This window comes from Lycium barbarum, chromosome 6 (assembly GCF_019175385.1).
Source record: "Lycium barbarum isolate Lr01 chromosome 6, ASM1917538v2, whole genome shotgun sequence".
Lineage (NCBI taxonomy): Eukaryota > Viridiplantae > Streptophyta > Magnoliopsida > Solanales > Solanaceae > Lycium > Lycium barbarum.
Window position 1 is genome coordinate 75,059,491 of NC_083342.1, and position 288,358 is coordinate 75,347,848.

The following is a 288,358-nucleotide window of genomic DNA, read 5'->3' on the forward strand; positions in this document are numbered from 1 at the left end:
AGAAAAGACGAGGTGAATGAAGGTGTAGATAAAAAAATGCGGTGTTCAAGGAGGGTGAGTCACTAATAACCAAAAAGTATTCTACCCATCCCGAAGTCTACATTACAAGCCAAAACAAGTCCTAACGTGATCGCAACTGAACAAACCAAGGATGAAAGCATAGAAAATAAGGGCAAGACAATGGTATTTGCGTGTGTAGATCTGAAATTCTTTGTGAGTGTGAGTGTTTTCTCTTCTCTTTAATCTGTTGTCCTTTGTTCATATTATATATGTACGTTTGGGACGTTCTTTAGTCTATATGAGGGCAACAGGATGAAAAATTGGTGCAAAATAAAGTGACCGCCGAAAGTGACGTTTGTGCACATCATGATATGTTCGATAATGTAATGTCAAAAATTGAAGCGTCATTGTAAGTCGTAGCATTCTTGAGTTGTGCATCTTATTTGGAGAGTGAAATTGAGGTGGTCCTTGATAGTAAAACATGCATGCCTATAGTTCAGAGTCAAAACCATTGTAGACATTATTACTCTGTGATATTTAAGTGTTAGTTGAGCCGTTGGGTTGTATGACTTGCTTGAGGATAAGAAAAGACTTTAAGTTTAGGGTATTGATGTACCATGAAATTATGGCACATTTAATGCTATTGACTATAAGCTTTACTTGTTTTTAAGCAGGTTTTGGTCATTTTTGATGTGTTTGTGTAATGTGCAGGAAATTGGAACTATAAGGCAGGAAAGAAGATGTTTTTCAAAAAATGAAGGAAAAGTTGAAGAAATGTACGGCCCGTACCTATTCCCCGTACTTTGTTGGAAAGCAACAAAAAGGTTCGAAGTGATGAAGGTGAAGTACGAGATGCAAAGTACGTGTCGTACATCAATGTACGTCTCGTACCTCGTTCACGTACATCAGCAGCAATTAACAGACAGAACTAAAGTTGGAAGCTCGAAGAGCAGAGCCCGTACATTCAATGTACGGGACGTACTTTGAAGTACGTCCCATACTCTTTTCGACGAATATTGAATTTCTACAGTCCTAAAAAAATTGGATTTGTGCCTTATAAATAGCCAATAGGGTTTTTGAAAACATTACCACTTCAATATCTATTTTCAGTTTTGGTTACTCTTGGTTTTGTGCAAGGCTTTTGGACAAGATTATTAATTTTTCCAATTCAATTCAATTGTAAGCCTAATGATTTCCATAAATTCTTCTTGTTCTTCTTTTTCTATGTGTAGCTAAAGTTCTTTACTAAGGTTGTGAACCCAAGGATGGGTGTTTTGTGAATTGGGGTTTGTGATTGATATATGCATAATGGATTGTTAGGGTTTATTTGGGAAAATAACTAGGGTTTGGTAAGAATAAATTACAAGAATTCAAGGCTTTAAACCTGGTTTAATTAATTCACTTAGGAATAAGAGGAATTTACTTGGCATAATTAACCATTCTTCATGCATACTTTCTTGTCTTTGGGAAAAGCATAGAAAGAAATAATCCTTTCTCATTGGGAAATAGTCTAGATTCACATAGAGGTTAGGTGAATTCATACAACGATCCATTAGAAGTATATCAAGATCAATACCCATGAGCATACACTATATCTGATGGGAACACAACTTTGGTTCTTTTTACCCATATATTTACAACTCTAAATTACTAGTCACTCTAAATTAGTCCACAAACCAAAACTCTTATAAAACCCTTTTTTTCTGGAATACACCAAGACCGCAACATTAGCATAATACTTATTTAGGAAACTTTTCACACCATATTCTCTGTGGGATTCGACCCCAACCTTGTTGGGTTACTATATCTGAAATCATCCGCTTTACGCTACTAAAAGGTGTAGTTTGAGCGTATATATGTCTATCAACTCTATTTCAAAAAGGGGTAAGATTCTAACCTTCCTATTGATATTTCACTATGATTCCCATCATTTAATAACATCTAATTCATGATTTGGGATGATGGAATTGGGTTTTGAGTCCTAATATTAGAGAGTGGAAATCTTCCATTTGGGAATCGAATTATGGGTGGATTTTGGCAATTTTCTTGGTTTAGGCTATATAAGTTATGGGTAAATCAATGTTACAATAAAATCATCAGGGTCTTGGGGTTGACCTTTGACTTGACTTTTTGATTAGATTATTTATATATAAATATAGGTGTCCAAGAACTTATATACTTATGTAGATTATGTATTTGATAGATTGAGAGCGTTTGGAGGCGCTCAGGAAAGAGAAGATGATGTTGTGAGTTCGTTTCCTTGACTTCAAGGTAAGTTAAGACTTTCCTAGACTACATTTGGGGGATGTGTTCGATAAAGTAATAATGATAGGGGCTAAGGGTGAAAGACGGAGTCTTATATCCGTGATGTGATGAGAACTGATATGGGTATGGGTGCCATGTTATGGGTAGTGTTAGGATTAGGCTACTCCTATGCACTCTAAGAATCTGGTTCTTAGAGCAGTTTGTGTAAGAAGGTAGTGCAGCGGAGTATAAATCAACATAAGAATTTTCACGTGGAAAACTCCTTGCTCTTAAAAAGCACAACCTTTATCTTATAGGATTTGCCTAAATCTATCTCTACTAAATCAGGAGCCTTGTAAGGTTACATATAACCTAAGGACCTGTTTCTTGAACATTTGTCCTATGACAACAATTTAACTAACGAACACATATTATACAATACCGGTAAAGGTAAATGGAACCACAATAGAACCTAACTACGACCAACTTAAATAAGTTAATGATAATTTCTTGATAAGCTCGGTTTCTTCATCGTCTAGAAGTTGGCTCTGTAAGATAAAGTGTTGAGTGCGCTCACTTTAGTCTCTCATTGGAATATTGTAATTTGTGGTTGTGGTTAAGCTCCAAAGCTTGATCGTGCTGTTTGTATAGAAGTGGTTGCCGCCTTTGAATAGTAGAATCCAACCAAGTTTTGGTTTCATTAATTGTACCTCAAAAACCAAACCTTGTTTGACTTGGATCTTCCTTCTTTCCTTGCATGCACGTCGGTAGAGTCTTCTACTTCAATGCTAGTTCCATGTTGATCAACTTATGGTACTTTATGGAAATATTACCATAACTTGAAATCCAACTCTTCATCGAATAGGAACCAATCAATATTTCGTCTTCTCTAACGTCGGCATGAAATAGCTTTTCAGTCTCCAGTTGCGTGATAGTAAGGATCAGTTCCTTTGAGTAGTTCCTTAGTGGATATGACTGCTTCACTAAATCCTTTAATAATCTTGTTCTTCATGAATCCTTCCTTATGTCTCCCTTGATTGTTGTTGGGTACACTATTTGTCAAATCATCAAAATTTTATTTTAAGCCATAATCTATCATTGAGCCAGCAGCTACACAAAAGTAGTTTATTGAAATATGCGATTGATGGATGAAGTCCATGATTATTAGAGCATGTTGGGCCTGTGTTGATAGATAACTCTCTTGATTTAACTATTTATATGCATACATCACCACTTTAAAGCTCGTACTATTTTAATAATCAAGGTGTGTGACGTATTTCTGAAGAGTACATGGTTATGAGTGCATTGTATATGATATTGAAGCTCTCTAATGATTGCTCATGCATATTCATTAGGTTGCGTTGCATGTTATTTGGCCCAATGCTACCTGGTTGGGTCGATTCCAAGTGGAGTGACGGTTATGTCATCCTTAAATGGTTGGTTGCGCGTTGTGGTCTGGTTGGATTTGTTTTTGGGTGGGCATATGAACCTCGCATGTCCCCTGTGGGTCACAGCTCCCGGAACCTCACCGTTGAAGTTACTGTGTATACCGATTATTCATATGGTGGCTATTGCATTGCATTGCATCTACTTGATTTTATTGTTTACCTGGCTGGCTTGTTGCTACCTGATTACTTGGATTATCTTTATGTTAATATTATTGTGATAAAGCAACCATGTTAATTCTAAAAGAAGACATTTTCATAACCTCATCACTTCTTCAACATTATTGGTCGATTAGATTTACTGAGTACACGTCCTTCCCATACTTATACTACACTTGATGCATTGTTTTTTGTGCAGATTTATACCCGAGCACTAGTGGATTTCATGTAGCCGTCTGAGTCCGAGGCTGTTGATTCAAGAGATCTAGTGGTGAGCTGCCTGGCTGATCCACATCTGCATTCTATTTCAAGCTTTATTTATATTTGTCTTCTTTTACATTCCGGACAATTGTACTCGGTCCTTTCAGACTTGTGTTTGTACTCTTAGTCGCTCTTGTACACATGACACTTGGTTTTGGATGGTAGTTGTTATTTTCGCATTTTTATTAATTTAAGAGTAAGTTTATGAAATGTCCTGCTCATCACTTTACTTTTCCGCTGAATTAGTGTTTAAGCAGTTGTTGGTTCGCCTACCAGGTGTGGCTAGGTGTCATATTACTCCCAAACACACATGCAAGAGTACGTGGTCGTACATGTAATATAGTGATATTAGAAATCAGATGTCGAACCCACAGAGACTTTTGATTAACTATTTACTAAATTAAACAATTCTAATAATATAAACAAGAAATGAAATCTGAAATATAATTACAATCTAACTAAAACAAAAAGAAAATAAATAATGAACTTCAACTGAGAAAGAACAAATTTTTATGTTATTGATGAGATGAAATCGGGCTGGGTTATCTAACAATCACGCTGTACTCATCAATCGATTCAACTTCTTAATTTATCTAGTTTACTAATTATCAAGGTTAATATTACGAATATGGCTCTATCAAGATCCTAATGGCCTATTCACGTTACGTTCATACTTATATGTCTATGGTCATGAACCTTAACACGAATGATTTAAAACTTCCTGAGTAACCAAGTAAGGCAAACTAGGTATATGTCTATCCTAGCTGCAAATTTGCTCCCCGATGCCCAGTGTTAAGACCTTCCTCTATTTAACCCTATTGTAATCTTAAACACCCTTTTGTCAAGTTTAATTTAAGATTGGTAGATAGTATTCAATAGTTGATCAGACAATCAATTGATTAAGCTCAAGATTAAACAAATAAACCAATACGATAAACTAATTAATTGAAGTCAATATTCGACTAACAACGATCATGAATGAACCATAAACCCAGAGAGAGAAGTTTAGGTCTACATAGAAATGGAGAAAAAGATCAAGAAAAATATAAACTAATAGCATGTAGAAGAAAAGGTGAAATTAAATAAACTCCGGCCTCCACGGTGGCTCCTAGCTCTTCGCAGGTCAAAAGTCGCAAACCAAACTAACCTTGTCCAAACAAAATAGGAAAAAAATATGGCTTCCAATGCATTTATTCCTGTGTCGCACTCATACCGCAGTTGTTTGGGTGGTGTAGAGCACGCGTCGCTCCATAAGTCATTCTACTTCTTACGCTTGCTTAGTTTGCTTCCAACTAAGTGTAATATTCAATGCCTTTAACTTCTTTGTTGCTCCTTTCTAATTCAAATTGTAATGATCAAATGTTTCTTCAATTCTTCCTTATGCACAATTTAAATCAATCATTACACAATAATATTTCCAATCATCACATAATCAAAAGCCATCTCCAAAATTTATTTTCCACCAAGCTAAAATTGAAATGCATTCCATTTTGCCTTGAACATTTGCTGCACGCTAATTCCTTTTACTTTAGCTTCTATTCTCTTACTTTCAATCATCTCTTTTTACTTTTTTTTTTCTATGTTTTGCTCCAAATCTCTCCATCTTCTCACCTCTTTAGTCCTACACATTAAAAATACAATATTAAGCACAAAATAATATAAAACCAATCTCAATAAATCAAGCCCTAAGTCCTTAAATTATATACTATTCATGGACAATTCTTCTTGTGAGGGCAGGTTTTTCATAATAGTAGATGAGTGAGCCTAAATTTAATGAGTTAGAGTCCGTCAATGAGGTTATGAGGTTAGGAGTTTGTTATCTGGTTGTATATCTTGTACGGTGAACGGGAAGTGTATATTTGATGGTTTGAGTTACTATATGGCCTGCATCAACCAAAATGGTGGCTCTCCTAGGATTGATTTTTTGAGATTGGTTTTATGCTTGTTCGATGATGAGTAAGAATATATGAATAAAGAACCATACGCTTGCCCATTTTGTACATCTCAAGTAACTGTGAGCATGCTCGAACAAAATTAAATAGGACTTTAACGGGTTGTAATGTTTATTAGGGGATAGGTAGGTCAACTATATTATAGTGACTTACACTTTCCTGAACACTTTGCACTTTTAGACTTCATCATCAACTATTATAATCTCCTTAGTTTCTTTTTCAGCCATCTCTTCAACAATTATTTCACAAGTATTCTCCTCATATCAATAACATTTCAGTCATTTTTTTTCAAGCATTTTTTTCTTTCTCATTTTTTTTTCATGTCACGTTTATTCTAAGAGGACCTTTTCATCACTTTGCAACTATCATTGGTCACCTTTTACACTTGACCATCCCTTTCTTCAGGTTTTCAATTAAATCATAGTCTAAGCTACATTGCTCTAGAAAGTAGGGTGCAAAAAATAGGGATTCAACAAAAATATCAAGACAAAAATATGGCTACCAAACGAAACCCTACAGGATCAAAGGGCTAACTAATGGTTACAATATCTGAACAAACTAAAATTCACAAGAGCAACACTTTCTGTTTCGCTTCAATAACATGCAGAGCAAGTTCTAGACTAAGATGTCAAACATGGAATATATGCAAGAAATCCTCACCTCACATGGCACAAGTCTTAATCAAGATGGATCTATTATACTCTAAGACAGACAGGGTCATCGCGAACTACAAAATAAGAGAGATCTACATATAGAGTCACTATATGATCCTAGGTGTAAAAAAATCTAGTATTTTGAATTAACACTCAAGCACTCACAGGAAAGTACTACTGAAGCTTATGCCTAAATATGCTAACATAAAAACAAGTCAAATGGTCTTTCTTCTCTCTCTTTTACTACTCTTAAGAAGAAAAGGAAAAAAATAATCCTAATTATTGTTAAAAAATCACCTGGTCCAAGCTACATCCCTCGAAAAAGAATCGATGCACAAGAAAAATGACTGAAATTATTTATACCTAATAAACTAGCACAAAAAAGTATCGAGAAAATCTCCTTACCCAAAACTTAAAATTGTGCATTGTTCTCAATGCACACCATGAATAATAAGAATGAAAAATAAACTCCCTAATAGGTCACAGAGCGAAGCATTAGCAGCTCATGTGGTATTCATACTTCTCCTAACAAGACATGGTTCTTCATGCAGGTACCTCACACTTAGGAGCCGTTTAGACATGGTTTGAAATCACGGTTTGAAACCATGATTTGAAGTCATGTTTGGACATGCAATTTGGATTTCTTAAGTTGTATTTTTTCTTATAGACATAAAAACCCCCCACAAGTTGTGAAAATATTCTCAATTTTTATACAATCTTACCAAATAAGCAAGTGGTTGTTCATAATAAAATTAATACGCTACTAAAAGGCCTTTCTAATACTGTGGCTTGCTTTCTAATACTGTTCCTATAATGACCCGTTTTGTCGTTACCGTGATTATTCCATTTTTACCCTCGTTGACCCATTCCTGAGTCTCGTTAGAACTATTTGAACCCGAGAAGATAGTTGCCATGGCTTCCTAGGCATCGTTCTGAGTCTTGGAACACCCTTTAGAAATGTGACTTTAAGCGAAAATTATTTGACCTAGAGTTGACTTGGTCGACGAAACCTCCATTGGAAAATCCAAGGCCACGGGTGAGTTTGTAGCCCATTTTTTATGTATGTCCGCGTATCTGGTTGGTGTGTTCGGGCTTCGGTTGATTGTCGGATTTCGGGATGAAATTGTGAAATTTGGGAAAAGTTTCTGGTGTCTGGTGTCCGCAGTAGCGGCACTAGGACCGTTGTAGCGGTCTGCTCAACCGCAGGGGCGGTACCGCTGGAGCGGTCGACGAGCATTTTTTATAAGTTTAAAACCCTAGACATTATTTCTATTCCGACTTGAGAGCTTTGTGGAGGCGAATTGGAGGGTTTTCAAGTGATTTCTTACCTAAGATAACATTCCTACCTTATCATGGTTTCATTAACCTCTTTTAATCATCTAGCATAATCTAAAATCCATAGAATCTAATGGGTCTTCAAATGGGTTCTTGAGTTAAGTTCTAAATCATTTTTGGTTCCTAGAATCTTCCTAAATAGTATGACTAATGTTGAATATGCTTGAAGATGTTAGGAGCAAACTAGCTAGATTCATATTTTTCAAAAAAAGCTTAAGATTAAAATAAGCGTTTTTATGGTTTTTCTCCCTAATGAGTTCTTGGCTTTAGAATCTTGTATTATTGGTTGGGTTAGCTTCATTAAGCATGGATTTGATGATTATAAACTATGTAAACATGTTTGTTCAATTTTTGTGATAAAATTGTGGGATTAAAATTAGGGTTTTTAGACCCTATTTGGGGGTTTTCACATTAATAATGATTTTGAGAATTAATTGAGTATTTCTATGATTATAGTAATGGGGTTTTGACCTTTTGGTATTGAATTTGGTATTTTGACCGTAAAATTCCCGTTTTGTCTTTGAGACTCGTTTTTCCTAAATTAAAACACCCGAATAGAAACTAGTCAATATGGATATCATTCTTCGTGGTTTCTAACATAGAATTTACATGTGAATAGACCTTGATTATTTGGAGATGCTTCAAAAGACAAGGCAAATGTGTGGGTTCGTGGCACCTGTTCGGCTACTAGTAGGTTACGGCTTCCCATTCGGTAGACTCCGGTTAGTTTCCATATTCATGTATTAGAAGGAACGGAGAATGCATGTGTAGAAAATTTGGAGATTTGGGATGGAATCCCAGGATGGTATTGTTGTGTGATTTGTATGTTAGGGCTTGTGGTCTGTAGATTCTTTAGGATGTTTGATTTGGTTTTCATGAGTATCGGTGGATTTTACATGACTTGGGTGTAGTGGGTGATACCTATTTTCTGTGTCTCACAATGAGAATTTCCGTAATATATGATTAAGTGTGTTATGCTATTAATAGTGAATCTAGTTGATAATGGAAGGATAAAATCTACCAACGGTTGCGATTGAGTCCTAGACTGAGTAGGAATGAATGCCTTGTGAGTATGAGGTGAATTTACTTGTACTAAGCTAATAGGCTAATAAAGGAAGAGCGGTAATATTGTATTGCGACTGATTTGACCTATTGTGTTGGTTGGATGCCACGAATGAGTAATTGGTTTTGAGAATTGTTGTTACAACTTGTTTGTGTTATGGTGGGACCTTAATTTGATATTGATACGTGGATAGAATTTCGTATGACTTGTGTAGATATTGATGATAGTGTTGGCATACCTTTGTTGGTATTAGTGGCTCTGATATTTAGTTGGCGTACCCATGTTGGTACTTGTGACTCTGATATAGGGTTCGCGCACCCATTGTTGGTGTTTGTGATTTGGATATATTATTGGCGTACCCATTGTTGGTACTTGTGATATTGAGCATGATTATTGATAATGATACATGCATTGCACGCACTCTCATTTTTCATGATACACTGTTGAGATACTGATGATATTTGATGAAACACTTTGATGAGCTGGGCTCGGATTTACTTGAGTGATGTGAGATGGACGCTATCCGATCTTAGTTCCGGAATCGTTGATTGAGTGAGTGCATAGACTCTGCGGGTCCCCCAGAGTGGTGCCGGTAAGAACTCCCCGTGAGCAAAGATTCGGGGTCCTGTTTGTCTGTTGGACAAAGATCCGGGACGGGTGGCACTTAGACTTCGCGAGTCACACTGGGTTGTGCTACCGAGATGTCGATATTTCCGTCCAGAGTACATGTGTACACAGCATTGGCATGACATTAAATTGCAATCATACATCATTGCATTGCTTTATGGCTTGTTGAAATGATTTGGGGTTTACTTGTGATGTTGGATTCGAATTGATATATTGAGACTTGGCACAATTGGGATTAGATGCTACTTAGGCGATGATGTATACTTGTCTTCGATCATCTGTGACTTTTACTGGTTGGCTGTCTTATGGATCGCTCATAGGATCAGTTGTATGTTTGGCCTCTAAAGGATGTAGACTAAAAACGAATAGTATTAATGATATATGATTGTCGTGATATTGTTGTGGATCTGGCTTTTGGTTATTAACGGAAGGTGAATGAGTTAAGGGTCTTGGTGTCATATTATGCTATAAATAGACGTAGGACTTGATTTAGTTGTTGATCATGTTTATTTGTGACTTTTTTTATTGATATGTATTTCTAACCATTGTCGGCCTGTGATACTTACTCAGTACTCATTGATTGTACCGATACTGCTCTTGCTACACCTTTTTCGGGTGTAGAGTCTTTCAGGTGATTGATTGCAACAAGTTCGGAGATTCGCGGTGCTTAATATGATTGCCTCCTCCCACTTCATTCTGGAACGAAGGTTGGGTCTTATAGTGTTGTTATAATTCGTATCATTTAGTCGCTCTTGTACTAGTCTAGAATAGGTCGTGGGAACTTGAAAAGAGTGTTTATTTATTTAATGGTTGTAAATATATTCAATATTGGAGTTTTTTAGGTAATTGATTTTTGTTGTTAATTGTACTTAGTTATTGGAATATTCAATTGTATTTACGTGATTAATGTGTTTCATTGAGGGTTCGCCTACCGAGGAGGGAAAGGTAAGTGCCTGCGCGACCCTATATTGGGTCGTGAAAGTGACTTTCTAATATTGTGCCTTTCTAATAGTTCATAACAAATTATCCTAATTACTGTGGCTTGCTTTTGCATTCTATCACGATCCAAAATCCCAAATGATCGTGAGGGCACCTATCCTAACCCATAAGCGAACCCCAAATGAAAATCAAGTCTCAAACTATTAAATTAACTGTAGAAGTTAAAGAAAAGCAACTGAACGTACTACATATGCCTTGATTACTTAAATATGAACACGTCTAAGTTCAACAACTTCCAATACCTGGAAGTCATAAATACAGGAGCTACTAATCTAGAATACAAGTATTAAATTACTACATAACACTGTCTGAAATGGAGAAAGACATAGAATAAAAATAGGAATGAAGTCTAGTGCTATGGGACCACCATCAGCTCACCCTTTCGAATCTATCTTAAGAATGACTTTGAAAGATTGATTACAAATTAAATTTATTTATTTTAGGCTACTTATTTGATTAATAAAAGATTGATTTTTATTGTAAAAATTATAATAATAATTATGTACTGATATTTTATTCTTTTATGCTACCGCACTGGGGCAAATTAACCAGCTAAGCATATTTGTAAGATATCTATGCCTACATGTTAACTGAATGGACAAATACATAAATAGCCTCCTGAACTTGTGCAACTATTCCATCTGGCCCCATAAACTATACCTATGAGCATTTGAATACTTAGGGGTCGTTTCGTAGTTGGTTTGGAGGTGAGTTATGCAGTATTAAATCCTCCATAAGTAATACCACGTTTGATAGTTGATTAGGAATTAAGTTATTTATGTATAATTAAGAGGGTGTTTGGTTTGAAATTTAGAACCCACATAACTAATATATGTATTAGTAATACCTGCATAAAATAATACATAGATTCCCTCATAACTAATCCATATATTACTAATACCTGCATAAAATAATATATAGATTCTCTCATAACTAATCCACATATTACTACAGTACAAAAAACTAGGTAATTCATGTAGGTTGAAAGTTGCAATTTGCGGAGGCTTTAGCCTTCACTATTTGATATAGGGAGATAAAATCCCCGCGAATTGCAACTTTTAACCTCCGCAAATTACCCTTTTTTTTGTAGTGCTAATACCTCCATAACCCTAACTAGCAACCAAACAACCCCTTAAACTTTATTTAAAATGTGTCATTAAGACACTTCTTGCTGACATGAAATAAGTGTGGACAACAATGCGTCAATTGAAGAAAAAAAAAACTGACACGGCACCACAACTTTAGCTCCGGAAACTTCACCATCTGCACCACCAACAACCTATAACTGCTCTGTCACTGCCTATATTCATCCAAATCAGTCAACACTCATCCATAAAACGAACACAGTCCACCATTCCTCTTCTCATGCCACTTTTCACCAAAAAAAAATACATGTCCGGGTTGGGATCCCCTCCAGTAGAGGATCCTCCAGTAATGCTCAATGCAGTGCTTAAATAAAGCCACGTGTCTAACTACAAAATTAAAGGTCAAGATTGTTATTCATTCTACATCACCTTTGGTTTTCCCCAATCAGCCCACGTCCCTAACAGCTCATAGATTCCATTTTAATCCTGTCTCTTTACTATCACCCACTACTTAACACTCTTGTTTTTAATGTGAATTTGTAAATATACTCAACTCCTTTCTATATTACAGTATATAATTCGAACCGTATTATTCCAAGGTTATAAACTTTGGGTTGAAATTTTCATAGCTCCGTCGGTTGCAACTAAAATGAGGATGTATATTCGGTTTGAATAGCTTTGTTGTACACCCGGTTTATGAGATAAAAAGCTTTGTGCTCTTCTTTCTAAGCTACTTATTTGACAACCCAAATTCTCCATATTTTGTAGTGTAATTTCAAAAAGTTCCATTTCCGCTTACATATTATAATATTTCTAATTTCTATAGAGAAAAAGAGTGTTGGGAGTAATAAATAGAATTTAAATTACAGTTTAGATTACAAAGACAATGATTAAGGGCTACATTTTTGTGAAAGAAAAACCATAGCCAAGTAGAGTGATGGTAGAAACATAGAATGGATAAAGGGTAACAATCTGGGCCATTAGTTTTGTAGGTGGACACATGGCTATATTTAAGCATAGTGAGCATTACTGGAGGATCCTCTACTGGAGGGGATCCCAACCCCTGTCAGCCACCACCTGACACAAAAACCATCAAGAAACCCCATAATAATAAGGGAAAAGGGCCAAATATGACCCCTATTTTATTTAAATAGCTAACTTTACCCTCTGTAACCAAATATACCCCGCCGTCTATAAATTTTACACATGTAATCCTAATTGGATTGGATGAAAAATCCCAAATCAAGCTAAAATATCCAAATCACTTAAAATAACCCATTCACTTAATTGACCTGCCCTGACCCAGCTATTATACACAACCCCAAGCTTAACTCCGGCCACTTCAAACTCAAATTCCGGCAAAGAATTGTTACCTCCGACCAAAACTGAAACTTGTGAAGAAAAGTCCGAGAAAGAAGAAGAAACTTCTAAATCCTTCATGACGTAACGAAATATTGGCTTACCAATCCCATACTATATAATCTTTGAGAAACTCTTTGGAGTTCCCTCATTTTCCTCCTCCCCCACTTCCCTATTTCCACTCTTTCTCTATGGTTGTTCCTAATTTTCCCGTTTCATCACAATTCAGTATGATAAATTCGAACAAAGATAAGTTTGATTCCGATCTCCATACCTCCCTTCATGCTGCCGCCACCAGTAAAATTAAATCCCTAACCCTTTGATGATCATACGCATATATATTCAATATCAATGCTTTTCGTTCTATTTAGTTCTCGTTTTTCTTTATTATTTGTTACACCCCGAAAAATTTCGCATTACCAAGATTGCAGACGACTTAGTATGGGCTCAAGGGAGATTAAAGATCTACAAGGATTAGGGATGAAGATTATGTTATATATGTATAAGAATAACATATAGATGACATTGGAGTCCATGGCCATATGGTGTAAGTTGGTTAATGCGTTACTTGATAAATAGCTCTCGTAACTGTAAGTTAAGGTGGGGCTCACATGTCGAGATTATATAAAGGTCATATGAGAATTTATATGAATAGTACATGGGAAGTTGAGCAAGTCTTAAGAAGGACACTTAAGCCAAATATGAGCATAAGCACTCCAAAAGGATGATTTAAGGATATGTTTTCGTGTGATCTAGCTTTACGAGGCCAGTACGCCATTATAAGTTTAGAATTTGGGAAAACACAAAAAATAAAAGTTGTATATAATTGAAATACCTTTCTAACCATAGTTTGCGGGCCTTCACAAGACATACGGATAAACATTTATAGACGTTTTAAGACAGGAAGGTCAGACTGGGCAGTGGGCTCGGCCCAACCCGACTCCAAGTCGGGTGAGGCCCACTTCCCTTTCTATTTAAGGGAGGTTTTCACCTTTATCTTCCTCATTTCATACCAAAAGGTCCAGAACATTTTAGAGAGAGAGTGAGGGGAGTTTAGAGAGATAAAGCAAAGGTTCAATCAAGTTCGAGGCCCCGAATCCCGAGGCTCGTGAAGGATAACGTGTAGTACGAATTGTCGTCATCCTTTTAAGCTAGTTATTGAGCTTGGGGGATGATATTTCGTGGTTGAGCTGCTTCTAAGGTATGTATAAGGTTCCTTTTATGTTATTAAAGTGTTTATTTACAGTTTTAATGGATTAGAACGGAGGAAATAATGTTAAAAGCTCGTTTGGCATTTTTGGGAAGTTTATCAAGGTGGGGCTGTTTCAGTAGAGTTAAATGGATAGAATTAGTTGGATATTGATATAAAATGATTGTTGAAATTGTTGTTAATGTTGTTGATAAGTTGTTGTTCTTGAATTGGGGAGAATAAAGTGTACGAAGATATTGTATACAAAGTGTATACTAGGCTATTTTGGTGTATATCGTTGGGAGTTGATGCTTTGAGTTTAAAGAGGCTTATATGAGATTGTTGTTGTTGTTGTTGGTTGCTGATTATGTTGTTAAATTGAATTGGAATTAGAGGGAAGCGAAGCCTACAGGGAAAATGCTGCCCGAATTTACGGAAGTTAATTACGAGCTTAGAGAAGTATATGAAAATTTTTCACGTTGTTTACGGTTTCCTTTACCTTTATTGTAGATTGGCTAGTGTTTGGAAGCATAAGTTAAGCTAATCACGTAAGCGCCAAGGTATGTAAGGAAAACCTTTCTTCCTTTGGCATGATTTTTGTTGTTATTCGTTCTATATGTACTCTATATGATTCCATTCTTAGACGAGTAAGGTCTAAATGTTTCTTGTGATGGCTTATTTATATTGTACTCCTATTCTGTTCCGAAGGGAACACCCATAAGGTGCCAAGTTAAGTTGTGTATATGTTTTTACTAATGATTTCGAGGAAATGAGTTTTATACTAAAGGAAACATAAAGTTTGATTTTCAAAACCACTCCTAAGGGGGTGCGAGATTTTACTACTTCATTTCATTTACGATTTACATTTACATTCCATAGTATCATCCCTTTGTATTGATATGATCATTTATTCTTTGGGTAGGGCAATAAGATGAAATTGAGTAGAATATAAGTAGTAAGAATTTCATAATATTCTTTGGGTAGGGCAATAAGATGAAATTGAGTAGAATATAAGTAGTAAGAATTTCATAACAATTTTACCCTTAAACCTGGAAATATGTCCTCCTAAGTCTAGTGAGATACAAATTTGATAACTTCTTATGAAAGACTATGGCTAATAAGTGGATTGTGATGAATTGATTAGTGACTTATGATATGAATTGAAATTGATATTTGTGGATTGAATTTGCGTTGATATGATGGTGATATTAAGCCGAAAGCAGTTGCCTGAAGGGGACATCATTATTATGCCGGAAGCGGCCGTCCGAAGGGACTATTATGATACTAGCCGGAGGCGGCTGTCCGAAGGGAGCATTCTGCTAACATGTCGGAAGTGTCATGTGTGTGGATTGCATTATTTACTTAAAGATTGTTTTAAGACTTCGTGTGTACATTTATGTTTCTTCCAGCGAAGGCTGCAGCTGTTGAGTTAGATTGTGATTTCTTCTCTCCTAAGTCAAATTATGATTATGATTTGTTACCACCTTACATACTCAGTACATTGTCCGTACTGACGTCCTTTTGCCTGGGGAGGCTGGGTTCATGTCCGCAGCACCAGATTGTTTGGCAGGTTAAGTGTACAGCTAGGATGCGTGGACGTCAGCTGAGATTGGCAAGTTCCACCTCATTCTGGAGCTGTGCTAAGTCATGTATAGATATGTATGATTATGGGTATGTCAAGGGCCCTGTCCTGACTCATAATGTTCAGTTTACTTCTTAGAGGCTTCTGCAGACAGTGTCCTTTGGTATGTTTATCGAGATATCGACAAAGTGATGTCAGTTGAGTCATTTGTGCATTTTAAAAGAGTATGTATTTTAGATGATTTCAGATGGTTTAAAGTACTTATTTGATTAAAGGTTTTCATAATGACTAAATAGATAATGATTTCTATTTGGAAAAGTTTTGTGTTCTTAAAAGTTTTTGAAATGACAGGTTTTGATAGAGCGGATGTTTGACGGTTCGCTCGACTCTGATGAGAGTCGGGTTCCCGTCATGCCCTACCATTGTTAGGGTGTGACATTATTATCTTGATTCATACCTAGCTTTGAGTGCTGAGGATCATGTTGGTTTGGTAAATGCACTCAAGGTTTGTTTCTCTCTGTGTTTCAGTTTTCTTCCTGTTCGTTAAATTTTCATTTAAATTCCTTTTTAAATTTGGTTTCTGATGGAATTATGACGAATATGCTTCAGAATTTGGCTTTTGAGAACTCGGACATACTTGAGACTTTGTCGCCACAAGTTAGGAAGCACGTTGATGCATTGAGAGAACTTCAGCTTTATTATTCACCGGCTCGGAGCTTCTTAGTCAAAATTTGTTACCGCGATGGGAGTTGGTTAGGGGAGTGTCACACTCTAGAAATGGTAGGGCATGACGGGCACCTGACTCTTATTAGAGTCGAGCGAACCCTTAGACATTCTCTCTATCAAAACCTGTCATTTCAAAAACTTTTAAGAACGTAAAATTTTTCCAAATAGAAATCATTATCTCTATAACGATTATGAAAACTTTCAATCAAATAAGTACTTTAAACCAATCTAAATCATCTAAAATACATACTCTTTTAAAATCCATAAATGACTCAACTGACATCACTTTGTCGACATCTTGACAAACGTACCACAGGACACTGTCTGCAGAAGTCTCTAAGAAGTAAACTGAACATTATGAGTCAGGACAGGGCCCTACATACCCATAATCATACATATCTATACATGACTCAGCACAGCTCCAGAATGAGGTGGAACTTGCCAATCCTAGCTGACGTCCGAGCATCTTAGCTATATACTTAACCTGCCAAACAATCTGGGGCTGCGGGCATGAACGCAGCGTCCCCGGGAAAAAGCATGTCAGTACGGACAATGTACTGAGTAAGTAAAGTGGTAACAAGTAATAATCATAATTTGACTTAGGAGAGAAGAAAACACAATCTAACTCAATACCTGCAGCCTTCGCTGGAAGAAATATAAATGTGCACACGAAGTCTCAAAACAATCTTTAAGTAAATAATGCAATCCAACACACATGCCGCTTCCGACATGTTAAAATAATGGTCCCTTCGGACAGCCACTTCCGGCTAGTATCACAATAGTCCCTTCGAATGGTCGCTTCTGGCAAAATAATGATAGCCCATTCGGGCAGCCGCTTCCTGCTGAATATCACCATCATATCAACAAAAACCCAATCCACAAATATCTATTTCAATTCAAAGCATAAGTCACTAATCAATTCATCACAATCCAGTTATTAGCCTTAGTCTTTCATAAGAAGTTATCAAATTTGTATCTCACTAGACTTAGGGGGACATACTTTCAGGTTTGTGGGTAGAATTATTATGAAATTCTTACTACTTATATTCTACTCAATTTCATCTTATTGCCCTATCCATAGAATAAGTGATCATATCAATACAAAGGGATGATACTATGGAATGTAAACTAAATGAAGTGAAGTAGTAAAATCTCGCACCCCCTTCAGAGTGGTTTTGGAAATCAAACTTTATGTTTCCTTTAGTATAAAACTCATTTCCTCAAAATCACTAGTAAAATCATATACACAACTCAACTTGGCACCTTATGGGTGTTCCCTTTGGAACAGAATAGGAGTACAATATCAATAAGCCATCACAAGAAACATTTAGACCTTACTCGTCTAAGAATAGAATCATATGGAGTACATATAGAATGAATAACAACAAGAATCATGCCAAAAGAAGAAAGGTTTGCCTTACATACCTTTGCCGCTTTCCAGCTAACCACAGTCCATCTTCGAGTCATGCTAATCTATCTATAATATCAATTTACCAACAATCAATCCAATATATATCCTTATAATCAATCCCTTAAACTTATCTCTATTTCTAATGGAATTTCAATAGCATTTCCTTTATAAACTGGACAACCCCAAAAATTAAATTCAGCTAAATTATCAACAATCAATATACATCATAACTCAGATATTTCCATCCATTTATCTCCACTAAAACAGCCCCACCTTCACAAACTTCCCAAAAAAGCCAAACGAGTTTTTAACATTATTTCCTCCGTTCTAATCCGTTAAAACTCTAAATAAACACTTTAATAACATAAAATGAACCTTATACATACATTAGCAGCAGCTCAACCAGCTTAAAACGACGACGACAACTCGTACTACACTTTATCTTTCACGAGCCTCGGGATTCGGGGCCTCGAACTTGATCGAACCCATGCTTTATCTCTCTAAACTCCCCTCACTCTCTCTCTACCGAGTTCTGGACCTTTGGTATGAAAATGAGGCAGATAAGGGTGAAAGTTTCCCTTAAATAGCAAGGGAAGTGGGCCTGACCCGACTTCGAGTCGGGTTGGGCCGAGCCCACTGCCCAGTTTGACCTTTTCGCCTTAAAATGTCCATAACTTTTTATCCCTATGTAACATGAAGGCCCACAAACTATAGTTGAAAAGATATTTTAATTATCTACAACTTTCATTTCTGGAGTTTTTCCAAATTCCCAAATAATGATGGGGTTATGGCATCCCGAAGTCAGATCACGCGAAAACATAACTTAAAAACATCTTTTTGTAGGGCTTACACTTGGATTTGGCTCAAGTGTCCTTCTTGAGTTGTGTTTAACTTCACGTATATTGTCCATATAACTTGTCATATGTCCTTTATAAAAACCCCATCATGTGGGCCCCACCTCAGCTTACGGTTACGAGGGCTATATATCTTTTAACGTATCATTCCAATCATATTGTACGAATTCCAAATATCGTACTCATGCTATCCTCATGCTAATACAGTAGAATTTCATCCTTTATACTTGTAATATTTGCTCCTCCTTGAGCTCACATTAAGCCGTTGTTATATCCCGTGTTTTCACACGTTTGGAAAAATTTGAAATATCTTGGATTTTTGAGAAATGAGGTCAAATTTGATTTTATTTGATATAGGAGTTGTGCATGAAAGCGTATGGTTGTGAAAGTGTGGGATGAGGCTAAGGGTAAAATTGGAGTTTCGGAAATTAGTTCCGGGAATTACAAAATAAAATTCGTAACAAATTGGGCTCAAATTTTTTTTAATGAATTGAGGCCCAAACCATGGACCATGGCCGGCCACCTTGGCCTTGGCCCAAGTCCATTTACATGGTCATGTGCTTGACCATGTGACTATTAATTATAAGAAGACCAAGTCTTCATAGTATATCCATTAGAGAGCAAGAAAACCAAAGCAAAACAAATAAGAGCAAGAAGATAGAAGGGTTTCGGGTTTGCTTGGGGAAAAATCACTCCCAAGAATATTGCTCCAAAAAATTTTCTTTTGTGGTTTTCCTACTAAATTGGGTATTCTCTATAACTTGGTGTAGTTGGGTTGGAGAGAGAAGCACTTATTTCATCAAAGTGATCACAAGTTCAAGTGAAGAAGACTATAGAAAAAGGTAAGAATTTATCCCTTATTATTGTGTTATGAAGTCATGTTTGTGTTGTAGTATGTAGAAATGTGTTGATTGTATGGAAAAATGAAAGTTTGCAAAGTGGGTTTGGGATATGGGGTTGTAGCCGTGAGGTATATGTGTGGTGTACATGTATGAGTGAATTTTATGTTATATTCTAGTTATGGTTATGATGAAACGCATATTAGAATTGGAAGTTGAATGAATTTAGTTGAAGTTGATAAAATGGGCATATAGCCGTATGGTATGTGGACTTGGAATGGAAATGAATTGAGTTGGTTAGTGTGTTATTGTGATGCTTTCAATGTAAATGAAGATGGGATAATATGAGTTTGTATTGAAATGGAATGTGGAAACTTATGTCGTTTTAGTATGATTTTCCGACATTAGGAAAATGAAGCTATTTGGTTGTTAGTTGTGTTGATCATTGATGAATTTGGAAGTTGGAAACATGTTATTAATATGTATGCCAAAGATTTGATGTTTTGAACAAGTTATGACTTTGGCGGAAAGTTGTATATTATGTATATCGTGTGTATAACTTAAGGAAAATGATATGAAATATTTCTAAATCTATATTGTGATGATCTTGAGTGATAATGAATGTGAAATCATTGATATTAGTTTGAAAGTTTGGGTTGGAATGAAGGTTATGTCAACTTGTTAGAAAGATGACTAGTTGAAGGATATTGTGTCTTTAATGGTTGTTGTTGATGTTGATGTTGTTGTTTGGGTTGTTGTTGATGGTTTCTAGCCGAGTTGAATTCTCGGGGGTGCTATATGTATAGGGGAAGTGCTGCCGAAATTTCGGTAGACAAATATGCATTAAGTTGAAATCATGGCATCCATAACTCACAATTGGTAAATGTGACCATTTGCAGATTCTTGACGAAACGGGAAGTGAGCTTGGATAGACTTAAAAAGCTCAAGAGGTATGTAAAGCAACCCCAATTCTTCCCTTGGCATGTCCTTAGTGTGTTAGGGTCGGATCCGGGCCTCGAAAGACTTCTCGGCCTTCAGAATCCGCAAGAGAAAATTTCAGTTTTTCCTTCAGTAGAATTGAATCATTTCAGTACGCTTTGCATGAAATAATGCAACTTTGCTCTAAACTACTTGGAAAGTCATAGAATGTTTGTAGAACCTTTTTAGGTGACCCCATAAGCTTAGAGGGCACAATTTGAGCCCGCCGCCTTGTTTGTCCCGAGGCGGGCCCACTATTCCCGGTTTTGCCCTTAATGTACTAAAACTTTCCTTTTAAGCGATTTTTGAAAGAACCGTTTGACTACCCTTTTTAATTACCTAACGAATATTGTTTTAAATATCCTATTAAGTCTTGTAAATTATTTTGACACCCGGAACGTCTTCAGGAAGGTTATACTTCTGAAATTTATTATGATATCCGAAATGCATCTATTATGATCCCGTCCAACTCCATTGGATTTGTTTGGCTTTGATACGCTTCACCGAGTCTTTGAAAACATTTATGATATTTTTAAATTGCATTAGTCTCTCACTACTCCATTCGTGGATGCCCCAATGTTTCCCAAACTGAGCCCGGGCCAGGATATGTTGTCAAGCGTGATCCTTTGCATTGTTTGCCGTGCCTCGATGTGAGGGGGCAGGTATACGCGTACATGGGTTTGTGGAGTATGTTGTGCCATGTACGTTTGTTCTGATATGATTTACTATGGCCATCTGATATGACATATTATGTTACGGGGTTATGCCCCTATTCTGATTCTTCTGTGTTGTGGCACTAGCGTCGGGAGGGTGGCCACGTTCTGTCTGCCGAGTCCCTTGGCAGGGGCCGGATTTGATATGACATATGTTTCTGTACACACTCCGCATGTTTTGAAAATATATATCTGATACTTTGTATTTTCTGTTTACTTTTAGTATGTTCTATACCAGTTATGATTTTGTTTCTGCAACTCAGGCTTTACATATTCAGTACATATTTTGTACTGACCCCCTTTCCTCGGGGGCTGCGTTTTCATGCCGCGCAGGTACTGACGACAGGTTTGCCGATCCGTCTGTCTAGGATATCTTTTCCGCCATTTGGAGCGCTCTTTTATTCAGAGCCATCTTTTGGTACAGTCTGTCACTTCTATATGTGTATATTCTCGTTCATGGGTACGGCGGGGCCCTGTCCCGCCATATGATTCCGTTGGTCCATTTAGAGGTCTGTAGACATGTTTGTGGGTTGAGATCTTTCTGTATAGCTGTGTGTATATGTTGTGTTTGGGCGATCCCATTCGCCGCGGCGGCCGGTCCGCATATATTTAAATGTTACTTTGTTGGCCCTGTGTGGCCTTTGTTGGTATTTTCTGCGTGCAGGGTATATGGGATAGTCCGTAAAACAAAGGAAACTCTGCCGAAATTTTTCTGGAGATTATCTAAATTGGAAATAAAGCCTTGTCGGCTTCTGCTATATACTAGAATGTGTTTGAGTGCCCAGATCGGGCACTAGTCACGGCCTACGGGGTTGGGTCATGACAGCCGTCTACAGCCTTAGTAATGCGAAATTTTCTGGGGTGTAACAGGGAGGGGTGGTGGGATCATCAAATGTGGTTATAATAGCTGGGTTTGGGCGGGTCAATTAAGTGAATGGGTTATTTTAAGTGATATGGATGTTTTAGCCTGATTTGGAGTTTTCTCTCCAATTAGGGGTGCATGTGTAAACTTTATAGACGGCAGGGGTATATTTGACTACAATCACTAATGGAGGGTAAACTTAGCTATTAAAATAAATTCGAGGGGTATAATTGGCCCTTTTCCCTAAAAATAAAGCATCTTTTCTTAATTATTAGGATGATCTTAGTAAATAATTAGGAGGGCCCAATAATATTGGTTAAAATTCAAGATAAATCTTGTCTTTTGATAAAATGAGCAATCTAGAGCATTGCATGAAGTAAGATTCTTTTCTTTGGGAACTGAGAAGGTGATGTCAGTGATAATTCAAAGAGGGAAGCTGGCAAATTTTGTATGGCGGCTGAGAAAGGTAATGGAGGACTGAGACAGTGAGAGTGCATCAATGGATCTGGTGGTGCTGGGTAGACGAGATGAAGAATTTTCTAAACTGAATTTTCCTTTTTGGGGGTCAAAAGATTATTTATATATTTATTTGGAATCAAAGCCATGTGGCATTGTTTAGTTGGCATCATTTTAATTTTCTCATTGTTTGATTGACAAGTATCTAAGTGACATAGTTTGAGTAGAGTAATGTTTAAATGGTCATAGGTTTATCTTAAGGGGTTAGATGGAATAGTCGGATAAATTCAGGGGTTGTCTATGTATTTGGCCTAACTGAATTATATTACACACCATTATATCAAGAAAAAATTACATTCTATGTTCATTGGGGCAATAATGCTACTAAAATTGATCCATTTTTTTAATTTTTACAAAAAATGGCCCAAACTTTTTTCTCTCTCACTCTCTCTCGCTCTCTCTCTCTCGCTCTCTCTCTCTCTGCCTTTTTGTATATGTTTGTATATGTTCTTATATGTTCGTATATGTTGATATAAACGTCTGTATATGTGTGTATATGTTTATATATGTTTGTATATTTTGACTTATTTTTCGTAATGTAAGTTTTGAGCTATTTTTTTATAATTAAAGTGGTCAACTTGTATATTTCTGAAATTTTTCCATATCAATATGACTTCAATATAAACTCTGAAAGGTTATAATCATACTATCTCATACAGAAGACAAATACTTACATGACTTGACTGATTGCAGGTACCTTATGACTAGCAAAACTGAACTTGAAGGAGACTCAATTTAAAAATATTTTCTTTTTTATGAGATCAACTAAAATTCAGACTTAGAAGGGACTCGTTTCAATTTTCACTAGAAAATAACATTTGTTTACAAAAGCTGAAAACCGAATCAAATTGCACGTTGTAGTTAATCTGACACTTTGTGCTCCAATTTAGCATTTTTAGCCGCTTTCGCACCACTTTCTTATTAACGATACACAAAAGATGCAAAAAATAATAATTGTCTGGCGCATTTTTTCTTCATTCCTGCCAACCAAATGGTATCTTTGTTTCTTTCCTTAAGCTTCATAATAACTGAACATAATTACATTTCAACCATCCCAAATCTCTCCTTTTCCTATTCCAATAATAGTAAATTGCTTGAATAACTTTTAATGGGTAATTGGGAAAAGTTCACACAATACAATTTTTTCATGCTTTTTGATGAACTGATTTATTTGTTTGCAAAGACAACATTCCAATATAACATATTCCATACAAAGAAACTCTAATTAGCTGAAGGCACACCATTGTAAGGATCACCAAATGCTACAACATTCCCGGGCCTTGAAAATACAATCTACAAGGTAAAGAACCGCTTGAGTTGTTTTACATCTCAAATTTGGTGAAACAATTTCAAAATTTGTTTTACTCCAGCTGCACCACTTGAGTTGTTTTACTCCAACTGCTTAAGTTTGTAAACAAAATAGTTCACATAATTCAACATATTACAGACAGTTTGAGTTTCACCGCAAACCGTCACAAAGGTCTTGGTCTTGGTCACTACCCAGTGTAATCCCACAATAGTGGGGTCTGGGGAGGGTAAGATGTACGCAGCCTTACCCCTACCTGGGTAGGGAGGCTGTTTCCGATTGACCCTCGGCAACCCTCCTCCTTTATCCGGGCTTGGGACCGGCAATGTGAGCGAGCTCACACAGGCGGAGTTGCAAACCGTCACAAAGGAAAAACAAAAAAAAAATCTTTTCGAAGAACCTGAAGCGGCATGTTAGAAAAAACATAAGTGAATAAATCTTTGAGCCATCTCTAAGAACTTAATTGAACTTTTACATGAGGCAGTTAAGTAATTCAACATTACTTTTTATGTTTTTATCTAACCTTTTTTTCCTTTACAACTACCTTGTTCTACTTCTCCTGTATTCCCACTTGATCCAGCAAACATATTGACATTATTCATTCTTTCCTACCTACAAGTATCACCGATCACCATCTACATACCACATCTCCTCCTTTCCACTATGACTATATTTCATCGATATTTATTTTTTGACTATTGGTAAGATTATGTCAACATTTATGTCCAAATTAACAAACTGAGGGAAATTAAATGACTTCAGAAGTCGTTTTTCCCTATAAAATATTTTCATAGATTTATCGCCATACCTGATAATCTCCTATTGTGCATGTTTTCAATCCAGCAACACAATAGTCAAAGTAGTACTCCCATGTTCTGATGAACTTATCTTCGAATCCCAAAGCACAAATTTGGCTAGTGACACAATTATCAATGGTCAAGCATCAGCATTTAGAACTGATCAAGCTACAAATCATTCATGAAGAAAATGGTTTTAACTCAACATAGAAGGTTGTGGACTTATTTTGGTTTTGTTACCTTTTTTTTCATGAGGTTTTTTCACCAACATCTCAGTGTCTAATAGTAATGATTTCCTCTATCTTCCAGGTGAACTACACTGCACACTGCATTTATATCATTTATCAAATGCTTTCAGAAATAAATGCTTTTGAAATATTGACAAGCACGCTGGCGCAGAATCACAAAATAAACTCTTTGTTACCATAGTCTGGATGCACCAGCCATGGCTAATGTTACTCGAGTTAGTGCAGGCAAGCATCCACCTGGGAATATGTACTCTCTCATGAAGTCCGTGCTATGCCTGTGACTGTCGTACCTCGAGTCTGGCATTGAAATGAACTAAATAAAGCCAACACTTGTGAAAAAAAGCATAAAGAAATAAGGGTGACATAACAGTGAAGGAAATTGATGTTGGAAAATGAACCTAGTATTGGAAGAAGAAAGCCTTTCTAAGATTTTTGCTATACATAAATTTTCTTCATTCATGTATTAGGAAATTAATTTGAGGATACATGTATTGTTTTGTTGATGGCTAGGAAGGAGGAAAAAGTTTATTATCAAATTAAGGTACATGTACTAGACTAGATTTGAGTGATGTGAGATTGCTAATTTTGTAACAATTAAAGGGAGAAAGTGAACTAAGTGGAATGTTTTCAGGGGTTACTTTAATTCATTACCTGCAGAACTAGAAGCCCATCTTCTACCAATGCAGACTCCCAACAAGTAATGAATTCCCCAATGAAATCATGACCAATATGTTCTAACACCTCACTGAAAATGATAATCAGTACAATTATAACTTTGGCTCAAGATGTATTACAACATGTCTAGATGCAGATGAATAAAATCTCACATTGATATAATCTGGTCATTTTTGTCCTTATTTGGCATTTGACGATAGTCACACAGGAGAAATGTAATTTGATCCTGTGAAAAAACTTCATTGAATTGAATATTAATAGATAACTTCTCTGTCCCAACTTGCGGCCTAGCTTGTTCAGGAGCTCTTACAGTTTAGAAACAGAAAATGGAAAAAGGTTTCGTTCATGAAGTAGAATTTCCTAGTTGCTTTATCATCTGCCTCAGTTTATAGCAACTATATTGTAGTGTAAGCTTCATGTTAGTCATCTAGAAAATTTTGAGCTTTCATCGACATAGTAAAGTACTATACCTGAAGGCCATCTTGCTCAACTCTCAACTGTGCATACTCCAGTTGCCGCTCAAAGAGAGTTATACCAGTATATTTGCATCCTGTTTGCTTGACAACTTCCATAGCCAAACTTCCCCAACCAATCCAATCTCTAAAATGTGATGTTCATTGCAAATTTTTGCCTAAATAGAATAGAAGCAGAATCAAATTATGCCTAAAAATTATGTAGAAACTGGTGACAATTTTTACTTAGTAGTGATCTATGACATCCCCTACATTCTTTGGGTGATATAATATGCAAGTCAATGAATTACTAGGTCATAATGACGAGAGATATTCCGACGAGCCTGAGTCAGGGTGTTTCGATTTGAAACATGTCGAATGAAATATTTTGCAGACGACAGTGCTACTGTAAAAAGTACAGATCCACCACCCTCTAGAGCTATGAAAAGTGATGAAGAACTTTAACATATGAACAGAAGTTTATGTTTCTTGATTGTCAGTAAACTATTTTACCTTTTCTTGCTATACCTTTTAACAGATGCTTTCAAATCTCTGTTGGCAATAAATATCTGCAAAAGATTTCGGGAACCTAAGTGCCCACCAAAAGAGATTTACAAAGGTAATGAGTCATTTCCTCACCGTGATTAGATTAAGAAGACCTTCATTCTTATCAGCAAACGAGAAATCCCCATGAATAAAAGCATCAGCAAGCCCTATGTTAGCTTGAGTTGCAACCTGTAAGAGATTATCTATGTCGCAGAATTTGTCTAGATTGGGAAACTTTTGGGTTAACTTTTTGATCAAATGAGGGGTAAAAGAAAATTTCAATTTACCTTCCAGTAAAACTGTGTACTATGAACTCTAAGAAAAACTTTTAGAGAGCATTCCTCTCTGTTCCTCAAAAGGTGAAATTTGTACCTCCTTCTTCCAAGAATCTATACATCAAAACATATAAAATTATCGTCCAGATCTCTTTAATTATCGGGAGGAAAACTCTAAAAACTCCAATAATAAAATTAAATCACAATTTACGCCGTGATTTGTTTTGCAGCATGATTTCCCACTTGTATATGAGCTTTAAGCCAAAGAGACATGTATCTGCCACTAGTTGGGTATTAAATTATACAAAGGGTAAACTATCATCACTCACATTATGCATCCTATTTGAATGAAATTTTGGAAAAATCTAATAACGACGAGGCATGCTCTAGTTTCAGGCCAGGTTGGTACCATATGCTTGGGGTTATCCAGAATACTACAATTCTATCTAAGCATGTCATTTGCAGCAACCAAACCCACCTGAGGAGAAGCAAAGGCAGACAGTCATCCACATGAGACCAACGAGACAACAAAAGCTGGAAAACACTCCAAATTGTTTTCAGAGTTAAAATTTGTTAAACTTTTAATAGTAGAAGTAGTACAACCTTTAATGCATTCTCATTGAAGCCATAACCTAAAAGTATTGAAACAAATATACATCAATAAGCAGTGAAACACAAAGCAGAATATTGTAACTTCCCGTAAAATCTGAGCTAGGTGTGAATGTGTAAAAACTAACCATAAAATCTGAGTTAGGTGTGAATGTGTAAAAACTAGTATTAAGATGATGTATTAGCTATATGAATCCATTCGGGATGAATTAGGGTGGAAAATAGTCGTTTTGAAGTCAAACCAAATAGTGAAGTCCATAAAGACTTTTAAACTCGTCTAAGTTTCGGTAGATCTGACTTCTGGGCCAGTTTTGTGAAAATTATTTATGAATTTTGGAACATTTCCTTTATAAAAGTTTTATATCTTTGAAGTACCTTTCCAACGATACAAAGTGGAGCTCGAGCAGATCTGTGAGCAAAACGTTATGCCCATTTTACTGAAGCCTGTCTGGGGCGCCGTTTGAGATGCGACCCAGGATGCGGCCGCAAACTCGAGATGCGATGTCCCATCTAAGTCGCATCTTGGACAAATTTTGGAATGTTTCTGGAGTGAATTTTCATCTGAAATACGGCCGGGATGCTTCCGCAAGTCCGAGATGCGACCGCAAACTCACCTTAGCATACTCAAGCGTGAGATTTTTTTGTATAAGAACGTGATTTTCTTAAAATTTTCAATCCCAATTCATTCTTGGCCAAATTGTTTAGAGAAAACAACCCTAAGGCTTCCCCAAAACATACAAGGTAAGATCTTGATCAATTCCTATCATTACTACATCAATCTAACATCAAATCAATACTCTTAAATACTAGTTCATCTTTCCAAACCCTAGATTCTTGAAAACTACAGGAAAGAAGAAGAGAAGGGGCGTGTGGGATTCCATCAAAAGGTAAGACTTTTGATTTTATGAGATTATTATTGATGTTTTAACTAGTATAGAGTAAACAAAGAGGTTAGAATCCACCAATGATTTCCATAAGATTCAAGAACAAAATATAAGGCTTATAAAAACCCTAGTTTTCGAAATCTCCAAGAAAACATAAGAAGCGATTAAAGTTCTAATCTTTCTCATCTAAAACCGTTGTAGTGTGATTATTGAACCTTGCGAAGTATGTTTGAGCAGGATTTGAGGTATATCTAGATTTTCAAAATCATCCTTGAAGTATTTCTATACTTCAAAAATCGTCTTTTCAAGTATGTCTACTTTTGAAGTACGTTTATATTGTGAAAGCATGATTTGTATTTGAGAATCCTTCCTTGATTGTTTGTATAAGTTAAAACCCTAGTTTGGTGGTAGCTCTTTGTTGAACTGGTTTTAGAACTAAAAGATGACAATTGATCAAGGTCATGCGCGTGTAGGGTCAAGCCCGCATTGAACCTTAAATGAATGAAACACTTCCAATTGTCACGACCCGACTAGGGGCCATGACGGGTAACCGGGCCTAGCCACCGAGCACCACTCATTCCCTTACTTATCGTACTCATATCATAAGAAAATCATTTTTCATTTGGAAACATGATTACTTTTCATATATATATATAGATATGCCCTTTGGCTATCAAAATAGTATATACATATGCAATAGTAACATTGTGAGACCATATAACCCACACCTGTGTATCTACGAGCCTCTACTAGAGTGTTAGACATAGGGACGGGATAGGACCCCGTCGTGCCCAAAATATACATATATACACAAAAGATTGATCAAAGGCACCTCCGGAACAATGGAGTGCTCTCAAGTCAGCTAACAACTCCTAGAGTCTGGATCAAGTTCACCTCCCTGTCTACCTGTGGGCATGAACACAGCGTCCAAAGAAAACGGACGTCAGTACGAACATTGCACTGAGTATGAGAGGCATAAGTATTAATAATACGTCGATGAGATAAAAGAAGAATCAAATAAGGAGCAACTGTATCTGACGGTCACTTATAAAAGAAATAATGCATGTTGGCTTGCTTCATAATCATCATCATATCATATATGCATAAATGTATAAGCCACCTGTCCATATAGGTACGGTGTGATAATCATTAGCCTGCGTCCAAGCCTTCCGCGTCCGGGGTACTATCTCATGCCGCCCACTAGTGGTGTCTGCCCATGCCATCTGGACATGGTGTATACGCTGCCCGCCTTAGCGGTGTCTGCCCGACCATGTAGGTGCGGTGTGATAGCATTATTTACATATCATAGACTTATCATATTCTCATCATACTATTACCATAATGCATGACTGGAAACTTAAGACAATTATACTCTATCGGGGTGACATAAGGTCGTGAACCCCCCGATTCCATTATGGAGCATTTATAAGCATTGTGCCTCACCTTGAAGGAAATAATATATAAGGTGAGTGTATACAATAAATGACATCATTAACTATATAGGGACACCATATCATGAACTCTAGAATCTTTAGACTTAAGCTCATCATCATCATTATTGGACTCATAATATATCTCTTATCTCATATGGCTATTCATGAGCATAGACTCTTAGCTTTCCGGGATGTAGAGAATTCATGGAAAAGAAGGAAGAATCATGCCATAGGATTCATGCCATAGAAAGAAAGGAATATCCTCACATACCTCTTTCGTTTAACTAATCTATCGCTTGCTTGTTCTCCTTCAATGCCCACGTTTCTACCTTCAAGAGAATTCACATTAACATTAGCTAATCGATTGCTTAAACGTTCTTACTAAAGCTAAAGAAAATTGGGCAGCATTTTCTTTATTTATACAACTTTCCCCATATTCTATATCAACTCCCAAACATTGATAACAACATTCACAATATCACAAGCAACAATCATCATCCATCAATAGTATCCACATTTCACCATTTCACTCCAATTTCTCCATAATTATGGTCATATTTCACTATTGCATTTTCTCACACATAATACTTATTCCATGTTATAAATGTCATTTACAGCGGACTTATAATCACAACATACCAATATTCATAATTCACCCCAAACTACTATTCAACAATGACACTATTCCACATTCATGACCCATTTTCTATATCTTTCTACAATTCAAGTGTCTTAGCCTTCCAATACCTTAAAAAACATGGAATGATCATAAAACTCACCTTATATGATGGGAGAATAAGCCTTGAGTGGAACTTCTCTTCTTGCACTAAAACCCTAGCTCACTTCCCTTGAATTTTCTTGGTGTAGATGAACTTTTATTAAGATTCATACACTTGATTTTGTGGGTTTGATGTAGTTGATCATAGATTTCTCTTGGTTGCTTGTGTATGAATAATACAGAGAGTTCTAGAGGTTTCTTGATGTGTGGAGAAGTAAGATGAAATGAAATAAAATGAAAGAGGGTCCTTATATTAACACTTAAAATCTATCCCGATCGGAACATACGGACCAACATACGGTCCGTGCATTTTATATGGGCCGTATGTCCGGCCGTATGTTTGGTCCAGTGAGGACCCTTATTCCGGTCAAGACATATGGCTGGACATACAGTCCGTATGTTTTATACGGCCAGTATGTCTAGCAGTATAATGCCCAGTTCTCCGAAACTTGTTCTCGTTGACTCGTTTGATCTCCAATCCTTATGGAACCTTCTTGACACTTGATAAACACCTCAATACCAATATACGGGAAATTATCACTCTTCTCCAAGACATCATTATGCCATCATTAACTGGTCGCTCATAATTCTTACCCGACACGCAACATATCCTTTGCTTCCCTTGACAACCTTCTTCCCTAGCGTCAGATGTCTTTGAATCTCTATTAGGATCATCAAATGCTATTTCTTTATTATCAAAACATCGTATACGTCATGCCCTTCGCTAGCCTATTCACTATACGTTAATGGGAAATTTTCCAAGGTGTAACATTCTTCCCCCCTTTTGGAACATTCGTCCTCGAATGTTAAACAATCGAGAATTCCACGAAAATTTCGCCAGAATTTCCCCTATAATATGGCACTACCATCCTGTTACAACAACCCATAATAATATGGCCTCACAGGGCCACAACACAATAGCACTATAAATTGGCCACACACGACCAATATGCATAAAACGAAAGTACACATACCTCATAATCCTGACGTTTCATCGTGGTTCTCTTCTGGGGGTCGAAATAGATGCGAGTATTTGGATTTCATTTTCTCCTCCGCCTCCCAAGTCATTTCTTCTCGGTTGTTGTTTCGCCACAAGACTTTGACTGAAGCTACTTCCTTATTTAGAAGCCTTCGTACTTGCCTATCTAATATGGCAATGGGAACTTCTTCGTATGCTAGCTTTTCTGTCACTTGCATATCATCTATTGGAACAATTTTTGTGGGATGTCCGACACACTTGCGGAGCATCGAGACATGAAAAACTGGATGGACTGATTCAAGTTCTGAAGGAAAGTCCAATTCATAAGCTACTTGACCCACCTTGCGGATAATCATTATAGGGTCCGATATATCGAGGACTCAACTTCCCTTTCTTGCCAAATCTCATCACCCCTTTTATTGGCGACACCTTCAGAAATACCCAGTCGTCAACTTGAAATTCTAAATCTCTCCGGCAGTTGTCCACATAAGATTTTTGGCGACTTTAGGCTGTCAACAACCGATCTCGGATCACCTTGACTTTTTTCACTACTTGTTGGATCAATTCAGGGCCTATTAGCTTCACTTCTCCTATTTCAAACCATCCAATTGGAGACCTACACTTCCTTCCATATTGAGCTTCATACGGAGCCATTTGGATACTGGAATGGTAGCTATTGTTATATGGGAACTCAATCAGAGGTAAATGATCATCCCAACTACCACCGAAATCTAGAACACATGCCCTTAGCATATCCTCCAAGGTCTAAATAGTACTTTCGGCTTGTCCATCAGTCTGCGGATGAAATGCCGTGCTAAGCTTCACTTGAGTACCTAGACCTTCTTGGAAGGATTTTCAGAACTTGGCTGTAAACTGTGCTCCTATATCTGTGATAATGGATATTGGAATACCATGGAGTCGCACAATTTCTTTGAGATACAACCTCGCATAATCTTCTACTGAGTACGTGGTTCTGACTGGAAGAAGATGAGTTGCTTTCGTCAATCTATCCACAATCACCCATATAGAATCATACTTTCCTCGAGAACGAGGTAACCCCACAATAAAATCCATGTTGATCACTTCCCACTTCCAAGTAGGGATTTCCATTGCTTGCAATAATCCTTCTGGCTTTTGATGTTCGATTTTCACTTGCTTGCAATTTGGACATTGAGCTACAAATTCTGCTATGTCTCTCTTCATGTCGTCCCACCAATATATCAACTTGAGATCATGATACATCTTTGTTGCACCAGGGTGAATAGAATACCGAGAGTAATGGAATTCTTCAAGAATTCGACGGCGCAATCCTGCAACATTCAGAACACATCGCCTGCCTCGGTATCTAAGAATTCCATCTATGGAGATTTCAAATGGAGACTTCTCTTTTTCATGAAATGTGTCTCTGTAATGGCACAAACGAGGATCTTCATACTGACGCTCTTTCACTTCCATATTCAGGGACGAAACTGTGGGATCATTAATATCGATTCTGGCACCACCTGAATCAATTAAACGTACTCCAAGATTAGCTAGTTGGTGGAGCTCATGAACTAATTCTTTCTTCTCCGGAGGAACTTCACATAGGCTGCCCATTGATCGGCGGCTAAGTGCATCAGCTACTACATTTGCTTTTTCGGGGTGGTATAAACTGCTCACATCATAATCCTTCAATAGTTCTAACCACCATCTCTGCCGCAGATTCAACTCCTTTTGTTTGAAAATATACTAAAGACTCTTGTGATCTGTATAAATATCGACATGCACACCATACAAGTAATGTCTCCACATTTTTAATGCATGAATGACTGCAGCCAATTCGAGATCATGAGTTGGATAGTTCTTTTCATGTTTCCACAGCTATCTCGAAGCATAAGCAATGACTCTACCGTGCTCCATTAACACACATCCTAACCCAATGCCGGAAGCATCGCAGTACACCACATAACCATCTGACCCTTCTAGAAGTGTTAAGACCGAAGCTAAGGTTAATCTGTCCTTCAACTCTTGGAAACTACGTTCACAAGCATCATTCCATTGAAATTTAACTGACTTATGGGTTAGCTTCGTCAATGGGGCTGAAATTGAGGAGAATCCCTCTACGAATCTTCTATAGTACCCTGCCAATCCTAGAAAACTACGGACTTCTGTAGGCGTCGTAGGCCTTGGCCAAGTCTTGACAGCTTCAATTTTCTGAGTGTCGACTCGAATACCATCGTCTGAAATAACATGGCCCAAAAATGTCACAGAATTCAGCCAAAACTCGCACTTTGAAAATTTTTCATACAATTCTCGGGTTCGAAGAATTCCAAGAACAATACGTAAGTGATCTGCATGTTCAGATTCTGTGCGAGAGTATACTAGAATATCGTCAATGAATACTATCACAAATAAAGCCAAGAGAGTCCTGAATACATTATTCATCAAATTCATGAACACTGCCGGAGCATTGGTCAACCCAAACAACATCACTTGGAACTCATAGTGGCCATATCTCGTTCTGAAAGCTATTTTAGGAATATCTTGTCACGACGCAACCCCATGGGCCTTGACTAGTGCCCGAACTGGACAATCGTATACGTACCTGCTAAATATAGTCAAATTGAAACTAAGGACGGTATGGAGACTTGTAAAAGAAATCGAAAGATTCATAACGCCATATATCATAATAACCTATCTCCTGAGGAGTCACAGCTAACCAAAATACGACATAATATGCAAGCCGACAAGGCTGCCACTACACGGGAATATCCAGAACAAATCATATCGACACAGCTGACCATAACCCATACACAACCCACATATGTCTACAGACCTCTAAGAGTATAAGAGTGAAATATGACGGGACAGGTCCCCGCCGTACCCCTGGATATATATACATAAGTCAATATCGAAAGATCTGTACCAAAATAGTCTGGGCTCCGGAACAATGGAGCGCTCCAAACAACTGAGCAGAAGTCCTAAGCTGGAGGATCACCAAACCGAGCATCTGTACCTGCGGGCATGAAACGCAGCCCCCCGAAGAAAGGGGGGTCAGTACGAGATATGTACTGAGTATATAAAGCATGAAATACAGTAAAGAGGATCATGACTGAAATAGAGATTACAAGAGACAAGTATGACAATCAAGAAATCACTGTACTTGTGCCTTATGAACTGAAACTCATGCATAGCTATATCATATACCATATCCGGCCCATTATGGACTCGGTGAATAAAGTCGTATACATGCATATCATGCCCGACTCATCAGGGGTCTCGGTGCCATCATCATCTCATCATATCATCATATCATCATATCATATGTATATATATATATATATATACCATACCCGGCCCTCTAGTGAGGGACTCGGTGAACAATGCAGTGAAACTGTGCACGAAAACATACCCGGCCCGGGACTCGGTGAAAGATATATTATGGCATGCACGAGCAGAGTAGTGAGCAACCATATGCAAACTAAGTCATATCTGAGACTCAATAGAATAATCAAAATGAACTATCATTTGAAAATCAAGACAATAGTCATATCAAGTACCCTTCGAATGTCACTATGGATCATATCAAAATAGGACGTCTGGAATCATAGACACGTATCAAGACATAATAAAATAAGTTCCGGGAATCAAGAACATTAGCCATCCTAGCGTCTCTAAGAATAGGAGTTTCCTTGGAGTCATATGCACGTCGTCTGTTTGTTTCATAAAGATCATGCCAAAAAGAAAGAAAGGATAACTTTACATACCTTAAGTCACCAATATAAACCCGAACTAGTCTTAATGCTGATGCTAATCCTATAACAAGGAAATACATGTACGACTTTAGATGGCTTTCGTATATCGTGTATATCAATTGATAATTTGATCCTAAAACGAAACAGGTAGCATTTCCCCAATTCCATATATCACAATAACAGCAAAAATGACAAAAATAGATCTCAACAACACAACATATATATCCATAAAGACCTCATAATACTTTATAATGATTGCCAAGCTTGAAGTAGGATCTGTACAACCCATGTCACCTTTTGTATGCTTCTTTCTTAACTTAATAACATTCTCAATAAGATAAGGAAGTCATTTACTACAAATCCTATCCTTATATCATATGATTATAACGAGAAAACAGCCCACAAACTCAACTCTTTCCAAGTGACGATTTTATTCTCAAGTTCAGGTTTATTTCATCAATTCCCACAATCTAGCCAAAATATCAAGCACAATACCAACAACAATATCAGTAAATACATATCCAAATAAAATCAAATCCATTCTCAAATCACCTCCAAAATAGCCCAATATACATTCCTATACCGATACTTGTATACACTTCTTTATTTTCGTATATACATAGTATAACAATAAACACAACAACAACAACTACAGCCAATCCCACGATATTCCAGCACACCAAATAATTTATAACAACCACCAAATAGTCCACATGACGACAATAACAGTTTATCCGATTTCCCGCAATTAATTTCATAGTTCCTGTCTCTCAATATAACTATGACCTGGACGAATTTAAATATATCTAGTAGAGGAGAATTCTTACCTTATTTGCCAAAAAATTCTCTCTTTCCTCTTTACTTCACTTTGAAGAAAGTCCGGGTCTAACAACACGACAAAGCGGTGAGCAAAACCCATAACACGATCGAATAGCGTTGCTGAGAGTGTACATATATATTCAATGAATACGTTTCTGAATATATACATATCCTTGTGAACGTTTTCCTCCATGTACAAATTAACCAAATTGGTCTCTTATGTTAATACGTTGTTGAACTTATTTCAAATGCATTTTATTGTAACAAATATGATAAAGGTGCCTTTCAACGTTCAGATATGTATCAAGTTTTATTGTATCAAAGTTCAGATATGATAGAGGTGCCTTTCAACGTGTCCTTTATCCCTTTTAGGTGACTTTGAGTCATCAATTAATTATGACAAGTTAATGTCATCTTTTGGACCAATTGATGCCACGTGACAGCCTACTTGATGTCACGTGGCAGCGTAATATTAATCAACTAATTTTAATTAACACAACAATTAATTCCATACTCTCCCACTTTATTCCACTTTTAACCAATTACCCACATAACTAATTTCTTGATCTCAATCCACTTAAACATGAACCACTTTTAACACACTTCATATACTTATTATCACAATTATGTGATATAGCACTAGTCCATAGTCCCTTTTGGTACACATAAAATATTATTCTCAATCACCGTCGTCACACTTGTTAAGTCCTAAATTATTTCTGGACCTTATCCTTGTATATACCGAGTTCTTGATTTTTATGCTTCAATATGACTAAATCTTCCGACCTCGAGTAAATTTTCTTAGGTTGGACGGTCAAATTTTCTAGTCCAAAAATACGGGGCATTATAGCTTATACCGTATTTTATTTATATAATTTCAAATCTCAACGAAACTTATTTTCTTTGATTGGTTTAACTTCTAATATTTACGACACATCTGTACCATTACTCTAACCACCTATAAGTTTGGGGGACAACCTCGTTTCCGTTACTAATTTAATTTAACTCACACGCTTTCCATCGCATGAAAATACGGGATGTAATATATCTTCTTCTCTAACTCTCACTTGATGATAACCCAACCTCAAGTCTATTTTAGAAAACCACTTGGCACCCTGTACTTGATCAAACAAATCATCAATCCTTGGGAGAGGATATTTGTTCTTTATCGTCACCTTGTTCGACTGCCTATAATCGATGCACATTCGTACGGAGCCATCTTTCTTTCTCACGAACAAGACTGGTGCTCCCCACGGTGATGAACTGGGTCTAATAAACCCCTTCTCAAGCAAATCTTTCAACTGTGCCTTTAGCTCTTTCGATTCTGCCAGAGCCATTCGATAAGGAGGAATGGAAATAGGCTTGGTGTTCGGCAACACATCGATAACGAAATCAATTTCCCTTTTTGGAGGAAGGCCTGGAAGTTTATCTAGAAATACATCCGGAAATTCATTCACTACTGGAACAGACTTGAAAGTTGGCGACTCTGTTTTGGTATCATGAACTCGTACTAGATGATAAATATAGCATTTAGCCATGATCTTTCTTGCCTTAAGGTAGGAAATAAACCTACCTTTCAGAGATGCTGTATTACCCTTCCATTCAAGCACGGGCTCTCCCGGAAATTGAAATCGAACCACTTTCATTCGGCAATCAACACTAGCATAACATGAGGCCAACCAATCCATTCCCATAATCATGTCAAAATCTAACATTTACAGCTCAATTAAATCAGCTTTGGTCTGGCCATTGCATATCACAAGTACACAATTTTTATACACCTGTCTAGCTATCACGGGATCACCAACCGGAGTAGATACCTCAAAAGTTTTAATTGGCTCAGGTTTCACCTCAATATAACCAGCAACATACAGAGTAATATAAGACAAGGTAGAACCCGGATCTATCAATGCATACACATCGTGGGAAAATACAGATAATGTACATGTAACCACATCTGAGGAGGACTCAAGATCCTGTCATCCGACTAAAGCATACACACGGAGCTGAGTGGCACCTAAAGTAGATGCTCCCCCTCTACCTCAACCTCAACCTGCTGAAATATGAGGAGTCTGCCTTATCGGGCGCACTGAAGAGGAACCAGCCGCTGATCCTGTGGGCTGAACCCCAACTCTACCACTCATCGACGGGCAATCTCGCATCATGTGCCCAAACCTGGCCAAAGGCATAGCAAGCATCTGAACCTTGGAGACACTGTCCGGAATGCAATCTACCACACTGGCTGCATCGCGGTACTGGGGGTCTCCTCTGGCTATAATCTCCCCTGAACTGAGAATCTGAGGACCTCGAACTTTGACCCTGTCCTAAATGAAAAGAGCGATCAAATCTCCTAACTGCAAATCGTGGGGGTGCACTAGTCACCGACTGGCCTGAGTGTCTAGAATGTGTCTGCCTTGATCCCCCTCTATAATTACTGCCTGCCCCCATAGATCTGTCCCTCTGGCTTTGCCTTCTATCGATATCACGATCACCCTTTTGTGGAGGTTGTTGTCCTTCTAAATTCTGGGCGTGGGCTTGTATTCGGGAAATATCCATCCCATCTTGTAAAGAAGCCATCAATCAATCCTTAAATAAATATGGCCCTAATCCACTCACAAACTTATGCACCCTATCTCCCTTATCGGCCACAATAGTCAGGGCATATCTAGTCAATGAATTAAATTGAAGGCTATATTCCCGGGCACTCATATTTCCTTGCTTTAGATTTAAGAACCTATCCGCTCTAGCTCGGTGGACCTCGGGTGGCAAATAGCAGTGGATAAAAGCATCTACAAATTCTTGGCACACGGGAGGAGGCACATTTTCCTTTCTTGATGCTAGCCAATTATTGTACCACAATACCGCCACATATCGGAGTCTATAAGATGCCAACTCCACAGATTCAGTTTTGGAGGCATGAATAATTCTCAAGGTCCTCAGCATCTCATCAATAAAACCTTGCGGGTCTTCATCCGACTTTGACCCGAAAAACTACGGAGGATTCAGACTCATAAAATCACGGGCTTTGGTACTAGATGCCCGATCACTTGAACTCACATTCTGCCGCTGTGCCTGAGCGGCAACTAACTGTGTCAATAGATGCATGACCTCGGTCACTTATTGAACCGAAGCGACCGGTGGAGGGACTGGAGCTGAAGCACCTCCTTGTTCTTCTACATTGGGCGGGGTGGAGGAAGTATTAGATGGGGTCTCATTATGTGATTCACCCTCTTCTACGTTCATTGGCGGCTCCCTTTCCACTCGCTTTTTCATCGTAGTGTTGCCCTTTTGGGCGGTTGTAGCTTTTCCCTTTGGTAGCATTTCTGAAATCATAGCACACTATTAGGGACGAGAAAATCTTATAATACAACTTTATCGCACGATCTCTTAAGATGAAAGATGGTAATTTTTCCTAAATGCCCTGTAGCCTCTTGTTTATTAGTGTGGCGCGCAACACACCACACACAAGACTCTACTAGACACGGCTCATAGACACTTCCTAGGACTGAACTGCTCTGATACCACTTTTTTCACGACCCGACTAGGGGTCGTGACGGGTACCCGGGGCTAACCACCGAGCACCACTCATTCCCTTACTTATCGTACTCATATCATAAGAAAATCATTTTTCATTTGGAAACATGATTACTTTTCATATATATATATATATATACACACACACACACACACACACATATAAGCCCTTCAGCTATCAAAATAGTATATACATATGCAATAGTAACATTGGGAGACCATATAACCCACACCTGCGTATATACGAGACACTACTAGAGTGCTAGACATAGGGATGGGACAGGACCCTATCGTACCCAAAATATACATATATACACAAAAGAATGATCAAAGGCACCTCCGAAACAGTGGAGTGCTCTCAGGTCAGCTAACAGCTCCTACGAGTCTAGAGATGATACATGCTTACCTCAACAAATCATGCAAGTAAGTGAAAATTGGCAATTGCTTGAAGTTTTCCTTAAGGAAATAGTAAGAACTTTGAAGTATCTATGAATGAAAAATCACCTTGTTTATATGTGATCACCATTTAATAGTAAGCAATTGAGGGAGACCAAAGAGTTGTAAAGAAAGAAACAGAAGCACCCTTAGGCACAAGGGTAATACAATGATATAGGTAAGCATCCAATTGGCTATAATCTGCACAAAAAGTACGCTAACTGAACAGTAGATAAGAGAAAAATAACCTGAAGAAGATGGTGGTCGTGGTAGTGTTATATCCCGTGTTTTTGCGTATTTGGAAAAATTGGAAATAATCTTGACTTGTGAAAAATAAGGTCATAATTAATTTTATGTAACACATGAGTTGTTTATGAAAGAATATTTTTGTGGAAGTGTGGAATAAGGCTAAGGGAAAAATTGGAATTTCGAAAATTAGTTTCGGGAATTACAAATAGGGCCATAATTAATTGGGCTAGAAAGAGCAAAAAAGAAAAGAAAATTAAGGCCCAATTGGAGGGGGTGGCCGGCCCCCTTTATGGGTCAAGGCCCATGAGTGGGATTTTAATTGAAAGACTTAAAAAAAAAAGAGATGACTAAGTCATCTTCAACTTGTAGAGAAAAAAATCAAGAAGCTAAAGACCACCCCATTTTCGGCTACAAGAAAGAAAAGAAAGAAAATTTTCTTGCCATCAACCTTTGATCCAAAAGTTATTGTTTTGTGATATTTTCACTAATTCTAGTACCCTTTACAACTTGGTGTAGCTAATTTGGAAGGTAGGGAGCTTGTTTCTTCAAATTAACAAGTGGGTTTAGTGAAAAAGCTTGGAAGAACAAAGGTAAGATCTTGCTCCTTTTACTTTGGAATATATATATATGTGTTGTAGCATGTAGGAATAAGTAGAAATTATGAAAAATATGAAAGTTTGCAAAGTGGGTATATATGGGTGCATTTGGCCGTGTGGTATGGAGATAAGAATGGCAATGAATTAATTTTGTTTAATATGTTAGTTGTGTTGTGATGATCTCTTGTGATGCAAATGAAGGTTTAATGAATTGAAATGGCATTGAAATTGCTTGTATGTAATTATGAGAAATTATGTGAATTTTATATGATTTTTGTGTAAGTGTGGAAGCAAGATTCTAAATGTAAATTATGGTTGTTAATGAGTTTGGAAGGAAAACAATGTGATTTGGAAAGTTTTGTTGCATTCGTAGAAGTTTTGGATAGAATATGGAAAGTGGCGGACTACTCGAATTCATGTATATCACTTGGAAAATTATTGGAAGGTGTTTGAATAACCTTGAATGAGAAAATGAATACGATAATATTGATGTTAGTTTGAAGTTGTGAAGTTCGAATGAAAGTTGTCGCTTTAAGTAGAAAGGAAGAATATTGACGTTCGATTTATTTTGTTATGATTTATGATGTTTGTGGTATTGTGGGCTGTTGTGGTTGATGTATATTGAGCCGAGCTAAGCCTCGGGGATGTTATATGTATAGGGGAAGTGCTGCCGAAATTTCGGTAGACAAATATGAGTTGAATTGAATTCGTAGCATCTATAACTTACAATTGGTAAATGTGACCATTTACAGATTTTCGACGAAACGGGGAGTGAGCTTGGATAGGCTTAAAAAGCTCAAAAGGTATGTAAAGCTACCCCGATCCTTCTTTTGGCATGCCTAAGTGTATTAGAATCGAATTCGGGCTTCGAAAGACTTTCTGCCCATCGGAATCCGCAATTGAAAATCTCGCTTTTTCCTTCAGTAAGACTGAGCCTTTTTGGTTTGTATTCTTGGTAATCATGCAAACTTTCCCCAAACTACTTGGAAAGCTATAGAACGTCCGTAGAACCTTTGTAGGTGACCCCATAAGCTTAAAATGTGTAACTTGAGCCCACCGCCTTGCTTGTTCCGAGGTGGGCCCATTATTCCCGGTTTTGCCCTTATTGTACTTAAGTCTTATTTTTCGAGCGGTTTTTGAAAGAAATGTTTGGACTACTATTCTAATTACCTAACAAACATTGTTTCGAATATTCCATTAAGTCTGATAACCTGTTTTGACACTCGGAACGATTTCAGAAAGGTCATACTTTTGTAATTCATTATGATACTCGAAACTCATTTATTATGATCCCGTTCGACTTCATTGGATCGGTTTGTCTTGATATGCCTCATCGAGTCTATGAAAACATTTATGGTATTTTAATTGCATTAGTCTCTCACTACTCCACTCGTGGATGCCCCAATGTTTCCCACACTGAGCCCGGGCCAGGATATGTTGTCAAGCGTGATCCTTTGCATTGTTCGCCGTGCCTCGATGTGAGGGGGCAGGTATACGCGTACATCGGTTTGTGGAGTATGCTGTGCCATGTACGCTTGTTCTGATATGATTTGCTATGGCCATCTGATATGACATATTATGTTACGGGGTTATGCCCCTATTCTGATTCTTCTGTGTTGTGGCACCAGCGTCGGGAGGGTGGCCACGTTCTGTTTGCCGAGTCCCTTAGCAGGGCCGGATTTTATATGACATATGTTTCTGTACACACTCCGCATGTTTTGAAAATATGTATTTGATACTTTGGATTTTCTACTCACTTTTCTGTACGTTCTGTACCAGTTATGATTTTGTCTCTGTAATTCAGGCTTTACATATTCAGTACATATTTCGTACTGACCCCCTTTCTTCGGGGGCTGCGTTTCATGCCCGCAGGTACAGACACCGGCGGTCCACCACTGTAGGCTCCACTTTTTGCTATTTGGGAGCACTCCCTTTTTATCCGGAGTCCATTTTGGTACACATATCTTTTGCTATGTATATAGTTCTGTATATCTGACTATTTGGGTACGGCGGGGCCCTGTCCTGCCATATGATTCTGTCAGTCTGTTTAGAGGTATGTGGATATGTCTGTGGGTTAGGGTCTTTCTATATGGATGTGTGTACATGTCGTTTGGGCAATCCCATACGCTGAGGCGGCCGGTCCGCATATGTTGTTTTGGCGATCCTATACGCCGAGGCGGCCGGTCCGTATATGTTTATACATTGCTTTGTTAGCCCTGTGTGGCCTTTGTTGGTATTTTCTGCGTGCAGGGTATATTGGATAGTCCGTAAAACAAAGGAAACTCTGCTGAAATTTTTTTCTGGAAATTATCTAAATTTGAAATAAAGCCTTGTCGGCTTCTACCATACACTAGAATGCGTTTGATAGAATTTTAGATAGCATTTGATAGATGTGCTTGGGTGCCCAGGTCGGGCACTAGTCACGGCCTACGGGGTTGGGTCGTGACAGGTAGAATGAAAGAATGTAATTAGTAGAAAATCCCAATACTCCTGCTAAGGGACAGGACCATATTGAAGCACATATTGGAATCTATGGAATTTATGTGTGAATTGAATGAAAAAAAGGCCAATACAACTATCAAAATCAATTTAAACCAAAAACAGCAGTGCCACCAGATAAGCCTTCTGAAATAGCTCCAAATAGACATGTGACTCAATAAATTGCCCTAATGTTTCATCGCGATCAATGTCAGGATTGTTCTCAAGTCCTTCAAGGTAACTGCAATGAAGTGAGAAACATATTTGCGATGAAATAAACTTTATTAAGGATAGCTCTTCCATTGACACAAAATAAAGAAAATGCACAAAGTAGAACAATTTAGTCCAATTCTATCAAACACATAATCTTCAAATGAACAAAGAAGATTGTGTGCTCTAAATTTATAATGAGATCAGTAAATTAACAAATTGTTCAAACATAACAAATACTGAAAAGAGCTCGCATAAATAAGTTATTAGTACCTTATGGCATCCTGCTTGAATCTGCTAATTTCTCTAATCATTTGCCAAAAATATGGATTCAAGACATTCTTCTCCTGTGCAAACAAACTAGAGAATCAATTTCGGGTTCTCCATTCGTAACCACAGCCTTGGTCTAAGCTCACTGAGAATGACATATCAGAGATCTCCGTATCAACTCCAAGGAACTCAAAAAATTCCATCATGTTTGGATAAGTTACCTATCAAATTAGCATTCACATATGAGATGGGATTAAAACAACTCTAGCTACAGCAACCAATTCTAATTGAATGCCCAAAAGAAGGATACAAAGAGCAGAAATGGTATGAATTAGATTGAACAAACCAATGATTTTACCCTTATAAACTCAAAATGATGGGATTTGCCTCAATAAATATTGTAGCAAGTGAAGTAAGACATGTCTATCTAGTAGCAAACTCAAATAGAGTTTAACGTTGATCATACACCTTTTTAGCTTTTTCTTTGATGAGAAACATAACTTTGATTTTATTACATAGGGCACGAATTGAGGTCGATCGGAGGTATTGTTGGCTCTAGCCCATAATTTGATGTCTCGCAATTTTGCATAAGTCAAGTTTCATCTAACCCTTCGACTTCGAGTGTAACTCTCATCTGCAATGTATGTTTATCTATTGCATAGGCAGTCAGACTAGTATCCTCTAGACTTTCAACTTCCCTTTTTTGCCACATAATAATATTTTCTTGTCTCTGTTCACTATGGTGGTTCTAGCGATTATTACATATTAGTAAACTAGAAGGGCTGAGACCAAAGTAGGATCGTTTACCTTCGAGTCACCCGGTCCAAGCTTATAACTAAAAAGCTGAGCTATGTGTCGATTCAACTAATATTATACGTCCCATCATTTCAATTTATTTGTTATACTTTCCTTTTTAGTCAATTTTAAAAAGAATGCATAACTCTTTAATTTCAACTTTCCACATGACATATTTAAGGTTAACTAGAATGAGATTCGAGAGTCTTCTTTACTTTCTCAAATTTTATATCCAGTCAAAACCAGAAAAACAAATATAAACAGAGGAAGCATAGTCGTAAGGTTCAACACATAGCTAGCCCCTTAAATTTGACAGGATATTCCATTGCGACTCTCGAACTAAGCCATGTTCCAATTGAACACCTCAACTCTTAATAAACTGTTCCAATTAGATACTTCCGATTAAGCCTACTTGTATACGATAATAATCGGAGTAAAGTGCCTCGAGGGGTTAGAGTAAAATATAAACGCCAATAGATGTGGCGTTGGATTGAGTTCGGTGGTTCGGATTGATTAATATCCGAGGAGTCGTTTGCCCATTAAATCGAAGAGACGCCAGAAGCCGAAGTAACACTGAAGGCCGAAGAGACTCCAGCCAACACATGCGAGGAATCTGTTACGAGCCAGATTTCTCGCTGCCCGTTACGCCGTCTGTTACCCGGACAGTTGTGGAAGCGTCGCCTTTAGTTAGGGTTTTATCAGGCTTTTAGGGTTTAAGGAAAGGCATGCTTGTAACTAAGAAGGGGCTAAACCCTTATATTTTAGTCTCCTATTTTTTCGTTACCCATATACATATTTACTCTGTAGCATCTCGTAAGAAAGCTCAAGCTCTCTAGTTTGGCTTGGGTTCATAGGGCTACACTCAGGGCCGGACCTATTTTCCAGTAGAGTTATATACAATACAAGCTATCACTTTCTCTGATTACTTTATTCAATTGGTTGCTGGTTCTTGTCTCATTACATTAACAACTAATCAAACTACATATCCTTTAAACCGCGTATACATTCAACTATTACCTTTTTAGGGATAAACAATTTGACGCCCACTGTTGGGCTAAGGATAATAGTGGTGATCTCTTTGCAACCCTACTTTCACTTGTTCTATTGAAATTTGTTATTACAGGTTAACCTCGAAATGTCGAACAATAGTCATTCAATTCACTTGAATAATAACAGTGAACTAGTTCACCAAGGCGAAACCAACAACAATGGGGTGCCGGTCAATGGGTTGCCCCAAGATCCAAATGGCGTTCCCCCCGTTGATCAAAATGCTGTCAATTCGAATGACGCTGTTGATCTGAATGTCAATAGCAATCAGAACGTGGATCCGTTCAACAGCAATAACTGCATGATTTCACAACAGGCAACTGTATGAAAAACACCGAGTGATACCGGAGAAGAAATTGACTTACGTTTAATATTTGAAATGTTACAGGAACAGCAGACGACTATTTCCCAACTCCAAAAGAAAGAGAGCGGAGTTAATGTGAAGGAGCCAAACCTAGCCAGTGGACCGGCCTGGGGGGAAAATTAGGTTGTTGACAATGGCAACGGATCAGGTTTCGGAGGGTCGACCTAGGTCATGAAGATTCTTGAGGCGTTGGCCAAAAGGATCGATACAAACGAGAAAATGGTGGAAACGTACAACTCTCGAGTGGACCAGATCACTGGGGCTCAGCCGGTTTATAAAGGGCTAGATTCCAAACAATACCATCAAAGGTGTTTTCCCCCGAGTGCGGCCCCAAAGTTAATCCCGAAGTGGTTCATGATGCTAGACATTCCTAAGTACGACTGAAGTAGCACGTGACTTCCTTCGCATGTGCCATAAAAGGTAATGATCTCGAGGAGGACGAAATAGAGTCGGTGATTTTGAAGAAATTCGGTGAAACATTTTCTAAAGGGGCAATAATGTGGTATGATATGCTTCCTGAAAATTCTATTAACTCATTTGAAATGCTTGCAGATACATTTATAAAGCCTCATGCTGGAGTTCGGAAGGTCCAAGCGAGGAAGGCGGACATATTCAGGATCGCCCAAAAGGACAACGAGTTACTCCGAGAGATCGTGTCGAGGTTCCAAAAGGAACGGATGTTGTTACCCCTGGTTCCAGAAGAATGGGCAGCCCAAGCCTTCACCAAGGGCCTTAACCCCAGAGCTTTGCTGCTTCATTCAAACTGAAGGAGAAACTATTAGAATACGAGGCAGTGACATGGGCTGATGTCCATAACAGGTATGAGTCCAAAATCCGAGTGGAGGATGATCAAATTGAACTGCCACAAGGGACGGCGAACCGAGGTAAAAATGCAGATAAGTCAAAAAGGGTGATAGATACAGAGCAAAAGTCATCAGAGTATAGGTACCAACCGTATGGACCTTCGGAGAGGTCGAGCTTCAGGTCGGACAGGGGAGAAATGGTCCTAGTCACCACTTGATCTGGAATAACAGGTGTAATGAGCACAGCTCGGGAAGCCAAAGGTTATAATTTTAGAAGTGACACCAATGGTTCATTTACTAGTAGAGAAAGCCCGAAGTTTTTCGAGTACAATTTCAATGTGGATACTGCTGGCATGGTTTCGACTATTGGCCATATTAAAGATGCAAGGTGACCGAGGCAGCTTCGGTCTGATCCTGCCCAAAAGGATCCGAATATGTTATACGAATACCATGGTACTCATGGCCATAAAACGGAGAACTGTCGGCAGCTGAGAGATGAAGTGTCCCGACTACTGAAAAATGGGCACTTGCGCGAGTTTCTAACCGACCAAGCTAAAGGGAATTACAGACATAGAGATACAAACAAACAAGTTGAGATACCGGAGAAACAACATGATCATCGGTGGGGCTGAAACTCCTCGGGGTCCGATGATGAAGAGGACAAAAGTATGAATCACTCGGGAAAAAAGAACTCGGGACTACGTACCGGAGGGATCCATTTCCTTCAGTGATGAAGACGCGGAAGGCATTATGCAACCCCACAACAATGCCTTGGTAATATCTATCCTTATTAACAAATCACAGGTTAAACGTATTTTGATTGATCCAGGTAGTTCAGCCAACATTATCCGTTGGAAAGTGGTGGAACTGCTGGGACTATTACACAAGATCGTGCCTGAGGGGAAAATTAGGTGGTTGACAATGGCAACGGATCGGGTTCAGGAGGGTCGACCGAGGTCATGAAGATTCTTAAGGCGTTGGCCAAAAGGATCGATACAAACGAGAAAATGGTGGAAACGTACAACTCTCGAGTGGACCAGATCACTGGGGCTCGGCCGGTTTTGAAAGGGCTAGATTCCAAATGATACCATCAAAGGTGTTATCCCCCGAGTGTGGCCCTAAAGTTAATCCCGAAGTGGGTCAAGATGCCGGACATTCATAAGTACGACAGAACGATGGATCCACAGTAGCACGTGACTTCCTTCGCATGTGCCATAAAAGGTAATGATCTCGAGAAGGACGAAATAGAGTCGGTGATGCTGAAGAAATTCGGTGAAACATTGTCCAAAGGGGAAATGATGTGGTATGATATGCTTCCTGAACATTCTATTAACTCGTTTGAAATGCTTGCAGATACATTTATAAAGCCTCATGCTGGAGTTCGGAAGGTCCAAGCAAGGAAGGCGGACATATTCAGGATTGCCTAAAAGGACAACGAGTTACTCCGAGAGTTCGTGTCGAGGTTCCAAAAGGAACAGATGTTGTTACCCCTGGTTCCAGAAGAATGGGCAGCCCAAGCCTTCACCAAGGGCCTTAACCCCAGAGCTTTGCTGCTTCATTCAAACTGAAGGAGAACCTATTAGAATACAAGGCAGTGACATGGGCCGATGTCCATAACAGGTATGAGTCCGAAATCCAAGTGGAGGATGATCAAATTGAACTGCCACCAGGGACGGCGAACCGAGGTAAAAATGCAGATAGGTCAAAAAGGGTGATAGATACAGAGCAAAAGTCATCCAAGGATAGGTACCAACCGTATGGACCTTCGGAGAGGTCGAGCATCAGGTTAGATAGGGGGAGAAATGGTCCTAGTCATCACTTGATCAGGAATGACAGGTGTAATGAGCACAACTCGGTAAGCCAAAGGTTACAATTTTAGAAGTGACACCAATGGTTCATTTACTAGCAGAGAAAGCCCGAAGTTTTTCGAGTACAATTTCAATGTGGATGCTGCTGGCATCGTTTCGGCTATTGGCCATATTAAAGACGCAAGGTGGGCGAGGCAGCTTGGGTCTGATCTTACCCAAAGGGATCCGAATGTGGTATACGAATACCATGGTACTTATGTTCATAAAACGGAGAATTGTCGGCACCTGAGAGATGAAGTGGCCCGACTACTGAAAAATGGGCACTTGTGCGAGTTTCTAACCAACCAAGCTAAAGAGAATTACAGACATAGAGATACAAACTAACAAGTTGTGCTACTGAGCAAGAACATGATCATCGGTGGGGCTGAAACTCTTCGGGGTCCGATGATGAAGAGAATAAAAGTTTCAATCACTCGGGAAAAAAGAACTCGGGACTACGTACCGGAGGGATCCATTTCCTTCAGTGATGAAGACGCAGAGGGCATCATGCAACCCCACAACAATGCCTTGGTAATCTCTATCCTTATTAACAAATCATAGGTTAAACGTATTTTGATTGATCCAGGTAGTTCAGCTGGGACTATTACACAAGATCGTGCCGGCAATCCGGGTCCTTAACGATTCAACATGGCATGCAAAACTACAACAGGAGAAATTACCTTACGAGTGAATACCGCCAGGACGGTTCAACAGACGAAGTTTTACGTCATTGAAGGAGAAATTAGGTACAATGCGTTGTTAGGTAAACCGTGGGTACATGACATGAGGGCGGTGCCCTTAACGTTACACTAAATGTTGAAATTTCCAACCGCGGAGAGGGTAAAGACAGTTGATGGGGAACAGCCAGCGGCAAGGGAAATGTTCGCGGTTGAAGAAGCAACTCCTGTACCAAAGGCACCATTGTCAAAGGATGTTGATAGGTCCGTCAAAAGCATGGACACTAAATAGCAACCACAAGACTCAGACACAATCGACACAAAGAGATAGAAAGGATCGGCGAGCTTCAAGGAAGAGGACTTTGGGGTTCCTAGATCGTTCGTGCTGCCGGATGAGTCGGATGCAACGAAATCAACCGTGGAATAATTAGAGCAACTTCGTTTTGTTCATACATTTACCAGACAGAAATGTGTACCTGGGCACGGGGTTAACCTCGGAGCTCAGGCATAAGTTGTTTGAATTTCTTCAAGCTAACGCCAACTGTTTTGGATGATCCCATTTAGACATGACAGGTGTCCCACTGGAGGTGACGGCTCACAAACTAAGTCTGGATCAAAACTTCCTCCCGGTGAAGTAGAAAAGAAGACCGATGGCTGAAGTTAAGCATAAGTTTGTCAAATAGGAGGTAACCAAGCTTTTTAAAATAGGTTCCATCCGGGAGGTCAAATACCCGAATTGGTTAGCTAACATATTAGTTGTGCCTAAGAAAGGCAATAAATTCAGAATGTGTGTAGATTACACAGATTTAAACAAAGCATGCCTAAAGGATTCGTTTCCTTTGCTTCACATTGATGGAATGATTAATGCAACGGCAGGGCATGAAATGGAATAGGAGAACCAAGAGAAAACTTCTTCAGATGGAATAGGAGGACCAAGAGAAAACATCTTTTGTAACCCGATATGGCATATATTTTTACAATGTAATGCCATTCAGACTAAAAAATACTGGAGCAACTTATCAACGCCTAGTTAACCGGATGTTCGAAGAACAGATAGGGAAAACAATGAAAGTTTATATTGATGACATGCTAGTTATGTCCCTGGAGACAGAATTCCATTTGAAGCATTTGCAGGAAGCTTTCGACATACTCCGCCAATATAACATGAAGCTGAAACCGGACAAATATGCCTTCGGGGTAGGCTCGAGCAAGTTCTTGGGATTCATGATGTCAAATCGAGGAATAGAAATCAACTTGGAAAAAATCAAAACCATTGAAGATATCGAAGTCGTCGATAATGTGAAGGCGGTGCAAAGGTTGACCAGGAGGATTACAACTTTGAGCAGGTTTATCTCTCGATCTTCGGATAAAAGTCGTCGCTTCTTTTCACTACTGAAAAAAGAAGAATGACTTTGTATGGACACCGGAGTGCCATCGAGCTTTAGAAGAACTGAAGCAATATTTGTCAAGCCCACCTTTGTGTCACACCCCAATTCCGCTAGGGTGTGATGGGCACCCGACCCTTACTTAGAGCCGAACGAACCCTCAGACTCTTACTGCACATAAAATCACATTAAACCTTTTAAGTCGCATAAGATAAAATACATAGTAAATTTTTTTTTCCCGAAAGTTCTTTCTCGTAGCTTCCAAGAAGAACAAATCTATAATCATACAAAATTTAGTACATAACACAGACCGGCATATCGACTGACGGAGCCGCTTACAGACTGACAAACAATACCCACGACACTGTCTGCAAAGTCTCTAACGTAGTCCAGAAAGCATAACATACAAACTCTGACTCGGCAGCACTCCGGGAACAATTGGAGCTTGCCATCTGCACTGGAACATCTTCTATACTGTCTTCAACTCACCTGGGAGTACCTGCGCGGCATGAACGCAGCCCCCGAAGAAGAGGGGGTCAGTACGGAAAATCTACCGAGTATGTAAAGCGGAAATATAACAAACATAATCATAGTCCGAACCAGAAGTACAGAGATATAGCAGACAGAGTCGAACCCGAATCCGAAACAGAAATACAGAGTGCATGGACAGAACCACAATATGTATCGTAAGTACGGGGTGTAGCCGACAGAGTCGTATTGTGAACTAGAGGTACAGAGTATAGCTGGCAAAATCATCATACGGATCAGGGCACAGAAAGTGGCTGACATAATTGTAATCAGAGTCAGAGGTACAGAAGTGTAACAGACTGAATCATAGTTTGAGTCAGACATACAGAAGTGAAACAGACAAGATCATTATCCGAATTAGATTTCCAGAAGTGTAACAGACAGAGTCATATTCCAAACCAGACATGCAGAAGTGTAACAGACGGAGTCATAGTTCGACTCAGATTTTCGGAAGTGTAACAGACAGAGTAATATTCCAAACCAGATATGCAGAAGTGTAACAGACGGAGTCATAGTTCGACTCAGATTTCCGGAAGTGTAACAGACGGAGTCATAACCCAGATCAGATATACAAAAGTGTAACAGACAGAATCATGCATGCAGAGTCATAAGCATATACAGATACAGATATGATATATATCAGATCCCGGCCCTCTGGTGAGGGACGCGGTAACAGATCCCGGCCCTCTTAGTACGGGACGCGGTGGACAGACAGATCAGATCATATGCCATCCTGGCCGCTATCCCCATACAAACACAACATCAAATCATATACAGATGTAAACAGAACCCGGCCCGCACACCGAGGGACGCGGTGAATAATGCAGTGGAATGTGCACGAATAACAGAACCTGGCCCGGGCGCAGTGAAGGAAACATTGAGGCATCCACGAACAGACTAATGAGAAACCATATGCATACAAATCGTTACACAGACTCAATGAACTGGAGTAGGCCAAACGGTAGGTCAAATCAAAGTAATCAGACAATATTCATAATATACGTATATGTCATTTGGGATGGCACGACAGATTTCATCAGAATAAGATGTCCAGACGTCAAAATATACTATAAGACTCATAAATATCGTCATAACACTTATCATATAGCAGACAGAACAATAACCAAAAGTTACCTGTGAGTTTCGGACAGAAATGAGTTAATTAGATTCATACAGAAAATATCAGGTTTTGTGGGCCCATCTTGGGCTGAACCGAGGTGACGTACGTAAATTATGGATCATAGGTCTTATGGAGTCATCCATGAGAGTTTTAGAGCATTCCGCTTTATTTGTGAAAGTTACATACATATAGGTCGCTTTGGCGACAATTTATAAAAAAAACTAGTTCAATCTTACTGAACGATTTGGAGCCAATTTCAATCTCTAATTTCTCGGAACATGGTCGTATCTAAGGCTCGCGTTCGAGCCTCTTATGTTTAGAACATGCCAAGGAATGAAGGGAGAGACTTTACATACCTTAGTTGCGCTCTACGCTCGTTCAGATTCAATTCCCGTTTCGCCCGAAATCTACAAATGGTCATTGTTGCCAATTGTCAATAGTAGACTTATAACATTCTTTAATTCACTATTTGTCTATAGAAATTTGGGCAGCACCTCCCCTGTACATATGCCCAGCCCAGAATTACAATTCAGCAACTAACACATCAACAACAATACCAAATATATTAACATCATTTCCAACACCAACATATGCCATAAAACAGCCCGCACATTATTTTCCAAATTTTCCCAACCAACCAATTCGCGATATAACTATTTAATAATTTTATTTCCGCAAAGAGGTCAAAATTAACACTAACAACATCAATAACAACATCCTCCACATTCTACAAGTTAGATACATTTGTTTTCATCTAAAATTTTCTTCAAACCCCATTCTACAATTCAACCATACCAACAAACGAATTTATCACGCTATTTTCTTCGTTCTAATCCGTTAAAACTCTAAATAAACTTGTTAACAATGAAAAAGAGCCTTATTCATACCTTAAGTGCACAGACACCACGTCCACCCTCTTATTTGTAGTTGATTTTTAGCTCAAACCGAAGGCAACGCGACGTAGAACACTTTTCTCTTCATGGGCTTCGGGATTCGGGGCTCCGATTTTGGTCAAAAACTGGTTTTTTTTTTCTAGGCTCTCCTCTCTCTTTTTCTCTAGAGTTTTCCAGGTCTTCTTGATCTGAAAATGAGGGAGAGAAACAGATTTTTTCTATTAAAAAGCGTGGGTAATGGGCCTGACCCGAATTGGAATCGGGTTCGGCCCATTTCACTGCCCAGCTTGACCTTTCTTCCTTAAACGTTCATATCTCCTTATCCCGATGTCACCTATAGGCCCACGACCTACCGTTGGAAAGCTATTTCAATTATCTACAACCTTTATTTCTGGGAGGTTTCACAAATTCCAAACTTATAATGCCGTTTTTGCCCCTCCAAGTCAGGTCATCCGAAAACGTTTTCTTAAAAATATTCGTTTGGAGGGCTTCCACTTTGATCTGGCCCCAGGGCCCTTCTCGAGTTGTGTTTAACTTTACATATACGATTCATATAACTTGTCACATGCCCCAAAAAAATCTTGACATGTGGGCCCCACCTCAGCTTACAAATAATCCGACGTTCGAAAATACAGGATATAACACTTTGCTTCACTCACCGAAGGCGGATGAACAACTGTTTCTGTACCTAGCAGTGTTTGAAGTCGCGGTAAGTGCCATTTTGATTCGAGAAGAAGAAGGTACGCAATTCCCAATTTACTACATTAGCCGAACTTTGGGGGGTGCAGAAACCCGATGTCTACACTTAGAAAAATTAGCCCTAGCTTTGATAAGCACATCTAGAAAACTGAAACCTTACTTTCAATGTCATCCTATATGCGTAGTGACCACATATCCTTTAAAAAATGTCATGCATAAGCCCGAATTGTCTGGCAGGTTAGCAAAATGTGTAGTGGAAATTAGTGGTTATGACGTCGAGTATAAACCCAAAACGGCCATAAAGTCTCAAATTTTGGCAGACTTCGTGGCAGATTTTACATCCGCAATGTTCCCCGAGGTGGAAAAGAACTATTGCTAACCTCGGGGGAAATGTTCAGGGTCTGGACCTTATACACGGACGGTGTATCAAACATGAAAGGGTCCAGACTAGGAATCGTACTTAAGGCCCCTCGCAGGCAATGTTATTCGACATTCAATACGGACTTTGAAATTGACTAACAATGAAGCCGAAAATGAGGCTATGACTGCAGGTTTAGAGATGGCCAAAAGCTTGGGAGCCGAAGTCATAGAAGCAAAGTGTGACTCGCTTCTGGTCGTGAATTAACTTAATGGCATCTTCGAGGTGAAAGATGAGAGGATGCAGAGGTATCTGGACAAAATCCAAGTGTTATTACATCGATTTAAGGAATGGACCCTGCAACATGTGCCAAGAGAACAAAATAATGAGGCAGATATGTTGGCCAATTTTGGTTCGTCCGTAGAAGCGGAAGAATTCAACTCCGGGACAGTCGTTCAATTGATGAACTCCGCAGTAGAAAATGGTCATGCCGAGGTAAATACAATGAGTCTGACTTGGGACTGGCGGAATAAGTTCGTAGACTATCTTTGAGATGGGAAATTGCCCATGGACCCTAAGGAGTCCAGAGCTCTTCGGACCAAAGCGGCAAGATTTTCCTGATCGATGGCCAGTTGTATCGTCGGTCTTTCTACGGCCCTTTGGCTAGAAGTTTGGGGCCGGGAGAAACAGATTATGTGATGCGAGAAGTCCATGAGGGAACTTGCAAAAATTATTCGGGGGCAGAATCGTTGGTCCGAAAATTGATCAGGGCTGGAAACTACTGGAATCAGATGGAAGATGACGCAAAATATTTTGCCCGGAAGTGCGACGAATGTCAAAGGCATGCGCCATTGATACACCAACCGGGAGAATTAATGCACCTGGTCCTATCTCCATGGCCATTCATGAAATGGGGAATAGATATCGTCGGGGCCTTGCCTTGGGCCCCTGGTAAGGCACAATTCATTTTATTTATGACTGACTATTTTTCTAAGTGGTTTGAAGAGCAGGCCTTCAAAAAAGTCAGAGAAAAGGATGTCATCGGCTTTATTTGGGATCACATTATCTATAGGATCGATACTTCCACCGAGATAACATGTGACAACGGTTGACAATTTATTGGCAATAAGGTCAATAACTTCCTCGAAGGTTTGAAGATCAAGAAAATCTTGTCAACCCCGTATCACCCGAGTACGAATGGACAAGCGGAGTCAACAAACAAAACCATTATTCAGAACCTAAGGAAGCGGTTGTAGGAATCAAAGAGCAACTAGAAGGAAATTTTACCGGAGATACTCTGGGCCTACAGAATGACCTCAAGGTCGAGCACTGGGGAAACACCTTTTTCCCTAGTTTATAGAGCAGAGGCTTTAATTCTTATGGAGGTCGGTAAGCCGGGCTTAAGATTTCAGTATGTGACGGACGAATCAAACGACGAAGCCATGGATATAAAGCTTGATTTGACGGATGAGCTTCGTGAAACTACGTTGGTCAGTTTGGAAGTACAGAAGCAACAGATGGGAAGATATTACAATAGAAGAACAAATATTCGATACTTCCACGTTGGGGACTTAGTTTTACGGAAAGTTACCCTTCACACAAAAAATCCCAACGATGGGAAGTTGGGTCTGAATTGGGAAGGGCCGTACCGAGTAATCGAAATAACTAGTAAAGGCTCGTACAGATTAGAATTTGAAGATGGCCAGCAGCTGCAAATGAATTGGAACGTGGCACACTTGAAAAGATACTATAGCTAAGGTCCGGACTGCTAACCCTTTGTGAATTTCTTCTAAGTTATTATAGTCAATTGGGTCTGAAAACACATGTTGCACTCTTTTCCTCTTAGCTCGGTTTTATCCCGAAGTGGGTTTTCCAACAAGGTTTTTAACGAGGCAACAACGTACAACGTGCTACTTACATATCAAAGGACAGCTAAGTGTTGCGGACTGGGGACTACCCAGCATCGACTATTCGTGTTTGACTCCTCATACTTCAGACACAAACATGAGAGGACTATCATACCCTCAACAAGTTCGAGTCAGCTCAACAAAGCTTCGTCAAAATCCAAAGTAGCTTAAGGGCTAAATAAATTGACATTTTCTGCTCTAGGATTTATTGTAAGGGCCAAACAATCGAATGAATCATGCCCGGCTAGTTTACTTGCTATGGCAAGGGCAGAAAAAATCAAATAAATCTCCACAGTTGTTTGTACGAGACAAATGTTTGAAATGAGGAACAATTTTGAAATCTTTTTCAGCTCTTGCGTGAATATTCATTTAAAATTCCCGAGCAATTAACCATTGAAGTCCACGGGCTACCCTCGACTAGGGACTGTCGTCACAAAATAGACAAAACAAAATAAAAGCACTAAAGTCATAGTGAACTAAGCCTAAATTGCAAAGACTTCGAATAATCTAAAAAGTTTAGAAGCAATTAAAACTTATATGCCCGAAGTGGTTCGGAGATGTCTGAATTCACAAACATCAAAGAAAGGCCCTTACGTAAAAGCCTTCAAAAGGTAATCACGGCACAAAAGACACAGTGTAAAACGAGCCTAAAACTTTTAAATTAAGTTGGTTCGAAATTTCATTAAGATGAGAACTGTTAAATATTTACTCAACTTCAAGCCTAGTTCGTACGCAGACAAGGTAGGATCATTAAAATTTATTCTGTTAAGTATTGAAAGCAGAAAAATGCTCGAGAACGAAAATACCGACGGAATAAAGTCGAACCAAAGTTTTCATTTTAAATAAATAGAAGGCCAAAGACCGACCTTGATGAACTTACAAAAATTTCAAAAGAAAATATAAAGGCTTTCTAAGCCTATCTAATCCTCCGAAAATGAATTCGAGCCATCAGAGCCAAAGCCTTCGGGGTCATCCTCTAAGCTATTCTCAAGGAGTACTTTCAGAGCTGTGCTCTCTACAACCCTCGCCTCCTCAATTTTGGAAGCAATGTCCTCAATGCCACCCCGAGCCTCTTCTAAAGTAGCCCTCTGAGATTTTCATTTCTCGTGCTAAACTTTTAACACGGATCGAGCCCTGGCCACTTCGACATCATCATGGCCATGGTTCCTTTCGGACAGGGCTTTCTGTAGTTGGACCGTCAGCTCAGCATTCCTTTGATTCAGGGTGTCGGGGGCTTGGGCAGAAGTTTCGAGCTCACCCCTGAGATTTTCTGTTACACCCCGAAAAATTTCACGCTTCCTAGACTGAAGACAACTTATTGTAAACCCGAACAAGAGTAACGTTATACAGGGATTACGGAGGAAGGTTATATCATAAGAGTGTAGTCATATGCATATATGATGTGTGGAGACCAAATGGGGTGAATCGGTTCATATGTCACTTGACGAAAAGCCCTCGTTACTGTAAGCTAAGCGGGGCCCACACGTCGGGAGTTTTATAAAGGACATTTGAAGGGATATATGAGTAGTGCATGGAAATTTGAGCAAGTCCTAAGAAAGACCCTTAAGCCAAATACGGGCATAAGCCCTCCAAAAGGATGATTTAAAGATACGTTTTCGGATGATCCTGACTTGGAGGGGCCAAAACGCTATTATAAGTTTGGAATTTGGAAAAAAACAAAGAATTAAAGTTGTAGATAAATGAAATAGCTTTCCAACCATAGGTCTTGCGCCCTCACACGATGTCGAGATCAAAGGTTATAACCATTTTAAGAGCAAGACCCTAAGCTGTCAAAAAGGGCTCCGCGGGCCCCACGTGAATAAGTCGGTGGAACCGACCTAACAGGGGTATAAATACCCCATCAACCTCATTTTTTCAGCACAATAACATTCTCAAAGGTCCTAGAAAATTCTCCACACCTCCCCCAAACCTTATAGTTCGATAAATCAAGAATTTAACACGATTACACCAAATCAGTCCGTGAAAGGTGATTGTTCTTGCTTCTACATAAGTGTGGCGTTGGAGAAAATTGATGTGGCTGAGTTCCTACAAGTATAAGGTATGTTATTCATCCCATCTCTTATGTTTAGTTTTTTTGAAGGTCTAGCAAGCCTTGAAAATGGAAATAGTCACGGAGGAAAGGTCATAAAGTGTTGTGTTGTAGTTGTTGTGTTTATGGGATATTTTGAACATGTTGTGGCCGTGTGGATGGGCTGATTTATGCATATAAAAATGGTATCTAACATTGTTGGTGTGTTAATGAGATTGTACTCCTTGATTGGGATGGAAGAAAGTGTATGTTGTTGTCGTATGTTGAAAAACATCGTGTGGGATATTTATGGAATATATTGGTATGGATAATAGCGTTGTTGATGTTGGTATTGTTGTTGTTGTTGATTGTTTGCTGAATTGTAATTCTGGGCTAGGTATATAAACAGGGGAGACGCTGCCAAAATTTCGGCAGATTATAAATGAATTTATTTGAAGGACTAAGACAAGCGTATAAAGATGAGTCTAATGACTGTGTAAATCCTCTTAAATGTAGACTTGCGAGCTTGGATAAATAAGCGTAGCTAATAGGAGGTGGAACAGGTATGTTAAGGCTCGTCCCTTTCTTTCAAAGGCATGATTCCGATGTTATGGCTTCATAAATGTTTCCATATCTTCCTTGTTCTCAAAAGTTAGATGTTTATGACTCCAAGGCATAATTGCTTTACTAACAATTCATAGTTGTTTTCCAAAATGCCGTATTTTTCCCAAACTAGAGGTTTATGATTTTTAAAGCCCTTATGACAACAAGGATGGACATGTTTGTACCATGATGGCAATGATGCCAAAAATGAGAATATCTTTCTACGGTAATTATTATGAGAACGATTCCATGTTTAAAGGTTCCAAATTTACGATTTCATTGACGATATATGAATGTTGAGCTATTTCTTCATTTCCCAATTTTATTCATGGATGGCGACTATTTTTAAAGATTCCAAAGTATATGAAGTGACACCTTATGAGATTTATGATCTTATTCTATGTTCTCTTAATGCTATTATTCGTTGCTAGTCTCATCTTATAATAATTGTTCCTTCAAGGTGAGACAAAGCCATGATGATTATTCCATAATATAATCGGAGGTTACCGACCTTACGTGACTCCGATAGAGTCATAACTTTCCTTGGGCTCTCCTGCATGCTGCTTACATGATATATGTATATGATACATGAACAAAATATTTATGCACATGATACATGAACATGATATATGTATATGTATATGGGGAATATGGGAAAAAGTTCCAGAGCGCTATAGACGCTGGGATATGCACATGATACATGTATCTGTATATGACATGATATCATCCCGGACGCGGGATGCCCGGACGCGGGATATATGTGGTTAAATGGATCGGAGCCGACGCCTCAGTCATATGATATGTTCTATTTTCGATATATATGAAACAGAAATATTTTTCAAAGAAAATATTACTATGGATGTATGTATATATGACTATATGTGGACCGGGCTGCACGTTCCGCAGCACTAAGCATGCATGGTAACCGCCAAAAGGCACTCATATGTACAGGTTGCTCTTCTATCTCACGATATGCTCTATATTTCTTTTGTGTTATTATTCATGCTATGTATCCCTCGTATGTTATTATTCATGCCTTACATACTCGGTACATTACTCGTACTGATGTCCCTTCTTGTGGATGCTGCGTTCATGCCTGCAGGTAGATGCGTCCGATCCCTAGGAGCTCCACCAGCGGTACATTGAGAGCTCTCCAGTTGTTCCGGAGCTTTAGTTTATCGGTACTACTTTTGTGTACATATTTGGGCACGGCAGAACCCGACCCTCCTTGTGAATATATGTATCGTGTCTAGAGGCTGGTAGACAGATGTGTACAGTCAGCTGTTTCACAATCTTGTTCATCCCTGTCGCTGTATAATATGTTAGTAAAGCTTATTGACACTTGTTTACGAGTATGCTATTGATGACGGTGTTGAGTAAAGCAATGACGGTATCGTCCATATGGCCCACTCAGTAGTAAGAGTAGAACGCGAGATAAGAGGTGCTCGGTATAGTAGTATCGGGTACCCGTCACGACTTCTAGTGGGGTCGTGACAAAAATGGTATCAGAGCAGTTCGTCCTAGGGGTTGTCTACGAGCCGTATCCAGTAGAGTCCTGTTTATGGGTGTGAAGCGCGCCATACTTATAAACAGGAGGTTGCAGGGCATTTAGGAAATATGACCTTCGATGTACTCTAGATCGTGCGATAGAGCCATGTTACCAGGTTTCCATGTTATTTTCTTAATCATGTGTTATGGTTTCAGCAATGCCTGTGAAGAGGAAAGCTACGGCGGCCCAGAAGGGCAAGACGGTGGCTGGAAGAAGAGTTGAACGGGAGCCACCGGCGGAGGTAGAAGAAGGCGAGTCTCATAGCAAAGCCCCTCCTCAGACTTTTCATGCTCCACCCGTGTCAGCAGAGCAGGAAGGAGTTTCAGCTCCAGCCCCAGTACCTCCAGTTCCACCGCCAGCAGCTTCGGGCCAGGAGATAACAGAAGCTATTCAGTTGCTGACCCAGTTAGTTGCCGCGCAAGCTCAGTGGCAAGGGGCGGGCCAAGGAGACAGGGTGGTGAGCGCAAGAGCCCGTGATTTTATTACCCTGAATCCTCCGGAGTTTTATGGATCGAAACCCGAGGAAGATCCGCAAGGTTTCATAGACGAGATGTTGAGGACACTGAGGATAATACATGCTTCGGATACAGAGTCAGTAGAGTTTGCTTCATATAGATTGCAAGATGTAGCTGTCCAGTGGTATAACACTTGGATATCTTCAAGGGGAGAAAATACACCTCCCCCAGTTTGGCAAGAGTTCACCGAAGCATTCGTGCGACATTACTTACCACCGAAGGTTCGACGGGCTTGAGCCGATATGTTTTTGAATCTCAAACAGGGAAATATGAGCGCTCGGGAATATAGTCTCCGTTTTAATTCTTTAGCCAGGTATGCCCCAACCATAGTGGCCGACATGGGAGATCGTGTGCATCGGTTCGTGAGTAGGTTGGGGCTACATTTAGTTAAGGATTTCTTGACGGCTTCACTCCAGGATGGAATGGATATCGCTTGTATCCAGGCCCACGCCCAAAACCTGGAGGAACAGCAGCAGCTGCAGAGAGGTGAACGTTATTCTGATAGGGGTCCCAGAAAAAGGGCCAAATCTTTTGAAACTAGAAGTGAGTATAGAGGGGGATAGGCACAGTAGCATTCTAGGTATTCAGGACAATCAACGGCCAGCGCACCTCCTCGATTCGCGAGTAGAATATTTGATCGTCCTACCTATTCAGGACCAGGTCAGAGTGCCAAAGCTTCAGGGTCCCAGTATAGAGCTAATTCTAGTAGGACGATGCTACCCCTACCACAGTGTACTCGGTGTGGCAGGCCACGCTCTGGAGAGTGTCCGCAGGTACAGGTGCTTGTTTTATCGGTGGTCGAGTTGGCCATTTGATGCGTGATTGCCCACCGAGGAATGAGGGGGATGAAGCTCAGCCCGCCGGGTCGGCAATTGGTTCATCATCGTCCATGCGCCCTCCTGGACAGACTTCCCAGGCTCCAGCAAGTCGTGGCCGAGGCAGAGGAGGGGCACCCAGTTCAGGCGGTCCTCCGAACCGTATATATGCATTGGCGGGACGGCAGGATCTTGAATCTTCCCTAGACGTAGCTACAGGTACACTATCGGTATTCTCCTATGATGTGTATGTGTTGATTGATCTAGGTTCTACTCTATCATATATCGCTCCTTGTATTGCTGAACGTATTGCGTTGAAACCCGAGCCAAATGAAACGATTTGGGATGTCTATGCCTGTTGGTGACCAAGGTGTTTTCACCACTATTAGGAATCTGGAAATCCAGGACGAAAGATAGTCGTACGCATAGGTGAGAGGTGAATATTGAGGAGCGAGAAAGGACAAAATAGTAATTATGTAATCAGAAGAGTAAGAGATCCTTTCTAATTCGGAGGGAGAGGCAGTATGAGAATGTTTTGGAATCTGTCAAGACTTCAGCTTACTCTAGATTATGCGGTGAAGGTCACGCGGTGAGGTAGATGTGATCATGCCAGCATTAACGCACCGGATTTCATTAGAGTTTTAAGGTTAAGCGTGCTGGGGTGAGAGAAATGTGAGGATGGGTGACCCCCTGGGAAGTGTACTAAAAGTCCTATAAATTTAGACATAAGACATGGATAAGAAACTAAAGTAGACCAAGGGAAATTAGAGTGTGCGGAGTAGTTGGAAACCTTAAGAGGTCGCGAAGAGCGAGGCAGACTAGACCGGTGAAGGGAAAGAAAGTGCATTACAGCTCTAGAATTAGGATGAGTTTAAGTAGTGCTTGGAAATACCTTGCAAACGAGGCGTTAGAAAATGTACATATGTATGCATATTATATCCCATTTATGGCGATATCAGCCGGTATATGTATCCCAGCAACCGGCGTTATGGTATCTTGAAGGCATTAATCGAACAGGGTAATAAAGTTCAAGTAACCAAAGAACGTTACCAGGTAAGTTGATTTACTTTCACTACCGGATAGGTTTGGAGAGTTCTAATGCGATGACATTTGGAAAGGAAAGAAAGTGAAAATACGGAATTTAAGGAGATCTAAGTGTTAAGAAAGTAAAAAGTAAGAAACATGAGTGAGTGAAGCCTCCGAGAGAGACGACGGGCAAAACACGAGACTATTTGGGTAAAAATTCAAAGGTAGGCATGTGAAAGGGATAAGGTGTGGTAGTATGGAACAAACGAGGAATATGTGGAGTTCGAGAACAGAATTCGATAAGCGGGGCTAAATGGATAGTGACCATGACAAGGAATGTGGAGTAAGAGAAAGAATAATTAAGCCTTGCAACGACGCTAAGAGATTTTCAGCTCTCGAAAGGTATATAAAGGGATAAGTGTGTGGTCAAATTAACACGGTTGCCTCGGACAAGCTCTCCAAAATGATGACCTAAGAATAGAACGGATTTGCGCATTTAAAGGAATATTTCACGAACTTCAGAGCCGATGCCACAAATAACAAGATAAGAAAGGTACTCGAGGAAGAAGAAACCCAAGGAAGGTTAAGAATGAAAGCAAGGGGGTATACCAATGGGTCGGTCGAAGGAAAAGGAGAGTATTTAGGAGGAAAAGTAACTGGAAATGTTTAACCATGGGAGTAAGAAGGATACTTTAACGAATTGGTGGTAGGAAACCGATTATTAATCGAAGAAAGAACAAGGATGATGAGTCGACACAATTGATTAGAAAATTAATGGTATGGAATAAAAATTCATGTGAAGATCGAGAGATTTAATCATGGTAGAAATGGAATGAAATGTAAAAAACACGTGTGGAAGACCACTCGGCCGTAGCATCATAAAGATAGATAAAGGTTCGATGAACGAGAATAGGGATAAAGGCTCGTTGAACGAGGATAGAGAGAGTGTAAACTGTAAGAATTCTGTGCTAAGAAAAAGTTGTAGCAGGATCTCAAAGATATTGCGAGCTATGGAATTAGTTAAACTCGGATGATAAGTCTGCCATAGGTGTAACTGGACTGCGAAGGATAATAAATGGCGAAGAAACATTGCGTGTATACGTATTTCGGATCATGGTAAAAACTTTCCTTGGAAAGAGACATAACCATTAGGTTCACTAGCGACACAGTTATGCTGGGTAAACGTTTGGAATGTAAGGGTAAAAGAGATGGCGACCAGGATGTAAGGATTAGAGAGCCTAACTAATGGACTCCAAAAATCGGTACAGTGTATGTCCAAGACCAACAGATATCAAAAAGAGTAGCCGAGATGGTACCGAAGAGGTAAACGCAAAGAGTGCGCCGTATATGAGCTAGGTAATTGCACTCTAGCAGGGAAACAAGGAGCAAGAAAAAGAAAGTACTTACAGGCCGATGAATAGTCATGGCACGATAAGCAAAACTGCAATAATGGAGGCAGAGCGAGGAGCTAGTTAATTTCTGACCATGTGCATGAAGACACAAAAAGTGGAAAAAAATTACTGAAGGCAATAACAGAGTTAAGGAAGAATGAGAAAAGACTAACCTAAGTTATAGTTTAAGCAAATGGTAATCGGACCCTAGAGGAAGAATAGAAGTCCTAAAGAATCAAAGATGATTTCGTGAGGACTAAGTGGGTTGACAATCCCGCAACGTTCCAGGACGAATGTTTCTAAGGGGGGAAGGATGTTACACCCCGAAATATTTCGCGCTACCTAGACTGAAGACAACTTAGTGTAAGCCCGAACAAGAGTAAAGTTATAAAGGTATTAAGGAGGAAGGTTATATCATAAGAGTGTAGTCATATGTATATATGATGTGTGGAGACCAAATGGGGTGAATCGGTTCATATGTCACTTGACGAAAAGCCCTCGTTACTGTAAGCTAAGCGGGGCCCACACGTCAGGAGTTTTATAAAGGAAATTTGAAGGGATATATGAGTAGTGCATGGAAAGTTGAGCAAGTCCTAAGAAGGACCCTTAAGCCAAATACGGGCATAAGCCCTCCAAAAGGATGATTTAAAGATACGTTTTCGGATGACCTGACTTGGAGGGGCCAAAATGCTATTATAAGTTTGCAATTTGAAAAAAAAAAAGAATGAAAGTTGTAGATAAATGAAAGAGCTTTCCAACCATAGATCGTGGGCCCTCACACGATGTCGGGATCAAAAGTTACGGCCATTTTAATAGCAAGACCCTACGCTGTCAAAAAGGGCTGCGCGGGCCCCACGTGAAGAAGTCGGTGGAACCGACCTAACAGGGGTATAAATACCCCATAAACCTCATTTTTTCAGCATAATAACATTCTCAAAGGTCCTAGAAAATTCTCCACACCTCCCCCAAACCGTATAGTCCGATAAATCAAGAATTTAACACGATTACACCAAATCAGTCCGTGAAAGGTGATTGTTCTTGCTTCTACTTAAGTGTGGCGTTGGAGAAAATTGATGTGGCTGAGTTCCTGCAAGTATAAGGTATGTTATTCATCCCATCTCTTATGTTGAGTTTATTTGAAGGTCTAGCAAGCCTTGAAAATGAAAATAGTCACGGAGGAAAGGTCATAAAGTGTTGTGTTGTAGTTGTTGTGTTTATGGGATATTTTGAACATGTTGTGGCCGTGTGGATGGGCTGATTTATGCGTATAAAAATGGTATCTAACATTGTTGGTGTGTTAATGAGATTGTACTCCTTGATTGGGATGGAAGAAAGTGTATGTTGTTGTCATATGTTTAAAAACATCGTATGGGATATTTATGGCATATATTGGTATGGATAATAGCGTTGTTGATGTTGGTATTGTTGTTGTTGTTGATTGGTTGCTAAATTGTAATTCCGGGCTAGGCATATAAACAGGGGAGATGCTGCCGAAATTTCGGCAGATTATAAATGAATTTATTTGAAGGACTAAGACAAGCGTATAACGATGAGTCTAATGACTATGTGAATCCTCTTATATGTAGACTTGCGAGCTTGGATAAATAAGCGTAGCTAATAGGAGGTGGAAAAGGTATGTTAAGGCTCGTCCCTTTCTTTCAAAGGCATGATTCCGATGTTATGGCTTCATAAATGTTTCCATATCTTCCTTGTTCTCAAAAGTTAAATGTTTATGACTCCAAGGCATAATTCCTTTCCTAACAATTCATAGTTGTTTTCCAAAATGCCGTATTTTTCCCAAACTAGAGGTTTATGATTTTGAAAGCCCTTATGACAACAAGGATGGACATGTTTGTATCATGATGGCAATGATGCAAAAAATGAGAATATCTTTCTACGGTAATTATTATGAGAACGATTCCATGTTTAAAGGTTCCAAGTTTACGATTTCAATGACAATATATGAATGTTGTGTTATTTCTTGATTTCCCAATTTTATTCATGGATGACGACTATTTTTAAAGATTCCAAAGTATATGAAGTGACGCCTTATGAGATTTATGATCTTATTCTATGTTCCCTTAATTCTATTATTCGTTGCTAGTCTCATCTTATAATAATTGTTCCTTCAAGGTGAGACAAAGCCATGATGATTATTCCATAATATAATCGGAGGTTACCGACCTTACGTCACTCCGATAGAGACATAACTTTCCTTGGGCTCTCCTACATGCAGCTTACATGATATATGTATATGATACATGAACAAAATATATATGCACATGATACATGAACATGATATATGTATATGTATATGGGGAATATGGGAAAAAAGGCCAGAGCGCTATATACGCTGGGATATGCACATGATACATGTATCTGTATATGACATGATATCATCCCGGACGCGGGATGCCCGGACGCGGGATATATGTGGTTAAATGGATCGGAGTCGACGCCTCAACAATATGATATGTTCTATTTTATATATATATATATGAAACAGAAATGTTTTTCAAATAAAGTATTACTATGGATGTATGTATATATGACTATATGTGGACCGGGCTGCACGTTCCGCAACACTAAGCATGCATGGTACCCGCCAAAAGGCACTCATATGTACAGGTTGCTCTTCTATCTCACGATATGCTCTATATTTCTTTTGTGTTATTATTCATGCTATCTATCCCTCGTATGTTATTATTCATGCCTTACATACTCGCTACATTACTCGTACTGACGTCACTTCTTGTGGATGCTGCGTTCATGCCCGCAGGTAGATGCGTCCGATCCCTAGGAGCTCCACCAGCGGTGCATTGAGAGCTCTCCAGTTGTTCCGGAGCTTCAGTTTATCGGTACTACTTTTGTGTACATATTTGGGCACGGCAGAACCTGGCCCTCCTTGTGAATATATGTATCTTGTCTAGAGGCTCGTAGACAGATGTGTACAGTCAGATGTTTCATAATCTTGTTCATCCCTGTCGCTGTATAATATGTTAGTAAAGCTTATTGACACTTGTTTACGAGTATGCTATTGATGACGGTGTTGGGTAAAGCAATGACGGTATCGTCCATATGGCCCACTCAGTAGTAAGAGTAGAACGCGAGATAAGAGGTGCTCGGTATAGTAGTATCGGGTACCCGTCACGACTTCTAGTGGGGTCGTGACATTTTCGATGGCTTTGGCCCGTTTGTCTCCCTTTTCTTGGGCAACCCTCATGACTTGTTTCTCGGAGGCCCTCTCAGCCTCAATCCGGGAAAACTTGACCCCGAGGGTGACAACCTCTACTTTGAGGGAGTCCACTTCTTGCCTTAGTTGGGCGGTGGTTGCCCCGCGTTCCTCGAACTGCTTGGCGGAGGCGGAGGCACCCTCAACGAGCCTCTTTAAGTCCGCTTCAAGGATCTTATTTTTCTCGATCATGCCATCGAGATCGTTCTTACCTTGGAGGCTTTCCTTTTTAGCTTTAAGAAACTCGGCTTTGAGGGCTGAAGGGTCACTGACCTGACGCAGCTAGTCTTCTTTATGGGGCAGGAGAAGTTTGAGCTTCTCAGTTTCTCGACCTTAGGTGGCCAATTGGCCCAGCAGATCGTTCATCTCCCGCATGGCTCGAACGAAACCCTCGTTCTCGAGCATGATATACTGCAAAGGAGGAGTGAAAAATCATCAAGAAATAAGAGTTAAACAAAACAAATGAACCTTTTTGGAAGGATGGAATGTTTACCCGGTTGGCAACATGCATGCTCTCGTTGAGGAGACACTTCCAGGAGACTCATCCCATTTTCTCCTTGTCAGCTTCCAACAAAAGGGGCCAGAGATACCTGTCCACGAGCCTGTTTCAGACACCCTCCGGGACTGAAAAGACTCTCTCGAAATTTGTGGTATAGTGAGGTGGCTAACCTAGAGGCATCCACCATCACTTCGAACGTGGTAGCACCCCCATCAAGTAACATGTGGTCAAAACCTTCCTGCCCAAAGGTAGGGGCATGAGGTAAAAAGGGAGTTGTTTCGTCCTGCCTGGCCCTCTTGGCTGTAGGCTCTACATCCGAAGGCATGTCATTCTCCACTACGACAGTCTTCACCTCGGGCAGGACGACCTTTAATAGGGTCGGTGATTGAACAGCATCGGCGAAGGGCAATGAGAGATTTTTAGCCGCACCCCCGGCAGAAGGATTGGTCGAACCAGCGACAACGTTTTCCTCCAAAACATCTACCGGAGTAGGTTCCGACTCGGCGGCAGTAGTTGTGGCGAAGCCGGTGCTGACTATAGCCACCATAATATCATCGTCTGGGTAGTCCCTTAAACCCCGAACTCTTGAAGTGCCACCAGCGCTCTTGGATCTTTTCCTTCTTTTGTGACCAACCGAAGATGACTTCAGGGGCCTGGAGGATTTGGCCCTCTTTTTCTTCTCTGCCTCGGCAATGAGACACACTAAGTTCGATGGATCAAACTCCGAACTTGGTGCTGGAGGAGCTTCGGTTGGTTCGGGCCTCGGGATTACGGAACCCTTCGGCAAACCTGAGAGAGGCCAGTTAGAAAAAAAAAGGACGAACAAAGGAGATAACAGCAAAAAAAGGAGAGAGAGAGAGAGAGATCCAGTTACTGTGATTTTTTGCTACCCACTTTTTATCGGGTAGCTCTTTCCACAAGCATAGTTGATACGAGCATTGGCATATAATGCCCTCCACCCAGTCGTGGAAATTTCTCATCCGGGATCCATGCAACCGTTGAAATAAAAGAAGATTATATGAACAGTTAAAAGCACACAGAGAGTAAATTTTTATGATGCTTACGTTTATCATTCCACCGTTCGAGGAATGGCATGGATCCCTCCGAAATTATCTCCACAGTTTTGACCCGGAAAAAACGTTCCACCCAGCCTCGATCTCTATTCTCATCGATGCAAGAGAGGATTGGGTGTTTCCCTCATTTTGAAAGCTTTGCAACCCCACCACAAAAGACACGCAGGCAGTACAACCAGATCAAATGATGCAAAGTGAATTTGACGTCGGCGTTGTTTTTCAAAAAGCGGAGGCAAGTTACGATCCTCCAAACATTCGGGCCAATTTGTGTGAGGCACAAATTATACGTGCGGCACATATATACGACCCAAACCGATGGGCCATGACTAGTGCCCGAACTGGACACCCGTATACGAACCTGCTCGATATGATTAGACCAAAACTGGAAACAATATGGCAATCTATAAAAGCACGCTGTAAACTCACCATATCATACATCAAAAAGAACTTGTCTCTTGAGAAGCCACAGCTAGGCAGACATAACAAAAAATGCAAGCCGATAAGGATGCCACTATGCACAGGAATATCCAAAACGAACTACATCTGCATAGCTGATCAAACCGTATATACGCAACACACATATGTCTACAGACCTCTAAGAGTATAACAAAGCCTATGTCAAAGGATCTGTACCAAAACGACTCGAGCTCCGGAACACTATAGCCCTCCAAGCAGCTGAGCTGAAGTCCTAAACCGGAGGATCACCAAACTCGTCTGTACCTGTGGGCATGAAACACAGCCCCCGAAGAAAGGGGGTCAGTACGAATAGTGTACTGAGTATGTAAGGCATGAAATCAACATGTACATACAATCTTAGAAAACATTTGAGACATGTCAATGAATGGGCAAAATAAATGCATCAGTACAGCTATATCAAAGAAACACATATATCCATAGAAATATCACAACAAAGGCCACAGCGTCACCCCCTGTCAACTATGCCATACATATACATACCACAACAAAGGCCACAACATCACCCCCTGTTAACTGTGCCATACATATACACATCACAACAAAGGCCACAGTGTCACCCCCTGTCAACTGTGCCATACATATACACATCACAACAAAGGCCACAGCGTCACCCCCTGTCAACTGTGCCATATACACACAACAAAGGTCACAACGTCACCCCCTGTCAACTGTGCCATATATACACACCAAAGGTCACAACGTCACCCCCTGTCAACTGTGCCTTATATGTATACAACAAAGGTCACAGCGTCACCCCCTGTCAACTGTGCCTTATATATACATGAAGAATGAAAATGAGTGTAGTGCATAATCAAAAGGAAATAATAGAACTCTGTAATGTCATAAAATAGCTATATACATATATTATACTCATGACATGCGTAGGAGTTCAACTAAAAACTATCTCTCTATCCCACCTTGAAGGAATAATTTATAAGGTGAGATCAACAACAATGAAATTAATCGAGAAAATCATGAAATAGCTTAACATTTTTGCTTCATCGCTGAAATCATAGTTGAGACCTTTAAGCGTAAAATCATCCTCAACGAAATCCTCATAAAAACATTCTCATTTTTAACATCATAAGAAGCTTTAAGAGTTATAAGCTTCTAGCTTTTGAAATCAAGGAGGCTGTGGAAACATTTATGGAATCATACCATAGGAATCATGCCTTTGAAAGAAGGGGACGAGCCTTAACATACCTTTCGGTCGCCTTAGTCATTCAACGTTTATCCTTCCAAGCTCGTAAATATTTATATAAACCATTCAAACTATTATTAGGCCCAATGTCATACGCTCATTTTAAGCCTTCAATTTAATTCCGTTTAAAATCTGCCGAAATTCGGGCAGCACCTCCCCTGTTTATATACCTGGCCTGAAATCACAATCCAACAACCAATAACAACAACAACAACAACAATACCAACATCAGTAATATCATTTCCAACACCAATATACATCAGAAAATAGCCCACACGTTGCTTTTTCAACTTCCATAGCTAACCAACTTACTACACGATTATTTAACAACTTTGTCTCCGACAATAAGCCTTAGATAATACCAAAAGAGAAAGATTTATACCTTTTTTCTTGTTAAGACAACAATATCCTCGATATCCACGCTAAAATCCACCGCAAAAGAATACTAGAGTCACAACCATGCATTACCTGGACCTAAATCACTACTCCGCTACTTGAAAATTGCTCTCCTTTGACTCCCTCACTCCCTCTCTTATAATTTCTGGAAATTTCTAGGCTGAAATCTGGTGAAAAGAAGGGGGTTATTACCCTTTTTATAGGGGTCAAATTCGGGTCGGGTCACTACAGCATTTTTCTGTAGCAGTACTATAGCACGCGTTTCTACTCTATCAGCTGAATTTTTAACGTTCATAAATCTTTACTCAGATGTTCTATTGACGAGTGGTTTGTTGCGTTGGAAACTAGACTCGACGAACTTCATTTTAAGCTTTTGAAACACCTTAAAACACTTCATATGCTAAGAGATATTCGTCCCCCAAGTTGGACCAAAATGTTTACACAAGACATTACCCATCCTTTCTCAAAAGTCGTACTACTCCATTTCTTCCACTCATTTCCGTATAAAACCTTACGGTATACCTTATATACGTCCTTCACCCATTAAATATACTTAATACTGCTTGCTCCTTATATTCCAAAGTGGTTTTACTTAGTCATAACTCAACGTATTTATGTTTCAAATTTGATAAGTGCTTCTTCGAAGATACGGGGAGTAACATCCTTCCCCCCCCCCCCCCCCCCCTAAAAAATTTCGTCCTCGAATGTTGTAGCTTGCAAGCTTACGACGCTTTTATTAGTTTCTTGAAATGGTTGTCCTCCTTTAGTTCCTGATCTCCATGCTCTTATACTATGGGCTCATTAGTTTTCTTTCATATCCTCCCAATTCTCTATCGAACTCATTCATTAGTTCCATATCCTCATGTTCTTATGTATGTACTCAGTGGTCAACTGATATCTAGTTACTGCCCTGGGACCTGTTCCCATTAAGATGGTCTTAACTCATGATTGCTATGGCTCCCTACCGGTCTATGAGCACTCTTAATTGTTGTACTATTTTGCATTGCTCCTTATTTCTCTACTAGTAGACAAATTCCCTTGTTCAGATACGACACTCATCGTTGCTTGCTTCTTGGTGCTATTTTAGATTATCCCTTGTTGTACTCGTCGACCTTATATACCTACTATATCATCTCCTTTTTAATTCCTTAGTCGAACTCTTTAATTCCTTACAATATCATCCTATTCATACCTGAACTTTTCCTACAATTTCCTCTCCTTAGTTTTAGCATAATTGCAATATAAACTCATAAACATGGAACTAAGATAAAATCTTACTTAATCATAACTTCCTTTTGATACGAGTATGCTTTCTTCTTAAGTCCTTGATTCTCTTGTACCAGTGATCATTTGAGACTTAAATTAGCCGATGTTCTTCTTTGACTCCCTATCGTTGTCCTTACACCATTTTTGTCGGCCATTGCATCAAGACGATTGTCTATATGGTTCTATATCATATACTCTCACATTTGATATGATCAGCGACTTGTGACTCCACGACTTGCGAGGTACTTTCTAATCTTAGGTAGCACTGCTGTTGTTACACTCCATAATAATCCGTGCTACTTGAAGTAAAACAAGAAAAAAATGAGTTATGAAGGTTCAAGGAAAGTTAGTCGAGTTAGTAAGAATATCGTTATATATATGGTTGCCTTAAGTATCCCGAGGTGACATGGTAACCTAAAGGATTTGAAATCATGTTATGAGTATGTATATGAGTGTGTATATGTATGTATAAGAGGTTACATGAGGTTGGAAGAGGATTAGAAGTTAAACGAAATGAATCAGAACAACTTCAGTAAACATTTCAGACCCGATTTTAGCCTATATTGTAGGAGGCATATCTCCTAGCATATGAGGAGTTTTAAGGTGTTTCAAAAGCCTAAAATTAATTTCATCGAGTCTAGTTTCCAACGCAACAAACCGCTCATCAAAATGATATCGGGATAAGCAGATATGGATGATTCAATATGGGCTGGCAGGGCAGCAAGTTTGGACCCGACCCAAACATTCATATTTCGGCCCGTGAGGCCCATTAAACTTAATATATAAGCCACCACTTTTCCCTATATCACTTCACACGACTTAAACAGATCCAAGAACCCTTATTTTCTCTCCCAAACCCCCTTTCTAATTGAGCCATCATATAAGCTAAATCCTAGACCCTTGACATGATATTAGTTAAAGAGAAGTTGTAGCCTAAGTTTTCCTTGTGTTGTAAGCAAGAAGCTGGAAAGAGGAACAAGATTCTTGAAGATTCTGATTGTTAAAGGTAATTTCAACCTCCTACTCATGTTATTAATTTGGATTAAAGGTTTAATATGGTGTATAGATGGAGGAAACGTTGATATACAAGCGATATATGGACTTAGATGTTTTCGTAAGTTAGGGACTGTTGTTGTTGAAGTTGAAGTGGGTTGTGTGCTATAAACTTAGGTGAAATGATGCTTAATATTCTTGTACATGTATTGGAAATGGATTGAATGTGTTGTAGTATGGATAAATGAATGAAAATCATGAAGTTGTTGTAGTTGTGTTGAAGCCGTGTGAGGGGGCTGTTTTAGAGGAATTTGTGGACTGTTTTGTGTCAGATTTTGATTGTTGTTGTTATGGAAATTGTGGTGTATTGTGTGCATGTTGAATATGTGAATTAAGGTGTTAAATAAATGAATTATGTTGAAGCATATAAGCAGTCCAAAACAGTGGACTGTTTTAGTGCTAGAGGTGAATTTGTATGTGTTGAGTGTTGATTCTTGTTGTGAACGTTTAGTGAAAGTGAAGTGCAATGATTCCGGTCGTAATTGGAATGAATTGTGGGCTGTTATAAGAATGTAAATGATGCTAAAACAGTTCCAAGAATCATGAAAGTAATGTCATTAAACATGTTGTTGTCGTTGTAAGGTTTTAGTGTCGACAATGTAGCTATTTGCGTACGAATTTGGTGATATATTTATCTTGTGAATGCTGGTCGTATTTTACTGAAATTATATGAAATGAAGACATGAAATAATGTGTAAGAATCATATGTGGTTTGCTTGGTATGTTCGTAAACGTTTGCAAGAATTCCGGGCACCTTTATGTTGTTGGTTAGGGACTGTTTTGGGCGTGTTGATTGGTTAGGGACTGTTTTGGGCGTGTTGTGGTTAGGAACTGTTTTGGACATGTTGTATTCTTTAAATTGGAAATACTAATGATAGTTAAGAATATATATTGTATTTACGTTGTTTGGGTTGTTGTAAAGTTGTTACACGAAAACGTTAAGGCTACGGATTATTAGGAGTAACTTGAGAATGTAGTAGCCGTATGTGAATCGTTATGGAATGTTGTGAATGTGGGCTATTTGGAATGTTATGTGGGCTGTCCGGATTGGTATTGAACATATGATTATTGATGTTGGGGTGGTTGTATGTAGTTGATTTGAATGCGAACGAAACGTCGTCTAAATGTTTGAAAGGGATTGTTGACGTTAAAGTACGTATTGAATTCCCTCGTAGACTAATTGTATCTCTTGATGTCTTGATATAGGATAAGTGTTTTTGGGCAGCAAGTACAAGTTATAATACGACTAAACGCTAAAGGTATGTAAAGCTTATTCCTTCTTTTCTTGGCATGTCCTAGACGTAAGTATGAAATGATATGAACCTTGGGGTAAATTCTATTCTCTAGTTCCATGCATGACTTATGATTCTATATTTCCTTAATGCTATTGTCACGAGCCTACTACATGATTGACTAATGAATGATGTATAGAAGTTCCTACTCTTAAAAGAATGGCATGAATAGAAGTATACTTGATTTTCAAAAGCTACATCATGAAAATTGATACATGTACATGAAAGCTGAAACGTTCCTTGCTATGGCTTATAATGAGAGTTGAAAAGAATTGAATATGATTATTATCCCAATACTTTAGAGCTGGTTAGTTGCTTATCTATTGAGTCTCAAAAGATGCATTTCATATATGTGGTTGCTTATTATTCTGCTCGTGCTTATCGCTATATCCTTCACTGAGTCCCGGGCCAGGACACGTTCTCGTGCGCACATCTACTATATTATTACCGAGTCCCTCATTAAAGGGCCGGGACACGTATATGTTTATGTTTATGATGCTATGACTATATTCACCGAGTCCCTCACTAGAGGGCCGGGACACGTTATATATATATGATGATATGACGATGTGATGATATGATGATATGGAGATGGTGGCCAGGAGGGCATATATATTCCTTATTATCGAGTCCCTTACGAAAGGGCCGGGACACGTCTATGTGCATGTTTATGATACTATGATTTTAATTACCGAGCCCCTCACTAGAGGGCCGGGACACGTATACATGTTATATACAGAATGATTATGCAGCTTTGATTACAAAACACTATATTGACATTGATATGAGAATGATACAGCTGAAATATGTTCAAAGGCAAGTCTTTATGAAATTCTGTTAGTTGCATTGAGTCCTATACATCTTATCTCAGTATGAGTCTATCACTATGTTTCATGCTTTACATGCTCAGTACATATTCCGTACTGACCCCCTTTCTTTGGGGGGGCTGCGTTCATGCCCGCAGGTACAGACGTTCATTTCGGAGATCCGCCAGCTTAGGACACTTATTCAGCTATTTTGACTGCTCCTTTGTTCCGGAGCCTAGCTTGTGGTATAACTCCCTTATGTTGAATTCATATGAGTTTATTTGGGTACGGCGGGGCCCTGTCCCGCCATATGATACGGTCATTACTCTTAGAGGTCTGTGGACATTTGTGTGGGTCTGTTTATGGTTGTTGACGCGTTTTATGATTATGACATATGTTTGGGGCGTACCCATTCGTAATGGCAGCCTTGTCGGTTTGCATATATATGTATGTTTGGTATGTTGCATATCGTGGCAGCCTTGTCGGCTTGCGTAGGAATATATATATATGTTGTTGTTTAAAAATTTTAATTATTCAGGAGACAGGTGCCTACGACATACAAAAAAAAATATTTTGACAGCTTTAAAACAACACCATACCTTTTTATACAAATAAGTTCATGACATACTAGTTATAAATGATTATAGTTAACAAGTGACATGAGTGTCCAATTCGGGCACTAGTCACGGCCTACGGGGTTGGGTCGTGACAGAAGTGGTATCAGAGCAGTTCGTCCTTGGAGTGTCTACAGACCGTGTCTAGTAGAATCTTGTTTATCGGTGTGTTGTGCACCACATCTATAAACTGGACGCTACAGGGCATTTAGGATGTTACCTTTCTTTCATATCACAAATCGTGCGATAGAGCCCAGTCATAGGAAATGAAATTCTTTATACTAACATTTGATTTCAGCTGAAGAACGGCATCGACAGAAGAAAGTGTTTGATGATATTGGAAGTTCCAAAGTACGCAGGTAAGCAAAGGTACGAAAGGTATATGTCGAGTAAGGTATGGAAGTGCGATTGAAATGTAAAGTTGAAAATTGAAAGAGAAAGTATAACAGGTGCAGTTTGAGTAGGGCATACGAGTTATGTTCATCATTTTTATATTGTTGTTGATATTGGGAGCTCTGTGTGGCTATGATACGATATGATATATACGTATAAATGTTGGCCCTGTGAGGCATTGTTGGTATTTCCTGCGTGTAGGCTTTGGGATAGTAAGAAGTACAAAGAAAACTCTGCCCAAATTTTCCGAGAAATAGAAAAAGAGAATGAGGTATAGGTTTGTAATATGTTTTGAAAGGTTGTGTCAATAGTAAGGATAGGATTTGACTAAGTTTCCAATATGGATGACCTCGAGAAATAAGTCGCCTACCGAATCGATGGTAATAGTAATTAGGAAGTCGATATCGATATGGTAAAAAGAAGAATTTGGAAAGGGTTTATGATACTAAGAGATGATTTAGAAAAGGCTGAATAATCTTGATAAAGTGTTATAGTAAGGTACCAACTGAATTGATAAGCAGGGATAAATTATGACGAGTTTATAGTAAAAGAAGTAGTAGTATGATTAAGATGAGAGTACAGAGAAAAACGAATTGTGACGGATGCGAATGTATTGGTAAGACAGGCTGTGAGGTGGTGAAGGATAAGATTGACTAGGAAGGGTAACAGGTTAAGTATGCTTATACAACACTAATTTAACATTCGAGGACGAATGTTCCTAAGGGGGTAAGTATGTTACACTCCATAATAATCCGTGCTACTTGAAGTAAAACAAGAAAAAAATGAGTTATGAAGGTTCAAGGAAAGTTAGTCGAGTTAGTAAGAATATCGTTATATATATGGTTGCCTTAAGTATCCCGAGGTGACATGGTAACCTAAAGGATTTGAAATCATGTTATGAGTATGTATATGAGTGTGTATATGTATGTATAAGAGGTTACATGAGGTTGGAAGAGGATTAGAAGTTAAACGAAATGAATCGGAACAACTTCAGTAAACATTTCGGACCCGATTTTAGCCTATATTGTAGGAGGCATATCTCCTAGCATATGAGGAGTTTTAAGGTGTTTCAAAAGCCTAAAATTAAGTTCATCGGGTCTAGTTTCCAACGCAACAAACCGATCATCAAAATGATATCGGGATAAGGAGATATGGACGATTCAATATGGCCTGCCAGGGCAGCAAGTTTGGACCCGACCCAAACACTCATATTTCGGCCCGTGAGGCCCATTAAACTTAATATATAAGCCACCACTTTTCCCTATATCACTTCACACGACTTAAACAGATCCAAGAACCCTTATTTTCTCTCCCAAACCCCCTTTCTAATTGAGCCATCATATAAGCTAAATCCTAGACCCTTGACATGATATTAGTTAAAGAGAAGTTGTAGCCTAAGTTTTCCTTGTGTTGTAAGCAAGAAGATGGAAAGAGGAACAAGATTCTTGAAGATTCTGATTGTTAAAGGTAATTTCAACCTCCTACTCATGTTATTAATTTGGATTAAAGGTTTAATATGGTGTATACATGGAGGAAACGTTGATATACAAGCGATATATGGACTTAGATGTTATCGTAAGTTAGGGACTGTTGTTGTTGAAGTTGAAGTGGGCTGTGTGCTATAAACTTAGGTGAAATGATGCTTAATATTCTTGTACATGTATTGGAAATGGATTGAATGTGTTGTAGTATGGATAAATGAATGAAAATCATGAAGTTGTTGTAGTTGTGTTGAAGCCGTGTGAGGGGGCTGTTTTAGAGGAATTTGTGGACTGTTTTGTGTCAGATTTTGATTGTTGTTGTTATGGACATTGTGGTGTATTGTGTGCATGTTGAATATGTGAATTAAGGTGTTAAATAAATGAATTATGTTGAAGCATATAAGCAGTCCAAAACAGTGGACTGTTTTAGTGCTAGAGGTGAATTTGTATGTGTTGAGTGTTGATTCTTGTTGTGAACGTTTAGTGAAAGTGAAGTGCAATGATTCAGGTCGAAATTGGAATGAATTGTGGGCTGTTATAAGAATGTAAATGATGCTAAAACAGTTCCAAGGATCATGAAAGTAATGTCATTAAACATGTTGTTGTCGTTGTAAGGTTTTAGTGTCGACAATGTAGCTATTTGCGTACGAATTTGGTGATATATTTATCTTGTGACTGCTGGTCGTATTTTACTGAAATTATATGAAATGAAGACATGAAATAATGTGTAAGAATCATATGTGGTTTGCTTGGTATGTTCGTAAACGTTTGCATGAATTCCGGGCACCTTTATGTTGTTGGTTAGGGACTGTTTTGGGCGTGTTGATTGGTTAGGGACTGTTTTGGGCGTGTTGTGGTTAGGAACTGTTTTGGACATGTTGTATTCTTTAAATTGGAAATACTAATGATAGTTAAGAATATATATTGTATTTACGTTGTTTGGGTTGTTGTAAAGTTGTTACACGAAAACGTTAAGGCTACGGATTATTAGGAGTAACTTGAGAATGTAGTAGCCGTATGTGAATCGTTATGGAATGTTGTGAATGTGGGCTATTTGGAATGTTATGTGGGCTGTCCGGATTGGTATTGAACATATGATTATTGATGTTGGGGTGGTTGTATGTAGTTGATTTGAATGCGAACGAAACGTCGTCTAAATGTTTGAAAGGGATTGTTGACGTTAAAGTACGTATTGAATTCCCTCGTAGACTAATTGTATCTCTTGATGTCTTGATATAGGATAAGTGTTTTTGGGCAGCAAGTACAAGTTATAATACGACTAAACGCTAAAGGTATGTAAAGCTTATTCCTTCTTTTCTTGGCATGTCCTAGACGTAAGTATGAAATGATATGAACCTTGGGGTAAATTCTATTCTCTAGTTCCATGCATGACTTATGATTCTATATTTCCTTAATGCTATTGTCACGAGCCTACTACATGATTGACTAATGAATGATGTATAGAAGTTCCTACTCTTAAAAGAATGGCATGAATAGAAGTATACTTGATTTTCAAAAGCTACATCATGAAAATTGATACATGTACATGAAAGCTGAAACGTTCCTTGCTATGGCTTATAATGAGAGTTGAAAAGAATTGAATATGATTATTATCCCAATACTTTAGAGCTGGTTAGTTGCTTATCTATTGAGTCTCAAAAGATGCATTTCATATATGTGGTTGCTTATTATTCTGCTCGTGCTTATCGCTATATCCTTCACTGAGTCCCGGGCCAGGACACGTTCTCGTGCGCACATCTACTATATTATTACCGAGTCCCTCATTAAAGGGCCGGGACACGTATATGTTTATGTTTATGATGCTATGACTATATTCACCGAGTCCCTCACTAGAGGGCCGGGACACGTTATATATATATGATGATATGACGATGTGATGATATGATGATATGGAGATGGTGGCCAGGAGGGCATATATATTCCTTATTATCGAGTCCCTTACGAAAGGGCCGGGACACGTCTATGTGCATGTTTATGATACTATGATTTTAATTACCGAGCCCCTCACTAGAGGGCCGGGACACGTATACATGTTATATACAGAATGATTATGCAGCTTTGATTACAAAACACTATATTGACATTGATATGAGAATGATACAGCTGAAATATGTTCAAAGGCAAGTCTTTATGAAATTCTGTTAGTTGCATTGAGTCCTATACATCTTATCTCAGTATGAGTCTATCACTATGTTTCATGCTTTACATGCTCAGTACATATTCCGTACTGACCCCCTTTCTTTGGGGGGGCTGCGTTCATGCCCGCAGGTACAGACGTTCATTTCGGAGATCCGCCAGCTTAGGACACTTATTCAGCTATTTTGACTGCTCCTTTGTTCCGGAGCCTAGCTTGTGGTATAACTCCCTTATGTTGAATTCATATGAGTTTATTTGGGTACGGCGGGGCCCTGTCCCGCCATATGATACGGTCATTACTCTTAGAGGTCTGTGGACATTTGTGTGGGTCTGTTTATGGTTGTTGACGCGTTTTATGATTATGACATATGTTTGGGGCGTACCCATTCGTAATGGCAGCCTTGTCGGCTTGCATATATATGTATGTTTGGTATGTTGCATATCGTGGCAGCCTTGTCGGCTTGCGTAGGAATATATATATATATGTTGTTGTTTAAAAATTTTAATTATTCAGGAGACAGGTGCCTACGACATACAAAAAATAATATTTTGACAGCTTTAAAACAACACCATACCTTTTTATACAAATAAGTTCATGACATACTAGTTATAAATGATTATAGTTAACAAGTGACATGAGTGTCCAATTCGGGCACTAGTCACAGCCTACGGGGTTGGGTCGTGACAGCTGTCTTGCTATTCATAGGTACACTATCTCCCTTTCCTTTGGAGATCATTGAACTCCCTATACTTATTCCTCTTGCTAAAACTTTCATCTCTTCTAGTGCTAAGATTTTCCTTTTCTTGAGCTTCGGAATATTGTAGCTCATCTTAGAACTGAATTTGTTCTTCCCTTCTTTTAAAGGATGTTTTCATATACTGCAACCTTTGAGTGTTAACGGTCTTTGATAGTCATCTGACCGACCTTAGTGATCCTTCAACTCCTCTATTCCATATAATGCCGGAGTTCTTTTCATTGCATGATTTAACTTGTTTTCCTTTTTGCTAGTTGAGTTCTTGTATCAAATCAAAATGCTTATAAATATCGGATACAATCCTAACGCCTTCTTTATTATCTTTTCACTTCTACCTCTCATGACTAGTAGTCCCCTAGGTTAATGAATTAATGGGACATCGGAATTCATTAAGCCCCTTATGGAGTGTCCAACTATACCACGCTCTTTTAGCCCTAGTCTTTCTCCACGACTATCTTCTTAATATCCTTAAAATTCTTCTTGCTATAGGTTCTGAATTCCTATTTATGTCTATACTATACCATTGAAAGTTGATATTCAACACCATCCACTCCCACGACTCGTCCTTTCATTATCTTAGCTCATTTGTCCCGTAATTCTCCTTAACTACTCGTTTGCATCGCAGCTATGCATCATAGTCCTTCTAGTGTTCTGTCAGCTCTTGTTCTTAACATGAAATCCACACAAAGCACACCCTTTCCTTTCTTCTTTCGTCGAGTCTTCATCTTCCTTTATGATACTACAACTTGTGCACACACATATAGATATATAACAAAAAAAAATCGATTTTCTTCAGGATCACATCTTTGCATCTTTCACATAACTATTATCTTATAATTTCAATTTGTTTTTCCCTTGGGAAGCCTACTGATTCACTAAACTTCTCCTTGTTGTCGGCGGCCACATAATTCCCTTTAACCATTTCATTGACACCTTCTCCTTCCTTTAGTCCTCATAGTTTCTTTTACTTGTACAATGCCTATTTCCATTAGTCATCCTTTACTCTTGGGTTAGAAAACTTTGGAGTGTTTCGTTACGAGTGTGAATACCTTTTAACACTGAAAATGTCTTTTTGCCCTAAGTTCTCCTTCCATCTAGGTCTATACCGTACCATTCCGTCACCATTCCATGCCCTTCCATCCACTATTAGTCCTTCCACCCATTTAGCTCATTTACTTGCAATTCTTCCTAACTAAGTGTTCGTGTTGCAGCCGTACATCAAGTTTTCCTAGTGTGCTACTACTTCTTGCTCTTAGCACGGAATTCTTACAGTTTACACTCTCTCCATGCTTCATTCATCGAGCCTTTATCCGTCTTTCTGACGCTACGGCCGAGTTGTCTTCCATACATGTTCCTTACATTTCATTCTACTCCCTCTATGACCGAATCTGTCGGCCTTTACCGGAATTCTTGTCCTGTGCCATTAATTTTCTAATCATTTGTGTCATCCCATCATCCTCGTTCTTATCTCGGTGATTGATCAGTTTCTTATAGCTAAATAGTTAAAGCATCTTGTGTACCCCCGGGGTTAAATATTTCCAGTTACTTTACTCCTAAATGCTCTTCTCCTTTCCTCATATTATAACATTGACCCTAAAGTTCATAGAATTCACTTTTAGAGTTGCAGATCCATTTTATTTCCAAATCATCTTTTAGGAGGGCTTCTTCCCTTTCCAAGGTGATTATGTCTGCTTGGCCTTGCCTTCAGTTCCTCGATTGCTTCTCAAGAACTGGGAATCCCCTAACATTGTTACCGGACCTGCTTATTCTTCCTCACTTCCCCTTCCTCTTCATGGTTACTTCCCTTCAGTCCTACTTACCAATATTTGTTCTCCAAATTTTGTACGTTCATTTTCTATCCGTGCTATCATACCCTATTCCTTTCACACACTTACTCCCAAAATTTTATCCAAATAGTCCCTTGCTTTGCCCGTCATCTCTCTTTGAAGCTTCACTCACCCTCATTTCTCACTTCTCTCTTCTTTTCTCAAGACATTCTAATCTCTTCTCTTCCTATATATACTCACTTTCTTCCTTTCCCCGATGTTATTGCATTAGGACCTTTCAACTCTAACCTGCAGTAAGAATAACATTAATTTACCTTGTAACATTCGTACCATTTTTGCCACTTGAACTTTGTTACCTTATTCGATTAATGACTTCCATATACTGTAACGTCGGTTGCTGGATACATATACCCGTTGGTACAACCACATATGAGATATCATATGCATACGCATATATTTTCTAACGCCTTACTCACAAGTACATCCGAATACTTTTCAAACTTATCCTAATCCTAAAACTGTGATGTACCTTCCTTCTCTTTGCCGATTTAGTCCACCTAATTCTTCACGATCTTTTAGAGTTTCCAACCACTCCGCATACTCCATTTTCCCTTAGGCTACTCTAGCTTCTCATTTGTCTATTATGTCTGAAATTATAGAACTTTTAGTACCCTTCTCAGGAGGTCACCCATCCTAGTATTTCTCTTACCCCAGCACGCTTAACCTTTAAACTCTGATAAAATCTGGTGTGTTAGTGCTGATATAATTGTACCCACCTTACTGCATGACCTTTATCGCCTAATCTCGAGCAAGTTGAGGTCTTAACAGATTCCAAAACATTCTCGTAACGCATCGTCCTCCGAATTAGAAAGGATCTTTTATTCTTCCGACTACACAATTACTACCTTGGCCTTTTCAATCCTCAATATCCAACTTTCACCTATATGTATAATTACTTTCCATCCTAGATTTCAAAATTTTCCATGGTGACGAAAACACCTTGGTCGTCGTTACTTATAAATACTTGGTTGTCAGCCCCTTTTTGATTTCCGTTCGCCGTTATTTGGTAATAATCTACAGAAAATGCACATATATAGGAAATTCCAGTAAAGTCTCATATACCAATAGTCGATCGGTCTTTAGTCTGATCTGGTGATCTATAAGGTGAAGTGTGCTCTTCATCATTGTCTACCCACCATCTACTCGTTTGGCCTTCATCACCTCTTTCCTCCGAGTCCGAGGGGTATGGATAATTGGGAAACTCCTGGTTTACCGATGGCCAGGATAGCGGGTTGTTCACCTCGGATGGTTTTTATCCCCTCCGGGGTCGGGGATTTTAGTAGCTAATGCAATGTCGACGACACGGCCCTCATGCTATGTATCCAGGGTCTACCCAGTAAGGCATTATACTTCATATATCCTTCGATTACATAGAACACCGTATAGTGCCATCGATGTTTATCAATAATGAAATCTCCCCTTTTGTGGTTTCGCTCGCCTTGTTGAACCCGCTGAGTACCCGGGTTACCGGTACAATCTGATCGAGTAGCCTTAATTCTTCGACCACTCTCCACCGTATGATGTTGGCCGAGATACCTGGGTCAATCAAAATATGCTTAATTTGAGTTTTAAAAATAAGAATAGAGATTACCAATGCATCACTGTGCGGTTGAATGATGGCTTCTACATCCTCGTTGCTGAAAGAGATGGAACCCTCGGGTATATAATCCCGACCGCGCTTTTCACGCACAACAGAAACCTTGGTTCGTTTCATCACTGGCCCTTGTGGGGTATCGGTGCCCCCGGTTATCATGTTGATTATATGCTAAAGCTCTACTGGCTCGGCCCTTTTATGAGTCTCCCTTTCCTTGTAGTGACCTTTGGCTCATTCACTCAGTAATTCTCGGAGATGGCCATTCTTCAGTAACCGATCTACCTCATCTCTTAGCTGGCGACAATCCTCAGTTTTGTGTCCATGGGTTGCATGATATTCACACATCATGTTCGGGTCTCGTTGGCCCGGGTCCGACCTTAAATGTCTCGGCCATCTTACATCCGGGATACGGCCAATAGCCGAGACGAGGTCTGAAGTGTTGACGCTGAAGTTGTGCTCTGATATCCTTGGCAAGTCTTTGTTGCCGGCAGAGCTTCTGGCATCGATCCTGAATGAGAGGCCTCGACTGTTCGACGGACGCTCAAACCTTTTATCACCCCGACCGGAGAAATGACTCGAACCAACCCTTGATTTTTTCGACCTGAAGCTTGGTTTTTCCGAATGAGAATATGGCGATACCTTTCCCTCGATGATCTGGCCTCCAGTTCATAATTCTTCCTTGGTCTCTCCAAACTTTTGTTCATATTTACGGGCCCCGGGGGCAGCTCGAGTTGGTCATCCTCCACCCGAATCTTTCCCTCGTATCGGTTATGGACATCCGCCCAGGTCACAGCCTCGTATTCCAGCAAGTTTTCCTTTAATTTGAATGAAGCCATCGAGCTCCGAGGATTGAGCCCCTTTGTGAAAGCCTGTGCAGCCCATTCCTCCGGAACTGGAGGGAGCTCCATTCGTTCCCTTTGGAATCGGTTGACAAATTCACGTAGTAACTCATCGTCTCTTTGGGCTATATGGAAAATATCTGCCTTACGAGCCTGCACCGTTTTGGCACCCGCGTGAGCTTTTATGAAAGCATCAACGAGCATTTCGAAAGAAGTGATCGAATGCTCGGGCAGATGGTCGTACCAAGTCAACGCTCCCTTTGACAGTGTTTCCCCAAACTTTTTTAGCAACACGGACTCAATTTCATCCTCTTCCACATCATTGCCTTTTATAGCACAGGTGTATGAAGTCACGTGTTCCTGAGGGTTCGTTGTGCCATCATATTTCTGGATATCCGACATTTTGAACCTCTTCGGGATCAATTTCGGAGCTGCGCTCGGAGGAAAAGGCCTCTGAATATACCTCTTCGAATCCGGTCCTTTCAGAATAGGCGGAGCCCCTGGTATTTGATCTACCCGAGAGTTAATGTTTGCACCCTCTTTTCGGTCGAGTCTACCCGCTTCGCCAATGTTTCAAGCATTCTCAGTACCTCGGTGGATGACCCAGCTCCGGACCCATTGCTCTCGACCATCCGTGCCTCATCCCTTCTGGGTTCAGCAACACCCTTCGCCTTCTCCGGGGTTGTTTTATCTCTTCTATTTTGCAACTGGGCTATTGCAATTCCTTGTTCGGCAATCGTTGCTCTCTGTTCCTGCAACATTTCAAAAATTAAACGTAAGTCAATATTGTCATCCGGGGTATCCGGTTCTTTCCGGCCCTGTGTCCGGGACAAAGTAATTGAATTGTGAGTATTTACAGGATCGGTGGCCGGCTGGGCGGCATTCTCCTGGTTCACTGTGTTTTTCCGGTTGAGGCCCTCCCTTGAATTAACGGGGTTCAGGTCAGCGGGGTTTGCTGGTAATCTTCGTGGCCCGCTATCTTCATTTTCGGCCACAATCTCGTTGTTGTTGACGTGATCAGATTGTCCACTGTTAGCCATTTGATCCGTTTTTACAGAGACGAACAAAAGATATTTTTGATTCTGACGGTTAAGATAGAGATCTAGATCAAAAACCACCATTATCCTAGCCCCACGGTGGGCGCCAAACTGTTTACCCCAAATTTGGATAATCAATTAAATTTATGAGTTAGGTATAGGATATGTGGTTGAACTTTAATCTATTCTTGATTGAGAGAAAATGGAATAGAATCAACTATGAATAATCCAAATAATAATTGATGGTCTACACTAAACGTATATGTCAATGTATTGAATATTGTTTGATTGAACAAATCTAAAGATGAACACAATAAATCCGAGCCAAAATCTGATACTGAGAGGGAGAGATTTATATATTTTTTCTATTACAAATGTTCTAGAACTCAAGGAGCCAACCCTTAAAAGTAGGGTAATGGTCCCAATTTATAGTTTTGCCTTTTGGGCTTCATACAACACAAAGCCCTTTTGAATAAAGAAAAACCCTAAAATGGATAAGGTTGGTCGTACGGTCTGACACCTGTACGATTCACAGTACAAGGTGGCAGAACGGTCTTGACGCGTGGCATGTGTAACGTCTTACCCGGACCAACGGCCACGATTAAACGGACCAACGGCCACGATCAAACGAACCAATGGCCACGATCAACTCAGCTATGGAGAAACCGGACCAAGCGATGGCCTTTGCTTTCTTCGGATGATAGACATGACCACACAATGATGACCCATAACCCACATATATGTCTACAAGCCTCTACAAATCACAACAGAAACATATGACGGGACAGGGCCCCGCCGTACCCCAAATAGTGATATATATATAGAAACATGTACAACAAAGATATGTACAAAAAATATGGGCTCCGGATCAAAGGGAGGGCTCCAAGGTAGCAGAATAGGTATCCTACACTGGCGGGTCACCAGAACGAACGTCTGCACCTGCGGGCATGAAACGCAGCCCCCGAAGAAAGGGGGTCAGTACGAAATATGTACTGAGTATGTAAAGCATGAAATACAGTAATCCAAATCACAACTGAAATAAGGAGTATGGAAAATGATTACAGAATCAGTATATCAAAGCTTGTTCTGAAAACATAGATAATGCAAATAAAAAAAAATCATGCATATGGCTCAGGAACGTGGTCGCCACTCCGACGCTGGCGCCACAACACATCATACTCCAGAAGGTTTCAAATCTCCGTACAACCCCGACACATATCGTAACATCATAACACATCATACGCCATAACACATCATAACACCATATATAGGCGGTACCCGGCCCTTTAATAAGTGGCTCGGCGAACCGTAACACATCATACTGCCGAATATAACATAGTGCGCACGACGACAAAACCGGCCCGGGACCCGGCGAACGATGTCATAGTAGTATGCACGAGTAGAGTAGTGAGAAACCACATGCACATAAATCAAGACTCAATGGATATACATACTTACCGACCCCTGAAGGCTCAGAAACAAGTTTCGGGTCGATTCGACCTAGTATGAGAAAGTTACGAACGTTTGAAGTACAACTGAGCACCTCTGTCGGATATAATAGCATATCTTCCAGCGTCTGAATAGTACGCTCGGCCTGTCCGTCAGACTGAGGATGGAATGCGGTGCTAAGACTCACCTGAGTCCCCAATCCTTCCTGAAATGACCTCCGGAAATTAGCTGTAAACTGAGCACCTCTGTCGGATATAATAGATATAGGAACTCCGTGAAGCCTTACTATCTCTTTAATATACAACCGAGCATAATCCTCAGCCGAATAGGTGGTTCTGACCGGAAGAAAATGGGCTGATTTTTTCAGCCTATAACAAATAACCCATATAGAATCATACCTTCGTGGAGTGCGCGGTAAACTTGTAATGAAATCCATATTAATTATTTCCCATTTCCAAGCTGGAATTTCCATTTCCTGTAACAATCCACCAGGCTTTTGATGCTCGATCTTAACCTGTTGGCAATTTGGGTACTGAGCAACGAACTCTGCAATGTGTCTTTTCATACCATCCCACCAATATAATCATCTTAGGTCATGATACATTTTTGTGGATCCTGGATGAACAGAATACCGAGCATAATGTGCCCCTCCCATAATCTGTCGCCGCAGCCCTGCAACGTCAGGTACACATAACCTGCCTCTATATAATAATGCTCCGTCAGGTGAGATCTCGAACTGGGTCTTCTCCTTATCAAGGGCCGCATCTCTGTACTGTACCAGAATAGGATCCTCGTATTGGCGTCATTTTACTTCTTCCGTAATAGACGATTCAGCAACTTCTCGAACAGAAACCCCAATATTTCCAGAATCGGCCAAACAGACTCCAAGACTGGCTAGTTGATGAATTTCATGAACTAATTCTTTCCTTTCTGGCTGTACGTCGATCAAACTGCCCATAGACTTGCAGCTAAGTGCATCTGCTACAATATTGGCTTTCCCAGGATGATATAAAATGTCAACGTCATAATCATTCAATAATTCGAGCCATCTCCTTTGCCGCAAATTCAGTTCCTTTTGCTTAAACATATACTGAAGGTTTTTGTGATCCGTATATATATCAACATGAATCCCATATAAGTAATGCCGCCATATCTTCAAAGCATGAATTACCGCGGCTAGTTCCAGATCATGAGTAGGATAATTTCTCTCGTGCGGCCTGAGCTACCGGGAGGCATAGGCTATAACTCGACCATGCTGCATTAATACACAACCTATCCCAATACCGGAAGGATCACAATAAATAACATACCCGTCTGGCCCCTCGGGAAGAGTTAGAACCGAAGCTGTAATCAATTTTTCCTCCAGCAATTGGAAACTGCGTTCACAAGCATCAGTCCACTGAAATTTTGCTGCCTTCTGAGTTAGCTTCGTTAATGGTGCTGCAATAGATGCAAAATTCTCCACAAATCTCCTATAATATCCTGCTAGCCCCAAAAAACTATATACCTCAGTCGGCGTCGTAGTCCTAGGCCAATTCTTTACAGCTTCGATCTTCTGTGTATCAACCCGAATACCATCAGCTCCGACGATATGCCCCAAGAATGCCACTGAAGTTAACCAGAATTCACATTTGGAGAACTTAGCAAATAATTTTTTTTGCCGGAGTGTGCCAAGTACTGTCCTCAGATGATTTGAATGCTTCTCTGCTGATCGTGAATAAACCAGAATATCATCAATAAACACGATCACAAACATGTCTAGAAATGGACTGAATACCCGATTAATCAAATCCATAAACACTGCTGGGGAATTGGTCAGCCTAAAAGACATTACTCTGAACTCATAATGCCTGTATCGGGTCCTGAAAGCAGTCTTTGGAATATCTGCCTCTCGTACCCACACCTGATGATAACCCGAGCGCAAATCTATCTTCGAAAAATATTTAGCACCCTGCAACTGGTCAAATAAATCATCAATCCGGGGAAGGGGATATTTATTCTTTATAGTCACCTTATTCAGCTGTCTGTAATCAATGCACATCCGCAGCGACCTATCTTTCTTCCTTACAAACAATACCGGTGCTCCCGAAGGTGACGTACTGGGTCTGATGAAGCCTTTTTCTAATAAATCTTTCAGCTGCTCTTTCAATTCCTTCAATTCTGCAGGTGCCATTCTATAAGGAGGAATAGATATAGGCTGAGTATCTGGAAGGACATCTATCGTGAACTCTACCTCCCGTTCAGGTGGAAGACCTGGAAGCTCGTCCGGAAATACATCTGGAAATTCATTGACCACCGGGACTGACTGGAGGGTAGGTGTTTCTGCTTTACCATCATGAACGCGAACCAAATGATAAATATACCCTTTCTGAATCATCTTCCTAGCCTTGACGTATGAAATAAACTTACCTCTCGGTGATGCTGTACTTCCTACCCATTCTATAACGGGTTCCCCTGGAATTGAAAACGAACTACCTTTTTATGGCAGTCAACGTTAGCATAACAAGAGGCTAACCAATCCATGCCCATAATAACATCGAATTCTACCAAATCGGCCTTGGTGCAATGGCCACATATAATTACAGAACAATCCTTATATACCTGCCTCGCTATAATAAAATCCCCGACCGGTGTAGCTACCTCGAACGGTTCTATCGGTTCAGGTGTTATCCCAATTTTACTAGCGACAAGGGGAGAAATATATGATAAAGTAGAACCTCGGTCGATCAATGCATATACATCTCGGGTGATGTCATTTGGGCTAACTAATGCGCCAGCGGTATTTATGGATTTGATGAATAATGTGTTCAGGTCCTTTCTGGACTTATTTGTAATCGTATTCATTGATGATATTTTTATGTATTCTAGAACCGAAGCAGAACATGCGGATCATTTGCGTATTGTCCTTGGAGTTCTTCGAACTCGAGAATTGTTTGCAAAGTTTTCCAAATGTGAGTTCTGGTTGAACTCAGTGGCATTTTTAGGGCATATTGTGGTAGCCGATGGTATTCGAGTGGATAGTCAAAAGATTGAGGCCGTGAAGACTTAGCCAATACCCACAACTTCTACAGAGGTTCGTACGTTTCTGGGCTTAGCAGGTTATTACAGGAGATTCGTTGAAGGTTTTTCTTCTATTTCTGCACCATTCACAAAGTTGACACAGAAATCAGCCAAGTTTCAATGGACAGATGCTTGTGAACGTAGTTTCCAAGAGTTAAAGGGTCGGTTGACTTCTTCCCCAGTTCTGAAACTTCCAGAGGGATTGGAAGGATACGTTGTGTATTGCGACGCTTCAGGTGTTGGGCTAGGCTGTGTGTTGATGCAACATGGCAAAGTGATTGCGTATGCTTCAAGGCAATTGCGAAAACATGAGCAGAATTATCCTACCCATGACTTAGAATTGGCCGCGGTGGTCCATACAATAAAGATATGGAGACATTACTTATATGGTGTCCACGTGGATATTTACACAGATGATAAGAGTCTTCAATACATCTTCAAGAAGAAAGAGTTGAATTTGCGGCAACGACGATGGCTAGAGTTGCTAAAAGACTATGATATTGAGATCCTGTACTACCCCGGAAAGGAAAATGTGGTGGCTGATGCTCTTAGCCGTAGGTCGATGGGAAGTCTAAGTGATGTACGACCAGAAAAGAAAGAGATGGCCCGTGAGCTTGAACAGTTAGCTAGCCTAGGAGTCCGAGTAGTGGACTCAGGTAGCAGCGGAGCTACTATCCAGAATACAACAGTCTCGTGGCTAGTAGAAGAAGTGAAAGAGCGACAATATAAGGATCCCATGCGCAGTACAGAAATACACTCCCTCAGAAAAAGGAGTCATCATTTGACATTTCAGGAGACGGAGTTCTCCGATGTAGAGGAAGATTATGTGTTCCCGATGTGGCAAGTTTACACCACCAGATTTTGAGAGACGCTCATGGTTCCCGTTATTCTGTTCACCCCGGAGCGACGAAGATGTATCATGATCTTAAGTCTATATATTGGTGGAATGGGATGAAGAAAGATATAGCAGAATTCGTAGCTCAGTGTCCTAATTGCCAACAAGTGAAGATTTAACACCAAAAGCCGGGTGGATTGTTGCAAGCTATAGAAATCCCAACTTGGAAGTGGGAAGTGATTAACATGGACTTCATTTCAGGCTTACCCCGTTCTCGACGTAAGTATGATTCCATATGGGTGATAGTGGATAGAATCACCAAGTCAGCTCATTTCTTACCGGTCAGGATGACCTATGAGGCAGAAGATTATGTGAAGCTTTATCTTAAAGTGATAGTAAAACTCCATGGCGTCCCGGTATCTATTATCTCCGACAGAGGGACTCAGTTTACAGCTAAGTTTTGGAGGTCATTCCAAGAGGGTTTAGGGACCCGAGTTAGCCTTAGCACGACATTTCATCCCCAGACCGATGGACAAGCGGAACGTACTATTCAGACTCTTGAGGATATGTCACGAGCATGTATGATAGATTTTGGAGGAATTTGGGATGATCATTTGCCACTCATTGAATTTGCTTACAATAATAGTTATCATTCCATCATTCAAATGTCACCATATGAAGCTTTATATGGGCGAAAGTGTAGATCCCCAATTGGGTGGTTTGAAACTGGAGAAACTAAATTAATAGGGCCAGACTTGGTCCAGCAAGATATAGAGAAAGTCAAGCTTATACAAGATCGGCTGTTAGCAGCCAAAAGTCGTCAGAAGTCCTATGCGGATAATCGTCAAAGAGACTTGGAGTTCAAAGTGAAGGATTGGGTATTCTTGAAAGTGTCGCCAATGAAAGGCGTTATGAGATTTGGAAAAAAGGGGAAGCTTAGTCCCCGGTATATTGGACCATATGAGATTGTGCGCAAACTAGGCAAAGTGGCCTATGAGTTAGATCTACCTCCGGAATTGGAGTCAGTCCATCCAGTATTTCATGTCTCGATGCTTCGAAAATGTGTTGGAGATCCCACTAGGATCGTCTGAGTAAATGATGTGCAAGTGACAGAGAAATTGACTTATGAAGAGGTACCCATTGCCATATTAGACAGGCAAGTACGGAGGCTTAGAAACAAAGAGGTGGCCTCGGTTAAGGTTCTATGGAGAAGCAGTAAACGAGAGGAGATGACATGGGAAGCAGAAGAAAGTATGCGATCCAAATACCCACATTTATTTCAGCCCTTGGAAGAAGCCCAAGATGAGACGTCAAGATCATAAGGTATGTATATTTTCCTTTTATGCTTTTGGGTCATGTGTGGCCAAAATTTTATGTTGTTATGTTGTGGCCCTGTGTGGCATCGATATTATGGGTTGTTGTGGCAGGATGGTAGCGCCATATTATAAGGGAAACTCTGGCAAATGTTTTGTAGAATTCCCGAGCACTTTAACATTCGGGGACGAATATTCTTAAGGGGGGAAGAATGTTACACCTCGGAAAAAATTTCCGTTGGTACGTAAGTGAATGAACTAGTGATAAGTATGAGTGCATGATGTCCATGAGCAAGAAACGACGTTTGATGACCTTAGGCGAGATTTCGAAGGTATCCGATGTGAGATGAGAAAGTTGGCTAAATTAAGATGAGATATAAGGTGAGCAATGCATGTGCATGGACGTGGGTGATTAAAATGAGAAGTCTAAGAAATATGGGAAGTTGCAGAATTGCAACTGCCCAGTGGTCGTAAAGTGCTGGGACAGACCGTAAACTGGTATACGGTCCGTAAACTAGCAGGTCGTAAACTGCCATTCAAGGCTTCAACTTTCTGTCAGTCGAGAAATGGTAAAATACGACCTGGAGGACGGACCGTAAAGTGATTTACGGCCCGTAAACCATGGTCGTAAATCACCATGCAAGCAGCCAAAGCTTCTGGTTCTGTAAATGGTTAAAGACGATCGCGAGGGACGGTCCGTAAACTGCAATACGGGCCGTAAACCATGATGGACGACCACTGTTCACCTCACCACAGATTTTGCAAGTCATTAAATAAAGGGACCAACACTTGTTTTATTTCATTACAACATAACACCACTTCTCAATAAAACCTCTCTCTACATTTATTATACAAGTTTTCAAGGATATTTGAGGATCAACAACATAAAACAAGGTGAATCAAGAGTAAGAACATCATCAAAGATCATCTAGGTCAAGAAATCCAAATGGAGAAAAACTAGGGTTTTGCTCAAAGTGGAGTATTATTTACCAAAGCTTGTTCCTACAACTTCTAAGGTAAGATTCATGATTTTTACATGATGTTTAAGGTATTGAAGAGTTGAAATACATGGATTGTAGAAAATATGGTCAAGTAGGTCATGAATGATGAATAGTGACATTTTGAGGAATAGTTTGAATTGAATCATGAATGTTGTTGTGTTGTGATATGAATGTATTATAAATGGTACTAAGATCATGAACTAGACACTTTAGATGAATGGACGAAGTTGGATGTTATGACCATGAATATGGGTGAATTAGAGGCAAATTAAGGAATCTAGATAATGTGAATGACTAAAGGCCATTGTTATGATATTAATGAAGGTATAGATGCTAGCTGTCACGACCAAGCCCCGTGGGCCGCCACTGGCACCCTACTTGGGTACCCAGACCAAATTACAGATTCATTGCCAAATCCAAACTTATTTCAGAATTTCATAAAAGTCATATCAAACATAGTTTATATCAAAATATGTCTTAAGCGGTCGCCCAAATCAAAATGTCATATCGGATCCAAACTGAGCGGCGGAATAGACATCGCCGGTCAAAAATGCAAATATAAGCATAAGGGCCATTCAGGGCCATCAAAACAAACGGACCGCTTTAAGACCAGAAAAACAAAATCAGACAAACATATATAGGACCCTCGCCCCACATATATGACTACAGGCCTCTACGAACTCAAAACAAAGACATATGGCGAGACAGGGCCCCGCCATACCCAAATAGTCAAATGTACAGAATATACATAGCAAAAGGGAGTCTGTACCAAAAGTGGACTCCGAGTCAAGAAGGAGTACTCCGAAGTAGCAAAGAGTGAAGCCTACAGTGGAGGATCACCAATATCTGCACCTGCGGGCATGAAACGCAGCCCCCGAAGAAAGGGGGTCAGTACGAAATATGTACTGAGTATGTAAAGCACGGAGTACAGAAATATGGGCCAAAACCGAAAGCAAATCGGATGACAAAGTGGAGTACAAATCAGTATGTCAAAATCCGTATCAAAATCATACACGTATACATAATGCAAACGAAATCATGCAAACGCTTAAGAACGTGGTCGCCACCCCGACGCTGGCGCCACACACAGCATAACACCAGAAGGTTTCAAATCTCCGTACGTCCCCGAACACAAACACAACATAGGTGAGGGTATCGCATCACGAGCCATATCACAGCATAACTCCAAACGGAACCCGGCCCTATGGCGAGGCCTCGGGAACCGAAACACAGCATACGGCCGAATTATCATAAGGCGCACGAATCATAACCGGCCCGGGAACCGGTGAACGAAGTCATAATAGGGCACGAGCGGAGTCGTGAGCAAACAAATGCAATACATATTTCAAAATAGCCTTTCAAAACATAATGAGTTCATATATCCCTTCATAAACCAAAAATAGTCAAATCGTTAGTTGGTACGAATGTTCATTCCACAAAACGTTTTCAAAGTAGTGCATATAACTCAAAAGTGTAATTTAACATATCATAGTAATCGAAGCATATCTCATAGAGGAACGTTTCGAAATCAAAGGGGTCATATCGAACTTTATTCAAAAGGAGAGCCCGATAGGACAAACAGGGCGTCTCGGGGTTAGCGGGCCCACCTCGAGTCAAATTGAGGTGGCGAACATAGTTTACGAACATTTATAGGCCAAAAGGTCATACATAATCATTATCAAGTGACCCGATCACATTTTGATAGGTTTCGGGCGATTGGTGGCATTCTGGCCAAAATAGAGCCCTTAGGCTTCAATTGAATTGAATGAATAATAACTTTTCTGTGGATCGGGTTTCGAGGAGCAGAAATGCCCCGGAGGTTCCAATATTCACCTAACATACTAAGACATGCCAAACGAAGAAGTGGGAAGCTTTACATACCTTATAGACGTCTTATGCTCTCCTTAAAATCAACTCCCGTTTCGTCCGAAATCTGCAAATGGTCAAAGTTACCAATTTGAGACTCTTAGGCTTAAAGTTCCCATTAACTTGATTTTTGTCTACCGAAATTTCGGCAGCATTTCCCCTATAAATCTAACACCCCCGAGACTTAGCTCGGCTCAAAATACATCAACAACAACAGCCCACACATCATCAAACAACACAAATCATATTCAAACCATGCTAACTTCAAAATTCTACCTTATTACATAAGTTGGCAACTTTTCATTCAAGCTTCAAAATTCCAAATCTATATCCACATTATTGTATTCATTCAATCATTCAAGATTATTCAATCACATCTCAAATAGGTTCCAAACCATATACAAACTTCCCAAAGTTCACTACTTTCCATACTTTACTCAAAACGTCAAAAATTTACGACGAACATTCTAACTTTCATTGTTTCATTCCGAATTCATTAACATCAACCATAAGTCATATCTAGGGCCTTTAGTATCATAAATATACAATGATATACACAAATATACCAAAGGTATATACTTTCCGATAATGTTCCGAAATCCTTTTCCAACGCCAATTCAATTCATTAATCATTCATTTACGACATAAAGGTCACAACGACGCATTAAACAAACTAAACAAGATCAAATTCACATTCTTTCTCCCTCCTAGGGCTCACGGTCAAACACACCCTTCACACACACACACGGCCATGCTCAACACAACACAATTCCATAATCTTCATGCAACTTTAATCACTACCACATATATACCCATTTCATAACATAAAAACATAGAAATCATACCTTATTCTTGAAAATCCGACTTGCCGCAAACGTGGTTCTTGTGCCAAACTAATTGTACCCCGTTGAAGAGGGTCTTGAGTACTTCACAACTATGCAAAAATCAAGATTTTTGGATCAAACACAAAGGCTTGGGAATTATTTTTTTTTCCTTTTCTCTATTCGGCCGAGAGCCTATTTGGAGTGGTGTTCTTCAATTTTTGTTCTTGATAATTACTAAGTGATTCATTGATATATATCCAATTGTAGAGGTCATGTGCACAACACATGACATTAAAAATGGGTTTGGGCCTTGGCCTTTAGCCGGCCACCCCACTACTTTGGGCCTCAATTTCTTGTTGTCCAATTCTTGGCCCAATTCATAAAAGTCCCGCTTTGTAATTCCCGAAACTAATTTCCGAAATTCCAAATTTACCCTCGGCCTTCCCCGATGTCTTAACATTAATGATTTCATAACCAACATAGTCATATCCACTAAAATCAAAATATTTCGTCATAACACACAAGTCTTGATTATTTCTCGATTTCCAATTATACGAAAACACGGAACATAACATTCTCCCCCCCTTAAGAACATTCGTCCCCGAATGTTAAATAAACCTTATAAAGTCTTATGACCCAGGCAGGGGAGTTCTTTATTATTAGAGGCATACCAAATTATTTTTATCAACCAACATAACAAACTGAAAGGTTTAGATTACCTGTGGACGTCGGGAACAAGTAAGGGTATTTTCTTTTCATCTCGTCCTCCGCCTCCCAAGTCATCTCCTCCCGATTATTGTTGCACCACAGGACTTTGACGGAGGGCACTTCTTTAGTGCGTAGTCTCCGCACCTGTCGATCCAGAATAGATACAGGCTGCTCGTCATAAGATAACTGCTCCGTCACCTGGATGTCATCGACTGGGAATATCCTGGAAGGATCACCAATACATTTCCGCAACATAGACACATGAAACACCGGTTGTACGGCCTCCAAGTTGGATGGTAAGTCTAGCTCATAGGCGATCTCGCCTATCTTTCGAACGATCTGATACAGCCCAATGTACCGGGGGCTCAACTTACCCTTTCTACCGAATCTCATGACACCCTTCATGGGCGACACCTTCAGGAACACCCAGTCGCCAATCTGGAACTCTAACGGTCGACGTCGTCTATCTGCATAAGCTTTCTGTCGACTCTGAGCAGCCAATAATCGTTCTCGAATAAGCTTTACCTTATCTACAGCTTCCTGGATCACATCTGGCCCAATCAGCTTAGTCTCACCCACGTCAAACCACCCAATAGGAGATCTGCATTTTCTGCCATAAAGGGCTTCATACGGTGCTATCTGAATGCTGGAGTGATAACTATTATTATAGGCAAACTCAATAAGCGGCAAATGATCATCCCAGCTGCCCCTGAAATCAATAACGCAGGCCCGCAACATATCTTCTAGTGTCTGAATAGTGCGCTCGGCCTGCCCGTCGGACTGAGGATGAAAAGCCGTACTGAGGCTCACCTGAGTCCCTAATCCCTCCTGAACTGACCTCCTGAAATTTGCTGTAAACTGGGCACCTCGGTCAGTAATAATAGCTATAGGGACTCCGTGAAGTCTGACTATCTCTCTGATATACAATCTGGCATAGTCCTCAGCCGAATAAGTAGTCCGAATCGGAAGGAAATGGGCTGATTTCGTCAGCCTGTCAACAATAACCCAGATAGAGTCGTACCTGCGTGGAGTGCGCGGTAACCCAACAACGAAATCCATATTAATCATCTCCCATTTCCAGGCTGGAATCTCCATCTCCTGTAATAATCCACCGGGCTTCTGATGCTCGATCTTAACTTGCTGGGAATTCGGGCACTGACTAACAAACTCAGCAATATCTTTCTTCATGTTGTCCCACCAATACAAACACCTGAGATCCCGATACATTTTAGTGGAACCAGGATGAACAGAATACCGTGCATTATGGGCCTCGCCCATAATGTGCCGCCGTAATCCCGCAACGTCCGGTACACAGAATCTGCCGTCATATAATAATACTCCTTCAGGCGAGATCTCAAACTGAGTCTTTGCTTTATTAAGGGCCACATCTCTGTACTGAATCAGGAGAGGATCTTCAAACTGGCGCTGCTTTACCTCCTGAATAATAGATGATTCAGCAACTGGACGAACAGAAATCCCAGAATCTCCAGAATCTGCCAAACGAACTCCGAGGCTGGCCAGCTGATGAATATCACGAACCAAATTCCTCTTATCAGATGGTACACCAGCCAGACTGCCTACGGACTTGTGGCTAAGCGCATCAGCTACCACATTGGCTTTCCCCGGATGGTACAGAATATCAACGTCGTAATCCTTTAGTAACTCAAGCCATCTCCGCTGCCGCAAATTTAGCTCCTTCTGCTTAAAAATATACTGGAGATTCTTATGGTCCGTATAAATATCAACATGGACCCCATATAAATAATGCCGCCAAATCTTCAAAGCATGAATTACTGTGGCCAACTCAAGATCATGAGTGGGATAGTTCTTCTCGTGCGGTCTGAGCTGCCGGGAAGCATAGGCTATGACTCGACCGTGCTGCATCAATACACAAACTATCCCAATACCAGAGGCGTCACAATAGACAACATACCCGTCTGATCCCTCTGGAAGAGCCAATACTGGGGCCGTAACCAATCTCTCTTTCAGCATCTGAAAGCTGCGCTCGCAGGCATCGGTCCACTGGAATTTTGCTGCTTTCTGAGTAAGCCTCGTCAGTGGTGCTGCAATAGAAGACAAATCCTCCACAAACCTGCGATAATAACCAGCTAATCCCAGAAACCTGCGCACCTCCGTCGGTGTAGTAGGCCTGGGCCAATTCTGTACAGCCTCAATCTTCTGAGTATCGACCCGAATACCGTCTGCACCGACAATATGGCCCAAGAATGCCACAGAAGTCAACCAGAATTCACATTTGGAGAATTTAGCATATAACTTCTGCTGACGGAGAATGCCAAGTACCATCCTCAAATGATCTGAATGCTCCTCGGCTGATCGCGAGTAAATCAAAATATCATCAATAAACACAATAACAAACATGTCCAGAAAAGGCCGAAATACCCGGTTCATCAGATCCATAAATACCGCTGGAGCATTAGTCAGCCCGAAAGACATAACTCTGAACTCATAATGCCCGTACCGGGTCCTGAAAGCGGTCTTCGGGATATCTGACTCCCGTACTCGCACCTGATGATAACCTGAGCGCAGATCTATCCTCGAAAAATATTTAGCACCCTGCAGCTGATCAAACAAGTCATCAATCCGGGGGAGGGGATATTTATTCTTTATAGTCACCTTATTTAGCTGTCTGTAGTCGATACACATCCGCAATGACCCATCTTTCTTTCTGACAAACAATACCGGCGCTCTCCAGGGTGATGTGCTGGGTCTGATAATGCCCTTATCCAACAAATCTTTCAGCTGCTCCTTCAAATCTTTCAACTCAGCAGGTGCCATCCTGTACGGAGGAATAGATATAGGCTGCGTATCCGGCATCAACTCTATAGTAAAATCAATCTCTCGCTCAGGCGGAAGGCCAGGAAGCTCGTCAGGAAATACATCTGGAAACTCACTGACGACCGGAACAGACTGAAGGGTAGGTATCTCCGCTGCAGTATCGTGCACACGAACCAAATGATAGATATAACCCTTCTGGATCATCTTCTTAGCCTTGAGGTATGAAATAAACTTACCCCTCGGCGATGCTGTGGATCCGAACCATTCGATAACTGGTTCCCCTGGAAACTGAAAACGGACTACCTTTTTCTGGCAGTCAACATTAGCATAACAAGAAGACAACCAGTCCATACCCATAATGACGTCAAACTCAAGCATGTCTAACTCTATCAGATCAGCCCTAGTGCAACGATCATAAATAGTCACAGAACAATCCCTATAGATCTGTCTCGCTATAACAAAATCCCCAACTGGCGTAGCTACCTCAAATGGCTCTATAGGCTCAGACACTATCCCAATTTTACTAGCAACGAGCGGGGAAATATATGATAAAGTAGAACCAGGGTCAATCAATGCATATACAGATCTGGAGAAAACCAGTAATGTACCTGTGACGACGTTTGGTGAAGCCTCCTGATCCTGGCGGCTGGCCAAAGCATATATGCGGTTCGAGGGACCGCTAGAACATGAAACGCCACCGCGGCCTCGACCGCGTCCCGCCGGTGTCGGCGCACCTCGCCCTGCAGGGCGTGCAACAGATGGAGCAGATGATGAACCGGCGGCCGACCCTGTCGGCTGAGCCACACTACCAGAACCGCTGGCCAACGGACAATCTCTCATAAAATGGCCCTGACCACCACAGGAAAAACAAGCTCTAGTGGCTCGATAGCACTCCCCAGGATGAGACTTCCCGCAATGAGAACAACGGGGCCTGGGTGGTCTGGCCTGGCTGGGGCCTCTGGATACCTGTGAACCTGCCGCTTTGGAACTCTGACGGGCCCCAGACGGTCCCGCACTATCAAATCTCCGGCTGCCTGACTGAGTACTCTGGCCGGACGGAGGTAGCTGTCTGCCTGACTGCTGCTGCTGAGGCTGTCCGCCTCGAGAATCCCCGGAATAACCTGCGGACCTAGCCCTCTTGGGCGGCCTCCTGTCCCGGTCTCTACCAGAATGATCTGACCTGTGACGGTCCTCCATACCCATCGCATAGGCCTGAAGTCGGGCAATGTCCATATCTGTCTGCAATGACACTGCCATACAGCCGTCGATCAAATACCGATCCAATCCCATAACATATCTGTGCATCCGATCGGACATATCTGCTACCACGGCCGGTGCATATCGGGCTAGAGAATCAAACTCAAGATTATTCTCGCGAACACTCTGACCCCTCTGCTGCAGATGTAAAAATCGGTCAGCCCGCGCCCGCCGTAACTCTGGGGGCAGGAAGTGGCGGGTGAATGCTGTCACAAACTGATCCCATGTAGCTGGAGGAGCGCCCTCACCCCTAGATAACTCCCAAGTCTCGTACCAGTGAGTGGCAACATCTCGAAGTCTGTGCGAAGCCAGCTCGACCGACTCGGTCTCTGAAGCCCTGACCAAGTCCAGTGAGCGCCGCATCCCCCGAATAAAGTCATGGGGGTCCTCGTCGGGCTTAGACCCGAAAAACTCTGGAGGGCCACATAATAAAAACTCCCGAACTCTCAGGCTGTCCCGCCTGTCATCATCATCATCGTCCCTCCGCCCGCGTCTGCGAGCCTGTCCTGCCACCAGTGTAGTCAACAACTGTACAGCCTCCCTCAGGGTCCTATCCTCCGCCCCTGGCTGAGGCGCTGGAGTCTCGGGAGCGGGTACACGGACCTCTGGAGCTGCTGAAGGTCCTGCTCTAGGCTGTACTAGTGGGGGTGTAGCAGACCCCTCAGAATGAGGCACAACCTCAGGCAAATCATAAACACGAGCCCGTGTAGCGCGCTGTGCCTGACTAGTCTCTCCCATCCTCGCTTTGCCCTTCTGGGCCGCCGTTGCCTTCTTCGGAGGCATCACTGCAAACACAATAGCGAGTCAGATCAAAATCACCCTAACAGCACAGCTCTATCGCACGATCTAAGATTCCAAAGAAAGTAACATCCTAAATGCCCTGTAGCTTCCTGTTTATAGATGCGGTGCACAACACATCGATAAACAAGACTCTACGAGACACGGCCTGTAGACATTCCGAGGGCAGACTGCTCTGATACCACTTTTGTCACGACCCAGCCCCGTGGGTCGCGACTGGCACCCTACTTGGGTACCCAGACCAAATTACATATTCATTGCCAAATCCAAACTTATTTCAGAATTTCATAAAAGTCATATCAAACATAGTTTATATCAAAATATGTCTTAAGCGGTCGCCCAAATCAAAATGTCATATCGGATCCAAACTGAGCGGCGGAATAGACATCGCCGGTCAAAAATGCAAATATAAGCATAAGGGCCATTCAGGGCCATCAAAACAAACGGACCGCTTTAAGACCAGAAAAAACAAAATCAGACAAACATATATTGGACCCTCGCCCCACATATATGACTACAGGCCTCTACGAACTCAAAACAAAGACATATGGCGAGACAGGGCCCCGCCGTACCCAAATAGTCAAATGTACAGAATATACATAGCAAAAGGGAGTCTGTACCAAAAGTGGACTCCGAGTCAAGAAGGAGTACTCCGAAGTAGCAAAGAGTGAAGCCTACAGTGGAGGATCACCAATATCTGCACCTGCGGGCATGAAACGCAGCCCCCGAAGAAAGGGGGTCAGTACGAAATATGTACTGAGTATGTAAAGCACGGAGTACAGAAATATGGGCCAAAACCGAAAGCAAATCGGATGACAAAGTGGAGTACAAATCAGTATGTCAAAATCCGTATCAAAATCATACACGTATACATAATGCAAACGAAATCATGCAAACGCTTAAGAACGTGGTCGTCACCCCGACGCTGGCGCCACACACAGCATAACACCAGAAGGTTTCAAATCTCCGTACGTCCCCGAACACAAACACAACATAGGTGAGGGTATCGCATCACGAGCCATATCACAGCATAACTCCAAACGGAACCCGGCCCTATGGCGAGGCCTCGGGAACCGGAACACAGCATACGACCGAATTATCATAAGGCGCACGAATCATAACCGGCTCGGGAACCGGTGAACGAAGTCATAATACGGCACGAGCGGAGTCGTGAGCAAACAAATGCAATACATATTTCAAAATAGCCTTTCAAAACATAATGAGTTCATATATCCCTTCATAAACCAAAAATAGTCAAATCGTTAGTTGGTACGAATGTTCATTCCACAAAACGTTTTCAAAGTAGTGCATATAACTCAAAAGCGTAATTTAACATATCATAGTAATCGAAGCATATCTCATAGAGGAACGTTTCGAAATCAAAGGGGTCATATCGAACATTATTCAAAAGGAGAGCCCGATAGGACAAACAGGGCGTCTCGGGGTTAGCGGGCCCACCTCGAGTCAAATTGAGGTGGCGAACATAGTTTACGAACATTTATAGGCCAAAAGGTCATACATAATCATTATCAAGTGACCCGATCACATTTTGATAGGTTTCGGGCGATTGGTGGCATTCTGGCCAAAATAGAGCCCTTAGGCTTCAATTGAATTGAATGAATAATAACTTTTTTGTGGATCGGGTTTCGAGGAGCAGAAATGCCCCGGAGGTTCCAATATTCACCTAACATACTAAGACATGCCAAACGAAGAAGTGGGAATCTTTACATACCTTATAGACGTCTTATGCTCTCCTTAAAATAAACTCCCGTTTCGTCCGAAATCTGCAAATGGTCAAAGTTACCAATTTGAGACTCTTAGGCTTAAAGTTCCCATTAACTTGATTTTTGTCTACCGAAATTTCGGCAGCATTTCTCCTATAAATCTAACACCCCCGAGACTTAGCTCGGCTCAAAATATATCAACAACAACAGCCCACACATCATCAAACAACACAAATCATATTCAAACCATGCTAACTTCAAAATTCTACCTTATTACATAAGTTGGCAACTTTTCATTCAAGCTTCAAAATTCCAAATCTATATCCACATTATTGTATTCATTCAATCATTAAAGATTATTCAATCACATCTCAAATAGGTTCCAAACCATATACAAACTTCCCAAAGTTCACTACTTTCCATACTTTACTCAAAACGTCAAAAATTTACGACGAACATTCTAACTTTCATTGTTTCATTCCGAATTCATTAACATCAACCATAAGTCATATCTAGGGCCTTTAGTATCATAAATATACAATGATATACACAAATATACCAAAGGTATATACTTTCCGATAATGTTCCGAAATCCTTTTCCAACGCCAATTCAATTCATTAATCATTCATTTACGACATAAAGGTCACAACGACGCATTAAACAAACTAAACAAGATCAAATTCACATTCTTTCTCCCTCCTAGGGCTCACGGCCAAACACACCCTTCACACACACACACGGCCATGCTCAACACAACACAATTCCATAATCTTCATGCAACTTTAATCACTACCACATATATACCCATTTCATAACATAAAAACATAGAAATCATACCTTATTCTTGAAAATCCGACTTGCCGCAAACGTGGTTCTTGTGCCAAACTAATTGTACCCCGTTGAAGAGGGTCTTGAGTACTTCACAACTATGCAAAAATCAAGATTTTTGGATCAAACACAAAGGCTTGGGATTTTTTTTTTTTTTCCTTTTCTCTATTCGGCCGAGAGCCTATTTGGAGTGGTGTTCTTCAATTTTTGTTCTTGATAATTACTAAGTGATTCATTGATATATATCCAATTGTAGAGGTCATGTGCACAACACATGACATTAAAAATGGGTTTGGGCCTTGGCCTTTAGCCGGCCACCCCACTACTTTGGGCCTCAATTTCTTGTTGTCCAATTCTTGGCCCAATTCATAAAAGTCCCGCTTTGTAATTCCCGAAACTAATTTCCGAAATTCCAAATTTACCCTCGGCCTTCCCCGATGTCTTAACATTAATGATTTCATAACCAACATAGTCATATCCACTAAAATCAAAATATTTCGTCATAACACACAAGTCTTGATTATTTCTCGATTTCCAATTATACGAAAACACGGAACATAACACTAGCACTGGAAGGAAGCATGCAAGTGTAGAATAGTCCGACGAAAAGGTATGTAAGGATAACCCTTCTTTCATAAGGCATGGTTCCTTGGCCAAACTCTTAAATCCTCTATATGAGTATGTTGTATTCAAATGATTGACACTCCGAGCTCATAAGCTCACGATCCTCGATATGTGCTTCGATTGTACTACGCACCCCATATGACGAGTAAGCATAAGATATAGATGTAGCGAAAATGATGATGATAGTGATGACGATGATAATAATAATGATGCTAAACGTGCCTACAGGCTATTATACTTACATGTGCCTATGAAGGGCTATAATGACACCCCGAGCTTATAACGCCGGGTAGGATATATGTATATGAATATGTATAAAGTATGTATACGATTACGAAACGCGCGCACACCTCTGCAGATGGTACGGATAACCCTAAAGCCTTGGTAGGGCCAGGTATGAGTAACCTTGAGCCTTGGTTGGCCAAGTATGTATGAAACACTGATCCTATGAGGTCGGGTATGCTATGTAAATGCTATGTATATGAAATGACTATGTATATAATATGAATATGAATGTGATAAGACTATGTATAAGAATACGAATAAGGACATGTATACGAATATGAGCACAAGTATGGTACAAGTACTATTATGGAATACAGATGATGACGTAGGTGTACAAACACGTATGAAGAATGGAAAGTCCTACGAAAGGCAGGTAAGTGCTATGACGATGATATTATTGTCTCCCTCTCCTATGCTATTTCATATGTTATTTATTATGCTTATATATCGATGTTGATCATGCTTTACATACTCAGTACATTTTTCGTACTGACGTCCTTTTGTTTGTGGACGCTGCGTCATGCCCGCAGGTGCGCAGGGAGACAGACTTGATCCATACCTGCTTATTCAGAGATTGCATAGCAGAGCTCCATTTCTTTCGGAGCCGTAGCTTTTGGGTACTTATTCTTTTGTGTATATAATTATGGGCATAGCGGGGTCCTGTCCCGCTAATGTGATATGTTATACTCTTAGAGGCTCGTAGACATGTGTGTGTGTGGGTAGATGTGTTTGGCCTTGTCGGCCTATGTTTTCTATATCATTTTGTCGGCCACGTTGGCCCATGTACATTGATGTGGCATAGATGCCTATGATGATATAAATGTGTTGTTGTCCAAATGGGACTAGTTGGCGAATGAATGGAAATGCATGTATAATTATGTGGCTCACCTAGCTGTAAGCATAAGAGTAAGCTAAGAGGGTGCCCGGGTGGGCTAGCACCGGGTACTCGTCGCGGCCCCGAGTCGGGTCGTGACAAAAAGTGGTATCAGAGCAGTTCAGTCCTAGGGTGTGTCTACGAGCCGTGTCTAGTAGAGTCTTGGTTATGGGTGTGTTGCGCGCCACACTTATAAACATGAAGCTGCGGACATTTTAGGAATAAATGACCTTCTTTCTTCATAAGAATCGTGCGATAGAGCTATGATGTTGGAAATTCTTGCTCCTAAATAGTGTGTTGTGTATTTCAGAGATGCCTAAAAAGGCAAAGACTGCGGCAGCCCAAAAGGGCAAGAAGGTGGCAGAGAAACGGGCTAAGAAAGCACCACCACCGGTAGTAAGGGAAAGTGAGTCCCAGGGTGCGGCTCAATCTCAGTCCTCCCAGACTGTGCCCGTCTCTGAGGAACGTGAGAGAGCCTCAGCCCCAGCTCCAGCACCTCTAGCTCCTCCACCAAATGCATCAGGCCAAGATGTAAAAGAGGCTATTACTTTATTGACTCAATTGGTTGCGGCCCAGGCTCAGAGGCACAGTTCAGGGTATGGTGATAGGGCTGTTAGTGCAAGAGCCCGTGATTTCATTACTTTGAACCCTTCGAAATTCATTGGGTCAAAACTGGAGGAGCATCCCCAGGACTTTATTGATGGTATGCTAAGGACGCTCCGATTGATACACGCTTCGGACACCGAGTCAGTGGAGTTAGCGTCATATAGGTTGAGAGATGTCTCAAATTAGTGGTATACGGTATGGATGGCTTCACGGGGAGCAAATGCACCACCCCCGGTATGGCAAGAGTTTGTTGATGCTTTTCTCCGTTATTATATGCCCAGAAGTTCGGCGAGCTAGGGCCGCTAAATTATTAAATTTGAGGCAAGGCAGTATGAATGCCCTAGAGTATAGCCTCCGTTTTAACTCCTTGGCCAGGTATGCTTCGGCCATGGTAGCAGATATGGGCGATAGGGTACACCGATTTGTAAAGGGCCTAGGGCCCCATCTGATGGATAAATGCTTGACTGCGTCCCTTCAGGACGGTATGGACATTGCACGCATTCAGGCACTTGCTCAGAACTTAGAAGAAATCCTACAGCAGCGAAGAGGTGAAAGTGATCAAGATCGGGGACATAACAAGAGGGCCAGATCTTCAGGCCCAATGAGTGAGTCCCGAAGCGAACACAGGCAGCAGTTCCCTAGACATGCGGGCTATTCTATGACCAGTGCCCCTCCACGGTTTTCGAGCCAAAGATTTGATAGGCCTGCTCGTTCAAGGCCGAGCCCGAGTTATTCAGGACCTCAGTTTAGAGATGATTCAGGCCAGTCAAGGCCACCTGTGCCACGATGTTCCCAGTGTGGGAAGGTTCATTGGGGTCAGTGCCGATTGGGTTTAGACGTTTGCTATTCATGTGGTCGACCAGGCCATATTATGCGTGATTGCCCCTCAGTACATGGTAGAGGTAGGACCCAGCCATCTGGGTCGATAACCGGATCTTCGGCATCTGTACGCCCTACGGGGCCAGGTTCACATGTGCCGGTTGGCCATGGTAGAGGCAGAGGGAGAGCTCTCAGTACTAGCGGTCCTCAACACCGTATCTATGCTATGGCTGGACGCCAAGATCTTGAGTCTTCTCCTGACGTGGTCACAAGTATATTATCGGTATTCTCTCATGATGTATATGCTTTTATTAATCCGGGCTCCACATTATCATATGTTACTCCTTATATTGCGGGTCAATTTATAGCTGAGCCGGAGTCGATCAAACCTTTTGAGGTGTCTATACCCGTGGGTGAATCGGTGATAGCTAGCCGAGTATATAGAGATTGTGTAGTTATGATTTGTGACCGTCGTACCATGATTGATTTACATGAGCTAGAAATGGTAGACTTTGATGTTATTATGGGCATGGATTGGTTGGCTTCTTGTTATGCCAACGTTGATTGCCGGATGAAGGTGGTTCGTTTCTAGTTTCCGGGAGAACCAGTGTTAGAATGGAAAGGAAATACGGCATCACCAAAAGGTAGGTTTATTTCCTATCAAAAGTCAAGGAAAATGATCACAAAAGGGTGCATTTATCATCTAGTACGATTTCAAGATGTAGAAGCTGAGTCGCCGACTCTACAGTCAGTTCCAGTGGTGAATGAATTCCCGGATGTGTTCCTGGAAGATCTTCCAGGCCTTCCGCCCGAACGGGAGATTGATTTTACCATTGATGTGTTTCCAGGCACCACACCTATATCTATTCCTCCATATAAAATGGCACCCACAGAATTGAAAGAGTTTAAGGAGAAATTGAAGGACTTGTTTGATAAAGGCTTCATTAGGCCTAATTCATCCCCGTGGGGAGCGCCCGTATTGTTCGTCCGAAAGAAAGATGGCTCCCTGAGAATGTGCATTGATTATAGGCAATTGAATAAAGTAACGATTAAGAATGAATATCCTCTCCCAAGGATTGATGACTTGTTTGATCAATTGCAAGGCGCCAAATAGTTTTCAAAGATTGATTTGAGGTCCGGCTATCATCAAGTGAGAGTTAGGGAGAAAGATATCCCTAAGACAGCCTTCAGAACGAGATATGGTCATCTTGAATTCCGGGTGATGTCATTTGGGCTAACTAATGTGCCAGCGGTATTTATGGATTTGATGAATAATGTGTTCAGGTCCTTTATGGACTTATTTGTAATCGTATTCATTGATGATATTTTGGTGTATTCTAGATCCGAAGCAGAACATGCGGATCATTTGCGTATTGTCCTTGGAGCTCTTCGAACTTGAGAATTGTTTGCAAAGTTTTCCAAATGTGAGTTCTGGTTGAACTCAGTGGAATTTTTAGGGCATATTGTGACAGCCGATGGTATTCGAGTGGATAGTCAAAAGATTGAGGCCGTGAAGACTTGGCCAAGACCCACAACTCCTACACAGGTTCGTAGCTTTCTGGGCTTAGCAGGTTATTACAGGAGATTCGTTGAAGGTTTTTCCTCTATTTCTGCACCACTCACAAAGTTGACACAGAAATCAGCCAAGTTTCAATGGACAGATGCTTGTGAACGTAGTTTCCAAGAGTTAATGGGTCGGTTGACTTCTGCCCCAGTTCTGACACTTCCAGAGGGATTGGAAGGATACGTTGTGTATTGCGATGCTTCAGGTGTTGGGCTAGGTTGTGTGTTGATGCAACATGGCAAAGTGATTGCTTATGCTTCAAGGAAATTGCGGAAACATGAGCAGAATTATCCTACCCATGACTTAGAATTTGCTGCGGTGGTCCATACACTAAAGATATGGAGACATTACTTATATGGTGTCCACTTGGATATTTACACAGATCATAAGAGTCTACAATACATCTTCAAGCAGAAATAATTGAATTTGCGGCAACGACGATGGCTAGAGTTGCTAAAAGACTATGATATTGAGATCCTGTACCACCCCGGAAAGGCAAATGTGGTGGCTGATACTCTTAGCCGTAGGTCGATGGGAAGTCTAAGTGATGTACGACCAGAAAAGAAAGAGATGGCCCGTGAGCTTCAACAGTTAGCTAGCCTAGGAGTCCGAGTAGTGGACTCAGGTAGCAGTGGAGCTACTATCCAGAATACAGCAGTCTCGTCGCTAGTAGCAGAAGTGAAAGAGCGACAATATGAGGATCCCATGCACAATACAGAAATACACTCCCTTAGAAAAATGAGTCATCATTTGACATTTCCGGAGACGGAGTTCTCTGATATAGAGGAAGATTATATGTTCCCGATGTGGCAAGTTTACGCCACCAGATTTTGAGAGAAGCTCATAGTTCCCGTTATTCTGTTCACCCCGGAGCGACGAAGATGTATCATGATCTTAAGTCTATATATTGGTGGAATGGGATGAAGAAAGATATAGTAGAATTCGTAGCTCAGTGTCCTAATTGCCAACAAGTGAAGATTGAACACCAAAAGCCGGGTGGATTGTTGCAAGCTATAGAAATCCCAACTTGGAAGTGGGAAGTGATTAACATGGACTTCATTTCAGGCTTACCCCGTTCTCGATGTAAGTATGATTCCATATGGGTGATTGTGGATAAACTCACCAAGTCAGCTCATTTCTTACCGGTCAGGATGACCTATGAGGCAGAAGATTATGCGAAGCTTTATCTTAAAGAGATAGTAAAACTACATGGCTTCCCGGTATCTATTATCTCCGACAGAGGGACTCAGTTTAAAGCTAAGTTTTGGAGGTCTTTCCAAGAGGGTTTAGGGACCCGCGTTAGCCTTAGCACGGCATTTCATCCCCAGACCGATGGACAAGCTGAACGTACTATTTAGACTCTTGAGGATATGTTACGAGCATGTATGATAGATTTTGGAGGAAACTGGGATGATCATTTGCCACTCATTCAAATGGCACCATATGAAGCTTTATATGGGCGAAAGTGTAGATCCCCAATTGGGTGGTTTGAAACTGGAGAAACTAAATTGATAGGGCCAGACTTGGTCCAGCAAGCTATATAGAAAGTCAAGCTTATACAAGATCGGTTGTTAGCAGCTCAAAGTCGTCAGAAGTCCTATGCGGATAATCGTTAAAGAGACTTGGAGTTCAAAGTGAAGGATTGGGTATTCTTGAAAGTGTCGCCAATGAAAGGCGTTATTAGATTTGGAAAAAAGGGGAAGCTTAGTCCCCGGTATATTGGACCATATGAGATTGTGCGCAAAATAGGCAAAGTGGCCTATGAGTTAGATCTATCTCCGGAATTGGAGTCAGTCCATCCAGTATTTCATGTCTCGATGCTTCGAAAATGTGTTGGAGATCCCACTAGGATCGTCTGAGTAAATGATGTGCAAGTGACAGAGAAATTGACTTATGAAGAAGTACCCATTGCCATATTAGACAGGCAAGTACGGAGGCTTAGAAACAAAGAGGTGGCCTCGGTTAAGGTTCAATGGAGAAGCAGTAAACGAGAGGAGATGACATGGGAAGCAGAAGAAAGTGTGCGATCCAAATACCCACATTTATTTCAGCCCTTGGAAGAAGCCCAAGATGAGACGTCAAGATCATAAGGTATGTATATTTTCCTTTTATGCTTTTGGGTCATGTGTGGCCAAAATTTTATGTTGTTATGTTGTGACCCTGTGTGGCATCGATATTATGGGTTGTTGTGGAAGGATGGTAGCGCCATATTATAAGGGAAACTCTGGCAAAATTTTTGTAGAATTCCCGAGCACTTTAACATTCGGGGACGAATGTTCTAAGGGGGGGAAGAATGTTACACCTCGGAAATATTTTCCGTTGGTACGTAAGTGAACGAACTAGTGATAAGTATGAGTGCATGATGTCCATGAGCAAGAAACGACGTTTGATGACCTTAGGAGAGATTTCGAAGGTATCCGATGTGAGATGAGAAAGTTGGCTAAATTAAGATGCGATATAAGGTGAGCAATGCATGTGCATGGACGTGGGTGATTAAAATGAGAAGTCTAAGAAATATGGGAAGTTGCAGAATTGCAACTGCCCAGTGGTCGTAAAGTGCTGCGACGGACCTTAAACTGGTATACGGTCCGTAAACTAGCAGGTCGTAAACTGCCATGCAAGGCTTCAACTTTCTGCCAGTTGAGAAATGGTAAAATACGACCTGGAGGATGGACCGTAAAGTGATTTACGGCCCGTAAACCATGGTCGTAAATCACCATGCAAGCAGCCAAAGCTTCTAGTTCTGTAAATGGTTAAAGACGATCGCGAGGGACGGTCCGTAAACTGCAATACGGGCCGTAAACCATGATGGACGACCACTGTTCACCTCACCACAGATTTTGCAAGTCATTAAATAAAGGGACCAACACTTGTTTTATTTCATTACAACATAACACCACTTCTCTCTAAAACCTCTCTCTACATTTATTATACAAGTTATCAAGGATATTTGAGGATCAACAAAATAAAACAAGGTGAATCAAGAGTAATAACATCATCAAAGATCATCTAGGTCAAGAAATCCAAATGGAGAAAAACTAGAGTTTTGCTCAAAGTGGAGTATTATTAACCAAAGCTTGTTCCTACAACTTCTAAGGTAAGATTCATGATTTTTACATGATGTTTAAGGTATTGAAGAGTTGAAATACATGGATTGTAGAAAATATGGTCAAGTAGGTCATGAATAATGAATAGTGACATTTTGAGGAATAGTTTGAATTGAATCATGAATGTTGTTGTGTTGTGATATGAATGTATTGTAAATGATACTAAGATCATGAACTAGACACTTTATACGAATGGACGAAGTTGGATGTTATGACCATGAATATGGGTGAATTAGAGCCAAATTAAGGAATCTAGATAATGTGAATGACTAATGGCCATTGTTATGATATTAATGAAGGTATAGACGCTAGCATTGGAAGGAAGCGTGCAAGTGTAGAATAGTCTGACGAAAAGGTATGTAAGGCTAACCCTTCTTTCATAAGGCATGGTTCCTTGGCCAAACTCTTAAATCCTCTATATGAGTATGTTGTATTCAAATGATTGACACTCCGAGCTCATAAGCTCACGATCCTCGATATGTGCTTCGATTGTACTACGCACCCCATATGACGAGTAAGCATAAGATATAGATGTAGCGAAAATGATGATGATAGTGATGACGATGATAATAATAATGATGCTAAAGGTGCCTAAGGGCTATTATACTTACATGTGCCTATGAAGGGCTATAATGACACCCCGAGCTTATAACGTCGGTTAGGATATATGTATATGAATATGTATAAAGTATGTATACGATTACGAAAGGCGCGCACACCTCTGCAGATGGTACGGATAACCCTGAAGCCTTGGTAGGGCCAGGTATGAGTAACCTTGAGCCTTGGTTGGCCAAGTATGTATGAAACACTGATCCTATGAGGTCGGGTATGCTATGTAAATGCTATGTATATGAAATGACTATGTATAAGAATACGAATAAGGACATGTATACGAATATGAGCACAAGTATGGTACGAGTACTATTATGGAATACGGATGATGACGTAGGTGTACAAATATGTATGAAAAATGGAAAGTCCTACGAAAGGCAGGTAAGTGCTATGACGATGATATTATTGTCTCCCCCTCCTATGCTATTTCATATGTTGTTCATTATGCTTATTTATCGATGTTGATCATGCTTTACATACTCAGTACATTTTTCGTACTGACGTCCTTTTGTTTGTGGATGCTGCGTCATGCCCGCAGGTGCGCAGGGAGACAGACTTGATCCATACCTGCTTATTCAGAGATTGCATAGCAGAGCTCCATTTCTTTCGGAGCCGTAGCTTTTGGGTACTTGTTCTTTTGTGTATATAATTATGGGCATAGCGGGGTCCTGTCCCGCTAATGTAATATGTTATACTCTTAGAGGCTCGTAGACATGTGTGTGTGTGGGTAGATGTGTTTGGCCTTGTCGGCCTATGTTTTGTATATCATTTTGTCGGCCACGTTGGCCCAAGTACATTGATGTGGCATAGATGCCTATGATGATATAAATGTGCTATTGTCCAAATGGGACTAGTTGGCGAATGAAAGGAAATGCATGTATAATTATGTGGCTCACCTAGATGTAAGCATAAGAGTAAGCTAAGAGGGTGCCCGGGTGGGCTAGCACCAGGTGCTTGTCGCGGCCCCGAGTCGGGTCGTGACAAAAAGTGGTATCAGAGCAGTTCAATCCTAGGGTGTGTCTACGAGCCGTGTCTAGTAGAGTCTTGGTTATGGGTGTGTTGCGCGCCACACTTATAAACAAGAAGCTGCGGACATTTTAGGAATAAATGACCTTCTTTCTTCATAAGAATCGTGCGATAGAGCTATGATGTTGGAAATTCTTGCTCCTAAATAGTGTGTTGTGTATTTCAGAGATGCCTAAAAAGGGAAAGACTACGGCAGCCCAAAAGGGCAAGAAGGTGGCAGAGAAACGGGCTAAGAAAGCACCGCCACCGGTAGTAGGGGATAGTGAGTCCCAGGGTGCGGCTCAATCTCAGTCCTCCCAGACAGTGCCCGTCTCTGAGGAGCGTGAGGGAGCCTCAGCCCCAGCTCCATCACCTCCAGCTCCTCCACCAAATGCTTCGGGCCAAGATGTAAAAAGGTCATTACTTTATTGACTCAATTGGTAGCGGCCCAGGCTTAGAGGCACAGTTCAGGGTATGGTGATAGGGCTGTTAGTGCAAGAGCCCGTGATTTCATTACTTTGAACCCTTCGAAATTCTTTGGGTCAAAACCGGAGGAGCATCCCCAGGACTTTATAGATGGTATGCTAAGGACGCTCCGATTGATACACGCTTCGGACACCGAGTCAGTGGAGTTAGCGTCATATAGGTTGAGAGATGTCTCAAATCAGTGGTATACGGTATGGATGGCTTCACGGGGAGCAAATGCACCACCCCCGGTATGGCAAGAATTTGTTGATGCTTTTCTCCGTCATTATATGCCCCCAGAAGTTCGGCGAGCTAGGGCCGATAAATTATTAAATTTGAGGCAAGGCAGTATGAGTGCCCTAGATTATAGCCTCCGTTTTAACTCCTTGGCCAGGTATGCTTCGGCCATGGTAGCAGATATGGGCGACAGGGTACACCAATTTGTAAAGGGGCTAGGGCCCCATCTGATGGATAAATGCTTGACTGCGTCCCTTCAGGACGGTATGGACATTGCACGCATTCAGGCACATGCTCAGAACTTAGAAGAAAGCCTACAGGAGCGAAGAGGTGAACGTGAGCAAGATCGGGGACATAACAAGAGGGTCAGATCTTCAGGCCCAATGAGTGAGTCCCGAAGCGGACACAGGCAGCAGTTCCCTAGACATGCGGCTATTCTATGACTAGTGCCCCTCCACGGTTTTCGAGCCAAAGATTTGATAGGCCTGCTCGTTCAAGGCCGAGCCCGAGTTATTCAGGACCTCAGTTTAGAGATGATTCAGGCCAGTCAAGGCCACCCGTGCCACGATGTTCCCAGTGTGGGAAGGTTCATTGGGGTCAGTGCCGATTGGGTTCAGACATTTGTTATTCATGTGGTCGACCAGGCAATATTATGCGTGATTGCCCCTCAGTACATGGTAGAGGTAGGACCCAGCCATCCGGGTCGATAGTCGGATCTTCGGCATCTGTACGCCCTACGGGGCCAGGTTCACATGCGCCGGTTGGCCATGGTAGAGGCAGAGGGAGAGCTCCCAGTACTAGCGATCCTCAGCACCGTATCTATGCTTTGGCTGGACGCCAAGATCTTGAGTCTTCTCCTGACGTGGTCACATGTATATTATCGGTATTCTCTCATGATGTATATGCTTTTATTGATCCGGGCTCCACATTATCATATGTTACTCCTTATATTGCGGGTCAATTTATAGCTGAGCCGGAGTCGATCAAACCTTTTGAGGTGTCTACACCCGTGGGTGAATCGGTGATAGCTAGCCGAGTATATAGAGATTGTGTAGTTATGATTTGTGACCGTCGTACCATGATTGATTTACATGAGCTAGAAATGGTAGACTTTGATGTTATTATGGGCATGGATTGGTTGGCTTCTTGTTATGCCAACGTTGATTGCCGGATGAAGGTGGTTCGTTTCTAGTTTCTGGGAGAACAAGTGTTAGAATGGAAAGGAAATACGGCATCACCAAAAGGTAGGTTTATTTCCTATCAAAAGGCAAGGAAAATGATCACAAAAGGGTGCATTTATCATCTAGTACGAGTTCAAGATGTAGAAGCTGAGTCGCCGACTCTACAGTCAGTTCCAGTGGTGAATGAATTCCCGGATGTGTTCCCGGAAGAGCTTCCAGGCCTTCCCCCCGAACGGGAGATTGATTTTACCATTGATGTGTTTCCAGGCACCACACCTATATCTATTCCTCCATATAGAATGGCACCCGCAGAATTGAAAGAGTTGAAGGAGAAATTGAAGGACTTGCTTGATAAAGGCTTCATTAGGCCTAGTTCTTCCCCGTGGGGAGCGCCCGTATTGTTCGTCCGAAAGAAATATGGCTCCCTGAGAATGTGTATTGATTATAGGAAATTGAATAAAGTAACGATTAAGAATAAATATCCTCTCCCAAGGATTGATGACTTGTTTGATCAATTGCAAGGCGCCAAATAGTTTTCAAAGATTGATTTGAGGTCCGGGTATCATCCAGTGAGAGTTAGGGAGAAAGATATCCCTAAGACAGCCTTCAGAACGAGATATGGTCATCTTGAATTCCGGGTGATGTCATTTGGGCTAACTAATGCGCCAGCGGTATTTATGGATTTGATGAATAATGTGTTCAGGTCCTTTATGGACTTATTTGTAATCATATTCATTGATGATATTTTGGTGTATTCTAGATACGAAGCAGAACATGCGGATCATTTGCGTATTGTCCTTGGAGTTCTTCGAACTCGAGAATTGTTTGCAAAATTTTCCAAATGTGCGTTCTGATTGAACTCAGTGGCATTTTTAGGGCATATTGTGGCAGCCGATGGTATTCGAGTGGATAGTCAAAAGATTGAGGTCGTGAAGACTTGGCCAAGACCCACAACTCCTACAGAGGTTCGTAGCTTTCTGGGCTTAGCAGGTTATTACAGAAGATTCGTTGAAGGTTTTTCCTCTATTTCTACACCACTCACAAAGTTGACACAGAAATCAGCCAAGTTTCAATGGACATATGCTTGTGAACGTAGTTTTCAAGAGTTAAAGGGTCGGTTGACTCCTGCCCCAGTTCTGACACTTCCAGAGGGATTGGAAAGATACGTTGTGTATTGCGACGCTTCAGGTGTTGGGCTAGGCTGTGTGTTGATGCAACATGGCAAAGTGATTTCGTATGCTTCAAGGCAATTGCGGAAACAAGAGCAGAAGTATCCTACCCATGACTTAGAATTGGCCGTGGTGGTCCATGCACTAAAGATATGGAGACATTACTTATATGGTTTCCACGTGGATATTTACACAGATCATAAGAGTCTTCAATACATCTTCAAGCAGAAAGAGTTGAATTTGCGGCAACGACGATGGCTAGAGTTGCTAAAAGACTATGATATTGAGATCCTGTACCACCCCGGAAAGGCAAATGTGGTGGCTGATGCTCTTAGCCGTTGGTCGATGGGAAGTCTAAGTGATGTACGACCAGAAAAGAAAGAGATGGCCCGTGAGCTTCAACAGTTTGCTAGCCTAGGAGTCCGAGTAGTGGACTCAGGTAGCAGTGGAGCTACTATCCAGAATACAACAGTCTCGTCGCTAGTAGCAGAAGTGAAAGAGAGACAATGTGAGGATCCCATGCTAATGCAGTACAGAAATACACTCCCCCAGGAAAAGGAGTCATCATTTGACATTTCAGGAGACGGAGTTCTCCGATGTAGAGGAATATTATGTGTTCCCGATGTGGCAAGTTTACGCCACCAGATTTTGAAAGAAGCTCATAGTTCCCGTTATTCTGTTCACCCCGGAGCGACGAAGATGTATCATGATCTTAAGTCTATATATTGGTGGAATGGGATGAAGAAAGATATAGCGGAATTCGTAGCTTAGTGTCCTAATTGCCAACAAGTGAAGATTGAACACCAAAAGCCGGGTGGATTGTTGCAAGCTATAGAAATCCCAACTTGGAAGTGGAAAGTGATTAACAAGGACTTCATTTCAGGCTTACCCCATTCTCGACGTAAGAATGATTCCATATGGGTGATTGTGGATAGACTCACCAAGTCAGCTCATTTCTTACCAGTCAGGACGACCTATGAGGCACAAGATTATGCGAAGCTTTATCTTAAAGAGATAGTAAAACTCCATGGCGTCCCGGTATCTATTATCTCTGACAGAGGGACGCAGTTTACTGCTAAGTTTTGGAGGTCTTTCCAAGAGGGTTTAGGGACCCGAGTTAGCCTTAGCACGGCATTTCATCCCCAAACCGATGGACAAGCTGAACGTACTATTCAGACTCTTGAGGATATGTTACGAGCATGTATGATAGATTTTGGAGGAAATTGGGATGATCATTTGCCACTCATTGAATTTTCTTACAATAATAGTTATCATTCCAGCATTCAAATGGCACCATATGAAGCTTTATATGGGCGAACGTGTAGATCCCCAATTGGGTGGTTTGAAACCGGAGAAACTAAATTGATAGGGCCAGACTTGGTCCAGCAAGCTATAGAGAAAGTCAAGCTTATACAAGATCGGTTGTTAGCAGCCCAAAGTCGTCAGAAGTCCTATGCGGATAGTCGTCAAAGAGACTTGGAGTTCAAAGTGAAGGATTGGGTATTCTTGAAAGTGTCGCCAATGAAAAGCGTTATGAGATTTGGCAAAAAGGGGAAGCTTAGTCCCCGGTATATTGGACCATATGAGATTGTGCGCAAAATAGGCAAAGTGGCCTATGAGTTAGATCTACCTCCGGAATTGGAGTCAGTCCATCCAGTATTTCATGTCTCGATGCTTCGAAAATGTGTTGGAGATTCCACTAGGATCGTCCGAGTAAATGATGTGCAAGTGACAGAGTAATTGATTTATGAAGAGGTACCCATTGCTATATTAGACAGGCAAGTACGGAGGCTTAGAAACAAAGAGGTGGCCTCGGTTAAGGTTCTATGGAGAAGCAGTAAACGAGAGGAGATGACATGGGAAGCAGAAGAAAGTATGCGATCCAAATACCCACATTTATTTCAGCCCTTGGAAGAAGCTCAAGATGAGACGTCAAGATCATAAGGTATGTATATTTTCCTTTTTTGCTTTTGGGTCATGTGTGGCCAAAATTTTATGTTGTTATGTTGTGGCCCTGTGTGACATCGATATTATGGGTTGTTGTGGCAGGATGGTAGCGCCATATTATAAGGGAAACTCTGGCAAAATTTTTGTTGAATTCCCGAGCACTTTAACATTCAGGGACGAATGTTCTTAAGGGGGGAAGAATGTTACACCTCGGAAAAATTTTCGATTGGTATGTAAGTGAACTAACTAGTGATAAGTATGAGTGCATGATGTCCATGAGCAAGAAACGACGTTTGATGACCTTAGGAGAGATTTCGAAGGTATCCGATGTGAGATGAGAAAGTTGGCTAAATTAAGATGAGATATAAGGTGAGCAATGCATGTGCATGGACGTGGGTGATTAAAATGAGAAGTCTAAGAAATATGGGAAGTTGCAGAATTGCAACTGCCCAGTGGTCGTAAAGTGCTGGGACGGACCGTAAACTTGTATACGGTCCATAAACTAGTAGGTCGTAAACTGCCATGCAAGGCTTCAACTTTCTGCCAGTCGAGAAATGGTAAAATACGACCTGGAGGACGGACCGTAAAGTGATTTACGGCCCGTAAACCATGGTCGTAAATCACCATGCAAGCAGCCAAAGCTTCTGGTTCTGGAAATTGTTAAAGACGATCGCTAGGGACGGTTCGTAAACTGCAATACGGTCCGTAAACCATGATGGACGACCACTATTCACCTCACCACAGATTTTGCAAATCATTAAATAAAGGGACCAACACTTGTTTTATTTCATTACAACATTACACCATTTCTATCTAAAACCTCTCTCTACATTTATTATACAAGTTTTCAAGGATATTTGAGGATCAACAACATAAAACAAGGTGAATCAAGAGTAAGAACATCATCAAAGATCATCTACGTCAAGAAATCCAAATGGAGAAAAACTAGGGTTTTGCTCAAAGTGGAGTATTATTAACCAAAGCTTGTTCCTACAACTTCTAAGGTAAGATTCATGATTTTTACATGATGTTTAAGGTATTGAAGAGTTGAAATACATGGATTGTAGAAAATATGGTCAAGTAGGTCATGAATGATGAATAGTGACATTTTGAGGAATAGTTTGAATTGAATCTTGAATGTTGTTGTGTGGTGATATGAATGTATTATAAATGGTACTAAGATCATGAACTAGACACTTTAGACGAATGGACGAAGTTGAATGTTATGACCATGAATATGGGTGAATTAGAGGCAAATTAAGGAATCTATATAATGTGAATGACTAATGGCCATTGTTATGATATTAATGAAGGTATAGACGCTAGCATTGGAAGGAAGCGTGCAAGTGTAGAATAGTCCGACGAAAAGGTATGTAAGGCTAACCCTTCTTTCATAAGGCATGGTTCCTTGGCCAAACTCTTAAATCCTCTATATGAGTATGTTGTATTCAAATGATTGACACTCCGAGCTCATAAGCTCACGATCCTCGATATGTGCTTCGATTGTACTACGCACCCCATATGACGAGTAAGCATAAGATATAGATGTAGCGAAAATGATGATGATAGTGATGAGGATGATAATAATAATGATGCTAAAGGTGCCTACGGGCTATTATACTTACATGTGCCTATGAAGGGCTATAATGACACCCCGAGCTTATAACGCCGGGTAGGATATATGTATATGAATATGTATAAAGTATGTATACGATTACGAAATGCGCGCACACCTCTGCAGATGGTACGGATAACCCTGAAGCCTTGGTAATGCCAGGTATGTGTAACCTTGAGCCTTGGTTCGCCAAGTATGTATGAAACATTGATCCTATGAGGTCGGGTATGCTATGTAAATGCTATGTATGAAATGATTATGTATATAATATGAATATGAATGTGATAAGACTATGTATAAGAATACGAATAAGGACATGTATACGAATATGAGCACAAGTATGGTACGAGTACTATTATGGAATACGGATGATGACGTAGGTGAACAAATATGTATGAAAAATGGAAAGTCCGACGAAAGGCAGGTAAGTGCTATGACGATGATATTATTGTCTCCCCTTCCTATGCTATTTCATATGTTGTTTATTATGCTTATATATCGATGTTGATCATGCTTTACATACTCAGTACATTCTTCGTACTGACATCCTTTTGTTTGTGGACGCTGCGTCATGCCCGCAGGTGCGCAGGGAGACAGACTTGATCCATAGCTGCTTATTTAGAGATTGCATAGCAGAGCTCCATTTCTTTCGGAGCCGTAGCTTTTGGGTACTTATTCTTTTGTGTATATAATTTTGGGCATAGCGGGGTCCTGTCCCGCTAATGTAATATGTTATACTCTTAGAGGCTCGTAGACATGTGTGTGTGTGGGTAGATGTGTTTGGCCTTGTCGGCCTATGTTTTGTATATCATTTTGTCGGCCACGTTGGCCCATGTACATTGATGTGGCATAGATGCCTATGATGATATAAATGTGCTGTTGTCCAAATGGGACTAGTTGGCGAATGAATGGAAATGCATGTATAATTATGTGGCTCACCTAGATGTAAGCATAAGAGTAAGCTAAGAGGGTGCCCGGGTGGGCTAGCACCGGGTGCTCGTCGCGGTCCCGAGTCGGGTCGTGACAGCCCTGCACCATCAGATCGCCTGCCTGTAGACTTTGGATGTGTACTCCGGCCTGACTGAGGAGGATATCTGCTATACTGCTGCTGAGGCTGCCCGCCTCGAAACTCTCCGGAATGTCCAGAAAATCTGGCCCTCTTGGGCTGCCTCCTATCACGATCTCTATCAGGCTGGCCCCCTCTATGCCGGTCCTCCATTCCTTGCGCATACGCCTGTAACCGGGTAATGTCCATACCAGTCTGCGATGCCATCGCCATACAGCTATCCACTAAATAACGGTCCAGCCCTATCACGTACCGATGCATCCTGTCAGCTATATCAGCTACAATGGTAGGTGCGTATCTGGCCAGGGAGTCGAACTCTTGACTGTACTCCCGAACACTCCTACCCCTCTGTCTCAGCTGCAAAAATCTATCAACTCTCGCTCGCCGCAGCTCTGGAGGCAAAAAGTGGCTGAGAAAGGCTGCTGTAAACTCGTCCCACACGGCTGGAGGAGCATCCTCGCCTCTAGACAGCTCACAGGACTCATACCAATTAATCGCTACATCCCGCAGTCTATGTGAAGCCAGCTCGACAAACTCAGTTTCAGAAGCCCTGACTAGTCTCAGCGTACGCTGCATCTGTGGAATAAAATCCTGGGGATCCTCCTCGGGCTTAGACCCGTAGAACTCTGGGGGATTACAGGTCAATAAATCACGAACCCTCAAACTGTCATGTCTGTCTACATCATCACCCCCTAACCCGCGTCTGCGAGCCTGTCCTGCTACTAATCTCGTCAATAGTTGTACCGCATCTCTCATCGCCCTGTCCTCCGCCCCTGGCTGAGGAGCTGGAGGCTCGGGCGCTGGGGCCTCCGGAGCTAATGGTGGGGCCGTCTCCTGATCTATGGTGGCAGCGGTTGCTGCTCCAGGCTCCACTAATGGTGTGGGTGTAGCAGAACCCGCCGACTGGGGTGCAATATCGGGCATAGTCTGAACACGAGCCCGAGTGCTCTCTGTACCTGACTGGTCTCTCCTGCCACAGCTTTGCCCTTCTGGGCCGCTGTCGCCTTCTTCGGAGGCATCACTATAAACATAACAATCGGTCAGAAAGAAATCATCCTAATAGTACATATCTTTCGCACGATCAAAGATCAAAAGATAGGTAACACCCTAAATGTCCTGTAGCCTCCTGTTTATAGATGTGGTGCACAACACACCGATAAACATGACTCTACTAGACACGGATTGTAGACATTCCGAGGACAAACCGCTCTGATACCACTGTTGTCACGACCCAACCCCGTGGGCCGTGACTAGTGCCCTAGTTGGACACCTGATAACGTCCAAATTCACTCCTCAAAGAGAAAGTGTACACGGTCGTATGCAATATAATTTACCCAACTATGAGTCGGGGTCGATCCCACAGGGAACAATATGCTAGGCGATTAAGAAAGTAAGGAACTTTCACCAACTAAGCTAAAGCCAAACGACAGAAAATATTTTGGTTTTTTTTTAGAGAAATATAACTAATGCAAAAATGTAAACTAACCTAGAAAGCAAGTAAAATGATCAATGGCCACAAGCATGGATACAAGGGAAACTACGCTCAAGTAACGATCCAATGTACTTCATGATTTACAAATAATGGTGAGTTCATATTACTTAGCCTCGGATAATGACTATAAATTAGCTTCTTCCGAAGGCTAACTAGACTACCTAATTGAATATCCCTAAAGCAATTAGGAGCATTAAGAACACCCGAATATGGCTACAAGAGGTGTCGCCTATGTCACGACCCAACCCCGTAGGACGTGACTAGTGCCCGGTCTGGGTAACCAAACCCATCTATCACACGTATTCAAATGTATAGCAGAAGCCGACAAAGCTATATTCCAAATACAGATAATTTCCAGAAAAATTTCAGCAGAGTTTCCTTTGTTTTTCGGACTAACCAGAATAACCCTGTACACAGCAAACACCAACAGAGGCCACACAGGGCTAATCAAAGCAATGCACAAACATATGCGGACCGGCCGCCTCGGCGTATGGGATCGCCCAAACAATATATACACATAAGCATACAGACTGACCATAACCCACAGACATGTCCACAGACCTCTAAACTGACCGACAGAATCATATGACGGGACAGGGCCCCGCCGTACCCAAATAGTCAGATATGCAGAAATATATACATGGCGAAGGATATATATACCAAAAGTGGACTTCGAATCAAAGGAGTAATCTGAATTAGCAGAAGTGGAGCCTACAGTGGTGGATCACCGGCGTCTGTACCTGCGGGCATGAAACGCAGCCCCCGAAGAAAGGGGGTCAGTACGAAATATGTACTGAGTATGTAAAGCATGGAGTACAAAAATATAGGCCACAACTGAAAGCGAACAGAATACAAAAGAGAGAAATGCTGAACAGTATATCAAAATGTTTATCAAAGTCATATAAACATAATGCAAACAAAATCATGCAAAGCTCAGGAACGTGGTCACCACTCTGACGCTGGTGCCACACACAGCATAACACCAGAAGGTTCAAATCTCAGTACATCCCCGAACACACACATATGAGCTTATCACATCACAGCCATATCACAACATAACTCCAAACGGAACCCGGCCCTATGGCGAGGCCTCGGGGAACCGTAACACAGCATACGACCGAATCATCATAGAGCGCACGAATCATAACCGGCCCGGGAACCGGTGAACGAAGTCATAATAAGGCACGAGCGGAGTCGTGAGCAAACAATGCAATTTTGTTTATCAAAATAGCCTTTCAAAACTTGATTACTTCATAAGTCAGTTCATTAACCAAAATAGTCAAATAATTAGTTAGTACGAAAGTTTATTTCGCAAAATGTTTCCAAAGTGGTACGTATGGCCCAAAACATAGTTTGTTACATCATAGTGTTCCGAACATTATTTCATAAAGGACAATTTCAAAATCGAAGATTCTTTGTCGAAGCTTATCCAAAAAGAGAGCCTAGTAGGACAAATAAGGCATCTCGGGGTTAGCGGGCCCACCTCGGGTCAAGTCGAGGTGGCGAACATAATTTATGAACATTTCGGGTCTATAAGATCATACACAAAGATTTCAAAGTAATCCGATTGCATTTTCATAAGTTTCGGACGTTTGAGTGCTTTCTAGCCAAAATAGGAACATTAGGCTTCAATTGAATTGAATGAATAGTAGCCATTTTCTAGATCGGATTTCGAGGAGCAGAATTGCTCCCGGGATCCCGATATCAACCTAACATACTAAGACATGCCAAAAGAAGAAGTGGGAAGCTTTACATACCTTAGAAACGTCTTATGCTCACCCCAAAATCAAATCCCGTTTCGTCCAGAATCTGCAAATGGTCAAAGTTACCTATTAGAGATTCTTAAGCTTAAAAATTCCATTAACTTCATTTCTGCCTACCGAAATTTCAGCAGCACTTCCCCTATATATCTAACACCCCCGAGACTTAGCTCGGCTCAAAATACATCAACAACAACAACCCAAACATCACAAACAACACAAACCACAACTAAAGCACTTTAACTTCAATATTCTTCCTTACCATATAAGTTGACAACTTTCATTCAAACTTCACAATACCAAACTAATGTTCACCTTATTGTATTCATTCACCCATTCAAGGCTATTCAAGCACATCTCAATTAGGTTCCAAACACTATACATAATTTCAAGAAGTCCTTACTTTCCATATTTCACCCGAAACATCAAAAATTCCGACGAACATTCCAACTTACATTGTTTCATTCCAAATTCATTAACAACAACCATAAGTCACATTTAAAGCCTTAATATCATAATTATACAATGATATACACAAATATACCAAAATCATATACTTTCCCACAATAATCCGCAACCATTTTCAATGCCAATTCAATTCGTTTAACATTCATTTACATCATAAATGCCACAACGACACAACTAACAAATTAAACAAAATCAAATTCACCTCCCCTCCACCACATTATGGCTCACGGCCAAACACACCCTTCTCACACACACACGCCATGCACAAACACAACACCATTCCATAATCTTCATGCAACATCAATCACTATAACATATAAACCCATTTCATAACATAAAAACATAGATTTCTCACCTTTTTCTTGAAATTCCGATTTGCCGCAAACGTCGCTCTTTCGCCAAACTACTTGTATCACGTCGGAGAGCGTCTTGCGTACGAATACAAGAAGAACAAGATTTTTAAGACTAAGATCAAGGCTAGAAAATTTTCTTTTCTCTTCTATGGGGTTTCGGCCGAGAACCTTTTTTTTGGAGCTCAATGGTTTTAATTTTGTTTCTTGAACATTCTAATAGCTAAGGATGCTATATACTTGATTAAGGGTCATGTGGTAATCACATGACCACTTAAAATGGGGCTTGGGCCAAGCCTTGGCTGGCCACCCCTTACACTTGGGCTCAAATTTTGTTCCAATTTTTCTTGGCCCAATTCATTAAAAATCCCGTTTTGTAATTCCCGAAACTAATTTCTGAAATTCCAAATTTACCCTCGGCCTTCCCCAATGACTTAGCACCAATAGTTTCATAACCAACATATTCATATTATCTAGAATCAAAATATTTCCTTATAACACACAAGTCTTAATTATTTCGCGATTTCCAATTATGCGAAAACACGGGACATAACAGCCTATCCCTAGGTCGATTTCCATTAGATGAGGGTTAACGCCCCAAATTCTTGTTAATTAATCTTTCCCAATCCCGAGTTTGCCTCTTCCAAGTTTAAATAGAAATAAATGGGCAAGTCTTAGGGTTAGCTACTCCCTTAAGAATCATTCAAAATGAGATTAATTAAAGAAACAATAACCACTTCATTAGGAATAAAATCATTCAACACATAAGCAAAACAAGAGATTCATTCGAAACTTAAACAATGTATACTTCCATAAACAAGGTTCAAGTATTGAAATGAAATACTACACACATAAATATTCAATACAAAACAAGAAATTGAAGAAAGGATTAAGAAATATCTCATTAAAGTGCTTCCAATCTTCTCCTTCAATGGTGTTGGTGATGAAACCCTAGCCTCCAAGTTTATGTGTTATGCCAAAGATGATAATGTTTTCCCCCAAGTCTTCCTTTTATGTTTCCCCCATTTTTCCAAGTCCAAAAAATGACAAAATATGCCCCAGATTTTCGTTTTTGCAGTTCTGCCCGTTTTTTGCAAATCTGTCCCATTTTTGCAAAACTGTCCACTTTTGACAGTTTTGCAAAACTGTGCAGTTTTTGTCCAATTTGGCCTCTTTTTGACTTTATTTTCGCTTGGTTTCTTCATCACTTCTAAATCACATAAACCTATAAAATGGAAGTAAACAACATTAAATGCACTATTTTTTTAATCAAAACATAGCAACAATGTAAGATTAAAGAAGAAATAAGTTGGTAAAATACCAACTTATCAAACCCCCAAACTTAAACTATTGTTTGTCCTCAAGCAAATCAAATTATAATTTCCTTCAAAGGACTCCATTCAAAAGTGCACCAACATCATACCAAGTTAAAAAGGTCTACTTTAAGCACAAACACATGACTTTGATTGGTACCAACAATTAATCCAAAACATATGAATCACCAACTTCTTCTCAAAAAAACTTCATTTTCATTTCAAGTGCTCAAACACCAAGTTAATCAAAGTAGCAATCACGTCATGACACTAAAGCTTCAAAATTTGCCTCATTATCACAAAACAACTTTCTTTTGTTCATTCCTCTCAATTGAAAAATGGAAAAAATTCACAACTTAAATTCTCATGTGCCCTCACACTCAAGAGAGAATCCCACACTTAGAAAATGTAATTCAAATGAGATATCAAATAGAAAGAATTAACTCTCTCTCACACAAAGATGTTCAAATGCACACAAGTAGTACCATAAGCTTGCCCTTCATGTATTTCTCCACTAATGTAGACACACTTGGTTCAAAATCAATTAGGACTTAACGGGTTGTAATTTAGGTTTTTGGTTAAGGTAGGGCACAATTTGGGTAAAAGTGACTCAAAACCTCCCTTAGCACTATAATTTTCAACATTCAACGCACACTTCCTTTGAAACTTTTCCACCCCTTTCTTCATTTTTTCATTTCACCACTTAGTCTTCCCATTAATCACAACTCTTTATTCTTCCTTTATTTTTATTTTTTTTTTCTTTTTCAAAATAACAAGGAAGTTTTCAATTTTTTTTTCTTTCACCTTTTCACCTTTAAAGTAACTCCCTCATAACAACTTTTCCAACCATCACCCCCAAACTTAGACTTTTAGCCTATGTTTGCACTTTCAACGCACTTAAGGAGGTAGAGTACCAAAAGATGGATCAATGAAGAACAAGGTAAAGCTTGTAACATGGTTTTCAAAGAAAAGGTTAAAGGCTCAAAAGGGGTTAACTAGGGAAAACATGCAAGGGTAGGATATTTAAGGGGCAAAAACGGTCCAAGGAAGGCCTAACATCATTTTTTAAACCAAGTGTAGTCTAGGATTTCGCCTTGAAACACATTCCGAGCAAGTTCTAGACCACAAGTAATGCAAAAGAACTCACAAAACCTCACTACACATGGCACATGCAAACTCAAGTGAAATATGTATCCAAGAACCAATTGAAACAAATGAACTCAAAAAGTCACTCATAGCCTAAAGAGATTAATTAGTGAAAGTAAGAGCCAAAAATTGAATCTAAAAGTCACAACAAGAAACCTTACTTCAATCATTTTTCTTTTTCAAAAATCAAGAATTCACATGCCAAGGTTTAAATAAGTTGGTACCAAGCAAGCCAAAAATTAGCCAAGGGGCAAAAAATCACATCCCAACACCATTTTTACTCCTAAACTACCTAACTAAGAACGGAAATAAAATAATAAAACTGACTAATCTACAACATGCCAAAAGAACGAAATTTTTAGAAATATGAGCAAGTTCCATTTGTAACGTTTATCCACAGCCACACCAACAGTCATAAAACAAGCCCGGCAAGGGCACACAATCAAGCATAACCAAAATATAACGTGCTACCACATGTCACCCCCAACTAAAAATATTGCAATGTCCTCACTGCACAATGACAACAAAGGACAGTTTTGCAGAAGCAAAAACTGAACAGTTTTTCAGAAACTGGACAGTTTTGCAGAAACTGGACAGTTTTACAAAAACTGGACAGTTTTTTTGCAGAAACTGGACAGTTTCTGTAATTTTCAGCAGCTACTGGTTTGGGGCTGTCCGGAAATCCGACCTGCTCAAAACAACTCCAAAAATTTTGAAACTTTGCAGATTAGTCAAAAACCATAAGCAAAACCATTCCAAAAAATCAAATTTCAAAAATGATTTAAAATTTTTAAAACGATGGGTTGCCTCCCACCAAGCGCTTAAGTTAACGTCGCGGCATGACGGTTACCTTTACCACTTTTCCTTCCATTTGGAAGATATGAATTTGCGCCCCAACTTTGAATCAAGATCATGATGACGCTCATGGGGCGGTGGTAAGTAGATGAACAAGCCAAACGTTAATTTCTTCATTTTGCACTTCTAGGCTTTTAAATGAGGAATGTCATTTTGCCTTCTTACTCTTTCGAATTGCAAGATGTAAGGCACTTGTCTTTCTTCTTCACCATCCAACATGGATGTATGTGGCTCAATTCCCATATCACCATACAAATCCAATGTTGAAAAATGCTTGGAGTCAGACTTCAACCTCCCAATTTGTAAATTTTTCCGGATTTTGACATTCTCATTTTCCCCCAAACTAGAGTCAACTTCCACCATTTTTCTCAAGACAACGGTTGACTCCAATTTCTTTTCTTCTTTGGCATCTCTAATGAAAATGGATTCGTTTGGAGGATTTTCAATTCTTGATTCCTCCTTTTCACGATTGGCCTCCAACATGGGCATTCTCTCCTCATATTGAGCATTTGAGAATTCTTCTTGATTTTGTTCAAATGCCCACGGAAGGTTTTTGTATTCATTCATCAAGCCATTTTGGAGACTAGTTTCCAAGTACTCCTCCAAGGCTTTTTGCTTTTCATTTCCTCCTTCAAGTAGGCATTCCATCATGAGCTTGAACTCTCCATTTTGTCCATTCTCAACTTCTTCCACTTCCATTTCCCTATCATTGTCACAACAAAAAGTAGAATCGTCATAGTGGGGGTTCGGGGAAGGGAAGGACACATAAGCACAATTAGCCCAATGGTCATTTTGACCACCACATCTATCACATATGCTCCACTCATGGGTTCGAGATTGTGCGCACAATCCTCCCCCGGGAGACTTTAAACAATTTTGCCAAGAGTGGGGTCCTCCACAATAGGGACAAGGGTCATCACAGTATGAACAACTACCATCCAACCAATTTTCATTATATGATGCCATTATTTTTTTTGGACAGTTCTGCAAAAACTGGACAGTTTTGCAGAAGCAAAAACTGGACAGTTCTGCAGAAGCAAAAACTGCACAGTTTTGCAAAAACTGGACAGTTCTTCAGAAACTGGAGAGTTTTGCAGAAGCAAAAACTGGACAGTTTTGCAAAAACTGGACAGTTTGCAGAAACTATGCAGTTTAGCACAAACTGCTCAGTTTTTTTTTTAAAGATAAAATAAAGCAAAGAAAGTTTGGACCAAAGCAAGTTAGCTTAAATCCTAAACTAACCCAAATACGCCAAATTGTTCCCCGGCAACGGCGCCATTTTTGATAACGTCCAAATTCACTCCTCAAAGAGAAAGTGTACATGGTCGTATGCAATATAATTTACCCAACTATGAGTCGGGATCGATCCCACAGGGAACAATATGCTAGGCGATTAAGAAAGTAAGGAACTTTCACCAACTAAGCTAAAGCCGAACGACAGAAAATATTTTGGTTTTTTTTTAGAGAAATATAACTAATGCAAAAATGTAAACTAACCTAGAAAGCAAGTAAAATGATCAATGGCCACAAGCATGGATACAAGGGAAACTATGCTCAAGTAACGATCCAATGTACTTCATGATTTACAAATAATGGTGATTTTATATTACTTAGCCTCGGATAATGACTCTAAATTAGCTTCTTCCGAAGACTAACTAGACTACCTAATTGAATATCCCTAAAGCAATTAGGAGCATTGAGAACACCCGAATATGGCTACAAGTGGTGTCGTCTATCCCTAGGTCGATTTCCATTAGATGAGGGTTAACGCCCCAAATTCTTGTTAATTAATCTTTCCCAATCCCGAGTTTGCCTCTTCCAAGTTTAAATCGAAATAAATGGGCAAGTCTTAGGGTTAGCTACTCCCTTAAGAATCATTCAAAATGAGATTAATTAAAGAAACAATAACCCACTTCATTAGGAATAAAATCATTCAACACATAAGCAAAACAAGAGATTCAATCGAAACTTAAACAATGTATACTTCCATAAACAAGGTTCAAGTATTGAAATGAAATACTACACACATAAATATTCAATACAAAACAAGAAATTGAAGAAAGGATTAAGAAATATCTCATTAAAGTGCTTCCAATCTTCTCCTCCAATGGTGTTGGTGATGAAACCCTAGCCTCCAAGTTTATGTGTTATGCCAAAGATGATAATGTTTTCCCCCAAGTCTTCCTTTTATGTTTCCCCCATTTTTCCAAGTCCAAAAAATGACAAAATATGCCCCGGATTTTCGTTTTTGCAGTTCTGCCCGTTTTTTGCAAATCTGTCTCATTTTTGCAAAACTGTCCACTTTTGGCAGTTTTTGTCCAATTTGGCCTCTTTTTGACTTTATTTTCGCTTGGTTTCTTCATCACTGCTAAATCACATAAACCTATAAAATGGAAGTAAACAACATTAAATGCACTATTTTTTTTAATCAAAACATAGCAACAATCTAAGATTAAAGAAGAAATAAGTTGGCAAAATACCAACTTATCAACACCCATACACACTCACTTACCAAATCGATATATCAAGGACTTATCCCTATTCAGCATACATTAAGTTATGCAGATATTGAAATCAGATGTCGTCTTAAGCGGTCATATATAGCAAAATATCACACAGAAGCCGGCAAGGCTGGCGGAAAACACATCGCCCGAATATATATACATCCATACACACACATATGGACCGTTTCGGCCATCACAGCAAACGGGACCGCTTAAGACACAAATCACAGACATGACCACACAATGATGACCCATGACCCACATATATGTCTACAGGCCTCTACAAACCACAACAGAAACATATGACGAGACAGGGCCCCGCCGTACCCCAAATAGTCATATATATACAGAAACATGTACAACAAAGATATGTACCAAAAATATGGGCTCCGGATCAAAGGGAGCGCTCCAAGGTAGCAAAATAGGTATCCTACACTGGCGGGTCACCAGAACGAACGTCTGCACCTGCGGGCATGAAACGCAGCCCCCGAAGAAAGGGGGTCAGTACGAAATATGTACTGAGTATGTAAAGCATGAAATACAGTAATCCAAATCATAACTGAAATAAGGAGTATGAAAAATGATTACAGAATCAGTATATCAAAGCTTGTTCTGAAAACATAGATAATGCAAATAAAACAAAATCATGCATATGGCTCAGGAGCGTGGTCGCGACTCCGACGCTGGCGCCACAACACATCATACTCCAGAAGGTTTCAAATCTCCGTACAACCCCGACACATATCGTAACATCATAACACATCATAACACCATATATAGGCGGTACCCGGCCCTTTAATAAGTGGCTCGGCGAACCATAACACATCATACTGCCGAATATAACATAGTGCGCACGACGACAAAACCGGCCCAGGACCCGGCGAACGATGTCATAGTAGTATGCACAAGCAGAGTAGTGAGAAACCACGTGCACATAAATCAAGACTCAATGGATATACATACTTACCGACCCCTGAAGGCTCAGAAACAAGTTTCGGGTCGATCCGACCTAGTATGAGAAAGTTACGAACGTTTGAAGTACAGAACGTTCTATAAGCGTTTCAGAAGCCATTTTTGGAAAATCAAAGCCATAATCATGTCAAAAATCTTTTGGATATTGTTATGGATCAAATCAAATAGAACTTTTGGAGTCTTATGTATGTATGGAAACATATCAAAGGCTCGATGGAGCAAACAAATGTGTTAACATTTGGAAGGTCAAAACTATAGTCATATCATTTGTTTCTCAAATGCTATTCGGAAACATATTGGCCAAACTTCGGACATCATAGATACACGTCATCGGACATCATGGATACATATCAAAACCATACAGAACAGCTTATGAGAAATCAAGAACGTTAGCCATCCTAGTGGCTCTAAGAATAAGAATCTTTCTGAAACCATACATATACATCATATACTTATTTCATAAGGATCATGCCAAAGAAGAAAAGGTTAAGCCTTACATACCTCGCTCGCCTCCTAAGCTAACCGCAACTCAAGTCTCGGGCTCCCCAAGATCTACAATAACGTTATTAATTACCAAATGTTAGCTACAAGTACTTAGAAATTCAATTCTACTAGCACTTGTCTACAGAAATTTCGGCAGCATCTCCCCTGTAAATACAACAACCCCGAGAATTCAACTCAGCCAAATTTATCAACAACCATACCAACAATCATTTCAACAATACCAACAATCAATTTGGAACATATTTTAACATTAGTAACCCGCTCAACATTCAAAACAATCCAACCAACTCTATTCCACCCGAAACTCTACAAATACAACAAAAGCTACCACAACACATTTTCTTCTTTCCAATTCATAAACTACCATAACAATTCATACTCTAGCAACTTCCTTCTCACAATTACATAAAACCATATTAAAATCACATTAATTCCTACAACAACCCACAACAAATTTCAATGCCGACTTGAACCATTAAACCTTCATTTACATCATAAAGGCCACAACAACACAACTAACATGCTAAATAAAATTAATTCATCTTTCCTCCACCATACAACACCACACGGCCACATTTACACACACACACCCACACGGCCCACACACAACACATAATATTTCCATGATTTTCATTCATTTCGACTTACTACAACATATATAAACCTTCCATAACATATAAAAGAATATGAATTCTTACCTTTTTCCTTAAATTTCCACTTGACTAGAATTTTGAACTTGCCACCAAGAGTGGTTTTCTTGCTTCAACAATTATACCACGTTGAAGAGGACCTTTGAATTAGTAGGAATACTAGAAGAAATAAATTTTTGGATCAAAGTTGAAGGCTTCAAAATTTTCTTCTTCTTTTCTTTTCTTCGCCGAATGGCCTATTTTTGGCTCTCAAGTTTCCTTTTCTTGAAGGTTCTTGAAGGAAAATGACAATTTATGGGGGATTTATCCCTTTTTATTCATTTGGATTAAAATTTCCAAGTGGGCCTTGGCCCATGCCTTGGCCGGCCACACTTGGGCTTTGTTCTTTTTTTTTTTTTTTGTTTTTCAAGCCCAAACATCCATGACCAATTTTTTTGTAATTCATGAAACTATTTTCCAAATTTCCAATTTTACCCTTAGCCTTCCTCAATATTTCCGCATCAATATTTTCATGAACAACTTATGTATTAAATAAGATAAAAAATATTGTCTTATCTCTTACTAGTCACAATTATCTCAAATTATCCAAATGTGCAAATTACGGGATATAACATTTTGTTTCCATTTCTTTTGGGTTTTCGGTTGAGGCAAGGTTCGACCTTGAGAATCTATTTGATAATGTGGGAGATAACTTGTCAAGAAGTGAAGCAAGTAGAGAGAATCAATAGTCAATGTCCAATTTAATGTATTGGTGTCAATGTCCAAGAACTTATCATAACATGCTCGAATGATTGGCTCAAATAACCTTAGCTACACTGTATGAAATATTGGACTTGGGAAGAATCCATGCGATTCCGGGCTATGTTTAGTTTGTGCCTTTGAGTGAAAAAGAAATCTGGACGTGAAAAATGGTATGGTCCTAGGCCTACTTTTTGAGGGACATAAGCTTGTGTATTAATTTCTTTAATGGTTTTAGGAACTTGACCAATACAGGGAGAAAAGTCAATCACTATTTCTTTCTCTAATTTGAAGGTATTGATAGAGTCAATGAGCCAATGTTGCTCAGCTAGTGGATTATCGATGAAAGATGATTCTGTGGTCATCTTTTAGTGTAGTAGTAATATATTTTGGGTGTGGATCTTCTGATGTGAAGTGGAGCAAATTCGAAGCATGGTTTATATATTGGTATTGGGAGCAGCTGTTTTCCCTTTCAAAGGGAGTAAAACCGAATTAGAAAAACCGAAACCGAACCGAACCGAACTAATTCGGTGCGGTGTTTGGTATTCACTTTCAAAAAACCAAAACCGAAGAACAGAACCGAAGTTTGAAAAAACCGAATCGAAGAACCGAACGCCCACCCCTAGTATATAGTCAGAAAACTACATAACCATCTTCAAATAATATCAACGACCAGGCAAGGACGATTTTTTTTTTTTTTTTATCATAATATAGCCATTCTTTATAATAATCTTTTATCCCACATATTATAGTCGGATAATCTTTTTAAATTTTACAGTCGCTAAACTAATTGATGAATGTGCAACACATTAACTAAAACTATTAAGGCATGGATCATGCTCTCAAAACAAACATCTTATTACGCATATTACAATGCATTTAATTTATGAATATTTTGGCGTTTGCCAAACACATATACAAGTTTAAAGATACTTATAAGTTTACTCAAATTAATTAAACACCATCTAACTGCACTTACACGATTGAAGACCACAAAGCCAACATCAAGAACGACGTCACTTACGGTGAGAGTCTTAGCATGGCCTCCGAGATAATCCTCCTTCTCATAAACCACAACATTCACTCCAGCTTTTGACAATTCATATGCAGCTACTAGTCCACTTATCCCTGCCCCCACCACTTCTACTTTGATTTTTTGTAACTTGAGCTTCAATATTACAACTGCAATAATAATCAAGATTAGAAGAGGTAAAAGGACAGAAGTTAAAAGATATTACGTAGTCATTAGTAATATTTATTTCCCTACTTTTAATGAACTGAATGAAATTAAACCTATTGATACCAACTTGTTCAAAAGTTAAAACGAAAAACAATACTCGATCGACTTAATTATGTAAATCAGTTACACACCGTCAAAGAACATACGGCGTTATACATTCACAAATCTTTTTAGATATTGCTGGAGTTTTAAAGTTGAATGAAAAATTATTGTTACTGAGGACAAGGTTTTATAATGGTGACAAACGTACCTCACCACGAAATTAAGGAAATGAAGTGATAGAGTACTAGTACTAGTCCTAGCTATAAGCTGGAGTAAATTTCATGGTTGGTCATCTTTGTATTCGCTAATCATTATATAAAAATTACTCCCTCTGTTTCAATTTATGTGAAACTATTTTCTTATTAGTTCGTGTAAAAAAGAATGACCTCTTTCTATATTTGGAAACACTTTACCTTTATGCAATGATTTATAGCTACACAAAATGTATGAGACTCATTTAGGACCACAAGTTTAAAAGTCTTCTCTTCTTTCTTAAACTCTGTGTCCAGTCAAATGGGTTCACATAAATTGAAACGGAGGGAGTATTTTTTTTTTTTTTTTTTTTTTTTTAACTTTGGTCCGATTATCACAAAATCACTTTGGTCGGATTTTATAATATTTCCACATTACAAGTGACGTGGTAGTCTTAATTAGTGTATTTGCTTAAATAAATAGGATTAATATGCTAAGCCACCATTATACCAGCTAAAATATAGCTGGATAGTTCTAAAAAATCCGATCGAAGTGATATTTGTGATAATCAGAGCAAAGTAAGATGATTTTTGGGTAACCAAAAAAAAAAAAAAAAACTTTTGTACAATGAACACATAGTAGAATGAGAACCCGTGAAATTTAGTCTATTAACTCCTTTTAATGTCTGTGGAAACTCTTTAACAGATGAAGCCCTTTCAAAGAGTCTATATTTGTGGTCCATCCCTTATTTGGCATGTGCTAAATTACTTGGATGAGATCACTCCCAAGAAAGATCAATTGCGTGAGTGGTGTGTGTAGGGGGTTGGGGGGCGGCCGGGGGCGACTTTATATTTGAGCCATTTCTTTTCTTCTCTATTTTAGTTTTTGAAGCTCACGACTTATATTATTATAAAATGTTTAGTAGAAAAAATGAAGAGTGTGAATGATATTATAGTGAGGTAGAAAAATATAATAAATTCTCTCTTTTCTCTCCCCATGCAAAACCCTAATTGTGCCTAAACCTAGATATGGCCGCGATAGCCACTGACCAACCATCATCAGTGGTTGGCCAGATCTCATCGTCATCTTCTCCATCTCAACCCTCTAATAACACGAATTCTTCCATGCCTTGTTACAACTTGGAAAATTCCCCGTTAACGTACAGTGAATAGGCTAGCAAAGAGCACGACGTATGCGATGTTTCGATAAGTAAGAAATAGCATTTGATGATCCTAATCGAGATTCAAAGACATTTGACTAAAAGGGAGAAGTTTGTCAAAGAAAGTAAAGGATATGTTATGTGTCGGGTAGGAAATTATGAGCAACGAGTCAATGATGGCGTAATGACATCTTGGAGACGAGTGATAATGTCCCTTAGATTGTTAATGAGATGATAAAAAAGTGTCACACCCTAATCTCACTAGGGTGTGATGGGCACTCGACCCCATATCCGGAGCCGAGCGAACCCACAGACTTTCATTTCGTACATAATCTTTCCGGACTTTTAATCAAATAGAATGTGATACATAGTAAAACTTGCTGAAACATATATATATTTTGTAGCTTTCAAGTCAAACAAATCTGTAATCATACGGACTTTATAACGTGATACGAAACGACATATCGGCCGATGGAGCCGATTACTAAACCGACACACCATACCCACGACTCTGTCTGCAAAGTCTCTAACATTAACAGAACCTTTAACACATATATTCTGACTCGGCAGTTCTCCGGGAGCAAATGGAGCTTGCCCTCCTCGCTGGAACATCTTCCATAATATCTTCAACTCATCTGGGAGTACCTGCGCGGCATGAAACGCAGCCCCCGAAGAAAGGGGGTCAGTACGGAATATGTATTGAGCATGTAAGGCATGAAACACAGAAAAGAAGTCACAACCGAAGTAAGATGTACAGAAGGTGAGCACAATAACCAGAATACCAAAGTGTTGCATCTGACGTACAAATCATATATAAGAGGTTCCGGAAGGCAAATACGGCAATCAAAATGCCGAAATGCTTTGCTTTCTTTTGAAAAACATTTCCGTCTCATACACACAGACAATCAAACACACAATTACCGCGGCCAAAAGTCTAGCGGTCACTATCACACATACCGCGACCAAGTGTCCAGCGGTTAGCATCCCAAACCCGACATACCGCGGTCAGGGGTCCAGCGGTCAATGTCGCAGATACCGCGGTCAGGGGTCCAGCGGTCAACATCACAAATGCGGCATACCGCGGTCAGGAGTCCAGCGGTCAATGTCGCACATACCGCGGTCAGGGGTCCTGCGGTCAATATCACATAGTGCGGCATACCGCGGTCAGGGGTCCAGCGGTCAATGTCGCACACACCGCGGTCAGGGGTCCAGCGGTCAATATCACATAGTGCGCACAATAATATAACCGGCCCGGGACTTGGCGAAAGAGGTAATAACAGAATGCCAAATTTATTACTTTCCAAACATAAATCACACATGCCAGGATCATGCATCACACAAGATTCATGTATGCTAAAATCGTATATCAGAAAAATACAGAAGGTAAGTAGCTTATCCAGAATCTCAGAATACTTACTTTTCAATCACAAATGATGCATATCAAAGTCATGCAAAGGGCACAGGAACATGGTCGCCACTCCCGTCTCTGGCGCCATAACACACCATACTCCAGAAGATTTCATAACATGTACACGGTATCTCGGGAACCGGACATATACCACGAGAACCCGGGGACCAGTCACATCATAATCCATATACACAGTAACTGGGGACGGACATATACCACAGTACCCTAGAACCGTACACGGTAACCGGAGACGGACATATACCACAGTACTCCGGAACCGAACACATCATACTCCATATACACGGCAACCGGGGACGGACATATACCACAGTACCCCAGAGCCGGACACATCATACTTCGAAATTACATACATGGAACCCGACCCCTAGACAAGGGACTCGGCGAACCATACGCACGATACATACCGGCCCGGAACTCGGTGAAAGGGATCATAGCATATATACGAGCGGATTAGTAAGAAACTAGGTGCACATAAATTAAAACCCGATGAAAGAATCGAATATATTATCAGGATATTCGTAACGGATTATTTATAACCGAATACTTATTTCGGATACTTATATCAGATTACTTGTGTCAGGATATTTCTATCAACATACTTATATCAGATTACTCATAGCAGACTCCTTATATCGAATTACATGCTCACATCAGGATATTCACATTAAGGAGCTTTCTAGTGACTTATGGAACGAATCAAACGGAGTCTTAGATTCATAGACGAAAGTCTTACTTTTATATCATACAAAAATAGCTCAAGTGAGACAAACAAAGGAAGTTTCGGAACTTGTGGGCCCACCTCGGGTCAAGTCGAGGTGGCGGATATAAATTACAAGCATTGGACTCTATGGAGTCATCCATGAAGGTTTCCGAGCGAGCCTATCACGTCTGTACGGGTTATGGATGTTTGAACAGTTTTCCAACAAAACTTATGGGTTATAATTTAATTGTGCTGAATGAATAGTACCAAAATTCAGACTCGCATTTCTATGAGAAGAATAACCCACGAGGCTCAAATCCGAATCTAGTACACCCAGGACATGCCAAGAGAAGAAAAGGGGTAGCTTTACATACCTTTTCCGCTTTTTATGCTACTCCAAATTCAAGTTCCAAATTCTCCAAAATCTACAATTGGTCACAAATACCAAACATTAACCATAAGCCCTTAGGAGTTCAATCTTGAATTAACATTTGCCTACAGAAATTTCGGCAGCACCTCCCCTGTTTATATGCCTAGCCCAGAATTACAATTCAGCAACCAACACATCAACAACAATACCAAATATATTAACATCATTTCCAACACCAACATATGCCGTAAAACAGCCTGCACATTATTTTCCAAATTTTCCCAACCAACCAATTCGCGATATAACTATTTAATAATTTTATTTCCACAAAGAGGTCAAAATTAACACTAACAACATCAATAACAACATCCTCCACATTCTACAAGTTAAATACATTTGTTTTCATCCAAAATTTTCTTCAAACTCCATTCTACAATTCAACCATACCAACAAACGAATTTATCACGCTATTTTCTTCGTTCTAATCCGTTAAAACTCTAAATAAACTTGTTAACAATGAAAAAGAGCCTTATTCATACCTTAAGTGCACAGCCACCACGTCCACCCTCTTATTTTTAGTTGATTTTTAGCTCAAATCGAAGGCAACGCGACGTAGAACACTTTTCTCTTCATGGGCTTCGGGATTCGGGGCTCCGATTTTGGTCAAAAATTGGTTTTCTCTCTAGGCTCTCCTCTCTCTTTTTCTCTAGAGTTTTCCAGGTCCTCTTGGTCTGAAATGAGGGAGAGAAACCGAATTTTTCTATTAAAAAGCGTGGATAATGGGCCTGACCCGAATTGGATTCGGGTTGGGCCGGATTTACTGTTCAACTCGACCCGCCTGCCTTAAAATGTTCATATCTCCTTATCCCGATGTCACCTATAGGCCCACGACCTACCGTTGGAAAGCTATTTCAATTATCTACAACTGTTATTTCTGGGCTTTTTCCCAAATTCCAAACTTATAATGCCCCTCCAAGTCAGGTCATCTGAAAACGTTTTCTTAAATTGTCCTTTTGGAGGGCTTACACTCATTTTTGGCTTATGGATCCTTCTTATGACATGGTCAACTTCAAATGTATTACCGATATATCTATTCATATGTCTTTTATAAGGTCCCGACGTGTGGGCCCCACCTTAACTTACTGTAATGAGGGTTTTTCGTTAAATAACTTATGAATCAATTCACACCATATTGTCTCCAAATGTCGTATGTGTATATATTCTTAGACTTAGATCACCCAATATTCATCCTTAATCCGTTTTTGACTTAACTCCTTTTCGAGCTCATACCACGCCGTCTATGATTTTGTAGCGCGAAATTTTTCGGGGGTGTAACATTGACATATCCGAATGTACAAAATACGGGATATAACATCCTCCCCCCCTTTAGAACATTCGTCCTCGAATGTTCAACTGACCTTATGGGGGTGTTTTAATGCTTTGGGAGGGTCCCTCTTGTGGATGTCCTTTTCTCGTGATCATTCCTTGTCTTTTACCCTATTTCCTTTATGATCGAACTTGTGGGTCTTCACATAATCCTCATTCCGTGTCATGGGTTTTCTAATCAACTGTGCCAACCCATTATCCTTGTCCTTCGTACTCCCACATGTCCTTCCTATATTTGCCTCTTATATTCACATTTATGGAATTTCGGTATACTTCCCAGGGGGTCACCCATCCCAAAATCGCTCCCATCTTAGCACACTTAACCTTGAAGCTTCGATGGAATCTGGTGCCTTAACGTTGATATAATCGTGTCCACTTCCTTGTATGACCTTTATTACATAATCTGGAGCAAGTCAAAGTTTCACAGATTCCGAGACATTCTCGTAACACGCCTTTCTCATTACAATTACTGTTTTACCCCTTTCAATTTTCAATATTCACTTTCACTTTCATCCCCCAACTTTACATCTCAATCGTACGTCAATATCCTTACCTCATCCAACGTGCCTCTCCCGCACCATTACTTACCACTATACTGTGTAACCGTTCATACCATTGGTCGCTTTCTTCTGTAGACATTGCCCTTTAGCTGAAATAAAAAATTAGTACCAGGGACTTCATTTCCTACGACTGGGCTCTATCGCACGATCTCAGATATGAAAGAAAGAATGACACCCTATTAATGTCTCTTAGCCTCCTGTTTATAGATGTGGTGCACAACACACCGATAAACAAGACTCTACTCGACACGACTTTGCAGAAAACCCCTAGGACGACCTGCTCTGATACCACTTTGTCACACCCTAATCTCACTTGGGTGTGATGGGCACTCGACCCCATATCCGGAGCCGAGCGAACCCACAGACTTTCATTTCGTACATAATCTTTCCGGACTTTTAATCAAATAGAATGTGATACATAGTAAAACTTGTTGAAACATATATATATTTTGTAGCTTTCAAGTCAAACAAATCTGTAATCATACAGACTTTATAACGTGATACGAAACGACATATTGGTTGATGGAGCCGATTACTAAACCGACACACCATACCCACGACTCTGTCTGCAAAGTCTCTAACATTAACAGAACCTTTAACACATATATTCTGACTCGGCAGTTCTCCGGGAGCAAATGGAGCTTGCCCTCCTCGCTGGAACATCTTCCATAATATCTTCAACTCATCTGGGAGTACCTGCGCGGCATGAAACGCAGCCCCCGAAGAAAGGGGGTCAATACGGAATATGTATTGAGCATGTAAGGCATGAACACACAGAAAAGAAGTCACAACCGAAGTAAGATGTACAGAAGGGGAGCACAATAACCAGAATACCAAAGTGTTGCATCTGACGTACAAATCATATATAAGAGGTTCCGGAAGGCAAATACGGCAATCAAAATGCCGAAATGCTTTGCTTTCTTTTAAAAAACATTTCCGTCTCATACACACAGACAATCAAACACACAATTACCGCGGCCAAAAGTCTAGCGGTCACTATCACACATACCGCGACCAAGTGTCCAGCGGTTAGCATCCCAAACCCGACATAACGCGGTTAGGGATCCAGCGGTCAATGTCGCAGATACCGCGGTCAGGGGTCCAGCGGTCAACGTCACAAATGCGGCATACCGCGGTCAGGAGTCCAGCGGTCAATGTCGCACATACCGCGGTCAGGGGTCCTGCGGTCAATATCACATAGTGCGGCATACCGCGGTCAGGGGTCCAGCGGTCAATGTCGCACACACCGCGGTCAGGGGTCCAGCGGTCAATATCACATAGTGCGCACAATAATATAACCGGCCAGGGACTTGGCGAAAGAGGTAATAACAGAATGCCAAATTTATTACTTTCCAAACATAAATCACACATGCCAGGATCATGCATCACACAAGATTCATGTATGCCAAAATCGTATATCAGAAAAATACAGAAGGTAAGTAGCTTATCCAGAATATCAGAATACTTACTTTTCAATCACAAATGATGCATATCAAAGTCATGCAAAGGGCACAGGAACATGGTCGCCACTCCCGTCTCTGGCGCCATAACACACCATACTTCAGAAGATTTCATAACATGTACACGGTATCTCGGGAACCGGACATATACCACGAGAACCCGGGGACCAGTCACATCATAATCCATATACACAGTAACAGGGGACAGACATATACCACAGTACCCCAGAACCGTACACGGTAACCGGAGACGGACATATACCACAGTACTTCGGAACCGAACACATCATACTCCATATACACGGCAACCGGTGACGGACATATACCACAGTACCCCAGAGCCAGACACATCATACTTCGAAATTACATACATGGAACCCGACCCCTAGACAAGGGACTCGGCGAACCATACGCACGATACATACCGGCCCGGAACTCGGTGAAAGGGATCATAGCATATATACGAGCGGATTAGTAAGAAACTAGGTGCACATAAATTAAAACCCGATGAAAGAATCGAATGTATTATCAGGATATTAGTAACGGATTATTTATAACCGAATACTTATTTTGGATACTTATATCAGATTACTTGTGTCATGATATTTCTATCAACATACTTATATCAGATTACTCATAGCAGACTCTTTATATCGAATTACATGCTCACATCAGGATATTCACATTAAGGAGCTTTCCAGTGACTTATGGAACGAATCAAACGGAGTCTTAGATTCATAGACGAAAGTCTTACTTTTATATCATACAAAAATAGCTCAAGTGTGACAAACAAAGGAAGTTTCGGAACTTGTGGACCCACCTCGGGTCAAGTCGAGGTGGCGGATATAAATTACAAACATTGGACTCTATGGAGTCATCCATGAAGGTTTCAGAGCGAGCCTATCACGTCTGTACGGGTTATGGATGTTTGAACAGTTTTCCAACAAAACATAAGGGCTATAATTCAATTGTGCTGAATGAATAGTACCAAAATTCATACTCGCATTCTATGAGCAGAATAACCCATGAGGCTCAAATCCGAATCTAGTACACCTAGGACATGCCAAGAGAAGAAAAGGGGTAGCTTTACATACCTTTTCCGCTTTTTATGCTACTCCAAATTCAAGTGCCAAATTCTCCAAAATCTACAATTGGTCACAAATACCAAACATTAACCATAAGCCCTTAGGAGTTCAATCTTGAATTAACATTTGCCTACAGAAATTTCGGCAGCACCTCCCCTGTTTATATGCCTAGCCCAGAATTACAATTCAGCAACCAACACATCAACAACAATACCAAATATATTAACATCATTTCCAACACCAACATATGCCGTAAAACAGCCTGCACATTATTTTCCAAATTTTCCCAACCAACCAATTCGCGATATAACTATTTAATAATTTTATTTCCGCAAAGAGGTCAAAATTAACTCTAACAACATCACTAACAACATCCTCCACATTCTACAAGTTAAATACATTTGTTTTCATCCAAAATTTTCTTCAAACCCCATTCTACAATTCACCATACCAACAAACGAATTTATCATGCTATTTTCTTCGTTCTAATCCGTTAAAACTCTAAATAATCTTGTTAACAATGAAAAAGAGCCTTATTCATACCTTAAGTGCATAGCCACCACGTACACCCTCTTATTTTTAGTTGATTTTTAGCTCAAATCGAAGGCAACGCGACGTAGAACACTTTTCTCTTCATGGGCTTCGGGATTCGGGGCTCCGATTTTGGTCAAAAACTGGTTTTCTCTCTAGGCTCTCCTCTCTCTTTTTCTCTAGAGTTTTCCAGGTCCTCTTGGTCTGAAATAAGGGAGAGAACCCGAATTTTTCTATTAAAAAGCGTGGGTAATGGGCCTGACCCGAATTGGATTCGGGTTGGGCCGGATTTACTGTTCAACTCGACCCTCCTGCCTTAAAATGTTCATATCTCCTTATCCCGATGTCACCTATAGGCCCACGACATACCATTGGAAAGATATTTCAATTATCTACAACTTTTATTTCATGGCGGTTTCCCAAATTCCAAACTTATAATACCGTTGTTTCCCCTCCAAGTCAGGTCATCCAAAAACGTTTTCTTAAATTGTCCTTTTGGAGGGCTTACACTCATTTTTGGCTTATGGATCCTTCTTATGACATGCTCAACTTCAAATGTACTACCGATATATCTATTCATATGTCTTTTATAAGGTCCCGACGTGTGGGCCCCACCTTAACTTACTGTAACGAGGGTTTTTCGTTAAATAACTTATGAACCAATTCACACCATATTGTCTCCAAATGTCGTATGTGTATATATTCTTAGACTTAGATCACCCAATATTCATCCTTAATCCTTGTTTGACGTAACTCTTTTTCGAGCTCGTACCACGCCGTCTATGATTTTGTAGCGCGAAATTTTCGGGGGTGTAACATTGACATATCCGAATGTACAAAATACGGGATATAACAACAAGTGCTAAGAAGGTTCCCTATGGATTGGAGATCAAATGAAGTGACTAGACAAAGATCAGTGGAAATATGGGTTATACGGTCGATTATACGGACCGTATAATGTTATACGGCTCGTATAATGGACCGTAGAAGTGTCACAGAATGAAGTTGATGAAGGGTCAATTTCTCGGTCAAATTATACGGACCGTACAAAATTATACGGCCCGTATAATGTGCCGTCAAAGTGACACAGAATGAGACGCTCACTGGAGCAATTGTACGGTCAATTATACGGACCGTATAAATTTATACGGACCGTATAATTGTCCGTATAATGACGTTGGGACAGCTTTTGCATTTATAAAATAATGACCCAAGTTCATTTAATTCATTCCGTTTTCTCTCTCCACGACCCAATATCTCTCTAGAACTTTCTAAACTCTTCCAATACAAGAATCCAAGTGAAAATTTAAGATCAACTTCATCAAATCCACAAAACTAAGTGTGAGAAACACATCAAAGTTCATCCAAGTCGAGAAATTTCAAGAGAGGTGAACTAGGGTTTTGGTGTAAGAAAGGTAATACCACTCAAGGCTTGTTCCCACAATATCTAAGGTAAGTTTTATAATATTTTCATGATGTTTGAGATATTGTGAAGTTAAAACACTTGGATTGTTGAAGAATATAGAAAATGGGTCATGAAAGTGTGAATAGTGACATTGTTGATTAGTAGTTGGAATGAATCATGAAAATGGATATGTTGAGATTGTAAATAGGTTATGAATGACATGTAGAACATGGAATGATTATTATATGTGAAAGAACACGATAGTGAACTATGGTCATGATTATGGATGAATTAAAGTGAAATTGTGAAATGTGGATAATATAAATGAATGATGCTTGTCGTTTATGATATTGTGAACGTTGTTATGAATGTTTGGGAGTTGATATAGAATATGGGAAAAGTTGTATAAACGAAGGAAATGCAGTCCAATTTTCTCTAGCTTTAGCAAGTACGTTCTCGTAACCGTTTAGCTAATGTCGATACGAATTCTCTTGAAGGTAGAACGATTGCATTAAAGGTAGAACGAGGGCATTAAAGGAGAACGAGCAAGCAATAAAATAGTTAAGCGACAAAGGTATGTGAGGCTAGTCCTTTCTTTCTATGGCATGAATCCGACATGATTTCTCTTTCCTCTCCATGAATTCTCCATATTCCAGAAAAATCAAGAATCTATGATCCCGAATAGCTATATGAGATAATAGATAGGATATGAGTTCAATAATGATGTGGTTTGTTGTGCACACTCACCGTATATACTATTTCTTTCAAGGTGAGGCAGAATACTATTAAGTTAGTGATGTTAGTTATTGCATACACTCACCTTATGTACTATTTCTTTCCAGGTGAGGTAGAGTACTTATAGATGTCCATAATGGAATCGAGGGATCATGACCCAACGTCACCCCGATAAAGTGTAGTTGTCCTTGAGTCTTTATGTATGAATTATGATGAGTATACTATGATGAGCATATTATGATGATGATATTACACCGTACCTATATGGACGGGAAGACATACACACCACTATAGTGGGCAGCTTATACCCCGGACGCAGGAGGCCTGGACGCAGGTTAATTATTATCACAGCGTACCTATATGGACGGGCAGCTTATACATTATTGCGTATATGATATGATGATGATTATGGGTTACTCAGCATGTGTTATTTCTTCATAAGTGACAGCCATATATAGTTGCTCCTTATTGATGCTTCCTCTATCTCATTGATGTATTATTGTTGTTTATGCCTCTCATACTCAGTACAATATTTGTACTGACGTCTGTTTTCTTTAGACGATGTGTTCATGCCCTCAGGTAGACAGGGAGGTGATCCGGATCCAGACTCATTGGAGCTAGCAGCTGATTTGAGAGCACTCCATTGTTCGGAGGTGCTTATGATTATTCTTTTGTGTACATGTATATTTTGGGCATAACGGGGTCTTGTACCGTCCTTATGTCTAGCACTCCAGTAGAGGCTCGTAGATACGCAGTGTGGGTTATATGGTCTCACGAGGATGCTATTATGTATGTACATATATATATATATATATATATATATATATATATATATATATTATCATTTTGACAGCCGAGAGGCTTATGTATATAAAAGTATTTATGTTTTCAAATGAAAGATCATTTTCTTTTGATTCGAGTATAAAATTGATAAAAGAGCATTAAATGAGCATGATGAGTAATAGAACGAGCGGTGCTCGGTGGGTAGCCCCGGGTTCCCGTCGCGGCCCCTAGTCGGGTCGTGACATGCCTGATCCAAATATCATAGGAAATTGTGCTAATCTATTCTCTTCCTATCTGTAACCATCGTTGATGAATATTCAGACAATACCGATAAACCAATAACATATTTACATAGTGGCCCTTTGCGAAGTGGACGGAATCTGAAGTGAAGCGTATGGATCTTACTAAAAATATCCAATACGCAGTTATTGGAAAATTTTCATATGGTTGGCCGGAACTTAAAGATCTACGTAATGCCATACCTACACAGTGAATCATCAAAGGGGAGTGTAAAATAAAATTCTTCAAGAATCTTCATATTATGATCAGGTTAATGTTACTTGAAGATTTTTTTTATTAAAGCTCGAAACCAACATATTATATTACAGATAGGGAAGGATATTCATATCAAATGAGGCCTGTTATTTATGACCTTAAGTTTAAAATTGATGAGGAAACATCGAAGGCAATGGCATGAATTTTGTGCCATTAGAACTGTTAATGTTAAGATTCAATATGATCATCTTCCAAAGTATTGTCTAGAATTTAGATTACAATCACATAATGAGGATGATTGCCAAATATTAAGTCCACACTTGACTTCTACGGAGGAAAAAGGTAGTCAGGTGTAATGAACCATTTTGTGTTTTGCGCTTCTGGACTTGTTTTTCCCAAAATACCCTTCTTGTAGTTTTATCTTGGTATTTATGACTTGCGGGGATGGGTGGCATGGTTCCTGAGACAATTCGGTGAGTTTCAGATTAATTTTAGTAAAATTAGAAGTTCTTAAGTTAAAGGAATGAAGAAGTTTGACCAAAGCCAACATCGAGGGTAAATGAGTCCGTATTGAAGTTTTATCGATTCCATTGGGTCTTGACTTTGATTTATGACTTAATAGAGTCATTGGTTTGGGTCCCGAGGGTGTAATGACCAGCTTGGTTGTTATTGAAACCTTCGGCGGTCCATATTCAAAACCAGTTTCAAGGGGATTAAAAGCTAAGTTTGCTTAGAAGTGCTACGTAAAATTGAAATCGTGATCAAATTCTGAGAAATCAAAACACGTAGGCCTGGATAACAATTATTTGCCACAGCGGTGCAGAGACCGCCTTAGTGAGTTCGTTGAAGCGAAAATGCCATCGCTGCAACGAAGATAGCAAAAATCAGAAAAATATATTTAGCCCTACTCTGGGGTTTTGTCCCACTTTTCCTCAAAACCTTATTCTAGGCTGCCTCCTGGAGATATTTGATAGAACATTCAGAGACTTCGTCAAGGTAAGCCCCCACCCATCTTTATTGCTATGAATTCATAAAAATAATCCCTCCCGTAGTGAGCTTCCCCCTCAGGAGTAGTAAAAGAAGAATTATTTGTAAATGACGTAGAAACATTAATCATCATGAAGTGTAGATTAATTATGTATGCTTGATTTTGACTCTTGTTCTCAGGTTCGTGAAATTCTTAGAATTCGCTATCAAGGCTTCGATTTTATATTGTGATAGGAGGAGACTCCACAATGCTCGTGATAGCTGCTCGAGATCAAGGTAGGTTATGGTTTACTTGAGTTATAGTTTGATTAGTGAAACGTATATATATGATGTTGAATTGACGGGAGAAAGCATGCTTAGTCCTTCGGACAAGAAGATCGGTTGGACATACAATAGGTTGACATTGTTAGTATTAAAAAGGGGCTTGTAGTAGTGAGAAACTTAGCTAATTGTTCTAAGTGGGATAATAGTGTTGCATGTGTAATCATGGAAGGTCTAGAAGGGTTTGGCTTGATGCGGTTGTAAACTGGTCTTAGTATAGGTTGGATTACGATGGTGTCACGACCCAACTAAGGGCCATGACGGGTACCCGGGGCTAACCACCGAGCACCGTTCATACCATTACCCATCATACACATCAAGCGTTCATTCATTAATCTTATACTCAAATCATAGGAAAACCATTTCTCACTTTGAACATAATTACCTTTATATACATAAGCCCTTCGACTATCAAAATAATACATATCCAAAATATATAGGAAATCGTGAGACCATACTACCCACACATACGTATCTACGAGCCTCTACTAGAGTACTAGACATAGGGATGGGACAGGACCCCGTCGTGCCCAAAACATATATGTAGACAAAATAGTAAATCAATGGTACCTCCGGAATAATGGAGTGCTCTCAAAGGTCTGATAATCAGCTCCTATGAATCTGGGTCGCCTCCCTGTCTACCTGTGGGCATGAACACAGCGTCCAAAGAAAAGGACGTCAGTACGAGCATTGTACTGAGTATGTAAGGCGTGAATAAAATGAACATAATAGAGAAATCATAAGACATGAGATGAAGATATAACTTGCGTAACTTTTAAGAGTAAGTGCATTTTCATCATATCACATATACCATGAAATCACATATATCATCATATCACGTTTATCATATCACATATGTCCTCATCGTTAACCCGCGTTCGGGTAACCATCATATGCCGCCCACTAGTGGTGGTCATGTCCGGCCCTCTAGGCACGGTGTACTCAAACGCAGCCCACTAGTGGTGGTCATGTCTGGCCATTTAGGCACGATGGAACCATAAGCAACCCGCCCTAGCGGTGACATGTCCGGCCATCTAGGCGCGGTGGAATCATATCATCACATATATCTCATAACTTATCATGAACTTTTCATAGAGCATGCATTAGAATTTAAAGAAAATCTATGAAAATCATATTATATTCGTACCATGAACTTCATAAAAAAAGAAATATCGTATGATAGGCTTATAATCTCTAAACTTAGGCTCATTATTACCATTATCGTATTTATGGCATATCTCTAACCTTTATCTCATATGAAATCCTCTATGAACATAGACTCGTAATTTTTCTGGAATATTTGTCATAGGACATGCATTAGAGTTTATAGACAATCTATAACAATATCGGGGTGACATAAGGTCGAGAACCCCCGATTACATTATGGAGTGATCATATTCATCATATCTCACCTTGAAGGAACTAACATTTTAAGGTGAGTGTAACACAACGAGAAACCTTAAGGGATCGTAAATAGGGTCATTAGATTGTAGAAACATCATATCGTATTCATAGCAAGAACTTTATGGAATTAGCATATCATGAACTTTATAACTTTTAGGCTCAACTCCTAGTCATCATCATCACCCTCACATCGTATCTCTTTTCTTATCTTATGAAAATCTCTTTATAACCATAGACTCATAATTTCCGATGTGTAGGAAAGTCATGGAAATATAGTAGAATTCATGCCATGGAATCATGCCTTAGAAAGAAAGGACTAGCCTTACATACCTTTTCGTTTAGCTATTCTATCGCTTGTTTGTTCTCCTTCAACGCTCACGTTGTTACCTTCAAGAGAGTTTGCATTAACATTAGCTAATCGATCACATGAACATGATCAACTAAAAGCTAGAGAAAATTGGGCAGCATTTCCTTTGTTTATACAACTTTCCCCATATTGTATATCAACTCCCAAACATCTATAATAACATTCACAATATTATAACCAGTAATCTTCATTCACTCTACCTTATCCACATTTCAAAATTTCACTTCAATCCCTCCATAATGGTCATAGTTCACTATTACATTTACTCACATAGAATGCTTATCCCAAGTCCTTAATATCATTTATAACATAATTATAATCACAACTTATCAAGAATCATGACTCATCCCAAGCTACTACTAAAAATCTCATTATTCTCATCTTTGTGACCCATTACCCTAGTTCACTTCCAATGGGATGTCTTGCCTTGGATGAACTCCAATGAGTTTCTTACACTTGATTTCCTTGGTTTGATGAGGTTGATCATGAATCTTTCTTGAGTTCTTGTGGAAGAAGTGTGGAGAGTTTTCTAGAGGGTTCTTGAGGTGTGGAGTGAGAAAATGAAATGAAATAATGAACTTGGGTCCTCCTTATATCCACTTAAAATCTGTCCCGACATGAACATATGGACCAACATACGGTCCTTATCTTTTATACTGGCCGTATGTCGGGCCGTATGTTTGTTCCAGTGAAGGTCCCATTCTGGGCAGAACATACGGCCTAACATACTGCCAGTATGTTTTATACGGCCAGTATGTTGGACCGTATGTTGCCCCAACTTCCCGGAATTCGTTCTCGTCGACTCGTTTGATCTCCAATCCTTATGGAACCTTCTTAACACTTGTTTAACACCTCATTAACATTCTAAGGGACATTATAACTGTCACACCCCACACTTGGTAAAGTGTGATTGGCACCCCGCACCTTACAGGAACCAAACGAACCAACTTATAACTTACATCCTTCGTGTCTCAAATGGAAACAATAAGATCAAGAGGCTAAATATGAACATAATATCATGCATACGTAAATGTACAATAGACCCATGATACTGATATTACTACTGTCACACTATGACTAAGCTGTACACAGAAGCTGTCTGCAAAGCCTCTATGAACATGACTGAAGTATACAAGTCGGGACAGGGCCCCCGACATACCCTAGACAAAATCATATATATATATATATATATATATATATATATATATATATATATATATATATATCTAGACTCGGTAGTGCTCCAGGAAGAAATAGAGCTCACCAATCAAAACTGGTACCTGAAAGCATCCTATTGCGGAAGATCCTCGTCTCGTCTACTTGTACCTACGGGCATGAGCGCAGCGTCCACAAGAAGGGATGTCAGTACCAACAATGTACTGAGTATGTAAGGCATGAATGGTAGTATGATATTAGAGTGAAGAAAACATAAGATAAAGTAAGTAATTATACCTCGTACTCTTCTTAAGATCTCTGTCATGTAAACTACTCGTCTACAACAGGTCCGTCTACAGGAAAAACATGTCACATCAGTAGGTCCTTTACTGTAGCAGTACTGTAGCACGCGTTTCTGCTCCGTCAGCTGAACTTGTAACGTCCATAATTCTCTGCTCCGACGTCCTATCGACGAGCGGTTTGCTGCGTTGGAAACTAGACTCGACGAACTTCATCTTAGGATTTTGTTTCACCTTAAAACACTTCATATGATAAGAGATATGCGTCCCCAAAGTTGGACCAAAATTTTCACACAAAACATTTCCCATCTTTTCTCCAAAGTCGCACTACTACATTTCTTCCACTCATTTCCTTATAAAACCTTCCGTTATACCTTATATACATCCTTCACTCATTAAATATACTTAATAATGCTTGCTCCTTATATTCCAAAGTGGTTTTACTTAATCCTAACTCAACGTACTTATGTTTCAAATTTGATAAGTGCTCTTTGAAGATACGGGCTGTAACAATAACTCTTCTCCAAGACATCATTAATTCATCATTAACTTATTACTCGTAAATATTTCTCGATACATAATGTATACCATTCCTTTCTTGGAAAACTTTCTTCTCTTACTTCGAATGTCTTTGAAATCTCAATTAGGATCATCAAATGCTATTTCTTACTTATTGAAACATCGCATTCTTGGTGCCCTTTGTTAGTCTATTCACTGTGCATCAACGGAAATTATTCCGAGGTGTAACATTCTTCCCCCCTTTTAGAACATTCGTCCTAGAATGTTAAGCGCTTGAGAATTCTATGAAAATTTCACCAGAGTTTCCCCTTTAATGTGGCACTACCACCCTGTCACAACAACCCATAATAACAATGCCTCACAAGGCCACAACATCATAGCAACTTTTGTCTTAATTCTCATCCTTTTTCTCAAATGATTTCATTCATAGGACAATAGTCCTAAACATTGAGTATCATTGACTCCGCTTTGATAAAGCTACAACTTAAGATTCAACGTCACTCTTTGCATAATCTCCTCTGATCAATTCACACTACCATAGAAGTACTATCTTCTACTACCTTAACATATTAATGGCAGGGTAATACATGACTCTTTTAGAATTCTCCGAAAAGATGTTGTGTAACGTCGCCCTCTACATATAAGATATCTTACTCGATAGTTGGTTCCATACCTCGGGTCATAATTAATTAGCCACACCACTCTCACGGCTTGATTAAAAGTTTTAATCGCTTCACGACACCTACTAACATTTCCTTGTAGTATTAGGGGATCCACAGGGTTTGATTCTCTTCCATCATCTGCTTATCGAGTAACTGTTCTAGTGGGCTTCCCTTCTATTGCCTCACTCCTACCCTTCCTTCCTTGTTTCTAACACTACTACCACATACATCACATATGCTGGGCGTTCATCACTTGTCATCCTTTTGTTTTGCCGATCACTTTTATCTTATTTTCGGTTTTCCTCATATCTATAATAGCAATCCCTGCTGTAATATCATCCGAACAGATTCCTGGAGGTATAACTTAAACTATAACACAAAACACAACCGCGATCACAAGGTCAACCAGTTACTAGGCAAAGCGCTTTTGTGAACACATCTCTTCTAGTCTCCTTTCTCAAAGTATCGCCAAGGTCATTAAGGTTAGCTTATAGTGACATGAAAGTTTCTCCCACTATATTCCTCAGGCGAAGCTGTTACACCTCGAAAATTTCCCCGTGAACGTACAATGAATAGACTAACGAAGAATATGAGTATAGGATGTTTTAATCAGAATGGAATGACGTTTGACGGCCCTAAGTAAGATTTCAAAGTCAATGGGAATAAGAGATAGGTTATGCTCCACAATGACTAATTATAGGTTTTGAAGACGTGAAAGTTGCAGATTTACACTTTTGCCCAGTCGATCGTAAAATGAAATACGGATCGTAAAGTGGTATACGGCCCATAAACTACCATGTCGTATTTCAACTTACAAAACTTCAACTTTCTGCCAAAGACTTGAATGGTTAAAAACTACTCGAAATACGGACCGTAAACTGAAATACGGCCCATAAACTGAGTCGTAAACCACCATGTCCTCAGCCTACCTTTCTGGTTCTGTTATGCTTAAATACGCCCGCAGAATACGGACCGTAAATTGGGTTTACGACCACTGTGCACTTCAACTACTGTTCATTTCGTATCAGATTTTAAGTCATTAAAAAGGAGACCCAAGCTCATTAATTCACTTCATTCCCACGATACTTCTCTCTAGAAACCTGTAGAATATTCCCCACTCTTCATCTACAAGAAAAAAAAGGATATCAAAGATCAATATCAAGAATCCAAGTGAATCAAGTGTATGAAACTCATCGAAGTTCATCCAAGTTAAGAAATTTCAAGAGAAGCAAACTAGGGTTTTGGTGCAAGAAGAGTAATACCACTCAAGGCTTGTTCCTACAACATCTAAGGTATGTTTTATGGCATTTACATGTTATTTAGGGTATGGAAGAGTTGAAACACTTGGATTATAGAAGGATGTAAGAAATGGGTCATGAAAGTGTGAATAATAGCAATGTTGAGTAAAGGTTTGAATTGAGCCATGATCATTGATAATTTGTAATTATAAAAATGTTATGAATGACATTTAAAACATGGAATAAGTATCCTATGTGAGAAATTCAACAATGAACCATGGCCATGATTATGGAGAAGTTGAAGACAAATTGTGAAATACGGATATTGTAAATGAATGATGAGTGTTGTCTATCATATTGAGAACATTGTTATGAACGCTTGAGAGTTGATATAGAATATGGGAAGAGTTGCACAAACGAAAGGAAATGTTGTCTAATTTTCTCTAGCGTTAGTAAGCTGTTTTTATAATCACTAGCTAATGTCGATACAAATTCTCTTGAAGGTAGAACGTACGCACTAAAGGAGAACAAGCAAGCGATAGATTAGTAAACGACAAAGGTATGTGAGGCTAGTACTTTCTTTCTAATGGCATGAATCCTATAGCACGACATTCTTTCTTCTTCATGAATTCCTACATTCCGGAAAGCTAAAAGTCTATGTCCATGAATAACTACACAAGATAAGAAATATGCTATGAGTCCTATAATGATGATGATGAGTTAAAGTATGGAGATTCTAAAATGTATAATATGATTATCTTATGATGTTAATGATGCTATTTATTGCGTACACTCACCTTATATGCTAATTCCTTCAAGGTGAGGCAGAATGTCAATGAATGCTCCATAATGAAACCGGGGGATCACGACCTTACGTCACTCCGATAAAGTATAGTTGTCCTTGAGCCTTATGCATGTACTATGATAAACATATTATGATGAGTATAGTATGATGAGCATGTTATTATGATGATATACACCGCGCCTAGATGGTCGGGTAGTCACCGCTTAGGCGGGAAGCGTATACACCATGGCCAGATGGCATGGGCAGACATCACTATTGGGCGGCATGAGATGATACCCCGGACGTGGGAGGCCTGGACGCAGGCTAATGTTATGATTACCACACCAATTCGATATGGACGGGCAGTTTATACACTATCACACCGTACCTATATGGGCGGGCAGCGTTGTCACGACCCAACTCCGTGGGCCGTGAATAGTGCCCGAGCTGGACACCCGTACACACTCACTTACCAGAATCGGCATACAAATGGCTTATCCAGATACGAAGGTCACACGTCGTCTCAAGCGGTCGCATATAAACAAATGTATCACACAGAAGCCGACAAGGCGGTCGTAAAACACATCGCCCCAAAAATATATATATGGATATACATACAAGCCGATAAGGCTGTCACAGCAAATGGAACCGCTTAAGCCATAAACCATATTAACATAACTGGACATCAACGACCCATGACCCACATACATGTCTACAGGCCTCTAAGAGTAACAAAAGTATCATATGGCGGGACAGGGCCCCGCCGTACCCCGAAATATACATACATATATACAACGGAAAAGTCTGTACCATCGAACTCTGGCCTGCTCCTAAGTGCCCTGCACTATCGAACTGTCTACCCGCGGACTGTGGATGTGTACTCCGGCCTGGCTGAGAAGGATATCTACTATACTGCTGCTTAGGCAGCCCGCCTCGAAACTCCCCGGAATAACCAGCTGATCTAGCCCTCTTGGGCTGACCTCTATCACGATCTCTATCGGGCTGGCGCCCTCTATGTCGATCCTCCATTCCTTGTGCATATGCCTGCACTCGAGCAATATCCATCCCGGGCTGAGATGACACCGCCATACAACTATCAACCAAATAACGATCCAACCCCATCACGTACCGATGCATCCTGTCGGCCATATTAGCTACAATGGTAGGCGCATATCTGGCCAGAGAGTCAAACTCTAGGCTAGACTCTCGAACGCTTCTGCCTCTCTGTCTCAGCTGTAAGAATCTGTCAACCCTCGCTCGCCGCATCTCTGGAGGCAGAAAGTGGCCGAGAAAGGCTGCTGTAAACTCATCCCACACCGCTGGAGGAGCACCCTCGCCTCTAGACAGCTCCCAAGACTCATACCAATTGATAGCTACATCACGCAACCGATATGAAGCCAGCTCGACAGACTTGGTCTCAGAAGCTCTGACTAACCTCAGCGTACGCTGCATCTGTCGAATAAAGTCCTGGGGATCCTCCTCGGGCTTTGACCCGTAGAACTCTGGGGGATTACAAGTTAAGAAGTCACGAACCCTTAAGCTGTCATGTCTATCTGCATAATCACCTCCCAGCCCGTGTCTGCGAGCCTGCCCCGCTACTAATCTAGTCAACAACTGTACTGCATCTCTTATCGCCCTATCCTCCGCTCCTGGCTGAGGAGCTGGAGGCTCGGGCGCTGGAGCCTCCGGAGCTAACGGTGCAGCCGCTCCCTGATCCATAGCGGCAGCGGCTGCTGCTCTAGGCTCCTCTGATGATGATGGCGTAGCAGAGCCCGCTGACTGGGGCATAATCTCAGGCATAGTCTGGGCACGAGCCCGAGTAACTCTCCGAGTCTGACTGGTCTCTCCCGCTACTGCTTTGCCCTTCTGGGCAGCTGTCGCTTTCTTCGGAGGCATCACTGTAAACATAGCATTCTGTTAGAAAGGAACCATCCTAATAATACAGCTCGATCGCACGATCTAAGATCGAAGGAAAGGTGACATCCTAAATGCTTCCTGTTTATAGATGTGGTGCACATCACACTGATAAATAAGACTCTACTAGACACGGCCTGTAGACATTCCGAGGATGAACCGCTCTGATACCACTTTTGTCATGACCCAACCCCGTCGGCCGTGATTAGTGCCCGAGCTGGACACCCGTACACACTCACTTACTAGAATCGGCATACAAATGGCTTATCCAGATACGAAGGTCAGACGTCGTCTCAAGCGGTCGCATATAAACAAATGTATCACACAGAAGCCGGCAAGGCGGTCGTAAAACACATCGCCCCAAAAATATATATATGGATATACATACAAGCCGATAAAGCTGTCACAGCAAATGGAACCGCTTAAGCCATAAACCATATTAACATAACTGGACATCAACGACCCATGACCCACATACATGTCTACAGGCCTCTAAGAGTAACAAAAGTATCATATGGCGGGACAGGGCCCCACCGTACCCCAGAATATACATACATATATACAACGGAAAAGTGTGTACCAGAATGTTGGCTCCAGAACAAGGGGAGCACTCCAAAACAGCAGAATAGGTGTACTAAGCTGGCAGGTCACCAGAACAAGCGTCTGTACCAGCGGGCATGAAACGCAGCCCCCGAAGAAAGGGGGTGTCACGCCCCAAAATCCACCCTAGACGTGACCGGCATCCGACGTCATGAACAACATCGGAAGAACCTAAACGACACAATAATAATACTTGAACCCGCCAGGTTCAACATTCGCCTCCAACAATTTATAAATTAAATGTAACACATCATGATCACATGAATTAAATTAGCGGAAGTCTTTATAAGTAAATAGTCATAAACGTGACAAACACCCATTAAGTCGTACGAGACTTTGACAATCTACCCACAATTATGACAACTGGAGCTTCTAAGAGACATAACAGTCGTCAAACCTCGGGACGCAGCCCGGAAATCTAGAATAATAAACGAAACAGGAAGTGTTCCACGAACAAGGATGTGGGTTCACCAAATCAACAATAGCAGCAAGTTCTCTTAAGCGTTGAAAGTATCACGAACCTGCTCTTCTTCGTTACCTAACAAACCATCAAAAACAACAATGGTATGCCTGAGTACTTTCGTACTCAGTGAGTGCCTCGGGGACAACAAGTATTATGAAAATAAAATATAATAATATATAAAGAAATCAGTTCTGAAAAATGATATGAAATCAATATACGGACAGTTATTCAGCTTAGGTATCTCGATAATAAATGTCAAACCCCATTCATAAAGCCTATTGTCAAGTTACAACTTCAAATATGCCCTTTTAATCAATTAAGATAGTCATCAACAATTCCATAAGAGAATAAGAATGTCACACATGCCAATACAGGCCCAAGAATCAAGCATATCGCGCATAGCGCACCACACCGGAACATATAATTCTCTGTGGCTATCCTTCCTCCTGAATAGCTAGGCATAAATCACACCGGACTATGTAGTACGCGGTGGCTATCCTTCCTCCCGAATAGCTATGCATAAATCACACCCCGGGTAGCGAACCCAGCGGTGGCCACTCTTCCTCCCGAATGGCTAGGCAACGACACACTAGGATCCATAGTGGCTACCCTTCCTCCCGAGTGGCTAGGCCAAACACAACAACAAAGTTCATGGCATAGAAGCCGATTCACCAATTTGTCTCAAAGTAGTCATATCGTCAATAACATTTAAGTTCATTACACATATCGATCAATGAAAGACATATCAATTTAACTCTTTACCATTTACCATGCCAAGCATTTCACTTACGAATTCAATATCACTTCAAGCCACTCACAGGAAACAAGATAGAAAGCAAGCCACTCACAGCCAAACTAATCAATCAATCGATACTCCTGGTTAGGAAACCACGAAGGCTAATCGTCCTCTGGACTAACACAACTTTACCATACAGGTCCAAAATACAAACAAAAATACTAATCATGTCATATTACTAAATTATCAATCATGGCTTAGAGCCGAACCTCACTTCTCAAGTCATCATCTCAAATAGAGGCATTTCAAGTTACAACCGATTGAGAATCTTATTCAAATATCTTATTCAATTTCAAGTTTAAGAAACCCATTTAACAACAAAACAAGTTGAAGGTCTAACCTTTAGAAGATTTAAGTTCAATCATCCAATAATGGGGAAAAGCGAGTTTCACAAAGTAGTATAGTTCGTGTAAGGTTCGATGCGGGCTTGACCCTACACACGCATGACCTTGTCTAAAAGAAATCATCTTTGTAGTCAAATTATCATTACGGAGCATTATGCCATATTGAAAGGATAAGTTATTCCGACCAATGTTTGAAAACGTATAACTTCTTTACGAAAGATTTCCATGTCTTAAATCATCAATGAGAATATCATTACCAACCCTTAACCATCATTATTAAACATATCTTATAGAGGAAAACATTCATAATATCACATACATATATAGGGTTTGTTACAATCTAGGTTTAATGTGGGTTTGTCCCCTCACACACATTAACCACCATTTAAACATGAATTAGAGTTCAAGGAACATGAAAAGATTTCTTTTCCTTTCATTCATTAAAGGATCTTGAATAATATTTATACTTCCAAATTCAAGAACAATAACATCAACAACAATCTCAACAATTATTTTATATCAATATCCAACTAATTCTATCCATTTAATCATACCAAAACAGCCCACAAATCATTTGATATCCAAAAATCATAACCGAGCTTTCAATGTCATTTTCTCTATTCTAACCCGTCAAATCTATCAATGATAAGGGTAAGAACATTATTAAAATCTTAGACATACATTAGGGTTTTGTATGAGAAGTTCACCCTTTCTATTCAATAAAGAACTTTCAAGAAAAGAAGTCATGCATTCCAAAATAAGATTTTTCAAAAGAGACATACCTTAATTGCTCCAAAACTTGAATTAAAGACTTGAATTTTGGAGAAGATTTCCTAAATCTTGATTCTTGAATCTTGAGATGGGTTTTCTTGAAAACCGTAGATTAGGAATGATGATTTCTTGTTTAGATTACAAGGATATATGTTAGAAAGGAGTTGGAATAATTAGAATGGACTTACCTTGGTGTTCTTGATGTTGGAGGAGAGTAGGAGGTTGTTCTAGGGTTTGAGGGAATGAAAAATAATGACTTGAACTGATATGGACGAATATATATTGTTCTGTGAAAGTGAAATTTACGACCTGAACACTGCTGGTCGTAAAGTCAGTTTACGGGCCGTAAATTGATTTACGGACCGTATTCTGCACTTTGGACTGCACTGTGTCGCTTCAGTAAAATGGCCATAACTCCTTGCACAGATGTCCGTTTGACCCCCGTAAGATACCGTTGGAAAGGTATTTCAATGCTCTACAACTTCATCAAGGAAGTTTTCCCAAATTCGAAATACCTTTTGAAATACGGGCCGTAAAGTGAAATACGGTCCGTATTTAACCATATGACCTCAAAATGTCAAATTCCAGAATGTTCAGAAATTCTTGGTTTCAGTTTACGAGCACTGTTCATGGTCGTAAATTGAAATACGGTCACTGTTCATGGGCCTAAACCACCATATCGCAACTGAACAGAAAAATTTCAATTTCCACATTCTTTATCTGATGTTCTAAGTCTAGGATCGTGGTCAAAACTTTCGTTAAAGGTACGGGGTGTTACATTATCCCCCCCTTAAGATCATTCGTCCTCGAATGAAAGTCATGGCTTAAGATTCTTCACTAAACCTCAAATTTCAAATTTTCAAGAATTCTTCTAGCAAGGTGAAACATCCTTAGAGATAACATACGACTAACCATATAACGAATGCATCATTAAGGCCTAAACACAATTGTGAGATTTATACTTCACTCTAAACTTTCACAGGAAAACATATCCGAAAGGTTCAACACATACCTATAGTAGGGAATAATATTCAAGGTAACACGGCTTGAGTAATACCACAACAACTAGATAGAACTAAGCCCTTTTTGATTTCACCCCGCAAGTCTTAAGATACGACATAAGTCTACTCCGAATTTTTAACAATATCACTTTTTCACTCTATAACGGGTCCATCAGCAAATTCAAGCCTAACCATTTCTGATTGACAATCCAGAGTTTCATAACACTCGGAAAGCTAGTCCATCCCCAAAAATCACATCACAGTTCATCATTTCTAATTCAAACACATTAAAAGTAATCTCACAGCCCTTAACTACAATGACACAGTCTCTATACATTATAAAAGCGATAACAAGCACGCAGGGGTATTCATAGAAAAAGGGTGTCAACCATTGTTCGACTTTCACACAAAATCAAGGGCAAGATTTTGAGTTATATAAGAAAGAGTCGAACTCGAATTGATCAGCTAATACGCTTCAAAAGAACATATAGTAAGAATACCTGTGGCCCCGGCTTCAGGATCTTCTGCCGTATCCCTACGAATCAAACTATAAAGTCTAGCTTGTCCCCTATTAGCGGTGTTAGAAACCATTTTACCAGCCCTATTACCACGAGCATTAGGGGTGTTGTTAGCATTACCATCAGACGGATTATTCCTTTGGCCTGAAGAGTTAGCCATTTCACGAATCCACTTCATACAATATTTCTTGATATGACCCCTAATCCCACAATGGTGACAAACACGATCCTCCCATCTAAATGTTTGTCGGTTACTACCTTGCGAATATCTGTTCTGATCATTGTTCCTCTGACCTTGTCCACCAGATGGAACGCCTATATTAGACTGAGAACCAAACTGTTGAGGTGCATAATTTCCTTTTCGTTGCCCTCCATCATACGAACCAGTGAAACCACCCACAGATCGGGCCTTCTTACTTTGTTCCCTGTCTAGCCGCTCTTCTCCCTTCCAATTCTCTTGTTGCTCGGAAAACCCAACCAAGGAATTACCGTTCTTGACCCCAGCAGTGGTATGGTTAGTGACCCTGGTGGCTCGTCCGCCACGCGATGATTTAGAAGCACCATTGTTTCCCTGATTACCAGTCCTCGCAAGAGTTAAAGCCATTTCTGCGGGGCACGAATTATTGGACACGTCAGAATGATCCTAAAGGAAGTTCAGGCTCTATAGCACAATCTAGAATAAAGAGGAGTGAGAAACACCTATAAATGCCCTGGTAGTCTTTCGATCATGCAGGTGATCAGGCTGCACAAGGAAGACTCCACTAGACACAGCTCCATAGACACAGACAACTCCTAGGACACATTTAAACCTAGGCTCTGATACCAAGCTTGTCACGCCCCAAAATCCACCCTAGACGTGACCGGCATCCGACGTCATGAACAACATCGGAAGAACCTAAACGACACAATAATAATACTTGAACCCGCCAGGTTCAACATTCGCCTCCAACAATTTATAAATTAAATGTAACACATCATGATCACATGAATTAAATCAGCGGAAGTCTTTATAAGTAAATAGTCATAAACGTGACAAACACCCATTAAGTCGTACGAGACTTTGACAATCTACCCACAATTATGACAACTATCTCTGGAGCTTCTAAGAGACATAACAGTCGTCAAACCTCGGGACGCAACCCGGAAATCTAGAATAATAAACGAAACAGGAAGTGTTCCACGAACAAGGATGTGGGTTAACCAAATCAACAATAGCAGCAAGTTCTCTTAAGCGTTGAAAGTATCACGAACCTGCTCTTCTTCGTTACCTAACATACCATCAAAAACAACAATGGTATGCCTGAGTACTTTCGTACTCAGTGAGTGCCTCGGGGACAACAAGTATTATGAAAATAAAATATAATAATATATAAAGAAATCAGTTCTGAAAAATGATATGAAATCAATATACGGACAGTTATTCAGCTTAGGTATCTCGATAATAAATGTCAAACCCCATTCATAAAGCCTATTGTCAAGTTACAACTTCAAATATTCCCTTTTAATCAATTAAGATAGTCATCAACAATTCCATAAGAGAATAAGAATGTCACACATGCCAATACAGGCCCAAGAATCAAGCATATCGCGCATAGCGCACCACACCGGAACATATAATTCTCGGTGGCTATCCTTCCTCCTGAATAGCTAGGCATAAATCACACCGGACTATGTAGTACGCGGTGGCTATCCTTCCTCCCGAATAGCTAGGCATAAATCACACCCCGGGTAGCGAACCCAGCGGTGGCCACTCTTCCTCCCGAATGGCTAGGCAACGACACACTAGGATCCATAGTGGCTACCCTTCCTCCCGAGTGGCTAGGCCAAACACAACAACAAAGTCCATGGCATAGAAGCCGATTCACCAATTTGTCTCAAAGTAGTCATATCGTCAATAACATTTAAGTTCATTACACATATCGATCAATGAAAGACATATCAATTTAACTCTTTACCATTTACCATGCCAAGCATTTCACTTACGAATTCAATATCACTTCAAGCCACTCACAGGAAACAAGATAGAAAGCAAGCCACTCACAGCCAAACTAATCAATCAATCGATACTCCTGGTTAGGAAACCACGAAGGCTAATCGTCCTCTGGACTAACACAAATTTACCATACAGGTCCAAAATACAAACAAAAATACTAATCATGTCATATTACTAAATTATCAATCATGGCTTAGAGCCGAACCTCACTTCTCAAGTCATCATCTCAAATAGAGGCATTTCAAGTTACAACCGATTGAGAATCTTATTCAAATATCTTATTCAATTTCAAGTTTAAGAAACCCATTTAACAACAAAACAAGTTGAAGGTCTAACCTTTAGAAGATTTAAGTTCAATCATCCAATAATGGGGAAAAGCGAGTTTCACAAAGTAGTATAGTTCGTGTAAGGTTCGATGCGGGCTTGACCCTACACACGCATGACCTTGTCTAAAAGAAATCATCTTTGTAGTCAAATTATCATTACGGAGCATTATGCCATATTGAAAGGATAAGTTATTCCGACCAATGTTTGAAAACGTATAACTTCTTTACGAAAGATTTCCATGTCTTAAATCATCAATGAGAATATCATTACCAACCCTTAACCATCATTATTAAACATATCTTATAGAGGAAAACATTCATAATATCACATACATATATAGGGTTTGTTACAATCTAGGTTTAATGTGGGTTTGTCCCCTCACACACATTAACCACCATTTAAACATGAATTAGAGTTCAAGGAACATGAAAAGATTTCTTTTCCTTTCATTCATTAAAGGATCTTGAATAATATTTATACTTCCAAATTCAAGAACAATAACATCAACAACAATCTCAAAAATTATTTTATATCAATATCCAACTAATTCTATCCATTTAATCATACCAAAACAGCCCACAAATCATTTGATATCCAAAAATCATAACCGAGCTTTCAATGTCATTTTCTCTATTCTAACCCGTCAAATCTATCAATGATAAGGGTAAGAACATTATTAAAATCTTAGACATACATTAGGGTTTTGTATGAGAAGTTCACCCTTTCTATTCAATAAAGAACTTTCAAGAAAAGAAGTCATGCATTCCAAAATAAGATTTTTCAAAAGAGACATACCTTAATTGCTCCAAAACTTGAATTAAAGACTTGAATTTTGGAGAAGATTTCCTAAATCTTGATTCTTGAATCTTGAGATGGGTTTTCTTGAAAACCGTAGATTAGGAATGATGATTTCTTGTTTAGATTACAAGGATATATGTTAGAAAGGAGTTGGAATAATTAGAATGGACTTACCTTGGTGTTCTTGATGTTGGAGGAGAGTAGGAGGTTGTTCTAGGGTTTAAGGGAATGAAAAATAATGACTTGAACTGATATGGACGAATATATATTGTTCTGTGAAAGTGAAATTTACGACCTGAACACTGCTGGTCGTAAAGTCAGTTTACGGGCCGTAAATTGATTTACGGACCGTATTCTGCACTTTGGACTGCACTGTGTCGCTTCAGTAAAATGGCCATAACTCCTTGCACAGATGTCCGTTTGACCCCCGTAAGATACCGTTGGAAAGGTATTTCAATGCTCTACAACTTCATCAAGTAAGTTTTCCCAAATTTGAAATACCTTTTGAAATACGGGCCGTAAAGTGAAATACGGTCCGTATTTAACCATATGACCTCAAAATGTCAAATTCCAGAATGTTCAGAAATTCTTGGTTTCAGTTTACGAGCACTGTTCATGGTCGTAAATTGAAATACGGTCACTGTTCATGGGCCTAAACCACCATATCGCAACTGAACAGAAAAATTTCAATTTCCACATTCTTTATCTGATGTTCTAAGTCTAGGATCGTGGTCAAAACTTTCGTTAAAGGTACGGGGTGTTACAGGGGGTCAGTACGAAATAGGTACTGAGTATATAAAGCGTGAAATACAATAATCAGGATCATAACTGAAATAAGAAGTATGGAAAATGAGTACAAGAATCAAAATACCAAAATTCTTGTTTTTGAAGCACAAATAATGCATGTCAAAATCATGTATAGGGCTCGGGAACATGGTCGCCACCCCGTCATTGGCGCCACAGCACATCATACTCCAGAAGATTTCATATTGTTATATCCCGTATTTTATGCGTTCGGATATTCCAAGGTAGTCGTGACGAAGTTAAGGGAATGACCATTTTCCAAATGTATTTCAATGAACAAGTGGGTTATAAATATTATTCACAACATTAGTATTATGGAAATATTAAGAAAGGTTGAGGGCGAAAAAAAAAAGAGAAATTCGCAAAATAGAACCATGGTGATATTATGGAAAGCTAGGGGTAAAATGGGAATTTCACAAAAGTCTTGAAAGTTCATAAAATTTCCATGTTGGTTGTGTGGCATAAGTATATGCCCACGTTTCTTTGGGGGGCTAAAGTGTACCAAGGAAAACATTTGGTCTTCTTTGACCAAATAAAACAATTCAAGAAAAGAAAAGAAAAAGAAGAAGAAAATTCTAGAAAACGAAAGGAAAAAAAAATTAAATTAAATTAATTAGTCTTCTTTTAAGAAGACTCTAGAGAATAAAAGAAGGGGGGACATGTGAAAATTTTATGATTGGAAGGGACTAAAATATAAATATGGAAAGATGACTAGTTCATCCTTATTTAAGAATTGGAGAAGAAAGAAAAAAAAGACAAAACAAAAGAAAGAAGCAAGAGATGAGAGGGGGTTTCGGCCATGGCTCTTAAAAATGAGCCATGGGAAGTTGATGGAGAAAAATCTTTTTCTTCTTGCATTTAGAGTGATTGAGAGGTCCTCGTCAACGTGGAGAAGTTGTTAGAACAAGAGAACCGCTCGTTGTTGCGTTTTAGCAAGCAAGCCGAGTGGAAAAAGGGTGAAGAAGGAGGTGAGGTTTAACCTTCTCTTTTATGTGTTATGAATGGTTTACGTATGTTATTGAATGAAGAAGTGATGGGAATTCATGAAATATTGCATGTACAAGTTGGGCCGTGTGTTGTGTGAAATGTGTAGGAGTAATGAATTAAGTGTATTCAACATGATTATGTAGTGTTGTAATGTATAAAAAAAAAATGAATGAAAATCATGGAGTGGGTGTGTTGTGGTGTTGGCCGAATGAGGTGTTGATTGTATAGAAAAGATGAAATGATTTTTATTTAGTAGTTTGATGGTTGTGTTGTGAATTCCATAATGCAAAATGGATGAGAAATATGGAACACATGTATATGGTGGAAGTCGTGTGTTGTGTTGTGTGTTGTGTGGTCTAAGTTGGCCGTGTGTGTGAATTGTGTTATATGGAAATGAATGAATGAATTTTATGTAGCATGTTGTTGTTGTAACATGTAGAGATGGAAGAAATTGTATGAAAATATGTAAGGAGTCATTGTGGTCGAGAATGGTGTTGTTTGGTAAGTTAAGGTGAATTGATGTAATTTGATATTCTAGTTGTCACCGTTATGAATTATGTGATATTGAATGAAGGGTGTCGTCGAAGTTAAGGTATACGAACGATAAGTAAATGTATGGTTGGGATTGAAGTTGAAGGTTTCAGATGAAATAGTATATTGATTAAGTTGTTGGAATATGGTGTGAATTAAATTGAATTGAATTGAATGTTGGAATATTGCTAGCATAATTGTTAGTATTGTTGTTGATTTGGCCGGGTTAAATTCCCGGATTGTTGTTGTTGATTTGGAGCCGAACCATATTCTCGGGGTTGGTATGTTTACAGGGGAGATGCTGCCGAAATTCCGGCAGAATATAAGTAAATGTGTTTGAAAGGTTAAAGCAAGTATATGATAATGGAACTAATGAAGGGATGAACTTTCTTGCATGTAGACAAACAAGTTGGATGCACAAGCGTAACTAGTTGGTCGCAGCACAGGTATGTAAGGCTTACCCTTTTTTTCTTTGGCATGTCCTAGAGCCAAGTAAGGTATAATGTGATATGCTGCCTTGGGGTAACTCTGTTCTGTGATTCTAAGTCTGATTATGATTCTAATTCACTTCTTGACCTGAGTTTGTGATCCTAGTTCATCCCCTGATATAAGTATTTGATATAAGTATTTTGATATAAGTATTCTGGTACAAGTATTTTGATATCCGCATTTTGACATAAGTATTCTGATGTAAGTATTTTGATATAAATATTTTGATATAAGTATTTTGATGTCAGTCCTTGATATAAGTATTTCGATACGAGTATTTTGATATAAGTATTCCGATGTAAGTTTGCTGATATAAGCATTCTGATATGAGTATCCTGATATGAGAATTCCGAAATCAGTAATCTGATATGAGCATTCTGATATGTTTATTCTGGTTCGAGAACTTCTGTAAGATTTAACGTCCCTAACTTCCGTGTACGATCTCGGATTGCTCTGAAATGTTCGAAGAGGTTTCTGTATCAAGACGTCCATAATTTTCTTATACGTAAGTGTGGTTCCAAAATCTCTATTTGATCTGATTCGTAAGGACATCCGAAGGTGCCTGATATGACTATGACTCTGATTCCCCGAAAAAGGCTTCTGAAACGCTTATAAAGCGTTCTGTACTTCGAACGCACGTAACTTTCTCATACTACGTCGGATTGACCTGAAATCTGTTCCGAGCCCCCAGGTATCGGTAAGTATACTGGTCTGTCGAGTCTTGATTCCAATGCATGTGGTTTCTCACGACTCTGCTCGTGCATGACTCAATGTATCCTTCACTGCGTCCCGGGCCAGGCTCTGTTATGTCCTCGTGTGTCCGCTACGATATGATTCACTGCGTCCCGGGCCAGCTTCTGTTATTGTGCGCATTCCTCTGCATTGTTCACCGCGACCCTCATAGGCGGGCCGGGCTCTGTTATATGGTTTGATGATATGATGATATGGGGTGGTGGCCAGGATGGCATATGATCTGTCTGTTCACCGCGTCCCGTATTAGAGGGCCGGGCTCTGTTACCGCACCCCTCCCTGGAGGGTCGGGTTCTGATATATGCATATATGATACATGAATTTGATATATGATGATTCTGTTTACCGCGTCCCTTATCACAGGGCCGGGTTCTGTTATACGCATATGTGACATACGATTCTGAGTATTTTGTATGTTCTGACATCATCTGAGTATTCTGTATGTTCTGCATTCCGTTCGATATACGACATCATCTGTACGTTCTGTATTCCGTCCAATATATGACATCATCTGTACGTTCTGTATTCCATCCGATATATGACATCATCTGTACGTTTTGTATTCCGTCCGATATATGACATTATCTGAGTAATCTGTATGTTCTGTATTCCGTCCGATATATGACATCACCTGAGTAATCTGTACGTTCTGTGTACCGTCCGATATATGACATCATCTGAGTATTCAGTACGTTCTGTACTCCGTCTGACGTATGACCTTATCTGTGCGTTCTGTACGTGCCACACTCCTTCTGACATCTGGTATCGGTATGTGCGATCTGTGTCTGGAAAGTAAGTATGTCAGCATTCTGTATGCTCTGTATGATTTTGTTATGCTTTGTATGATTTGTACGGTATGTAGGATCTGTATTGGTCGGTATGGTCTGTGTCAGTCTGTATGGTCGGTATTGGTCTGTATGAACTGTGTCTGAGAAGCAAGTAATTTGGTAATCTGGATAACATGCGTACTCTTGGTACTGTTTGTTTCGATTATAGTTCTGCTTTCTGTATCCTATGCCTTACATACTCAGTACATATTCCGTACTGACCCCTGTTCCTTGGGGGCTGCGTTTCATGCCGCGCAGGTACTCCCAGACGAGATAAGGACCCTATAAAAGATATTTCAGCAGTGGTGGCGAACTCCATTTGCTCCTGGAGGACTGCCAAGTCAGGGTATGGTATATGTGTTATGGTTTCTGTATGGTATTAGAGACTTTGCAGACATCGTCGTGGGTATAGTATGTCAGTCTGTAAGCCTCTCCGTCAGCCGATATGTCGATCTGTGTTATGTATTGAATTTTGTATGACTATAGATTTGTTCGCTTAGAAGCTTCGAGAAAGAACATTTTTGAAAGAAAGAAAAAAAAATTACTATGTATTTTATCTGATTTGATTTAAAAGTTTGACGTAACTTTATGTGCAGCAAGCGTCTGAGGGTTCGCTCGGCCCTAAGTAAGGGTCGGGTGCCCATCACACCCTAGTAAGGTCGGGGTGTGACACATATCCCCGTAACATCTCTGTAACACATCATAGCAACATAACATACATAAACGGTACCCGGCCCGCTAGTGGGGGACTCGGGGAACCGTAACACATCATACTGCCGAATATAACATAGTGTGCACGATGACAGACCGGCCCGGGACTCGGCAAAGTATATAATAACAGTATGCACAAGCAGAGTAGTGAGAAACTATATGCACATAAATCAATTTTTAAGACTCGATGGACAAGTACACTTACCGACACCTGAAGGATCATAAACACGTTTCGAGTCAATCCGACTTAGTATAAGAAAGTTATGGGCATTTTACTATAGGAACCTTTACGAACGATTCAAAGCAATCGGAGACCGCCTACGAAAGTTACACACATTATTCGCTTTAGAACTCTCTAAGAACGTATCGGAGCGATCCGAGCTCCTCTATGAAAGTTAGAGACATTATTCGACATAAGACCTTTAAGAACAAAAATTTTGTATACATGTTCATTATCCAATTATGCAAAAAGACCGAAGGACCATAGTTCGACTATATTAGGAGTGTAACATCAAGAAGTGAATAAGAATCGTCGACATGCTCGGATCTTATGAAAGGAGTTACCCCGAGGTTTGTATCACATCTTATTTACATCTAAGGCATGCCAAAAGAAAGAAAGGGTAAGCTTTACATACCTTGCCGCTTCCTAAGCTAATCCCAACTCAAGTCTCGGGCTCCCCAAGATCTACAATAACGTATTAAATACCAAACGTTAGCTACAAGTACTTAGGAATTCAATCCTAAGCTAGCACTTGTCTACAGAAATTTGGGCAGCATTTCCCCTGTAAATTCAACAACCCCGAGAATTCAACTCGGCCAAATCATCAACAACAATACCAACAACCATATTAACAACATCAACAATTAATTCAAAACACATTCTAACACTAGCAACTCCCTTTTACATAATTCGACGGCATTCCATCTACATTCACTTCAACTACATACAATCAAGCTAACACCAATGCTCGCACACTCAAATACTATTCCGAAACCATTCAAACAAAACTCAAGAACACTTCAAACAATCCGCATGACATTCAAACGGCCCAACCAACACACACTACCCGAAACCTTCCAAATGCAACAAGAGCAATAACAACACATTTCCTTCTTTCAAATTCATGAACTACACCAACAATTCACACACTAACAACATTATTTTCCATAAATACAAGAAGTGGTATTAAGATCACATTAGCTTCTAAAACAACTCTCCGACAATTACAACTTCAAATAGAATTATTGAACTTTCATTTTCATCATAGAATCCATAACAACAACAACCAAAATATTAGATAAAATTAGTTCATCATTCCTACACAACACAACATATACACGGCCAAGAACCCACCTACACGGATCAACCCTAACACACAAAATTTCATGATTTTCATTCATTTCTACATACTACAACATACACAAACCATCCATAACACATAAAAATAAGACTAAACCTTACCTTTCTTCACTACACTTCTCAACTTGGCTAGGGTGGTAAGGTGCACAAATAAGTGTTTTGCTTGCTCCAACAACTACTTCACGTTAAAGAGGACCTTCCAATTGGTTGATTTTCTAGGAGAAAATATTTTTTTTTATCAAGATTTTCCAAGGTTCTTGTTCGGCTAGCTATGGCCGAATAGCCTTTGTTCTTTGTTTTTTTCTCCAAGTTTCTCTAACCTTCTAAGTGATGAAAATGAATATGATAAATTTATCATCTTTTATCTAATTATATTATGCATCCATGTGGGCCAAGGCCCATACCATATCACACGGCCACTTGGCCCTTTTGTTCAAGAATTATAAGTTTTCCATAAATCACTTTTAACCCCAAATTTTCCTTAATATTTCCATGGGCCACCTTGTGAATTTTCCTTTTTACCCATAGCCTTTCTTAATATTTCCACATAAAAAAATTTCATAAACAACTTGTGTATTAAACAAGATCAAAAATATAGCCTTGCCTTAACTTATCGCAATTATCTTGAAGTATCCGAATGTACAAGATATGGGATATAACAAGCGTATGCATTTATGTATATATGACATGACGATGAGTATGAGTAAGACAGTATGCATTACTTCTTTTATATTTGACAGTCAGATACAGATGTTTCATATTGATATTTCCTTTGTATCATTGTCTTATTTCAGTGTTTATGCCTCTCATACTCAGTACAATGTTCGTACTAACGTCCGTTTTCTTTGGACGCTGTGTTCATGCCTACAGGTAGATAGGGAGGAGAGCTTTACCCAGATCCGTAGTAGCTGCTAGCTGATTGAAAGCACTCCTTTGTTCCGGAGGTGCTGGATTATTCTTTTGTGTACATTTTTATATGTATTTTGGGCATGGCGGGGTCTTGTCTCGTCTCTATGTCTAGCATTCCAGTAGAGGCTCGTACATACGCAGTGTGGGTTAGATGATCTCACGAGATTGTTACTATGTGTATATATTATTTTGATGGCCGAGAGGCTTATGCATATAAAAGTATTTTATGTTTTCAAATGAAAAGATGATTTTCTTATGTCTTGAGTATAAATTGATAAAAGAGCATTAAATGAGTAAGATGAGTAGTAGAACGAGTGGTGCTCGGCGGCTAGCCACGGGTACCCGTCGCGGCCCCTAGCTGGGTCGTGACAGAAGCATAGCTTAATAATCTTATTCAGCGCATCATGCATCGGCTTACACATACACATCAAGTTTATCTCATAACTTAAGATCTCCCAAAACGAAGGAAACTAACCAAACTTTCTAACTTACAACTTCTTCTGGAGTGCTTATCCCTTTAATCCTCCTTAGTATATAAAAATTCTTTCTACCTCAAGCACGCCATTCTCCCTTCCCATGTTCTTTATTCCATCCTAACCTATTCATCCTTTCCTTAGTATAATACATACTTGCTATGTCTATCCCACATTTTTGTCACTAGCTCCGTCCTTCATCACTCGTTGCTGGCCTTCTTTTCTTTTCACGACAATTTTGTATGCAGTTCCCACAATTTCCTTTAGACTCTTGGGAGAATTTCGGCAGTGTTTCTCTTGTAAACATAACAATCCCAAACCTACACATAGCCCAGAGAACACATCCCATGCCTTAATAGGACTTATATCGGGACACACATAATATGCAACTCAGCCACACAAGATCACTTACCATTAAAGAATATAAATAATAAAGCTTGTCTCATAAGTTGTGCCTGCACACTCGGTCTAGAATTCCAATATATACACATACACATATTATTATTATTATTATATATATATTTTTTTCTCACACTGTCAATCAACTTACTCGTAAATCATAATTCTAGCTATGACTAGGTCACTAACAAATATAGTCATCTCAAATTGTTGGGTTGGCTCAGATTTTTCACCTCAACACAATCATCACATCGGGAGTAATCTATGACAGTGCAGGACCTGAATCAATCGGCGTATACATATCATAAGAGATTACTGAAAATATACCTGGGACAATATCAGAGGGGTGCTCAAGATCCTGTTGCCCAGCTAATAAGTAGGTATGGCACTGGGATCCACTCAGACTGGGAATTTCACTTTGATCTCTATCACAACCTGCTACTATCTACGGCCTCCGCCTAGGAGGGCGTATTGATGATGAAGAGCCAACTAACACTCCCATAGACCGAACCTTATCTTCACAACGTAGCGATGGACAATCGTGCCTAAAATGGCCTAGCCGAGCATAGGCATAACAAACATCCGAACACAAGCGGCACGGTCCAGAATGTAACTTTCTGCATTGACTACATCGTGGTACGGGTAATCTCATCTGGCTTGAATCACCCCTAACCCGAGAACTGGGAACTCTGACACTCTGGGGCGACCTAGAATAAGTAGATCCATCAAACCTGGGTCTAAGTAACTGTGGAGGAGCGCTAGTTGTTGAACGAACTGAGTGCCTAGAGAATTATTGTCTCGGAGCGCCCCTATACTCATGATCAAACCCTGAAGAATTAACTCTCTTTCTCTGACCCATGTTACCGCGGCCCACATCCTGCCGCTGAGCCTGAGCGGCTACTAACTGAGTCAGTAAAAGAATGGCCTGTGTCATCTCTTGGACCGAGGCATCTGGTGGAGGGACTGGGGGTGCGGGAGCTAAAGTTGAGGCTCCCCTCTGATCCACTAAAGTGGGCGAGGTACGGGAAAATTGGGATAGGGCCTTATTTTGGGGTTCACTCTCCTCCATATCCGTAGATGGCCCCCGTTCAAGCCCTTCTGCAATCACTGCCTTGCCCTTCTGAGCTGCAGTAGCTTTTCCTTTCATCAACTTTGCTGAAATCATAAAAGCACCATTAGGGAGGGGAAAGTCTTATAACATGGCTCTATAGCACGATCTAGTAAGAAGAAGAATGGTAATTTTTCCTAAATGCCCTGTAGCCTCCTGTTCATTAGTGTGGCGCGCAACACACCATAAACAAGGCTCTCCTAGACACAGCTCGTAGACACTTCCTAGGACTGAACTGCTCTGATACCACTTTTGTCACGACCCGACTAGGGGCCATGACGGGTACCCGGGGCTAACCACCGAGCATCGCTCATACCTTTACCCATCGTACATATAAGGCGTTCATTCATTAATCTTATACTCAAATCATAGGAAAACCATTTTCACTTTGAAACATAATTACCTTTATATACATACGCCCTTCGGCTATCAAAATAATATATATACAAAATATATAGGAAATCATGAGATCATACAACCCACACATACGTATCTATGAGCCTCTACTAGAGTACTAGACATTGGGATGGGACAGGACCCCGTCGTGCGCAAAACATATATGTACAAAAAATAGTAAATCAATGGCACCTCCGGAATAATGAAGTGCTCTCAAAAGTCTGCTAATCGGCTCCTATGAATCTGGGCCGCCTCCCTGTCTACCTGTGGGCATGAACACAGTGTCCAAAGAAAAGGACGTCAGTACGAGCATTGTACTGAGTATGTAAGGCATGAATAAAATGAACATAATGGAGAAATCATAAGACATGAGAAAAAGATATAACCTGCGTAACTTTTAAGAGTAAGTGCATTTTCATCATATCACATATACCCTGAAATCACATATATCATCATATCACATTTATCATATCACATATGTCCTCATCGTTAACCTGCGTCCGGGTAACCATCATATGCCGCCCACTAGTGGTGGTCATGTCCGGCCCTCTAGGCACGGTGTACTCAAACGCAGCCCACAAGTGGTGGTCATGTCCGGCCATTTAGGCACAGTGGAACCATAAGCAACCCGCCCTAGTGGTGACATGTCCGTCCATCTAGGCACGGTGGAATCATATCATCACATATATCTCATAACTTATCATGAACCTTTCATAGAGCATGCATTAGAATTTAAAGACAATCTATGGAAATCATATCATATTCATAGCATGAACATCACAAAAAAAAGAAATATCGTATGATAGGCTTATAATCTCTAAACTTAGGCTCATCATTACCATTATCGTATTTATGGCATATCTCTAACCTTTATCTCATATGAAATCCTCTATGAACATAGACTCGTAATTTTTTCGGAATATTTGTCATTTGACATGCATTAGATCTTATAGACAATCTATAACAATATCGGGGTGACATAAGGTCGAGAACCCCCGATTACATTATGGAGTGGTCATATTCATCATATCTCACCTTGAAGGAACTAACTTTTTAAGGTGAGTGTAACACAACGAGCAACCTCAAGGGATCATAAATAGGGTCATTAGATTGTAGAAACATCATATCGTATTCATAGCAAGAACTTTATGGAATTAGCATATCATGCACTTTAGAACTTTTAGGCTCAACTCCTAGTCATCATCATCATACTCACGTCGTATCTCTTTTCTTTATCTTATAAAAAGCTCTTTATAACCATAGACTCATAATTTCCGATGTGTAGGAAAGTCATGGAAATATAGGAGAATTCATGCCATGGAATCATGCCTTAGAAAGAAAGGACTAGCCTTACATACCTTTTCGTTTAGATATTCTATCGCTTGTTTGTTATCCTTCAACGCTCACATTTTTACCTTCAAGAGAGTTGGCATTAACATTAGCTAATCGATCACATGAACATGCTCAACTAAAGCTAGAGAAAATTGGGCAGCATTTCCTTTGTTTATACAACTTTCCCCATATTGTATATCAACTCCCAAACATCTATAATAGCATTCACAATATTATAACCAATAATCTTCATTCACTCTACCTTATCCACATTTCAAAATTTCACTTCAATCCCTCCATAATTATGGTCATAGGTCACTATTACATTTACTCACATAGAATGCTTATCCCAAGTCCTTAATATCATTTATAACATAATTATAATCACAACTTATCAAGAATCATGACACATCCCAAGCTACTACTAAAATTCTCATTATTCTCGTCTTTGTGACCCATTACCCTAGTTCACTTCCAATGGGATGTCTTGCCTTGGATGAACTCCAATGAGTTTCTTACACTTGATTTCCTTGGTTTGATGAGGTTGATCATGAATCTTTCTTGAGTTCTTGTGGAAGAAGTGTGGAGAGTTTTCTAGAGGGTTCTTGAGGTGTGGAGTGAGAAAATGAAATGAAATAATGAACTTGGGTCCTCCTTATATCCATTTAAAATTTGTCCCGACACGAACATACGGACCAACATACGGTCCGTATCTTTTATACTGGCCGTATGTTTGGTCCAGTGAAGGTCCCATTCTGGGTAGAACATACGGCCTAATATACAGCCAGTATGTTTTTACGGCCAGTAAGTTGGACCGTATATTGCCCCAACTTCCCGGAATTCGTTCTCGTCGACTCGTTTGATCTCCAATCCTTATGGAACCTTCTTAACACTTGTTTAACACCTCATTAACAATATAAGGTACATTATAACTCTTCTCCAAGACATCATTAATTCATCATTAACTTATTACTCATAAATATTTCTCGATACATAATGTATACCTTGCCTTTCTTGGCAAACGTTCTTCTCTTACTTCGAATTTCTTTGAAATCTCAATTAGGATCATCAAATGCTATTTATTACTTTTTGAAACATTGCATGCTTGGTTCCCTTCGATAGTCTATTCACTGTGCATCAACGAAAATATTTTGAGGTGTAACAGATGGGTTAGGTGGCGCATACTTTACTGATAGTAGTTTTCGTAGTGGGTATGCATGATTAATATCAGGTTCTAGTATCACTTGTGGTAATTTTATTGGTACATCACTGATTCTGGCATCACTTTGTATTTATGATTTGATTATGTTCGACTAAGGCATTATGGATAATATCTTGTGGTGGAAATTGCTGATAATACATCGTGATGGATAATACTGATAATAATTGGAGATGTAACATATACATCTACGTAAGGAACATTTGACCGAGGGTAACGATGTGGCCTTGTTGTGAACTTGTGGTCTGAGGTTCGTTCCGGAACGAGTGGTACATAGACGCCATGGGTCCCCAGCAGGTTATGGCTATTTGGGAAAACCATTATCTTTTAGCATGTGTTTACATGGTTGGTGAGAGACTATATTTATTTCATTGTACTCATTACCATCTAGCATATGTGTACATGGTTAGTGAGAGACTATATTTATTTCATTGTACTTCCATAATGATTTCCTTATATATATATATATATATATATATATATATATATATATATATATATATATATATATATATTCTGTTTGATGGCTTTCGCGAGCCTTATGGCATTATATCAAGGTGTGACTCATTCAAGATTTCAAGAGTTGAATCCTTTCGTAGTAAAGAAGTTGTGGTTTTCATGCATTTAATGTCTACGTCAGGAAAGGCTATGAATGAAATACGTAAATTGGGTGTTCGGTTATTCATGGGTTGTTGATATTTGTAATAAGGAGTAATTAATAAGTAGATAGCAGCTGAGGATTGTCTAAAGTCGTTATACCATATGTCTGCCCATTAATTAGTAAGTTCGCTATATGGTGGGAAATGACGGGGAATGTTAGTCAGTTTTGATTGGACGAAGCGGTATGAAGAGTTGTCTCGATTTCTTATTTTTGAGTTATAAATGTCTGAGAGTATGTGAAGTAGATGAGGCTATTGGGTTATGGTTGTCCTTTATATGTGATTATGTAAGTGATAGTAATAGAGGGGTTTCGAGTAATTTCATGATACATTATTACTTAGTGAGAATAGTTAATAAGGGTAATCGTTAATTAACATATATGTTTATTATGTTTAATTTTATAATATATTGCGGGAACTAATCTTAGTCGTCCTATGATGCTTACCAGTACGTGTGGTGTACTGATACTACTCTTGCTACATTCTTTTCGGGGTGTAGATGTGTTTTCAGGCGATTTCTTGGAGGTTACATTATGTTGCAGCGGTAGATATCCTCTGGCAGCTTTTGTGTATCTCTTTTCAGACAGAAGCTATGTCATTATTTTATTTTTTTCCATTATTGTATGTCATAGAATCTCTTGTACACGTCTAGACTAGGTCCGGGAAATTTTTATTGTTAAAACTGTAAGGTGTGGATTTTACTAGAAAGAAATTTTATGTACTTATTTTATTCAATATTGTTGGCATCAAATGATAAAATGATTTTATGAAGGAAGTATGGGGTAAGGGTTCGCCTACCAGGTGGGATAAAGTAGGTGCTCGTACGACCCGTAATCCGGGTTCGTGACAGTTGGTATCAGAGCTTAGGTTATCGGTCTCACGAGTACAAGAGCAATGTCTAGTAGAGTCTCGTGGAATGGTACGATGACGTCTGTACCCATCCATGGGAGGCTATGAGACATCTACGAATTCATCTTTTCTTTCCTCCCTATCGTGCTATCTTGGTCGTTCGAACTCCCTAGTCTAGCCCAATTGGTATCTAGGCGATTCCAATTGGTAACTCGACAAGTCAAATTAGTATCTAGCAAGGCCAGTGGGTGTCTATCTGTAGCATCGTGTATAGGTTATTTTGATTTATGTCATTATGTGTATGGTTGAACAAATGAGTTTGTGTGATTATGCCGTATTGAGTGGACAGCTGAATAGTCTTGGTTATAGAACTGTAGCGGCTTCGTCATAACAAGACAGCGTCCGCTACAGCGAACCCGCGATTCTCTCTTGCTCGTCGTCACGAAGAACTTTTTCATCATAACAGGACTGTTGCAGCAAGAAGGTGTCCGTTGCAACGCAGCACGCGACCAGTGACCAGAACCTGTTCCCACAAATTTTCCAACCTGTGCAATTCAACAAACCAAGCAAACACCAACAATTCTAAAAACAACGATTCATGAAAAATCCATGCCTAATGGGGGCCATCATCTTACCACCACCAAAACAACAAAAATATCCAAAAAAGTATGAGCACGCAAACGAAAATTTTCAAAACAAACAAAAACCATCGTCTAAAATTAAAAGCCCTACACGGGCTGAGAAAAACAGGGGAAGGGGGGAGATCATCAGTTTTTGGGGGCACTGGTTGCTTCATCACCACCAACACTCGACCTACTGGAGCCATCGGTGTCATGAACAGACTTGCTAAGGAAGGAGAACTGCTGGACATCAGCCTTGACCTCATTGGAAAGCTTCGCTCCCGGCTTGATTGTCTTCAGAATACCCTTGATGCCCTTCCATATACGGACAAAGAGCTTGTCCCGAGCTCTGTTCTTCACCTTCTACCTATCCAAATCCTGATGAAGCTCCCTGTGAGCCTCAGCCAAAGAGCCATATGCACTCTGAAGAGCGTCTAACGAGTCTTGCATCTTAGTCTGAGTCCCGGACCCACCTGTACCAGCAGCACCACTCAATGACCCCACCGCAAAAGAGATCTGTGACCAACTAGTCATCACGTTCTTCATAGTCTCTAGCTGGGCCTCAATCCTCTCAAGAGGGCCCTGGGGCTATGAAGTATCAACCCTATTCCCTCCCTCCTTGGAACTATCGCTACCCTCATCACTCGGGTCAAACTTCCTCTTCTTGCCTAGGCTTTGGGAACCCTTCACCCTTAGTGGATGGAAGTCAACATCAAAATGGACCCACAAATCATTATGCTCCCTAGGAATATTGGCGCACTCACATAGCATAGTAACGAGGGAAGGGAACATCAAACCACTTACCCTCAGTTTATCCATGAAGAACCTGTTATATCCCGTGTTTTTGCGCACTTGAAAATTTTGGAATAATCTTGTCATGTAGGAAATGAGACTATGTTTTTATTTTATTCAACATATGAGTTGTTCATGAAAGAAAAATATTAGTGAGGAAGTGTTGAGGAAGGCTAGGGGTAAAATTGGGATTTTGGAAAATTAGTTCGGGAATTACAAAAATAGATTTCTAATGAATTGGGCTCAAAACAATACAAGAAAAATTTAGGCCCAAACTAGAGGGGTGGCCGGCCAACATGTCTTGGCCCAAACCCATGAAGTTAGTCATGTGACTAAGTCATGTGACTAATTAATATGTATGAAGATAATTTTCAAGAAACTTCAAGAAACAAAGCAAAAAAAAATTGAAATTGAAGAACACCTCAAGAGAGGCTCTCGGCCGAACCCCCCCTTTCAAAAAAAAAATCTAGTACTTTAATCATCATCCTAAAAATCTCTTTCTTGTTGAATTCTTGTTAAGTTCAGGACGCTCTCCGACGTGATATAATTGGTTTAGCGAGAGAGCAACGTTGCGGCAAGATTTGAGTTTGAAGGAAAAAGGTAAGAAATCTATTCTTTTGTGTTATGGAATAAGTATATATGTTGTAAGTATTGGAATTAGATGAGAATTATGGAGTTGTGATGTGTGTGTGTGAAGCCGTGTGTGTGTGGGGTGGTGTGTGTGGCCGTGAGCCATAGGGTGGACAAGGGAGGGTGAATTAAATTCCATTTAGTTGGTTAGTTATGTCGTTGTGACATTTGTGACGTAAATAAAGGTTTAACGACTTGAGTTAGCATTGAAATTGGTTGTATGTCATTATGGGAAATTATGTGATTTTTATATGATTTTTATATAATTGTGAAAGTAAAATTCTAAATGTGAATTATGGTTGTTGTTAATGAATTTGGAAGGAAACAATGCTAGTTGTTAATGTTGTGGCAATTGTGGAGGTTTCGGATAGAGTATGGAATAGGCGGGAATGCTTGAATCCATGAGCATTGCTTGAAATGTTCTTGAATTATGTTTGAATTCGCCCTAATCGACTTAACTTTGTACGATATCGGAAAGAGACTTTTGATTAGGACTTTAGCTATTAAAGAATAATGTTTTGATATTAAAGCATAATGTTCTGATTAATCCATAATATCCTGATTTACATTTTGAACTATAAATACGATTCCAGAAATATTTCTGTAAGATAAATCCCGTATTGATAAGTTATTCAGACTAGTTTACCCAACGGGTTGTCATATAATTATATCATGTATCATAAATGTTTTGATATGTAGATTGCATTGGTTTCCGCACTACTCTGCTCGTGCCCATTATTATGATATCGTTCACCGGTTCCCAGGCCGGTTTTGTGATCGTGCGCACTATGATATATTAGGCAGTATGATGTGTTACGGTTCCCGAGACCTCGCCATAGGGCCGGGTTCCGTTTATGGAGTTATGCTGTGATATGGCTTATGATATGATGTGTGTGATGATGTGTTATGTTCGGGGTTGTACGGAGATTTGAAACTTTCCGGAGTATGCTGTGTAGTGGCGCCAGTGTCGGAGTGGCGATCACGTTCCTAAGCCTTATGCATGATTTCTTTTACTTGCATTATGTAAATATGATTTCCGTACTGGTTTTGATATACTGATTCGATATTCCCTTTCTATACTTTTACTATGGTTATGGTTTGAATTTCTGTACTCCATGCTTTACATACTCAGTACATCTTTCGTACTGACCCCCTTTCCTTGGGGGCTGCGTTTCATGCCCGCAGGTACAGACGTTGGTGATCCACCACTGTAGGCCACGCTTTCTGCTACTACAGAGTGCTCCTTTTGATTCGGAGCCCATATTTTGGTACATATCTCTGTTATGTATATATTTATGTATATTTGGCTATCTGGGGTACGGCAGGGCCCTGTCCCGCCACATGTTTCCGTTTTGGTTTGTAGAGGCCTGTAGTCATATATGTGGGTCGTGGGTCCTATGTGTGTTCATTTTGTTTCTGGATTGCGTCTTAATGCGGTCCTGTTTGTTATGGCGGCCAAAATGGCCCATGTGTTCGCATATGTACATATGATCGGCGATGTGTATTCCGCCGCCCCTTTTGTTCCGATATGATATTTTTGATACGCGTGACCGCTTAAGAAAATAATTATTCTCAGAACTGTTTAAAAAGGATGAATTTGGAATGTGAACTAAGTTATAATATGACGATTGAAAATGTAAGTCTGTTTGGGTGCCCAAGTAGGGTACCAGTCGCGGCCCACGGGGCTGGGTCGTGACAAAAGTGGTATCAGAGCGGTTTGTCCTCGGAATGTTTACAGGCCGTGTCTCGTAGAGTCTTGTTTATCGGTGTGTTGTGCACCACATCTATAAACAGGAGGCTATAGGACATTTAGGGTGTTACCTTTCTTTGAATCTTAGATCGTGTGATAGAGCTGTGCTATTAGGATGATTCTGTTCTGATCCGTTGTTGTGTTTTTCAGTGATGCCCCCGAAGAAGGCGACGGCTACCCAGAAGGTCAAGGCGGTGGTAGGAGAGACTAGTCAGGTGCAGAGAGCTACCCGGGCTCGTGCTCAGGATTTGCCCGATGTTGTGCCCCACTCAGAGGGTTCTGCTACACCACCACCGGAGGATCCTGGAGCAGGTCCATCATTGGCTCCAGAGGCTCCAGCGCCCGAGCCTCCGGCTCCTCAACCAGGGGCGGTGGACAGGACGTTAAGGGAGGCCGTACAGCTATTGACTACTTTGGTAGCGGGACAGGCTCGCAGATGCGGGCTGAGAGGTGATCATGATGATGACAGGCGTGATAGCCTGAGGGTTCGTGATTTTCTGACATGCGGTCCCCCAGAGTTTTTCGGGTCTAAGCCCGAGGAGGATCCCTAAGACTTCATTCGGGGGATGAGGCGCTCGCTGGGACTGGTCAGGGCTTCAGAGACCGAGTCCGTTGAGTAAGCCTCGCACAGATTACGGGATGTTGCTGCTAATTGGTATGAGTCCTGGGAGCTGTCCAGAGGTGAGAGTGCTCCCCCAGCTACTTGGGATGAGTTTGTGGCCGCTTTTCTCCGCCACTTTTTTCCCCCGGAGTTACGGCGGGCGCGGGTTGACCGATTTTTACAGCTGCGGCAGAGAGGTCGGAGTGTTCGTGAGTATAATTTGGAGTTTGATTCTCTGGCTCGATAAGCACCGGCGATAGTAGCGGATATGGCTGACCGGATGCACCGGTACGTGATAGGACTGGACCGCTACTTGATTGACAGTTGCATGGCGATGGCGTCACAGACTGATATGGATATCGCCCGGTTACAGGCCTATGCTCAGGGTATAGAGGACCGGCATAGGGCCGATTATTCTGGTAGGGATCGAGATAGGAGGCCGCCCAAGAGGGCTAGATCCGTGGGATATTCTGGAGATTTTCGAGGCGGACAGCCTCAGTCGCAGCAGTCAGGCAGATATCTTCCTCCGTCAGGCCGGGGTACACAGTCCGCCAGCAGACGATTTGACAGTGCGGGACCATCTGGGGCCGGTCAGAGTTCCAGAGTATCAGGTTCGCAGACAGCCAGGGGTCCCAGCCAGTCCAGGCCGCCCAGGCCCCGTTGTTCTTATTGGTAGTACAGTTCAGCCGACGGGGTCAGCCACTGGTTCATCTTCTACTCCCACAGCTATGCGCCCTGCAGGGCGGGGTTTTTTGGTACCGGCGGGCCGCGGTCGAGGCCGTGGCAGTGTTTCATATTCTAGCGGTCCATCGAACCGCATATAAGCATTGGCTAGCCGCCAGGATCAGGAGGCTTCACCAAATGTTGTTACAGGTACATTACTGGTTTTCTCCCGATCTGTATATGCATTGATTGATCCTGGCTCTACTTTATCATATATCTCCCCGCTCGTTGCTAGTAAAATTGGGATAACACCCGAACCTATAGAACCATTTGAAGTAGCTACACCGGTCGGGGATTTTATTATAGCGAGGCACGAATATAGAGACTGTTCTGTGATTATATATAACCGTTGCACTAAAGATGATTTGGTAGAATTAGATATGCTGGAATTTGATGTCATCATGGGCATAGACTGGTTAGCTTCCTGCTATGCTAATGTGGACTGCCAGAAAAAGGTAGTTCGTTTTCAGTTTCCAGGGGAACCAGTTATAGAGTGGTCCGGGAGTACAGCATCGCCGAGGGGTAAGTTTATTTCATACCTCAAGGCTAAGAAGATGATTCAGAAAGGTTATATCTATCATTTGGTTCGGGTGCACGATACTAAGGCCGAGACACCTACGCTCCAGTCAGTTCCAGTTGTCAATGAATTCCCAGATGTATTCCCAGATGAGCTTCTAGGCCTCCCGCCTGAATGGGAGATAGATTTCACTATAGAACTGTTGCCAGATACGCAGCCCATATCTATTCCTCCGTACAGAATGGCACCGGCAGAACTAAAAGAATTAAAAGAACAGCTGAAAGATCTGTTAGATAAAGGCTTCATCAGACCCAGTACATGTGTATTGATTATCGACAGTTGAATAAGGTGACTATAATGAATAAATACCCCCTTCCCCGAATTGACGATTTATTTGATCGGTTGCAGGGTGCCAAATATTTTTCGAAGATAGATTTACGTTCGGGCTACCATCAAGTACGGGTACGAGAGTCAGATATTCCAAAGACTGCTTTCAAGACCCGGTACGGGCATTATGAAGTCAAAGTGATGTCTTTTGGGCTGACTAATGCTCCAACGGTATTTATGGATTTGATAAATCGGGTATTCCGGCCTTTCCTTGATATGTTCGTGATCGTATTTATTGATGATATTTTGGTTTATTCACGATCAGCAGAGGAGCATTCGGATCATCTGAGAACAGTACTTGGAACCCTTCGGCAACAGAAATTATATGCTAAATTTTCTAAATGTGAATTCTGGTTAACTTCTGTGGCCTTTTTGGGGCATATTGTCGGAGCAGATGGTATTCGGGTTGATACGCAGAAGATTGAAGCTGTACAGAATTGGCCCAGGCCTACTACACCGACAAAGGTACGCAGTTTTCTGGGGTTGGCTGGTTATTACGGAAGGTTTGTGGAGAATTTTGCTTCTATTGCAGCACCATTAACGAAGCTTACTCAGAAAGCAGCAAAATTTCAGTGGACTGATGCCTGTGAGCGCAACTTCCAGACGTTGAAGGAAAAATTAATTACAGCTCCAGTTTTAGCTCTTCCAGAAGGGTCAGACGGGTACGTTGTCTATTGTGATGCCTCTGGTATTGGGATAGGTTGTGTGTTGATGCAGCACAGTCGAGTCATAGCCTATGCTTCCCGGCAGCTCAGACCACACGAGAAGAATTATCCCACTCATGATCTGGAATTAGCCGCGGTGATTCATGCTTTGAAGATTTGGCGGCATTATTTATATGGGGTCCACGTTGATATCTATACGGACCACAAGAGCCTCCAGTATATCTTTAAGCAGAACTGAATTTGCGGCAGAGAAGATGGCTTGAATTGTTGAAAGATTACGACGTCGATATTTTGTATCATCCGGGGAAAGCCAATGTGGTGGCTGATGCACTGAGCCGCAAGTCCATGGGCAGTTTGACTGATGTACAGCCTGATAAGAAAGAATTGGTTCGTGAGATTCATCAGTTAGCCAGCCTTGAAGTTCGTTTAGCCGATTCTGGAGATGTTGGGGTTTCAGTTCGGGAGGTTGCTGAATCATCCATTATGAAAGAGGTTAAGCAATGTCAGTTCGAAGATCCTGTCTTGGCACAGTATAGAAATGTGGCCCTTAATAAAGAAAAGAGTCCATTTGAAATTTCGTCTGAAGGGGTATTACTATACAGAGGCAGATTATGTGTACCGGACGTTGTAGGGTTACGACGGCAAATTATGGGCGAAGCACATAACGCTCGGTATTCTATCCATCCTAGGTCTACTAAGATATACCATGATCTTAAATGTTTATACTGGTGGGACGGCATGAAAAGGGATATTGCAGAGTTCGTTGGCCAGTGTCCAAACTGTCAGCAAGTCAAGATCGAACATCAGAAGCCCGACAGATTACTACAAGAAATGGAAATTCCAGCTTGGAAATGGGAGATAATTAATATGGATTTCGTTGTTGGGTTGCCGCGCACTCCACGCAGTATTGATTCTATTTGGGTTATTGTTGACAGATTGACGAAATCAGCCCATTTTCTTCCGGTCAGGACCACTTATTCGGCTGAGGACTATGCCAGATTGTATCTTAAAGAAATAGTAAGAATTCACGGGGTTCCTGTATCTATTATCACTGACAGAGGTGCCCAGTTCACAACGAATTTCTGGAGATCATTCCAGGAAGGATTGGGGACTCAGGTTAGCCTTAGTACAACATTTCATCCTCAGTCCGATGGGCAGGCCGAGCGCACCATTCAGACATTGGAAGATATGTTGCGGGCCTGTGTTATTGATTTTAAAGGCAGCTGGGACGATCATTTGCCGCTTGTTGAATTTGCTTATAATAATAGTTATCATTCCAGCATACAGATGGCGCCGTATGAAGCCCTATATGGTAGGAAATGCATATCTCCGATCGATTGGTTCGACGTGGGCGAAACTAAATTAATTGGTCCAGATGTGGTCCAGCAGGCAGTCGATAAAGTGAAACTGATTCGAGAGCGACTATTAGCGGCCCAGAGTCAACAGAAATCTTATGCTGATAAACGGTGTCGACCGTTAGAGTTTCAGATTGGCGACTGGGTATTTCTAAAGGTGTCGTCCATGAAGGGCGTGATGAGATTTGGCAAAAAGGGGAAGCTCAGTCCGCGATACATTGGTCCTTACCAGATTATCCGGAAGATTGGGAACGTCGCTTATGAGCTGGACCTACCATTAGATCTAGAGGTTGTACACCCGGTATTCCATGTATCCATGCTCCGAAAATGTATTGGTGATCCTGACAGAATATTTCCAGTAAATGATATTCAGGTAAAGGAGGACTTGTCTTATGAAGAGCAACCTGAAGCTGTTCTGGATCGTCAGGTGAGGAGACTGCGCACCAAAGAAGTGCCTTCTGTTAAAGTCCTGTGGCGGAACAACAACCGGGAAGAAATGACCTGGGAGGCGGAGGATGAGATGAAGAAGAAGTATCCCCACTTGTTTCCTACACCCACAGGTAATCTAAACTTTTAAGTTTGTTATATTGATTGACAAATGACTTATGTATGGTATTTATAAAGAGAGTATCCCCCGCCATGTTCATAAGACCCTATAAGACTAATTTAACATTCGAGGACGAATTTTCTAAAGGGGGGGAGGGGAGAATGTTATATCCCGTGTTTTTGCGCACTTGAAAATTTTGGAATAATCTTGTCATGTAGGAAATGAGACTATGTTTTTATTTTATTCAACATATGAGTTGTTCATGAAAGAAAAATATTAGTGAAGAAGTGTTGAGGAAGGCTAGGGGTAAAATTGGGATTTTGGAAAATTAGTTCGGGAATTACAAAAATAGATTTCTAATGAATTGGGCTCAAAACAATACAAGAAAAATTTAGGCCTAAACTAGAGGGGTGGCCGGCCAACATGTCTTGGCCCAAACCCATGAAGTTAGTCATGTGACTAATTAATATATATGAAGATAATCTTCAAGAAACTTCAAGAAACAAAGCAAAAAAAAAATTGAAATTGAAGAACACCTCAAGAGAGGCTCTCGGCCGAACCCCCCCCCCCCCCCCCCCTTTCAAATTTTTTTTTTCTAGTACTTTAATCTTCATCCTAAAAATCACTTTCTTGTTGAATTCTTGTTAAGTTCAGGACGCTCTCCGACGTGATATAATTGGTTTAGCGAGAGAGCAACGTTGCGGCAAGATTTGAGTTTGAAGGAAAAAGGTAAGAACTCTATTCTTTTGTGTTATGGAATAAGTATATATGTTGTAAGTATTGGAATTAGATGAGAATTATGGAGTTGTGATGTGTGTGTGTGAAGCCGTGTGTGTGTGGGGTGGTGTGTGTGGCCGTGAGCCATAGGGTGGACAAGGGAGGGTGAATTAAATTCCATTTAGTTGGTTAGTTATGTCGTTGTGACATTTGTGACGTAAATAAAGGTTTAACGACTTGAGTTAGCATTGAAATTGGTTGTATGTCATTATGGGAAATTATGTGATTTTTATATGATTTTTATATAATTGTGAAAGTAAAATTCTAAATGTGAATTATGGTTGTTGTTAATGAATTTGGAAGGAAACAATGCTAGTTGTTAATGTTGTGGCAATTGTGGAGGTTTCGGATAGAGTATGGAATAGGCGGGAATGCTTGAATCCATGAGCATTGCTTGAAATGTTCTTGAATTATGTTTGAATGATCTTAAATTAGTAAATGAATATGGAAATGTTGATATTAGTTTGATAACGGGAAGTTGGAATGAAAGTTGTTGAACTATGTAGTAAAGAGAACTATTTAAGTTATAGTGCGTTTTGTGATGATTTTGATGTTGTTGGCATTGTTGGGTTGTTGTTGTTGATATATTGGGCCGAGCTAAGTCTCGGGGATGCTATATGTATAGGGGAAATGCTGCCGAAATTTCGCTAGACAAATATGAATTTAAGTTGAATTCTTAGAAGCTATAGCTCACAATTGGTAAATGTGACCAAATTGTAGATTTTGGCGGATTTGAGGCTTGATTTTGGAGACGTTCAGGAGGCGGAAAAGGTATGTAAAGCTATCCCTCTTCTTCTCTTGGCATGTCCTAGATGTTCTAGGTTTGAGTTTGAGCCTCGGGGATTACTCTATTCATAGAAATCCGCGTTTACTTTTAGTACTATTCCATTAAGTGAAATTGAATTAGAAACTCATGCTTTGTTGAATAGAAATGTTCAAACTTTCGTAAATTTCGTAAATATGATTGAATTACCCCTAAGCTTTCATGGACGATTCCATAGGGTCAAATGTCTGTAAAAATTCTTACGCCGCCTCAAGTTGAACCGAGGCGGGCCCACTAGCCCCGAGTCTCCTTCGTTCGCCTTAATCGACTTACCTTTGTACGATATCGGAAAGAGACTTTTGATTAGGACTTTAGCTATTAAAGAATAATGTTTTGATATTAAAGCATAATGTTCTGATTAATCCATAATATCCTGATTTACATTTTGAACTATAAATACGATTCCAGAAATATTTCTGTAAGATAAATCCCGTATTGATCAGTTATTCAGACTAGTTTACCCAACGGGTTGTCATATAATTATATCATGTATCATAAATGTTTTGATATGTAAATTGCATTGGTTTCCGCACTACTCTGCTCGTGCCCATTATTATGATATCGTTCGCCGGTTCCCGAGCCGGTTTTGTGATCGTGCGCACTATGATATATTCGGCAGTATGCTGTGTTACGGTTCCCGAGACCTCGCCATAGGGCCGGTGTCACGACCCAACCCCATAGGCCGTGACTAGTGCCCGATCTGGGCACCCAAACCAATCTATAAAATGCATTCAATTATATAGCAGAAGCCGCCAAGGTTATATTCTAAATTTAGATAATTTCCAGAAAATTTTCGGCAGAGTTTCCTTTGTTTTACCGACTATCCAAAATAACCCTGCGCACATAAAATACCAATAAAGGCCACACCCGCCAACAAGGCAACATGTAAACATATGCGGACCGGCCGCCGCGGCGAATGGGATCGCCCAAACACATCATATACACACATCCGTACAGAAAGACCCAACCCACAAACATGTCCACAGACCTCTAAACAGACCGACAGAATCATATGACGGGACAGGGCCCCGCCATACCCAAATAGTCAGATATATAGAAATATATACATAACAAAAGATGTATGTACCAAAAGTGGACTCCGGATCAAAAGGGAGTACTCCGAAATAGCAAAAAGTGGAGCCTACAGTGATAGATCACCTGTGTCTGTACCTGCGGGCATGAAACACAGCCCCCGAAGAAAGGGGGTCAGTACGAAAGATGTACTAAGTATGTAAAGCATAGAGTACAGAAATATGAGCCATAACAGAAAACAAACATGATACAAAGGGGGAATACCGAACAGTATATCAAAATCTGTATCAAAACCATATATACGTAATGCAAACAAAATCATGCAAAGCTCAGGAACGTGGTCACCACTCCGACGTTGGTGCCACACACAGCATAACACCGGAAGGCTCAAATCTCCGTACATCCCCGAGCACACATATCAGCATAGCATATCACCAGCCATATCACAGCATAACTCCAAACGGAACCCGGCCCTATGGCGAGGTCTCGGGAACCGTAACACAGCATACGACCGAATTTATCATAGCGCGCACGAATCATAACCGGCCCGGGAACCGGTGAACGAAGTCATAATAAGGGCACGAGCGGGGTCGTGAGCAAACAATGCAACTTATAAGTCAAAACACCTTTTTAAACTTGATAATATCATATGCTAACTCATTAATCAAATAGTTCGAATAACTAGTCAATACGGGGTTCGTTTCACAAAAGTATTTCCAACATAGTATTTATGGTTCAAATTATAGTTTAGAATATCGTGGCAGTCAAACATTATATTATGATAACCAAATTCATAACCAAAAGTGTTTTGCCGACATTAGACAAGAATGGGCATAATAGAGCAAACAAAGAAGTCTCGATGCTAGCGGCCCCACCGCGGGTCAAGTCGAGGTGGCGGACATGAATCACAGACATTTGGGGTCTATGGAATCATACATGGAAGACTCGAGGCAACTTGATTACATTTACAAAAGTTTCGGACATTAGATCACTTTTCAATATAATATGAGTTTTATAATTCAATTCAATTGAATGAATAATACTAAATTTCCAATTCGGATTTCTAGGAACAGAATTGCCCTCGGGGCTCCAATATCGACCTAGTATACCTAAGACATGCCAAAAGAAGGAATGGGTAGCCTTACATACCTTATATGCGTCTTACGCTCGCCCGAAACTCAAGTCCCGTTTCGCTCAGGATCTGCAAATGGTCAAAGTTACCAATTAGGGATTTCAAGGATTAAGAATTCACTTAACCTCATTTTTGTCTACCGAAATTTCGGCAGCATTTCCCCCATATATATATATCACCCCGAGACTTAGCTCGGCTCCATATACAACAACAACAACAACCCACAGTATCACAATCATCACAAGTCATAACAAAATCACTCTAACGTCAATATTCTTTCTTTCTACATAAATCAACAACTTTCATCCAAACTTCACCACCTCCACATTATCATATTCATTTACTCATTCCAAGTTATTCAAACACATTCCAATAATATTCCAAACGATATACATGAATTTAAGCAATCCGCTACTTTCCATATTCTATTCAAAACGTCCACAACTACGACGAACATATTAACTTGCATTGTTTCATTCCAAATTCATTAACAACAACCATAATTCACATTTAAAGTCTTACTTTCACAATTATATACGAATATACAAAAATCATATAATTTCCCATAAGGACCCGCAACCATTTTCAATGCCAATTCAACTCGTTAAACATTCATTTACGTCATAAATGCCACAACGACGCAACTAACAAACTAAACAAAATCAAAATTCACCTTGCCTTCACCATGACATGGCTCACGACCACTTCACCACACACACACACACCCACGGTTTCACACACACACCAAAACTACGGAATTCTCGTCTATTCTCAATCCTTATAATATTCTTACGAATTCCATAACACAAAAGTGACAAAATCCTTACCTTACCTTGAAATTTCGACTTGCCGCAAACGTGATTCTTTTGCCAAACAAATTGTATCACGTCGGAGAGCGTCTTGTACTTGCTACAAATATGAGAAGAACAAGATTTTTAGACCACAACCCAAGGCTAGAGATTTTTTTTTTTTTTTGGAACAAGGGGTTCGGCTGAATGGGGTTCAAGAACTCAAGGATGAGTTTTTAAATTTTGTTTCTAGATTTCTCTAAGGATAAGCATACCTATATACATAATTGATTAGTAGGCACATGGAAAGCACATGACCATTAAATGGGTCTTGGGCCAAGGCCTCATGGCCGGCCACCCCATGGTCTTGGGCTTCAATTTTCCTTCAAATTTTTCTTGGCCCAATTCGTTGAAATCTCGTTTTGTAATTCCCGAAACCAATTTCCGGAATTCCAATTTTTGTCCTTAGACTTCCTCCACATTTCCACACCAATATTTCATAAACAACATAGACATATTAACTAAAATCAAAGATATGGCCTTATAACATACAAGTCTCAATTATTTTCAAGATTTCCAATTATGCGAAAACACGGGACATAACATTCTCCCCCCCCCCCCTTTAGAAAATTCATCCCCAAATGTTAAATTACTCTTATAAGGTCTTATGAGCATAACGGGGGAGTCCCTCTCTTGTAAGTAGTACACATAATTCATCCATCGCTTAATACAACAAGTTTTAAAAAAAGTTTAGATTACCTGTGGGCGTAGGAAACAAGTGGGGATATTTCCTCCTCATCTCCTCCTCCGACTCCCAGGTCATCTCTTCCCGGTTGTTGTTGCGCCATAGGACTTTAACAGAAGGCACTTCCTTAGTGCGTAGTCTCCTGACCTGCCGATCCAGAATAGTTATAGGCTGCTCTTCATAAGACAAATGCTCCGTTACCTGAATGTCATTTACTGGGAATATTCTGGAAGGATCACCAATACATTTTTCCAGCATGGACACATGAAATACCGGGTGCACTGCCTCCAAATCGGATGGTAAGTCTAGCTCATAGGTGACCTCGCCTATCTTTCGAATGATCTGATACGGCCCGATATACCGCGGGCTTAGCTTACCCTTTTTACCGAATCTCATAACACCCTTCATAGGCGACACCTTCAAAAATACCCAGTCGCCAATCTGGAACTCTAATGGTCGACGTCGTGTGTCTGCATATGCTTTCTGTCGACTCTGTGCAGCCAATAATCGCTCCCGAATAAGTTTTACTTTATCCACTGCTTCCTGGATCACATCTGGCCCAATTAATTTGGTTTCGCCCACATCGAACCACCCAATAGGAGATCTGCATTTCCTGCCATAAAGAGCTTCGTACGGTGCCATCTGAATGCTGGAGTGATAACTGTTATTATAGGCTAATTCAATAATCGGCAAATGATCATCCCAGCTGCCTCTGAAATCAATAACGCAGGCCCGCAATATATCTTCCAGCGTCTGAATAGTGCGCTCGGCCTGCCCGTCGGACTGAGGATGAAAAGCTGTACTGAGGCTCACCTGAGTCCCTAATCCCTCCTGAAATGACCTCCAGAAATTTGCCGTAAACTGGGCACCTCGGTCAGTAATAATAGATACAGGGACTCCGTGAAGTCTGACTATCTCTCTGATATATAATCTAGCATAATCCTCAGCCGAATAAGTAGTCCGGACGGGGAGGAAGTGGGCTGATTTCGTCAATCTGTCAACAATAACCCAAATAGAATCGTACCTGCGTGGAGTGCGTGGTAACCCAACAACGAAATCCATATTAATCATCTCCCATTTCCAGGCTGGAATTTCCATCTCCTGTAATAATCCACCGGGCTTCTGATGTTCAATTTTAACTTGCTGACAATTTGGGCACTGACCAACGAACTCTGCAATATCTTTCTTCATACCGTCCCACCAATACAAACTCCTGAGATCATGATACATTTTAGTGGAACCAGGATGAACAGAATACCGTGCATTATGCGCCTCACCCATGATTTGTCGCCGTAAGCCTGCAACATCCGGTACACAGAATCTGCCTTCATATAATAATACCCCTTCAGGTGAAATTTCAAACGGAGTCTTTTCTTTATGAAGAGCCACATCTCTGTACCGAACCAGAATATGATCCTCAAACTGTCGCTGCTTTACTTCTTCTATAATAGATGATTCAGCAACTGCACGAACAGAAATCACAGAATCTCCAGAATCTGCCAAACGAACTCCAAGGCTGGCCAACTGATGAATTTCACGAACCAAATCTTTCTTACCAGGTGGTACATCAGCCAAGCTGCCCATAGACTTGCGGCTAAGTGCATCCGCTACCACATTGGCTTTCCCAGGATGGTACAGAATATCAACGTCATAATCTTTCAATAATTCAAGCCATCTTCTCTGCCGCAAATTCAGTTCCTTCTGTTTTAAAAATATACTGGAGACTCTTATGGTCCGTATAAATATCAACATGGACCCCATATAAATAGTGCCGCCAAATCTTCAAAGCCTGAATCACCGCGGCCAACTCAAGATCATGAGTGGGATAATTCTTCTCGTGCGGTCTGAGCTGCCGGGAGGCATAGGCTATAACTCGACCGTGCTGTATCAACACACAACCTATCCCAATACCAAAGGCATCACAATAGACAACATACCCGTCTGATCCTTCTGGAAGGGCTAAAACTGGAGCTGTAATTAATTTTTCTTTCAACATCTGAAAGTTGTGCTCGCAGGCATCAGTCCACTGAAATTTTGCTGCTTTCTGAGTAAGCTTCGTCAGTGGTGCAGCAATAGAAGAAATATTTTCCATGAACCTCCGATAATATCCGACTAACCCCAGAAAACTGCGAACCTCTGTCGGTGTAGTAGGCCTGGGCCAATTCTGTACAGCTTCAATTTTCTGCGTATCGACCCGAATACCATCTGCTCCGACAATATGCCCAAGAATGCCACAGAAGTTAACCAGAATTCACATTTGGAAAATTTAGCATATAATTTTTGTTGCCGAAGAATACCAAGTACTGTTCTCAAATGATCTGAATGCTCCTCTGCTGATCGTGAATAAATCAAAATATCATCGATAAACACAATCACAAACATATCCAGGAAAGGCCGAAATACCCGATTCATCAGATCCGTGAATACCGCTGGAGCATTAGTCAGCCCGAAAGACATCACTCTGAATTCATAATGCCCGTACCGGGTCCTGAAAGCAGTCTTCGGGATATCGGATTCTCGCACTCGCACCTGATGATAACCCGAGCGCAAATCTATCTTTGAAAAATACTTAGAACCCTGCAACTGATCAAACAAATCATCAATCCGGGGGAGGGGATATTTATTCTTTATAGTCACCTTATTTAATTGCCGATAATCGACACACATTCGCAGTGACCCATCTTTCTTTCTTACAAATAATACCGGCGCTCCCCAGGGTGATATACTGGGTCTGATAAAGCCTTTATCTAACAGATCTTTCAGCTGCTCTTTCAATTCCTTCAATTCAGCCGGTGCCATTCTGTATGGAGGAATAGATATAGGCTGCGTATCCGGCAACAAGTCTATAGTGAAATCTATCTCCCGTTCAGGCGGAAGACCCGGAAGCTCATCTGGAAACACATCTGGGAACTCACTAACAACCGGAAAAGACTGAAGAGTAGGTGTCTCGGCTGTAGTATCGTGCACACGAACCAAATGATAGATGTAACCTTTCTGAATCATCTTCTTAGCCTTGAGGTACGAAATAAACTTACCCCTCGGCGATGCCGTAGACCCGAACCACTCTATAACTGGTTCCCCTGGAAACTGAAAACGGACTACCTTTTTCTGGCAGTCAACATTAGCATAACAGGAAGCCAACCAGTCCATACCCATAATACCATCAAATTCCAGCATATCTAATTCTATCAAATCAGCTTTAGTGCAGCGATCACATATAGTCACAGAACAATCCCTGTATACTTGCCTCGCTATAATACAATCCCCGACCGGGGTAGCTACCTCAAATGGCTCTATAGGCTCAGACACTATCCCAATTTTACTAGCAACGAGCGGGGAAATATAAGATAAAGTAGAACCAGGATCAATCAGTGCATATACAGATCTGGAGAAACACAGTAATGTACCTGTGACGACATTTGGTGAAGCCTCCTGGTCCTAGCGACTGGCTAATGCATATATGCGGTTCGAGGGACCGCTAGAACCTGAAGCACTGCCACGACCTTGACCGCGTCGCACTGGTGCAGGCATACCTCACCCCGCAGGGCGTGCAACTGATGGAGCAGATGATGAACCAGCGACTGATCCCGTCGGCTGAGCTACACTACCAGAACCGCTCGCCAACGGACAATCTCGCATAATATGGCCCTGACCGCCGCATGAAAAACAGGCTCCAGTAAGTCGATAACACTCTCCCGGGTGCGATTTCCCGCAATGGGAACAACGGGGCCTGGGTGGTCTGGGCTGGCTGGAACCTCTGGCTATCTGTGACCCTGATGCTCTGGAGCTCTGACCGGCCCCAGACTGTCCTGCACTGTCAAATCTCCTACCGGCTGGCTGTGTCCCCCGGCCTGACGGAGGAGGATGTCTGCCTGACTGCTGCTACTGAGGCTGTTCGCCTCGAGAATCTCTAGAATAACCTGCGGATCTGGCCCTCTTGGGCGGCCTCCTGTCCCGATCTCTGCTGGAATAATCAGCTCTATGTCGGTCCTTCATACCCAGGGCATAAGCCTGTAGTCGGGCAATATCCATGTCTGTCTGCAATGCCACCGCCATATAGCCATCAATCAAATAGCGGTCTAACCCCATCACGTATCTGTGGATCCGATCGGCCATATCTGCTACTATGGCAGGTGCATACCAGGCCAAAGAATCAAACTCCATATTATACTCACGGATGCTCCGACCCCTCTGCTGCAGATGCAAAAATCGGTCAACCCGCGCCCACCGTAACTCTGGGGGCAAAAGGTGGTGAGTGAAAGCAGTCAGGAACTCGTCCGATGTAGCTGGGGTAGCACCCTCACCCCTGGATAGCTCCCAGGACTCATACCAGTGAGCAGCAACATCCCGTAGTCTATGTGAAGCCAACTCAACAGACTCAGTCTCTGAAGCCCTGACCAAATCTAGTGAGCGCTGCATCCCCCGAATAAAGTCATGGGGGTCCTCGTCGGGCTTAGACCCGAAAAACTCTGGAGGGCCATATAATAGGAACTCTCGAACCCTCAGGCTGTCACGCCTGTCGTCATCGTCATCATCTCTCCGCCCGCGTCTGCGAGCCTGCCCCGCTACCAGTGTGGTCAATAACTGCACAGCCTCTCTCAGTGTCCTGTCTTCCGCCCCTGGCTGAGGAGCTGGAGGCTCGGGTGCGGGTACTCGGTCCCCTGGAGCTGCTGATGGACCTGCTCCAGGCTCCGCCGGTGGTGGTGTAGCAGATCCCTCTGAATGGGGCACAACCTCGGGCATATCATAAACACGAGCCCGGGTAACTCGCTGTGCCTGACTAGTGCCTGCCATCCCTGCCTTGCCCTTCTGGGCCGCTATTGCCTTCTTCGGAGGCATCACTGCAAACACAATAATGGATCAGATCAAAATCGTCCTAATAGCACAGCTCTAACGCACGATCTAAGATTCCAAAGAAAAGTAACACCCTAAATGCCCTGTAGCCTCCTGTTTATAGACGTGGTGCACAACACACCGATAAACAAGACTCTACGAGACACGACCTGTAGACATTCCGAGGACAAACCACTCTAATACCACTTTTGTCACGACCCAACCCCGTAGGCCGTGACTAGTGCCCGATCTGGGCACCCAAACCCATCTATCAAATGCATTCAAGTATATAGCAGAAGTCGCCAAGGCTATATTCTAAATTTAGATAATTTCTAGAAAAATTTCGGCAGAGTTTCCTTTGTTTTACCGACTATCCAAAATAACCCTGCGCACAGAAAATACCAACAAAGGCCACACCGGCCAACAAGGCAATATGTAAACATATGCGGACCGGCCGCCGCGGCGAATGGGATCGCCCAAACACATCATATACACACATCCGTACAGAAATACCCAACCCACAAACATGTCCACAGACCTCTAAATAGACCGACAGAATCATATGACGGGACAGGGCCCTGCCGTACCCAAATAGTCAGATATACAGAAATATATACATAACAAAAGATGTATGTACCAAAAGTGGACTCCGGATCAAAAGGGAGTACTCCGAAATAACAGAAAGTGGAGCCTACAGTGATGGATCACCTGTGTCTGTACCTGCGGGCATGAAACGCAGCTCCCGAAGAAAGGGGGTCAGTACGAAAGATGTACTGAGTATGTAAAGCATAGAGTACAGAAATATGAGCCATAACTGAAAACAAACAGGATACAAAGGGGGAATACCGAACAATATATATCAAATCTGTATCAAAACCATATATACGTAATGCAAACAAAATCATGCAAAGCTCAGGAACGTGGTCACCACTCCGACGCTGGTGCCACACACAGCATAACACTGGAAGGTTCAAATCTCCGTACATCCCCGAGCACACATATCAGCATAGCATATCACCAGCCATATCACATCATAACTCCAAACGGAACCCGGCCCTATGGCGAGGTCTCGGGAACCGTAACACAGCATACGGCCGAATTTATCATAGCGCGCACGAATCATAACCGGCCCGGGAACCGGTGAACGAAGTCATAATAAGGGCACGAGCGGAGTCGTGAGAAAACAACGCAACTTATAAGTCAAAACACCTTTTTAAACTTGATAATATCATATGCTAACTCATTAATCAAATAGTTCGAATAACTAGTCAATACGGGGTTCGTTTCACAAAAGTAATTCCAACATAGTATTTATGGTTCAAAATATAGTTTAGAATATCGTGGCAGTCAAACATTATTTTATGATAACCAAATTCATAACCAAAAGTGTTTTGCCGACATTAGACAAGAATTGGCATAATAGAGAAAACAAAGAAGTCTCGATGCTAGCGGGCCCACCGCGGGTCAAGTCGAGGTGGCGGACATGAATCACAGACATTTGGGGTCTATGGAATCATACATGGAAGTATCGAGGCAACTTGATTACATTTACAAAAGTTTCGGACATTAGATCACTTTTCAATATAATATGAGTTTTATAATTCAATTCAATTGAATGAATAATACTAAATTTCCAATTCAGATTTCTAGGAACAGAATTGCCCTCGGGGCTCCAATATCGACCTAGTATACCTAAGACATGCCAAAAGAAGGAATGGATAGCCTTACATACCTTATATGCGTCTTACGCTCGCCCGAAACTCAAGTCCCGTTTCGCTCAGGATCTGCAAATGGTCAAAGTTACTAATTAGGGATTTCAAGGCTTAAGAATTCACTTAACCTCATTTTTGTCTACCGAAATTTCGGCAGCATTTCCCCCATATATATATATCACCCCGAGACTTAGCTCGGCTCCATATACAACAACAACAACAACCCACAGTATCACAATCATCACAAGTCATAACAAAATCACTCTAACGTCAATATTCTTTCTTTCTACATAAATCAACAACTTTCATCCAAACTTCACCACCTCCACATTATCATATTCATTTACTCATTCAAAGTTATTCAAACACATTCCAATAATATTCCAAACGATATACATGAATTTAAGCAATCCGCTACTTTCCATATTCTATTCAAAACGTCCACAACTACGACGAACATACTAACTTGCATTGTTTCATTCCAAATTCATTAACAACAACCATAATTCACATTTAAAGTCTTACTTTCACAATTATATACGAATATACAAAAATCATATAATTTCCCATAAGGACCCGCAACCATTTTCAATGCCAATTCAACTCGTTAAACATTCATTTACGTCATAAATGCCACAACGACGCAACTAACAAACTAAACAAAATCAAAATTCACCTTGCCTTCACCATGACATGGCTCACGGCCACTTCACCACACATACACACACCCACGGTTTCACACACACACCAAAACTACGGAATTCTCGTCTATTCTCAATCCTTATAATATTCTTACGAATTCCATAACACAAAAGTGACAAAATCCTTACCTTATCTTGAAATTCCGACTTGCCGCAAACGTGATTCTTTCGCCAAACAAATTGTATCACGTCGGAGAGCGTCTTGTACTTGCTACAAATATGAGAAGAACAAGATTTTTAGACCACAACCCAAGGCTAGAGATTTTTTTTTTTTTTGGAACAAAGGGTTCGGCCGAATGGGGTTCAAGAACTCAAGGATGAGTTTTTAAATTTTGTTTCTAGATTTCTCTAAGGATAAGCATAACTATATACATAATTGATTAGTAGGCACATGGAAAGGACATGACCATTAAATGGGTCTTGGGCCAAGGCCTCATGGCCGGCCACCCCATGGTCTTGGGCTTCAATTTTCCTTCAAATTTTTCTTGGCCCAATTCGTTGAAATCTCGTTTTGTAATTCCCGAAACCAATTTTCGGAATTCCAATTTTTGTCCTTAGACTTCCTCCACATTTCCACACCAATATTTTCATAAACAACATAGACATATTAACTAAAATCAAAGATATGGCCTTATAACATACAAGTCTCAATTATTTTCAAGATTTCCAATTATGCGAAAACACGAGACATAACAGCCGGGTTCCGTTTATGGAGTTATGCTGTGATATGGCTTATGATATGATGTGTGTGATGATGTGTTATGTTCGGGGTTGTACGGAGATTTGAAACTTTCCGGAGTATGCTGTGTAGTGGCGCCAGTGTCGGAGTGGCGACCACGTTCCTGAGCCTTATGTGTTATAGCCCGTATCTTGTACATTTGGAAATCCCAAAGTCGTCGTGGGAAGTTAAGGATGAGATCATTTTCAAAAGTTATTTTAATAGACGAGTTGGTTATAAATATTATTTATGAATATTATTGCATGGAAATATTGAGAAAGGTTAAGGGTAAAAAGGGGAATTCGCAAAGTGGTCAATGGAAATAATGTGGAAGCTTAGGGGCAAAATGGTAATTTTACAAAGTTCAAGGAAAAAAATCCATGAAGGAGCCATGTTGGCCGTGCATTATATGCCTTTATTTTAAGTATTGGGGGCTATTTGTAAATTCTAAAAATGTGGGGGTCAAAGCTTCTTCAAGAAGACAATTAGTCTTCTTTGTCTAAGCTTAAGGAAAAATCAAGAAAATGGGAGAATTTTCTTGAGAGGGGCATGTGCCCCTCACATGATTGGACACACACACACACACACACACACACACACACACACATATATATATATATATATATATATATATATGTTGTCTTCTAATTCAAGACAAGTTCATGAAACTTCAAGAAAGAAGAAGAAATGGAGAGCAAAGAGAAGGGCAAATTCGGCCAAGCCATGGAAATTCAAGCCATAGAAATATTGCTCCAAAAATTATTTTCTTGTGGTATCTCCACTAATTCAAGGGTCCTCTACAACGTGGCATAATTGTTTTGGAAGATAAGTCATCCGTTTCGTCGTTCCCGCATCCGAGGCAAGTTGAGAAGTTGAAGAAGAAATGTGAGTTTTAACCTTTTTTTATGTGTTATGAAGGGTTTATATGTGTTGTAGTATGCTAAGATGGAAGAAAGTCATGATAGAAATCAAGTTGAAGTTGAGGCCGTGTAAGTGGTGTTGGGCCGTGTGTGTATGTTGTGATGAAAGTTATGAATTAATGTTAATTAGTATGTTTTGAATATTGTAGTGTGAGGAAAAGAATGAAAATCATCCTTAGGTGTGTGTTGAAAAATGAACAAATTGTCGTTAGCATTTTAGTTGCCGTCGTTATGGATTCTATGATGAGAAGTGTAAGTTTAATGACTCAAAATAATGTTATGTTGGTTGTGGGATGATTTGGAAATTTATGTGAAATTTATATAATTTTTGTATTTAGGAGAATTGTATTGTTAAGGTGTGGGGTAATGGTGTAAGTTATGAATTTGGAAGAGAAGAATGTGTTTGGTGCAATTCTCGGGTTTGGAGGCAATTTCGGGTGAGTTGGAGCCTTGTTTGAGTTGTTTGAAATATTGTGTGAATTGAATTTGATATTGAAGTTGAAATATAAATGTTGGTATTGTTATTGATAATTTGGCCGGGTTGAATTCCCGGAATGTTGACAATTGGCCAAGTTGAATTCTCGGGTGTGCTGTTGTTGATTTGGGGCCGAGCCATATTCTCGGGGTTGGTATATTTACAGGGGAGGTGCTGCTAAAATTCCGGCAGAATATAAGTGAATGTGTCTGAAAGGTTAAGGCAAGTATATGATAATGAAACTAATGAATGGATAAATTCTCTTGCATGTAGACAAACAAGTTGGATGCATAAGCGTAGCTGGTAAGGCGCGGCACAGGTATGTAAGGCTTACCCTTTCTTTCTTTTGGCATGTCTTAGAGCCAAGTAAGGTGTGATATTGATATATTGGGGCTATTCCATTCTGTGATTCGGAGTCTGTTTATGATTTGTATGTCCTCCCTAGTTTAAGTATCTAATAATCCTGATAGGCGGATTCTGACTTAGGTGTTCTGACATCCGTATTTTGACATAAGTATTCTGGTCTGAGAATTCTGACATAAACATTCTGATGTAAGTATATGGCATAAGCTTTCTGGTATGAAAAGTTCTGATACAAATAAGAATTCTGAAGTAAGTATTCTGACATAAATACGCTGAGATAAGTATTCTGACATAATCCTTCTGATATAAGTAATCTGTTACAGATATTCGGATAGTACGTTAGGTTAATCCCTTGAGTCTTGATTATGTGCATTTAGTTTCTCATTTTCTGCTCGTGCATAGAGTCTGTTTCCTTCACCGAGTCCCGGGCCGGCTTATATCGTGCGTGCGGTTTCCGAGTTCCTCGCCTGAGGGCCGGGCGCCGTATATGAATTCTGAAGTATGATGTGTTACGAAGTATGATGTGTTCTGGTTCGCTGAACCACATGTGATCTGCTATTATGATATGATATGATGATTGTGTGTCGGAGATTGGAGCAATACTTCTGGAGTTAGATATGTGTGGCGCCGAGGGCAGGGCAGCGCCACGTTTTCCCCGGGTCCTGCAAGGGACTGGATACCGTTCTTGGCATGCATCGTCTGTATTTCCAGTAAGTTGTTTCTATCACTTTGCATATCGTACATAAGTTCTGTACATCTGTATCTGATTATGACTCCGTATGGAATCATACTTACGTCGAGAACGGGGTAAGCCTGAAATAAGTCCATGTTAATCACTTCCCATTTCCAAGTTGGGATTTCCATAGCTTGCAACAATCCACCCGACTTTTGGTGTTCAATCTTCACTTGTTGGCAATTAGGACACTAAGCTACGAATTCCGCTATATCTTTCTTCATCCTATTCCACCAATATATAGACTTAAGATTATGATACATCTTCGTCGCTCTGGGGTGAACAGAATAACGGGAACTATGAGCTTCTCTCACAATCTGGTGGCGTAAACTTGCCACATGGGGAACACATAATCTTCCTCTAAATCGGAGAGCTCCGTCTCCTGAAATGTCAAATGATGACTCCTTTTTCTGAGGGAGTGTATTTCTGTATTGCATTAGCATGGGATCCTCATATTGTCGCTCTTTCAATTCTGCCACTAGCGACGAGACTGCGGTATTCTAGATAGTAGCTCCGCTGCTACCTGAGTCCACTACTCGGACTCCTAAGCTAGCTAACTATTGAAGCTCACGGGCCATCTCTTTCTTTTCTGGTCATACATCACTTAGACTTCCCATCGACCTACGGCTAAGAGCATCAGCCACCACATTTGCCTTTCCAGGGTGGTACAGGATCTCAACATCATAGTCTTTTAGCAACTCTAGCCATCGTCGTTGCCGCAAATTCAACTCTTTCTGCTTGAAGATGTATTGAAGACTCTTATGATCTGTGTAAATATCCACGTGGACACCATATAAGTAATGTCTCCATATCTTTAATGCATGGACCACCGCGGCCAATTCTAAGTCATGGGTAGGATAATTCTTCTCATGTTTCCGCAATTGCCTTGAAGCATACGCAATCACCTTTCCATGTTGCATCAACACACAGCCTAGCCCAACACCTGAAGCGTCGCAATACACAACGTATCCTTCCAATCCATCTGGAAGTGTCAGAACTGGGGCAGAAGTCAATCGACCCTTTAACTCTTGGAAACTACGTTCGCAAGCATCTGTCCATTGAAACTTGGCTGATTTCTGTGTCAACTTTGTGAGTGGTGCAGAAATAGAGGAAAAACCTTCAACGAATCTCCTGTAATTGTCACACCCCGACCTTACTAGGGTGTGATGGGCACCCGACTGTTGCATCCGGTATTTTTGTATATTCGAAAAGTTTGAGATAACTTGACTTGTAATGAATAAGGTCATATTTAGACTTTACTTGGTATGAGTGTGTCGGTTACGAATACATTAGTGTGGAATTACGAAAGGAGGCCAAGGGAAAAATTGGAATTTTGGAGACTTGTTTCATGAATTATAAAGTGTAGCCATCGATTTGGGGCACAAAATAATAAGAAAGTGAGGCCCAAATCCAAGGCCCAACCGGCCACTTAACTTTAGCCCAAGTCCATGGTGATTAATTAATTACCATGTGACATTATATATGCAACCTTATCATAAGAAGGTTCAAGAAAAATCAAGAAAGAAAACAAAAGAAACCAAGAACAAAAGAGAGAAAGGGTTCGGGTGAGAAAGAGGAAAGAAGGAAAAGAAAGAAAAAAAATTGGAGCCTAATCTTGGGTTCAAAAATCCATTTCTTGTGGGATTATTACTAAGTGCAAAGTCCTCTACAAAGTGATATAAGTATTTTCGCAAGAAAGCAATTTTAACCTCCAAGTGAAGAACTTGAAGAAAGGTAAGGATCTTATGCTGTTGTTGTGTTATGGAAGGTATATGTAGGTTGTAGTGTGTGTAAATGAGTGAAAATCATGAAAATTTTGTGTGTTGGGATTGGATGTGTGTTGGCCGAATATATGTGCTTGTATTGCATGTCAATGGTGACTTGAATTCATGTTGAAATCTAGTTGTAGTTAATGTGGGAATTGTATTAGAAATGAAAGTGGAATGAATTAGTGAAAGTTGTAGAATATTGTATGTGGCCGTGTGGTACTATGTTGGTTATGGAATATGAATTTAATCTTGTTAGTATGTAAGTGTGTTATGGTGAAATGAATGGAAAGATAATAGTCTTTGTTGTCATGGAAAAATGGTTAGTAAGTTGTTGAAGGAAATTATGCAACCTTGTTATGGTTTATGTAAAAATGGAAATGAAAGTATCAAGAGGCAAATTATGATTAATGTTGATGAATTTGGAAGATGGAAATGTGTTATGAACTTGTATGTTGAAGGTTAGGAAAATTGGATAAATTGTGGTTTGATGGAAAGTTTGTATGTTTGTATATCTTATGTATATCTTGTGAAAATGATATGATATGTCCCCGAATCGTGTTGTAATGACTTTGATGGGTGATGAATATGAAAATAATAAGATTGGTTTGAAAGTGTAAGGTCGGAACGGAAAGTTGGCAAATTGTGCCCTATTATGTATTTTGAGCTACTTGTCGTTATTATGAATTATGATAATTGTTGATGTTGTTGATATTGTTGTTGGGTTGTTGTTGGTTGTTTGGAGCCGAGTTGAATCTCGGGGAGTCTATATGTATAGGGGAGGTGCTGCCCAAATTCTTATAGACAAGTATTGGTTAAGGTTAGAAATGTTAAGTCTCATGAATAGTAACTGGTAAATGTGACCATTTGCAGTTTTTGAGCGAAACAGGAATCGAGTTTGGACGAACGTAGGACGCAACCAAGGTATGTAAAGTCTACCCCTTTATTCTTAGGCATGTTCTGAATGTAATAGGCTCGGCCGCGAGCCTTGAATACGACTCCGTTCCTCGGAATTCGAGATGGAAATCCGCTCCAATTCTTTCAGTACGATTGAAACCATTTCCTTATAAAAATGCCTTTAAAGTGTACTTTTGTACGAAACTTTCCTAAACGGAGTCGGAACACTTCCAAATGATTATGGACGACCTCATAAGGTCTACTATCTGTAATTTACGTACGTCTCCTCGGGTTGGTCCGAGGTGGGCCCTCAAGGCCCGATACTTTCTGTATAACTTTAACTACTTTGTTTCTGTCCGACTTTCTCAGACAACATCTGGACTATTATTCTGATCATGATATGACTACTTTTTATATAAGATTTACAAAATGGCTTTGACATCTGAAAATCTGATTCTGGTAATAACCCGTCGTGCCTTCCCAAGCAGGATATAGGCGCATATTATGAACGCTATCTGAATACTCTGATTTGACTCGCCATTTGTCCTACTTCAGTTTGATTGGGTCTGTATAATGATCTGTAAGAATGTGGTTTCTCATTAATCAGTTCGTGCATGTGCTATGGTTCCTTTCACCGGTTTATATCGTGCGGATGGGCCGCCGAGTCCCTTGTCGGGGGCCGGGTCCCAAGTATGAATTTCGAAGTATGATGTGTCCAGTTCCGGGGTACTGTGGTATATGTCGTTCCCGGTTACCGTGTATATGTTACGAAGTATGATGTGTCCGGTTTCCCAGCGTGTGATCTGTCCCCGGGGTTACCGTGGTTATGATATGATGTGTTATGTGACGGAGATGTTCAAAGATATGAAATCTTCTGAAATATGATATGTTGTGGCGCCAGAGGCAGGAGTGGCGACCACGTTCCTGTGCTCTATTATGATTCTGTCTGTCTGATTGGATTCTGATTCCGCCTGTCCGTATGGATTGTGATTCTGCCCGTCCGTCTGGACCATAATTCTGTCCGTCCGTTTGATCTATGGTTCTGTCCGTTATACTTCTGTGCTTCCGGTTCATGTTATGATTATGTTTGTTATGTTTCTGCTTTACATACTCGCTACATTTTTCGTACTGACCCCCGGTTCTTCGGGGGCTGCGCTACATGCCCGCAGGTACAGACGCACCTGAAGATACGCCGCCAGTCTAGGGCTCAGATACTACTATTTTGAAGAGCTCCTTTGGTCTGGAGCGTGTACTTTTGGTATATACCTTCTGTCTTCTGTATATTCTGTATGTATGGCAACTCCGGGTACGGCGGGGCCCTGTCCCGTCATATGACTCTGTAAGTCTGTTAGAGGCCTGTAGATATGTTTGTGGGTTAGGGTCTTTCTGTACGGATGTGTGTGTATGTTGTGTTTGGGGCGACCCCATTCGCCGCGGCGGCTGGTCCGCATACGTTTATATGTTGCTTTGTTGGCCGGTGTGGCCTTTGCTGGTATTTTCTGTGCGCAGGGTTATTTTTGATTGTCTGTAAAACAAAGGAAACTCTGCCAAAATCTTTCTGGAAATTTTCTAAATTTGAAATATAGCCTTGACGGCTTCTGCTTTATACTTGAATGTGTTTGATAACAGTTGAGATAGCATTGGATATATGTGTTTGGGTGCCCAGATCGGGTACTAGTCACGGCCTACGGGGTTGGGTCGTGACACCGACCCTTACTTAGGGCCGACCGAACCCTCAGACTCTTGCTGCACATAAAGTTACGCCAAACTTTTAAATCAAATCAGATAAAATACATAGCAATTTTTTTTTCCAGAAATATTCTTTTTAGAAATTTTCCTTCTCGAATCTTCCAAGCGAACAAATCTGTAGTCATACACAATTCAATACACAACACAGACCAACATATCGGCTGATGGAGCCGCTTACAGACTGACACACCATACCCACGATGCTGTCTGCAAAGCCTCTAACATCATACAGAAACCATAACACATATACTATACCCTGACTTGGCAGTCCTCCAGCAACAAATGGAGTTCGCCACCACTGCTGAAACGCAGCCCCCAAAGAACAGGGGTCAGTACGGAATATGTACTGAGTATGTAAGGCATAGAATGTAGAAAACAGAACCATAATCGAAACAAACAGTACCAAGGGTGAGCATATTATCCAGATTGCCGAATTACTTATTTCTCAGGCACAGATCATACAGACCAATACCGACCATACAGACCGACACAGACCATACCGACCAATACAGATCATACAGACCGTACAAATCAAACAGAGCGTAACAAAATCATACAGAGCATACCGAATGCCGACATACTTACTTTCCAGACACTGATCGCACATACCGATACCAGATGTCAGAAGGAGTGTGGCACGTACAGAACGCACAGATAAGGTCATACGTCAGACGGAGTACAGAACGTACTGAATACTCAGATGATGTCATATATCGGACGGTATACAGAACGTACAGATTACTCAGATGATGTCATATACCGGACGAAATACAGAACGTGCAGAATACTCAGATGATGTCATATATCGGACGGAATACAGAACGTACAGATGATGTCATATATCGGACGGAATACAGAACGCACAGATGATGTCATATATCGGACGGAATACAGAACGTACAGATGATGTCATATATCGGACGGAATGCAGAACATACAGAATACTCAGATGATGTCAGAACATACAGAATACTTAGAATCGTATGTCACATATGCGTATAAAAGAACCCGGCCCTGTGATAAGGGACGTTGTAAACAGAATCATCATATATCAAATTCATGTATCATATATGCATATATCAGAACCCGACCCTCCAGTGAGGGGTGCGGTAACAGAGCCCGGCCCTCTAGTACGGGACGCGGTGAACAGACAGATCATATGCCATCCTGGCCACCACCCCATATCATCATACCATATAACAGAGCCCGGCCCACCTATGAGGGACGCGGTGAACAATGCAGAGGAATGCGCACAATAACAGAACCTGGCCCGAGACGCAGTGAATCATATCGTAGCAGACACACGAAGACATAACAGAACCTGGCCCGGGACGCAGTGAAAGATACATTGAGTCATGCACGAGCAGAGTCGTGAGAAACCACATGCATAGGAATCATGACTCGACAGACCAGTGTACTTACCGATACCTCGAGGCTCGGAACAGATTTCAGGTCAATCCGACGTAGTATGAGGATATTACAAGCGTTCGAAGTACAGAACGCTTTATAAGCGTTTCAGAAGCCTTTTTCGGGGAATCAGAGTCATAGTCATATCAGACGCCTTCAGATGTCCTTACGAATCAGATCAAATAGAGATTTTGGAACCATATGTACATACAGAAAGATCATGAACGTTTTTGGTACCGGAACCTCTTCGGACACTTCTAAACAATCTGATGTCATATACGAAAGTTAGAGACGCTAAAGCTTACAAAGAACATTCACATTGGATACTCGCATCAAAGTACTTATATCAGAATACTCATAGTAGAATACTTATAATAGAACACTTACATCAGAAATCATGTTTCAGAATGCTTATGTCGAATACTTATTTCAGAAGACTCATATCATAATACTTTATCCGGATACTTATATCAAAATACTTACATCAGATTACTTATATCAAAATACTCATATCGAGATACTTGTATCAAAGTTCTTGTATCAAAAACTTATATCAAAATACTTATATCAAGGGGTGAGCAAAAATCATAAACTCGTATCAAGACTTAGTTAGAAACATAATTAGACTCAGAATCACAGAACAGAGTTACCACAAGGCAGCATATCATATAATATCTTACGTGGCTCTAGGGCATGCCAAAAGAAAGAAAGGTAAGCCTCACATACCTGTGCGACGACCAACTAGATGCGCTTACTTTCCCAAACTCGATAATCTACACACAAAGGAATTCATATCATCATTACTCTCATTATCAATCACTTGTCTCGATTCCTCAAATACACTTATTTATTTTCTGCCGAAATTTCTGCAGCACCTCCCCTGTAAATATACCACCCCCAAGATTCCATCTTGGCAAATTTTAATCAACAACAAATCCGGGAATTTAACCCGGCCAAACGATCAACAATACTAGCCATTATATTTCAGCTTCAATAATTAACTCAGAATGTATTCCAATAGTAGTAATTTCTTTCATAATCCGCAAATGATTTCAATTTCATTTTCCATCATGAACTTCACAGCACAACAATCGAAATATTAAATAGGATCGATTCACTTCAACTTACCAATTCACCCATCATTCGACCACAACAACTACATGCATATTTTCATAATTTTTTTTCTCCATTCATTCCTATTTATCACAACGCCAACCAATACCCTACATAAAATTGGTCTAGCTTTCCTATACATCAAGACATTTCCACGGACAATACCAAACATATACGCGGCCATTCACAACATACATAATACACACGTTAACAACATCATTTTCACAATATAAGAAACCATGTACAAATCGTATTCACTTCTAAAACAACACATAACAATCCTCACTTTTACTTGAATCATTAAGCTCCCATGATCATCATAAAATCTACAACAACAACAACAACCTTCACTTTTCATCACATAATCCACAACTCAACACTCAATTTACTAAATAATATTAATTAATCAATTCAATCCAACACCATACATATTTTCGGCCAACATACAATACACATATTTTCATTTATCTCCTTAATTTCTTCAACCTACAACATATAGGAACCATCCACAACACACAAAAGAGTTGAATTCCATTGATTCATTACTCCAACACCATGTTACATACACGTTACTAAACACACACATACACGGCCAAACACACATAACACCTTATTTTTGCAAACTTCATTCATTTCCACATTCCACAACATCCACAAGTCACACATCACATATGAAAATCAAGATTAAGTCTTACCTTTTCTCCTTATTCTCCTTCTTGGCCAAGGTCATGAATGGTCCAAATGAATTGTTTCCTTATTCCAACAACTCTTCCATGTTGTAGAGAACCTTCTAATTAGTAGAGAAACCAAAAGAAAGGAATTTTTCATGATCAAAATGGAGGGGCACGCTTCGGCCAGCCCCTCTAGCCGAAGCCTCCAAGTCTCTCTCCCTCTCTTTCTTTCTTGAATTGTCTAGAGCACAAATGATGTATTTGTCTTCTTTTTCAAGACTTTAGTCCTATATATACATATAGTTTTAGTGGCATGTGAGGGGCACATGCCCCTCTCTAGAGTTTTCTTGAAATTCCATAAAAGAAGACTAATTTGTCATCCTTTTTAATTCTTTTTCTTTTTCATTTCATATATATATATATATATATTTTTGTCACATGGCCAATATGGCCCTTTTTAAATTCTCATGAACCTTTTGGTGAAATTCCCGTTTTGCCCCTATTCTTTCCGCAATATTTCCATAAGCCATTTTGCGAATTTCTCTTCTTGCCCTTAGCCTCTTACCATATTTCCATACTAATAATAGTCATAACAACTTATGCATTAATATAATTTTTAAAATTGGGGTTTCGCCCATAACTTCCCACGACAACTTTGAATTATCCAAACGTACAAAATACGGGCTATAACATCCTCCCCCCCTTTAGAAAATTCGTCCTCGAATGTTCAACTGGCCTTTTGGGGACTCGTAGCACTTCAGGAGGGGTTTCTTTTATAGTTGCCCATTCCTCCATGCCCATTTCATATAATCGAGTCTCTCTGTCCTTACATGGGTCCTTATTCTGTGTCATGGGTTTTTCTAATCTGCTGGGCCGACATATAATCCTTGTCTTTCTCAGGTCATCTCTTTTCTGTTACTGTTTCGTGGCCATATCTTAACAAAGTCACACTCTTAGATTCTTACTACAACTCTTCTTTAGTCCCTTCTCTCATTTCCTTCGATACAGATATACTCGTTTTTGACTTCATGTGGTGACGCTCATTTCGTTCATCGCTATTCCTTGTAAGCCTAATATGGCCTCCCCCCCTTTAAGGGGCTCCTTATAAGCCAACAATTCTTCTTTTCAACTCCATGCACAACATAGCAAAATTCCTTATCATAAGTTTTCCTTTCATTTTCCGTCGATATCCTGACATAGAAGATACCATTCATGTTCATATACATTACACATATAATTAGTATCAACTGACCCGCAAATTACCTTTAGACGCTATTCAAGCCTATCCAAATTCCAAAACTACACTGCACTTTCTGTCTCTTTTCTAGTCTAGCCTGTCGTATTCTATGTGACCTCGTATGGTTTCCCAACTATTCTGTATACATTAAATTTCTCTTGGATTACTCCAGCTCCTGACCTGCTGCTCACATCTGAATTTTACAAAATTTTTAGAAAACTTCCCAGGGGGTCACCCATCCTGAAATTGCTCCCACCTGAGCACGCTTAACCTCAAAACCTTGGTGGAATTTGGCGCCTTAACGCTGATATAATCACGTCCACTTCCTTGTATGTCCTTTACTACGTAATCTGGAGCAAGTCAAGGTTTTATAGATTCTGAGACACATTCGTAACACGTCCTTTCTTGTGAAATTACTATTTTACCCTCTTCGGTCTTCCATACCACCTTTACAAATTCTTATCATTCGAAATCTGTACGCAGCAAATATCAACAATACCTTACAGAGCATACGGCTATATATCACATCCTAGCTGCCCAGAGCTTTCTGTTTCAGGTAACAGAACGAATATCTCCAGACTTGCCCTTGTGACCTCTCCATATCATTTCTCATCTTCTTCCATAGTATGTAAGGCTTGCATATAAGGGATCTCATGTTCTATGACTTGGCTCTATCGCACGATCTATGACAGAAAGAAAGTCAACAATCCCTAGATGCCCCGCAGCCTCCTGTTTATAAGTGTGGCGCTACACACCCATAAACAAGACTCTACCGGACACGACTTTGCAGACAACCCTTAGACCGACCTGCTCTGATACCACTTTGTCACACCCCGACCTTACTAGGGTGTGATGGGAACCCGACCCTTACTTAGGGCCGAGCGAACCCTCAGACTCTTGCTGCACATAAAGTTACGCCAAACTTTTAAATCAAATCAGATAAAATACATAGCAAATTTTTTTTTTCCAGAAATATTCTTTTCAGAAATTTTCCTTCTCGAATCTTCCAAGCAAACAAATCTGTAGTCATACACAATTCAATACACAACACAGAACAACATATCGGCTGATGGAGCCGCTTACAGACTGACACACCATACCCACGACGCTGTCTGCAAAGCCTCTAACATCATACAGAAACCATAACACATATACTATACCCTGACTTGGCAGTCCTCCAGGAGCAAATGGAGTTCGCCACCACTGCTGAAATATCTTTTATAGTGTCCTTATCTCGTCCGGGAGTACCTGCGCGGCGTGAAATGCAGCCCCCAAAGAACAGGGGTCAGTACGGAATATGTACTGAGTATGTAAGGCATAGAATGTAGAAAACAGAACCATAATCGAAACAAACAGTACCAAGGGTGAGCATATTATCCAGATTGCCGAATTACTTACTTCTCAGGCACAGATCATACAGACCAATACCGACCATACAGACCGACACAGACCATACCGAACAATACAGATCATACAGACCGTACAAATCATACAGAGCGTAACAAAATCATACAGAGCATACCGAATGCCGACATACTTACTTTCCAGACACATATCGCACATACCGATACCAGATGTCAGAAGGAGTGTGGCACGTACAGAACGCACAGATAAGGTCATACGTCAGACGGAGTACAGAACGTACTGAATACTCAGATGATGTCATATATCGGACGGTATACAGAACATACAGATTACTCAGATGATGTCATATACCGGACGAAATACAGAACGTGCAGATTACTCAGATGATGTCATATATCGGACGGAATACAGAACGTACAGATGATGTCATATGTCGGACGGAATACAGAGCGCACAGATGATGTCATATATCGGACGGAATACAGAACGTACAGATGATGTCATATATCGGACGGAATGCAGAACATACAGAATACTCAGATGATGTCAGAACATACAGAATACTCAGAATCGTATGTCACATATGCGTATAACAGAACCCGGCCCTGTGATAAGGGACGCTGTAAACAGAATCATCATATGTCAAATTCATGTATCATATATGCATATATCAGAACCCGACCCTCCAGTGAGGGGTGCGGTAACAGAGCCCGGCCCTCTAGTACGGGACGCGGTGAACAGACAGATCATATGCCATCCTGGCCACCACCCCATATCATCATACCATATAACAGAGCCCGGCCCGCCTATGAGGGACGCGGTGAACAATGCAGAGGAATGCGCACAATAACAGAACCTGGCCCAAGACGCAGTGAATCATATCGTAGCGGACACACGAAGACATAACAGAACCTGGCCCGGGACGCAGTGAAAGATACATTGAGTCATGCACGAGCAGAGTCGTGAGAAACCACATGCATAGGAATCATGACTCGACAGACCAGTGTACTTACCGATACCTGGAGGCTCGGAACAGATTTCAGGTCAATCCGACGTAGTATAAGGAAGTTACGAGCGTTCGAAGTACAGAACGCTTTATAAGCGTTTCAGAAGCCTTTTTCGGGGAATCAGAGTCATAGTCATATCAGACGCCTTCAGATGTCCTTACGAATCAGATCAAATAGAGATTTTGGAACCATATGTACATACAGAAAGATCATGAACGTTTTTGGTACCGGAACCTCTTCGGACACTTCTAAACAATCCGATGTCATATACGAAAGTTAGAGACGCTAAATCTTACAAAGAACATTCACATTGGATACTCGCATCAGAGTACTTATATCAGAATACTCATAGTAGAATACTTATAATAGAACACTTACATCAGAAATCATGTTTCAGAATGCTTATGTCGAATACTTATTTCAGAAGACTCATATCATAATACTTTATCTGGATACTTATATCAAAATACTTACATCAGATTACTTATATCAAAATACTCATATCGAGATACTTGTATCAAAGTTCTTGTATCAAAAACTTATATCAAAATACTTATATCAAGGGGTGAGCAAAAATCATAAACTCGTATCAAGACTGAGTTAGAAACATAATTAGACTCAGAATCACAAAACAGAGTTACCCCAAGGCAGCATATCATATCATATCTTACGTGGCTCTAGGGCATGCCAAAAGAAAGAAAGGTAAGCCTCACATACCTGTGCGACGACCAACTAGATGCGCTTACTTTCCCAAACTCGATAATCTACACACAAAGGAATTCATATCATCATTACTCTCATTCTCAATCACTTGTCTCGATTCCTCAAATACACTTATTTATTTTCTGCCGAAATTTCGGCAGCACCTCCCCTGTAAATATACCACCCCCAAGAATCTATCTTGGCAAATTTTAATCAACAACAAATCCGGGAATTTAACCCGGCCAAACGATCAACAATACTAGCCATTATATTTCAGCTTCAATAATTAACTCAGAATGTATTCCAATAGTAGTAATTTCTTTCATAATCCGCAAATGATTTCAATTTCATTTTCCATCATGAACTTCACAACACAACAATCGAAATATTAAATAGGATCGATTCACTTCAACTTACCAATTCACCCATCATTCGGCCACAACAACTACATGCATATTTTCATAATTTTTTTTTTCTCCATTCATTCCTATTTATCACAACGCCAACCAATACCCTACATAAAATTGGTCTAGCTTTCCTATACATCAAGACATATCCACGGACAATACCAAACATATACGCGGCCATTCACAACATACATAATACACACGTTAACAACATCATTTTCACAATATAAGAAACCATGTACAAATCGTATTCACTTCTAAAACAACACATAACAATCCTCACTTTTACTTGAATCATTAAGCTCCCATGATCATCATAAAATCTACAACAACAACAACAACCTTCACTTTTCATCACATAATCCACAACTCAACACTCAATTTACTAAATAATATTAATTAATCAATTCAATCCAACACCATACATATTTTTGGCCAACATAAAATTCACATATTTTCATTTATCTCCTTAATTTCTCCAACCTACAACATATAGGAACCATCCACAACACACAAAAGAGTTGAATACCATTGATTCATTACTCCAACACCATGTTACATACCGTTACTAAACACACACATACACGGCCAAACACACATAACACCTTATTTTTGCAAACTTCATTCATTTCCACATTCCACAACATCCACAAGTCACACATCACATATGAAAATCAAGATTAAGTCTTACCTTTTCTCCTTATTCTCCTTCTTGGCCAAGGTCATGAATGGTCCAAATGAATTGTTTCCTTATTCCAACAACTCTTCCATGTTGTAGAGAACCTTCTAATTAGTAGAGAAACCAAAAGAAAGGAATTTTTCATGATCAAAATGGAGGGGCACGCTTCGGCCAGCCCCTCTAGCCGAAGCCTCCAAGTCTCTCTCCCTCTCTTTCTTTCTTGAATTGTCTAGAGCACAAATGATGTATTTGTCTTCTTTTTCAAGACTTTAGTCCTATATATACATATAGTTTTAGTGGCATGTGAGGGGCACATGCCCCTCTCTAGAGTTTTCTTGAAATTCCATAAAAGAAGACTAATTTGTCATCCTTTTTAATTCTTTTTCTTTTTCATTTCATATATATATATATATATTTTTTTGTCACATGGCTAATATGGCCCTTTTTAAATTCTCATGAACCTTTTGGTGAAATTCCTGTTTTGCCCCTATTTTTTCCGCAATATTTCCATAAGCCATTTTGCGAATTTCTCTTCTTGCCCTTAGCCTCTTACCATATTTCCATACTAATAATAGTCATAACAACTTATGCATTAATATAATTTTTAAAATTGGGGTTTCGCCCATAACTTCCCACGACGACTTTGCATTATCCAAACGTACAAAATACGGGCTATAACAGTAATAACCTGCTAAGCCCAGAAAGCTACGAATCTCTGTAGGAGTTATGGGTCTTGGCCAAGTTTTCACGGCCTCAATATTTTGGCTATCCACTCGAATACTATCGGCTGCCACAATATGCCCTAAAAATGCCACTGAGTTCAACCAGAACTCACATTTGGAAAACTTTGCAAACAATTCTCGAGTTCGAAGAACTCCAAGGACAATACGCAAATGATCCGCATGTTCTGCTTCGGAACTAGAATACACCAAAATATCATCAATGAATACGATTACAAATAAGTCCAGAAAGGACCGGAACACATTATTCATCAAATCCATAAATACCGCTGGCGTATTAGTTAGCCCAAATGACATCACCCGGAATTCAAAATGACCATATCTCATTCTGAAGGCTGTCTTAGGGATATCTTTCTCCCTAACCCTCACTTGATGATACCCGGACCTCAAATCAATCTTTGAAAACCATTTGGCGCCTTGCAATTGATCAAACAAGTCATCAATCCTTGGGAGAGGATATTTATTCTTAATCGTTACTTTATTCAATTGCCTATAATCAATGCACATTCTCAGGGAGCCATCTTTCTTTCGGACGATCAATACGGGAGCTCCCCACGGGGATGAACTAGGCCTAATGAAGCCTTTATTAAGCAAGTCCTTCAATTGCTCCTTCAACTCTTTCAATTCTGCGGGTGCCATTCTATATGGAGGAATAGATATAGGTGTGGTGCCTGGTAACACATCAATGGTAAAATCAATCTCCCGTTCGGGAGGAAGGCCTGGAAGCTCTTTTGAGAACACATCCGGAAATTCGTTCACTACGAGAACTGACTGAAGGGTCGGCGATTCAGCTTCTACATCTAGAACTCGCACTAGATGATAAATACATCCTTTCGAGATCATCTTCTTTGCCTTTAGATAAGAAATAAATCTACCTTTTGGTGATGCCGCATTCCCTTTCCATTCTAAGACTGGTTCTCCCAGAAACTGGAAACGAACCATCTTCATTCGGCAATCAACATTGGCATAACAAGAATCCAAACAATTCATCCCCATAATAACATCAAATTCTACCATTTCTAGCTCATGCAAATCAATCATGGTACGACGGTCACAAATCGTGACTATACAATCCCTAGATACTCGGCTAGCTATTACCGATTCACCCACGGGTGTGGACACCTCAAAAGGTTTGATCAACTCCGGCTGAACTATAAATTGACCCGCAATATAAGGAGTAACATATGATAATGTGGAGCCCAGATCAATCAAAGCATATACATCATGAGAGAATACCGATAATATACCTGTGACCACGTCAGGAGAAGACTCTAGATCTTGGCGTCCAGCCAAGGCATAAATACGGTGCTGAGGACCGCTAGTACTGGGAGCTCTGCCTCAACCTCTACCATGGCCGACTGGCGCATGTGAACCTGGCCCCGTAGGGCGCACAGATGCTGAAGATCTGGCTACCGACCCTGATGGTTGGGTCCTACCTCTACCATGTACTGAGGGGCAATCACGCATAATATGGCCTGGTCGACCACATGAATAGCAAACATCTGAACCCAATCGGCATTGACCCCAATGCGACTTCCCACACTGGGAACACCGTGGTATAGGTGGCCTTGACTGTCCTGAATCACCTCTAAATTGGGACCCCAAATGACTCTGACCCGGCCCGGGATGAGTAGATCTATCAAGGCTCTGGCCTGAAAACCGTGGAGGTGCACTGGTCATAGAATAGCCCGAATGTCTAGGGAACTGTTGCCTGTGTCCGCCTCTGGACTCACTTATTGGGCTCGAAGATCTGGCCCTCTTGCTATGTCCTCTATCCTATTCACGTTCACTTCTGCGCTGCTGTAGGCTTTCTTCTAAGTTCTGAGCATGTGCCTGAATGCGTGCAATATCCATACCGTCCTGAAGGGACGCAGTCAAGCATTTGTCCATCAGATGGGGCCCTTTACAAATCGGTGTACCCTATCGCCCATATCTGCTACCATGGCCGAAGCATACCTGGCCAAGGAGTTAAAACGGAGGCTATACTCTAGGGCACTCATACTGCCTTGCCTCAAATTTAAGAATTTATCTTCCTTAGCTCGCCGAACTTCTGGGGGCATATAATGACGGAGAAAAGCATCTACAAACTCTTGCCATACCGGGGGAGGTGAATTGGCTCCCCGTGAAGCCATCCATATTGTATACAACTGGATTGAGACATCTCTCAATCTATATGACGCTAGCTCTACCGACTCGGTGTCTGAAGCATGTATCAATCGGAGCGTCCTTAGCATACCATTGATGAAATCCTGAGAATCCTCCTCCGGCTTTGACCCAAAGAATTCCGGAGGGTTCAAAGGAATGAAATCACGGGCTCTTGGACTAACAGCCCTATCACCATACCCTGAACTGTGCCTCTGAGCTTGGGTCGCAACCAATTGAGTCAATAAAGTAATGGCCACTTTTACATCTTGGCCCGAAGCATTTGGTGGAGGAGCTGGGGCTGAGGCTCCCTCACGCTCCTCTGAGACGGGCACTGTCTGGAAGGGCTGAGATTGAGCCGCACCCTGGGACTCACTTTCCTCTACTATCGGTGGCGGTGCTTTCTTAGCCCGCTTCTCTGCTACCGTCTTGCCCTTTTGGGCTGCCGTAGTCTTTCCCTTTTTAGGCATCTCTGAAATACACATTAAGAGCAAGAAAATCCTACATCATAGCTCTATCGCACGATTCATATGAAGAAAGAAGGTCATTTATTCTTAAAATGTCCGCAGCTTCTTGTTTATAAGTGTGGCGCGCAACACACCCATAACCAAGACTCTACTAGACACGGCTCGTAGACACACCCTAGGACTGAACTGCACTGATACCACTTTTGTCACGACCCGACTCGGGGCCGCGACGAGCACCCGGTGCTAGCCCACCCGGGCACCCTCTTAGCTTACTCTTATGCTTACATCTAGGTGAGCCACATAATTAAACATGCATTTACATTCATTCGTCAACTAGTCCCATTTGGACAACAACACATTTATATCATCATAGGCATCTATGCCACATCAATGTTCATGGCCAACGTGGCCGACAAAATGATATACAAAACATAGGCCGACAAGGCCAAACACATCTACCCACACACACACATTTCTACGAGCCTCTAAGAGTATAACATATCACATTAGCGGGACAGGACCCCGCTATGCCCATAATTATATACACAAAAGAATGAGTACCCAAAAGATATGGCTCCGAAAGAAATGGAGCTCTCTATGTAATCTCCGAATAGGCAGCTACGGATCAAGTCTATCTCCCTGTGCAACTGCGGGCATGACGCATCGTCCACAAAAAAAAGGACGTCAGTACGAAGAATGTACTGAGTATGTGAAGCATGAGCAACATCAATAAATAAGCATCATGAACAACATATGAAATAGCATAGGAGGGGGGAGACAATAATATCGTCGTCATAGTGCTTACCTGCCTTTCGTAGGGCTTTCCATTTTTCATACGTATTTGTACACTTACGTTATCATCCGTATTCCATAATAGTACTCGTACCATACTTGTGCTCATATTCGTATACATGTCCTTATTCGTATTCGTATACATAGTCTTATCACATTCATATTCATATTATATATTTAGTCATTTCATATACATAGCATTTTACATAGCATACCCGACCTCATAGGATCGGTGTTTCATACATACTTGGCCAACCAAGGCTCAAGGTTACTCATACCTGGCCCTACCAAGGCTTCAGGGTTATCCGTACCATCTGCAGAGGTGTGCGCGTGTTTCGTAATCATATACATACTTTATACATATTCATATACATATATCCTACCCGGCGTTATAAGCTCGGGGTGTCATTATAGCCCTTCATAGGCACATGTAAGTATAATAGCCCGTAGGCACCTTTAACATCATTATTATTATCATCGTCATCACTATCATCATCATTTTCGCTACATCTATATCTTATGCTTACTCGTCATATGGGGTGCATAGTACAATCGTAGCACATATCGAGGATCGTGAGCTTATGAGCTCGGAGTGTCAATCGTTTGAATACAACATACTCATATAGAGGATTTAAGAGTTTGGCCAAGGAACCATGCCTTATGAAAGAAGGTTTAGCCTTACATACCTTGTCGTCAGACTATTCTACACTTGCACGCTTCCTTCCAATGCTAGCGTCTATACCTTCATTAATATCATAACAATGGCCATTAGTCATTCACATTATCCACATTATCTAGATTCCTTAATTTTCCTCTAATTCACCCATATTCATGGTCATAACATCCAACTTCATCCATTCGTCTAATGTGTCTAGTTCATGATCTTAGTGCCATTTATAATACATTCATATCACAACACAACAACATTCATGGTTCAATTCAAATTATCCCTCAAAATGTCACTATTCATCATTCATGACCTACTTGACCATATTTTCTACAATCCATGTATTTCAACTCTTCAATACCTTAAACATCATGTAAAAATCATGAATCTTACCTTAGAAGTTGTAGGAACAAGCTTTGATTAATAATATTCCACTTTCAGCAAAACCCTAGTTTTTCTCCATTTGGATTTCTTGACCTAGATGATCTTTGATGATGTTCTTACTCTTGATCCACCTTGTTTTATGTTGTTGATCCTTAAATATCCTTGAAAACTTGTATAATAAATGTAGAGAGAGGTTTTAGAGAGAAGTGGTGTAATGTTGTAATGAAATAAAATAAGTGTTGGTTCCCTTATTTAATGAATTGCAAAAATCTGTGCTGGGTGAACAGTGGTCGTCCATGGAGGTTTACGGTCTGTATTCCACTTTACGGACCGTCCCTCGTGGTCATCTTTAACCATTTCCAGAACCAGAAACTTTGGTTGCATGCATGGTGATTTACGACCATGGTTTACGGGCCGTAAATCACTTTAAGGTCCGTCCTCCTGGTCGTATTTTACCATTTCTCAACTGGGCAGAAAGTCGAAGTCTTGCATGGTAATTTACGACTGCCAGTTTACGGACCGTATACCAATTTACGGTCCGTATTTTGCACTTTACGACCACTGGGCAGATTTCAAATCTGCAACTTTTCATATCTCTTAGACTTCTCATTTTAATCACCCACGTCCATGCACATGCATTGCTCACCTTATATCTTATCTTCACTTAGCCAACTTTCTCAACTCACATCGGATACCTTCGAAATCTCGCTTAAGGTCATCAAACGCCGTTTCTTGCTCAGGGACCTGATGCACTCATACTTATCACTAGTTCGTTCACTTACGTACCAACGGAAAATTTTTCCGAGGTGTAACAAGAATAATATTAAGAAAGATAAGATCGAGTAAAGTTGGAAAAAAAATCATGTACTGGAGTTTCTGCCCAAACTCCTTCGCTGCAGCGGTGAGTTGACCACTGCAGCCAGATCGTGACAGCAAGACACCGACCGCCAGGGACAAAAACACTCCACCTCATATGTGTCGTAGCCACGAGACCTTGGCTCGTCGTGACGGGTCTGCTGCAACGAACCCATCATCTTCCTCAACGAGACAGACCCTCTATTTAAAAAATAGGGCCTTGAAAGTTCAACCAAATACCAACAAAATTCAGTTTAGATTGGGGAATATGTTAGCATGTATGTATTTTATGCCAAATAGCACATAATTTCAACAACATTTAGGCTTCAAATTTCAAGCAAATACCCAAAATTGCACCCATCACTAAACCCACCACCTTAACATGATATCGCCCCCATTTTCAAGTAGAACTTAAGTAGAACACGGTTCTAAGGCCATGTGGACGTTAAATAACCAGTTACAATCTAAAATCTCCTACCCATGTTAGTCACAAAACCCTCTTTCAAACAAATCAAAATTTCCTCCACAAATCCCAACATAGTTACACTAACTAGTAACAAGCATGAGAAATTTCGAAATCAAGCATGTAAAATCACAAGATAGAGTAAAGGAATTTGAAGCATACCTTAGAAAAGATGAACTGTTGATGAAGTCGCCCAAGTAGTGTGACCCTTGCTGTGCACTAGGAGTTATGTTTTTCTTTGTTTTAAGAATATAGGGAGAAATGGGAGAGATGGAGTAGTTTAAATAGGAGTTTGGGCAAGATTAGTGGACTGAGAATGGGGTTAGATGAATAGAACTTTGTGGGGAGTGGGAAGGGAAAACTGCCAGATAGAGTAAAAATAGGAAGGGGGGGGGGGGAATGAACCCCCTCCCAAATGTTATATTATTCTGTGAAGGGTCGTTCGCTACAGCAACCCTCCCTTCGCTGCATCGAGCTCGTCGTAGTGAGGAGACAACCCTCTGCAGCGATCCTTGCCCTCAAATTTTCAATCTTTTCACCCGTGGTAGGGGTTCGTGTGATGAGTTCCAGTTCCGTTTCCCCAATGAGGAATGCAACCTTAAAGGACCTATACCGAAGTTATAAATAAAGCGACTATAGTATATCGTTAAATCTCGTACCTATGACAGATGCAATAAAATGACTTTCCAATCCCTTTGCCACGCTAGACCATTTGGGGACGAATGGTCATTCAATTGGTATCTGATGTAACGACCCACTTGGTCATTATTGAAACCTTCTGCGGTCCATATTTAAAGCCAAGTTTCAAGCGGATTAAAAGCTATGTTTTCTTAGAAGTGTTATGTAAAATTTAAATTGTGATCAAATCCTGAGAAATCTAAACTCGCGGGCCCAGATAAAACTCGTTCGCTGCAGAGGTGTAGAGACCACCTCAGCGACTTTGTTGAAGCGAAAATGCCATCGCTGCAACGAAGATGGCGAAAATAAAAAAAAATATTTAGCCTTATTCTGGGGTTTTGTCTCACTTTTCTTCAAAACCTTATTCTAGGCTGCCTTCTGGAGATATTTTATAGAACATTTGGAGACTTCATCAAGCTAAGCCCTCACCCATATTTATTGCTAAGAATTCATAAAGATAATCCCTTCTATAGTGAGTTTCCCTCTCAGAAGTAGTAAAAGAAGAATTGTCCGTAAACGATGTAGAAACATTAATCACCATGGAGTCTAGATTAATTATGCATGCTTGATTTTGACTCTTGTTCTTGGGTTCGTGAAATTCTTAGAATTCACTGTCAAGGCTTCAGTTCGAAATTGCGATAGGAGGAGACTTCATGACACTTGTGATAGTTGCTCGGTATCGAGGTAGGTTATGCTTTACTTGAGTTACACTTTGATTAGTGAAACATATATATATGATGTAGAATTGACGGGAGAAAGAATGATTAGGCCTTTAGATAAGAAGTTTGGTTGGACATATGATAGGTTGACATTGTTAGTATTAAAAAAGGGCTTGTTGTAGTGAGAAACTTAGCTAATTGTTCTAATTGGTATATTAGTGTTGCATGTGTAATCATGGAAGGTCTAGAAGGGTTGGGAGTTTTTCGGTTGCAAGTTGGTCTTAGTATAGGTTGGATTACGATGGGTTAGGTGGTGCGTACTTTACTGATAGAAATTTCTGTTGTGGGTATGCATGATTAACATCGGGTTCTAGTATGACTTGTGGCAATTCGATTGCTACATCACTGATTCCGGCATCACTTCGTATTTATGATTTGATTATGTTCGACTAAGGCATTATGGATAATATCTTATGATGGAAATCGCTGATAATATATTGTGATAGATAATACTGATAATAATTGGACATGAAACATATACATCTACGTAACGCACATTTGATAGGGGGTGACGATGTGGCCTTGTTGTGAACTCGTGGTCTGAGGTTCGTTGTGGAACGAGTGGTACATAGACACCATGGGTCCCCTGCAGGTCATGGCTATTTAGGGAAAACATTACCATTTAGCATATGTGTACATGGTTGGTGAGAGACTCTATTTATTTTATTGTACTTCCGTAATGATTTCCCTTTATATATATATATATACCTATACATATATATGTCACGACCCGTCTAGGGGGACGCGATGAGCGCCCGATGCTAGGCCACCGGGCACCACTTGGCTTACACTTATACTTACATCTAGGTGAGCCACATAATTTAACATACATTTCTATTCATCATTCATGCTAGTCCCATCGGACGACAATGCTTTCATATCACGGTTGGCATCTATACCGCGTCAATGTACATGAGCCAACAAGGCTATCAAAATGATATACAAATTATAGGCCGACAAGGCTAGACATCTCTAACCACATACACATGTCTACGAGCCTCTAAGAAGAGTATAACATATCACATAAGTGGGACAGGACCCCGCTATGGCCATAATTATGTACACAAAAGAATAAGTACCCAAAAGCTATGGCTCCGAATGAAATAGAGCTCTGCTAGGTAGTCTCTGAGAATACCGCTATGGATCGAGCCTGTCTCCCTGTGCACCTGCGGGCATGACGCAGCGTCCACAAACAAAAGGACGTCAGTACGAAGAATGTACTGAGTATGTAAAGCATGATCATTATCAATATAGAAGCATAATAAGAAACATGAGAATTAGCACACGATGGGAGATAGTAATATCATCGTCATAGGCACTTACTTGCCGTGCATAGGATCTTTCCGTTCCTTATTTGTACTCGTATTCGTATACATACCTTTATTCACATTCATATCGTATCATATTCGTATTCATACTCGTAACCATATCATATACATAGTATTTACATAGCATACCCGCCCATGCAGGATCGGTGTTTCACACATACTTGGCCAACCAAGGCTCAAGGTTACTCATACCTGGCCCTACTAAGGCGTCAGGGTTATCCGTACCATCTGCAGAGGTGTGCGCACGTTACGTAATCATATACATACTTATTTACATTTCTTACCCGGCCTCATAAGCTCGGGGTTCCATAATAGTCATACATAGACACATATACATAATAGCTCATAAGCATCTTTACTATTTACATCATTATCATCATCGTCACCAACATCATTATACTATCATCGTCATTCATCACATTTATCTTTATCGGCTTACTCGTCATACGAGGGATTTAGTACAATCGTGGCGTATCAAGAATCATGAGCTTACTAGCTCGGGAGATCAATTCATTTGAAGGACATCATAGTCTCATAGAAGAGTTAGATATTTGGCCAAAGAACCATGCCTTATGAAAGAAAGGTTAGCCTTACATACCTTTTCCGTTCACTATTTTACACTTGCGCGTTCACCTCCAATGCTAGCGTTTCTACCATCATTAAAGTCATACTATCATCGAAATCGATAGCTAGCATATCTAACCAAAACTAGAGAAAATCGGACAGCCTCTCCTTTATTTATACGACATTCCTCCATAGCGGATATCAACTCCCAAACGTCAATAATGCATTCACAATACCATAACAATAATCATTATTCATCCACATTATCCACATTTCTAGACTTACTTTCAATTACTCATATCCATGGCTATAACACACAACTATGTCCATTCACGTACATTGCTCATCTCATGTTCTCATCATCATTTATAACACATTTACATCACAATACATCAAGACTCATAACTCAATTCAAACTATTTCTCGAAATGGCACTATTCCACATTCATGACCCATTTTTCCATACCTCTCTACAATCCAAGTATTTCAACCCCTAAATACGTTAAACAACATAGAAACATCATAAATCTTACCTTAGATGTCGTAGGAACAAGCCTTGGTTGATAATACTCCACTTGAGCAAAACCCTAGTTTATCTCTAATGAGATTTCTTGACTTGTATGATCCTTAATGGTTTTCTTATACTTGATTCACTTAGTTTATGTTGTTAATCACCAAATATCCTAGAATTCTCACGGAATTTATGTAGAGAGATGTTTTAGAGAGAAGGGGTGTCATGTAAAAGTGAAATGAAATGAAATAATAAACTTGGTCCCCTTTTTAATAACCCAAAATCTGATCTGAAGTGAACAGTTGTCGAAAGTGCACAGTGGCCGTAAACCCAGTTTACGAGCCGTATTCTTGTTTACGGTCCGTCTTTCACGACCGTATTTAAGCATAACAGAACCAGAAAGGTTTGCTGGAGGTCATGGTGGTTTACGGTCACAGTTTACGGGCCATATTTCGCTTTACGGTCCGTATTCTGAGTCGTATTTAACCATTTAGACATTTGGCAGAAAGTTGAAGTTTTGGAATGTTGAAAGACGATAGCAGTTTACGGCCCGTAAACCACTTTACGGGTCGTATTCTATTTTCTGACCAACTGGGCCGAAGTGCAAATCTGCAACTTTCGCATTTTCAAAACTCAGAAGTAGTCATCCCCTTCTTAGTAAAACACCATACACTCATACTCTTCAATTGTCTATTCATTGTACGCTCACGGAGAAATTTCCGAGTTATAACATTCTCCCCCCTTAAGAACATTTGTCCTCGAATATTAAGGTCTTCGGGGATTCTATAAAAACTTTTCCAGTGTCTCCCCTATAATATGGCACTACCATCCTGTCACATCAACCCATAATATCATCGCCTCACAGGGCTACATCATAATATCAACATATGTATGGCCACACACGACCAAAAGCATGAAAAGTAAGTATATATACCTTATGTCGTTAGCATTTCATCTTGAATATCTTTTGGGGGGTGGAATAAATGCGAGTATCTGGATCACATACTCTCTTCCGCTTCCCATGTCATTTCTTCTCGTTTACTGCTTCTCTATAGAACCTTAACTGAGGCCACCTTTTTGTTTCTAAGCCTCCGTACTTGCCTATCTAGTATGGCAATGGGCACTTCTTCATAAGTCAACTTTTCTGTCACTTGCACATCACTTATTGGGACGATCGTAGTAGGATCTCCAACACATATTCGAAGCATCGAAACATGAAAAACTGGATGGACTGACTCCAAATCTGGGGGTAGATCTAACTCATAGGCCACTTTGCCTACCTTTCGTACAATCTCATAAGGTCCAATGTATCGGGGACTAAGCTTCCCCTTTTTTCCAAATCTCATTACACCCTTCATCAGTGATACTTTCAAGAATACCCAATCTTTCAATTGGACCTCTAAGTCTCTTCGACGATTATCGACATAGTACTTTTGACGACTTTGGGCTACTAACAACCGATCCTGTATGAGCTTGACTTTCTCTATGGCTTGCTGGACCAAGTCTGGCCCTATCAATCTAGCCTCTCCTGTTTCGAACCACCCAATCGGGGATCTACACTTTCGCCCATACAAAGCTTCGTACGGTACCATCTGAATGCTAGAATGATAACTGTTATTGTAAGCAAATTCAATGAGTGGCAAATCATCATCCCAATTACCTCCGAAATCTATCATACATTCTCGTAACATATCTTCAAGAGTTTGAATGGTGCGTTCAGCTTGCCCATCGGTCTGCAGGTGAAATGTCGTACTAAGGCTCACTTGGGTCCCTAGTCCCTCTTGGAAAGACTTCCAAAAATTGGCTGTAAACTGAGTTCCTCTGTCTGAAATAATAGATACTGGAACACCATGGAGCCTTACTGTCTCTTTAAGATAAAGCTTTGCATAATCTTCTGCCACATACGTCGTTCTGACTGGTAAGAAATGAGCCGACTTGCTGAGTCTATCCACAATCACCCATATGGAATCATACTTACGTCGAGAACGGGGTAACCCCGAAATGAAGTCCATGTTAATCACTTCCCACTTCTAAGTTGGGATTTCTATAGGTTGCAACAATCCACCCGGCTTTTGGTGCTCGATTTTCACTTGTTGACAATTAGGACATTGAGCTACGAATTCCGCTATATCTTTCTTCATTCTATTCCACCAATATGTAGACTTAAGATCATGATACATTTTCGTCGCTCCGGGGTGAACAGAATAACGGGAACAATGAGCTTCTTTCAATATCTGATGGTGTAGACATGAAACATTGGGAACACATAATCTGCCTCGGAATCAGAGAACTCCGTCTCCTGAAATATCAAATGATGACTCCTCTTTCTGAGGGAGTGTATCTCTGTTATGCCTTAGCATAGAATCTTCGTATTGTAGCTCTTTCACTTCTGCTACTAGCGACGAGACTGCTGAATTCTGGATAGTAGTTCCCTTGCTTCCTGAGTCCACTACTCGAACTCCTAGACTAGCTAGCTGCTGAAGCTCACGGGCCATTTCTCTCTTCTCGGGTCATACATCACGCGGACTTCCTATGGATCTACGGCTGAGAGCATCAGCCACAACATTCGCCTTCCCAGGGTGATACAAGATATCAACATCTTAATCTTTTAGCAATTCCAGCCATCGTAGTTGCCGTAAATTCAGCTCTTTCTGCTTGAAGATATACTGTAGACTCTTATGATCTGTATAAATATCCGCATGGACACCATATAAATAATGTCACCATATCTTTAACGCATGAACCACTGCGGCCAATTCTAAATCATGGGTTGGATAATTCCGCTCATGTTTCTGTAATTGCCTTGAAGCATACGCGATTACTTTACCCTGTTGCATCAATACACAGCCTAGCCAACCACCAGAAGCATTGCAATAAACAACATATCCTTCCAACCCCTCTGGAAGTGTCAAGACTGGGGCGGAATTCAACCTACTCTTCAACTCTTGGAAGCTACGCTCACAAACATCTGTCCATTGAAACTTTGCCGATTTCTGGGTCAACTTTGTGAGTGGTGCAGAAATAGAAGAAAAACCTTCAACAAATCTCCTGTAATAACCTGCTAAGCCCAGAAAGCTACGAACCTCCGTAAGAGTTGTGGGCCTTGGCCAAGTCTTCACGGCCTCAATCTTTTGACTATCCTCTCGAATACCATCGGCTGCCACAATATGCCCCAGAAATGCCACTGAGTTCAACCAAAATTCGCATTTGGAAAACTTTGCAAATAACTCTCGAGTTCGAAGAACTCCGAGTATAGTACGCAAATGATCCGCATGTTCTGCCTTGGATCTAGAATACACCAAGATGTCATCGATAAATACGATCACAAATAAATCCAGAAAGGGCCTGAACACATTATTCATCAAATCCATAAATACCGCTGGCGTATTAGTTAGCCCAAATGACATCACCCGGAATTCAAAATGACCATATCTCATTCTGAAGGCTGTCTTAGGGATATCTTTCTCCCTAACCCTCACTTGATGATACCCGGACCTCAAATCAATCTTTGAAAACCATTTGGCGCCTTGCAATTGATCAAACAAGTCATCAATCCTTGGGAGAGGATATTTATTCTTAATCGTTACTTTATTCAATTGCCTATAATCAATGCACATTCTCAGGGAGCCATCTTTCTTTCGGACGATCAATACGGGAGCTCCCCACGGGGATGAACTAGGCCTAATGAAGCCTTTATTAAGAAAGTCCTTCAATTGCTCCTTCAACTCTTTCAATTCTGCGGGTGCCATTCTATATGGAGGAATAGATATAGGTGGGCCCTATATTAAATGTCACACCCTAATCCCGCTAGGGTGTGATGGGCACCCGACCCCATACTCGGAGCCGAGCGAACCCGCTGACTCTTGTTACATACATAATCTTTTGGACCTTTAAATCAAATAAACATGAAATACATAATAAAGCTTTCAGAAATATTCTTTTTCGTTGTTCTCAAATCAAACAAAATCTGTAATCATATAGAACTTATATCGTAATACAAAATGACACATCGGCTGATGGAGCCGCTTACAGAACTGACAACCAATACCCATGACTCTGTCTGCAAAGTCTCTAACATTAACCTGACACCATAGCATATATACTCTGACTCGGCAGCACTCCAGGAACAAGTGGAGCTTGCCAACTCTGCTGGAATATCTTCTATGATAGCTTCAACTCATCTGGGTGTACCTGCGCGGCATGAAACGCAGCCCCAGAAAAAAAGGGGTCAGTACGGAATATGTACTGAGTATGTAAGGCATAAGATACAGAAGACGGAACCATAATCAAAACAAACAGTACAAAAGGTACGTACATTACCCAGAATACCAAATACTTATTTTCCAAACACGAATCATGTATCAGAAGAAGTGCAGATCCAGAGTACCAAACCACCAGAATATCAAGATGCTTGTTTTTTTTTTCCAGACACAAATCATGGATGCCAATGTCATACGTAATATAATAATGCCGCGGAACGTACGGCCCGATCCATATATATACATATATATCGCTGCGGAACGTGCAGCCCGATCCATATAATACATCACATGTGCATATAACGTATCCCGGCCCTCGAGTGAGGGACTCGGTGAATAGAATCATGTATGTCAACATCGTATATCATATATGCATAACGTGTCCCGGCCCTCCAGCGAGGGACTCGGTAGATAAAATCATGCATGTCACATCAAATATCATATATGCATGTAACGTGTCCCGGCCTGCTAGTGAGGGAGGACTCGGTGGATAACGGGTCCCGGCCCTTCAATAAGGGACTCGGTAGAGGGGATCCGGTCCGGATCTGGCGCCATCATCATATAACGTGTCCCGACCCTCTACTGGTGGGTCTCGGTGAACAATGCAGTGGAGTACGCACGAGAACATGTCCTGGCCCGGGACTCAGTGAAAGACATATTAAGACATGCACGAGCAGAGTCGTGAGAAACCATGTGCACACATATCAAGACCCGATAGATAAGTATACTTATCGACACCTGAAGGCTCAGAAACAAGTTTCGGGTCAATCCGACTTAGTATAAGAAAGTTATGAGCGTCCGAAGTACAGAACCTTCTACGAACGTTTCAGAAGCCATTTTTGGAAAATCAGAGCAACAATCATATCAAGTACCTTTCGGATACCGCTATGGATCAAATCAAATAGAGCCTTTGGAACCATACGTACGTATCAAAATATATCAAAGACTCACTGGAATAATCGAGCGTACTAGCATTTGAAATTCAAAACTTTAGTCACATCATTTATTTTTCGAGTGCCATTCGGAAACATATCAAACATCATAGGCATATCAAGAACCATGGGGATCATAGTCATATATCAAACAGATCCGAGCCCGTTTAAAAAAGTTACGAACTTTATTCGACATAGAATCCTTTAGGAACAGAGACTCTTATGCAACATTTACTTCCCAATCATACAAAAGACACAAGGACCATATTACGACTACATTAAGAATGCTAACATCAAGAAGTGAATAGGAATCGTAGACATGCTCGGATCGTAAGAATAGAGTTACCCCAGGATGCATATCATACCTTATTTGGCTCTAGGACATGCCAAAAGAAAGAAAAGGGTAAGCCTTACATACCTGTTCCACGTCCTATTAGCTACGCTTGTTCGTCCAAACTTGCTAGTCTACATTCAAGAGAGTTCACACAAACGTTAGATTCATCGTCGTACACTTGTCTTAGCTTCTCAAATAAATTCATTTATATTCTGCCGAAATTTCGGCAGCATCTCCCCTGTAAATACACCATCCCCGAGAATCTAACTCGGCCAAATTATCAATCAACAATCCGAGAATTCAACTCGGCCAAATTATCAACAACAATACCAACAATCATGATTCCATCTCCAACAATTAATTCAAAATACATTCTCACATTAGTAGCTCCTTTCTACATAATTCGGCAACATTCCGATTTCATTCCATTCAACTACATACATTCAAGCCAACATCAACTCTCACATATTCAAGTACTAATCCGTAATCATTCAAACGAGATTCAAAAACATTTCAAATAATCCAGACAATATTCAAAACAACCCAACCAATATGCAACACCACCTGAAACCTCCCAATTTCAATATGAATAACAACAACACATTTCTTTCTTCCAAATTCATTAACTACACCAACAATCCACACGTTAGCAACATCATTCTTATAAATACAAGAAACTAACTTAATATCACATTAACTTCTAAAACAGCCCATAACCAACCATAACTCCAACTTGAGTCATTAAATCTTCCTTTGGCATCATAGAATTCACAACAATAACAACCAAAGCATTAAATAAAATCAATTCATCACATCCTACCAAAACAGCCCCTATTCGGCCAACATCAACATGCATGGTTTCATGAATTCCATCCATTTCTACACACTACAATATGTACAAAACATTCACAACATATGAAAAAGAGGATTAAACCTTACCTTTTCTTCTTACTTCACAACTTAGCTCGGGTTTGCAAGTGACAAAACGAATGATTTGTTGGTTCCAACAACTATCTCATGTTAAAGAGGACCTTCCAGTTGGCGGAATTACTAGAAGAAAATATTTTTTTTCCTTAAATTTTCCATGGACCTTGTTCGGCCATGCCCATGGCCGAATGCCCCTTCCTTTTTTTTTTTCTCAAAGTTTCTTGAAATTTCCAAGTTGGAAGATAATGACTTATGTCTTAATTCTCATGCCTCATATATATATATATATATATAACCTCAACCAATATAAGGTGCACACATGTGCCACTTCATGGCTTGCAACAATTGGCCAACCATGAGTGGGGCCCACATCACAACTCACGGCCACTTAAGGCCATTTCATGAAATTTCTTTCAACTTCTAGCCCTTAATTTTTCCTTAATGTTTCCATGTGCGACTTTATGATTTTCCCTTTTTACCCCTAGCCTTTCTTAATTTTTCCATACCAATAATATTCATAAATAATATCCATAACAACTTGTGTATTAAGATAATTTTGGAAAATGGTCTTGCCCTTAGCTTGCCACGACTATCTCGAAATATCCGAACGTACCAAATACGGGCTATAACATTAAACACCATCCAGTATTAAAAAAAAAAAAAAAAAAAGTGGAACCACCACATCCAAACTCACGGGAAAAAAAAAGTGAACCCCATATTAACAAAATCAAGTAATATTAAAAAAAAAGTGAATCCCATATTAAAAAAACAAATAATGTTAAAAAACAATTATGGGCCTCATATTAAACACCGTGCGTATTCGTAGCAAACACTAATATAATAAAGTTTTAAATACGGAGCACAAACTACAATGTTATATTAATCGTGTTTTGAACATAGTATCCCATATTGACAAAATCAAGCAATATATATATAAACAAAAATGAATCCCAAATTGTGGGCCCAATATTAAACACCATCCAGTATTAAAAAAAAAAAAAAAAAAAGGGGAACCCACCACATCCAAACTCACGGGAAAAAAAAGTGGACCCCATATTAACAAAATCAAGCAATATTGAAAAAAAAAAGTGAATCCCATATTTAAAAAACAAAAAATGTTAAAAAAAATGTGGGCCTCATATTAAACACCGTGCGTATTCGTAGCGAACACTAATATAATAAAGTTTTAAATACGGAGCACAAACTACAATGTTATATTAATCGTGTTTTGAACATAATATCCCATATTGACAAAATCAAGTTGTTATGTTCACTAAAATAAATATACTTAAAATATTTATATTTTAAAATAAGATAGAATTTAATGCAAAAGACAACATGACAAGTAAAATGAGCTAAACCGAGAATATTTACCAAAAGTTAAAAAATAGTATTTCTTTGTTTAAATAGAAAATCAATTTCTACTTTGTTTCGTTTTAAACATGTAAAATTAATTTAATAATTTGAATTAGAATTATCCAAATCAAATTTGATAAAAAATAATAAGTATTTTACACCTTTAAATTAATCGAATTAAAATTGAAAGTGTGCTTAAATATTGCTATTGTTTTATCTCAAAGAGAGGAAAATAGTTTCCTTTTAAACAAGTCTTCTCTTTTAAAAAATATTAATAAATTTGCCGATTTTGTATTCGTAGCAAACATTAATATAATAAAATTTTAGATACAGAGCACAAACTACAATGTTATATTAATCATGTTTTAAACATAATATATACTCTATATATATATATATATATATATATATATATATATATGACAAGTGCATACACATAGATGCACTATAATCTAAAGTGTTGGGCCCGTGCTGCATACACATAGGTCGTCTAGTCTTGTAAAGAAACGACTGTTGGTGACTTAATTTATTAAAGACTTTCTACTCTTAAATTGTTAAAGTGATTATAAACTGTATAATTGATTGCTAACGAAGTGTGGACGTGAGTATTGAAATGCACAACCCTCGTCACTGCTTTAGTTTAGGGTGGGTCGGTCAATGATGCTATTGAGTGCACGTGATTCCCCGTACTCACCCTACACTTGATACACCTTTAAGTGTGCAGGTTCTTTTCCGAGTTCAAGTAGTGAAAGATTTCCCACTGATTATTTCAGGGTGAGCTGCTGGCTATTCTGTAGCATTGGACTTTATCTCTATCATACTTTTCTGTCTTTATTTTTTCGATAGTATCTATAGTATTCAGACTTGTATTTCGAATTTAGTAGCTCTTGTGCTTAGGACTTCCACAATTTGGGAGATGTATGACTTAAACTTCCTTACTTTATTGACTTATGGGTTGTTCTCTTTGAATTCTGCTTTTAATTTATATTGAATTACTTAGGGTTTTACTTCGATTTGCCTACGAGTTAGGGCAGGTGCCCTCACTGAACATTTGGATTTTGGGTCGTGACAATTTTGTATCAGAATAAGTACAAGAGCAATGTCTAGTAAAGTCTTATGGATCAGTACGATGACACCTGTACTTATCTTCAAGAGGCTTTAGGACATTTAGGAAATTTCTATTCTTTCTTATCGTGCGTTCTTGACTTTATTGAATTCTAAGTTTCTTGTTTCACTCTTTCTCATAGATGGTGAAGACTTGATCGACCGCGATTGGAGAGCAAGAGCCAACACCTGCACACATTGCCAGTGCTGCTGTATAGGGAAGGGGCAAAGGGTGAGGTAGGGGTAGAGTTCGACTGGCAGCACTAGCCTGGGGTCAAGTACCAGCAACTGCTTAGGGTTATACCTGGGCAGCATCTCCTAAGCCGAATGTTATTCAGGGGGAGGAGCGCGTTCAGGTCGATGAGATGGGGCAAACACAGACACCTCTAAGTTTCATTGCTACACTATGCTTCATGATACCTTGGTTTGCATGTTGGGGTATCTCGAGAGTATGACACGGGCGGGTATTCTACCCGCTACTTCTGATGGTTCTCAGACCAGGGTCAGGGGAAAGACTCCCGATCATATGATTGCTCCCTAATTTCAAACACCAAGGGCTAGGCCAGCACCTCCTGCGGCTTTGTTTCTTGGTTGTTCCTGTGCCTGACATTGCTTCATCCCCAACTACTCAGCCTACAATGACTGTGGAGGAACAGAAGATGTTCGACCAATTTCAGGAAGATGGATCCTCCCAGATATGATAAAGAGCCGAAGGATGATGCTTATAAGTGCTTGATTAGCTACCATGAGAGGTTGCATAACCTCGGGTTATTGGAGTGGACTACACCACTTTTCAAATGATTAAACCCGCCAAGCAGTGGTAGAGATTGAATGTTGAGACCAGACCAGCAAGGTCCCCTCCTTTTACATGGGCTTTGCTCATTGATGTGTTCTTGGAGAATTTCATACCTCATGGTGTGTGATCGAGAGGAGGAGAGTTCAGTTTGAGAGGTTATGCCAGGATGGAATGACAGTGGCCTAGTAGAAGACATGGTTTCATGCATTGTCGTGCCACGCATTGATGATTCCCCCAGATAAAGTTGACAGGATGAGGGGATTCACCAACAGGTTGATTTGTCCTCTTTATTTTGTTGCAGCTCAGATGGCTGCCTCAGGATCTTCTTTTCAGAAGATAGTGGATATGGTCAAGGAGATTGAGTTTATTAGGCTCTAGGATTATGAGGAGCGGGTCGCAAGAGGCCTCACTTCAGCACTTATGAAGGTACCTCGTCTAGAGGTAGAGCTCATTTTGGTAGGATTCACCACCATCAGATCAGCAGACCCGTTTATGCAACCATGCCGGTATCTGAGGTGGGTCAGTCTGGGCGTACTTTGTATAGTTCGGGGTAGGTGTCCCAGAGTTCTTATAGGCCTTCAGGTCATCGTGGTCATTCAAGTGCTGGACTTTCTCAGCTATCCGTGACTCCCAGAGGGTGTTATGAGTGTGGTGATCTCGGGTACTTCAAGAAGGATTGTCCCAGCCTCAGGCGTAGTGGTCAACATCAGAGTTCTAAGCCTTTCGCACCTAGGCGAGTAGCATAACTGGCTAGAGTTGGTTCCCAGGGTGGTATAGGTGTTTCCTAGCTAGGTAGGGGTGTTACTCAGTCCGGTCGAGGTAGTGGTCGAGGAGGTAGTCAGACCGCGGGTGATCGTGCTCACTGCTATGCTTTTCTAGGCAAACCTGAGGCAGAGGACTTCGATACGGTTATCACATGTATTATTTTAGTTTTCCATCGTCTCGCCATGGTACTATTTAATCCAGGCTCTACCTATTCTTTTGTGTTTGCCTACTTTTCTTTGAGTTTAGAAATGATATATGATTTGCTTGCATTACTTATTCATATTTCTACTACTGTTAGGGATTCCGTAGTGGTAGATCGAGTTTACAGTATTGCATAGTTACCTTGATGAGGTATGACACCCAGATAGATTTGAAAGTTTAGGATATGTTAGGCTTTGATGCGATTCATGGGATAGATTGGTTATCTCTTTATCATGCAATCTTGGACTGTCACGCTAAGACATTTACTTTAAATATGGGGGCATTCCTCGATTAGGGTGGAAGGGTGCTCTTAGTCAATATTCGAAGAGAGTTATATCGTTCCTTAAGGCTCAATGGATGGTTGAGAAAGGGTATCTCACTTATTTGACTTACATCTAAGATGCTTGTTCCGAGACTGCCCCATTAGAGTCGGTTTCTGTGGTTGAGAGAGTTCCTAGAAGTTTTCTAACAGACCTTGCTAGTGTTCCATAAGATCGTGATATTGATTTCTGTATTGACTTGGAGCCGGGCACTCAGCCCATTTCTATTCCACCTTTTCGGATTGCACACGGCCGAGTTGAAGGAGCAATTACAGGATTCGTTGAGTAAGGCTTTCCTTTGGGCCTAGTGTTGATCATTAGGGTGCTCCCCTACTATTTGCGAAGAAGAAGGACAAATCTATGTGTATGTGTATTGGGCATCGGCAATTGAACAAGGTGACTATCAAGAACAAGTATCTGATACCTCACATTGATGACTTGTATGATCAGCTTCAAGGTGCTTCTGTCCTTTCCAAGATTGACTTAGGATTTGGTTGCTATTAGCTGAAGATTAAGGCGGAGGATATCCCTAGGATAGCTTTCAGGATGCGCTATGGGCATTATGAGTTCTTGGTGATGTCAATTTGGGCTGAATAATGCCCTCACAACTTTTTTGGATTTGATGAATAGGGTATTCAGACTATATTTGGATTCCTTTTTTATTGTCTTCATCTAAAACACCTTGATATACTCTCGTAGTAGAGAGGCACACGAGCAGTATTTGAGGACTATGTTTGGGATTCTGAAGGAGAAGCAACTTTATCCTTAGTTTTCGAAGTGCAAGTATTGGCTTAGTTCAATGGCATTTTTGGGACTTGTGGTGACTAAGGATGGTATTATGGTGGATCCCAAGAAGATTGACGCTGTTGGAGATTGGATTAAACCTGCTTCAGTTATCGAAGTTGGAGTTTCATAGGCTCGCAGGATACTATCGGCGTTTTGTGGAGGGATTCTCATCTATTGCATCCCAGTTGGCTAGATTGACTCAGAAGGAAGTAACATTTCAATGGTCCAATGAGTGTGAGGCTAGCTTTCAAAAGCTTAAGACTTTGTTGACTACTATGATGCTTTTCGTGTTGGCCTTGGTTGTGTGTTGATACAGAAAGAGAAGGTGATAGATTAAGCTTCGAGATAATTAAAGGTGCGTGAGAAGAACTACCCCACTTTATGAGGTGCATTGTGAGCTATTTACAGATAATCGCAATCTATAATATATATTCAACCAGAAGGATTTAAATTTGAGGTAGCTTAAATGGTTGGAGTTGCTCAAGGATTATGACATGACTATTCTTTATCACCCGAGCAAGGTCAATGTAGCGGCGGATGCCTTGAGTCGGAAGGCAGTAAGTGTTGGTAGTCTAAGATTGTTGCATTTGGAGGAACATCCTTTGGCTACGGATGTTCAGTCTTTGGCTAACCGCTTCATGAGACTTGATATTTCATATCATGCCCCAAACCTATGCGAGGTAGACGGGCACCCATTTCCTAAGTTGACCGAGCGACCCAACCTGTAAGACAAATAAATCTGGCATATTTGAAAAGTCTATGTACGAAGAACTCCAAACACACACACACACACACACACACACACACAGAGATATATATATATATATATATATATATATATATATATATATATATATATATATATATATATATATATATATATGGGCCTACAAGGCCTCAACTAGTACAAATAACTAAACTGACCACAAGTACACATACATCTACAAAAGCCTCTAAGAGTATTTGACATACATAACATGGTCGGGACAGGGCCCCTGCATACCTATGGAGTCTATATACATAAACAAAATATAATACCTCTAGACTCGGCTGCACTTCGGAAGATGTGGAGTCTTACCGATCAACTACTGGATATAGGAACCGTCTACAGTGGAGGTCCGTCAAACTATCTATTTGAACATGCATCATGAAATATAGCTCCCCCCTAAAAGGGACATCAGTAGGAAAGAATGTACTGTGCATGTAAGGCGATTGAAGAATCATAAAAAAAGTGCTATAATCAAATGAAGAAGCCTGCAAGATCATATATCATGTCCTTACCAACCTGAATACGTCGACTCGCCTTATGGCTTGTCGTTCTGAATCTTTTGGAAGCAATACCATATAAACTAGCATAACATCTTAGTTTACAATACGCAAGTCGCGTACACATAATAACTGTGCTACTATGTCATAGTAAGATCTCGTACGTATGTGCTTGCTATTATACTGTCTATGTCCACCCGACTAACGAGCTGGTACATCACGTATCTACTAGACAAACAAGCCGGTGGCTATTGGACTAGCGAGTCCGTGACTACCAGGCTATCAAGCCTATATCTACCAGGCTAGCACACCTGCAACTACCAATACATTGGCCATGTCTGAGGTATCTCTCATAACATATAACAATCATCATACATGTACAATTCTCATACCATTCCTAACTAGCCTTCATCGATATAACAATCATCTAACATATACAATTGTCATACCATTCCTAACTATCCTTCATCGAGCTATGGAAGTTCTCATGAGGCTGCCGATGTGGTAACACGTATACTTTTTGAAAAAGGCAAGAGACAACCAATAGTAATACGAATTACTAATGATTCATGCCAAAGACCGATAATAAATTAGCCTTTACATTTGAACCGACCGTTTAACGATGATGACAAAGCCATCTCCCTTCACAAGTGAATCTACAATAGGGAAGATACACTTACTATAACCCTTAATTGACTTGTTTAGCCTCTAACCTTTATGATACTTAATACTTATTTTAAACTATCACTATCCCTTCTAATGTCCTCAACCTTCAGAGTTCATCTTTACTTACTTACAATGTAATATAATGTGAAAATGTTGGTCATTACATCCTTCCCCCTAACATTCATCCTCGAATGTTAGGGTACAACTTCGAAGAAATTAGCTCTAGGAATACTAAGAATATTTACTTACCTTATGCTTATCACGTAGCATAGGGGAAACTAATGGAATGACAATGATGCTTAGTTCGTAGAAATACATATAAGGATATGATACTTCTAGTTCATTCACCCTATTAGGTAGCTCGTACACAAGAATTCACACACCTCATGTTCACTTGCTGAGTCTTATTCTCATGAAAGCATAAAACATTAGGTCGACTCTATCTTCTTAAGTTGGGAACCTATTATATACACATGAAACAAAACTACCAATGTTGTCCTGTCAAAGAGTTATTCAACACCCGACTTAAATGATAACCTATAGTCCATACTTTTAATTCATCCTAAGTAGAACGTTCTAACTTAATTTGGTACTTCAAAATGTTACCCGCTGAGACGATACCTTTATAATGAACTATATAAAAATAACCTTAAGTCTACTATCGTGCAATATATCGATATGGAAAACAATGACATACCTTTATGCTCATCATATGGAGGCTGTGGTACCTGTCAATCCTCCCAAGCGTACATATGATCTTGTTCGCTACCCTCGCTCAGTCTACTCCTTCCTCCACCCCGGTGACCGGGAGAAGGTGCTACTGAGGATGATGATGCCATAGTCGAGCCTGCGTTACCTCTGCTTCTCAGCTTATGTAAACAATTTTGATCTGCATCCTATCATTGAGAACCTCGCACCAGTAGCAATCATTTGAACCTTGGAGGAATACTCCCGAATGTGTCTTCCCACACTAACTACAATAGGGCCGAGGTGCCCTCATCTGACCTGTGTCCCCCTAAAACTGTGACTCTAATACTCATGAGCTTTGACTCGGCCTGCTTGAGAGCTCTGGTCATCCACTGGCCCCTGTGATGATCTAGCCGGTCGCCTACAGGACTGCGACACACTGTCGCTCTAGTACCCCGTGTAACCCCTATCTAATCTAGTGCTCTTATTCTGTCTATTATCTCTATCCTGATCAATCTAACACTGATGCTCGCGCTTCTCTGATACTTGGGCGAATGCCTAAATTTTGGAGATATCCGTCTCTGGATTCAAGGAAGCTACTGTACAATTCGTCGCAAAATATGGCTCTAAATGTTACACCTTAGAGAATTTCATGTCATCGTATGGTAGCTAGACTAACACAGTGTGAGAAGTATATGATGTTTATATAAGTAAAAAGTGGTACTTAACGATTCTAATTAAGATTTCGAAGACGTTTGAAGCAAGAGAGGAAAGTTCATTAAGAAAGGCGAAGTATACGTTGTGTTTCAGAAAAGTTTTTCAAAGTATCGAACTAATGATAATTTAGTAACTCATTGAGGAAGAGTTATGATGCCCCTTAGATTGTTAATGAAGTGTTAAACAATTGCTATGAAGGTTCCATAAGGATTGGAGATCAAACGAAGCGACGAGAACAAGATTGGAGAAGAAATGGATTATACGACCATTTATACGGTCCGTATAATGGTCCGTATAACCGTTACAGTGAGGGTGCATCACTGGTGGAGTTATACGGTCACTTATACAGACCGTATAATGTGCCGTATAATGGTTACAGAAATGAGATGTTTTTGGAGCGATTTCACGGTCACTTATACGGACCGTATAAGTGTCCGTATAATTTCCCAACGGGTCAGATGGAAGAAATTCAGTGGTCTAAGGAGCGCAATTGCTAGAGCACGGGAGAATTAAGAGTAATGATTTCAGCAAGAGCAGCCAGACGGGCTACTATAGTGAGTCTAGTGACTACTAGAGTAGAGTTCAGTCAAAAGGTATGGTATAGCAGCCTTTCTGAGCGATACTTGTTGGGTATTGAAGTAGCAAGATCAAAGGCGGGAATATCACTTTCTCAAAGGAAGTATGTTACAGACTTTTTAGAGCAGACTAGCCGCTGCTTCATTTCGTATAGTGATAACGCTTTCTCTTTCTTAGCGCTGAATCGAATGAAACGAAAAAAGAAAAAGATTCTCTAATTAGTAATCAGATAATTAACGAATCATTTAGTCAAATTGAATCTGAAAATTGGCCAAATTCTTCACTGATAGAATAAATATAAGACCCCATGTTATTATTTTCATTTCCCTCACTTCTTCACTTCTCTCTAACCCTCTAGAATATTCCACACACTTCTTTTACAAGAATCTAAGACTAAACAAGAATCAACTTCATCAAACCAAGGAAATCAAGTGTAAGGAAGCTATTGAGAGTTGCTTGAAGTCAAGAAATCTCTTAGATTAAAGCTATGGTTTTTCTTTAAGGGGAGTATTGCTATCCAAAACACATTCCTACACTATCAAAGGTAAGTTTTATGATTAATTCATGTTATTTATAGTATTGAGGGGTTGAAAGAATTGGATTATGGAGGGAAATAGAAAATGGGTTACAAATATGAGGATAGTGACATTTTTTAGTAGTAGCTTAATATGAATCATGATTCTTTGTATGTTATGAGTATAGTTATGCTATAAATGATATTAAGAACATGGGAGAAACATTATATAGGGAAGAATGTAATGTAGTATTATGACCATGGAATGGATGCCCTTGAAATGAAAGTAGGAGAATTGAATAATGTATGGTTGATGAAGATTATTGAGTATGATATTATGGATATCGTTATTGACGTTTGGGAGTTGGTATATGATATGGAGAAAGTTGTATAAACAAAGGAGACGCTGCCCAATTTTTCTTTAGCTTTAGTTCAAGCATGCTTAAGTTGTGAATTACCTAATGTCAGTACGAACTCTCTTGAAGGTAAAAACGTGAATATTGGAGGGGAACGTTCAAGGGATAAAGTAGCTAAATGAAAGGTATGTAAGGCTAGTCCCTTCTTTCCTAAGGCATGATTCTTATGACATGGTTTTCCCTATTCTCAATGACCTTCTTACAATCCGGAAATTATGAGTCTATGATGATGATGAGTCCAACTCTAAAGATTCTAAAGCCCATGATATGATGTTTCTACAAAGCTAATGATCCTAATAATGATTCTTTGATATTTTTCATTGTGTTACACTCACCTTATAATGCTAGTTCCTTCAAGGTGAGGTAGAATACTCATGAATACTCCATAATGGAATCGGGGTTTCACGACCTTATGTTACCCCAATAGAGTATAGTTGTCTTTGAGTTCTTATGCATGCTCTATGATATGTCTATGAGGATGATATAACACCACGCCTATATGGCCGGGCAGACACCGCTAAGGCGGACGACATATACACCATGTCTAGAGGGCATGGGCAGACACCACTAGTAGGCGGCATAAGATGTTTACCCCGGACGCGGGCTAATGATGGTCACACCGTACCTATATGGCCGGGAAGCCAATATATGCATACATGATATGATGATGTTTATAAAGTAAGTTAGCATGCATTATTCAGTCTTAAGTAACAGTCAGTTACAGGTTGTTCCTTACTTGATGTCTCCTTATTTCATCGTTGTACTATTGTTGTTTATGCCTTACATACATAGTACAATGTTCGTACTGACATCCTTTCTTTTTGGACGCTGTGTTCATGCCCACAGGTAGACAAGGAGGTGTCCCAGGTTCGTAGATGTTGATCAGCAGACTCACAAGATCACTCACAAGGTGCTGTTTGATATACATTATTTTGTGTACATACGTTTTGGGCATGACGGGGTCCTGTCCAATCTTTATGTCTAGGACTCTAGTAGAGGCTCATAGATATGTACGTGTGGGTAAGTTATGCACCATGATGATGTCAGTGTACATTTTTGTATATCATTTTTGTAGCCGTACGGGCTTATGTATATCCATGTATTGCTTTGGGGTTTATATATATGTTCAGTTGAGTATGATGACTAGCAGGATGAGTGGTGCTCGGTAGTCAGCTCCGGGTACCCGTCATGGCTCCCTAGCCAGGTCGTGACACCAAAACAAGCACGAACAGGTGAACTCTATCTCGCATCGAGGCCACTATCGTCGGGTCATACCAAGCTAGTGAATAAAATCTAAGACTACACTCTCATACACTCATATTCCCCTACCTAAGAGCTAGAAAATGCTCAACTCTAGATTGCCGAATCTCCATTGGAAAGTAATGATCTAAGAAAGCCTTAGCAAAATCCTCCCATACCACTAAAGGGGCATTCCTCCCTTGATATCACTCCCAAATATTGTACCAAAACACGGCTACATCCCTTAGCCTATATGATGCTAACTCTACAACCTTGGTCTCCTTGACATACTTTACTGGAAATGTCCTCTGGTTACACCTCCGGGAAAAAAAAATTGTTGACGCACAGTGGATAGACTAACGAGGGTCATGAAGTATACGATGTTTCAATAAGTAAGAAATAGCATTGGATGATCCTAATTGAGATTTCGAAGGCATTCGAGGTAATAGAAGAAAGTTTGCCAAGAAAGGCAAGGCAAACGTTATGTATCGGAAAGAATTTATGAGTAACTAATTAATGATGACTTAATGATGTTTTGGAGAAGAGCTATAGCATCCCTTAGATTGTTAATGAGGTGTTAAACAAGTGTTAAAAAGGTTCCATAAGGATTGGAGATCAAACGAATGACGGAGATCATTTCAGGGAGATGGGGTTATACGACCGACTTATACGGTCCATATAAGGGTCTGTATAACACCCAGCATAGATGATGTTTGCCTGTCGGTGAACCACGATCACTTATACGGGCCGTGCAATGTTATACGGACTGTATAAGTGTCCGTGGAAGTCCCAACGGGCTGAGTTAAGTTCAATTATATAAATGTGATCCCACTTCACTAATGTCATTTCCCACACTTCCTTATCTCTCTCAAGGCTTCTAGAGGGTTCTACACACTTCTTCCATAAGAACTCAAGAGAGATTCAAGATCAAGTTCATCAAACCAAGAGAGTGAAGTGTATGAGACACATTAAAGTTCATCCAAGCCGAGGAATTCCAATGGAAGTGAACTAGGGTTTTGGTGCAAGAGAAGTATTTCCACTCTAGGATTATTCCTACATTATCTAAGGTAAGTTTTATGATCTTTCCATGTTATTTAGGGTAATGAGAGGTTGAAAGACTTAGATGATGGAAGGAGATAGAAAATGGATCACAAAGATGTGAATAATGAGGTTGTGAGTAGTAGTTTGGAATGAGTCATGAATATTGATATGTTATGATTGTAAGCATGCTATAAATGATATTAAGGAAATGGGATAAGCATTATATGTGAGAAAACGTACAAGTATACTACGACCATGATTATGGATGATTTGAAGTGAACTTGTAGAATGTGGGTAGCGTAGATGAATGAAGATTGTTGGTTATAATGTTGTGAATGTTATTACAGACGTTCGGGAATTGATATATGATATGAGGAAAGTTTTATAAACTAAGGGAATGCTGCCCAATTTTCTCTAGCTTTAGTAAGCACGTTCATATAATCGATTAGCTAATGTTAATGTGAATTCTCTTGAAGGTAGAAACTTGAGCATTGAAGGAGAACAATCAAGCTATGGAATTGTTAAACGAAAGAGGTATGTAAGGCTAGCCCTTTCTTTCTAAGGAATGACTCCAATGGCATAAATCTTCCTATTTTTCCATAACTTTCTTACATTCTGGAAAATTATAAGTCTATGTTCATAAAGGGCTTCCTACGAGATAAAGGTAAAAGATATGTTACGAGCACGACGACCATAATAGTGATAATGATAATGATGACGATGTTAATAGTGATAATGATAATGACAACAACAATAATAGTGATAATGATAATGATGACGATGTTAATAGTGATAATGATAATGACGACGACAATAATAGTGATAATGATAATGATGACGATGTTAATAGCGATAATGATAATGATGGCGACGATAATAGTGATAATGATAATGACGATGACAATAATAGTGATAATGATAATGATAACGATGTTACTAGTGATAATGATAATGATGACGACGATGATAGTGATAACGATAATGACGACGACAACAATAGTGATAATGATAACGATGATGACGTTAATAGTGATAATGATAATGATGACAACGATAATAGTGATAACGATAAAGATGATGGTGATTCAATAAGAGAAATCGGGAATTTATAGACTTTGTGTTACCCCGATAGTGTTGAAATGTTTCTCTCGGATATATATATATATGTTATAAAAGTATGAAGGCTATGTTATGACATCGAGTCTATATGGCCGGGTATGATATCTGTTGCGCGCACACCACTGCAGTTGGGTACGTATAACACTGAGCCTTGGTAGGGCCAGGTACGGATACCACTGAGCCTTGGTAGGGCCAGGTACGGATAACACCAAGCTTTATTATGGCTGGGTACGTAAGACACCGAACTTAGATGGTCGGGTATGATACTACTATGTATTCAAATGTATGAAATGGAAGTTTCCTAGTAGAAAGAGGATAAGTAAGTATAACGAGCATCGCTAGAGGTATACCTAGCTCTCTCTCATTTAATAACTTGTCAATACTATGTTATCTCATATGCTTTCATTATGCTATTGATTATGCTTTACATATTCAGTACATTATCCATACTGACGTCCCTTTGCCTGGGGGCGCTGTGTTTCATGCCACACAGCCCCATATTGCTTTGCAAGAAAGTTGTCCAGGAGTTTGACTATAGGATGTTCCAGGATATTACCTAGATTGGTAGACTCCATTCCATTCGGAGTGATACCGCATCGGAGTATGTTCTCATGAGCTGAGTCACACACCTTATGGGTATGTTGGGGTCCTTTCCCAACTAAGGTTTTGATATCATATCTTATGATTAGAGACTTCTGCAGATAGAGTAAGGTATACAGTACATTAGCCTTATAAGCAGCTATGCAAGCTGATGTAGCATTATGCATTTCTTTATGGATTCATACTATTATAGCTTTTTACTTGAGTTAAGAAAGATGAAAAAAATGTTTTGAATGGCCTTCATTTTGCACATCATTTCACGATTAAGAGTCCAGTAAGACTATGAGTATAATGAGAACTAGCGGGTTCGCTCGGCTCTAAGTGAGGGTCAGGTGCCCATCATGCCCTATCAGAATTGGGGTGTGACAAAGTGGTATCAGAGCAGTTCGTCCTCGGGGTTGTCTGCAATGTTGTGTCTAGTAGAGTCTTGTTTATGGTGTGTTGCGCGCCACATCTATAAACAGGAGGCTACAGGGCATTTAGGAAGGTTAATCCTCTTTCATATCTAAGATCGTGCGATAGAGCCAAGGCATAGGAAATGAAGTTCCTTATACTAACCCTTGATTTCAGCAGAAGAACGGTATCGACCGAAGAAAGTGATGGATGATATTGAAAGTTGCGGAGGTAAGTCACTTCGTTGAGGCTATGTTATCAAAATATATATTTATATGATAATGAATTGATTGTCATAGAGGTAAGTCAGTGCTCGTACAATAGAGGAATTGATTAAATGCATCTTTTGATGATAAGTTCAGTAAAAAGTTGTGAACTAAACAAATTGAATGACTCAGTACAAAGGTAAGCAACGACACGAAAGGACGAATGTTGGGTAAGGTAATAATATTGAGGTATGATTGAAATGCAAAGCTGAAGGATGGAAGGGAAAGTAAATAGAAAGGCATTACAGGGCAGATCGCTAAAGGATCAAGTACATCTCGAGGTGTGATATATGAGGTAAGTTTCGATATCCTTGTATTTTACTTGAAATTGGGAGCCCTGTGTGGCTGAGATATGTTGTGTACATACATACTAGCCCTGTGAGGCGTTGTTGGTATTTGTTGCGTAAAAGTTTTGGATAGTAAGAAATATCGAGAAAACTCTGCCGAAATTTTCCTACAATTTAAAGGAGATAGGATGTAAGCTTGTAATATGTCCTAACGGGAAAAAGGTGTTGGGTAAAAAAGAAGTGGAAGGACGGATTAAGTTAGGAATATCGTTGATGCCTACAAAAGATGAGTTAAATGTTGTTGAATTGATAGTAACAGTAATTATGAGATCAACATTGATATGGTAAAGAGATATACTAGAGTAAATTAGGGAGACTAGTAATACTACAACATGACATAGAAAGAAAAAAGGGTAACTTCCAATAGAGTGTGATATCAGGAGTATTAATTGGATGGATAAGCACAAGAAAGATACGACAAGTTTATTAGCAAAATAGAGTAACAACATGATTGAGACAGGGGTATGAAGTACGAAGGGTTATAACGAATGTGGATACCTGGATAAGACAACTCATGAGGTGAGTGTAATAGAGCTGATTAGAAAGAATAACAGGTTAAGTACGCCTACTTCGCGAGGTTTATACCATTCTATACGCAGGCTTGGGAACGAGATTAAAAAGTGGCACTCTATAGAGATGGTTATGATCAGGATATAATGAGGACATAGCAAGAACTGTGATACAAAGTAAGTAAAGTATAGGGAAGAAACGACTGAAGATGCGGCATGTTCTATACGAATAACGAACAAATGCAAGTGTGAAATCAATTAGCGAGCCATGGGGCAGTAGATAAGAAAGCTTATAAGACCTTGTTAGAAAAAAATCCAGCATAGAGGTTTCGCAATGACAGAAATGATATCAAGCAAACTTGAAAAAGGAATTACAGGAATGTGATATGGCAAAGTAGTAGTAGTTTGTGATTTGTATAATCGAGAGCATGAGTGATATCTTTAGCTCGATGTAAAAGACCAAGACTACAGAAAGATGAATAACGAAATAGGACAATTGTTAGGAAAGGGATCAACACAATAAGGATGATAGGGGATGATCAAAATGAACATAATAAGTTATGGGAGCAAAGAATGGATTGTATAGAAGCAACATATTCTAAAGGACAAAGTGGTGCTGAGTTAAGAATAGGGTTCATTGTTCAAGGAATAAAGGATTGATTATCGAACGGGAGGTAATAAGATAAATTGAGGAGGAAAGAATGTAAAGGAATAAGTATGGGTATAGAAAGAAAAGGAAATATGTGAATTATGCGCGCTTAAGATGTAGTCGTATTATGAGAAAAGAAAGATGCATCTCCTACGAATGTCCTATACCAAGACAGAACAAGTAAAGTATATATAAAGGAATAAGTTGGAAAAAGGTGACCATGAGTTAAGAGTTTACCGTACGACGATAAAAAGCGATAAAGCCAGACAATCATCAACGACAAATACGATAAGATCATGATTGGTTTTGAAATCAATGTTGAGTACAACACATGGGTAGAACAGTATGAGGCATAAAAGGTATTAGTTACGCCTGAGACTTAGATCCTTCAAAACAAAGATGGCAGGTTTAAAGGAAAGATGACACTATAAGTGAACTCTGAGTATCGAAGAATGGGATAAGTGATATTACATAGATGGTATGGATAGCTAGATATACTACTATTTCGAGTATCCTCATGGGACAGAAGTTATTACTTGGAGAAGACGTAGACATTGACTCATAACTAACAGTTGAGCTAAGAAGAACACATCCTTGTTTGGATTGCGATGTCGGTTGTATTACTTGATTACAAAAAAATACTGCGAGATGAGTATGTTAAGATTTCACACATGAATTATCGCGGCTATAAAGTATGGGAAATGACATGAATATGAGGCGGTATAACGAGGGAATTGAGGAAAAAGATATATGAATTCAATATTTGAAAGTGAGGAAACGGGTTATATAATGGTAGAAGTATGACCCTTAAAGGGGGGAAGCGAGTGAGGAAAATACCAGTATACAGATTGAAACGATGAATCTTAAGATGTGATAGATATAGACTCTAAAACGAAAAGTGAGAGTTATGCGGAAAGGAGTCTAATAGCTAGTGAATAAATGAACAAGAATTGAGCGGGTATCTGAGGCTGTATTGTAAATCATTCGTGAAGACCTTGAACAACGTAACATTGAGAGCAAATAACTCAAGGGATATTGTAAAAGATAGCGATGCTATACTAGAATAGAGGCAAAGGCACTAACGGTAGAGTCGTTGTTAATGATATTGCTATTTATAAGTGACAATTAAGAAGGGACCTAAAGTTTTCTATAGTAGGACATAAGATGTGATAATCAAGGGACAAATAAAGAAAAGAAAAGAGTATGAAGAGATAAGTTACTACAGATAGGCAAAAGAGTTTTGGTATGTATGACACCGAGCCTTGTCATGGCCGGGTACGCGAAACCACAAAACCTTCAAGGTCGGGTATGCTATGGATATGAATATGGACATGAATATGTATACGAATATGGATACGAATATGGATACAGATATGGATATATGTATATCTATATGTATAGATATGTACAAAAATCACGCAAGAACGATTATGTAAGTTGCAAGTATTTATACGTCGCCAATGAAACCAAGTGGGTACTTAAAAAGAGGAGTAAGAGGTAAACAAAAATAGTGTGGTCATGATACTCTGGGTCAGTTGAAGGAAAATATATGGTGAATTGAGTTGAAATGTTGAGTTGGGATTATCGTTAAGGATAAATAGGACAATTACTTGGAATATGATATAAGTACATGTTGTATGCCTCCTACGGTAGCCCTAGGGCGTGACAACTTACGAATGCAATAAGATCACTGAATGAAGTGGGGCTTTTACTAAAAGAATAGTACGCCTTGGAATTTTCATTTTTGTACCATTATGGTTATAGCAAATTTCCGACAGTTACCAAAGGGCTATGAAATTCTCAAAAATTATGAGGCCTTCGAGGAAGTCGACAACGGACACCTATGATAGGACACCTCGGATTGAGTTTATCTAGACTCTACAGATGTGGGTCAATACCATTATTGTGGTCCTAGGGAATAAAGGAAAGAGGTAGGGATTTGTAAACCATGTGGAACTTAATACCATTATTGAGCAAGAAAAAGGACTGATGAGTCCGAGTATCAACGAGGATTATATCAGGAAAGCAACTCACTTATATCTCTTGAAAGGATATTTCTGAGGAATCGGGGAAGTATTGCACCCGAGAGTCATTACTAAGAAGAAAAACTCATTTTCAGGTATTCAAAGGGAATGATATAGATAGTGTGTGTTAGAGGATTTAAAATGATGGCTCCCATAGGAGGTTCAATGTCACGACCCGACTAGGGCCGCGACGAGCACCCGGTGCTAGCCCACCTGGGCACCCCTTAGCTTACACTTATGCTTACACCCAGGTGAGCCACATAATTAAGCATACATTTCTTTGCATCAATCACGCTAGTCCCATTGGACGAAAACATCTTTAAATCATCATTGACATCTATGCCTCATCAATGTACATAAGCCGACAAGGCTACCAAAAAGATATACAAAATATAGGCCGACAAGGCCAGACATGTCTAACCATGTACACGTGACTACGAGCCTCTACGGAGAGTATAACATATCATATAAGCAGGACAGGACCCCGCTATGCCCATAATTATGTACACAAAAGAATTAAGTACCCAAAAGCTATGGATCCGAATGGAATGGAGCTATGCTATGTAATCTCTTGAGAATAGCGGCTAAGGATCAGGTCCGTCGCCCTGTGCACCTGCGGGCATGACGCAGCGTCCAAAAACAAAAGGACGTCAGTACGAAGAATGTACTGAGTATATAAAGCATGATCAATATCAATATAGAAGCATAAATGGCAACATAAGAATTAGCATAGAATAGGAGATGGCAATATCATCGTCACGGGCACTTACTTGCTTTTCATAGTAACTTTCCATGGCTGATACGTATTTGTGTACATACATCATTATATGTATCCATAATCGTATCTGTACTATATTTGTACTCATATTCGTATATATATACATATATATACGCTTACCCGTGTTCATATCATATCTCGTTCGTATTCATATCATATACATAGTCATATAATATTCATAACATTTACATAGCATACCCGACTGTGTAGGATCGGTGTTTCATACATACTTGGCCAACCAAGGCTCAAGGTCACACATACCTAGCCCTACCAAGGCTTCAAGGTTACATCTACCTGGCCCTACCAAGGCGTCAGGGTTGTTCGTACCATCTGCAGAGGTGTGCGCGCGTTACATAATCATGTACATATTTATTTTCATATCTTACCCGGCCTCATAAGCTCGGGGTTCCATAATAGTCATACATAGATACACATACATAGTATCTCATAAGCATCTTCACTATTAACATCATTATCGTAATCATCATCGTTATTATCATTGTAGTCGTCATCAATATCCTTATAACTATTATCGTCATTCATCTCATCTATCTCTATAGGCTTACTCGTCATACGAGGAATTTGGTACAATTGTAGCGTATCAAGAATCGTGAGCTTACTAGCTCGGAAGATCAAATCATTTGAAGGATATCATAGTCTCATAGAAGATTTAGATATTTGGCCAAAGAACCATGCCTTATGAAAGAAGGATTAGCCTTACATACCTTTCCGTTAAACTATTATACACTTGCACGTTCTCCTTCAACGATCGCGTTTCTACCTTCATTAAAGTCATACTATCATTAGAATCGATAGCTAGCATATATGACTAAAGCTAGAGAAAATTGAACAACATCTCCTCTATTTATGCGACATTCCTCCATAAGGTATATTGACTCCCAAACGTCAACAATACATTCACAATATCATAACAATAGTCATTATTCATCCATATTATCCACATTTCTCAATTTGCTTTCAATTACTCATATCCATGGCTATAACACACGACTATGCCCATTCACGTACATTACTCATCTCATGATCTCAACATCATTTATAAAACATTTACATCACCATACATCAAGACTCATAACTCAATTCAAACTATTTCTCAAAATGACACTATTCCATAATCATGACCCATTTTACCATACCCTTCTACAATCCAAGTATTTCAACTCTTAAATACCTTAAACAGCATATAAACATCATGAATCTTACCTTAGATGTTGTAGGAACAAGCCTTGGTTGGTAATACTCCACTTGAGCAAAAACCCTAGTTTATCTCCATTGGGATTTCTTGACTTGAATGATCTTTGATGGGTTTTCTTACACTTGATTCACTTGGTTTATGTTGTTGATCACCAAATATCCTTGAATTCTTGTGGAATATATGTAGAGAGATGTTTTAGAGAGAAGGGGTGTGAAATAGAAGTGAAATGAAATAACCTTGGTCCCTTTATTTAATGCACCAAAAATCTGCCACGACCACTTATACGGACCAACATACGGTCCGTATAATTTATATGGACCGTATGTCTGGCCGTATATTTGGTCCAGAAACTTTTTCCTTTCTGGACTGATTATACGGTCCCAAACATACGGACCGTATAATTTATACGGCCAGTATGTTTGGCCGTATAACCCCCAGTGGTTCCGAAGTTCGTTTCGTCGATTCGTTTGATCTCCAATCCTTATGGAACCTTCTTAACACTTGTTCAACACCTCAATACCAATCTAAGGGACTTTATCACTCTTATCCAAGTCATCATTAAGGCCTTGCTAACTCGTTACTCGTATTTCCTTTCCGATATCTATCGTATGCCTTGCCTCATCTTAGCCAACTTTCTCGTCTAACATCGGATGCCTTTGAAACTTCACTTAAGGTCATCAAATGTCATTTCTCACTCATGGAAATATCGTATACTCGTACTTCCCACTAGTTCATTCACTTGCGTACCAACGGAAGATTTTCCGAGGTGTAACATTCAAGATGAAATGCTGTTGCCCCAGGTAAGCAATGCAATGCCTTACTTTTAATGGTTTTGGTCGTGTATGACCATATTCTGTGTTGTGGTGTTGTAGCCCTGAGTGGCAGTGTTATTTTGGAAAGTTGGGACAGGATGGTAGTGCCATATTATAGGGAAAGCTCTGGCGAAATTTTCGTAGAATCCCTGATAGCTTAACATTCGAGGACGAATGTTTTAAAGGGGGGAAGAATGTTACACCTCGGAAAAAAAATTGTTGACGCACAGTATACGATGTTTCAATAAGTAAGAAATAGCATTGGATGATCCTAATTGAGATTTCGAAGGCATTCGAGGTAATAGAAGAAAGTTTGCCAAGAAAGGCAAGGCATACGTTATGTATCGGAAAAAATTTATGAGTAACTAATTAATGATGACTTAATGATGTTTTGGAGAAGAGCTATAACGTCCCTTAGATTTTTAATGAGGTGTTAAACAAGTGTTAAGAAGGTTCCATAAGCATTGGAGATCAAACGAACGACGGAGATCATTTCAGGGAGATGGGGTTATACGACCGACTTATACGGTCCGTATAACATTATACGGTCCGTATAAGGGTCTGTATAACATTATACGGCTCGTATAAGGGTCCGTATAACACCCAGCAGAGATGATGTTTTCCTGGTGTTGAACCACGACCACTTATACGGGCCGTACAATTTTATACGGACCGTATAAGTGTCCGTGGAAGTCCCGACGGGCTGAGTTAAGTTCAATTATATAAATGTGATCCCACTTCACTAATTTAATTTCCCACACTTCCTCATCTCTCTCAAGGATTCTAGAGGGTTCCACACACTTCTTCCATAAGAACTCAAGAGAGATTTAAGATCAACTTCATCAAACAAAGAGAGTCAAGTGTATGAGACACATTAAAGTTCATCCAAGCCGAGGAATTCCAATGGAAGTGAACTAAGGTTTTGGTGCGAGAGAAGTATTTCCACTCAAGGCTTATTCCTACATTACCTAAGGTAAGTTTTATGATCTTTCCAAGTTATTTAGGGTAATGAGAGGTTGAAAGACTTAGATGATGGAAGGAGATAGAAAATGGGTCACAAAGATGTGAATAATGAGGTTGTGAGGAGTAGGTTGGAATGAGTCATGAATATTGATATGTTGTGATTGTAAGCATGCTATAAATGATATTAAGGACATGGGATAAGCATTATATGTGAGAAAACGTACTAGTATACTACGACCATGATTATGGATGAATTGAAGTGAACTTGTGGAATGTGGGTAGTGTAGATGAATGAAGATTGTTGGTTATAATGTTGTGAATGTTATTACAGACGTTCGGGAATTGATATATGATATGAGGAAAGTTTTATAAACTAAGGGAATGCTGCCCAACTTTCTCTAGCTTTAGTAAGCATGTTCATATAATCGATTAGCTAATGTTAATGTGAATTCTCTTGAAGGTAGAAACGTGAGCATTGAAGGAGAACAATCAAGCGATGGAATTGTTAAACGAAAGAGGTATGTAAGGCTAGCCCTTTCTTTCTAAGGCATGACTCCGATGGCATAAATCATCCTATTTTTCCATAACTTTCTTACATTCCGGAAAATTATAAGTCTATGTTTATAAAGGGCTTCATACGAGATAAAGGTAAAAGACATGTTACGAGCACGATGACAATAATAGTGATAATGATAATGATGACGATGTTAATAGTGATAATTATAATGATGACAAAGACAATAATAGTGATAATGATGACGATGTTAATAGTGATAATGATAATGATGACGACGATAATAGTGATAACGATAATGACGACGACAATAATAGTGATAATGATAATGATAATGATGACGATGTTAATAGTGATAATGATAATGATGACGATGATGATAGTGATAACGATAATGACGACGACAACAATAGTGATAATGATAATGAATACGACGTTAATAATGATAATGATAATGATGACGACGATAATAGTGATAACGATAATGATGACGACGATAATGGTGATGATGATAATGATGACGATGATAATAGTGATGACGATAAAGATGATGGTGATTCAATAAGAGAAATTGAGAATTTATAGACTTTGTGTCACCCCGATAGTGTCGAAATGTTTCTCTCGGATATATATGTATGTTATAAAAGTATGAAGGCTATGTTATGACACCGAGCCTATATGGCCAGGTATGATATCTATTGCGCGCACACCACTGCAGTTGGGTACGTATAACACTGAGCCTTGGTAGGGCCAGGTACGGATACCACTGAGCCTTGGTAGGGCCAGGTACGCATAACCCCAAGCTTTATTATGGCTGGGTACGTAAGAAACCGAACTTAAATGGTCGGGTATGATACTACTATGTATTCAAATGTATGAAAAGGAAGTTTCCTAGTATACAGAGGATAAGTAAGTATAACGAGCATCGCTAGAGGTATACCTTGCTCTCTCTCATTTCATAACTCGTCCATACTAGGTTTTCTCATATGCTTTCATTATGCTATTGATTATGCTTTACATATTCAGTACATTATCCGTACTGACGTCCCTTTGCCTGGGGGCGCTATGTTTCATGCCACACAGCCCCATATTGCTTTGCAGGAAAGTTGTCCAGGAGTTTGACTATAGGATGTTCCAGGATGTTAGCTGGATTGGTAGACTCCATTCCGTTCGGAGTGATACCGCGTTGCAGTATGTTCTCATGAGCTGAGTCCCGCACCTTATGGGTATGTTGGGGTCCTGTCCCAACTTAGGTTTTGATATCATATCTTATGATTAGAGACTTTTGCAGATAGAGTCAGGTATACAGTACATTATCCTTGTAAGCAGCTATGCAAGCCGATGTAGCATTATGCATTTCTTTACGGATTCATACTATTATAGCTTTTTACTTGAGTTAAGAAAGATGAAAAGAATGTTTTGAAAGGGCTTCATTTTGCATATCATTTCACGATTATGAGTCTAGTAAGACTATTAGTATAATGAGAACTAGCGGGTTCGCTCGACTCTAAGTGAGGGTCGGGTGCCCATCATGCCCTATTAGAATTGGGGTGTGACACCTCTGCAACTCGTCAATGAAATTCCGAGGGTCTGACCCTGTAAACTCTTGTGCGATCAGGTTAATGAACTCCCAGACCCTCGTGCTAATTTATCTTTCTGAAGGTCAAGCACTTCGAGGTGCCCCCATATACGGCTGTGCCTGTGAGGCTACTATCTGAGTCAATAAATGCAATGCGTTACTCAAATCCTACTCGGATGGGCCAGATGGTGGTGTTGGGGGTACTGGAGCTCCTCAAAGCCCCTCTGGGGCTGGTGGAGTCGAGGAAACCTGGGAGGGAGACTCACTCTGGATCTCAGTCTGACCCTCACCAATGGGTGGCATATTTCTAGTCCCCTTATCTGTAGCCACACTAACCCAATGACTAGTTGTTGCCTTCTTACTTACAGGCATCTCTATAAACACATAGTAAGGCACGAGTTAAAAATCAAACTCCTATGACCTAACTCTACGACAAGATCTAGAGATGAGAGAAAGGTAACAATCCCTAATGCCTTGTAGACTCCCGATTATAAGTGTGGTGCACAACACACCCATAAGTAGAACCCTAATGGACAACTTTGTATCCTCCATGGGACACAGACCTACTCTAATACCAAGTTTGTCACGCCCCAAACTTGAGTGAGGCGAACAGGCACTCAGGGCCTTACTTGACCGAGCGACCCAACCCATAAGACATAAACCTGCCATATTTAAGATGTATATGTATGAACTATTCCAAAAATATATATATAAATGTACATAGGCCTACGAGCCCTCAACTATTACAAACAACTTACTAACAACTACAACTGACCACATGCACACATGTGTCTACAAAAGCCTCTAAGAGTATTTTACATAGATAACATGGTCGGGACAGGGCCCTGGCCTACCCATAGAGTCTATAAACATAAAAAACAAAAGACCTCTAGTCTCAGTTGTACTCCGGAAGATATGGGTCTTACTGATCAACTGCTGGATATAGGAAGCGTCTACTGTGGAGGTATATCAGACTGTCTATCTGAACCTGCAGCATGAAATACAGCACCTCGGGAAAAGAGACGAGTATGAAAGAATGTACTATGTATGTAAGGCGAATATAGAATCATTAAACAAGTGTTATATTCAAATGAAGTAACCGTTACGCCCCAAACCCGAATGGGATGGACTATGCTCTACATACAACTACAATGAACCTATACAAATTGTATGACATAACTTGAGAGACAAATGAGCAATACAAATGACTTTTGTATATAAATGTGGTCACTAGCCCATGGCATGCAACTGATATACAACTGAATACAAACAAACTCACCAGTACCGTCTATGAAGCTCTACGAGTACCTACAACTAAAAAACCGGGACAAGTGTCAGAATAGGGCCCCGACCTACCCGTAATCTCTGTACTTAAAGATACTACACCTAACTCAGCTCCAAATTAGAGTGGAGCTTACAACACCTTCACTGAATGTCCGCAATACCTAATGTAAATGTCTGTCAACCTGTATATCTAGACCTGCAATGTGAAATTTAACAAATACAACGTCCCCGGCCAAGAAACGTTAGTACAGAAAGATTCTACCGAGTACGTAAGGGTGACATGAAACATATATGATAAACTGAAGCTCATAAAGGAGACAACTACAGTGTAATCAAGTCGATATAACTGAAAGCTCTGAAATATTTATAAGAACACTTACTGAACCTTTACTGTACTTCTATTTTTTTTAATCTTCTTTAGAGTCTTTCTGATGATGTTTTTGGGTCGCTATGTGGAGCGATGTTCTGGGATCATTTACTATTCACTTGGGATAATATACTTTTATTACTATTCCTTGACTTAATTCTTTACCTTTTCTTTAGAATACATAAATCATATGAGCGCATAACAAATAATCTATCGAGTCATAACAGGATCTATCATGTATAAGTACGAAAAATATATATTCTTCAAATAGGCCTCGGTAGACCATCAAACAAGCCCCTGTAGGCCATCAAATAAGCATCTGTAGTCCAACAAATAAGCCACTGCGGGCCGTCAAATAAGCATCGATAGGCCATCAAATAAGCCTCTGTAGGCTAGCAAATGAGCCGCTGTGGGCCGCCAAATAAGCCTTTGTAGGCCACATACTCTGGACGACAATTACATACTTAGTCCACCTAGTAATCTGGGGGAAGTCTTACAAATGATTCTATTATTCAGACAATACTGTAACTTGCAAATGATACAATTAAGGAATCTGATTACTCTCAAGAATCACTAAAGTATTATATGATCAAATACGGACTTCGCAAATCATGATTTAGACCAACTGGATAAACTGGAAAACTATTAAGTAGATGAATGGAGCCCTAAAAACAACTTACATTTAACCACTCTTGGTTTATAAGGGAGGACAAGTACTAAGGATCCATGCCAAGGAAGACGGAAAAATAGTCGTTACTCATGACTCTAATGAGATCATTCAAATGCAGATTGGTTCAGCAGCACTCAAATAGCTCATGGATTACTTATGTGATGACAACTGACATTCATACTAACCAAGGATCTGTAGATAGACAAATAGGAACTTGATATGATACAAATGACGTCACATAATGGAAACAACTGAATACTAGTGAAAGGCTTACACTCTTTATCTTGTGGAACTCATATAGGAGAGGAGACAAATAACTCGACTTCATGTCAAGGGATACAAGAAGAACGTACACACTTACGCTTTTATGATACTCGATAGGTACTCAAATACGTGCTTTATCCTCTTAAGGCCTTTATACTCTCATGAGGAATCATACCTATCTATATCCACATGACTCGTCCTAAAAGGACGCTCTACAACCTAATAGAAACAATCTGGATTCCATTATTATGGTCCATCTAACTTTATGTTCTACATCCTATAATGGTCACTTAGACAGTAGTCGTGGGATATCGTTTACTTTAAGTAACGTGCTATAGTCCCATACCTATAGCCTATAACTATTAAATACCCTACCTTAACCATAGATCTATAACTTCTAACTGTCACTTGAGAATCATCATACATTCATCCTAAGAATAAATCCTTTTAGCCACTGTTCTATAACCCCTTTAGTCGTACTTTATAGACTATCACCATCATTAACAAGTAAGGTTCTCATCTCATTATCAACTAGCAATTGTCAACAAATAAATCTCTATGACATCTTTACTAATGATCGTTAGGACACACCACACCTATCAAACATATAAGCTTCTTATCATGTCGTCAACTAACCATCATCATGCCACGAAAACTCTTTTAAGGGTGCCACTATGGCCCATTCATACCTACTAAAAGGAACATGAGACTGTTATTCCACATATGAAACTCGTGTCATCAGGGCAACATCAAATAGAAAGTACATGCAACTGTCAAATACAAAAATGGAGCAATTCTAGAATTCTGTTTTGGAATCGTACTTTATAGAATACTAATATAATCCCACCTAAGGAGAAGCTCTATTTTCATTGCGACAACTCATAATTTGACTTCGAAGAGTAACACGCTCGAGTAACAACTGATTATAGTCACATAACATTTCTTAGGTGATTCGTTGGCTCAATACATGGAATTACTACACTTGAGAGCTCTAAACATCATAGTTCACATAGGAAACAAATAATACACATAGTGCCGTAGTGGCGGGTAAAGGAATAGCCTCACGTACCTCAATTCGACCTTCGAATGACCACACCGAGTCAATCCTCCTAATGTACACTCAACCTGTTTAAGACTGGCTAATATCAAAACAACAACATCCCAACCACATACTACATCTAGACTAACACTATCGTTAAGCAATCAAGCAGCGACGAGCTCCCGAGGCTATATATAATGGTGTACTCCACACCCGACCTCCTTTTAACAACAAACAAGCTCTATACGAGCTACCAAACCCCCACCGATCTACATACCATAAGAAAACAACCCGCAACTAATTTATACAACTATTATGACTTGAACTCACAGCTTTCGATCACCGCCCTGTGAGTTCTTAACAAATACTTACCTTAATAAGTGGAGAAAGACCTTCACTTGCTGAGAGTTTCCAAACGGAGCTATAAACCGAGAGCAACTTCTTCAAAATATAATGATCCAAAGAGAATAAAAGTTGTTGGCCACATTTTACTTCTCCAAAACTGAAATATTTTTCTTCCACCCAAAATGAAAAAAAAAAAAATTGTTGGAATGTTTATAACTATCCATCAAAGCGAAAAAGGCTTGGAACATTTTGACTTACCCCAAAGGGAAAAAGGTTTGCTTACAAGATTTTATGCCTAATTCCTCAACATAAGACACGTAGCTCCCACCTCTTGATTACATTAAAATAACAATTATAATGAAGTGCCTATTTGTATAATTGTACAAAATTTGTACACATAGAAAGCATTTGGATTAAAATATTTTGTCTTTTATCCACTAATATTGATAAATCATGAGAACTTTATAAAATTAGGACATATACCAATATTTCATAAAAATTAAGACATTGATAAAAATTATATCTTATCAAATTCTAATTTTCCAAAAAGTGGTATCAGAGCAATTCAGTCTTAGAGAGTCTATAAAGCCATGTCTACTAGAGTCCTACTTATGGGTGTGTTTCGCGCCACACTTATTTTTGGGAGGCTGCAGGTTATTTAGGAATTGTTACCCTTCTTTCACATTCTAGATCGTGAAGCAGAGCGATCTTAAGAGATTAATCCGCTTCGTATGAGTAAGACTAAAGCGATAAGTAATCACAAGGTCTTTATCAGATCCGACGTGCTTTAGACGTGCAAATCATATGTTAGCGCCCAAAGTTACAGTCCACATTCGAGGACGAATGTTCCTAAGGGGAAGTGGTGTAACACCCCGTACCTTAGCGTTAGGATGCGTTATAGTAAATCCATAAGAACTCGGAGGATATAGGTAATTCATGGGGCTATAGATGATTTAAAACATCATTAAAAGGGTTACCGTAAGGATTACTGTAATACCGTTTACCTTCGGGCTATGGTTTGAACCGCTTGTCATATGTAAGTAGACCCGAGCCGTCAGACCCCGTAAGTTCGAACCATTAAAAACGATATATAAATAGGTGTATAATTTTTATGCGACATACATTCTTTTATAATTGAGATTTATTTATTATAGGAATAGAAATTATTTTTTCACAAGAAAAATTATCTTTTTATGTTTTGAGAATTAATAGTACAAAAATTTGTACTCTTGATATTAGGTCGAAAAATTAGAATTTGATAAGATGTAATTTTTATCAATGTCTTAATCTTTATGAAATTTTGGTATATGTCCTAATTTTAAAAGTACCCATGATTTATTAATATTAGTGTATAAAAGAACAAATGTTTTGGTCCAAATGCTTTCTATGTGTAGAATGTTTGTACTATCAATTCTCAAAATAGAAAAAGATAACTTTTCTTGGGAGAAAATAATTTCTATTCCTATAACCAAATAAATCTCATTTATAAGATAAAACACACCGCGTAAAAAAATATACTTATATTTATATATCATTTTCAATGGTTCGAACTTACGAGGTCTTACAGCTCGGGTCTACTTACATATGTCGAGCGGTTCAAACCATAGCCCGAAGGTATGGGGTATTATAGTCATCCTTACGGAAACCCTTTTAATGTTTTTTTAAATCATCCATAGCCTCATGAATGACCAATATCCTCCGCGTTCTTATGGATTTACTATGACACATCATAAAGCTAAGGTACGAGGTGTTACAGTAATGCTGAAAGGAACAACTAAATATAACAAGTATCCGGACAACCTGCAAGATCATGTATCATGTCCTTACCAACTTGAATACATTGCCTCGCATTGTGGCTTTCCATTCTGAATCTTTTGGAAGCCATACCATATAAACTAGCACAAAATCTTAGTTTAAAATATGCAAGACGCATACACACAATAGTTGTGCTACTAAGTCATAGTAAGGTCTCATACGTATGTGCTAGCTACCATATTAGTAGGATTGTGTCTACCTGACTAACAAGCTGGTACATCATGTATCTACTAGACTAACGAGCCAGTGGAGCTACGAAAGTTCTCATGAGGGTGCCGATGTGGTAACACATATACTTTTTGAAAGAGGTAAGAGACTACCAATAGTAATACGGAACTCGATTCGTTAGGGAAATACCAAATAGGAAACACATGGAGTTGTTAACGTATGAATGGAGTGAGTACAATGATCTATTTTCAGAATCGTATTGGAAGAGGGTACTTGCTAAGGATTCATGCTAAAGAACTATAGCAAATTAGCCTTTACATACCTTTGAACCGACCCTTCAATGATGACGACGGAACCATCATCCTTGATAAGTTAATCTACAAGAAGGAAGGTAATGCTAGCATCAACAACGAAATACGCCAACTAGCAAACGAGCGACAAGCTCTCTTTAGGAATCGTTCTACGATGTTTCTCTACGCATATTTCCTTTCTAACCTAGTAACACAAAAAATAACATGCATATGCAACATATTAATATCTCCAGCATCTGAATCATAACAAGAATAACCCTAACATACCCTATAACCACACTCAAAAACTCATCTATAACAATTGACTGCCGATTCATAGATCTGTAGCAGCTAAACGTATCTAAAGCTCAAACTAATTGATACACATAAAGAAGATGATGATTCTTTCCTTAAATGTTAAGGACAAGGGAGATTTTAGGAGCTTAGAAAATGAATTAGAAAATGGGAGCACCACTTGGATCCTATATAAAAAGATGTGCACAGCCTCAATTTCACGGTGGAAATCATGGTCGTGAAACCCTTTCACGTTCTGTGTTCTCCAATGTGATTTTCCCCAATTTTTTTCATGTTTCTGGCTAGCTCTTACGGTGGCTAATCCTCACTTTCACGGGCCTTGATTCAGTTTCATGGTCCGTACTTGTGACCGTGATTCACTCCTAAGTGTCGAACTTCGACGAAACTTATTTTCTTCAACTCGTTTTACCTCTAACCCTTACGATACTTCCTTAATACTTATTTTAAACCATCACTATCCCTTCCAATGTCCTCAACCTTCTGAGTTCATCTTAATTTACTTACGTCGTAATCTAACGCGAAAATGCGAGTCGTTACATTTTGGAGTCTGGTAGGGTTCTAGCTCGTGTGGAGGCACGATCTTCCTTATTGGAGTATATTAAGGCACAGCAGTTTGATGATGTGAAGTTATGTAGAATTTGTGACAAGGTGTTACAAAGAGAGGGAAAGGAGCCAATTCTTGACAGTGAGGGTATTCTAAGGATCAAGGATCGGGTTCGTGTTCCAGGGGTTAGTGATTTGACTCGCTTGATCATGTTGGAGGCTCATAGTTCAAAGTATTCATTCACCCGGGGGCTAAGATGATGTATCGTGACGTGAAACAACATTATTTGTGGTGTCAATTGAAGAAAGACATAAGTGGAGTTCATGTCTCGGTGTTTGAATTGTCAACAAGTGAAGTATGAGTACCAGAAGCCTTGTGGTGTGATTCAAAGGATGCTCATTCACAAGTGAAAAGGGGAGCGGATCGCTATAGACTTTGTGGTAGGATTGTTGCAGACTTTGGAAAATTTGATGTTATTTGGGTCATTATAGACATGTTGACCAAATCTGCACATTTCATTCTGGTTCAGACTACTTAAAATTCCGAGAAGTTGGCCAAAATTCTACATTCGGGACATAATTCGTCTGCATGGGGTGCCCATTTCTCTCATTTCGGATCGGGGCACATAGTTTACATCTTATTTCTAGCTGTCTATGCGGAAGAAGCTGGGTATTCGGGTAGAGCTCAATAAAGCTTTTCACCCTCAGACTGATGGTCAGTTCGAGTGGACTAATTAGGTGCTTGAGGATATGTCACGACCCAAAATCCAAAGTCGTGATGGCACCGATTCCCACCCGATAGGTAAGCCAACCCAACCATTTACCAATTTAATTAAGGTAGATATGCAGAAAGTAAAAGATAAGTCAAATGCCCAAACACTGAGTCTTTCATTATGAAACAAGTGCGGAAATACAAATACCACCCAAGACTGGTGTCATATGTACAAGAGCCACTACGAATACAATACAAGGGAGAAATCCATTGATACACAATTTGGGTATAAACGAAAGACAGGAAAAAAGAAACATAGAGGGAGAAGGGTGCTACGGACCAAGCAAACTGCTCACCACGATCTCCTAAATTCACGGTCTCAAACTCCAGTGGCTGTCACGACCCAAATCACAGATCTCGCGGGCACCCACACATACACCCTGGTAGGCGAACCCTTCCCTTATCCAACATCCATTTAAACTTAAGTAAAATAAATAAAGGAATAAACAGTCTCATAATATAAATAACTACTAAAGAAGAATACTAGATACATAATCTCCACGGATCAGGTCAGAATAGTACAATAGCTACCAATACAACTCTGAAATATACAAGTCTGAAATAATAAATCTGTCTCAGGATATGAAATAAAGCCAGTAGGATAGAAGAGTCTCCGGGCAGTAGATCGGAACATGGCTTACCTTGGAAACTCCAACTAACTACCTCGAGAAACTCATCCATGAGGGCCTGAAGAGGAATCTGTAACAAAATTCTGCACTCCAGAAAGAATGCAGCGAGGTAGCATCAGTACAAACAACAAGTACTGGTAGGCATCATAGGCTGACAATAATTAGTTCACATATATGAAGGAAGAAATCAACAAATAGGCATATAAGCAGTCAAATATAGTCACTAAGCATATGCATGTAAGACTTGCAGCAATACGAACCACAATAGATCTCAGTAGTCTATAGTCATAGCCTAGGCGGAAACCTCTAGTCCTCGAATCCATCAAGGGGCTAGGTAAGAGATTAACAACCACACAACACTCAAATGAATTATCAACCAAGGAATCAATGCGGAACGTACCATGCAATACAATAAATGCAACAACCAGAATCAGTGATATGAACGGAGGTAATATGAATGCAGGTGCGATGCAATGTAATGCACTGGCCAAATGTCTCATACCGTACACACATGCTACGGACGAAAAACCTCCATGTATCGATAGTCATAAACCATGGGGGACCCGCGAAGTCCATGTACCAATCACTCCGCACACAGCCCAGAGGTGACTTCCACAACACAAGCCATTCCGCACACAATCCAGAGATGGCTTCCATATCAAAACTGTCCATAGTCACTCCGCACATAGCCCAGAGGTGACTTTAATCCTTCACTTTCTTTCATACGTTTCCATAATCTTTTCCATCAAATTCTCCATTGAACCACACCACATTACCATGAGAAATGCAGGATGAAATGCATGCATGAATGTCAAATTCAACAATGATCATGGGGGTGAATAACCATAACAACAACCGTAAATCAACTACCAATACAAACTTATCCCCAATCGGTGCAATGCCCCGTCCAGAACAATTTCCCTACGGACCACATAGGTAACATGAAATAAGATATACATGAGATGCCATATGAAATATGCATGTAGCAAACACCAACATAAGAAGCGTCGGATTTTTTTGTTCTTTACTTATCACCATTAGTATCAATCATAGTTCTTATCTATGTATCATTTAAAAATGGGTAAGAATGTTATGCATGGTATCAATATCAAGTGTAGTTATATCAAATCTCATTCGATTTGTGCCTCTACATGAGCACAAATCACAATAACAATACTGAGTCCAATTTTTCCTTTATCAATGATAAATGATAAGATAAGTGAGAGACGAACATATCACAACCACAATATAGCAAATAAGCAACAAGACCAACACCACACACACGGCAACAAGCCAAATCACTATAAACGAGGCGATAAGCCCACAAAGTCATCAACTATACCAACCTAAGAATATCCATCCCAACATAATACCCGAAGGCTTAACATGCTTTCTCCGTCAATAACAAACTTCTACATATGCTTCGCTAACTGAAGTGTAGCCGAAAGGTAAGCTGTAACCTACCTCACTGTCGAGCTGGTGCCACGAACAATCAGATCTGAGCCTTGCCCTTCCAAAGAGCCTCCGAATACTCAAAGTGCTAAGAAGAATCCACACAGAAACACTTCGAATCGCCCTTGAGGCACTTTGGAGAAATAATTTTGGGAATGTGAAATGAAAGGTTTAACTTAGACATTTAATGAATCTGGAACAATGTCTTCCGCTCCAGCGGAAGAAGTTCTGCTACCGCGCATTCACCTTAGCGAAATACCATCTGCTGGGGCGTATTTCAATAGAATCCACAACTTCCATGCCTGCGGACCAAGCCTCACCGAGGCAGGTCCGCTGGGGAGCACCCAGTCTCGCTGGGGTGAGACAGAAACCAGTAATTTCTGGTTTTCGCCAAGTTCACCCCAAATATCGACATCCACCCGAGACCTCCCAGGTACAAAACATATATGCACATATACTTAAAAACACACTAGAGACTCACTCGAGGTCTTGAACTTCCCATCTGAAGCCTATTTGACCGGGTCAACCCCCCAATGGCCAAAATCCAACTTTCTAATTAATAGCCCAAAATGCTCCCGAGTGCCTCGGGAGTCGACTGAATACCCCACCAAGTCATAATGGACCCTCCGGACCACACAAAATTGATGAATTTCAGAAAAAAGGCCCGTTTATCCAAAAGTCAACTATCGATCAAAGATTTTTCACTTTAAGGTTCTAATTCTCATAAGTTATCAGAAAACTCGCCCGATTACCCTCGGAACAGAGTCGTCCATCCCTGCAGGTCCAAATCATACTAACAGGGCTCTGGAAGGGTCAACGGGGGTAAATGGGTCAATAGTGCAATAACGACCAAACGGGTCGTTATATTAGATACCAATTAAACAATCATTCATCCTCAAATGAAGAAAGAGAGTACGAAACCTAACGGTTGTAGCGGTTTTATTTTTTTCAATTCGCATTAGCACTTGCCTCATTTAAAAAGAAAAGAGTCTCGGTGAAGTACGGTTGTCAATCGTACCGGGAAAATGGAAAAAATATACTTCTACGTGGATGGTGCTCTAAAGGAGACGTTTTAGAGTTGCTACCTAATTTTTAGGAAATTAGGAAAATCTGAGTCGAAAAAGGTTCATTTTAAACAATTATTTTATGATTATTTAAAAAGAAACCTAATCTACACAGAGTCTCGATAAGGGATCTGGTGATCCCCCGGGGAAGGTGTTAGGCACCTCGGTATTAAGGATCTACTCAATTGTGGTTTACCTACGAGTTTTAATAGTGTGCCTTAATGTTATGAATTGTTTTTGGTACAAATTGCTCAGGTTTATATTTCCGAAACGAGAATGATTAGTAAAAAGGATACGCCACCCGACGGGGTGATGTTTACGAATATAAATATAATATCCCTCAGTTTCACATCAAATTGTGGGAGCTTTGATTACTAAAGGCTCAGAATCATGCTTCTTTCAAATATGGAAAAAGTACCCCTGAACATGTCATGATTGCGAAATAGCAACCCGTCAGTCATTCTATTACCTCGCCAAGCGCATGCTGGTTCCTATTTTATAACTAGACTATGATCATCATTGCCCACTGAGGGATAAAACCTTTCCGAACTAGGAATCCTCAAGTTAACTATCTATTCAAATAGTAAATTTTCATTCAGTATAGAAATTTGTTCTTTTTAAAAAAAAAATGTGGCCTCAAGTTAAATACTCTTCATTAGCCCTAAGTATAGTATCTATTCAAATCATGGTGTTTTTAATCAAGTGCAGCATCTGGAACATATAGCAGCAGCTATTTCTTCAAATAAGCATATGTTCCTTTTTGAAATCGGCAGTAACTCAGTCACCAAAACATAACAGGAACTCAAGGGCGGGAACAAATTTTGTCCTCATCTCCCATTGAAATGTCTCAACTGGACACCACGATACATCAAGTTTCTGCCTTTAAATGCTATAATAATAGGCTTGGCACATCAGCTATTCGCCAACATATAGCAGTAGCAGGGCAGCAGCAAAATGAGTTCAGAAACCATCAATTGTATACCTCATCAAGCGTAGTACCTGTTCATTCTCTTTGGGAAAGGGCAATAGATAATTTACCCGAGACCACAATACTTTAAACTTTAAAAGTATTAAAAAATGCAGCAGTCGTTATCCTCAAATCACCACTACAAGGAATGCAACAAGTACAAAAAAGCAGCAATAATAGCTACCAGCAGTTTCCCTCAAAGGTGACAACATGGTAACCTTAAAGTGTAGCCAAAATTTTGCTCAACAGTGCAGCGAATATACTTCAAGTGTAGCAATAATGAGTAGCAGTAGTAGCTTAAGCAGCCTGGCCACATTTCAAGCTTCAAAATATGCCAGCTGCTCAACAGCACAATCAACAACCCAACCTTGGTGAGAAGGCAAGCAAAACATAATGACAATGAGGCTCAGCTCAACAAACTGTACAGCAACCAAACACAATAGGAGAATTCCGTAGCCCCCAGATAGCAGCAAGGCATCAAAATTTGTAAGAAGCACATATCAGATGTGCAATGGTCCTTGGAAAGCATCTCGAGGGCATATGGGATTTGAAACTCCCCAGTTCATGCAAAGAAAAGAGGGGTGAAGAATGAGTATTCAAAGTGAGTAATTTAATACTCCAATGTGGGTATATCAAGTTTATCAAAACAGTGAGTGAATTTAAATATATAATCAATCACATAACATGGAATTAATGCTCTTAATATTTCTAAATGGGATTTAAGTGTCACAGCCTAATACCTCATTCCCTTTGCTTATTTCAACAGTTTTTTAAACATCAATATCAGTACTCCAAGTTATCAGGGTCAATCTAGGGATTCAATACGCAGCTTTGAGATTCTAAACGACAAACAAAGGAACCTAGCCAATACAAAGAGTTAAGTGGTACTTAGTTTGTGTTTAATGAACTTAAAGCAGCATATTTTGTATCTTACTTGTTAAGGAATCATTAAAAATATTTTAAACTTACAAGATCATAGAAAGAGAAAGCATTTGAAAGACCTCAACTGATTTTGATATATACTAAAACCAAACACGTATTTAAAGATTTGTAAAACAAAGATAATTTGAACCTGACATGGGAGTTAGGGATAATGCTTAAGACATCAGAACAACTAGGTGGCACTATTATTCCGCTTTAGATCTTACCATAATATATCTTTTAGAAAGAAAGAAAGTGAAATCTCAGGAAAAAATAATAGCTGAAATAAGACTCTCAAACTTATGCAGGCAGAAAACAACAACAAGCACATACCAATGGACAGACATAGCAAACTAGATAAAACTAATGCTAATCAATTCAAAACTGTTTGTTTAATTGGGAGTGACCTGAGGTGATGTTAACACTCAATTCCATCTACTCAAGCCAACCCAAACAAATCAGCTACATACCCAAACAAGGTGACTGTTACACCTTGGAAATTTCATGTCATCGCGTAGTGAATGAATCAAAGTAAGCTTAAGGGTAACAGGGAGTTCTGAAGACTATAAGACGGATATTTATTAGTCCTAAAATGTATATGTTAAGATTTTGAATTAATATGAATTGACAAAAATAAGGATTGGTAAGGACAAGTGGGGTTTAGGAAAGGTTTCAAAAAATTTTGCTGTTAAGAAATTGTTTGGTAAGGCCTTGAGGGAGAGTTATAGGGATGTTTAGATCATTAATGAACTATTAAACAAATGTTAAGAAGGTGGTATAAGGATGGGAGATCAAACGAAATGACATGGACAACTTCGGAAAAACTATAAGCTACGCGACCACATTATACGGACCGTGGAACTTTATACGGACCGTATAACCCAACAGCAATAATTTTTTCCATGGTGGTGAACCACGGACACTTATACAGACCGTGGTTGCTGGTCGTATTGGGGTGAAACCTGAGCCAATAAGACCTTTTGAGGTATCTACTCCGGTTGGTGATCCCGTGATAGCTAGACAAGTGTACAAAAATTATATAATTGTGATATGCGACTGCCAGACTAAAGCTGATTTAGTTGAGCTGGAGATGTTAGATTTCAATGTGATCATGGGTATGGACTGGTTGGCCTTATGTTATGCTAATGTTTATTGCCGAATGAAAGTAGTTCGATTTCAATTTCCGGGAGAGCCCGTGTTTGAATGGAAGGGTAATACAGCCTCCCCAAAAGGTAGGTTTATTTCCTACCTTAAGGCAAGAAAGATGATAGCTAAGGGCTATATTTATCACTTAGTCCAAGTTCATGACACCGAGGCAAAGTCACCAACTTTCCAATCCATCCCGGTAGTGAATGAATTTCCGGATGTATTTCCAGATGAACTTCCAGGCCTTCCTCCGGAAAGAGAGCTTGATTTCGCTATTGATGTATTACCGGACACCAAGCCTATTTCTATTCCTCCTTACCGAATAGCTCCGGCAGAATTGAAAGAATTAAAGGCACAGTTGAAAGATTTGCTTGAAAAGGGGTTTATTAGACCCAGTTCATCACCGTGGGGAGCACCAGTCCTATTCGTGAGAAAGAAAGATGGTTCCGTACGAATGTGCATCGATTATAGGCAGTTGAATAAGGTGACGATAAAGAACAAATATCCTCTTCCAAGAATTGATGACTTATTTGATCAACTACAGGGTGCCAAGTGGTTCTCCAAAATGGACTTGAGGTCAGGTTATCACCAAGTGAGAGTTCGAGAAGAATATATTCCCAAAACAGCTTCCAGAACGAGTATGGCCATTATGAATTCCGGGTGATGTCGTTTGGGTTAACCAATGCTCCGGCAGTGTTCATGAATTTGATAAATAACGTTTTTAGGCCTCTTTTGGATTTATTCGTAATAGTGTTCATTGATGATATTCTAGTATACTCTCGCACAGAATCAGAACATGCAAATCATTTATGAATTGTTCTTGGCATTTTTCGAACTCGAGAATTGTATGCAAAATTTTCAAAGTGCGAGTTTTGGCTGAATTCGGTAACATTTTTGGGTCATGTTATTTCAGATGATGGCATTCGAGTTGATACTCAGAAAATTAAAGTTGTGAAGACATGGCCAAGGCCTACGACGGCTACAGAAGTTCGTAGTTTTCTGGGATTGGTAGGGTACTATAGAAGGTTTGTAAAAGGATTTTCATCTATTTCAGACCCATTGATGAAGCTAACCCAGAAGTCAGTTAAATTTCAGTGGAATGATGCTTGTGAATGCAGTTTTCAAGAGTTGAAGGACAGATTGACCTCATCCCCAGTCTTAACGCTCCCAGAAGGGCCAGATGGCTAGGTTGTATATTGTGATGCTTCCGGTGTTGGGTTAGGATGTGTGTTAATGCAGCATGGTAAAGTCATCGCTTATGCTTCGAGACATCTACGGAAGCATGAAAAGAACTACCCAACTCATGATCTTGAATTAGCTGCAGTTATTCACGCGTTAAAGATGTGGAGACATTACTTGTATGGTGTGCATGTTGATATCTATACAGATCACAAGAGTCTTCAGTACATCTTCAAACAGAAGGAGTTGAATCTGCGACAGAGGCGATGGTTAGAATTATTGAAAGATTATGATGTAAGTATTTTATACCACCTCGGAAAGGCAAAGTAGTAGCTGATGCGCTTAGCCGCCGATAAATGGGCAGCCAATATGAAGTTCCTCTGAGAAAGAAAGAATTAATTCATGAGCTCCACCAACAAGCTAATCTTGGAGTACGTGTGATTGATTCAGGTAGTGCAAGGATTGGTATTATTGATCCCACAGTTTCGTCCCTGAATATGGAAGTGAAAGAGCATCAGTATGAAGATCCTCATTTGTGCCATTACAGAGACACATTTCATGAAAAAGATAAGTATCCATTCGAAACTTCTATGGATGGAATTCTTAGATACCGAGGCAAGCTATGTGTGCCAAATGTTGCAGAGTTGCGCCGTTGAATTCTAGAAGAAGCTCATTATTCTCGGTATTCAGTTCACCCAGGTGCAACAAAGATGTATCGTGATCTCAAGTTGATGTATTGGTGGGACGGCATGAAGAGAGACATAGCAGAATTTGTAGCCCAATGTCCAAATTGCCAACAAGTGAAAATCGAACATCAAAAGCCAGGAGGATTACTACATGCAATGGAAATCCCTACTTGGAAATGGGAAGTAATCAATATGTATTATATTGTGGGGTTACTTCGTTCTCGAGGCAAGTATGATTCCATATGGGTGATCGTGGACAGACTCACGAAAGCGGCTCATTTTCTTCCAGTCAGAACCACATACTCGGCACAAGATTATGCAAGGTTGTATCTCAAGGAAATTGTGCGACTCCATGGTATTCCGATATCCATTATCACAGATAGAGGAGCGCAATTTACAGCCAAGTTCTGGAAATCTTTCCAAGAAGGTCTAGGTACTCAAGTAATGCTCAGCACGGCATTCCATCCGCAAACTGATGGGCAAGCCGAACGTACTATTCAGACTTTGGAAGATATGCTACGAGCATGTGTACTAGATTTCGGTGGTAGTTGGGATGACCACTTACCTCTAATCGAGTTTACATACAACAATAGCTACCATTCCAGTATCCAAATGACTCCGTATGAAGCTCTATATGGAAGAAAGTGTAGATCCTCAATTTGATGGTTTGAAATAGGAGAAGTACAGCTAATAGGCCCTGAGTTGATTCAGCAAGCGGTAGGAAAAGTCAAGGTGATCCGAGATCAATTGTTGACAGCCCAAAGTCGCCAAAAATCTTATGCGGACAACTCCCGGCGAGACTTAGAATTTCAAGTTGATAATTGGGTATTTTTAAAGGTGTCGCCAATGAAAGGGGTGATGAGATTTGGCAAGAAAGGGAAATTAAGTCCTCGATACATTGAACCCTATAAAATTATCCTCAAGGTGGGTCAAGTAGCTTACGAATTGGACTTGCCTTCAGGACTTGAATCGGTCCATCCAGTTTTTCATGTCTTCATGCTCCGTATGTGTGTTGGAGATCCTATGAGGATTGTTCCAATAGGTGATGTTCAAGTGACAGAAAAGCTAGCATATGAAGAACTGCCCATTACCAAATTAGACAGGCAAGTACGAAGACTTCGAAATAAGGAAGTAGCTTCAGTCAAAGGCTTATGGCAAAATGACGACCGCGAGGAAATGACTTGGGAAGCAGAAGAGAATATGAATTCCAGGTACCCGCACTTATTCCAACACCCAGAATAGATCCAAGATGAAACATTAACATTATGAGGTATGTATGCTTTCTTTTCATGCTTTTGGTCATGTGTGGCCAATTTATATTGCTATTGTGTTGTGGCCCTGTGAGGCAATATTATTGTAGGATGCTGTGATAGGACGGTAGTGCCATATTACAGGGGAAACTCTGGCGAAATTTTCGTAGAATTCCCGGGTGCTTAACATTCGAGGACGAATGTTCCAAAAGGGGGGAAGAGTGTTACACCTTGGAAATTTCATGTCGTCGCGTAGTGAATGAACCAAAGCGAGCTTAAGGGTAATAATGAGTTCTTAAGACTATAAGATGGATATTTAGTAGTCCCAAAATGCATACGTTAAGATTTTGAAGTCATATGAATCGACAAAAATAAGGATTGGTAAGGACAAGTGGAGTATAAGTGGGGTTTAGGAAAGGTTTCAAAAAAATTTGCGTTAAGAAATTGTTTGGTAAGGCCTTGAGGGCGAGTTATAGGGATGCTTAGATCATTAATGAAGTATTAAACAAGTGTTAAGAAGGTGGTATAAGGATTGGAGATCAAACGAAACGACGAGGACAACTTCGGAAAAACTGTGAGTTACATGACCCCATTATACGGACCGTATAATGGTCCGTATAACCCAACAACAACAATGTTTTCCATGGTGGTGTACCACGGACACTTATACGGACCGTATAAGTGGTCCGTATAAGTCCCGATGGACTGATTAAGTTGCAACTATAAATACATGTTCCCACTTTATTTTCTCATTCTTTCCACTTCTCCACTTCTCTCCAAGCTTCTAGAGGGTTCCACACACACTTCATATACAAGAATACAAAGGAAAGCAAAGATCAATATTAAAAATTCAAGTGAATCAAGTGCAAGAAGCTCACTAGGGTTCCTCCAAGTCAAGAATTCTCTTGGAAGTTGAAGCTAGGGTTTTCTTCAAGTTAAGTATTGTCAACCAAAACCCGTTCCTACACATTCAAAGGTGAGTTTTATGATTATTCCATGTTGCTTAAGGTGTTGAAAAGTAAAAACACTTGGATTGTAGAAGGATATAGAAAATGGGTCATGAATGTGGGAATAGTGTCATTGTTGAGTAGTAGTTTGGGGTGAATTATGAAAATTGATATGTTGTGATTATAAGTACGCTATAAATGAAATTTAGAACATTGGGTAAGTATTATATGTGAGAAAATGCGATAGTGAACTATAACCACAATTATGGAGAAATTGAAGTGAAATTGTCAAATGCGGATAATGTAGATGAATGATGATTGTTGCCTATTATAGTGTGAATGTTGTTATGGATGTTTGGGAGTTGATATATGATATGGAGAAAGTAGTAGAAAAAAAGGAAATGCTGCACAATTTTTCTCTAGAAATAGTAACACGTTCGTATAATCGATTAACTAATGTTGATGTGAATCCTCTTGAAGGTAGAAACGCGAGCATCGAAGGGGAACGATCAAGCGATAAAATTGTTAAGAGAAAGAGGTATGTAAGGCTAATCGCTTCCTTCTAAGGCATGAATCTTCCTAATTTTCCCTGATCTCCCTACATAATGGAAATTACGAGTCCATGACTATAAAAAGCTACATACGCACATGATAAAGAAAGGAGATACAATACGAGCATGTTAATGATGATGATGGGTTTAAGTATGAAGAATCCTAGAGTAGCATAAGATGTCCATGAAGCCAATGATCCCAAGTATTGTTTCATTGATGATTTTCCTTGTGTACACCCACATTAAAACGCTAGTTCCTCCAAGGTGGGACATGACGATTATGATCACTCCATAACCTAGTCGGGGGTTCACGACCTTATGTCACCCCGACATAGCCATAGCTTCCTTCAAGTTCTAATGTATGTTTTGATGATAAATGTATAATGATGCTAAGTTATGATATGCCTCTGAGACGTGTAAAAATGTTAAGTTTATGATTGATTATATGACGATACGATTCCAACGCGCCTAGTTGGCCGGGCATGTCACCGCGAAGGCGGGATACATACGATTCCACCGTGCCTAAATGGCCTGGCATGTCACCGCTAAGGCGGGCTGCTATGTTTACACCGAGCCTAGAAGGCCGGGCATGATCACCACTAGTAGGCGGCATATGATGGTTACCCGGACACGGGTTAACAATGATGATTATGATGCGACGATATATGCGTTATGATGATACATGTACCATGATTATATAAATATATGATATATGTATGAAATGCATTCACCCATAAAACTCATGCAGGTTATATCTTCATCCTATGTCTTATGATTCTTCTATTATTTTTATTTCCTTCATGCCTTACATACTCAATACAATGTTCATACTGATGTCCGTTTTCTTTGGACGCTGTGTTCATGCCCACAGGTAGACAGGGAGGCGATCCAAACTCGTAGAGTTATCAGCAGATTTACAGGAGCACTCCATTTCTCCAGAGGTGCTATTTGGTTTATTCTTTTGTGTGTGTGTGTGTGTGTGTATATATATATATATATGTATATATATATATGTATATGTATTTTGGGCACGACGGGGTCTTGTCCCGTCCATATGTCTAGTACTCTAGTAGAGGCTCGTAGATACGCATGTGTGGGTAGTATGGTCTCACGATGTTACTATTGTATCTATATTATTATTTTGATAGCCTAAGGTCTTATGTATATAAAAGTAATTATGTTTCCAAATGAAGAATGATTTCTCTATGATTTGAGTATAAATTAATGAATGTACGCTAGATGAGCATGATGGGTAGTAGAATGATTGGTGCTCGGTGGTTAGCCCCGGGTACCCGTCATGTCTCCTAGCCGGGTCGTGACAGTGACACTAAATAGAAATAGAGAAGACTCAATTGTAGGATTTTTGTCGGCTAACAATTTACAGCATGGTGTTAAGGGAAGTTTCATTCCCATTTCTGAACACGCCAAGTCTCAACATAAGAAGAAAAAACAATACTCTTATTCTCAGTTTAATAGTTTTTCCACACAGTGAACCATTGCTAATTGCTGAAAAATAAATTTCACACTTGTATGAGAATTCTGGACTTCACAATCATAGAGAATTCCAACACAGTACTACAAACAACATCAGGCAATTATAATAGCTCCCTCATGTTTGTTCTGAAAATCTTAAATAGGAAAAGGAGACAGAAGATGAAGGAGAGGAATAGAAGCACATACATGTCATTCAAGCTTATAAAATAGTAATTGACTTTAAACCTCAATTATCATGAAGAATGTTCAGTTCCTTTAGTCATAGACAACTGATCAGAGAAAAAGGAAAAAAAAAAAAAGATAGACCGGGCAGGTTAAGAGAAAGCACATTTGCTAAGTTAAACATATTCAGATTTTTTACTAGTTAAGATTGCTAAGTTATAGTTTCACATGGTTTATTAGTCCCTACTCAAATCTTTGGAAAAGAACTAAATGGCCACAGAAGAACAGGAAGAAAAGAGACTATTATATTGAATAATGTCATGGGGGAAGGGGAGGATCATGACATGAATTGAACACAACAAAGAGGAATTTATTTTTTCCTTAAATAAAATAATAAAAGGGGAACTAGAAATATCTCATTCATTTCCCTTTTAACAGAAGTTTAAACCAATGACGGCTACCAATTGAATACTCAGTCAAAACATTTCAACTAGGCAAGCCAATGTCTGTCTCTATTATACTAACACTTCAAATAGGAAATAGTTTGCAAGCCAGCTTGTTGTATATGGAAACCACTAAGCAATGACATATCTGAATAAGAATTTAGCAAAAGATGTCCTTCTGTTATAGACATTCGACCAAACATTATCAAGATTAAAAGGAAGAACCTGAACTTGAAAACCAGTTATTGAGCCAGGAGAGAAGCTAGAAAAAGAACTGCAAACCAACTTTAGACTCAAACAGAGAAATTGATTCATAAATGAAAAGAAATACTATCAGTAAAGTACAAACCACACCTAGATTAAACCAGCTAGGCCCTCTTCCCTTGAAGCTCATGCAATCAACTAGCTTAGGATACACAGTTACATCAAAGGAAGTTTAATGATGCTCACAAGAAAGCTACTGTTTGAGCACTTGGGAAATTTACTTCTCTTCCTTTACTAGGACTCTGGAGTTTTAATCTTAGATTGATAGTGTAACAGAGAAATAAAGCAATTCTTTTGAGATTAAAAACAAAGTAGATGCTTGATCAAATAAGCATACAAGAGTGAGAACTTAAGCACTAATCAGATTAGAAATAAAGAATTTACATATTCATACTGCATACAAGTAGCATAACCATACAAATGAGGTCCCAAAGTAAATGTAGCAATCAAAATTGAGAAAAAGTGAAAGAGAAAAAGAGGAGGATCTCTTTTAACTGAACACTTCACTTGAGCCCATTTTAAATAGCACTTCATGTTGAAGAGGATGACAAGTTATATAAAAGGAAAGTTGTTGTTGTATGTAAATTAATTAAGAAGTTTAACATGACAGGGATAAAACACATTTCAAATCAGATTTAACACTTATTATTATAAAATTCTTTATTTAACTTCAAAAGTAAAGTTCCGGAACTCACTTGAGGTTTTTACACTAGCATTTGGAAAACAACATTATACTTGAACTGGAATATAGCACATCAACTAATATTTCTGGACACATTACAAGTAGGGATGAGGATACAAGCTGCAAATTTAGCAAATTGAACTTTCTAAATATTTAGCATATCACACAATGTTCAGTTTGGAGCAGACCAATTCTTTAAACTTGAACAAGTTAGAACCTCAACCAAACATGTATTTAGACTTATGAAAATCATTTAGTAGTATCTGTGACCACATAGCATATAGAACAGGACATCAGGCTTGATAGGCTAAGACAACAAAGAGGGGGGGGGGGGGGGGGGGGGGGCTACCACCATCTTCCAATGCCGCAACAAGGTTCAAAGGTTTCTAGGACCTTAAGCATGGCAGTCTATTGGAAAGGTTAAACCAATCCCATAATATGCCTTGACTTCCAGACATCACAACAACAAACTCGACAAGGAAAACTACTAGGAGAATATCTTAAGAGAATTCTCAAACTAACTCACTAAAACAGGGACCTAAGATTGGAGCCAAACCATCATATGCTTAGGCTACCAAAACCTTGCTACTAAGTATATATATAAGGAAAGCACTGTAACTAAACTACTTAAACAAACAACATTTTAAGCTAGGCTACAAACGATTAATCCTAAGTTTAACTAGTTATAAAGACAAAGTTAAAACTGGGCATTTATGAAATCACGCTTGGCCAGTGAATATTTTGAAATTTGAAGCACATAATTCACAACCAATTTATATTAGCCAAACTAATATGAACTATAGCTGAATCATGCTAGCAGCTACACCAAAACTGTGTACAATGTTATGCACATACATTAATCTCCATTTTTAACATTAAACATGATCTAGCTTAAATTGAGACAAATAGCAAGCACACCTAACACATGAACGGTAAGTAACTAATTACTTAACTCTAATAAGATTGAAACTAGACACTCCACATGAATTATGAAATAACAGACCTAAAGGTAAATAAAAAAATGCTAGGATAAGGAGGAAAATAACACCCCAAATCAGCAACTTAACATTAAAACTAAGTAAGCCACTCTAATTACAGAAAAATTCGAAATATGTAGAACCAAGACAAGAAAGGAAAATTACCTTTTTGACGAGCAGCGACGGGGTGACGGGAGTTGATGAACCACCTTTCACCCGAATCGTATTCTGACAAACAGAAACGACTTCCAAAAATTATACTTGAGTGAGAACGTCCTCGAAACTCGCAGCTTCGCCGGGTTTCTGAGTGTTCTTACTCTTAGGGTTATGAAAAACCCATTTAATGGTATAAGAACCAATTTTGTGGTCTCAAAGTCACACTTCTTCATGAAGAGAAATGAGCTTTATTTATAGAACAGAAAATTGCTCAAACTAATGCTAAAAACCGATGTGGGATTCCCCCTCTTTTGATTTGGTTGAAATTAAAATTCAAAAGACAATAATAGCTGTAAATTGGTTGGATTCATACTTGATAAAGAAAGAAAATCAACAGAATTACCGTTGCCAATTGGAGTGTATGATTGAAGAGGATGAAACAAGGGTTTTTTGGCTGTTCTGTTATGCTTCTTCCTCTTCTTCTTTTCAAAAATCTGAAGCAAAGGAGTTTTTTAGGACTTCAAGGAAATGGGCCTATTTGGCTACGAGGATGAAGGGGTTTTTTGCGAGGGGGGTTTAAGTGAAATATTGAAATTTAAACTCCTTTTTTTTTAAAAAATGTAGTATACTCTTTACATAGTTTCAAACCGACGTATTAACTTAAATACCCTCGTAAAATAATATTTGTAAGGAATAAAATTCGTAGTTTAAAAATACGAGCTTTAAAATGAGCCGATATTGGCATAGTTTTGGATAATACTTAAAAATGTGAAAAAATGCGGCCAAAATGAGCCGGAATTCGTACGTCATTTTAATTTAGAAATTTTCCCGAATTAGACGGAGCGGGATATGCATTTTCTGTTTGAATTCCACTTATACAAGTAAATAGCCCGTATTTTCTTAAATTCGTCAGTTTTCATAATCTTAAACAATTAAACGTCAATTTCACAATTTAACCAATTATATGTCAATTTCAAAACTTAAACAATTTGACCGTCAGTTTTCACAACTTTCTCGGGATTTCAGACTTTTAAAAATTTCGAAAGCGTATATTTATTCCTTCTTGGCTCGGGAACTTTGAGAATTAAAATACGTGTATTATGCGGTGAAAATTAGGTATCAACAACGGTAATCAAGGAGTCTTTATTATAATCACACGGAAGCCTCCACGGCAAGAAGTACACCACTATCACTGCTCGTTCACCTTATCGGTCAAAACTTCTTTTAATTGAGCTCAAAGATCCAATTTCCATATTTCTAATACTCAAAGTTTCTTTCACAACTGATCCCCAAATATAAGAACTGCCTCTGCTTGAATTCTCTTATTCGATAAAACACACCTCTGAATGCGATCGATGGGTCCCACAATCATTCCCCAAACTACACAGCCTTTGAAGCATGGCCACAAATTATAAACGACTCTAAACCGGAAGATATTCTGATTCCGCTAACCTTTCTTTCACACCTTCTAAAGCCGTTCTTCGCATCCTGATTTCTCAGAAACACATAAACACACGCCACAAGCCCAAATCCATGGCTTACTCAAGCCAGTAAAGAATCCTTGCTCCATCTGAAAACTCTAAGCATTTCCATCAAAACTGATCTTGCTTAAGCCTATTTCGCTAGTTCCAATCCTGTTAATTCTGTAACACGGTGTTGAAACTACTTTAGCCAAAACCCATCGCTTAAGCCTTCTTAAATCATCAAATCATCATATTGGAAGCATACCCACTGATTACCTAACTGAGTCCAAACCCGTAGAGAAAGACTTCTCAAAACCATAGTACCTCCTCAAATCATTACCAAGTACCGACGTAAACCCTTATAACTTTCCGAATAGCTTCCCTCGATAAAATATCATCAAGTCTACTCGCAAACCCCGATGAACTCGGTAAACTAGTCATACCTCAATTCTGAACTGAAACCCGTAAGTTCTTCTGGAATTATAAACATAGCCCACCAGGCTCTAATCGAACAATTCTGACCCGGAACGAATGCATAAATCCCTGAATATCACCAATAGTCACCCCGAACTGTCACCTACTTTTTGAACCAAATCGCAGTTCTATTACACCTCTATGGCGACCATTTCTAATCTTTTTCTCATGCATAATCAATCGTGTCTGCCACCCTCGACTCCAGAAGAAGAGTTCTATCCACGTTGTCAGCTTAGTACCGAATAACTATACCTTATGATTGCAATCTTCATGTTTCTTAACCTTCACCCGATACGCAAATCTGATAGACCCTACGAACTCTAGATACATCAAAATCTCCTTGTGCTTCCCCTTAAATCGCTCACAACTCTGAGCATGTCAATTAATACACTTTTAACCGTCAAATCTCATACTGTAACACCTCAATACGTCTATCACCATTTCGAAAGCATCAAATCTCACAATCTCTTGCACCAACCTCGCACAACTATTCCCAAGCCTTTAATATTCTGAAAATGCTCATCCAAGCTATCCAGTTAGTAGTGCCCACAACATAATACACTACCACGAACACGGTCTCATCTCAAAAATATAACTCCAACCTTCAATCTATAGAGGTTCCCAGAATTCCTTTCCGTTAAACCACACTAGCTCATCCATCGAAGAGTGCTACGAAATTACCCAACTTGGTCCCATGCAAGCCACTTCCCATAAACCTTAACATGTCGGTTACCTGAAATTTTCTTCTCACTAGTTGCTGATCACGAAACCTCACGGAATCTCATCATCTCACTTAGTCTATTTCTGTGGACTTCCTTCTTTAAGCGGGCTCAACAATCACACCTCATCTGAAATATGCAATACAACAGCACCACAATCCATATCGACCCAAGTAATCCCAAAGATCTACCTTATTCCTACCAATTCTCAAGCAACTATACCTTATCTTAACTCTTTATTTCCTCAATTTCAATCAGATCACATTTAGTGCCACCGTCTGACCAACACTCGAACCCACTTAATAGTATACCGCTTAATCATAAGTCCTGCAAACTAGCCAAGTCAATCCTGGAGATAGTAGTATGCCACATACTCTACACCCTAGAGTTCACTTACCTCACTCAACTCTAAAACTGATTACTTTCTAAATCCAGCGTATCACAAACATAGTCCTACTAATGTCCTCATGTATCTCCACCACGGTGCCCTTACTCAAATTCCCTTAACTTAATTTCCTAAATGTTCTCCACAACCTGAATTAATCTACCACTTCAAATTTCTTAAGATGCTACTCGCCAATGAAAAATCACCTCTTGCCTTACTTGTCGAACCAGAACACCTCTAACAAATCGTGGGGTTATCCCCCTCATTCGATCAATTCCATAGAGTAATAACACCAGTAATAGTAGGAACTAGCCGAAACTTACAAAACAGGTACAATACTCACACCCCTTGTCCAAGAGTAGATGCAACACCCGATAGCTCCTTGAGTATTAAAACTTCGCACTTGTCCAACACTAAAGTCATTTTTATTAGTTAACCACTGGCACCCATTGGCCCACGACATAATCAAACATACCAACTCATCCCTGAACCCTTATGTCTATTCTACCATGTATGACTGCAACATAACTCTCAAATAAACTAGCTCTTGATTCAACGATCTCCTTAACACTCCTCTAAACACGATGACCCGGCGAACACACCCTTTACTGAAGGATTAGGACCACAACTGCCCAATCTCTTAAGTCTCCACTCGTCACAAGTAACCTTGCTTTCCAATCTATAACCGATAACCATTTTCCTGGAAGAGCCCACAAACCACTAGTTCTTACTCCACCTCTACCATATTTCCAAGTCGAAGTCCAATTTAACTTTTCATGACCGAATATGAAATCCACTCTCATACAAATTACAACCTTATCCTGACGAGCACGTCAGATACCAATTGTTTCTTTCCTAATAATGGAGAGTGACCTATCCAAATTCTATTCCTTACGCCTTCGTCACATAACACAAAAGGTACTCTTACCAATATACCCGATGAAATCTTACTTTGTTACACAGTTTCCACAAAAGTCATCCTCTATGTCCTTTCTTAACTTTTCTTCTTTATTGCACGCAGTCACTATCCTCTTGCCAAATCCAATGATCCTTACCAAACTTACACTTGCCCCCGTATATCGACTTCTAATGCATAGCCACTACTGAATCACTGACCGGCCATTGGTACACTCGAGCCACGCAAACCATCATAATACTTTGATGATGATGAAACTTTTCCCAAACCAATCATACCCCGAACAAATCATTCTTGTTAAGCCATAATTGCACTTCTGTAACTTCCGAGCAGCCCAACACTGAAAACGTGGAGATCATTTGGTTCTCTGTACTATCTCTCCCATTTCTCAAGAAAACCCTCATAATAAACAAGTGTTAACCACAATCCCACACAATTGAATCCTCAAGCCATAGCTAGAACCTGAATTTGGTCACGCATCCGAATCAGGATGACACATCTCGTACCATACCACAACACGTCATAACAAAATCGTTCGAATAAGAATTTAAAGACGAGTTCCCACCTTCCGTGGGTGATTAAGACAAGAAATTTCAGATACTAATTAGAATCGAATAGATACCAATTCAAATGAAGTACCACGAAAGGACTGGAAGAATTGGAAGTACCGTAAATGTCCATAGCCTCTTGCAGATAAGTATATAGCTCATCGTACTAATCCACAAGACTCTACTAGACATGCTCTTGTACTTAAAGACCGGGTAACTTAGGGCTCTGATACAAACTTGTTAAGACCAAATCACGGATCGCGCGGGCACCTACACAAACCCCCTGGTGGGAGAACCCTTCCCTTATCCAACATCCATTCCAACATAAGTAAAATAAATAAATGGAATAAACAGTCTCATAATATAAATAACTACTAAAGCGGAATATTAGATACATAATCTTTCGGGATCTGGTTTGAATAATACAAGTGATACTAATACAACTCTGAAATAATAAATCTATCCCAGGATATGAAATAAAGACAGTAGGATAGAAGAGTCCCCGGGCAGCAGATCGAAACATGGCTCACCTTGGAAGCTCCAACTAACTGCCTCGGGAAACTCATCCATGAGGGCCCGAAGAGGAATCTGTAACAAATTCTACACTCCAGAAAGAATGCAGCGAGGTAGCATCAGTACAAACAACAAGTACTGGTAGGCATCATATGCCGACAATAATTAGTTCACATATATGAAGGAAGAAATCCACAAATAGGCATATAAGCAGTCAAATATAGTCACTAAGCACATCCACGTAAGACTTGTAGTAATATGAACCACAATAGATCTCAGTAGTCTACAGTCATATCCTAGGCGAAAACCGCTAGTCCTCGAATACATCAAGGGTGTAGGTAAGTGATTAACGACCACACAACACTCAAATGAATCATCAACTAAGGAATCAATGCGGAAACGTACCTTGCAATACAATAAATGCAACAACCAGAATCAGTGATATGAACGGAGGTAATATGAATGCAGGTGCGATGCAATGCAATGCACTGGCCAACTATCTCATACCGTACACACATGTTATAGACGAAAAAATTCCACGTCTCAATAGTCATGAACCATAGGGGACCCGTAAAGTCCATGTACAAGTCACTCCAGACACAGCCCAAAGGCGACTTCCACAACACAAGCCATTCCGCACACATCCCAGAGATGGCTTCCATATCAAAACTGTCCATAGTCACTCCGCACACAACCTAGAGGTGACTTACATCCTTCACTTTCTTTCATTCATTTCTATCAATTTCTCCATTAGAACCACACCACATTACCATGAGAAATGCATGATGAAATGCATGCATGAATGTCAAATTCAATAATGATCATGAGGGTGAATAACCATAACAATAGCCGTAAATCAACTACCAATACAAACATATCCGCAATCGGTGCAATGCCCCATCCGGAACAATTTCCCTTCAGACCACATAGTTAACATCAAATAATGTATACATGAGATGCCATATGAAATATACATGTAGAAACACCAACATAAGAAGCCTCGGATGTTTCTCTTCTTCACTTATCATCATTTGTATCAATCACAGTTCATATCCATGTGTCATGTAAAATTGGGTATGAATGCTATACATGGTATCAATATCAATGTAATCATATCAAATCTCATCCGTACCTCTACATGAGCACATATCACAATAACAATACCGAGTTCAGTTCTTCCTTTATCAATGATAAATGACAAGATAAGTAAGAGACGAACGTATCACAACCACAACACAACAAATCAGCAACAAGCTAAATCACAATAAACGAGGCGACAAGCCCATAAAGTCATCAACAATACCAACCTAAGAATTATCATTCCAATTTCATACCCGAATGCTTAACATGTTTTCTCCATCAATAACTAACTTTTACATATGCTTCGCTAACTGAAGTCAAACCAAAAGTTAAGCGGTATCCTACCTCGCTGTCGAGCTGGTTCCACGAACAATCAGATCTGAGCCTTTCCCTTCCAAAGAGTCTCCGAATACTCAAAGTCCCAAGAAGAATCCACTCAAAAACACTTTGAATCACCCTTGAGACACTTTGGAGAAATATTTTTGGGAATGGGAAATGAAGGGTTTAACTTAGGCATTTAATGAATCCTGAACGGCATCTTCCGCTGCCGCGTATTTGCCTTAGCGGATTTCTATAGAATTGTCACACCTTGTACGTTCGTACATTAAGATTTGCTAGGTGTTAGTCGTTCAATTGTGGACATTGGAGTTACCTCCAAAGATACATGAGATTATATGCACTTAATTTATGATTATAGGGGGGAATTTTGGTCCAACTTGGAGAAAGGATATCTTTTAGTATATAAGGAGTTTTGGAGCAAAGCAAAAGCCTAAAATGAAGTTCAGGAAGTCTAGTTTCTAATGCAATAAACTGTGCATCGATCGGACATTAGGGATCAGGCGTTACGATCATTTTAAGACAGGCTGCCAGAGCAGGGGTTAACTTTGCACGAACGTGACTGGGGGTGGTGCGAACGCGCAGAAGAGTCAGGGGACAACTCAGCGAGAACGTTCCCTAAGGTGGCTCGAACGTGCTGAGTAATTTTTAGATCGGGGCAGGCAGACTATGGAATATTATAAAAGGGGGCTTACCCCTTCATTTTTCATTCCAAAAATCCCCAATCCTCTCTTGATTTCTGGAAATTTCCCCCAACTACCAAACCTTAAATTTTAACGTGAATTAAATATAGTCTTCGAATTTAGGCTCCGACAGCGTATAATTGCGATTATAATATCGTATTGCGGTGAGTTTTGTCCTGAACTCAAGGTGAAAAGTGAAGGTATTGCGGTTGTAGCGGAAATAAGGTATGAATCTTCCTTTATTGGTATTGATTTAGGTTTAATTATGGAGATAAAGTTATTAAATAGTCGTATAACGAATTTGTTGGTTGAGAAATTGGATAAACATCGTGTGAGATGTTTTATGGAGTATTTTGGTATTAAGGATGATGTTATTGGTGTTGTTGTAGTTATTGTTGTGTTGGTTGTTGAAATTATGATTTCGAGCTAGGGATAAACACGGGAGATGCTGCCTGAATTTTGGCAGATTCTAAAGGAGTTTGATTTAAATACTTGAGATAGGCATTTAACAATAAGTCTAATAGTAGTATAAT

The 288,358-nt window shown here is 40.0% G+C and overlaps 1 long non-coding RNA gene and 1 pseudogene across 1 annotated transcript; one reads left to right on the forward strand and one right to left on the reverse strand.

Moving 5' to 3' along the window:
- Positions 1-23,823: 23,823 nt before the first annotated feature.
- Positions 23,824-163,229, reverse strand: LOC132644092 (uncharacterized; annotated as a pseudogene).
- Positions 73,483-76,208, forward strand: LOC132599751 (uncharacterized). Its single transcript, XR_009566989.1, has 3 exons — positions 73,483-73,660; positions 74,914-74,966; positions 75,964-76,208. It is a non-coding gene; the product is annotated as an uncharacterized LOC132599751 (long non-coding RNA).
- Positions 163,230-288,358: the final 125,129 nt, after the last annotated feature.